Raw genomic sequence first — 275,706 nt, 5'->3', positions numbered from 1 at the left:
AGCTCAAGCCAGATAAGCTTTGATACATGCAAAAGCCAGAGGGCCTTCTTGGTAGTACCTAAAAAGATCCTCATTTTCTATAGTGAGAGGCCAGACTGTGCTGAAAACCAGACCCATGATTTCGTTAGGGTGGAAGAGTTAAAAAGAAGCTAAATTCCTATCTCTGAAAAATCACCTTCACTGAAGTCAGGAACCTTATAGGAAAGGGGTAGACATTAAGATGTAGACATTTAGGGGCACCTGGGTGGCTCAGTGGGTTAAAGCCTCTGCTTTCGGCTCAGGTCATGATCCCAGGGTCCTGGGATCGAGCCCCACATCGAGCTCTCTGCTCAGCAGGGAGCCTGCTTCCTCCTCTCTCTCTGCCTGCCTCTCTGCCTACTTGTGATCTCTGTCTGTCAAATAAATAAATAAAATCTTAAAAAAAAAAAAATAAAGCCTCTGCCTTCGGTTCAGGACATGATCTCAGGGTCCTGGGATGGAGCCCCACATTGGGCTCTCTGCTCAGGAGAGCCTGCTTCTCCCTCTCTCTCTCTGTCTGTCTCTGCCTACTTGTGATCTCTGTCTGTCAAATAAATAAATAAAATCTTAAAAAAAAAATGTAGACATTTAGGTAGATTCATGCTATGATCTTTGTCCCTCCAAAATTTATATGTTGAGGGGAGCCTGGGTGGCTCAGCGGGTTAAAGCCTCTGCCTTCAGCTCAGGTCATGATCTCAGGGTCCTGGGTTCGAGCATTGGGCTCTCTGCTCAGCGGAGAGCCTGCTTCTTCCTTCTCTCTCTGCCTGCCTCTCTGCCTACTTGTGATCTCTGTCCGTCAAATAAATAAATAAAATCTTCTAAGAAAAAAACAAAAACAAAAACAAAATTTATAGGTTGAAATTCTAACCCACGATATGCTGGTATTAGGAGTCTTTGGGAAGTAGTTAGGTCTTAAGAGCAGAACCCTCATGAAAAGGATTAGTGCCCTTATAAGACATCCAGCGAGCTCCTCTGCCCCTTTCACCATGTGAGGACACAGCAAAAAGATAGTCTCCATATATACCATCAGGAACTGAGAGAACATGTCGGAGAATGGACCTTGAGGTTTCTAAACCAGGAAAAGATGACTATTAATATAGGAAAGAGAAGCATCTGGGTGGCTCAGTTGGTTAAGTGTCTGCCTTCAGCTCAGGTCATGGTCTCAGGGATGGAGGCCTGCAGTGGGCTTCCTGCTCAGCAGGGAATCTGCTTCTCCTTCTCCCTCTGCCTCTCTCCCTGCTTGTGCTCTCCTCAACTAAATAAATAAAATCTTTAAAAAATATATAGGGAAGAAATTATAGGTAAGAAGGCACTCTCCCATGATTTAGGAGTCAATATCCTAAAGTCTATCCCACTCATTCCATGGGATCCAGAGAACACACCAACCCCTTCATGAGCATAACTATGACAACTCCCCTCCCTTTCTAGCGCATAAGCTTCCTGAGTTCACCCCTTCCGGGAGCACTCAGGGACTATCTTCCCTGCCTGGCAAATAAATACATTTGGCACTTGTTTTGTTGATCATTGTAATGAATTTGTTTTCCATCAATAGTTGCCTCTACAAAACTTGGCCATCACTGCCCTAAACACCTTTTTCAGGGGTAGTTGGTGGCCCAACCAACTTTATGAAGTTTGGGGGTTTTTAGATGAGAAACATAACAGAAGGATGTATTGTGAGGCAGGAATACAGAATGAATTTGTAGGGATGGGTTGAGTGAACAGTAATCAAGAGAGACAATGGCCTAGAAAAAGTGAATGGGACTCGCACCTCTCAGGAGAAAGCTCATCCCTATTTGAGCTAAGATAATTTAGATTCAGGATTCTGGGTATGTTTGGCATAGTCCTGTGCCTAGAAAACCCGATAACCCCAACTTGTTCTTTTTACTACAATAGCACTATTTTCAGCCCACTAAATTCTGAAAGAGCCAGGCAATCTCCAGTGGGGATGTTAACTGGACCCTCGTTAATGGCAGTGCACATCAGGGACACCCTGGGAGCCTAGAAAAATGCAGGTTCTTGGGACCCAATCCTGAGCTCCGTTTGATTGGCCAGGTGTGGGGTCCAGGAGTCTGCAATTTTTTTTTTTTTTTTGATGCAGAGCTTGAACTCACGACTCTGAGATCAAGACCTGGGCTGATATCAAGAGTAGGACGCTTAACCAATTGAGCCACCCAGGCATGTCTGGCAATCTGCAATTTATTTTTATTTATTTATTTTTTTTAAGATTTTATTTATTTATTTGACAGAGAGAGATCACAAGCAGGCAGAGAGGCAGGCAGAGAGAGAGGAAGGGAAGCAGGCCCCCTGCTGAGCAGAGAGCCCGATATGGGGCTCGATCCCAGGACCCTGGGATCATGACCTGAGCCGAAGGCAGCGGCTTAACCCACTGAGCCACCCAGGTGCCCGGCAATCTGCAATTTAAACAAACTCTCCAATCAGTTTAATACAAGCATCATGTTTCAGAGAAAATTGCTTTCACATACCAATCAGGCAGTAAGTTGTTCCAGGTTGCTCCAATGTAATCTCATCGAGAGGAAGGAGAAGGTCTTATTGATCCCTGTATCCCAGCCTCAGCACAAGACTTGTCATAGAACAGAACTCTTGAAGAATGTTTGATGAATAAATGAGCTGTGGTCTCTGCTCAGTTAGCCCTAACACCACAGGATTGGCACCAAGGCAAGATAGTGCCCAGAGAAAGAGCGTGGGCCCAGGTCTAGCCTCTTTGGATTCAGAGTTCCACTACCTTAGCTGTGCGCCCTTACTTCATACTTCATACTTTTCATGCCTTGGTTTCCTTAAATAGCTTTCCTTAAAAGCAGAGTCAATTAAGGAGAAGCAAATGAGTTACCCTATGAAAACATTACAAATAGTGCCTGACATGACACATAAGTACGTACATTCTAGATGCAAGTATAAATTATTAATATCATGATTAGTACTCTTTCGGCAGCTACGGCAGGCACCACATATTGGACACCACTTACGTTTCGGGCACCCTGCTAAATGCTTCACATACATTGCCACATATTGTCTTCCTAACCCTATGAGGCAGAGATTACTATACCTATTCACCAGTGAGGAAACAGCCTCAGGGGAAATAACTTGTCCACAGTCTCATATTGATGGAGCCAGACATCTGCCTCATGGCTATGCTATAGCAGCAGTTTTCAAAGTGGGGTTCCTCGATCAGCAGCAGCAGCAGCATCACTGGAAATTTAGAAATACAAACTTGGGGGTCCAACCCATCTTCCCGCCCTCTTCCTTCTAAAACCCTCAGCTTGTTTCCCAGAGTCCATAGTCTCTTATGGTTCATCTCCCCCTCTCATTTCCCACCCCTTTCATTTTTCTCTTCGTTTTCCTGTCCTCCGTGCTATTCCTTATGTTCCACAAGTAAGTGAAACCGTATGATAATTGACTTTCTCTGCCTGACTTATTTCACTCAGCATAATCTCCTCCAGTTCCATTCATGTTGATGCAAATGTTGGTTATTCATCCTTTCTGATGGCTGAGTAATATTCCATTGTGTATATAGACCACATCTTCTTTATCCATTCATCTGTTGGAGGGCATCTCGGCTCTTTCCACGGTTTGGCTATTGTGGACATTGTTGCTCTGAACATTGGTGTGCATATGGTCCTTCTTTCCACTACATCTGTATCTCTGGGGTAAATATCCAGTAGTGAAAAAAATCTTAAAAGCTTTCTTGAAATATTACTAAAAATTTCAAGTCATCTGAACAGGTAACCTTAACTCATTCCATCTGTCAGAAACCAATTTGGTTTCAACTTTTCTTTATAATGTGAGTTTTGCATTATCACACCTGTCTCATGACTAAAATTTTATTTTTATTTTATTTTTTTTTTATATTTTATTTTTATTTATTTGACAGAGAGAGATCACAAGTAGGCAGAGAGAGGAAGGGAAGCAGGCTCCCTGCTGAGCAAAGAGCCTGATGCGGGGCTTGATCCCAGGACCCTGAGATCATGACCTGAGCTGAAGGCAGAGGCTTTAACCCACTGGGCCACTCAGGCGCCCCTCATGACTAAAATTTTAAAAACAAAAGCTGCAAGATCTCTGTTTCCATATATATGGTTATGGATGTCTATGTAAGTATGTTATAGATGTGTGATTTATCTATCTCTGGATGGTATTGACAAAATTGATTTGTAGACAGTTTTATTTAATTGACTTAAAGAAAATCAAACATTTATATAAATCAGAAATCTCAGAAATATAGAAAACTAACCCAAATGTTTCTTTCTTTAAATATTTTATTTATTTGAGAGAGAAAGAAAGCACAAGCAGGGTGGAGGGGCAGAGGGAGAGGGATCCCAGGACCCTGAGATCATGACCCAAGCCAAAGTCAGATGGCTAACCGACTGAGCCACCAGTGCCCCTAACCCAAATGTTTTTCAAGTTCACATGATCTAGATACCTTTGGGGAGGCTAAACTAGTTTAAATTTGTTGGTTTAGGGGCAACTGGATAGCTCAGTGGGTTAAGCCTCTCCCTTTGGCTCAGGTTATGGTCCTGGGATCGTCATGGTCTCAGGGTCTTGGGATGGAGCCCTGCATGGGGCTCTCTGCTCAGGAGGGAGCCTTCTTCTCCTTCTCTCTCCGCCTGCCTCTCTGTCTACATGTGATCTCTCTGTTAAATAAGTAAATAAAATCTTTTTTAAAATGAGTTTGTTGGTTTAATTAAAAGGTATCGCCTTTAGAGTTATGAGCATTAAAAAGAACGTAGACATACAATTTTTATTCCAGGTAGGCTTACCAAAATCAAATAAGCTCATGTTATCTCTGTTACAGAACTTGTCAGCAAGAAAGATAACTGGGGCACCTGGGTGGCTCAGTGGGTTAAGCAGCCAACTAGGGATTTCAACTCCAGTCGTGATGTCAGGGTTCTGAGATCAAGCCCCTTTAAGATCCTCTCTCTGCCTCTTTCCCTGATCCCCACTCACAGGTGTACACTCTCTCACTTAAAAAAAAAAAATTAAAATCCTGCCATTTGCAACATGGATGGAACTACAGTATATAATGCTAAGCAAAACAGGTCAGTCAGAAAGACAAACACTGTATGGTTTCACTCATACTGTGAAATTTAAGAAACAAAATAAACAAAGGAAATTTAAAAGTGAGGGGGGGTGGCAAACCAAGAAAAAGACTCTTAATTTTAAGTAGAGAACAAACTGATGGTTACCAGAGTGGAGGTTGGTGGGTCGATGAGTGAGATAGAGAAATAGGATTAAGAGTATATTTACGATGAGCAGTGAGCAATGTATAGAAATTGTTGAATCACTATACTGTATACCTGAAACTAATTTAACACTGTATATTAACTATACTGGAATTAAAATTTTAAAAATTTTAAAAATTTAATATAAAATAAGTATCTGGTACAAAATAAGTATTTGGTTTTCTCTCTATTAAAAGAATAAAGTTTTGTTAGATTATTGGTCTTTAGTAAGAAATCACAGAGGTTTTTCTTTTTCTTTTAATTTTTTTTTAAAGATTTTATTTATTCATTTGACAGACAGAGATCACAAGCAGGCAGAGAGGCAGGCAGAGAGAGAGAGGAAGGGAAGCAGGCTCCCCGCCAAGCAGAGAGCCCGACGTGGGGCTCGATCCTAGGACCCTGGGATCATGACCAGAGCCGAAGGCAGAGGCTTCAACCCACTGAGCCACCCAGGCACCCCGAGGTTTTTCTTTACCTTTTAAATAAATCTACCTGGGAAGCAAAGATTTTGTGTCTTACCAAAATAATTTATTGTGCTTCATGTCATCTCTATCAGGTCTTTGATTACTAAAGAAAACCTTGTTTTCTCAATATTAAAAGAGCTAAGGGTGGTTTGTTTTTTTTTTTATAAACAACTATGTAACTTTCTGTATTTGCCTTCAAAGTCTTTAATCGCCACATTGATTAAATGGATTTTTCTCAAAATAAAGCTTTACTTGGAGTACCTGGGTAGCTCAGTCGGTTGAGCATTGGACTCTTGATTTTGGCTCAGATCATGATCTCCTAGGTCCTGAGACGGAGTCCCCTGTGGGGCCCCACGTTCAGTGGAAGTCTTCATGAAGAGTCTCTCCTTCTGCCCCTCCCCCTCTCCCACTTGCATGCTAGCATATGCTCACTCTCTCTCAAGTCAATAAATAAATAAATCTTTTTTAAAAAATAAAGTTTTAGGGACGCCTGGGTGGCGCAGTTGGTTGGACGACTGCCTTCCGCTCAGGGCGTGATCCTGGAGTCCTGGGATCGAGTCCCGCATCAGGCTCCCAGCTCCATGGGGAGTCTGCTTCGCTCTCTGACCTTCTCCTCGCTCGTGCTCTCTCTCACTGTCTCTCTCTCTCAAATAAATAAATAAAATCTTTAAAAAAAAATAATAAAGTTTTACTTATTTAAGTAATCTCTACAACAAAAGTGGGCTCAAACTCATGACTCAGAGATCAAGAGTCACATGCTCCTCTGACTGCGTCAGCCAAGCACCCCTAAAAGGATATTTTTTTACAAACTTCCCCCAAATCAAATTCTAAAGGAAGTTTTTTTTTTAACCTTGAACTACCTTTGAGAATTTCAGAGTTCCCTAGAACATCTCAAAAGATTTGTTCACTCTTCCTATAACAAGGGAAAATGTTAAACTAGGTTTGATTTATTAAATTACGAAGGAAGAATGCCAAATAGGAAGTGATGTTTAATCTGCTTAGTTTATATTTGTATGGGTATGTTACTAACGTAAGTGTTTTGGAGCTTGTATAAAGTTCCTAAAAATCTGATAAGCCCTGGCTTAATGTTATCAATTGAAATTTCAGGTGTAGGTGCACCTGGGTGGCTCGGTCCATTAAGCATTTGCCTTCAGCTCAGGTCATGATCGCAGAATACTGGGATGTTATCAGAATACTGGGATGTATCCCCATCCCCAGTATCAGGCTCCTGGCTCAACAGGGAGTCTGCTTCTTCCTCTCTCTCTGCCCCTCCTCCCTGCTTAAACAACTGAGCCACCCACTCACCTGGGAGCTGTTTTTAAAGGGGGAAAGTAAGGAAGTGTGGCAGCATATGAAATTTTCCCTTTTTTGGTAACTGTGTGTGGTTTTAAGTAGCCCACTGGTTAGTTAAGGCACATGGATATTTTGAGGTGTGTTCTCTGATGGGCCTGTCTGTATTCTGTCAGGGGTCCCTGTGGTCCCTTTCTACATTCCATTGCTGAAGCCTATTTGCCTAAAAGTGGCCTCTACATTTTATGATTCTTTTCTCCATCTTTTCCCTTCCTCTGACCTGTAAAGGTAATGCCATTGTGCACATATCTCAGGCCATTACAAAGGAGGGTGAATCAGTTGCTGGGTTTGCTATGCTGCTGGTAGTCCTACAGTTCTTTCTGCTTGTGACTCATTTCTTTCTGATGTCCAGTGCCTCGGTTTCTCTGGAACAAGCTTGCTGGATAAACACTTCCTGGGAAGTGGAGACATAGTTACAAAAAATACAACGAAATACATAAACAAGTCAACTGGCTTAAAGAAGTATTCTCAGTATTCTAGTTGGTTTGGATCATGGATATTGTTTTGGGGGTGTTTAAAAGATTTTATTTATTTATTTGACACAGAGAGAGAGAGATCGCAAGTAGGTAGAGCAGCAGGCAGAGAGAAAGGGGGAAGCAGACTCCCCGCTGGGCAGAGCCACTTCCCGCTGGGTTGAGCCACCAAGGCGCTCCTGATTTTTTTTTTTTTTAATTCAAGAGGGGGATCAAAAAGGGGAATAGGTGGGGCACTTGGGTGGCTCAGTGGGTTAAGCCTCTGCCTTCAGCTCGGGTCGTGGTCTCAGGGTGCTGGGATCGAGCCCTGCATTGGACTCTCTGCTCGGCCGGGAGCCTGCGTCCCTCCCTCTCTCTGCCTGCCTCTCTGCCTACTTGTGATCTCTCTCCTGTGTCAAATAAATAAATAAAATCTTAAAAAAAAAAAGGTGGGGGGAACAGGTGAATAAATTTTTAGCCCCAAGATAGAGCCATTCCTGACTACCAGGTTAACAAACTGAAACTCAACTTGTAAATGCTCTGCCTGAGCATTTACACAGAAGCTTTAATCAGCCAATCCCCAAACACCAACCCTGAAAGAGGACTTCAACTCTCTCCATTGTGACCTCAAACTTTCAAATTGATTAAGTTCTTCTTTCTTTCTTTTTTTTAAAGATTTTATTTATTCATTTGACAGACAGAGATCATTAGTAGGCAGAGACGCACGCAGAGAGAAAGGAGAAACCAGGACCCTGGGTTCATGACCCGAGCCCAAGGCAGAGGCTTTAACCCACTGAGCCACCTAGGTGCCCCTAAGTTCTTTCTAGCTTATTTCTTAACTTTCAAGCAAAAGATCTTGAGGACAAAGTATCAGATGGTGGGAAATGAAACTATCTCCTCAAGCCATGATGACTGCCCTAGCCAGCCAGACTCCACCCATGACAATGATTGACCACACCTTTACTGTCTTAGGTACCCACTGACCTTTGTCCTACATTTCCTTTATATAAACTTGGAAGTATTTTTTTTTTTGGCATTTTGGAGAGTCTTTGAGATGTTAGTCGGCGGTCTTCCCTGTGTTGGCCTCGCTGAAATGAATTCCTCTCCAGTTTCGCTACCACTGTTGCTCTGCCTTTGGATTTTGTCAGCAGTGAGTGGCTGATCCTAGTCTGGGACCCCCAGAGTCTGGCACTCTTGCATCCCTATGCCCTGGCTATAAGCCAACTCCAGGCTCTATACTTATTTCCCTGTTCCTTACTCATTTTCGATTTTTCTCTCTTCCTATAAAAGCATCCTGTCTCCCGCCCCATTTTGCAGTTCTTTGAAACTTTGGACCAGAGACTGCCTGCTTCAGGAGGTATTAAGTAGAGTTTGTTTTTTTATCACCTGTTAAAAAGAAATAACAGGCCCCAAATGGGGTCACTTTTGCTAGGCACCTTCAAGACTTAAAACCTAATCTAGCTGCAGTTTCAGCCTCTCCCAGGAGTGTAATTTTAAACCAACTATTTAGGAATTTCCTGATTAGCACTAGTGAGGTAATCTGCACTTCAATAAAAATCCCTGTTTCCCCTATGGAAAGGTAAACTAATGAATGATCCAGTCTTCTAAACTTGTCTCACCTTCCCACCATAAAATCCTTCCATTTTGTACAGTTTTCCAGAGCTCCTTTCTATTTGCTAACTGCGATGCTGCTGGGTTCATGAACAGTTGATTAAAGTCAAATCTACTTGAATTTTCCTTAACACACCCAAAAACACTACTAATCTTTTAGAGATAAATACTGAAATATTCACAGGTGAAATAATGAGATTTGCTTTAAAATTATTCTATTGGCTGAGGTAAAGACTGATGAAGATAGATTGGCATATGTTGATTATTGTTGAAATTTACTAACGGATGCATGAGGGGGTCATTATACTATTCTCTCCACTTTTGTGAATTTTTGAAATGTTCCAATAACAAAAAAGAAAAATATGGTGCTTTTCAATCACAGAATTTCTACAGAAATTCTCCCGTTTCCTTCTTTGATAACACAGGTTTACTATAAGAGTACTATAATCAGGGATGTTGTAAGGAGCAGTGTAAAAAAAAAGTGCCTTATGAAATGCTGTTTTATTTTTACTTACTATTATTACTATGATTGCCGACACTAATTAGTTGCCTCCAAGCGTTCCCTTCTTCTCTCCCCGTAATGGTTTATTCCACTCTTCCTCCGGTTATTTCCCATAGTTTCTTTCTCCTAGTTCCCGCACTAACACCCCTCCCGCAGCCCCAATGGTTTAGCCCGGCTTCCCCAGGGGAAACCCCGAGGGGCGGAGCAAGAGTTATCTGCTAGTGGCCCCAGCTCCCTCTCCCCGGACCATTTGGATCGCTCCACATTTGGGGGTGGGCCGGTAATCACGGGGCAGGGCGCGAGTCCCGTGCTCCGATTGGTCAGGGCCGAAGTAAACATCCTGTAGGGTGGGGCGGGGCCGGAAGTGGAAAGGGAAGGCGGTGGCTGAGGCTGTTCCGGAGGTTCCGGACTCGGAGTCGGTACTCCAGGTGCCATGGGCAGGGCTGGAGCGCGCTGAGGGAGACTTCGGGTGCTGAAGGGGACGTGGGGTTGGGCCATGGCGGGTGCTAGGGCCGCCGCCGCCTCGTCGGCGGGGCCGTCGGCTTCTTCAGGCAACCCGCCGCCGCAGGAGCCGGGGCTCGGGGAGCTGCTAGAGGAGTTCTCCCGGACTCAGTACCGGGCCAAGGACTGCAGCGGGACGGGCGGCTCTAAGGTGAGTTTGGAGTTGAAACGAGCACAAAGATAACTCCTTGGCTTGAAAAGTTACGGAAGAAAGGCGGAGATCAGGGGTCAGAGGAAGGAGAGAGGGAAGTTTCCAGGGTCTGGACCCAAAGAGTAAGGGTCGGATTCAAGAACCGAAAAAGGAAGAACTAAGGTCCGAATGAGCCAAGGAAGGACGTCTTTTGGTTTGAGACAAGGCGTTTGGAGGTCAAGGATTAGAGCTGAGAGTCCATGTTCAGACAGCAGAGAGGGGAAGCTGAGAAGGGTTATTCCAGTGCATCAGGTTGTGGGTACAAAACCCCCCAGGTTGAGATGATTAAAAAAAAAAGTGTAGAGGATTGCTCTAGGTCAGAAGTCAGAATGGAACCAAGACATGGACTGAGTGTGTTGCTTCCTTCTACACCGTGAGTGTGACTTTAGACTAGGCCCATCTCTTTTCTTCCCCTACAGATGAGGAAAAGAGCCCACACCTCCCTCTATTCCTTTATCAAAAGCAGATCTTAGTTCCCGTCAGTCTCCTTATTGCTACACCTGGAAGGCATCCAGCCTGGTAAGGCCATTCCCTAGGCACTGTTTGGCAGTCAAATGGGAATCTTGCGGATCCTCATATCTCTTATTTCCCATGTGCTTTTGGCAGATTTAGCATCAGGCTTTCCAGTGGGATTCTTTTCCGTTCTGGGCCATGAAATTCTGGTTTGGCTCCAGGGGATACTTGCTGGAACATAACTGCAGTTGGCATCCTGCTACTCTCTGGAGTAACCTAGGGAAGACTTCAGTAATGATGGGATTTCCCCACTCTCCAAACAGCCAAGTGATTTTCAGATCTTAGCCTGAGGACCACTGTTTCAGCATTGTCTGGGATGCTTGTTAAAAATAAAGGTTCCTTGATCCCATCCAGTTCTACTGAGTCAGAATTTCTGAGATTGGGAACCTGAAATTTGTATTTTTTAATAGGCTTCTTAATGACATTCATGCATCTTAAAATTTGAGAATTCCTAGTTTAAGCCACTATGAGTTTTTTCCTCTCTATTGGTCTTTTGAGTGGCTGTGAAGGGTTTGCTGAGCCCCTCTTCCATCTTACACCCCTGAAGATTAGGGTTGTCTTAAGTTATAGCTGACTTTCACTGTAGCCAGCTTTAAAGCCTCTCCAGGCTTCCTGATCTCTTGTAGATTTCTCAAGACATTACACATCTTATGCCTTTTTTCTAGTGGACCTTTCCCTGAATTGTGAACTAAATACGAGCAATGTTAAGGGGAGTTCATCCATTTATTTGATAAATAAATGGAGTGTGGGGAGACAGCCTTGTCTGCATCTTTTACTCATTACACCAACTAGAGTGTCTAGGTATTTGTCTGTGACTAGAGAATGGGGAGTAATCTGGAGCCAGGGGAAGATAATGGATTAATGTTAGTTAAAGTAACCTAGAGCAAGAATTCATAATATTTCATGGATTGTGGACTGCCTTGAAAATCTAATGAAACTTGTAGCCCTTTCCTTCAAGTGCTTAATAGTTCACTGCAACACTGAGGGGTTCAGAGACCTCCCAAAACATACTGCATATAGATTAATGAAGTACACATCTAGGGCCTGTGTCCCAGCAACGTGTCTCTTCCTAGCATTGCATAATAATCACAGAGGCCCATGTCATTGCCAGTGACCTTTGCAGGTCACGAACTGCCTAATTCTCATACTCAGAATCCCAGAATCTTCTTTATGCTCAGGTCTCCTCCTCTGTGCAGGTTGAGCGCATTGAGAAGAGATGTCTGGAGCTGTTTGGCCGAGACTACTGTTACAGTGTGATCCAAAATGTGAATGGGGATATCTGTGGCCACTACCCCCAGCACATCGTGTTCCTGGAGTATGAAAGTTCTGAGAAGGAGAAAGACACGTGAGCATCTTGTAACTAGAGTGTGTCTGTCTGGGGAGGCTCTGACAGCTCATCCCCAGAGTCAGGAAGTCTGCAACTGGGTGGGGAACTGGGTGGGGTAGACTCATTTTCCCCAGGTGTGAAACCTTATCAGACTTTTTGTTTCATTCAGGATTTGATAAGTTAGATTGACAAAGTAGCCTGGCGTAGAATGAGCAGTTGGAAGTCACTATCCTGGACTTCTGTTTCTCCCCTACCCTAGGGCTCACTTACCTAAGACAGCTTACTTTACACCTCACCGTTCTGAACCTTAGTGCCCTTTTTTAAGAGAGTGGGGTGGGAGCTATGCTATGTTGTTGACATCTTACAATCACCTAACCATTTATAGGGCTTAAGAGCCTGATGTCTGGAGTCAGACTGCTTTGAGTAACTTGGGAAAATTATGTAATCTCTTTGTCTTTTGGTTATCTCATTGGTCAGTCTCTGTCTCTGTTTAGAAAAGTGGCTAGTGTAATTCCAGATGATAAGTGGGGCTATTACAAGCCTGGCGTGGGTACTGTAAGATAGAAGTAAGAGCTACCATTTATGGAGGCCCTACTAAGGCCCAAGTACTTTCTCTGGGTAACAACAGGTCATATACGAGAATATATATGGATACAACTCAAAGGTAGTCAGTAAATGGTGGCAGTTGTTTGACACTAATAAATCATCACAGCATGGAGGCTTCAGGCGATGCTTTATGTTGATTTCAAAGTTTGTTCCCTTAGTCTCCATGCTTGCTGGTGTTTTAAGAGAACCCAGGAGCTGTTGTCCACAGTGTCTGTGAAAGCACGGCCCTGGGATGTGATATTATGATGAGTGCAGCAGGCCCTCACAGTTGAAGTATGCCCATCGGGAACCAGCTAGAGATTCTGAATCTCTGGCTCCAGAGCCATTGAATCAAAATCACAGCCTAACACGATGCCCTAGTGATTCATATGTACATTAAGGTTTAAGAAGCGCTGCTACAGACAAACCAGGGAGAATGGTTAATTCTGCTTGGAGTATGTGCGTTTAGAAGAGCCCGTGGTAGAGGTCCTCTTCAGCTGGAACTGGAAGGATGAGTAGCAGTCCTGACATGTCCTAAAAGACCAGTTTGTATATGGTCTTGATCATTAGGCCAAGGAGTGTGGGCTTGTGGGTGTCAGTGGTTTTATTGTGCTAGTATCCCCTGAGCATTCATTAAAGTCACAGATCTTGGGACTGCTGAAGCAGAATTTCCAGAATCTACATTCTTAGAGAGCTCTCTAGATGAGTCTTAACCTACAGTATAGCCTGAGGACCACTGCTGTAGGCCACAGGGAGCCAGAGAAGGCTTTGAAGCAGAGGAATAACCAGATGAGAGGAGTGTAAGAACTAAGCCTTGGATACCTTATCTGTAAAATGTAATTTCTGGAAGTGTGCCATCTCATGAGGTTGTGGTGGGGTTCACTGAGAAAAAGAAAGGAATTAAACAAATTGTATGTGGATCATAGAAATTATATCATATCCTCAATCATACAACTTAAGAACTCCTGGGATCTCTAACCCTAAAGATTTGGGGTTTGTTATACCTCCGTTATATATGGTTTCTAGCTCTTCCTGACTTCTTCCAAAATTAGGTAGACTCAACATCTGTAAGTCCTTAAATGAAGTTTCTGAAAAAGATCTCTTTTTCCTTGCCCTTGCCCTCCTCTCCACCCTCTTCAGTGCTGGCTGATGGTTTTATGTTGGTGCCCTGATGGCATTCTGATACTAAGCTCAGCTGTAGTTAAGATGGTGCTGCTTCAGCTAGAATATGAGTGAATCACCTGTGTTTTAGTGACAAAACAAAATCTGACTCAGTAGGTCTGGAGTGGGGCCCGAGCTTCTGCATTTTCTCACAAGCTCCCTGGTGCTGCCACCCCAACCCTATAGTAGAAGTACATTAATGAACTCGGTCTTGGTTGCCCCACAGAAGCTTTTCCTGGAAGGAAACCAGCTCAGTGCTGATGCAGTCGAGCCCTTAAAGAAGGGGAAAGGAATGTTTGCCAAGGGCCTACCGTTTGGCGGGTGTTAGGGTTTCACACACTAGCTCCCTCAAGTCCTGCAACTAGCCAGTGAAGTAGGTGGTATCACTCCCATTGTAACAAAGAGAAAGCGAAAACCCAGGTAAATAACTCGCCTTTAACGAAGATCACAGAAGTAGTAAGCAGGGTGGGTTTAAAATCTGAATCTTCCTCACTCTGCTCTGTGCACCTGTTTGTCTTTTCTTTCTGTCACGGTCACAGTTCTTCCACGAGCAGGATCACAGCTTCTAGGCCAGGGCCGCAGAGGCATATTCGTCACCCTAGAGGAGTTATTGAACTTTTTTTTTTTTTAAACTTTTTACTTTTTACTTCTTGTTAGGCCTTGAAGTAATTCTGAGTGGGCAGTGCCTTTCAGTTGAAGTGAAAGTAGTATATGCATGTGGGAAGAAACAGAACTTTTTGCTTCTTTACATGCCTGGCTTTGGTGTTAATAGGACACTAATTAGACCACATTACACAGGATAGAAGTGGATTCAGGAAGTGGTTTAGTTCTATTAATCCACCCCCCAACCCCAGTTTAGCCCATCATCTGGGAATAGAAGTCTGGATGGGGTCTCTGAACAGCCAAGACGTGTTTATTTACAAGCATCCATTGAGCTGCTGCCATGTGGCAGTCCCGGTGGATCCAGGTGGAAGCCCTACCAGAGAGATGAAGTCCCTGCCCTTAGGTCTTTTGGGTAACACAGACCAGTAAATAAGCAATGACCGTGTAACAAGAACCAGAATTAGGGGAAGTACAGATGAGGCACTGGGGGATAATGGTTAAGTTCTGCACCCAATTCCAGCACAGGAGAGGTTGAGGGGTTCTTTCACATCACCAATTCTCAGCCACCAGCGGGTGTCCTACAATTCAGCTCGATTCTGACACTGTCTACCCAGAGATAGCATCAGATTCCACAGGTTAACAGCTCAGTCCAATAAGACAAACATAAATAAACAAGCCTACGTTTATTCATTCAAATCTGAGTATCATGTGTCAGACATAGCTCAGTGCTTAGCACTGTAAGAAAAAGAGCCCAAGGCCAAGAGATAATAAAAATAAAAACAGGAACTACTAAGAATGGAAGCTGAATTGGCTCTCTGAGTAGGGGAACTAGCAAAATAAACCACCAACTAGCCTAACCAGAAGTATGCCTGCTGCCACATTAAAAGACTGCCCACAGCCCCTAAGACAGAAATACTGGCATGTTTTCCATCTTGGTTTTATGGAGTTTGCCGAATGGAAGCTCTCAGCCTGGGAGAATCAAACACAGTTTCAAGGCATTTAGAACTAGAGGGAGCTGCTGGTGTGACTAAGGGAGATCCTGTTGCAATAGATGATGCTGACCAGATCTGTGAAAATGGCCCGGGGCCACCAAAGGGGGAGAGGAAGAGTACTGTGGACAGTATTGTGTGCACTCTCTGTTTTTATTCTCCTGGCATCTGAGTTGAATTAGGAGATTATTTTGTACTGAGGTGTCTTTATTTCATGGAGAAACTGAGTGAGGGGAAATGGCAGAACTTGGTGTCCAGTGAGCCATGGACTTTCTAGGGCATGGCTAGGTGACCAGTGCCACTCTATAGGCACCTTGAAGAGGCACTCCAGCCTCTTTTTGCCATTCTTCCTGTCTTAAAAAAAAGAAAAAAAAATTGACTACAAAAGTAACATCTTAAATCAGACCTTTCAGAAAAATATACCATGGAAAGTGTAAGTTCTGTTTTTTATCCCCTTGTTCTTTCCAGATTTAGCAAACCGTTGGCCCAGGTTTTTATTTGAAAATCTCTTTTTAACTTCAATTTCAGCTCCCCACTTGATAGTAATTATATTTTTAGTAACTGTGGCTTATGAATGTATCTATGAAGACTACTAAGAAATCAGTATTTTTCAAAGACAGCATCCAGGTAGACTTATTTATTTATTTGTTTGTTTGACAGAGGTCACAGGTAGGCAGAGGCTTAACCCACTGAGCCACCCAGGCGCCCCAGCATCCAGGTAGACTTAAAAAGTTACCACAGATGTGTAGGAGTTGCCGAACATACTCATTTAGAAACAATTATTTATATGCATTTCCTGTGCAAGAACACATGGATGCCTAGAAGGATTAAGATGTAGAAGAAATTAAATGCCCTGTAAGACTTGACCTGGAAGCTCAACCTTATAAGGAGGGAACATGAATATCTTCCCTCTCTTCCGCTCATTTAATCTACATAGTTTCCCACTCTTTTAACTTTCCTGCCTCTCCTTTCTCATGCAACCAGAACCTCTGCCTGGCTGATTTGGGGCATTTTGCTCAGGACTGGTAGGTGAGTCTATAAGAAAAGCCACAGTATTTAGGGTATACTCATTTGATTATGGCTTTGACTTGCTGGAGCTCATCTCTTAACCTGACTCTTTCATGTTCTGGAAGCTCCCTTACCAAACCCAGGGCAGTAACTACTACATTTCTCCATGCCATGAATAGCTGCTTTTTTTACCTCATTTGCTCCAGCATTCCCTGCCCTATTTGCTGTTTGGACTGTTAAAGATAGTTGGAATGTGGATGAAATATAAGAAGCTTATCACTTTCTTCTTAGCCTGCTCCCTGCAAGATCACAAAAATGGCCCTGTGATTTCCACAGGGTCCCCAGGGCGCCTATTGTCTTACTCCAGGAGTAAAAAAATGTACACTCCAGACATAGTCAGCATCCAGTTTGCTATGTATATTTCTGTATTTTACATACCATGTCTTCAAAGTAGCTCACTTGCTTTTTCGTTTTAAGGATTCTAAAATCAGGATGACTTAAATTTTATTACCTATAATAGAGCATTTTTTTTTCTTTTCCTGAAAAGCTTAACATATCCATGATCTAGAATTTAGGGATTAAAGCATTTCCTAAATTTCAAATGAGTATTCACTCACACATCTGTAGACCTCTCATGGGGTCTTTGTGAACACACGCACACACATATATACAAAATGCCCACTTAGAAGCCAGCCTGACCTGCCTCTTGTCTGTGCCTTAGGTTTCAGAGCACTGTGCAGGTGAGCAAGCTGCAAGACCTCGTCAACCGTAGCAAGACGGCCAGGTGCAGAGGACGGTTTGTCTGTCCAGTGATCCTGTTCAAGGGCAAGGTAAGAATATACCATAGCCTCACACTCCTTGAGACCTTCTTCTGGGGTAACTGATTTAATGCAAAGTGTGTGGTCATCTTCTTCTTGGCGTTTGCCAGCCAAGTGTTGGGTGATTACTGGGTGCCTGGTGCTGTGCAAAGCAGGCCAGAGAAACAGACCAATTCTTATACCAACTTCCAGGGAAGTCTCTCCCCTTCCAGGGGATAGTCACACCAGAGTACCCCACCCTGTGTGTGTGTGTGTTTTAAGATTATTTATTTATTTGTCAGAGACAGAGAGCAAACGAGCACAAGCAGGGGGACTGGCAGGCAGAGGGAGAGGCAAGCTCCCCGCTGAGCAAGGATCCTGATGCAGGGCTCCATTCCAGGACCCTGGCATCATGACCTGAGCGGAAGGCAGATGCTTAAACTGAGCCACTCAGGGGTCCCACCCAGCCCTGGTTTCTGGAGCCAGTCTGCCTACGTTCAGATCCTGGCCCTGTTACTTCCTGCCTGTACAAGGCCTCAGTGTCCTTCTCTATAAAATGGGAATAATAATCATGCCTACATCAAAGGTTTATGAACTAGATTAGATCAAGTAATTGAATACATTATTGTTTGTTCGTTCTTTCAGTCTTATAATTTACTAAGTGTTTACTGAATGTGTTTTATGTTTCAGGCCTTAAGTAGGCCTAATACATCAGTGTGTAGACAAAAATCCTTACCTTCATGGAGTTGATACTCCAGTGACATTAGTTAATTTGGCTCCCCAGTGTGGTCTCATTTACCTGTCTTTTTTATAATCCTTTGATGTAACTGATGTTCCCATTTTGCAGATGAAACAAAGTAAGTAACTTTCCAAATTTACCAAAAGAGCTGGGATTTGAACTGAATCTAGAATTCCCTCAGGCTACTACACTGAAAGATAGGGTCCTCCGGTGTGGTGTAAGAGGAGCTTAGACAACCGTGTGGAGTGACTCACCAGTGGCCTAATTAAGTGAGCAGGCCATGGCTTGAGAGCACTGGAGGAAAAACAGAACACTCACTGGCAGACAGGGGAGGGTGTTCCTAGCAGGTGGTGCAGCATGGGAAAAGACATGGAGACAGGAACCGAAGGGGCCAGGACACCTCCCTGGCTGGTGTGGAAGGTGTGTGCCAGGCCAGAGAATGGAAGGGATTGATGACAGGAAGCCAAATGCTGACCAAGGTGCTTGCATTTGCCAGTAGAGCAGTGTGATTTTTGAGCAGGGAAATACAGGAGGAAAGTAGCTTTTTCAGGAGGATTAGTCTGTGAGGAGCAGATGAAAGTAGGGAGAGCCTGGAGAATAAGAGGGGAGCAGATGCGGTCTCTCTCTTTGGTTGGCAGGTACACAAGCACGTGTGCTGTAGCCCCAGTAACATGCAGAATCCAGCTGTGGTTACCTAGTGTGGATTGTCGAGTGTCCGGGCAGTAAGGAGGAGAGATATGAGGCTTGCCCCCTTTTGCCTTTCTTTCTATAAAATGGGAGAAGGGCAAATGTGAAAGGGGAGTTAGGCAAGGGGACACGAATGAAGGCTTTCTTGGAGAGGTTGATTGTAGGGAAGAGCTAATATGGAAGTTCCTGTAGCTGATCATCTTACAGCTTTTCTTTTCTTTTCTTTTTCTTTTTTCTTTTTTTTAAAAGATTTTATTTATTTTATTTATTTATCTGACAGAGATCACAAGTAGGCAGAGAGAACAGGCAGAGAGAGGAAAGGAAGCAGTCTCCCTGCTGAGCAGAGAGCCCGATGCGGGGCTTGATCCCAGGACCTTGGGATCATGACCTGAGCCGAAGGCAGAGGCTTCAACCCACTGAGCAACCCAGGCACCCCATCTTACAGCTTTTCTTTTCCCCTCCTACTTTGGAAACTTTTCGTGTTCCTGCAAGTTATTGGAACTCCAGTTTAAAGACCACTGCTCTGTGGAGCATAGTGCTTGTCACTAGAAATCATATAGGTAATACTCAAATCTCAAATCAGTATTTGCCCAAGTGTGTTCCATAGAACAGTAGTTTTAAGGATACACTCGTGTAAAGCATTTCCTGTCCGTGAATGAGAAATTCTGCGTACCTGAGTTGGCCTGACCACAGGCCCCACTTTCATAAAGTCCATTGGTACATGTACACTGATCTAACAAAGGCTCTGGAACGTCTTCAAGCAGAGACACCTGTGTAGCTTTGTCAGGTCCGCTGTTTCTCCTTTGTGTGTACACTACAAGTAGGGAACTGAATGTGTTTGAGAAGGGCCACACTGAAGAGCTGAACAAGTGGGGTTGCTAAATGGCAGATTGTGCACTTACAGACTAGGCAGGCCTGTGAGAAAATAGCCCTAAGCCACTTGATGTCCGAGGAAGACCAGTGAGTTAGAATTATTCTGAGGAGTCCTTGGCATTCATAAGTGTTTATGAGGACTTTCCCATTAATCCTGCTTTCTTCCCCTTTTACACCTTCTTGTCCAGGCAGCATGATACCATTTCATACCTTTTGGCTTCCCCGACACAATCAGTGTTCACTCACTTTTTACCTCTCTACATGTGCTTCATTCTAATTGTGTGTTTGATGTCTGCCATTTCCTCTCTGCCCTAATCCCTTTGAGGACAGGGGCCTTGTCTGACTGTTGTCCTGCCAGCACCTAGCAAAGTACCCACCCGGCTTAGAAGTGGAAACTCAGTTCCTGCTTTTGGACAAAGCAGTAGTGGGCCCTGTGCTAGTGTCTGGGGTGACAGAGATGAATAAGGCGGTCCTTGTCCTCATGGAGCTCAGTGAGTGGCAGACATGTGAACAGCCAACAGAGAGGGAGATTAGAAAAGGTGGGAGAATGTGTTGTGTTTTGAAATGGGGATCTCATTCTTAGATGTGTGGCACACGGCAGGCACTTGGTAACTGGTGCGGGATAGCGGTGTGAATTACCAGTACTTCAGAGGCAATACCTCTGCTAGGTTGGGGAAGGCAGGTATGTTAGGAAATGCTTCCTTCAAAACTCAGTTCAGAAAAAAAAAAAAAAAAAAAAAACTCAGTTCAGTATGGCTAGTGCGACTGAGGAACTAAATGTTTGATGTTATTGCAGTTAAATTATAGCTGTAACAATGTGGAATTTTTTTGTTAAACACAGGGCTACTTTTTTTCCCCTTTAAATGCTAAAAGTAAAAGGGCACCTGGCTGGCTCAGTCAGTATAACATGTGGTTCTTGACTTCAGGGTCATGAGTTCGAGCCCCACATGGGCACAGAGATTACTTAATTTTAAAAATCTTTTTTAATTAGTAAAAAAAAAAAAAAAGGCTAAAAGTAAACCATTCTAGTTGAGATGATGTGCTGAAAGTATAAAATACAGATAGAATTTTAAAGATTTAGTACAAAAAAGTTAAATATTAATGATTTTTAAAGTGATTATATGTTGGCATAATATTTGGGATATAATTGGGTTAAATAAAATATAATATCAAAATTCTTTAAAAACTCAGTTCAAGCATTTAAGGGTAAGGTGCTCTCCTCTGCCATTTTCTACCCCAACACTTGTATTTAGCTTTCAGATGATTAAAATTGGGACAGGTCATCTTTTTTTTACTCCCTTAAGAGATGGGGAGTAAAGGTCTGCCACTTTTATTGGTGTGTCCAAGGTGGTTACTAGATAGGCAAATCCTACAGAGCAGTAGTCCTCATGCAGAAGTAGAGGCCACTCACAATTAGATAAATGGAGAGCATTCACAGTGCATCCTGCTTTCTCAGTCAAGAGCTAAAGAAAGAAATGATGGGGCTCTGGTTTAGAGCCATGAGGCTAAGGAGCAGGTCTCAGGAGTTCAAGTCTGTAGTACAGTAGAGCTTCTGCCAGGTACTGCCTGAGGACCTTCCTTCAGAGGAGGCTAGTGCCTTACTTGGGGAATTAGCCAGCTTGCCTTTTCAGTCTCATGAGTCTGGGCCCATGTCTTGCTGCCTGACTTACCAAAAAGGCAAGGACGGATCTAAGGAATATGGGAGGACTGGGACAGAAAGAAGTATCTGAACCTAGGAAGGAGTTCAAGAAACAGTCTCAAAATCAGGAGCCAAAGACAGTGTGTGTCTCTGCTCTGAAAAGATTTAACAAAATAAATAAATAAATAAGTAAATAAATGCAAAGAGTGAGATTTGGTGTTAGCAACTTAGATGATGGGGATGGGTGGGTATGATAACACACACCAGTTAAACTCAAACAAGCTTTCCCACACGGATGCTGAAGATGGTGGAGGGGCAGGTCCCTTGTTCAGTGGCAGAGGCTACCTTCCGGGCTGCTGGGTGGCCATCGTGGCCAACTAAGTATGGCTAGACTTGAAGTCATGTGCTGTGAGGGCATCAACGTATCTGGCAGTTTCTACAGAAAACAAGTTGAAGTAGCCGGACTTTTCTCTTCAAGCGGGTGCACGTCAACCCATTCTGTGGCCCCTACCACTTCTGAGTGCCCTGCCGCATCTTTTGGTGGACAGTGCGAGGCCTCCTGCTCCTTCAAGACCCAGTAAGGCCAGGCTGTTCTGGACCGCCTCAAGGGATCCTGTCACCTTATGTCAAGAAAAAGCAGGTGGTGGTTTTTCCCTGCTCCCAAGGTTGTATTGGAAGCCTACAGTAAAGTTTGCTTGGTTGGAAGTACCAGAGAGTAGCAGCCACCCTGGAGGACAAGAGGAAGGAAAAGGCCAAGATCCATTACTTGAAGAAAAAGCCACTCCTGAGGCTACGGAAACCGGGGGAAAAGAACCTGAAGAAGAAAATTGACGAACGCATAGAAGTCTTCAAGACCCACGGACCACTGGTCTGGTCCCAATAAAATTGATTGTTTATTTCAGGGGTTGGGGGACCCCAAAACAAGCTGATGCACCTCTATTGTCTTGCTGTCAGAAATCAGACTTCCCTCTTAACGTGAGAGTTTCTCAGGTCTAACCCTGGGGATTGATGCTTCCCTGCTATAGTTTTCTACTTCCCTGCTCCCCATTCCTGGGATGGTTCCCTTAGAGCAGCTCTTAACAGGGGCTTGAGGTGGGTCCATGGATGGACTTGGTAGAGTCCAGGAACCTCTAAAATGTAAGTTTTAGAGGTGCATACATTTTTTTCTGGAGATAATTGATCATTTTCATCAGATTTTCAAAATGTTTTTGGACCCAGAAAAAATTAAGCAGCTCCCACCAGAGTGCATCCTTCTCAGGCCAGCAGGAATCCCAGCCCACATCCTACATCACAGGCTGCTGGGACAACCTTCCCACGAATCTCTTCTTGCCCCCAGCCCTGAAAAAATATCACACCCTGCCTTAGGTTGTATGGAGGTTCCTTTTCTGTTATCCATCCATCCCCCAGGCTGTCATTACTTCAAGAGAGCTAGAAGGTGACCTGGTGATGCCCACTCACATCCCTTTCCTGTAGCAACAAAACCTTGTTTCTCTTATTATCTAACAGATAGAGAAGAAAAAGAAGGCCTCAGGCAGTATTTTGCACTCTTTCGGGGACCTGCTTTACATTGCCGGTCTGTGTGACACATTGAGAAATGAACTTCACCCCTCTCTGTCATTCAGCTGCCCTCCTCCTTAATATAAACTCACAGCCACCTCACTGCCATCCCTAGCCTTTAAACTCTGGGTTAGTTGGCCTACCCATTACCACCTATCTCCTCCCATGCCCCCAACCTTACTGGATCTCATCACAGTTTAAAGATACATTCTTTCTTTCTTTCTTTTTTTTAAGATTATTTATTTATTTACTTGATAGAGAGAGAGAGAGCGCGCACAAATAGAGAGGCAGGTGGGGGGTGGGGGGGAAGCAGGCTCCCCTCCAAGCAGAGAGCCCGATGCGGGGCTCAATCCCAAGACCCCGAGATCGTGACCTGAGCCAAAGGTAGAGGCTCACCCTACTGAGCCACCCAGGCGCCCCTAAAGATAAAGTCTTAAAATTAGATTTTGAAGTTCAGTCCAGTTGCCTGGTTTCTAGGAGTCTAGCTCTCAAAGTGATCTTTAAGTAATGAGGCAAAGAGTGAAAAAAAAAAAAAAAAAGCTCAGTTACAACTACAGCATTTCCTTGTTGAGGAGAGAGATGTAATGTAATCAAAATAAAACTAAACCAAACCCGAAGGTTTCTCCCTTAATTGATTCCTGCTTCCGAGGTTGCTCATCCCAGTGCTGAACAGTTCCAAATGATGATTAACACAGGCTTTGGAGGTAGATGGGTCTAGATCAAATCCCAGCTTACCCCTCCTTGTATGGCCTTACATATCATGTCACCTCCCTGTGCCTTCTGTGAAGTGGCAGCAGTGCGTGCCACCTGCCACATCTACCTCATGGGCTCGCTGAGAATTCACTGAGAATGTAGTCTCAGTGCCATGCCCAGAACACACACATAGTAACATCGAATCCTACACACATACACATGGGACAGCCCCTCAGTCTGACTGGTATTCTGGTGCCTCTTGTTTGGGAGAGATGCTCCCTTGACAGGGTGCAGATTAATCTGTAGAGTCCTGGGTGTTTCTTCAACTGTGCGTACTTAAGAAAATCATCTTGGCCATTGGCCCGAGGGTACAAACTTGAGAATCTCCTTACAGCAGAGTGATTATAGTATTAATATTGTATTCTGTGCTTGAAAGTTGCAAAGAGAGATGATCTTAAATGTTTTTACCACATGAAAGAAATGATAATTGTATGACATGATAGAGCTGTTAGCTAACGCAATGGTGGTAATGATTTTACAATCTATAAGTGTATCAAATCAGCATTTTGTAAACCTTAAACTTAGACATTTGTATGTCAGTTATATCTCAATAAAGCTGGGAAAAACAAGAACACAAAAAAAAACCCAGAAAAGCATCTGAAAATGCTGTTTCTCTTCCAGCACATTTGCAGGTCGGCTACCCTGGCTGGATGGGGGGAGCTGTATGGACGCACTGGCTACAACTATATTTTCTCAGGTGAATACTGAGCTACCTCCTCTGACTAAGAACAATAGTCCAGATACAGAGAATAGCCACCCACGCTACAGTGGCATAGGTAGAGAGTATGAGCAATCTGGGGGGAGACCGGGACCTTCTCTTCATCACTCAAAGAGATGCTGGGGTAAAGAAGGCTGCCAGGCACACAGGACATCTGATGCCAAAGAGAGAGGGCGGTCCTTGGGGGTGGTGTCAGAGTGGTGTGGGAGGAGCTTGGTCAGGAAGCCCTGGGGGTGGAGCCCTGTGCAACAGCCTTGGTGCTGACAGGTTTCTCTGGCAGGGGGTGCAGATGATGCCTGGGCAGATTCAGAGGACATCACCGAGGAGGACTGCGCTCTTCGGTCAGTGCCAGATTGTTATGGATCTGGGCTTGTATGGGGGTGGGATATCTGACCAGTGATGGGCATTTTCATACTATGTTCGTCAGTGGTGCAGGTGAGTGCTTTGGCTCCTTTCCTTCCACTGCTAACTCCATGTCCCGGAAATAGGGTCATTAAGGTCCATCCCATAACTTCTCACCAGAGCTGATTTTAATGGCTGGCTAAGCAATCTCTCTCCCTCCTGGGCAGTCTCTCAGCCCCAGGGTCAGCAGGTCTGAGACAAGGCTCAGACGTCTGTTTGTGTGTTCAAGCCCTGTTGGTTACAGGGTGTGACCAGGATGCTGACAGCCAGCCTGCTGGGTATCACACAGCACACCTGGTACCACGGCACAAGGCAAGGGCTGTAGTCCCCATGGGGAAGCCTAAAGACTATAGATGTTAACACAATTCATCAAGTTGTCACTGATTCCATAATAGAACTTGATAAGAGAAGTATTTTAGGCCCCCTTAAAGGGAGGAAATGGGTTGGTTCACACTCTTCTACCTCCTTTCCAAATGTTTTTAGAAAATGACCCCCGAGGATATTTTGGAAAAGCTCCTTTGGATGGTCTGTATGGTGGAGAGTCTTTAACTGGTGTCAGGCATCTCTGGAATGCTCACAAGCACCTTAGTAAGATCAGTTGCCCAAAATCGTGGTTTGGTGCATGAAAAGGCATCTCACTATGCCCAGTTCTGTCTGTTCGTTCCAAGAGCTGCAGCCCTGGCTTGTGCTCAAGAATGTTTGGCTCTTCCCCTGAGATCAGACAATCTCTGCCTCAGCCAGGCCGTGTTCCGTAGCATGCACTGTTCTTGGCGAGGAGACTGCTGTGGACAGCAAAGCAGTGGGCATTGAAAAATTAATGGTGACTGTGTATTCGTTCTGCTTTTGCCTTTATCTGTATGACTGATCAAAAGATAGCCTGGGGGGATTTGGAAAAATTTTTATCTCCTTGCTTCTTAGACCTGCTAAGTAGAGGGAATTCACTTGCTAGTATTTCATGATCAGTTGCTAAAACAGCTCTAAAAAGTCCATCTCCAAGCAAGCATTTCACTCTGTTACATTATGAGCAAATCATGTGGCTAAAAGTGGTCAGAAATGGGAAAAAAGGGGGGGTGGGGGGAGATAAACTCTAATGGAAGCTCAGAGACTCTATCAGCCACCAGCTTGCTGCTTTTTAGAACTCAGATTATCTAGTCTTCGGGCTTAATGTCAAGCAGTGCCAAAAAGCTCTTTCCCAGTTCCCGGCTGCAAATTGCTCCTCTTTGAAATATGTCCCAGAGAGCAGGGTAATCTCTAGAAAGTCACCTTCCCTGAAGCCAGCTGTCCTGTCTTGGCCCTCCCTCCACCTTACAGAGAAGGGAAACAGAAATTCTTGCCAATGACATCTGTACTTCCTTGAACACGTTCCCTACCCCTCAAACTTCTCTGAATGAATGTGCAATATAGCTTCTCCCTTCGGCTCTTTGTTTCAGAAGTTCCGACACACATCTTTTTGATAAGGTTAGAGGCTATGACATCAAGCTTCTTCGGTACCTGTCCGTCAAATATATCTGTGACCTGATGGTGGAGAACAAGAAGGTGAAGTTTGGCATGAAGTAAGTACAGGCCACCTCCTGAAATAGGCAGAGGTGATACGTTCATCGCTCTTCAGGTCAGTGATGGTATATAAACTTACCAAGGGCTTGCCACATGCCAGGCCTCGTGCCGAGGGCTTTCTGTACATCTTCTAGCTGTATCTTCAAACATTCTTGCAAGGCAGGTTCTGCTGTGCCCCTCTCGCAAATGAGAAACTAAAGCACGGAGAAATTAAGTAACTTGCTCAAAGTTATGGAGATAAGTAACTGAGGGGCCGTGAGTCTCTAACCTGTGCTCTGCTGCCTCCTCCTCTTAGATGTTCTTGAAGATTCATCCCTTGGCTCCAGGTTCTGTACCACGTCTGGTAGATTAGAGTCTCCTTCAAGTAGAACAACAAAAACAGAAATCCGTATATATACCCAATTTTTACTTCACATATGGACCAGATCTTGATATTTGATAAGGCAAAAATTGAAAATAATGGAAGCTGGGTTGAGGGGATGAGATTGTAGAAGTCCCCCCCTCCCCAATTTTTTAATTTTTTCATAATATTGGTGTTATTTATGCTGAGGTTGTCTTAGAAAATAAGGCATACTGTGGCCTTACAGCTCAGCTGTGTGTAGATACCTGAATATTCCCTTCATCTATCAGAATGTCCTAAGTCTTTCCCTTTCAGATGCCATTTGTCCACCCTGTTTAGGAGTGTCCTCAGTGAATATTGGAGAAGGCAGTAGAGGCGACAGTCCCCATGAAGCCCACTTTGGACAGTGTGTCAGTTACTTGCTGTCATGTCATTCCACCCTCTGGGTTGGGGTGGTTGTGCTGCCTTCATTTGTGGGATTCAGCGGGAAGGTTGTTGTGGGTGCCACAGAATTGGAGGGTAACCTCTCTTGCTTGTTAAGTTAGAGTAGGGGGCAGAGAAGTTACATTTCTTTTCTTTACTTTTTTTTTTTTTTAAGATTTTATTTACACACTTGACAGAGAGAGATCACAAGTAGGCAGAAAGGCAGGCAGCGAGAGAGGAGAAAGCAGGCTCCCTGTAGAGCAGAGAGCCCGATGTGGGGCTTAATCCCAGGACCCTGAGATCATGACCTGAGCTGAAGGCAGAGGCTTAACCTACTGAGCCACCCAGGTGCCCCCGAGAAGTTACATTTCTTAATTGTTCAAAGTTAGCACTGCTACAGGGAATCATTCCTAGTTCTGAAGACTAGTTTCTTTAGCAAGAGGTTCATTTTACGTTGTTGTAATACTCATTGGGGAATGGTGCATATGTGTTGTGATGCCATAACACATTGTGTCCTGTCTTGTAGTGTAACCTCCTCCGAGAAGGTGGACAAAGCCCAGCGCTATGCCGACTTCACTCTCCTCTCCATCCCGTATCCAGGTAGGGAGCTTTTTTCAGGGTCTAGTCTAGTGACAGGTTTCCTAGGACTGGGGGCTCTCAAGAGGCCATCTATACTTAGGTACATAGGTATCCTAGAGCCTTCCTGGAGGAACTTGTGTTTTGTGTTGTCTTGTTTTAAAGTTTTATTTCTTTGAGAGAGAGAGGGGGAGAGAGAGGGAAACTAAGCAGACTCCTTGCTGAGCACTGAGCCCAACATGGGTCTCAATCTCATGACCCTGAGATCCAGACCTGAGCTGAAACCGGGAGTCAGACACTTAACCGACTGAGACCCCGGCACCATGCTGCGCCACCATCTGCCCTCTCCCCCAGTGCCCCACCACCCCAGAGGATCTTATGCTGATCAGCATAGGACACCATGGCTCTCAGTTTTAAGCTTTCACACTTAGGGTAGGAAACTGTCCTGGAAGGCACTTTCTATTTGGGGTCCAGGGATTAACTCCTGGCTCAGGTACTACTACTGCTATAACCCTGAGCAAGTTACTTCACCTCTCCAAGCCTCAGCTTTTCTCAGGTGTCATTTGGAACTTGGAAAGGCTTAAACTCAAGGTTTTGTTGTGAAGCTTAGATGGGATCATGTTTGTGAAAGTACTCTGTGCAGATAAAATACTATTTCAGCATAAAACATTACTGGCTACTCTGTGTCAGCAACTAATGATGTTGCGCTGGCCTTTGTGGTTGTGAACCTTTGAATGTCTGTCTTGGGATGATCAAGTTATTTATGGAAATTTCTCTAAGTGAGGCCCTAGGTGATGAAGAACATGATTGCCGTGTCCCTAGTTGTACACCGTTGGTGACCTCACCATGTTGTAAACACTTTGGTGTACACAGAGCTAGCTGCATTTGTCTCTGGTGCCCTGATATGTGTGAGACCTGTGGCCAGGGCAGTACTGAATGTACTGGATAGTACATTAGTCCAGTTGGTAACATTGAAGCTTTCTGACAATACCTGCTTGTTCAGCAAGGGAGGCCAGAAGAGCCCTAATGTCAGCACAAGACTTTGTCAACAGCAGGAAGTGTTCTCTCTCTCCTTGACATCTCTCTTCTGCTTCTCAGCATCAGCTCTGGCTTCCATCCTGTGCTGGACCTTGTCCTCTTATATTGGGGCCACAGAGCTAGTAGCAAAAGCTGGCCAGTGACAACAGGTTCTTGTACAGCTGGGTCTTCTCACTAGAACTACAGGGTTATCAGTGCCTGGCAGGAGAGGGTATCCTCCCCATTGTGAGCTGGTGGTATTCAAACCATGACCATTGATAGCCCGGCACTCTTACCGTAGTGGCCTCTCCTGGAGTCTCTCTTCACTCTTCTCTGCCAGCTTAGGGGTTAGTGCCATATAGAGCAGGGCAAGGGTCTCAGCCTTATAGTTCTGTGTGTCTTTGAAGATTTTATTTATTTATTTGACAGAGAGAGATCACGAGTAGGCAGAGAGGCAGGCAGAGAGAGAGAGAGGAGGAAGCAGGCTCCCTGCTGAGCAGAGAGCCCGATGTGGGACTCGATCCCGGGACCCTGAGATCATGACCTGAGCCGAAGGCAGCGGCTTAACCCACTGAGCCACCCAGGCGCCCAGTTCTGTGTGTCTTTGAACAAGCACCTCAGCCCCATCTCACAGTGGCTTCATCCTCCATAAAAATGAGAGTAATGGTGCTTATTTCAAGGTAAAGTCCCAGATTTATCCCTAACACATGCTCAGTAAACACTAGGCTAAATGATGGGTACACAGGGAGGAAAGGCTCAGGGAAGTTCCTCTTTCCTGAAAGCTGCTGGGGCAGAGGCAAACCATGCTGCTGCTGCTGTGGGCTTGACAGTCTCAGAGCCACATTGTGACAGAGTGCCCCCCGCCATGACACCCCTGGCCCCCCTCCTCCACACAGAGTGTCTGTGCTGGAGCAGTTAGATTTTCAGACCCAGCTCCCAACTCCCAGGAGTTGTTTTGGGGGTCTGCAGGCCAAAGTACTCTGCTGAACAAGAAGAGTCAGTGCTGTGTGAGGAACCACTCATCGCTTTCTTTGTTTATATTTCCGTTTTAAGTAGAGTTTGGTTTAGAAAAAATAGTTTTGCTAGAAGTTTGCATACCACTGCCCCAGAACTGTAGCACCATATCCTTTCTGCTGTAGTGTGGCAACTTGCCAGAAGACTCCCCAAATCTTAACACCCGTTGACCCCGTGATGCAGTAGGCCTTAAGGCAGCCAATATGGGGCTGAACATGTTCATCATGATGTCTGGTCATACTAGCAGAACATGAGAAGCATTCTCATTAGTTAGAATGGTGATTACATAGTCATAGAAAAATGCTTAGACTTTTTGATACAGAAAGATGCTTAAGATGTGAAGCAGGACACAGAATTGTATAGTACAATGTCAATGTCAACAATGTAAGGGAAAAAATGCTTTCACAAAAGGACCAGCAGGAAATAGCCAAAATGGTAAGATGCTACAACCTGTGAATTTTTTTCCCTGTTCTTTCCAAGGTTTCTATGTACTACATCTGATAGTTGTGTGTGTGTGTGTGTTAGTGGGAGGGAAATCAATAGGATCCAAATCAATAGAAACCATAAAGCCAGAGGTGGGGGAGATGCCATCACACATCCGGGTAAGGGGATGGGGGAAGCACTTTTTACCTGCTATGCTTATGTTCTTGAATTTCTTTACAAGTCTGGATTACTTCTTCTCAAGGAAAAGAAACAGTTCTCATTACTGAAACCCCAGTCATGAGCCGCGCTTTGTAGCTGTTCATGGCATCTCAGCTGAGTCCTCTGAAGACCGTGAGGCCAGCCAGGCGCTCTGATGCTCTCAGTTCTAACTCTGTCAAATGAACTTGGATTTGGACTGGCCCTTGACCCGGAGAAGTGTTCTGGGAGCACTTCCTTCAACATACCAAAATAGCCGAAGACTCAGCTGCACAAGTCTGATTGGTTTTTTCCTTGAGCCAGTGGCTCTTTTCACCCCCACTTTTGGTCTTATCCCTCTTGTCTCTCAGTGGGTTCAGGAGCCTGTTCAGGTAATGAATGTCAGGCATTTCCCTGGGTACTGAATCTATTTTAAGTCTATCCATTTCTCCCAAGAAATTGCCTCTGCATCACAGGCTGGCCGGAGCTCAGCCCTGAGCCTGCAGTGTTGATTTGAGCAGGTCGAGTTTGGGGAAAAAAACAGTCCTTCAAAGGAGCTCTGATCAATAATTGGTGGCTTTTCTAAATCTGGGCTCATAAGCCCAGGGCCTCTGTCTGATATTTGTATTTCTTCTTTCTGCCAGGGGGGCACCCTAGAATAGACTGGATTGTTAGAGCTGAGGATGGTTTCCTGACTTCTCAGTCAGCAGTGAGGCCTTGAGGGATTAGAGTGCAGAAATGTGTGTGGAATGGAAGCCCAGGATATAGGACATGGGCTGCATTTCCAGACCTCCTTCTCCAAAGGAACCTTTCCTATCTTCCCTGGGGTGGCCTCACACAGGAGGGGAGGTTGGCCCAAGAATAGCTGGGCAAGTTTCATGTGAATTTCTTTGGCCTGTGGCCCCCTCCCCAGAATTCCAATAGCTCTTTATTGCCATTGGGTGGGGACCTCACTAGACTTGGACTTGTGGCCAAAGGCATGTGGCCTCCAAAGTTTGTATTGGTTCTGGTTGAGGAAGTGAGAATAACTTCAAGAAGCTACATTGAAGTGCCTTCTCCCACTCTTAAGGTCATAGCAGCCCCAGGATGCTCCCCGTGCTATGGTGGATGAGTGAGCCTCATTGTCTGTGAGCCAAGCAGTTGACCATAAGCAGCAGGGCTGGCCGTGTGGGCCCTTCCTGTAGCAGCAGCAGCAGCAGCAGCAGCAGCATGGTATAATCAACCACCATTATTTATAACACTAATGGCTATCATTTGAAAGACATCTGTACCTGTGCTTGCTAGTGTTTTATATGTTATTGTTTCATTTTTAACCATTTCATAAATGAGAAAATCAAGGCTTAGGGAAGTTACACCACCTGCTTGCAGTCACAGAGCTAAGTGAAAGGCTGAGATTTGAAGCCGAGAATGTTGCTGAAACCCTTTCTCTCCACAGTTCCTCTCTGTATTCCTGAGGGCCTACTCTGGCAGAGTTTCTTACAGTTTTTCTAGAGAATGAGACAGGAAAGCACCTCTCAGCGAGGTCTTTTGGAGATGGATATGTCTCTTGAGCACCTGTCATGTTTCAGGCACTGTCTGTGGTCTTTTCCACTATGTGACCAGAGGCCTGTGAGGTTGGTGATAGGAGGGAGAATGATCCTCAGTTACTAGGGAGGTGGCTGAGAAAAGTGCTGTTGTCACTCAGATCGTAAACCACGCTTTGTTTGCTGGCCGTTGGCACTTCAGGGACAAGTAGGACAAAGGACCTGAAATCAGGGAGAAGTGACCAGTATCCACTGAGCCCAGATGGATAAAGATACAAAGAGGTCTGCAGGCTGACAGTACCTTATCAGGAAGGCTTGTAACTGGAAACCCAAGGAGCACTAGCTCTTGCCTGTCCGTGCCGGTCCACAGCCGTGTCAGCTGTGGTCACATATGGGGCCCACCAGTATGGAAAAGCTTATGACTTGGTAGCTGCTTTGGTCCTTTAGCACTGAGAGGCATCTCAGGAAGCTGGGCTAGCAAAGGTGATGTCTTAACTCTGCCCTTTTTTTCCAGGCTGTGAATTTTTCAAGGAATATAAGGATCGGGATTACATGGCTGAAGGGCTCATTTTTAACTGGAAGCAGGTATGAGCAGTAACAATCATCAACTTGGGTCTTAACATTTCTTTGCAAAGGGAGGGCATGGAGAACAGCTTGCAGTCTTTTTGGGGAAAACAACTACCTTTTCCTTTCTCTTCTCTGCCATGGATGAGTATCATTATTTTCCCTCCCTCTTGTCTTTATGTGTACATGTTGAAGTTCTCATATATGCTTTCCTCTCTCCTTTTAATTTATCCCTTTCTTCAAAGGTTTTTTTTTTTTTTTTTTTTTTCTGGGACACCTTCCTCTCTGCTCTATCATCTGTGTAAAAAGTGGGACCAGCATTCTGTTCCTTTCCCAGTCGGCAGAAGCCGGCCACGGGAGCCTGCTGGATGCTGACTATAGATTCATCATGTCTGTTTTGGCAGCAAACACTAGAATGGCCCACTGGAAAACTCCACTTGGAAGCAGTGTCTAGTCCCTTTGATTTTAAAACTGTCCCTCCGAGGGCAGCATATGTTTCTGGCCCAGAGAAGGCAAGCACTGTGGAGGGATGTTGTGCCTGCCTTTGGTAGCCACAGCTTCAGGGTTATGACCTGCCTGTCACCATGGCTTCTCCTGGTGGCCTCTTGCATCTCACAAGTGTCTTTCTACCCCCAGGACTATGTCGATGCCCCACTGAGCATCCCTGATTTCCTGACTTCCTCTCTGAACATTGACTGGAGCCAATATCAGGTGAGGGGCCTGACTGGAGCAGGGCAGTTTAAGGGAGGAGGATGGAGGGGATCCCCAATGCCTGCCCCAGAAGTCCTTCATGCAGATACCAGAAGGTCCGGCTGGTGCCCTCTGATCTCTCACACACAGCCTAGGAAAGAAGGAGCTGCTTATCCATTTAGCTCTCTCCCGATTTGCTCTTGGCCCAGAAAATCAAAGCTTTCTGATCATGACTCACTCAAAGATTTACGTCTACCAGCAGCTTCTGTTTCCAGAGGACCTCATGGAGTCTGTTTTTCCAGCTCTGGGCTTTAGTGACTTTTTTCATTTTTCCTTTTAAATGCATGTTCTGCCAGAGGAAGTGCAGAGCTGTCTGACCTCGTTTGATTATAGAAACTTTAAAATTATTTCTATTGTGCTCCTCTCCCCTCTCCCCATGGAAGGGGCCCCAGTCTTAAGCATGTTTAGCCCAGTGTAGAAACCTAAAGGCCATCATCAGTTTCCTTGTCACTTGCCTCAGTCAGGACTAGTAGCCTTGCTCTCCCCACTGCCTTCTCCATGTCTATTCCTTCTGCCTGACTGCCACTTCTCACCTCATCTTATCTGGCTGCCGCACTGCCTTTAGGATTCAGCTCCAATGTACACTCCAGGAAGACTTCTCCAGTGTACCTCCCTTCCCCTCTCTCCAGAGGGTTGGACGCCTATATCTGCATTTCCATTGACCCTGGGCATATCTGTCATGGAATTTTCCACTGATTTGTAATCACTGATGTAGAGATCTGCTTTTCCATCTCTGGTAGACTGAGCTCCCAGAGGATGGGGAACCATGGGTTGGGCATCCTCAGCATAGAAACTGGCACGGAGCCTAAAGCCAGACAGTCCAAGCCAGCGCCTACCTAGGAAACAATCTATTTCCCTCCCTTTTTTTGCCCCTGGGTCTGGGCAGTTCCCATCCAGCCTTGAGGTCTCCCTCTGGCAGAGAGGCCAGGAACACCGATTAGGCAGCTGTGTGCCCCCATATCCCCTTGAGCTTTATGTCCTGGTCTGGTCTGTAAGTGGTCTGTAAAGGCAGAGGCTGTGCTTATCTTTTACACCAGCCCTTGATTACAAAGTTGATAACTGCATAACTATTCGAATGAGTTAGAGTGGTATCAGATGTTCTCTATGCAGGTACTTCTGCAAGAGGGAACTTAGGAAGAAGAGCAAGCCAGTTTTTTGTTGTGCCCTGGAAGCCTAGAGAAGAAATGGTTTAGGGGACCCTATCCCCTGGTCTCAAGTCCTAGGTAGTACCTAGACAGATTGAATGGCCAAAGGAACTTGCAGATTTCCTTCTTAATTTGTTGTATGCAGAGGTGTCAAGTGGGCCCGACCCCTGGCCACCCTTGCTCTTCTTTCTGGTACCATTCTGGTTTTTTGTTTTGTTTTGTTTTTAAGATTTTATTTATTTATTTGACATTGACACAGTGAGAGAGGGAATACAAACAGGGGGAGTGGGAGAGGGAGAATTAGACTCCCCCCCCGCCCCCCGAGCAGGGAGTCCAATGTGGGGCTCCATTCCAGGACCCTGGGATCGTGACCTGAGCCGAAGGGAGATGGTTAACGACTGAGCTACCCAGGCGCCCCGTGTTTTTTAAGATTGATTTATTTTAGAGAGTGCGCAAGCATGTGCATGTGCACACAGGGGACAGAGGGACGGAGGAAGAGGGAGAGGAGAGACAATCTCAGGCACTCGCCACTGAGCATGGAGCATGACACAGGATTCAAGGTTCAGTCTCAGGCACTCCCCACTGAGCATGGACCATGACACAGCATTCAAGCTCATGACCCTGAGATCATGACCTGAGCTGAAACAAAGAGTTGGATGCTCATTCCGGCCAAGCCAGCCAGGAGCCCCTCTGGCACTATTCTTCTGATGCATAAACTGGGCTTGATGAACTACTTCACTAATGGTGCGAATAGGGGTTTAATGTGTTGACACTGCTTAGGATGTCTGTCCCTTTAGGAAGGAGTCCTGTGCATCTGAGGAGTAGTTCTGCTTAGTATCTCCAGGCCCTGGATCTAGGCCCGAGCTTGCTTGGCCCTTCTCTCCAGGCTTTATGGTTTTGAGCAAGTGGTCTCACTTTCCTCTAAAAGTAGAGTTGACAACACCCATTTCGGAGTTGTGCCAAGGTTCAAGTATGGTCATTCTATGAAAGTGGTTCTTAACTGAAATGCCAGATCAGTTTTAATGATGATAATTCAGAAGTGGGCTGCTAGCCTGTTAACTCAAGGACATGAACACTAATAAAATTCTAGGCACAAAAGTAGGAAGGCAGGGCAGTGCTCAGCCACGTGGTCTCACTGGGCCTCCTACCATCCTCTTCCTCAGCCAGGTATGTCAGCCCCTTCAGCATGAGTGTCCAGGACTCCCTGTTACTCCTCCTTATCTCCCTCAGGTGACCTCATCTACTGTCCACTCCGTCAGCCCATTGCTATCACCTGACCCAGGATTCTGGGCCAAGCCTTTCTTGGGGATCCACATCTACATCACCTCTTACCAGTGTCCCTTCATTCATCCACCTTAAACTCAAGCTGTCTGAAATGGAATTGGCCACAATTGACAGCATCACAGGCCCTCAACCTTTTACCTGGATGCTCAGAGTCAAAACTTGAGTTTTTTTCCTCCCACATCCATTGCCAGGTCCCATCAGTTCTCTAAATCTCTGCCCTTGGTGAAACTCTTCACATCTTCTTGCCTTCATTTCCTGTACCACTAGCCTAGTCGGGGCTACTGTCATCTGGGTGCATCTCGTGTCTGAACGGGCGCCACATTGAGGGGGAGCTGGAAACTGTGGACGTAAAGCATTTGAACAGGCCCTGGCAGATAGGAATACTCAAGTGATGGAACAAGATCATCATTGTCACCCCTTCCTGAGACTGCACTGACTGACTTTCCTGTTTTCCTCAGAGTACAGCCAAGTGACCCTTAGTGAGCCGCTCAGCTCCACACAGTCCAGCCTTGTGCTTGTGACTAGCCATCCTTTCCCTCTTCTCCGGCCACACTGACCTCCTTTCAGCCCCTTAGGGAAGAATGCCCTCCAGGTTTGCATGTGCTGTTTGTTCTCTCTGCCAGAAAAAGCTTTTCTCCTTTCCCTCCCCTCTTATATGGATGCCACTACCTTCAGGAAGCTCCCCTACTGGTCCCTGTGGTTCATAATGGGCTCAGCTTGCTGGTTACATGATCCTACAGGATCCCTCAGGTCTCCTTTTAGTTAGCACACCTGTAGAAGTTCACTTTGTCTTCCCTCTCCTACGGCCCAGTTAGGCTGGGGCTGTTGTGGACACTGCTGTTTCTCAGGGGCAGGCCCTCAGTGATGTTCACGAGTGCAGGAACACTTCTGGCAGTACTTGTATGAGTGTTGCTGCCCTCCATGTAACTGGCGTGAATTTCTTAGAGGTGTGCTCATTCTTTCGGTGCCATAAGACCCGATTCCAGTGTCTGCTTCTCCTCAATCTGGCCCCTGACCGTGAACAGTCAGAGAAGTAACATCCTACACATGCCTTCTAGTCCCGAAGCTCTAGGCCTTGTAGACGCAGAGATTCTGAAACAGCCTCCGCCCTCACTGGGCTCAGTTTAGGAAAAAAGGCAACAGTATAACCATCACCTGGGTAGTAGAGGTATTGACCAGTGGCTTCTGAAGTCTCAGTGGAAGATAATAGGGCTTGGCCTTTGAAGGGTGAATAGGAGTTTGCTAACCACAGGGAAGAGTACTCCAAGCATAGACACGTAAGCAGTGGTGTGGTGCTGAGTTCTGTCCCCAGAGACTTGTTCGTGGAGCACTTAGGAAGAGAGAATTAGTGCTGAGTCTAGATTTTAGTGCATTTCTCAGATCTTCCTTACTTTCTGCAGTCCCCTCAAACTTTAGTTTCATACTCTGCTATCAGAGAAGTCCCTTCAGTATAGCATGTGACTATAAATGTGAATCTCACAGTCTGGCAGGGCTGGCTTCTGCCACAGGTCAGATTAGCTATATGACTTTGGGAGCCTACGGTTCCTACCCCAACACTGGGCGCAGTGTATCTGCTGCTCTCCTTGGTCCTTGATGTCCCCTTCCAGTAGCCACCATGGTTATTGGAGCTCTGCAGGCCACAGCTGTTGGTCACTTCCTGCCCTCTCCTGGCTGCTGCAGCCTTTCCCTGGCTTACCTGACCTCCCTGGGCTTTGTGCTGCTGCACGGTTCCTGCCTCCCCCCAATGTCCCCTCCTGCTTTTCCACACCTGCAAGAATCACAGCTCAGAGGAAATTTGTTGGCAATGGTGTGTACGACAGGTTGAGCCAGATGAGGGACAAGACCCCTGTGCTACTATGGGTAATGACTTTATTAGTGCAGTGCTGCAGCGGCCGTCTCTAGAGCTGCTGAAAGTAGGTCATAACTCTCCAGGGACTGTGGGAGGGTCAGGTAAATGAGCCTGTTTTAAATTCCTGGGAAAACCATTCCAATTACAGGTGCCGTGTTCACCTTCCCCCAGGAAATGCTCTCTCACTGGCACGTGCTAGCGTCTCCACATAGCCCCAGGACACTTAGAAGCAGTTATGTTGGGAGGCTGTCCCCAGATGGGGGTAAAGGAGCCTCAGAACTGGGTCAGGCCCTTCCATGGAATTCCAAATTCCAGTAGACTTTTTCAGAGCATCTGGTTTAGACTTTTTGTTTGGGCTAGAACAAACTACTATACTATACGTTTTTTGCAGTTTTTCTTATTTTTCATTCTCCGCCCCCACAACTCATGGGCCTCCTGTTTTAAAAGATTTTGTCTGCCAATCAGATTGCAATTACTATTCATCAAAAGACAAGTACACAGGGGTGCCTGGGTGACGCAGTTGGTTGAGGGTCCTATTCTTGCTTTTAGCTTAGGTTGTAATCTTGGTCATGAGATCAAGGCCTGCATGGAGCTCCATGCTTGGGATTCTCTCTTCCTCTCCCCCTCCCACTCATGCTCTTCTCTCTCTCTCTGTCTAAAATAAATAAATCTGTTAAAAAAAAAAAAAAAGGAGTATGTAGTGAATAGCAGTAAAAAGTGAATGAAACATGGTTGATGAGGAGGTTGAGGTTGGTATTTTCTGTGATGTGATAGCAGGTAAAAGAATGGCTCTTTCCATTTGGCACCAGTGGTTACGGGCTCAGGACTCTCTGTTTGCCTCTATCAACTCCCTAGACAGCCTGCTGGGAGCCCAGGGCTTAGATGAGGCTAATGTGTGTCTACTGCTGCTGGGTGTGGGGCTCTGAGTTGCCCAGCCCCTGCATGGCTTCCTACTCCACCATCACATCATGTTAGAATGCAGGGTAAGGGTGGTCCACAGGGTGAGGGTGCAGAGAGAGGAGGGAGGAGCTCTTGGAGTGGGAGTGAAATCTCAGATTATCTGGGATTTGGGGCCTATGGCTTGTGACCAAGATGCTGGGGTACTTGTTGCCCAAGAATAACCCTTGGATTTTATTTTTTAAACACCTTAAGTTCTCAGTCTGAGTTACATATTGATTCCAAGACACCTTTTATTGTTCTTTAATAGAGTTGGGACCTGGTGCAACAAACACAAAACTACCTGAAACTGCTGCTTTCCATAATTAACAGCGATGGTGAGTCTGCCTGTGCCTGAGGCCTCAAGTATTGGATCTTCTGGGTATTCCCAGGTCGTGATACTGTGCATATGTTTTTGGGGGGTCACACACCTACCTTTTGCTTTATGGGAGAAGGATTTAAGGATTCCCTTGTCCATTGGCAGCTTTATTCCACATCCTCAAAACCTAATAAAACAAAATTGTGAGCTAATTACCATCTGAACTATTCATGGTGTTTCTATACTAGGTCAGCTGACCTTTGATCATCAGTGTTGTGTGTGGGGCCAGAATAGCCTCTTCTAATTCAGGAAGATGAGAGAAAAATCAGTTCTGGTTTCTTAATGGGCATATACAAAAGTCCCTAGAGGGCCTGATCTCTGGCCCAGCTGTTTTGGGTGTTTTGATTGGATGGGTCCATCATGCTCAGGGTCTCTAGGGTGGACTGACTAACTCATCGATACCAGTCAAGACTTCTGTGGGGTTGCTCTTTCTTAAAGAAGTGGAAATGTATTAAGCTTACATAACCAAGAAAGCCCCAAAGCAGAGCCAGGTGCCTAAGAAATTTCACAAAGAATCTTCTTGTTTCTCATACCCACTGTCTCATTAGCTTTGTAACCATTCTAGATTTGTTTCCTGCCATCTGAACTCCCCCAGAAGAGAGATAGAGCCTCTCCCAGAGCTCATGCTCATTGACCCAGATTAGGTCAAGTGCCCATCCTTGAAGCTGTTGCTGTGACCAAGTACAAAAAGGGCACATGCCTACCTCTGGGGTTAGGCAGTGGTTCTCTACCTGGTGTAGTACTGCTTCTGGGGAACAGGGTGTTGTAGGAACCTAGAGGAAGGGGACTTCTGGAAAAATGGGTGTTGTAGGAACTGGAGGAAGTTTGCTAACATTTGGTTCATGTTAGCCAAGAGTCCCAAATGTCTTGCAGTTCCTGGGACAGCCCTGCACACTGAAGAATTGCCTTCCTCCAAAATATCTGTAGGGACCCCTGAGAAATGCTGGGTGGGGATATACATGTCAGCCCCACCTAAATGACTTGGGCAGTACTATCCAAACAGTACTGCTTTTCTAGAAAGTAACCAGAAAGAAGAAATGGTGTGCACAGAGACAAGTGCCTTCCACCTACCCCTTACTGGGAGTAGGTGGGAGAAGAATCTTGGGGAGGCCTACCAGGAGGAGGGAGACTGAGGGTGGTATGGCTCTCTGATACCAGACCAGGGTGGTGGCATGCCCTCTTTTCATGCATCCATATTTGCTTTTCCTCTGGGTTTCCTGTTGCGTGGCTCCTGAATAGATGACAGCGGGCTGCTGGTCCACTGTATCTCAGGCTGGGATCGGACCCCCCTCTTCATCTCTCTCCTACGCCTTTCCTTGTGGGCTGTGAGTATGGATGGGCTGGGCCGTGGGGTCAAGGATCTACCAAGATCTACTCTGGGAGCAGTAGGACTGTCTCCAGAAGTTAAGAGATTTGGAGTGAGGAACCCCAGGTGTTCAGAGCACGTGTTAGGTTTAACACTATTTTGGGGACTTTTGGGCAGCCCGGTTGTCACTGGGTCTGTAGTTGCAGTTCAGCTCCTGGGACTAGGAGAGGGCTTTGTCATGGGGAGTCATTTTTCCAATCTTAGCATGTCTCTCTGGTCTCCTCCAGGATGGACTTATCCACACATCCCTGAAGCCTGCTGAGATCCTCTACCTAACCGTGGCCTATGACTGGTTCCTCTTTGGGTAAGCCTTCGGGGAATGTTAGGTTGTTGGGTGGGCAATGCCTTGGGAACAGTGTTTCTGTGTGTATGTGGGTGTGGTGGCTCCTGTGACAGGGTTAGAGGTAAAGACAATTCTACCTCCTTGGGAAAGACGAAGGTGCCTGTCAGGCCCCACCTGAGATTGTGGTGCCAAATTCATGGTGTGTCCCCGTAACTCCCTTTTGTCCCCTTTTGCCCTCCTATCTTGGTGCGCTGTTCGCTTTGACCTCCTTGCATTCTTGTTGCAGGCACATGTTGGTAGATCGGCTCAGCAAAGGAGAGGAGGTGGGTACCGTGAGCAAATGCCGAGGCTCTGAGAGCAACAGCACGGCATCCTGCTTGGCGTCCACACATAGTGGGCAGTTCCTTGCCTAGTGCATGCAGGGATCAGGCAGCACGGCCACAAAAGCATCAGCACAATAGCCCCCTTTCTGAGCCTCTGTTCCTCTCCTGTGCAGTAGAGAATAGCGCTTTCCCACATGGCTGCCATGACCTCCAGCTATCAGTCCTCTTCTCCTTGCTTTTGCTGCCATCTTTCTCATATGGATGATCTTGTTTTCTGCACTCAGTTATGGAATGAAATTACAAGCCTTTCCTGGGCTCCTCAGCCCTACAGTTACAGCCCAGAGGCTCTTCCCAGTCTCTGTTTCCTATTCACACCATTCAGCAACTTTTAAGCCCCAGGGCCAGCCAAGCAAGCAGGGTCCTGCCCAGCTGCTCCCCATCTGCCCAGGGAGCAGATCCACACCAGTCACAGACCCAAACCAGGCACAGCCAGCCAGCCTCCAGGATCTCCTTACTCTTTGGGCACTGTCCCCTCTTCCTCTCTCTGCCTTCTCTATACCCCATCTTTTTCTACTTTTTGCAGTCTTTGCCTCTTTGGTATGCTTATTTTTCAGCCTGTTTTCCTTGCATGCAGACCTGGACTCAGACCTGAGTTTGAACCCTGCTTGTCCCACCTATTACTTGGTGACCTTGAGTAATGTGATTCACCTTGAGTCTCCTGGTGTCGATCATGCTTCCTCACAAAGAGAATCACTCTAGGTGCCCAGGGTGGGAGCTGTCACAGAGCATTAGCGCTTTCTCTTCTGCCCCCTGTCCACCGCCCCCCCCCCGCCCCATTTTCCTGAAACATCTTTCTCACCCTCCTAAGGCTGCCTTCTTTCCAAGCATCTTATCTTGTGCCTCCTCCTTTTGTTCCTCCCTCTCAGCAGCTCCTCTCCCCTTCTAAATCTCTTCTTCTGAGTGCTTATCACATCTGCCAGGGCTGCAGAGCTCATAAGCCTGTTCCTCAGAGGCCTCCATGAACTCTGTCAGAGGCAGTGACTTTGGCATTGAAAACAGCACATAAAGCCCCTTTGCAGCCTCTCATTTGGAGACTGACTGGCACTCCAGAACATTCTGCCCTCCATACCATCTCCCCAACTCTCAGAGCCAGCCAGATTCTGGCTTCAGGAACTGGACAGAGGATGAGGCCAAATCCATTGGGCTCTGGATTCAGACCCTGGCCACCTCTCAGCATCAACAGGAGGGTCTCCTCAGCTGGAAGGGTTGGTTGTCAGGGTGTGGGCTTTTCTCTTACCTCTACCAGACACTCTAGACGCTGATGCTTTAAAAGAAACAAACAAACAAAACACTTAAACGGCATTCTGTCCTCTTCCCCAGCCCTTGAGGTTCACAGCACGCTAGCATATTAAAGATTAAAGAGTCTGTGGTGAAGACACCTATTTAATTTTATGTAACCCAACATTTTCATACTGACCTAACCTGGGGTACCCTCCCTCCCTTTTGATGGCGGGGGTGGGGGGGATGGTGTTTGTTTGAGGAAATCATATGGGGCTCTGGGATACCATGTTTTTGTTTATCCAAGTGAGGGTTTGATGGACCACACCTTTCAGAATCACTGGGAAGTTTGTTTAAAAACTGTAGAGACTACTTTGTGTGCACTTCATGGGGGCCCATTTGATAGGGCACTGGCTGGAAGGGAGGAGAGAGGTGGTGGGACTGCAGCTAGAGGTCAGGAGCCGCCTCTTGCGCCTGCCCACCTCAGACTCTGAGCCAGACCTTGGCTGCCCCTCACCCCTGGTTCTTCTGAACTACTATTTCTGGGTGTTCCTCTTACAAAATCTGATCCCTTTCCTTTCCATCATGTTCAGTGCCCATTAATCTCCTCACCCCCAAATAATCTCTCTCCCAGCTGTTCTTCCCAGTTAGCCTCTCTCCTTGGGATTCTTAGGAAAGGCTGAGCGGGGAAAACTGCCTTCTCTTTATCCTTTTCAGTGGCTTGAGAACATGCATGTTGAATTTGAAGATGGTTTGAAAACTCACTGGCTTACCCTTGTATATTTTTCCTTCCCTCCTTGCCCTAACCCAGGCACATGACCCTGCCTGCCAAACACTCTCCCACCCATTTATACCATTTATAGAGCAGAACATCCATCAGGGTCCCTGAGGCAGGGCTGTTGTCCATCAGGGGCTGACCAGGTGGCTGGCTCCCCTCTCCTGGGAGCTGAGTCACCTAGATTTCTCTCCTTGGAGAAAGCTGTCTTCTCATGTGTGCTGCTTTTTGGTTTCTTCAGATTTTCTTCTTCTGCTTCAATTTTTTGAAGCATATCATCTCTGAGGAGTTCTCTGCTTTGAAGACACAGAGGTGAGGAGACACCTGTTCTCTCCCACTGGGCAGGGTACTCTGGGAAGGGCCACTGTGGGAAGAGTAGGCAGGGTCTCACTCACCGTCTGATTCCTGCCTGGCTTCCCTGCATGCTTGGCAAGTTAGCGTCTCATCCCTGCCTTCCCTCTGAGGCCAGGGTAGGGATTCCTGGTGACAGCCAGTGGGGAAAGAGGCTCTTCTGCCTTTGAGGCAGGGCTGGGGTCTGCCTGCACTCATGTGAACAGAAAGGCTTTGGGACAAAGGAGTGGTCTCTGGTGACTAGGAGAGCATGGCACATTGCTGCAGTGAAAAGCCAGCCTAGGGACAGGAGGACTCCCAGCACCCCAGCTCTGGCTGAGACAGCAGATTCTTCTGCCTGTCCTCCTGCTGGTCCTGCAGAGGTGTGTCTGCATCTCTTTGCAGCCCACCACCATGGAACAGAGTCTGCCTCCAGCCTGGGAAACACAGGAGTCTTGCCTGGCAGTTCCCTTACCAACTCTCTGAGAGTTGGTGTCTTTGAATTGACTTGCCTTCCAAATCCAAGCTCCTAGGTGTGTTGGGCCAGATTGAATGCCGAGGGGCCAAGGTGAAAGGAAGGAGTCAGGCTTTGCTGGCCTTTCAGTAGTGGCCTGACATTTTGCAGCACTTTAGGTAGGATTTGATTTGCCAGTGAGTTGGAGCTTCTTTCCCAGGCACGCGGCATGCTGGGCATGGAGACGACAAAGAAGACCCCATCCCAGAATGTAATTCACTATTCTGGTTTCTGTTTACAGGAGGAAGAGTTTGCCAGCCCGCGATGCAGGCTTCACTCTGGAAGATATCTGTATGCTGAGTGAGTTATAGGCCCCAACAGATTTCCTTGCGTATGTGCATCTTTCTGAGTATAGACCATGCAGGAACTGTTTGTTCTAGAAACTTCTCTTTCCAGCTGTATGGTGTGGAAGAGCTAGGGGACCAGTAGTTTGAGAAGATAATGAGAAGATAATGTGATGACTGATGACACTTGCTTCTTTCAGGACGAAAGGACCGTGGCAGCACTACCAGCCTTGGCAGTGACTTCTCTCTGGTCATGGAGAGCTCCCCAGGAGCTGCCGGGAGTTTCACCTATGAGGCTGTGGAGCTGCTCCCTGCAGGAGCACAGACTCAGGCATCTTGGTGAGGGGCCAGGCTGGAACTAAGCTTGCTCACAGCTGTGGCCCAGGGCCACGAGCTCCAGGGAGCCCCAAGTACAAAGGGAGCCCCTCACAGTAGGGCTGAGAGCACAGCTCCATGCCCTGCTGTCTCTCCTAGACCTCAGAGGCCAGCCATCTGGTTGGTGAGGGGCACAGTGTGCGGTGGCCCGGGAACATAAAGGGCTGGGGCTCCCTGTGGGATTAAGAAAGAAGCCTCAAGGCTGGGCAGACAGGGTGGGGTGAGGGGAAGCTTGTGTTAAAAGAGATTCCCTGGGGGAGCTCCCTTGTATCATTTGCTTGGGGGTGTGGGGCCAGTTAGAAAAAAAGAAGAAAACAGTGAGTTCAATATGATGATTATGAATTGGGAACTCGTTTGAGGGTGAAGTCCTCTGAGAATCTGATGACTCTGTCTCTAGACAGATGATTCAAACTTTTGTATTACAAGGAGAGGCAGTTACTGAGCTGTGAGGAATCTAGTGTGTACTCTGAGGCCAGTAGTATAGCGTTTTATTTGGATGTAACATTCCCTCTTATGAAGACCCAATCCTTGCTGCTCATAGCTGAGCCTGAGGGAATGCTAATGTGTACCCATCTCCATATGGCATTTTCCCAGTGGAGGTAAGGACTGGGCCCTGACATTTGGTAAAAGTGGGCAGAGGGCTTGCCTGGGGTTGCGCCTTGGCTAACAGCCCTACTCTTTCTGCTGCAGGAGGAAGAGCCACTCATCCTCTCCACAGAGTGTGCTCTGGAATCGGCCACAGCTCTCGGAGGACCGCCTGCCTTCCCACCAGGGGCTGGGGGAAGCCAAGTCTTCCAGCTCCTCATCCTCGAACCATTCTGACTTTTTCAGGATGGGTAGCAGTCCCCTGGAGGTCCCCAAACCCAGGTGAGGGGCTCCAAATCCTCTAATGGTGGAAGTGGTTAGCCTTTCCCTCTTAATAAGCCTGGAGAGTGGGGTTCCGGCCCATGAGCTGATGTCTAAGATGGTGTCTTGGGACAGAGTTCCTTGGCATGCAGTCTGGTGGGGAGTGTACCCAGGAGGCAGAGGGGTTTAACAAGCTTGCAGCCCTACCCCTGTCCGGAGGATGCATTAATGTTTGAGCAAGAGCTGGTTTGTAGAATGATTTGAGACTCCTCCCCAGAGCCCTAGCAGATGAGGAATCTAGAAGGTGTACTGATGGCAGTGTGATGGGCAGAGGGTGAGGGCTGCCTCCCCCTATTGCCTTTGATGGGTCTCAGCCTTCATGGCCCTCACATTCTGCTTAACAAGATGGATCCAAATCCTCAAAGTCCTTGGTTCTCGAATTCCATGTTTGGATTGGCGAGGCGGTGAGAAAAGACAGGGAGTTAGGCTAGATATGTGTGGCTCAGGCAAACCTTGGGAGACTCTGTACACCTGAGAAGTGCTCAGTCAGATGGACAGGTGTGGCTGGAGTGTGCTGCAGGAATAGTGTTCCCTAAAAGAGAGTAAAGCTGAATACTGGGCAGGGCCTTAGGGTTGAGGGATGGTCTGGCACTTGGGAAAAGCATTTCCTGGCTGACCCTGTACCACTTTTTCTATGTGATACCCACAAGGAAAGAATCCTGTGAATTGCTTTGTTTTCTCAAGTCTTGAGAATGTCTGCCCCTTCTGGAGAGAACAAAGCAGTCTGTGACTTACGAGTCCCTTGATAAATTCCAAGGAGAAAGAAGCATTTAGCATAAGGAGTATGAGCTGTGGAGTCTACCTCAGTTTGAACGGGCTCTGAAATGGACTGTTCCTAAAGTTTCAGGTCTTTTCCTCGTAGCAGGTCTGTTAACGGTGAGGAAACTGAGCCCCAAAGTCATAGGCCTATTACAAGAAAAGACCTGAAATTTCTGGAACCCTCTCCCTATCCCTACCTTCTGGCTTTTCTCCATGGGTAAAAGCAGGCAGTGGAGGAAGAGCACCCTCCCCATACCAGCAAAGCAGATCAACTCTAGGCCGGTAGGAGTCCCACTGAATGCACTGACCAGGGGAGTCCTGTGTGCTCACCTCTGAAGGTGAGCCCTTCAGCCTGGAGTGCTGCTGTGTCTGCCAGTGGTGTAGCTGAGTCTACTAGATACTAAACAAAGACCATGACCCCTCTGGCCCCACAGCAGGTTTGATGAAGACAGCTGGGCACATATGGTGCCAGGCTAACAAGGCCACATGCCTGTGCTCGGTCCTGTCCTCTGTGTGTGCCGACTGCCATGCCACCCTTGTCTGCACGCCTGGCTTTCCTCAGGGCTACCCTGGGGCTGGGGCACCATGACCTAACCCTCGCAGTTCTGGGCTGGAACTCTTGTTCAATGTCCCCACCTCCTTTCCTGCCTGAGCAACATTGCTGAACAGTGGGGAAGGAGTCCAGAGAGTCCTCCTATCCTCTTGGGTCCTACTGTAGCCTTAACTGTCCAACTGCTGGGGCTTCCCGCTGAGGCTGTACTCACCTCTTTGCACACCCCAGCTTTTTATTATCGCCTTCTTCCTGCCAAGAGATCCTACTTCCCAATCTTGTGATCATTTCCTTCAGTCTCACCAGTGGTTCTCTGCCTGCACTGGGTGGCTCAGACTCCTAGGGCTGGCCCAGGAGAGCTACAAAGGCCCCTGCCGAAGAAGACAGACAGAGGAGAGTTGGGGGTGTCCTCTGGCCTTTCAGCCCTGTGTGCTTAGCCTAGTCAAGGCTGGGATAGCTGGACCAAAGTGGGGCACAAGGCCTTGAAGAGGCGTGGGCTGGGCTGCTTTGAAGTGTTTGGCTCTGCCTGTCTATTCTGGGAATGCCCGCTTGGAGCCCGGCTGGTCTGGCCAGGCAACAAGGTTCTGGACTGGCTGCCTGTTTGCCAGAGCTTCTGAAAGACAAGATTATTCAGATTTGGAGCATTCTAATTATGTTTTTCCATTAACATTAAAATTAATTTAGTCTCTTTTATCTTAAAGTGCCTGAGGGATCCTGTCATTAGCTTCCCTGCCTCTCTTAGGTAACAACAGCCAATCAGCTTTTTAATGCAGTAGGGGGAACTGTTATGGAAAGAAACCTTTTAGTAAAGCTATCTGTGACAGCTGAAATTCCCCTCATTATGTGAATTCTTGGGGTTTTGAATGCTCCAAATTCTATAAGCGGATCTCTCTTAAAGCAGGACTTCCCTAGGAAAGGAGCCAGTAAAGCTTTATTTGAAGTTAAGAAGTAGGTGTTGGGCTGGGAAAAAAGTTCTGTGGGGTGCTAATTCTTATCCAGTCCCAAGCTCATCCTCCTGTATGAGAAGGCTGGTGGCTTTTTGCTTTATTAGCTGCCACTGCGACAGCTTCTCATTGAGCTGCATTTCTGGACCATTTTAAATCTCTAATCAGCTGCAGGGCTAGGGGCTGAGAAGAGGCAGGGCCAATGCTCTGAGCTCACATGCCTCCCAAGGTCCTGGTTAGTAAGTGGCTCAGCCCCATGTGGCCTTGGTCTCTACTGCAGAGTAGACATCTTTAGGGGTGGGAGGTTGCTAGCACAGCACTATTCTTGCCTGAGGAGGGATGGTGCCACCACTGAGCCCAGCTTGAAGCTAAGCTGCCTAAAGAGCAGATCAACTTGGCTAAGGGACACCTAGCAGTCTGGTTGAATAGCTAAGTAGAAACACAGGAACCAACTTCTGTTGCCCAGCTAACTTCTCTTTCCCCATCTTCCACCACATATCAACTGCTCATTATAAGCAGTGAGCTCTGTCCTAGGTTGTGTTTAATGAGGCAGAGAAACCAGATTGCTTTCTGCAACACAAAGGGTTCTTGTCCCATGTTTGACATTGTCTTGCATAGCATCATGGCTTCAAACCAAGGATGAGTGGTAAGAAGCCTAAAGGCATTGCTAGCTTAAGACCCAGAAAAGGACACTTAGAATCCTAAAATATTTCTTGAGCTGCTGTGGGAATGCAGATGTTCCCTACCTCTTTCTCTCTCTCCTTCCCTTCTCTTTCTCTCTCTCTCTCTCTCACACACACACACACACACCAGTGTTTAAAGGTTTAAAGTCTGGGCTGGGGAAAACTGACATTTTTTCCTTTTTTTTTTTTTTTCCCCAAATGTGATAAGAAATCCTGTCCTAGCCATCTCTGAAGTCAGTTGCTCTGTGAGTTCAGGAACTTGTTGAATTGAAGGAATCTTCCCTAAAGCCCCATTCCTGGAAGCATTCACTTAGGCAGAAGTTATGGGACCATCATCTAAAGGCTTGGGGGTTGGCAGGTATAAGTGTAGATTAGAGGTGACATCCAGGCTCCCTCAAAGTTTGGGATTTTAGGTCTTGGATCAAACATTCATTCCTTACATGACTTCAGACATGTCACTTGATGGCTTTGAATTTTTGTTTTCTCATCTGTGTAATCAGAGGTTTAGACAGGCAATTTCCACGTTCTTCCTAGTTGGGTACCTTCAAGCCTTCTGTGTCAGCTCAGGTGCTTCCAGATGCAATTAACAAAAACCCCATCTCAAGAGGTTTAAGTAGTAAGGGAACACTGTTGCTTCTTTTGGAAAAGTCCAGTGGAAAATACGACCTTCGGGTGTAGTATGGTCAAGGTTCCAACTCCCATTTTCCAGTGGTCCTTTTCCCTTGCCTCCTTCCACATGCTAGCTCTGTCATCTGCCCAGCTTCCCTAATGGTGAACAGCCACTCCTGAGCACTCTGCTTCCTTTCTCACATCCAGGGATCACATGAGGACCTCCCTTCCAACCACGAATCACAAGTTCTGTGCTTTATGCCATTTGAAAACTATGTGCCCATTCCTGAACCAATCCCTGAAGCCCCTACCACCCCTTATCAGGAAGGAAGATCAGTGTACTATGGGGCTAGTTTGGGCCAAGTTTTAGTCCTAGCTTTGCCACTCCTAGCTATGTGTGACTTGGAAAAATCACTTCCCTCCTGAGCTCAGTTTTTTCATTCCACCTTCAATGATCAAGTGATTGATGATCCTGGCTTCCATAAATTTGGGTGTAAGTGAGTTAATAGAACTAAGTATCTGGCACGTCGTAAATACTCATCCTTTCCACAAATGCTCAGTAAACTGTAGTTGTGGTGAAGGACCTGTCCTTATTCACCTGTCTGAGGGCCATTTCAGGGCACTAGGCATCTGGGTAAAAGGCCAGGCCAGGCACCGCAAGACAGACCTGTTTATTCATGCCTCAGCTCTGTGGGTTGGGACAGCTCTGCTTGTGTGGGTATTCTTGTATCTTTTTCCAAAAAGGACTAACTAAAAGATAACCTGCCTGAGTCCTGCCCACACTGGGTATCTGGCAGGACATGGTTTTGGTTGGGGGGGAGGGGAGTGGGAGTTGCAGCTCTTTTGGTGCTATAAAGAGGGGCCTAAGCAGTATCCAGATAAGGGAGTGAAATGTTGCCAAAAATCCAGTCTCCTAGGCAGAAGTGTGAGCCCTCCAAGCCCTGGGGATGTGGACAAATGACCTTGGAAGCACCATCAGCTCCACAGTTCTCCAGTTTGAGGGTAGCTTGGCCCTATGTTCCCTCTGGCTCTGTAGATATATTTAGGAGCTAGAACTCAGACCTCTCTCTCTCCCTTTTCTTTTTCCTGCCTTTTTTGTACTCAAGTAAAGACACAGGGCAGTAGAGTGTGGGGTCTTAAAAAGCTGATTAAGTTACCTATGTACTGAGAATATCTTGAAAGTATTCCTTTCAAGAGGTGCAGGTACTACTTCTGGTGACTGTTGCTTTCTTTCATCTTTAGGTGTCCCCTCCAGACAGCTAATCCAGACTGGCACTTAGGAGCACCTCTCTGCTTAGCATAGTCCCTGCTGTCAAACCCAGGAGCTGAACAATTGTTTTGCAGCCCTTTCTTTAACAAAAGCCTCAAACAGGAAGATTTGTCTGCAGCCAGTTGCTTGCTGAGATGGCTTTATGTCCCCTGGGATCACACACCCTGTTGCTATCTGTACTGCCTACTTCATTCCACAGTATCCCCTGGCTCCCCCAGATGTATTTCTTGCCTGGTGGTGCTAACTTCTGGATGCTAGGGAAGTGACTAGCCTAAGGGGACCAGAAATCCTCATATTCCATCTTTCTGTCCTTCTTCCATTGGTAGTTTGAGTCTCTAATAGCCTGGGCGGGGGTGGCTGGAGAACATAAGAAACCTCTATGTTCCCAGCCCCAGGAGTGCCCCATCCTACTCAGCATCCTTTCCATTCCCTCAATACTCTGGTGTTTAGCCATTGTTTTCCTACAGACTGCTAAAACTGGAAGAGGAAATCTGCCCTTAGAGTTTGAACAGTAGATGAGATTTGGGGAGCCAGGGTGACCTGGGTCGAGTTATGGGGACTGAAGGCCCAGCAAAACCTGGAGGAAGCACAGGGAAACTAGCAGGCTGTGGATGTGATTTGCCCTCTCCTGGGCAGCTGTCTCTTTGATTTACAGACTGCTTAAGTCCTGCCAAGTTTAGAAACAAGGAAATCCTGCTTTGTGGGGCATGAGGGGGCTTCCACCAGGTAGCAGACCATGTCCTATTTTCCTCCCTATTGCTGCTGTTGCACACCTTCCAGAGTTTAGCAGGAATGATGAATGTGGAAGTCTCTGTGTTGCAGGGGGTTCCTATTCGTGGCAGCTTTAACATAAAAAACCATCTGTTTTCCCGGTCTCAAGGTGGTTCTGTTGTAGGACAAATCTGTAATCAAACTTGGCTTTAAAAATCTCTTCTTGCACTCACTAGCTATGGGACCTTGAGTAAGTGTCTTCACCTGTCTGGACTGTCATTTTTCTCTGTCTCTAAGATAAGGATGGTTAAAGATTACCAGAGATGTAGTATTTGGTCAGAGCATCACTCAGGTGGCAGCTGCTTGAGGATGAGGCTGGGATGGCTACTCATGAGGGCTGTTGCCTCAAACTTGGAGACATTGATGCCAGCTAACTAGGTGGGCCAAGGTCAATGAATGTCTTTCTCTATTTCCGACCCCCTGTACCACTCATGCTTCTGTGTTACTGGGTTCCTATAGAAGTACTTTCTGCTATTCTTGAATTAAAGAATAAAGGGTCAAACATCAAAGATGCTTTACCCCTGGGGATGGAGACCTGGAGTAGCCGATCAAAGGGCCTTGTTTGATGTCTTACTATCTCCTCCCTTCCTCCTCCACCCCCAGTGACTGGGCTACTGCCCTGAGACAGTAGAGAGAGGTTAGCTATCAGCCAGAAGGTGATGACAGCAGTAGATTGCCAGTACAACTTTCCTCTCCCTGCACTGCCCAAACCTCCATCTGAAAAAGGCCTAATAAAGCTGTCAGGTTGCCTGCCTGATTCATCCCTTCCCTTTAGGGTATAACCATTAAGGTCGCTGGGTTGATGCTTGTGAATACAAACTATGGCTCCTGGAAGGTGCTGCAGAGAAAGCATATGTGTGTGGGGTGGGAGGTGCCTCAGGGCTCCCATCACCTCACTTTTCAGTCTAGGTCACCACCCTCCACTGTCCCCAAGAAGCTTATTCTCCCATTGCTCTGATAAGAGTTCAGTGGCCCCAGGGTTGTGCCTTGCCCACCCAGCCAATCTGCATGCCGGGGGATATGAGGTGATCCTGTCTCCCTGTTTCTTGGGGCATCCAGCCTTGTTCCTCCTTTTGGTGCTGCTGAGATTGTACTTGCTCTGTCAGCCACCAGGGCAGGCTTGCCCTGACCTGAGGCTTTGGTTGATGGCTCACCTCTTCTCATTCTGCTTTGCTCTTGTTCTTTTGCTTCTGTAAGTCTTTGCATAAAGCATTGTCCTCACAGCTGAGCCTGCCTTATGGTCTATACTCTTCTTTCTCAGTCACAACCTATCCAGCTATTTTGGTACTTTTGAAGAAAGTGGTTGACTTTACAGAAGCTCCACCAATAGAAGCTTGCGGCTATGGCCCAGGACCACCATAGCCCCACCCCCACCCCTCCAAAGGGCCTCCCCTGTCAGGCATATGACTGACTGTGCATCATCTCCCCTCTCTCTCCTCTCTGCCCCAGATCAGTGGACCATCCCCTGCCCGGATCCTCTCTCTCCACAGACTTTGGCAGCTGGCAGATGGTAACAGGCTGTGGCAGTATTCAGGAACGGGCTGTCCTGCACACAGACTCCTCCCTCCCTTTCAGCTTCCCGGATGAGCTCCCTAACAGTTGTCTGTAAGTGTCTTGCTTGAGAAGGCAGGATACTCCCCTGCCCATATCAGAAGCTGGTGAGCAATCAAGAGTGTTGGTTAAGGAGTGAAGCAGCAGCTGGCTCGGGATTCCTGCCCCTCCCCAGTCTCAGCTAAGTATACCTCACTGTTTCTGGACTCCTGAGGTATGGAAGAGGCTTCATGGGCTGTTCAGGATGTGTGTTGCAGTGTGTGTTCACTCTCTTGAGCCTCCAAAACTCATCCATAGGTGCCTTGGGGCACACCCTAAGGGAAAGCTGTCGGACTGTAACTATAGAAGGTTCTATTTCTGTCCAAGGCTTTGCCTGACATGAGAATCCTTTGAAATCAGAACAGTGGGGTAGTGAAGGTAGGTGTATGGTCGAGACCACAGCCAGAATGGAGCTGGGTCAGCTCAAGGGATGTGCTCCTCTGAGCAGAACCAAGGGTTCCTTGCCATCCCCTTCTTCCTTTTGTCTTCTGCTTTTGCCCGTAGTCAGGAAAGAAAATTGGATGGGGATACCAAATCCCAAGCCTGTAAAATCCTCTTGCTTTAAGGCTCCAGTACTGGGCTTCCAACTCTTACATGTATCTGCTTGAGTGGCTGCCTCTGTGGCAGCCCCCTGCCCCCTGCCTGCTTTACTGCTTCATGGATGTCAGGCAGGGTAGAGCCTCTAGTGGCCTGGGGAGCAGGGCACGCTCCTTCCCACGATGGGCTGAATGAACTTCAGGTGCTGGGGGTTCATTGTTACCACCAGAATCTGGCTTATAGCCACCAGAGCTGACTGGTCAGAGGTGAGTTGCCCTGGGGAGTTAGGCCTTCCTAACCTGGGTGGCTCAGTTGGTTAAGCAAATGCCTTTGGCTCGGGTCATGATCCCAGGCTCCTGGGAGGGAGCCATGTCAAGCTCCTTACTCAGCAGGGTGCCTGCTTCTCCCTCTCCCTTTGCCTGCTACTCCGCCTGCTTGTGCTCTCTCTCTATCAAATAAATAAAATTTTAAAAAGAAGAAGAAGAAGAAGAAGGATCCCTACTGAGGGCAGACAGAAGCCAGACCTTGGGATTACAGGATGGAATAGGCCTAAGAGTCATCTCTGGAGGACACAAACATCTCTGCCCCTGCTTGATAGCACCCCTCACTTAACTGGCATTAGCCACTGAAACGGGCAGCTCTCTGAACTCCTAGCCAACCCTCAGGATCTGGCAAGTTGCCAGAGGAAAGCTAGGTTCTCTGCGATCTCAAGACCTCCAAAATTGCAGTGTAGGGATGGACTCCAGGTTGATTCCTGCTGAGGTCATACAGTATGTGGATTTAGTGCTTGGGCTTTGTTATCAGAGAAATTTAGTCAAACTCTTGGCTGCTCTGCCTTACCAGCTATGTCTTGTGGTGTCAGCCCTGACTTCTCCGAGCCTGCTAATTCATCTCTTTGAGAGGGAATGGCACTAGAGTATCTCTGACTTCCTACTCCTTACCTGCTGTGTATCCTCAGGTGGATCACTTATCCTCTCTGGGCTCCAGTTTTCTTATCTCTAAATAGGCTGATTCCTCCTTCTGCCTCCCAGAAACAAGGGGCAGTGAGAACACACACGTATGGACCTTTGGGTATTCCCTGTGAATACAAACTACTAATCTGAATTTCTCATTATATGTTCTAAGGAAAAGCAGAAAAACACATGGCCTCCAGCCTATGTGAAATCCAGTTAGAGAGTAAAGAAGATCTAGCGCCATGTGTCTCCCCCAAATGGCAAGAGAGACTTTGGATCTTCATGGTATTGCAGGACTCCAGTATCAGCTCCATTTTCCTAGTGCTGCTGCGAGAGCTGCTCACCCTAGTACCTGCTGCTTCTCTCTCTCTTCCACACTTAGTCACCCACTCATACCCACCACTCCCACCAGTCTACTTCCTTTCAGTCTGTTCTCCCCATACCTACCCCAGGACTGTCATTTATCCTCATATCTCCATCTGTTTCCCCCAGGCCCTGCAGTACAAGTCATTTGCACTGGGGAATTGGAGACATTGCTGCTACTTTGACAAATTCCCAGGAGGGATTACACAGGGATTGGTCTGTTGGGGGAAGTTTCGGTATAAGTTAGTGGTCAGAGTTAGTCTTAATTTTTAGGTAGATGGGAACCTGAGGGCTTGAGTCATATAGGTTTGTGATCCCTGGAGAAAGCCCTCCAGGGGACAGTTAGGATGAATACCATGTGAGTTCCTGACCTGTCCTCTGATTCCATGTCCCTCTCACCTCCAGACTGTGTACCTTTTAGCCATAGGTTGGGTGTGGCTGGTATCTCAGGTCTCTTCTCCTCTTCTGTTAAAGACCTTTCAAAGTGTCAAATAGCCTCATGGAATTCATTCTTTGATAAGCCTGAGTTTTCATGCACTTGTCACTTTGGGGGTTTTTTGTTTGTTTGTTTGTTTGTTTTACTTGTTCCCCTTCTTGACTTGTATTTCCAGGCCAAGGAGAGAAGAGGGACTTCTCGTCTTCTGTGATCAGTTTCTGTAGAGGCCAGGGAAGGAAAAGCAAATAGAATCAGAACAGGAATCCTGCTAGAAAAGTCAGCACCCTGATAGCTGTTTCCCTAGGGACGACAGTTGACTAAAGATGTAGCTGGACCCTCAGGGGTTTCTGGTTGAGGACCCTGGCCTCTAGGACACTGCCAAGAACTTTCTCTCTGAGTGCTCCAGGTCCTGGCCTCAAGAAGGTTGAGGTCTTTGGTCAGCCAAGGCTTGATGCCTCATCTTGCGGTCTCTCCTTAAGTCTCAGATTTGCACCTCACATTATTCTCACGGAGGAATGGAAGCCAACAGTAGGCAAACTCCTTCCTGCTTACCTTCTCCCCCCACCCCAGTGTGCCATTAAAACGTGCTGGTTCTAGGTAGGAACAGGAGCCTGAGAGCTGAGAGGAATGGTTTTTTGAGGGGAACAAAGCCAAATGTTTAGGACCTGAACTGCAGGGGTAGTATGGCCACAGGACATGTGCTGGCCTATGCTAGCAAAGGCAGAAGGATAGGTAGTATGGTGAGGATGAGGATGTTGGATTCTGCCCCAGGGTAATGTGTTCATTCCATTCTCCCTCCTTCCCTTCCTCCCCATAGGCTTGCAGCCCTGAGTGAGCGGGAGACTCGGTTGCAGGAAGTACGCTCAGCTTTCTTGGCCGCATACAGCAGCACAGTGGGGCTTCGAGCAGCAGCCCCCAGTCCCTCTGGTGCCATTGGAGGCCTGCTGGAGCAGTTTGTCCGTGGTGTTGGACTCCGAAGCACCAGCAGCAGCAGCACCTTATGAAGTAGCCAGCCCACAACAATTTCCTGTTCCTCTCACCTGAGCCCTGAGCAGAATTAAAGCCATGCCCAGACAAGGGTGCTTCAAGATAGAAGAGAAATCTCCTCACTTCTCCTTTTCCATCATGCACATGGCCAGCCCCAAAGCAGAGCAGGTCTAAGGACAGGGTTCTCCAACCCCCAGCTTCCTGACTGGTGACCACCACCCCTCTTGTCACTGCCTTTCACCGACCCTAGTCTTTGTTGGGATTCCCATCAACTTTCAGAACTGGTGGGGTTTCCCTAGGGCCTTGTGGAGGCTGAGACCTCACGAAAGACTCCCCTCTTTCCATTCTTGTTTCCTGGAGAGGAGGGATCACCTGCACTGAGAATGAGGCAGTTTGACACAGATCACAAAATAAAATCTTTTTGAACAACTGCTGTCTTGCATCCTCATTTGGTTGCTGTCTTTGTGGAATTGTTTGGAAGGTTCTTACTGTTCTTCCTTGTGCCAGAAGGGGTTGGGATGGGGGTCAGATAAAGCAGAAAGACAACTGAAGACTGGGTTGTGCCTCTTACCTCTTGAGCCATGACAGTCTCAGTGAGATGGTGACAACTAGTCAGAGGTTGTTAAGGTGGGAGCAGTTGTCGTCCTGTGTCAATGGGCCCTAGCCATCTAGGAACCTACTTAGTCACACGGATTCCCAGGTCTGCCTGAAATTTAGACCTCAGGTTGCTGAGATCTTCATTTAGCTAAGAAATGGCAGAGGTGGTGGGGGATACTTCATTTTTAACAAGTTCTGCAGGTAGCACAGTTCTGGTACAGGTGACTTGCAGCCCTTAGCTATGGAGCCCTGACTTTGGTGGAGGGACTGGCGTCTGGGGCTTTGGAGGCAGTAATTGGTGTGGGGAGAATGAATCTGGCTGACTACCACCCTCATCTGCAGTGTGACCTAGATAGGACAGATTGCATCCTCACAGTATGTCTGCATCTCTATCACCATAAGTCAGAGTTCAAAGACATGGGCAAAGGGCTTTTCAGAGTGCTATCACAGCTGCCATTTAGTGAGTTCTGGCTCAACACAAAAGAGGTCATCGATGTGACTGCCCAGAGGAAGGAAATAATACTGGTGAACATTTCTTTAGTACTTACTGTGTCCAATCTCCCTGAGTTAAGCCCTTTATGTGGATTATCTCAAAATTTTACAACACCCCAAGTAGATGCTATTCTTGCCTTTCACTGGATGAGACTGAGCCACAGAGATGTTGAGTAACTTGCCCAAGGTCACACAGCTAATAAGAATAAACGAAAAACTCTTTCTATTTGGAGACCTAGGTAGGGCGGAAGTGGGAAGAGGAAAAAGCAGATTGTTCAGGGAGCAGCTCAGGAAGAGGAAGTGTCCCCAATGCCCACCAGATGCCCCAAACCCTTCAGCACCGCGGACAGTTCTGGGGGGGTGTGTTTGTTTGTTTGTTTGTTTGTTTTCGCCAGGGTGAAACGGGCTGGGAGGAGTCTCCCAAGGTATGGGCTGGATTTCGGGTTGGGGTAAGGTTCCCGGCGGGGGTTAAGCCGGCTGGAGGCTGCTCCAATGGGGCGGGGGCCGCCTGCAGGGCCGGGCGGGGCTAGGTTACCATCTGGAGTCGCTGCCGCCCGTCGGCCACAGTCAAGGCGCAATCCGCGGGAGTGCAAGCAGGGCTGGAGGAGTGCAGACGCCGCCGCTGCCGCCGCCGCCGCCGCCGCTACTGCGGCGGCACCTGAACCAACCCCACCGCTGCCGCCGCCCCTAGCCCTGGCAGCCCCTGTCTCACAGCCTCCAGCAGCTCCGGCCACTCGACCAGCCATGTCTCTCAGCGGAGCCTCTGAACGCAGCGTCCCGGCCACCAAGATTGAAATTACCGTGTCCTGCCGGTGAGTCACCACGCTGGGGAGGGCGTAGGCAGTGCCCCTGCCCCAATCAGCTCTGGGGCTTAGAGCGGGCAAGGGCCAGATCCCAGGGGGAAAGAAGCATCCAGGGCCGGAAAATCTCAGATTCAGACTTAGGGGAGACTCTGGCGGGTTCAGGGAGGGGGTTTCTTTGAACAGCTCCACCCGCAAATAAAAGCTCAGCCTGTGGGTTCAAGGAACGGGTCGCGGGGATCCAATAGGATCTGGGTTCCAGGAGGACAAAGTTCTGGGGCTAACCCTCTTTCCTGGATCCTTGAAGACAGTGTGGAAGCATAGATAATAAGTCTTGAGCCCATATTTTTTGGTGCTGTCCAGGGTGCTGACAACGCGGACCACCTCCCCATCCCACCCCCAACAACTCTCCACTGGGTGTAGTACTATAGGGGAAGAAGATGCGATTTGAGCCCCATGTCTCCCTCGGGTGCCCAGCTCAGGTCAGAGTCCAAGCACTGGGCTCCAGAATGACCCATCCTCTGTCTGTTGCTTTTTCTAGGAACCTGCTGGACCTCGACACCTTCTCCAAGTCTGACCCCAGTAGGAGGCGCCAGGGAAGGGAGGGGGAACTAGGGTCCGGGCGCGACTGAGGGGTGGGGAGAGGTTCAGGCCAATCTGACTTTCTACCTCCCCTACCTCCACTCTCGCCTGCAGTGGTGGTGCTTTACACGCAGAGCCGGGCCAGCCAGGAGTGGCGAGAGGTGAGTCCAAGAGCCCTCTCTTAGCCAAGAGCTGCCCCCCACCCACCCCATCACTTGCCCGCTGGTTGGCCCCATGCTTACTCTCCGCCCCCTATCCAGTTTGGCCGGACAGAGGTGATCGACAACACGCTGAACCCAGACTTTGTGCGCAAATTCGTCCTCGACTACTTCTTTGAGGAAAAGCAAAACCTGCGCTTTGATGTGTGAGCCCCGCCCAGAATCCTGGGTTGGATTTCCCCCTCCCCCTAACCTGGATCTACACAAGATTCTGGCAGGCTCCTCCCCAACCCTGCCTCCCAGCCTGGCTCCTCCACCAGGCCTTTAGTCCCACTCTGAAGGCCTTTACTCTAGTCTTAGCCCTGTCCCCAAATCTAGCTTGGCCCTGTCCTTAGGTCAGATCCAATCCAGTTCACTTCCCAGACCTGGCTGGGCCCAAAGCTTTGCACCCTAATTTAGCTCAAGCTCCATCAAGAGGCCCTCGTATAACTCCACCCCCAGCAGGCCCCAGACTTAGCCTTGTCCCTGACTCTCTGTGACCCTGACTCCTGCCCTAAAGGAGAACCTGACTTTGGATCCAAGGCTGCCCCTCACAATTTTAAACAGGATTCAATACTCAACCACTTTTCTAGACTGTCTCTCACCAGCCCCGGCTTATGATGGTTCTACTCTCTTCCCAGATACAATGTTGACTCCAAAACCAACATCTCCAAACCGGTGAGCGAACATCCCCTCGCAGGCTGGCCAGGCACACAGGAGGCGCTCAGTGTGTTAAACGACCTTCCTTAGAACCCTCCTACACCTCAACCCCAACTCTAACTTCTTGGGCCCCAAACCCAGCCTCCTGCCCCTCCTCTCCTGCTCTTGCCTCTTGGTTTCCCACCCATGCCTTTTACTCATTGTTCCTCTTCCCTCTTGGCCACCTTTGGAACACACAGAAGGTGAGGCTGAACGGGGCTGGCTTTGGGAGGGTGGGGTGTGGAATGGAAGGTGAGGTGTGGGATGGCATTGTGGAGAGCAACTTAAACTGACAGCAGAAACAAGAAGCAGAATTGGCCTGGGGACCCCCTTCCCCCTTCCCTCTTCTTTAAAGCATGGGCAGAGTGATGTTTCTAGGGTTCTGCCATCCTGGAACACACTGGTTGGTGCAGCAGTATCACCAGGGCTAGGCTGGGACTCTGCATCCCCAGCCCCTCCTGGCCTTCTTGACTCCATGTCCTGGTGCAGGATTTCCTGGGACAAGCATTCCTGGCCCTGGGAGAGGTGATCGGAGGCCAGGGCAGCCGTGTAGAGCGAACCCTCACGTAAGCTGAACAAAAAGGGGTGCTGGGGAAAGGGTGGGTGCCTCCAAATTTTCCTCCCAAAGATGCTGCTGACCCAATAGTAGTGAAGGCTGAGACTACCCCTGGTCAGGAGCCTTCAGTGGCTCTCATCACCCTCCTGGGAAAGACCAATGTCCAGGGCTCCATTCAAATCAGTCTCAGGACTGATATGTCTTGTTTTGTCCTCTCTCTGTCTCTGTCTTTATCTGTCTGTCTCTGTCTCTCTCATCTCAGTCTTTTTCTAAATCTGAATCTACCCTTAAGGTCCACTTCTAAGCTTTTTTCCTCTGGGAAGCTTCCTCTCACTTAATCAATACCCCTGGAATTTCCATTACATTTACTCACTAAATATTTATCAACATGTTTTGTATGTCATACCCTGTGCTAGGCACCAGAGACTCATCCATTCCATAAATACTACTGGGCATATACTCTATGTCAGCGACTGTTCAAGGGACTTGGGTTGTAATGATGAACATAACAAAGGTTCCTGCCCTCAGGGAACTTATACTATAGAAGGTGGGGGAGAAACTGTACAAAATTGATACAACAAGTAAGTAAATTATATAATATATTGGAAGACATCAAGTGCTATGGGAAAAAGGCAAAGTAGAGCAGACTTAGGAAGATCGTAAATGCTGAGTGGTGGGACTTGCAATATTCTGCAGAGTGGTTGAGTAGGTTTTATGGAGAGGTAACTTTAGAGCAAATACCTGGACGAAGTAAGGAAATGAGCCATGCGGATACCTGGATATGGGATGTTCCAAGCAGAGGAAGCTGCCAGGGCAAAAGCCTGATATGTTCAGAGAGCAGCACAGAGGCCAGTGTGGCTATACCCAAGTGAGCAGGAGGAAGGAAGAGATGAGATTGGAGAGTTAACAGTTTAGGGCCTTGTGGCCACTGTAAGGATTTTAGCTTTTACTCTGAGTTGGGAGTCACTGGAAGGCTCTGAAGAAAGGAGTGACATGATTGACTATGTTTTCAAAAAATGAAAATGCTGGATTGAGAACAAACCTTGGGCAGATGAAGAGAGTAGCATGTATCCCACTGGAAAGCTATTACAGTAATCCAGGGTGGCAGCAGTAAAGGAGAGAAATGGTCAGATCTGGATATAACTTGAAAGTGTAGCCAACTGATTCCTGGCAGGTTGAATATGGATGTGAGAGGAGAAGAGGAGTCAAGGATGACACCAAACCCTTTGGCCTGAACACCTGGAAGGATGGAGTTGCCATAAATGAGATGGTTAAAAAAAAAAAAAAAGAAAAAAGGAGGGAGATGTATATTGTGGGGAGATTTAATCAGGAGTTCAGTCTGACTCCTGTTGAATTTGATAATTTTTTTAGACATCCTGTCAGATATGTCAAATAGGCAGTAAAATTCATGAGTTGTAGATACTCTTTCAGACCCGGAGACTAGATGAAATCACCAAGGTAGTGAGCAGAGAAAGAAAGGACCAAACACCAAGACTCCATGAAATGGAACTAGAAAAGAAGACTGAGAAGGAGCATTTATGAAGTAGGAGGAGGACCAAAAGAAGGGGTGTTGTCTTGGAGGCAAAGTGAAGGTCATGTATTGAGGAGAGAGTGACCAACCATGTCAAATGCTGCTGCAGGTCTGAAGTTCTGAAGGAAGAGGTGGGGGTGATCGCCTGGTTGGAGAGGTTTAGAATAGAATGGAAGAGAGGAATGAAAGTCAAGAAATCTTTCAAGGGGTTTTGCTGCAATGAAAAGAGAAAAAGAGGTGTGGGTAGGGAAGGAAGTGAGGTTTGCATTCTTTTTTTTTTTTTTTTACGATTTTATTTATTTGTTTGACAGATCACAAGCAGGCAGAGAGGCAGGCAGAGCGAAAGGGGAGAAGCAGGTTCCCTGCTGAGCAGAGAGCCCCATGCAGGGCTTGATCCCAGGACCCTGAGATCATGACCTGAGCCAAAGGCAGAGGTTTTAACCCACTGAGTCACCCAGGCGCCCCTAGGTTTGCATTTTTTAACATGAGAAAAATTATACCACATTTGTATGTTAAGGGGAATGACCCAGTATAAACTGAAAAAATTGACATAATAAAAAAAAAGAAAAAGGAGAGAATTGCTGGAATGATGTCCATGTACAGGCAAGAGGGTGTAGAATGTAGCACACAGTAGAGGGATAAATAGGCACACGGATAGTCATTTATAGCAACAGTTGCGTGGGTGAAGATACTGAAGGCAAGGTAGGTGTGGTGGTAGGTCTGTGGACATTCTCTTCTGGTTGCTTCAGTTTTGTCAGTGAAGTAGGAAACAAGGTCATTGGCTAAGTGAGGATGGGGGAGGAGGCTTTCCGGGTTTGTGGAGAGAGGAGGAGTGAAACTGCCCTCTAGCAGAACTGGAGAGTGAAGTATGATTAAAGACCCTCTTGAGGTTTTCGGTCATACATTTAAAATGTGACCAGCTGGGGGCACCTGGCTGGCTCAGTCAGTAGAGCATGTGATTCTTGATCTCAGGGTCATGAGTTTGAGCCCCATGCTGGGTGTAGAGATAACTTAAATAAATAAGAAGTTAAAAAAAAAAGAAAAAAGAAAAAAGTGAGACCTGTTAACAAGATTGTGTGTTTTCCTCCGGCCTTATTCAGCTGCACATGTGCAGTACAGGTTAGGCAGAGAACTGGATTTAACTAGGGCTGTGATTCTGCCAATAAGTATACTGAAGTGACAGAAAGGCAATAGATAAAGGGTAGGTTGCAAAGAAGCAATTATAATCATTGACTGGAACTCACACTGGGTAAGGAGGTGAGGGAAAACATTAAGGAGACAATAGAGAGAAAGCAGTAAGACTTGGTCCTGGGTGTGCAGGTGAAGAGTCCCTCTACTCCTCACACTCTTTTTAAAGCACAAGGAGTCAAAAATTAAAGTAGTGAAGGAAATAGTTCCACAATTCATGTCAAAGATGAGAAAAATCACTTAGTAAGTTGGAACCAGGTCTTGAACCCAGAACACTCCTGACCTAGCTTCCTCTCTGCCACACTTGGGACCCTTTGGAGTCAGGATTCACAGGCTCATATCAGCAAGGTCCCTGACCACTTGGAGATCCAAGGCAAGGCAAGTTGGGGATGAGTGTCCTAATACGTACTTTTCAAATGTCCCTTCTTGGGTCAGGAGAGGATAAGGCTTCCCTTGTATTTTTTATTTCACTCTTCACATTTTATTTCACTCTTCAGAAAGCACATAATCTTTGATCTAACAAAACAGCCTTTTGCTCTGGGTCTGGTTAGAAATTCTTCTCCCTCATTCAGCACTGCTACATCATACTCTACTTGCCTATTGCCTTTGACATCCCACCTCCCTCTGGAAGCTCCCTGAGGGAACAGTCTAGCAGAAATAGAGAGAGTGCCAACTGGCTAGTTCATACCTAACACAGTGCCTGACATATAGTAAATACCAAGGTCTGCTTTGAGAAATTTAATCACCTTCATATCAATAACACTTCCCAATTGCTTGTCCTTCCATGCACTCATTCAGATCTTTTCACAACCTCAAGAAGTTGGCGTGATTCCCATTTCATAGTAGAGGGAACTAGGACCCCAAAAGAGGAAATAAATTACTCAGGACTTTAAATCCTATGTCTTCCCCACACTACCATTATAACATATGCACCTAGGCCAGATTAGCCCCTGTCTTTCAGACTACAGACCCCTTCCCTATCAAAGTCAGGCCCTTCCCCACAAGGAACCACACAGGGCAGAAAGAGATACATTTAGGAGACTGTTAGGAAATAGCATAGTGAATCCCCTGTCCCACCTAATCCCAGATTGGCTACCCCATTCTTCACTGCCTACTCTCCCTCCCCTCACAAAGAGGCTTTTTCTGCTTCCAGGGGTGTACCAGGCAAGAAGTGTGGGACCATACTGCTGACTGCAGAGGAGCTTAGCAATTGTCGGGTTAGTAAGGGCCATATGCTAGACCCACAAGGCTTCCTTCTCTCCTAAACTACCTTTAGTGGACTGTTTGAGGCTATGAACAATTTGGGTATCAACAGCCAAATTTCATCCCTAGGATATTGCCACCATGCAACTGTGTGCAAACAAGCTGGACAAGAAGGATTTCTTTGGGAAGTCAGACCCTTTCCTTGTGTTCTATAGGAGCAATGAAGATGGCACGTGAGTCGATGTCTTCTCCAGTGGCACCCACCCCTGCCCTACTGTGCCCATGGGCCCATTACGGCTCTTAGGCTGGAGGTGGGGTGTCTTAGACTCTACTAGGACCTCAGTTCAGAATTTACTCAAGGCAGCACACAATATGTGCTCAACAAGTGGGGAAATCCCAGGAATCTCCAAGAGTATGAGGTCCTATCTCTGGGCTCAGTCCTGCCCCCAAGGCAGGTTCCAGTCCTCTTGTTCCTCTCCAGGTTCACCATTTGCCACAAGACAGAGGTTGTGAAAAACACACTGAATCCTGTGTGGCAACCCTTCAGCATCCCTGTGCGGGCACTGTGCAATGGAGACTATGACAGGTCTGCTTCAGTGTAAATTAGGGAGTAAGGGAACAAGGGCATGATAATAGGATTCCTGAGGCCCAATATGCTAGCGGAAGTGTCACAATAGTTTTGGAGGATCCTTCTTGGTGAGACAGAGTTTTGGGCATAGAGATAGGTAGATGGGGAAGCAAATGGATGGCCACATAGATGGATAGGATGGATGGGTTGTTGGGTAGATGAAAGGGCAAATGAACAAAGGAATACACAAGATACATGGATGGAGAGTCAGATGGTTGGATAAGCTGGTGAATGGATGGATAGGTATATGGAGGGCTGTGTACAAGGACTGGTGGATGGGTAGAAGGGGAGATGGATGAATGGATAACAGATAAGTGGATAAGTGAACTCATGGGCAGATCATTACATGGACAAATGATGGATGGATTAATGGATGAACAAACAGATGGATGGGTATATGAGAGATTATTAGATGGTTGGAGAGGCAGAGGGATGACTAAAAAAGCAGGAGGATAAATAGGTAGAGCAAAAGGTGGGTTTGTGAATGGATGGTAGATGGATGGAAGGATCAGTAGATTAATTAGTTGATTAATGAAAGTGAAGTAGATGGATAGGCTGACCATATGAATTAATAAATGGACAGTATGAAGACAGGTGAGTAGGTGGAAGGATGGATAGGCACACAGATGGATGGTTATTGTAAATGAATGGATGATCATATGGACAAATGTGATGGATGGGTATTTGGTTAGAGAGCTGAATGGACACAGAGATGGATGCTTGTGTACATCAGTAAGTCAGTGAATGCCTGGACGTATAGTTAGATGGGTGGATAAAGAAAGGGACTAAAAGGCTTTTAGATTGGCAAATGTATGGGTAAGTGGGTGGCTACATGGATAGAGAGTTGTAACTGCAACACAAATATATGGACATACAGGAGGACTTAGGCATAGTACTTTAGAACAAAGTCATTGGAACCAGGATATCTGAGTTTAAATCTCAGCTCAATCATTTACTAGTTATGGTCCTTAGTCAAGTTACTGGTTTTTGGTATCCCAGTTTCCTTATCCAAAAATAAGAATAAAAGTACTTACTTTATAGTAAGTACTTACTTTATAGGATGGTTCCTAAATCAAATGAGTCAATCTACACAAGCACTGGTAGCAATGCCTAGAATACAGTAAGACTCAACAAGTAGTAAAGAATAGTAATAGTGGTACAAAGAGCAATAGAAGAAACAATGGCAGCAGCAATATAGTTGGGTATGTGCAGGGACTGATGAATGAATAAATAGGATGGATGGACTGGTGGGAGAAAGGTTAAAGGAAAAACAGATGGGTATATGGAAGGATGATTTGTGTGTGTTTAAGTAGGTGAGGGTGTCTCTAGGATTTATCATACACGCTAGCCTATGTTTATCTCCTGCATTGCAGAACAGTGAAGATTGATGTGTACGACTGGGACCGGGATGGAAGGTAGAACTGCCCCACATAGTACTTTCTTCTCTTGCAGTTAATTCAAACTGTTTTCTCTAATACACAGTACATTCACTAGGAACCCAAAGTGGCCTTAGGAGTCAAGAAGGGTGATAATAGATGCCAGGACCTTGAGTACAACTGACCCTCTCAGTTGCATCTTCCTTCTTTCCCCCTTAACTTGGCCTCTCTTCTGGCCCCAACCCCAGTGCCCTGCAGCCCAAGTAGAGGCAGGGGATAGTGGGAACAAAAGACTAGTTTCAGGGCTGGCTCCAAGTCAACAGTAGCTACTGCTCACCCACCCCTGGCCTCACTGCAGCCATGACTTCATCGGTGAGTTCACCACCAGCTACCGGGAGCTGAGCAAGGCCCAGAACCAGTTCACAGTGTATGAGGTGAGAACTCCAGCCCTGTCCAGGTTGCCCAGGCCTTCCATCCTGGTATGCTCTATTTCCCACCTTCACTGTTCTCTTCTTTACCTAGGTACTTAACCCTCGGAAGAAATGTAAGAAAAAGAAATATGTCAATTCAGGAACTGTGAGTACTCCCTGGAGCTCTGGCCCTCCCTAGATCCTTCTGTTTCTATTCCCATTGACATAACATATGACAAATGTTGGGGGAAGGCTGTGAGCACGGATTACTTGGATATAGTAATGTTGGGTCCAAGGTGACTTCATTTAAGTTTCTTTTTTCTTTTGATTTCTCACCTGAGGAAAACTGTTTGCTTATTACTGTTTTGCAGAATTAAAAAAAAAAAAAAGCTTAAGTTGTATTTCCCAATTTAATACACTTTTGGAAATAAAAATCTGCTTCTGACAGCTTCCTCTTTTTTGCCCTTTCAGAAATTAGATAGGGTTGGGGAGTGTGGGGTAGGGGGTGGAATCATGTGCCTCTCTGCCTTCTGCCACCCAACTGCCCTTTCCAAAATAGCAGGGCTGTCTCTTTGTTCCAGGTGACACTGCTCTCCTTCTCTGTGGACTCTGAATTCACTTTTGTTGACTACATCAAGGGAGGGTGAGTCACAGGCCAAGTTCTGGGCTGAAAGATCAGCATTGAGTTACTTCCAGCTCCAAGCCTCAGTTTTCTTATTTATGAACGGTTAGGGTCCGTGGAGATAAACTTTTAAACGTTTGGCAAACTATAAAGTGCTCTGTAAAATGAATAATGTTCCCCCTCTTAGTTTTCTTCATGAGGCTGACTTTCATACCTAGCTTCCAGTCCTCTTCCCTCCCATGGAAAGATGCGGGACAATGGCCCCAAGAACCTGATTGCGGTCCAGATAAAAATCATGGCCAGGCAACAGGAAGAGTGCAAGAGAGAGGGAAAACCCAAGCAGACCAAAGGGGACATTCCATTTGGCTCAGTAGTGGTAGGCAGGCCTGGCAAAAGTACTTTGCTTCTCTGAAGCTCACCTTTCTCTGATGCAAAATGGAGATGTTAAATACTACTTCAGGGCTATAGTAAGGATTAAGTTAAATGACATAAATTACAGACACTTGTCACACAGTAGGTTCTGCTACTGATAGTGTGTGCTTCATGGACCATAGGATCTGCATCATCTGGGAGTTTGTTAGAAATGTAGAATTTCAGGCTCCACACAGACCATCCAGATCAGAATCTGCATTTTAACACTATTTCCAGGTGATTCATATGCACACTAGTGTTTGAGAAATCCTGATATAATATGTATTTGTCCCTCACTTCTCAATCCATCTATTTCCCCAACAGGACACAGCTGAACTTCACTGTAGCCATTGACTTCACAGCATCTAATGGTGAGGCATGGATGGGGGGATGGCATATGGAGGAATTCTAAGGAATTCATTAGAGATTGGCCTGGATTCTGACCTGGGGATAAGAGTTCACCTACCCAGTGGCACCTGGGTGACTCAGTTGGTCAAGAGTTCGCCTACCCAGTAAGCCCAGGCTTAAGGCAAATCCTAGCCAGGCTGGTACTGGGACAGGAGTTTCAGGGGGAGATTATTGGGTATAATAGGGGATGGAAGGTAAAAGAAAATAGGGCTTCAATTTTAAAAAGTTGAAAGGAGAAATACCTCAGGAAGTGGATAAGTAAATGAATGGATGGGAGATAATAGAGGTATAAGGAGAAATGAAGCAGTAAATGAGTGAGTAATAACTGGGTAGGTAAATAGATGAATAAAACAAGTAGGTAGATGGGTTAGTGAGTGAGTACAGTAGGTTGAACAAGTGGATGAATGACTAGGTATGCAGGTGGACAAATGGACTGATAATTAAATTGGAGAAATAACAGGTAAATAGATAGAATAATGAATGAGTGGATAGGTGGATGAATCCATGTGAAGACAGAATGAATTGAAATGAATAGTAATGATGGGTGGGTGGTAGTTGGATAGATACTGGATATGAGAATGGAGAGGAAGATGGACAGAAATAGGTCAGTAGATTGAAAGATGAATTTATGCTCAGTGGATGGGAGAATGGATATGTGTGTAAGTGGATAAATTGATGGATAGATATAGGGGTTGGTGGATGGATGGAAGGGAAAATGAACATACAGGTGACTGGGAAAAATAATGAGGGAATACATTGGGTAAAGAGTGAGTGAATGGATAGGTGGTTGGACATATACATGGACAGGTGAATAGATAAATGATCAGGGTGACCATAAGGCTGGGGGTCCTCTGTCCCTACAGGGAATCCTCTGCAGCCCACCTCCCTGCACTACATGAGTCCCTACCAACTCAGCGCCTATGCCATGGCCCTCAAGGCAGTAGGAGAAATCATCCAGGACTATGACAGTGACAAGCTCTTTCCAGCTTATGGCTTTGGGGCCAAAGTGCCTCCAGAGGGACGGATCTCCCACCAGTTTCCCCTGGTATAGTATAGGCCAGCGCCTACACTCCATGCCTTGGCATCTGGTCCACTCAAATTGGTGAATTTCTTCTCAGGGTCAAGTGCCTGCAGAGGACCAGGAAACTATGAGAGGGGAGCAGAGCAGGGAGGGGAGCAGGACTGGAGTTTGGAGGGGAGCATGAGAGAGAAAGATGGGGAAAAAAAGGAGTGAGCTGGGATCAGAGTACTCCTGGGTATACCCTGCATGGCTCAGCCCAACAAAGCATCTTCCCCCACAGAACAACAATGATGAGGATCCCAACTGTGCGGGGATTGAAGGTGTGTTGGAGAGCTACTTTCAGAGCCTGCGCACAGTGCAGCTCTATGGGCCCACCTACTTTGCTCCTGTCATCAACCAGGTGGCCAGGTAAGGAAACTGGGTGGGGGCTGGAAGGAATGAGGGGACCCAGGCAGGGGACTGATTTTCCAAGGACAGTTAAGACCACTCTTGGGTGAACCTGGGCTTTGGGGAAAGAATAAAATTTTCAGTGTTGTCCAGGCTCTGATAATAAAGAGATAAATGCCTTATTCTGGGGTATTAAGGTGTCAACAAACTACACCAACCCCACTCTCTGGCATCAACAATTGAGGCCTCAAGTTTGGGGCAAAGAAAGATGGTCCTATAGCACAATGGTTAAGGCACAAGCTTTGGCATCACACTTGGCTCCACCCCTCACTAACCATGTGACCTTAAGCAACTCAGCCTAAGTCCCCATTTTATCCCTATAAATGGGTATAATAGTGGAAAACAATAGCACTTCTTCATAGGATTATTGGGAGGTTAAAATTAGATAACAAAGTAAGAATTATTAGCACAGTGTCTGGCCCATAGTAAGTGCTCAATAAATGGTAGATTCAAAAAAATAGAAAAGTAACTTCTAAAAATAGAAGAGTAACTCCAGGGTTCCTGGATGGCTCAGTCAGAAGTATGTGACTCTTGATCTCAGGGTTGTGAGTTTGAGCTCCACGTTGGGTGTAGAGATTATTTAAATGAATAAATAAATAAAAACTTTTTTAAAACTCCAAATTTTTAGAATAAAAAAACCAAGATCACTTATCAAGTCACTTTTTAAAATGCAAATAAAATAAAATGACAGAACTAAAACTAAACATATGTCTTTAAATATAAATTGGGTAAGTTCGCCTATTAAAAGAAAAAGATTCTCTGATTGAATAAAACAATTAAATAATAAATAACCCCTATAAAATGCTGAATGGAAGAGACCCAGCTACAACAAAGTACTTCAGAAAGCTTGAAAGTAAAAAGATTAAACAAAAAAAGAGAATACAAATGGAAGGATTTCAAGGAGATTTATATGCCTATAGACTTCCCTTTTCCCTAATAAAGATTGTTTATGTAATTCATAACAAGGATAATAGTTTCTTTCAATTATGAAAGTAACATAACATTGCTGTAAAAAAATTTCAAGGATGGAGAAATGAAATAAGAAATCACCAGAATATGGCTCATGGGCATATGGATATATATACAGTTCTTGACAGTATTTTTCCTTATGAATCCATAATTGCAGTCAAATTACATGCAAGGGCACCTGGCTGGCTCAGTCAGAAGAACATGTGACTCTTGGCCTCTGGGTTCTGAATTCAAGACCCACACTGGGTGTAGAGATTACTAAAAATGTTAATTAAAAAATACATGTAATATTTCACTACTGATCTTTTCACTTAATATTGGAGATCGAGCATATTTTTTGTTATTATTAAACAGATTTCTTAATTTTATCTTAGTTCATTCATTCGTTCATTGAATAAACTTCAATAAGGAGGCAATGTAGCATGAATGCGGGCTGTGGAGCCAGATTAGCTAAGTCAATATACCCACTCTACCACTCCCTAGCTGTGTGAATTTGAGCAAGACCCTGAACCTCTCTATGCCTGTTTCCTCAATTGTAAAATGGCAATAATAATAGCAATATCAAAGGGCTCTTGTGAGGGTTAACTAAGTTAATATATGTCAAGCACTTAGTGCCTGATACATCATAACTGCTATAACTGTTAGCTGTTACTGTTACTATTATTATCATTATTACTATTCAAAGGGCATCTGCTGTATGCTCAGTTCTCTGCTGGGGCACTGGAGACTTACAGATGAATCACATCTAGTCTCTGCCCTTGGGAGCTCCTGCCTTGGAGCAGGAGACAGAAATATAAATAAATCATTACTTTCCATAGGCTAGAGCTTCCCAGACTTTTCCACCAAGTTGCCTGTTGGCAAAGGCAAGTGATCGCTTCCCTCAGGGGACTCTTAGGGGCACAGCTGAAAGCAACAAGGCTGAAAATGTCTTTGAAGCCACCATATTTATCTTAAAAATCGTGCAAATTTTACATTCTCCTCATCCTGTGTCCATGTGTGCTTTAATTTAGAGGGGGAAAAAAGGTGTTTTAAGTATATGTCGAGTCACCTAGCTTTATCCACCAGATCATACAGCAGAATGGATGCTCCAGGTATCCTGTGAACTTGGGTCTCCCTGGGCACATGTGCTGGTACCCTCATGGGTGTGAAAACCCATGTGGAAAGGCTGACAGCCTATCTTGGTGGGTGGTATCCTAGAAGGCAGAGGGAGAAGAGGGGTGGGTATAACCTAGTCTGAAAGACCCAAGGAGCCTAACTTTCAGAGGGGAATGGGTCTAGAGGGCAAGTTGGACTTTATCAGAGAAAGAGACGCAGAGTAGGCCTGGCAGAAGGAACAGCATGTGAAAAACACAGAGTTACAGAAGGGCAAGCTCAGGAAACAGTAAACAGTATATTACAACCAGAATGTACAATATCTATGGAGCGTATCCAAAGAAAAGGCCAGGAACCGAGAGTGAAGGAATCAAGAGCTCAGGCTTTAGGCTTGGTTGGGTTCTTTTACTGAGCACTTGAAATGGAGCTTGGGTCAGCAAGAAACCAAATATTTACTTCTATTTTTTTAAAGATTTTATTTATTTATTTGACAGAGATCACAAGTAGCAGAGAGGAAGGCAGAGAGAGGGGTAAGGAGGCTCTCTGCTGAGCAGAGAGCCCAATGTGGGGCTCGATCCCAGGACCTGACTTCATGACCTGAGCTGAAGGCAGAGGCTTAACCCACTGAGCCAACCAGGTGCCCCTATTTACTTCTATTTAATGTAATTTAAATTTCAGTAGTCCCATATGGCCAGGGTCTGCCTTACTGGATAGTGCAACTCTGTCCTTTCCAACCTAAGGGCCTAAGACTAAAAGTTAAGAGACCAGGATGTACCATGACCTTTGTGCTCTCTGAAGGTCTCATTTTTCTTATATTTAAAATAAGGGACTGAACTCAATCCTTCTGAATCCTTTTCAGATAGAAAAATCTTTGATTCAAAGATTAATGGTGAGAGAAGGAAAAAGGAGCTTGGGAGCAGCTGTTAGTCTGGCTAAGGACCCAGCAGCATAGGCAATGGGAGGTAGCCAGCAGAGGGGAGAAGGAAGAAAGAGGAAATGGGTGAAAAAGGGAAGAAAGAAGGCCTTTAGCCTTTGGTCTTGCCCTTGTATAAAAACCAAATCTTTCTAGGGTCTGTCAAAGCCCTGTGTGATCTGGCCCCTACCCCATCTCAGCCACATGGTCCACTTTGCTTTCTGGGCTCTAGACACAGTGGGCTTCCTTCAGTCCCATCACAAGGCCCTTGTCTGTGCTGTTCCCTTTGTTTTTCCCCTTTGTTTAGCCTCTCCTTCATCCTTAGACATTATTTCCTTAAAGACACCTTCATTGACCTGCTGGACAATGTCAGGACCCCCTACTAGACACTGTTACAGCAGTGTTCCTGTCTATTACAGTACTCATCACTAGAGTAATTACAGCTATTTCTGTGATTCTGGGATTCATGTCCTCCCTCGAGATGGCTGGGATGAATTTGTTTTTTCTCATTGTGTACCTCTCATGCCTACTATAACACAGTAACTACCATAGTAAGTTCTCCATAAATGTTACTGGAGGGATATCAGATAGGGGCAGGCGTCCATGTCTGGGGAAGGAGCATGAGCTTCAGAAACCCCAATCCTTGCCTACTGCTTATACACTGGTGGTGGAAGCTTTAGGAGTAGGGTGTTCCCTTGGCCTGTCTGGGCTTTCAGCTGGATTCTGATCATGGACTCTCAACCAGGGCTGCAGCCAAGATCTCTGATGGTTCCCAGTACTACGTTCTACTCATCATCACTGATGGGGTCATCTCTGACATGACACAGACCAAGGAGGCCATTGTCAGTGTGAGTCTAAGGAGGAGGGCTTGGCAAAAAGGGGCACTGTTAATAACTGTGAACAGTTTGAGATTTTACTCTACTTGCAAGCTAACAAATTAGCCCTTTAGTTTCATGGATGCTAGCAGAAGACATAAGACTCCTGGATCAGAGACAAAGAACTGTGTTATTCTCAGACATAGTAGTAGCTCAATTATCAGTATTTACTTTGATTGTAAGTCCCAGTTCCCACAAAATGATGTGAAGAGGGTCGAATGACACCTGGACCCACAGTGGGATGCATTATAGGTTAGAAATCCTAGCTTAGGGTATCTGAATCTTTTATAATGGGCAGTAAGCATGCCTACCTTTGTTCTAGTGTGAGAAACAAACCTGACCTTTGTTCCAAAGGAAGACACTATATCTTTCAAGGCTGTTTGATATGCAGACATCCTTGAAAAGATAGTTTAGAAAAAAGGGAATCAGTGCTTCTGCTTGCAAGATGTGCAGAAACATGATACATGCACAGAGAATTGTCCCCAGCAGGCACCTCCATTGTTATGACTGTTCACCCCAACCATTCAACCTCTTTCCCTCACAGGCCTCCTCACTGCCCATGTCTATCATTATTGTTGGTGTGGGACCAGCCATGTTTGAAGGTGAGTAGGATCAATGGTGTCCATGAATGAGACCAAGAACTGGGGAAAATACAGGAGGATCTGGGCACCCAGGTCCAAATCACATAAAGGAGAAAATGGGTGCCTGTGTTGGACCTTGGCCAAGTCAAAGACCTTCTCTGAACCTATTTCCTTATTATAACCAAGGCTGTTGATATGAATACTTCCTTCTTGGGGTTCCTTGGTGGGTAGAATGCATAGTAAGGCATAATAACAACTCCATAACAATGCCTAAAATTTGTTAGCACTCAAAAAAACCCATGAACTATTCCATGATGACCCCAAAGTGGAGCTAACAAGGAACGGGGTAGCATGGGCAGGAATGGGAGAGGGCAATCAGCTAAAGGGTGTCTTCTCTGCAGCAATGGAAGAGCTGGATGGCGATGATGTGCGCGTGTCCTCCAGGGGACGCTATGCAGAACGGGACATCGTTCAGGTAGATCTAACCAGGGAGAGGAAGTCATGGAGCCAAAAGGCAGAGTGGGAAAGACAGGCTAAGTTGGAAGCCACTCTCCCATACTGTCTTCTTAGTCATCTACCTTTCTCCCCATTACTCTTTCAGCCGTTCTGCATTCATTGAACAAATTGTTTTTGAGGAACAGGCAGGTTGCTGCAGCCTTTCTGGATCCATAGTATAGGAGATCCTCAAAGCTCCCGCCCTCTAGTGGAGACAACTAATCACACAGCTAAATAGCTTACTAGATTGTGTTAAGTGCTCCAGAGGAGCAGCAAATGCCAATATGAGAGCCTATAACAGGGACCTGACTTAGCAGGGTAGTCAGGGAAAGCTTCTATAAGGAAATGACATTCGAGCTAAAACCTAAAGGAGGGTTGCTCTACCTAAACATTGTAGGTAGAGAAGGAGCACATGCAAAGGCCCTGGGGCTCAGAAGAATTAGCCCAAACATGGAAAAGGCAATAGGCCAGGGTGGCAGGATCCCAGGAAATGTGAAGAAGAGGGGGCCAAGGCCTTGCTGGTTATGATGAAGATTTGTAGTTTTGTACTAAAGTATTAGAAACCTCTTGAAGGATTTTACCTAGGGGACTGAGATGGTCAGACTTGCATTTTAAGAGCTCTGCTGCATGGAGGGTCAACAGCAGCAGGTTGAGAAAGAAAGCAAGTAGACAGACCTGTCAGTGAGGAAACCTCTGAAATAGTAGAGGAGAGATGACAGGGATCTGGACAGGAATGGAAGCAGTGAGGATGGAGAGAAGAAGCAGTTTCAACAGATTGTTTAAGAAAATTTTAAAAGAGTTGATGCTTCGACTAAATGGTTATGGGGAGGGAGGAAGACTGCAAGGATGACTCTGTTTTCTAGCTTGAGCAACTGACTGAGTGATAGTCCCACTTAATGGGAAAGGAAAGCCTTCCCTTGGGGAGGGGGAGGAACAGATTTGGAAAAAAGGGCCAGAATTCAGTTGCGAACACATTGGGTTTGAGATATCTAAGACAAGTGAATGGAAATGTGATATGGGCAACTAAATATGTGGCTCTAGACCTTAAAAAAAAGGCCAGGGATGGGAGTATAAATTTGGAAGTCATCAGAGTATGGTTTTTAAAGTCATGGAAGTATATGAAATCACCCAGGAGAGAAATGAGAGAAGTGACCAGGTTTAGGATCAGGTAGACCCAGAGGAATGGGGGTGAGGGGGAGGAGCATCCAGAAAGGAATGAAAAAATCCAGAAGAGTGTGGTATGTCAAGAGTGGGATGTGTCTAGGAAGACTGTAGTCAAATGTAATGAAAAGCTAAAGAGGAGTCAAGCAAGACGAAGACTGACAATTATTGCCCACTGGACTGATTTGGTAACATAAGGCCAATTACATTGGCGAGAGCAGTGTCAGTACTGTGTGAAGCCAAACAGGAATGGGTTGAAGGTGTATAGAAGGTGAATAGAAAAGGGATGGGGAGAAAGCAAATGTAGGAAGCTGTCCTAGATAGGGGTGGGAAGAGATAGTGTTATATTTGGAAGGAGATGTTAAGAGTCAAAGAGGAAACCTCCTTAGTGCTCCCCTTCCCATTCCTCTCTTCCCTGGCCATTATCCACATCTGATTGTCTGTGCCTGTCCCAGTTCGTCCCATTCCGAGATTATGTTGACCGGTCAGGAAACCAGGTGCTGAGTATGGCCCGACTAGCCAAGGACGTGCTGGCTGAGATCCCAGAGCAGCTGCTGTCCTACATGCGCACCAGGGATATCCAACCTCGCCCCCCACCTCCTGCCAACTCCAGCCCAACCCCAGCTCCAGAACAGTCCTGAGGAGCCTACCTATTCAGTAACTAGCAGTCTGCCTGCCTGCCCACCCACTGCTTCTGCTGAAAGCCAGAGGCACCTGGAGCCCTGGACCTTACTGAGTCCAGCTTGAAGGATCAGTGCTAGCTAGTTGAGCCTTCTGTCCCCTCACCCACAGAAGGACCTGGCACTGTCACCACTTCCCTGCCTTTGTGCCGATAATAAAGTTGATCTTTACTCCACTTCTGTCTCATGGTTCTCAGGGAAGGAGCCTGGGGGAACTGGGGAACTGGGGCCATACCAAGAGAAGTGTGCAAAAACTGCTTCAGTTAAGGTTCATCCCCATCCTATCACCCATCCATCCAATCACTTCTTTTTTTTTTCCCATCCAATCACTTCTTAAGACATTCTTCAAGCACCTTAAGAAATGATAAATGAAACTTTGTGCGCTTGTTTTTTTCTGAAGAGAGGCCCATTTCTTTCGTCAGGCTCTCAAAGGGGCTCCTGACCTCAAAAGGGGTCAGCTTTACAATGACTCTAACTCTGCTCTGATCCATGTATTCTGAATATTTTGTTTTGTTTTTAGATTTTTATTTATTTATTTGACAGAGAGAGAGAGAGAGGGAGCGCGGGAGCAAACAAGCACACAAGCAGGAGGAGAGCAGACAGAGGGAGAGGGAGAAGCAGGCTCCCCACTGAGCAGGAAGCCCAATGCAGGACTCAATCCCAGGACTCCCAGATCATGACCTGAGCGGAAGGCAGTCGCTTAACAAACTGAGGCACACATGCACCCCATTCTGAATATTTTAATGAGGATAATAAAAACAGCTAAATACTTGAGTATTCAGTACATATGGAGGTGATTTACAAGCATACTCTTATTTAATCCTCACAACAATCCTGTAAGGTAAGCACTATATTTTATCTCCACTTTATACATCAGGAAACTGAGGCTCAGAGAGGTTAAATCACTTTTTGAAAAGACCTCATCAGTTTCACTCCAGATCCCAAGATCTTAACCAGCAAACAGCTTCCTGGAGTGTTGCTTCTATTAGGATGTTTTTCAAAAAACATTATTTATGAAAATTCATACATTATAGTAGGTCGAATGCAAGTTTTGCATTAAGATATAGTAGAAGCTTCCACTTACTTTGAGCATTGCCCCAGAACCCTGGAAGACCCTTTCACGCTCTTCTTTGGATGGCAAAACTGAAGAGGCTCAACAAGCATTGCTTAACAAGTGGACTCTTTCCAGGACACAAGTTCACCAAAACCCCCAAGAACTGACAATAGTTTTTGAGCTCTCTTTTATAAACATGGAATTTTTCGTAGGAAGAATCTTACAACTTGCTACTTGTTCACATAGCTATCAAATGGCCCAGTCACATTAAAACCAATAATCTGTATTGAGTCTTCCAACTTTCCACCCACAGCCATGAGCATTTCCCCGCCAACCCTACAGGGTTCCCAGCATCTGAATCCCATTTTACCGTGCACAAGTTTTTTCACCAGCCTTTTACACCTCCAAATTCAAATTCGGTCCCTTCCTTCAGATCCATACCTTTCCTTCAGTCTGCTCCTTTGCCTTTCCCAAGCTCCTTCCCTTTCTTTCAGCCACTCCCGTTATACTTAACCTGGTCCCGCCCTTTCCTTTCAGCCCCGCCCCTTTACCTTCTCCACGCCCCGCCCTTTCACTTCAGTCTCGCGTCGTTTTTCCCTGCTCCGTCCTTCCTCCCCAGCCCAACGCCTTCCAGGCCCAACTAAAGCCCCTCTTTTTCTTTCCTGAGGCCCACTCTTCTGTTTAGCCCCACCCTTTCACCCCTGTTCATCCTCTCTTCTCCTTACCCGGGCCCGCTTTACAAATGTCCCCGCCCATTCCCCCGCAAACTCCGCCCCGTGGACTGGTTTATTCTCTGCTAGACCCGCCCCACCCCTACCCATAACTCCAAGCCCTTCCTCAGGCTCCAGCCTGCGTCCCTCCTGCTCCCGGCCCTGCCCCCGGCCCCGCCCCGTGGCTCCAGCCCCGCCTCGCCGCCTTTCTCGGAGACCAAGGCCAGGTCCCTACTGCAGCCGCGGCGCCAGCAGGAGGGAGGGAGGAGGCAGAGGGGGAAGGGAGAAGGGCGGGCTCCTCAAGCCCAGCCCCGTGCTCACCGTCCGTGTCCGCAGATTCGCCACAAACGGCCCGACCACTCCGGATCCCGAATATCGCGTCTTCCGTCTACCGAAACTCAACTCTAAGATGGAGGTGCTAGAGAAGCCATGTGGGGTGTCCAGGGGCTCTTCTGAGTCTCAGAGAATGGCCTCTCGAGACTCAGCAGACGGGCGGGGATCTGTGGCGAAAGTGCAGCTTGACAGCGCCGAGGCGCCGAGTTTACCCTGCGCAGACGCCGTCGCCGCCGCTGCCGCCGCCGCCGCTGCCACTGCCTTTGCCGCCACGGTCTTCGCCGCCGCCGTCCCCGCGCTGCCTCCGGGAGGCTCCATTGTTTCGGCGGTGTCGGGTCCCGAGGCCGGACAACCTAGTGGCTTTCGAAACGGGCGGCGGCCGACAGAGTTGAGACACCAGGGCGCCGGCGGGACCGGGAACGGCAGGGGTCAGCGCGGGAATCCCGGGGAGCCGGGGCCAGAGCGTGGGGCGGCAGGGGGCCGGGGTGGCGAGATCTGCAGTCTTCGGAGTTGGGGCTCTCTCTCCCCGGCCCGTCTTTCCCCGCCGGCCTCCCCAAGTGGGGTCGGAGCCCCGGCGGGCGCCCCCGGCGATGAGCCCGGACTCGAGGTGGCCGGTAAGTGCGGGCCTGGGACCAGGGCGGGAGTGGCCAACGGGAGAGGACTATACTACTTTCGTGGGGCGTGCACTGAGCTGCCTGGCCCGGCTGCCCCTTGGGCTACTCCAGCCGGGAGAACTGACAGTGCATTAGCTCCCAGCCAGCGTCCCAGGGCAACAGAGTATCCTCCACGGTTGCCTGGGCCAATAGCAGGAGAGGAGCCTTGTTTAACATGTTACACTTCGACAAAAGGGAAACGTCGCCGCATCCGGGAGAGGGCTGCGGGCACCGCCTGGGCCGGGCCTGATCGCTCCGGGCCCCCGCCCTCTACTTCCTCCAGCCCCCTGAGCTCTGCCGCCATACCCCTGTGGCCCCTGGGGCTTCCTCACGGGCTTCCAGTCTAAGTTCTTGTCTCCACCCGTGTGCCTCTGGCGCTTAGTCCCAGCGGGACATCTGCCCGGGGCTCTGTGCTACTTTGAGAGCCAGGGCGACAGAGCAGCAGCATACACCAGGGACCCATCACTGAAAAGGAAGAGCTTGCCTGTTCCTCTGATTGGTTTGTGTTTAAAGACACAGCTGCAGGTAAAGGAAGTAAAAGTTGGAGTAGTTTTACCAGTGCAGAAGTCAGGGGCTTTGACAGAGGCTGGAGCAGCCCACTTGGCTTGGCTAAGTAGCTGGAGTGAGGCCAAGAGGGGTCACTGTTTGTTTGGGAGCCCAGGGTGGCTTTGCCTGGAATGATGCCAATACCCTAGCTGAATTGTTGAACTCAACTAGGCCTGGAGAAACTGGGGCAGTCTCTGACCAAGCTGGGCTTCCTGGGGGCTGATGCCATCTGCTGTCACTACTCACCCAGGAACACTGGAGAGGAGGAAGGGGAAGGCCCTGAGGACCATCATGGAGCTGAGTGTGCCTAGATTGTCATGTTCCTATTTGTACCCTTAGTACCTAGTATCATTCCCAGGGTCAGGGTCTGGTACCTCTCCCAGAGCCAGGGCCAGGGCATAGCCTTCCCCTAAAGACTTCAGAAATGAACTGCTTGTTTCTGTAATGGAATGATTTCTGCTGGTGCCCAGGATTAAATTGCAGGCTGCCCATTCAAGCAAGCTTCCATATGGGTTAACACTAGCCTTCATCCATCTGTCAGCTCCAAATCTGATGATCCCCTCATTTAGCTATTTATTCAATAAGTTCTTCATTCATATGCCAAAAACTGAGTGTCCACTACATGCCAGGTACTGAGGATATATAGAGGTGGGCAGGCTCTGATGTCTGCACCGCATAGCACCCAGTCTAGTGGGAGGAAACAAAGAACTTCCAGTGTGGTAAGTGCCATGCCACTATGATGGAATGATGAGAATGGAATGCTGTAGAAACATAGCTCCCCATGGGAAAGACAGATCATAACAAGAAGTGGTATTTGAGTTGGGTTTTGAAGAATGAGTAGGAGCTCACCAGTCAGGATGGAAGCCATTTCAAATAGAGATCATCTTGCAGGAATGAGAGGTTATAACATTCAGGGAATGGCAAGTTGTCCTGAGTATACAGAAGCACAGCTGTAACTAGTGAGAAGAGTCTGGAAAGGAGGACTAGGGCCAGAAAATGAAAGGAGTACCTTGAATGTCATCATAGGGAATTTGGATATTATCCTGAAATAAGTGGGGAGCATCAGGAAGTTTTTAAGCAAAAGACTGATGTGATTGTTCCTACTCTGGCCACATTATGTGAGATTAGGCTAGAAGATTCGACATATAGGGCAGGATGATCAGGCAGGAGGTGATGAGGTCCAGACTGTGGCCATGGTGTAGAGCTGATGGTATTTGAAGTCACTGTAGAGGTGAGCTGGCCAGGCCCCTTGAGGAGAAGGAGGGCTGGAGAGAATAGAGTGGATGGCCAGGAGCTTGTCCTCAGGCCTATGCTAACTGATCTGTACATTCTAGATGTGACAGCATGGGGGTGGACTTTGATGTGAAGACTTTCTGCCACAACTTGCGGGCAACTAAGCCACCGTATGAATGCCCTGTGGAGACCTGCCGCAAGGTCTACAAGAGTTACAGTGGTATCGAGTACCACCTATATCACTATGACCACGACAACCCACCGCCCCCGCAGCAGACTCCACTCCGTAAGCACAAGAAGAAGGGGCGCCAATCACGCCCAGCCAACAAGCAGTCACCCAGCCCCTCAGAGGTATCCCAGTCACCGGGCCGTGAGGTGATGAGCTACGCACAGGCCCAGCGCATGGTGGAGGTGGACCTGCATGGCCGTGTCCACCGCATTAGCATTTTTGACAACCTGGATGTGGTGTCAGAGGATGAGGAGGCCCCTGAGGAGGCTCCTGAGAATGGCAGCAACAAGGAGAACACTGAGACACCGGCTGCTACTCCCAAGTCAGGCAAGCATAAGAATAAGGAGAAGCGCAAGGACTCCAATCATCACCATCACCATAATGCTTCTGTGAGCACCACTCCCAAGCTGCCAGAGGTGGTATACCGGGAGTTGGAGCAGGACACCCCGGATGCCCCACCCCGGCCAACTTCCTATTACCGGTAAGGCTACCTCTACCTGCCCATTCTGGAAAACTGCTCAAGCAGGGCTCAGGAGCTGGAGAGGTAATGGGCACCAGAGAGGAGAGTGGCAGAGATAAAGGGTAGCAGAAGCACACTGGTCCTGCCCAGGCAATAAGAAGAATAGTGTCCCAGCTAATGATGTGGCACTTACTATATACTGCCCCATGCTAGGCCCTGCACTGGGTACTTTACAGCCAGTCCCTTCCATTTTATTCTCACAATTCTCTCAGGCAGGTATTTTTCTCATTTCGCAGATGAGGAGCCCACAGTCCAGAAAGGGGACCCAAAGTCACATGTTAGTGGATTTGAACTGGGATTCAAATCCAGGTTACCCTGCCTCCAAAGCTATACTGTTTCCACTGTATCAAAACATCATGTGTCTGGTTGCTGACCCTCCATCTCTGTGTAGCCTTGAGAAAAGCTTCCGGCTTTCTAATGACCTGATCTGCAGAGCATGTATAATATTCCTTTGTTAGCCTAGAGGAAGAAGACTAGGCACACTGATTTTATAAGGTCCTGAAAGCAATTGATAAATCTGCAGAGGTAATTTTCCCATTATTCTGTTACTGTCACCCATCCTTTAGCATGTATAAGCAACATTTCATCACCTATGTTTTGTACTCTTCTGTTGGCCTTTTTATTTATTTCATTTAATTGTTTTTTGGCATCCCATGTCCTTCCAAAATTAGTTACGGTGGCTCCTAACAAAGTCACGGGCATAAAGCTAAATTCCTTTAACACAAGGTAAAAAATGAAGGGATGGGATAGTGTGGTGGTGAAGCTACACAGAAACCTTAGCTGAAGGATGGTACAGAAACAAAATGTAAAACTTCTGAGTCTTGGCATTCAAGGTAAAGAGAGCATTTGGAAAAATTAAGGAACAGTGTTCAGTGTCCGCTAATCAGAAGGCTTGATCTCTTATGAATGTTTTTATATAAAAGGTAGTTTTTACAAAAAATGCAATCATGTGATGGTATACTGAGTCTCGGTTCTTTAAAATCAAGTCTGTGGCGGGGGGTGGAATATATATATCTAAAAAAAATAAAATTAAGCCTGTGGGAACTCAAGCAATTTGGCCTAGTAAGACACTTTGGTCTCACCCCTGTTCACATGTTAGTCAGTCTCCTCTTCCTCTCTTCTTTTATTTTAATTGTCCAGCCTAGCTCCACCCCCTTCTGGCTTTCTACTGCTTCTCTTTTATGTTAACACTCACTGCTGTGCCCGCCCCCCAAAACACAGACCCCTGCCTGGGCTCTTCAGCACTCTGCTCTGATAGGCAGTTCAGACCAGTTCATCCCACTCCATTTCTTCCTCCCTCTGCTTTTTCACTCTTTCTTCCTGGCGTTCAAATTTGTTCTCCAGGGGAGCAGTTCTTAGCTAGGTACACTGCATCATCTGGGGAGTATTTTCCATGTCATTTATTACTACTGTTAGCAGAACTGTCCAAGTTTTGTAAATGATATGTATATAGTTTTTAAAGATTTTATTTATTTATTTGACAGAGAGAGAGATCACAGGTAAGCAGAGAGGCAGGCAGAGAGAGAGGAGGAAGCAGGCTCCCTGCTGAGCAGAGAGCCTGATGCAGTGCTTGATCCCAGGACCCTGAGATCATGACCTGAGCTGAAGGCAGAGGCTTAACCCACTGAGCCACCTAGGTGCCCCTGTAAATGATATTTTTTATATATAAATTTGAGAAGATTTGAGGTCATCTCTCTAAGAACACCATTTTCTCTTTCTTGCATCTGATATGCTTTCTTGAGGGGGAAAGCGGGTGGAGTGTAGGCTGGTGTGCCAGGAATTGTACATGACATGCAGCCTACATTATCTATCTGTGCCACAGCCTATAATCTGGGTACACTGTGGGAGTGTGTTATGCACCATCGCGTAATGTCACATGTGTTGTGGCAGAGAAAAGGTTGAGAACAGGTGCAAAGGCCTGGAAGTGGCTGTATGGTTCATACAAGCTCTGAGCCACACCCTTTTTCAACGATGAGGACATTGTGGTCACTTTGGGGAAGGAGTAAAGGACTAAGAAGGAAACTGCCTCCTGTAGACACAGTATTTTAGTCTCTCTCCTCCATTCCACCCCCAAAATGCCTTTGAAATGAACAACACTGTGCCTATTTCTGTGTAGTGAATCAGACACGGTCCTTGCCTCTAGCCTAGAGTGGAGGAGTTAGACACATAAATAGTTAGAATACAAGGCAAGATAGGTCAGGGCTGTACAAAAGCTAATACTAAAGCTAATGTTTATTGAGTACTTGCATCATGCCAGGTACTGTTCTAAGTTCTTTACCTGTATTAACTCATTTAATGCTCACAACAGCTGTGTGAAATGGGTTCAAGTTAGCATCACCACTTTTCAGATGAGGAAACAGAGACGCAGGGAGGTCACCTTATTTACCTACTGGGGTACAGAGCACGACTCCAGAGCCTGTGCTCACCTGGCCTGCTCTTAGCATCCAGAACCCCACTTCCCTTTGGGAGAGGGGAGGAGAGGGATAGAAACTAACATTGATTTAGGGCCTGCTATGTTGTGCAACTTCATTTAGCCCATTCATTTTTTAAATTCAGTTTAATCCTGGTAAGTGTCTTTGGGAGAAAATCCTCATCTTATCTTATCATCAATAATACTGAAGTTCAGGAAAGAGCAGTAATGACTTGAAGATCACAAAGTGGTAGAGCCAGGCTTTAGATCCATGTTTGTCAGAAGTTAAAGCCCCATTCTTTCCACTGTAGCTCCCTGTAGCTTTGTAATACCAGAGTCCAGGCAACCTAGAGCATAGAAGGGGGCATGGGGAGCCTGCTCTGTGTGCCAGGAACCTGGAGCAGCCCTTGGCTCTAGTCCTGCCGGTCCAATGAGTGCTGTAGGGTAGAGTGTGAATTGTAGCTTTTCCACTTCTGTATGATCTATTTGCCTTGGGCAGTTAATTAACTTCTCAAAGCTTTGTCTTCCTCATCCACAAAATAAGGCCAATAAGAACATTAATACTATGGCTGTGGTGAGAATATATGTGTAACAGTAAATGCTCAGTAAATCTTAGTTCTGTTATCTTCCAAGGCTATCCAGAGAACAAACACAGTACCTAGAGTCTGAGGGAGTCCTGAGCTGCACCAGCTGACAGAAGGCCCATGGCAGCTTGATTCAGGACACTGCCAGTTGGTGCTAAAAATGATATATAATTTGCAAGTGACACATGAGGACCTTCCTTCAGACGCTTTGCACCATCATCCAGACCAATCCAGTAGGTCCTAGCTGCCTCACCCTCCTCCCTTCAGGAGTTTGATTGAGCTTGTGCACCTCAGAGGAGGTGGTGTAGTAGCTAGTACACAAGCTTCCTAACTCACTAAAGCTTAGGTTTCCTTTTATGCAAAACCAGAATAATTATAAAGCCTGGGGTTAAGATGACAGTGGAATGAGGGGCGCCTGGGTGGCTCAGTGGGTTAAGCTGCTGCCTTCGGCTCAGGTCATGATCTTAGGGTCCTGGGATCGAGTCCCACATCGGGCTCTCTGCTCAGCAGGGAGCCTGCTTCCTCCTCTCTCTCTGCCTGCCTCTCTGCCTCCTTGTAATCTCTCTCTGTCAAATAAATAATAAATAAAATCTTTAAAAAAAAAAAAAGATGACAGTGGAATGAGACAGTAATAAGTAAAGGCACAGGCCTGGCATTGAGTAAGTATCTAGCAATTGTAGTCCATTGTCTTCAAAGGAAGAAAGGCTCAAGCATATGCTGAGCTGCCTATGTGCACTGCAGGTACATTGAGAAGTCGGCAGAGGAGCTGGATGAGGAAGTAGAGTATGACATGGATGAGGAGGACTACATCTGGTTGGATATCATGAACGAGCGGCGGAAGACCGAGGGTGTGAGTCCCATCCCCCAGGAAATCTTTGAGTACTTAATGGATCGGCTGGAGAAGGAGTCCTACTTTGAAAGCCACAATAAAGGTGACCCCAATGCACTAGTGGATGAGGATGCCGTGTGCTGTATCTGCAATGATGGTGAGTGCCAGAACAGCAATGTCATCCTGTTCTGTGACATGTGCAACCTGGCTGTGCACCAAGAGTGCTATGGTGTCCCCTACATCCCTGAGGGTCAGTGGCTATGCCGCCGCTGCCTCCAGTCACCCTCCCGCGCTGTGGACTGTGCCCTGTGCCCCAACAAGGGTGGTGCCTTCAAGCAGACAGATGATGGGCGCTGGGCCCATGTGGTGTGTGCCCTGTGGATCCCTGAAGTCTGCTTTGCCAACACAGTCTTCCTGGAGCCTATCGACAGCATTGAGCACATCCCGCCAGCTCGCTGGAAGCTGACCTGTTATATTTGTAAACAGCGGGGCTCAGGAGCCTGCATCCAGTGCCATAAGGCCAACTGCTACACAGCCTTCCACGTGACATGTGCCCAGCAGGCTGGCCTTTACATGAAGATGGAGCCTGTGCGGGAGACGGGTGCCAATGGCACCTCTTTCAGTGTCCGCAAGACGGCCTACTGTGACATCCACACACCCCCGGGCTCAGCACGCCGCCTGCCTGCCCTGTCCCACAGTGAGGGTGAGGAGGATGAGGATGAGGAGGAGGATGAGGGAAAGAGTTGGAGCTCAGAGAAGGTCAAGAAGGCCAAGGCCAAGTCCCGGATCAAGATGAAGAAGGCACGGAAGATCCTGGCAGAGAAGCGGGCAGCAGCACCTGTGGTGTCAGTGCCTTGCATCCCACCACACAGGTATGTGGGGAGTGGATGGATAGGCTGGTAAGGAAAAAAGAAGCCTGCATAGAGATGGATAGTCCTGAGTGGAGTGACAGGGCTCGGTTATCTTAACAGGAGCTATAAAGATGTTAAAAAAAAAAACAAAAAACAAAAATCACACCAGATTCCAAAAGAAGTTAGCTCTAGCAGATCACCTCACTTTTACATTAGGAGCCAGAAATGTCAACTTTTATCTGGTAGAGCCAGTAAGTGTTTCCAGCTGCCGTTCATTTTGATGGTTTGGTTTAAGTTAGGAAGAAAGAAGATGGAGTAGCAACCGGCCATAGTAGCAGAAATGGTCTGACCCGGAAGAGAGAAAGGGAACGAAAAATGGGGAAGGAAATGCTTAAGAAGTTGCAAAGTGGTCACTGCCCCTAATGACTCCAGATGAGGGCTACCATCATTAGTTATTTTTAACTCTCTTGTGCTATCTAGTTGATTTTCTATAGTTTACTGCTTTACAATTGTACTTTGTCCTAAAACCTGCCAAGGCTCAATCTGAGCAGGTTCTCCAGGGTCAAATAATACTCCAGGCTGCAGTGACAAGAGCATTCTTAGGGAACAAGCTTCCTAATATTCCCCCCCCCCAACTTCGTGAAAAAGGTTGGGATCTGGCTTCATGCTGGGAGCTTGTCTGGTACCATTTGCTCTTCTTTGCATTAAGCCAAGTGTCAGGCCTTTTTGATGATAGACTTATTCCCGATTCAGCCCCATTCAGGAATTTTCCCTAGCCAGAGACCCCTGTTCTGCTTAAGAAAAGCATGGCTCAGTGGGTTTTTCTCTTTATTCCCCACTTTCCAGGCTCAGTAAAATCACCAACCGCCTGACCATCCAAAGGAAGAGCCAGTTTATGCAGAGGTTACACAGCTACTGGACGCTGAAAAGGCAGTCCCGAAATGGAGTCCCACTGCTACGTCGTCTACAGACACACCTGCAGTCTCAGAGGAATTGTGACCAAGTTGGGGTACTGTATCAGATTCCCTGTAGGCTCTGAGAACATGGGCCAGGAACACAAGGACTGAGATTTGTGACTACTGCTTTCAGCGTCCGAGGACTTAGGCTATTTCCTCCTTTAAGCTAGCCCTCAAACTAGGCTCAGGATGAAATCCTTATAGATTATCTGCTCACAAGAAGGGCACTGTTCCTGTGTGTTCATTCATCCATTCACTCAACAAGCATATACCAAGCATTGATTCTGTACCAGGCCTGGGGTCACATATGTTGAGGAACTCCCACTTTAGCTAGCAAGCCTGCCAATAAATGACTGTGCTCCCTCTTTAAGCTTTAACTGCCCTTGACCCAGGCTTCCTGGGCTCTCCTCTTTTTGGCCTTTCTTCTGGCTCCCTCATCATCTTCTGATCCCCTTTTTGCCTCTACAGAGAGATTCTGAGGATAAGAACTGGGCCCTCAAAGAACAGCTCAAGTCTTGGCAGCGACTCCGGCATGACCTGGAGCGAGCTCGGCTGTTGGTGGAGCTTATCCGCAAGCGGGAGAAACTCAAAAGGGAGACGGTGAGTGCTCCTCGACCAACTCTATCTTACATAAGAGAAAGCAGTCCTGGGATGAGGAAGAACATGTATCCCCTGGCCAGAAAGTAACAGGGCTGATGCTGGAGTCAGGTTTCCTGGCTCCCAGTGTGTTCTCTATGTTCTCTAGCTCACTACAAACAGGATGTCACAGAAGAGTATGAAAGAGACCCTAGATTATGTGATATAGGTAGCTGGCACTGGAAGTTCAAGGAAAGGAAAGGCCAGCCAGAATAGATGGGCCTTTTTATAAGTTGACTTGAGTGAGTACACCCAGCTGTCGGCTGGAGAAGGAAGGCAATGTCCCAAACCAGCTGCTGCCATCCCCTCAGACCTCTGCCAAGGGACTGGCACAGGCCTGGCTGATTGGGCCTTTATGTGTGTCAGATCAAGGTCCAGCAGATCGCCATGGAGATGCAGCTGACCCCTTTCCTCATCCTTCTTCGCAAAACTTTGGAGCAGCTCCAAGAAAAGGACACAGGCAACATCTTCAGCGAGCCGGTCCCTCTGTCTGAGGTAACCGAATTGGACGAAGTAAGAATCCCTTCCCCTCACTCCACCTTCTTTCTGTTCCTCTCCCAGTTGGACCCCTGCTGCAGTTCTGGGCCAGGGACTAGGAGGGGACCATGAAGAGAGGGGCTGGTGGCTCTGGGGCTCCAGGATGAACTGGAGCCACATGCATCACCTGGACTCTGTCTTGTCCCTGTCATATCCCAAGGGCCCAGAATGGGAGGCAATCTGCACTCCTTCCCCAGAGGCAGGGACTGAGTCTGCCAAATGAATAATCCCAGGGCAGGAAGACACTTTCGGGGTGCTGAACCCTAGAACGGAGACTTTAGAAGGCTCAGCACCTAAAGAACCAGCTCTGAAGCCCTAGGTCCTGACTGGCAGACTCTTCTCTCTAAAAGGTATAAAATGAGAGGCTTGAGGCAGCAGCCTTCTTATAAGTCTTAATGATAGGTAAAAAGAACTATAGGAATGCAAGATGGTGTTCTTTCCAGAGGATTGCCGTAGCCATTTTCTTACTGAAGCCTCAGATGGCTGTAGGAAGTAAATTTGACTGTAATTTCATCACCATTTTCCAGACGAGGAAGAGAAGGCCCACAGAGGTTAAGAGACTTGCCATGGTCACACAGCTTGTGACTGGTAAAGTCAAGACGAGAATCCAGCTTTCTTTTCCCCTGTGTTACATGCCTGCCTCTAACTGTGGTGGGAGGAGATTGCTGGATGCATTTCAGGGGGTGGGGGTGTTAGGAGCAAGGGTTCAGGGGCAATGAGGAGCATATTTCCACTTAGCCACACCTATCCTACTCTCCAGGTACCTGACTACCTAGATCACATCAAAAAGCCCATGGACTTTTTCACCATGAAGCAGAACTTGGAGGCTTACCGCTACCTGAACTTTGATGATTTTGAGGAGGACTTCAACCTTATCGTCAGCAACTGCCTCAAGTATAACGCCAAGGATACCATCTTCTACCGGGCAGCAGTGCGGCTCCGCGAACAGGGTGGCGCTGTGCTCCGCCAGGCCCGGCGCCAGGCAGAAAAAATGGGCATTGACTTTGAGACGGGCATGCATATCCCCCACAACCTGGCTGGAGATGAAGCCCCACAACACACTGAAGATGGTGGGTGATAAGTCATGCTACACACATAGAGGCCAATGCCAGGGATGAACAGCTTTCCAAAAGTCCCCTACCGGGAACAGGCAGTGTAGGCAGGAAGTAGCTAGGCTGAGCAGTGGCAAGCTGTCCCCAGGAATGCTCCCCAAGAAGCCAGACTGGGTGAATGGATAGCAGTGCCCACCATCCCACATCTTGGTGCTGCTGTTATACAGCTGTTCCTGGTGAGAAGCCCAGGGGAAAAGAGTGGTTTCTTGCTGCCGCCCAGGTTCAGGAGGCCCAGAGGGCTGCACTGAGTCTGACCTTTCCCCAACCCCCATGTCCATCCCTAGCAGCAGAGGAAGAGCGGCTGGTCCTGCTGGAGAACCAGAAGCACCTGCCAGTAGAAGAGCAGCTAAAGCTGTTGCTGGAGCGGCTGGATGAGGTGAATGCCAGCAAGCAGAGTGTGGGCCGTTCACGGCGTGCAAAGATGATCAAGAAAGAGATGACAGCACTGCGGCGAAAGCTTGCCCACCAGCGGGAAACTGGAAGGGATGGGCCTGAGCGGCACGGCCCCACGAGCCGGGGCAGCCTGACACCTCACCCAGCAGCCTGTGACAAGGATGGGCAGACAGACAGTGCCGCTGAGGAGAGCAGCAGCCAGGAGACAAGCAAAGGTCTGAACCCCCTAGCAAGGTGGACTCCAAAGCAAACCAGACTTGACTCTGCAGCACACACTCAGCCCCTGCCATTCCCCAGGCAGAGGTTTCTCCTACACAGCTAGCTGTACTTTCTCCCTCATTCCCCATTCAGGGGCCTCTCAGCTGCCTCTCTGGCTATTTGTATAAGAGATGATGTTCCCAATTCCATACCCCCTAGATCATCTCCCAACTCTAGCTGAAGTAATGGTCCTACAGATCCAGGGCATACCCTGGGCATCTACCCTTCCCACATCAGGCCCCTCACCAACTCTCCTTCTCTCTTTCTCTGCTCCAGGCCTGGGTCCCAACATGTCCTCAACCCCCGCACATGAGGTGGGCAGGAGAACCTCAGTTCTGTTCTCCAAAAAGAACCCGAAGACAGCTGGACCGCCCAAGAGGCCGGGCCGGCCCCCCAAAAACCGGGAGAGCCAGATGACCCCCAGCCACGGAGGCAGTCCTGTGGGGCCCCCCCAGCTCCCCATCATGGGCTCCTTACGTCAGCGCAAGCGGGGTAGGAGCCCCCGGCCCAGTTCGAGCTCAGACAGCGACAGTGATAAATCCACAGAAGACCCCCCAATGGGTGAGCCTCACCATCACCCAGCCCCCCCGCCCCAAGAGAGTGAGCTAAGCTGCCATCGTTCCCAACATAACTCTCACCTATCCCTTCATTTGCCCAAAATATATCAGAGCTGGAAGCGCCCTTAGAGATCCTTTAATTCAGTCCCCTCATTTTACAGATGGGGAAACTGAAGTCCAGAAACACTGACCCAGCTAGATTCCTATCCAGGATCCCCTCCATTATATCACTTCACTTTTTCTCTTCTCCCCCTCCTTGGGGATTTCCTGCCCTTTAAGCCATTTGTGTCTTAAGGCCAGTAACTGCCAAGGGAAGTACAAGGGGTGGGGCAGGACTATGGCCAACTGTGGCAGACACTGCCCAGAGTTGGCTCTGTTGACCATAGTTGGAGGAATATTCCAGCATAGAAGGGAAAGCTAACTAAGCTCCTAGTCCCCCTTACCCCCATGCCATCTCTGATCTACATCTTCCTGACCGATTCCTTCCCTCCTCCCCCTCCCGCCAACCAAGACTTACCAGCCAATGGCTTCAGTGGTGGAAATCAGCCAGTGAAGAAGAGTTTCTTGGTATATCGTAATGACTGCAGCCTTCCCCGGAGCAGCTCTGACTCTGAGTCCAGCAGCAGTAGCAGCAGTAGCGCTGCCTCCGACCGAACCAGGTACCAGCCCTCCAGATCAAGGCCTGTCTCCAGGATGCCCTTCCAGGTTTCCCTATGGGAAGTGGGGTGGCAGCCACCTCAGCCTAGATTAAGATGGCTCAGACCCAAGGTTCTCTGCAAAATAAATGGCATATATAAGAATGTCACCGTAATGGAATAGTGGGAACCATCCTGGGTTAAGCTGACATAGAGCAGAGTATAAACTGATACCTTGGGGCCTGGATTTGGCCTGCATACATACTTTGTTCGACCAGCATGGTGTTTTTAAAAAAATGAATCTAGTACTACCACGTAAAATTCCTAGTGTCTGTATTCTCTTTAAAAATCAGATCTGGTAAATCTAGGGCTAGTGCTTCCTTTAGACAGGGTGTATACATCACTACCACAGCTAAATCCAGCCCATGTCCGTTATGTCACTGCCAACCCCTTGAAGGCATTTGGGTTTGAAATTTTTCAGGTGACCTCAGCTTTCAATAATTCTTGGACCCCGGGGCCCAGTTTAAAGAGAGGACGTCTACCATGCCATTATCTACTCTTCCCCTCCTTTAAGCTGAGTTCTTATTGTCTTATCCATAGCACAACACCCTCAAAACAAGGCCGGGGCAAACCCTCCTTCTCTCGGGGCACATTCCCAGAAGATAGCAGTGAAGATACCTCAGGCACTGAGAATGAGGCCTACTCCGTGGGCACTGGCCGCGGCGTGGGCCACAGCAGTAAGTACCCTCACCCGAGGCCAGGGATGCCGGGGGCCCAGTGTCAGGGCCTTGCCAGCCCCCTGGCTGCTGATCCGCCTCCTCTCTCCCATTCCTGTGAAGTGGTAAGGAAGAGTCTGGGACGGGGAGCTGGCTGGCTGTCAGAGGATGAGGACTCGCCCCTGGATGCTCTGGACCTGGTGTGGGCCAAATGCCGAGGGTATCCATCATACCCAGCTCTGGTAGGCTTCCCCTTTTCTTATCATACCCCTTGTCTCCCAACACCAGCTGGCAGACACAGTTTGTACTGCAGAGAACAAGGATCTTTGGCAGATAGACACTTAAGAGGTTCCTGGTTAGTTGTTCCATGTCTCCTTTTTCCTTCCCATTGCACCCTGGGGTCTCAAATAGTTCATCATTAGAAGCAGCCAAGGGTCAGCATTGCAGCCTTGTGGCATAATAACCTTTCTCTGTCCCCACTTTAGAGATAGCTCCCAATTCTTAGGTAGTGTAAGCTGTGCAGAAGAAGGGGACTGAACCAAACAAAGGTCTTATTACACCCTCAGATAATTGATCCAAAGATGCCCCGGGAAGGTATGTTCCACCATGGGGTTCCCATCCCTGTGCCCCCACTGGAGGTGCTGAAACTTGGGGAGCAGATGACCCAGGAAGCCCGAGAGCATCTCTACCTCGTCCTCTTCTTTGACAACAAGCGAACCTGGTAAGGGAGGAGGGAAGCATCTGGTGTGATTCACAGCCACAGATGCAACCCTGGGTATAGGGGCAGGCTGCCAGAAATTCCAGCAACAGACAGACTGGGCTATCACAAATCAGAGGGGGAGGGACTTAGATCTTTGAGCAGAAGGGTTGTGTTGACCATGAGTCTGAGTGGGCAGAGGCTGACAACCAGCTGTAGCTAGATGTCAAAGGGCCATTAGTGACTGTGACAAGTGTGCTCCCCACCCAGATTTAGATGGCTTCTAGACTTCGTTTTCCTACCTCTGCCTTCATGGTGACAAGATGGAGATAAAAAAGGCATGAATGTTCACGCCTGAGTCTCTGTTCTGTCACATGTGGGTAATATGTTTTTGTGCATTGTCTGCAGAGGATATTTAATGTCAAGTCTGCCAGGAGCCTATGGGACAGGGTACCTATTTCAGGTTAGGTTATGGTTCTGCCTGTTTTGCACTCAGAAATACCCTGTTGTTACCCCGTAGTAGGTCTTTTGGCTGGACTCTTTTCATCACTAGATTATGAGCCATTCCTTGAGGGCAGGGATTATTTCTCTTAGTCTCAGTAACCCCACTGCCCACGAGAGCCTGGCTCAGAGTGGGCACTCAAGAGTTGAATGAGTGTGTGATGAAGGCTGCTGCTTGTCGCTTTCCCAGAGATGACTTATGTGACCCTCACCTTGTCCTACAGGCAGTGGCTGCCAAGAACTAAGCTGGTTCCTTTGGGCGTGAACCAGGACCTCGACAAGGAAAAGATGCTGGAGGGCCGCAAATCCAACATCCGCAAGTCAGTGCAGATTGCCTACCACAGGGCTCTGCAGCACCGCAGCAAGGTGCAGGGCGAGCAGAGCAGTGAGACCAGTGATAGTGACTGATAATGCCCAGCACAGCCCAACCTACAGTGCCCTGCCACCTCTCTCCTCCCCCTTTGCTCACTGTCCTGGAGTGGCACCGGCCTCTGCACTGACTCATTCCTGGTCTTGGGGCCAGTCTCAGGGGAAGCTGGGTGGGGGAGGTCCCTCCCGCCCTGAGTGCAGCTGGACTGTACAGAACACTCCAAGGGCCCATGGTGGCTCTGTGCAAGGAGAAGGGGAGGTCCCACTGGCCAGAAAGCTCCAGAGACCTCACAGCATTGTAGTGCGGGATGGTGGGCCAAGGTTAGGACACTGCATAAAACTGGCCGTCCCACCACCTCTGCCTGCTCTGCTTGTTCCAGGAGAATCTGTAACTGCCTAGTGGCCTGAGGCCCCCCCGCAGGTGGTGAGGTGAGCGGGCATCTGCCCAGCCTAGCAGTGGGATTGATGTCTGTCCAGCCTGGAAGCGGGGCACTAGGTGACCCCCTCCCCTGCTGTTGTAAATACTGTAATTAGCGGAGAATTTAAATTATTCTCATTTGTAACTGCGTTTCCGGGTCGCGCCAGAGTCATTTGGTACTAAAAAAGACTGGGGCATGTCCCCACTTCCCTTTTCCCCATAGATTCCCCCACCTTTCAAACTGGTTTGTATTTATTTCAAAGGAAGAAAATATATTGATTCTTAGAAAATAAATGTCTGTTTGGAATTCTTGGGTTCTTACCTCCTGCCAGGGAGAGGGATAAAAAGGGAAGCTTCGTCCCCCAGGAATGGTAAATAATTGGACTCGAGAGGTTGCTGGTTGCTGTGCCTGCTGCATTTGTAAGACAACAGAGAGAATATAACAGCTCCCATTTCCGAGGCACTTAACTGAGTGGCAGGCCTTGTTCTAAGCATTTTTAGATACATAATTTCATGTAATCTTTGCAGTAACTCTGGGGCAAGTTAATAATAGGGTGTTTATCTCCACAAGGACACTAAGGTTAAGAAAAACTAAGTAACTTGCCTAAATTTCCACAACTAGGAAGTCGCAGAGCTAGAAATGAACTCAGGTTATTTGTCTGCCAAGCTGGCTCTTTAACCAGTATGAACTGTTGGAGGAAGAGTCTATACTGCCCATCCCTTCATGAACTTCAGATGCTTCAAAGTCTTTTGCCAGTACAATAGTCCCAAGTGTTTCAGAGTCACTTCAGCTGTGACCTTCACCCAGAGCAGGCCTGTAGAGGATTGTTCTTCACTCATTCTCAACCTTGGCACCCCCTTTACAGATTCAAACAGTTATTGAAGGAATGCCTTCCAAGTGCTAGGCCCCTGTGGGCTGGACTGTCTAGAGAGGAGACAGGCATAGGCGGTAGTTGCCCAAAGGGCGCTGCAGCTGTTGAGGAGTGGAGCAGACAAAAATACCATTTGATGATAACCATGCTTCCAGGTACTGTGGGTGGGACACAAAGAAGTCAGCTGCAGATCTTGCCCTTGAGGAATCTGCAGTCTATTCACTCAAAGTAACTCCCAATCACTGCACTACAAGGTAAAAAGTGGCCCAGATAAAAGTTCCTCCTAGCTCCTTGCTCAGGTCTTCCTCTGCAAGGAAGAAATGACTTAAAACATTTTTCCTCGGCCCAGGCAGCCAGCCCTGGAAACTGGGCGAGGCAGACAGGCCACCTGAGGGCCACAGACCCCACTGGGCACGAGTGTGAGATGACTGCGTGCTGCTGAAGGACTGAAGGGAGCAGCTGGGAGGCGCCGCCGGCGGACTGCGGCCGGGGCGCGGCAGTCCGAGGAGCCCGGCCTCTGACGGAGTGAAGTCTGTGGGGAGGCCTGTGGAGTCGAGGCTCCGTGAGGCCTTTTGGAGGGGAGCGGCCCAGACGGCGAGTGCGAAGACAGAATCCGCAGGCGACAGACGCTGTGGAGACGCCTCACGGGGCCTCGCAGGGCCCGAGCTGTGTTCGGGTCGATTCTCGGTCAAGAGAGCGAATATCTGACTGGAGAAGCTCGGTGGAGAAAGGCTTTCTGAGGACGGTGAGGGACAGGATTTGGCTCTGCGGGCGGGCAAGAAACCACGGGGCTCTGAGGAGATCTGGCCGTGAGGATGGGGCCCGAGGGCGCATTCTGCGACCGGTCCGCGGGGCGCGGAGATTGGACACCCTGGCTTGCCGAGCGCAGACATCCACCACAGAGCAAAGGCCGAAAGCGGGCAGCGAGCCCAGCGCGCGCCAACCGCTGCCGCGCCTCGGAGAGGCCCGCCCACCCGCCACCACACCCTGTTCTCGTTGGCACCTCTTCTCCGCGGATTGGCTACCTCCGGATCCAATAAACCAGGCCTGAGTCTTACTTCCGGGGAGAGTGAGGTCGGCCTCCTGAGAAGCCGGAAGAGTGCGTTTGCGCGCGCTTCCCAATGTGTCGCGGCTTCCTGGAGGACCTTAGTGCGCGCCAGGAGGCGGGGCCCGGGGAGGATACGTAAGGAGGAAGGGCGGAGGGTTGGGGGTTCCCTGGCGGACCGTAAGGGGCGGGGCCTACGGGGAGCGGAGGAATTAAAAGAAACTGGGCGGGCCTTAAGTAAACTTGGGGGCTTGGGCTTGGTGGGCGAGGTCTTAAGGAGCGAGTAGCCGGTGTGGGAGCGGTATTTTGGCCGCGGGAGAGCTGGTACCGAGTGGGCGGGGCCATTGTGAGGGGGAGACCGGCGTGGAATTGTTAGCTCGCTCACTTATGCTATGCAGCATGGAGCATCGAACTCTAGCTTCTTTCCCGGCACTGTGGGCCTCCATCCCCTGTCCACGTTCGGAGCTGCGCCTGGACCTGGTTCTGGCTTCCGGACAGTCTTTCCGGTGAGTGACCCTGACTCCTGAACCCTCGACACTGCAGGTCTGGAGTATAAAGGAATGTTGGGGGTGATGGAAGAAACCTCAGGGTACAAAAGAGGAAACTGAGGCACGGGTGGTGAGCCTGTTTACCTCCTTTCTAAAGTGGAGGTAAAAAACCAGTGCAGGGGCACCTGGGTGGCCGCGTCGGTTAAGTATATGGCTCTTGATTTCTGCTCAGTTCTTGATCTCAGGAACGTGAGTTCAAACCCTGCGCTGGGCTCCACGCTGGATATGGAGCCTAATTAAAAAAAAAAAAAAAAGCCAGTGCAGTGTTGTGACGATCAAATGACTGCATTTCCTAAGTCAGTTTTGTGTATGAAGCTGTTGTAGAATGGGAGGGCCCCAAAGGGTGCAAGAAGGAAAATTGAGTACCGGGGCTGCTGTGTGCCTGGGGACTCAGGTGGAGGGAACAAAACCCGGCGCATTGGACTGGCGTGCTGGCGAACCAGGTATGGACACTGACTCAGACTGAGGAGCAGCTCTACTGTACTGTGTACCGAGGCGATAAGGGATGGGTTGGCAGACCCACACCAGAAGAGCTAAAGACTGTGTACCAGTACTTCCAGCTGGATGTCAGCCTGGCTCAACTTTATCACCATTGGAGTTCCGTGGACCCCCACTTTCAAGAGGTGGCTCAGAAATTCCAAGGTGAGTTCAGTGTTGGAGTTCTTGTAATTTGGTTAAATTACAGTTTCACCATCTATAAAATGGGGATTATATCCACCTTATAGAATTTTACAAGGATTAAAGGAGCTAATATGTGTAAAGCTTTGCTTACAATAGTGCCTGACACAGAGTAATTATTATTACTATTATTGTTCTGCTGCTTACCACAGTGTAGTGACAAGGATATTGAGCCAAATCCTGGCTATGTGACCTGGGGCAGGTGACATCATTCATTCTGTAAATATTTACATAGCATCTGCTTTGTGACTGGGGATATAGCAGTGAACAAAACAGACGCAAATCCCCATCCTCATAGTGTTTACATTGTGGCTTCTATATCATTGGAATGTAATGTTAGTCCAGACCTCACAGATGCTGTGAGGAATGAGAGCTCTGGTGTTGCCCTCTCTAACAATGCTGTCCCTCATTCCCCTGGGATCCTTCTAGATCCTTGGTGCCTAGGATCTAAGAGGCCACTCCTGACAGCAGGTCTGCATCCTATTCCCTACCTTTCCTCAGGTGTGCGACTCCTACAACAGGACCCCATCGAGTGCCTTTTCTCCTTCATCTGTTCCTCCAACAACAACATTGCTCGCATAACTGGCATGGTAGAACGACTCTGTGAGGCCTTTGGACCTCGGCTCATCCAGCTTGATGATGTCACCTACCATGGCTTCCCTAGCCTGCAGGCCCTGGCTGGTGAGTAGATGGGTCCCAGCCCTCAGACCCTCCAATAGCTTTAAGGGTCTCTTCAGTTCTCCCCTGGTCACCACCTTCCATCTCAAAGCTTTCTGTCTTTTTTTTTTTTTTTTTTAAGATTTTTATTTATTTATTTGACAGACAGATCACAAGTAGGCAGAGAGGCAGGCAGAGAGAGAGAGGAGAGGAGGAAGCAGGCTCCCCACCGAGCAGAGAGCCCGATGCGGGGCTCGATCCCAGAACCCTGGGATCATGACCGGAGTGGAAGGCAGAGGCTTCAACCCACTGAGCCACCCAGGTGCCCCGCTTTCTGCCTTCTCAAACACTGTTCTCTTCCAGAACCACCTTGCCTAGTCTGATCCACTCCACCAGTTCCTTCCCGTCTGTCCCTGAAATGTCAACACCTCACTAGTCTTTGCTTTGTACCCCAGGGGTTCAGTGCTTCATCAAAAGAACCCAAAAAAACAAAACCCCACAACTATATGTAGTATACAGTACTTTGGCATTAAGAGCACTCATTGTGGAGACAGACTGCCTAGGTCTGAATTCTGCCTTTGGCACTTGATGTCTAGCTATATGACCTTGAGTGTGTTATTCAGTCTATGTCAGCGTTTTCATCTGTGGAACAGGATAATAATGGCACCTACCTATTAGAGTTGCCACAAGAGTGAAGTAGAGAAATACACATGCTGCACCTAGGTCAGTATTTGACATGCAAGAATTGTGCAGAAAATCTAAGTTCCCATCTCTACAGAAAACCCAGCAATTTTATCTCAGGTCTCAGTTTCCAGTTTAGTAATCATAAGACCAAAAGCATTCATTTACCTATCCAAGCTTTTCTTGTTTGTAGGATGGGAATAAGAGTTTCTATCCAGAAGGGTTTGAGTGATGAATAAAACAGTCATGAGGCAGGTGATCTAATGGTCTAAGAGCACAGGATTTGGTTTCCCAGACCTGGGTGCAAGATCCCATTTCCAGCATGTCCTTTCTTGTGCCAGTTATTATCTAAATACGAGTACTGTCATTAGGGTCCTTGAGAAAAGCAAGATAAAGTACCTAAAGCACTTTGCCTGCACCTGATGCCTAGCACTTGATAATAGAAGCTATTGTTACTATGGTTATTATTTGAGATCATAGGTGTGAGTGCACTTTGGAAAGGTTAAAGAACTCACCTGCGGAGTTCCTCCACAGCAGCAAGTCCTTCTCAGTCCCTGCTTCAGTGCCCAACACTGGGTAGTAGGTGGTCAGAAAACATTTGTAGAGGAGTAGAACCCAGGCTTTAGCCCTTACCTTTGTATAAGCAAGTACCCTGGAGTCTGCCAAAGGGCGATGAGGTGGGAGAGAGGTGCTCAGGGAAAGCATTCCTCTGGGGCAGAGAGCTCACACAGTAGGTTGAAGACAGGAAGTATTTGAAGATGCCTGACCCCTACTCTCCCTAACCCCCAACAGGGCCAGAGGTAGAGGTGCAGCTCAGGACGCTGGGCCTGGGGTACCGTGCCCGCTATGTGAGTGCCAGTGCCCGAGCCATCCTAGAAGAACAGGGCGGGCTGCCCTGGCTGCAGCAGCTGCGCAAGGCCCCCTACGAGGAGACCCACAAGGCCCTCTGCACTTTGCCCGGGGTGGGCACCAAGGTGAGGTCCCAAGGGAATAGGAGCTACCCTCACCACCCATGCACAGAGTAGCAGGGAAGGAGACAAGGCAGGCCTCAGAGCTGGGAGCATGCAGAGCAAGAGGAGAAAGGATACACACAGATGTTTTATTAGGGAAAATGCAAAGTGCAGAAGGAGTATAAAGGATATGGTCCCTTGGGTGCTTTTTTTTAAAGAGGCTATTCATTCAGGTGCCCATAAACACTGCTCTATGTATGTAAAAATTTCCAGAAGGAACCACGGGAAACTTAGTAGTGGTTATCTTTGGGAAGACAAATGAAAGGATGCTTCTCCTTTTCATGTTGTTCTTATCTTGAAATTATATGTACTTATAAAAGTTTTTGTTTAATATCAATAAGGTTTGCTAGCAGTAAGATGATTGGGGATTGAGCATTTATTGTTTTCTTCTTTATACTTCTCTGTAGTTTAAAAAAAAATGGATTTTTGTTTAAAAAACTTTTTTTAATGGGCTCTGAACTTCAGCCTAACAGTAAATCTTGGCTCTGCCTCTACCTAGCCGTGTAATCTTGGCCAAGTCATTTCACCTTTCTGAACCTCAGTTCTCTTGTTTACAGAATGGATAGAGTACTCCCTTCTTCCCAGGTTATGATGAGAAGCTGGCCCACATAGATGTTTGTGCAGTAGAAATCTCATCATAGCTATTTTTAAAGTTATTACAAGAAGGTGTATATTGATGGAGAATAGAAAATAATAGTAACCTCAGAGTGGAGAAGAAAACAGCCAGCTTTGGGACCAGAAGCAGACTGCTGGCTGGATCCTGCCCTTCCTCCTCTGTGGCTCATTCTTTTTCTTTCAAAGGTGGCTGACTGCATCTGCTTGATGGCCCTAGACAAGCCCCAGGCCGTGCCTATAGATGTCCACATGTGGCAGATCGCCCAGCGTGACTATAGCTGGCACCCCACCACATCTCAGGCCAAGGGTCCAAGCCCCCAGGCTAACAAGGAACTGGGTAAGGAGAGAGGGGGATGCTGGAGCCGGTAGTGGGCTGAGGTGGTAGAAACTTTTCCCACCTAAAATCCCTCTCCTGTGAATAGGGAATAGGAGGGCCAATTAATTTCACCTTATCACCTCTGGCATAGGAAACTTTTTCCGGAGACTGTGGGGACCTTATGCTGGCTGGGCACAAGCAGTAAGTGCACTGTAGCTTCCCCTCCTCCTTCTCCTCTGGCCTGGACTCCTTAGGACTCTCCCCAACCCTCACCCAAGCCCTGACCCAGTCGTTTCCTCCACCACCACCGCCATTCCAGGTGGTCCTTCAGGACTCTTCACCCACCCCAGCCCTGACTCCAGTGGGATGCTCCTTGCCCTGACCCTGCTCCCCGTGAACTCTTATACCTCTCCACACTGCCACCAGCCCCACCAGCCCTGACTCTGTGTACCCTGACCCCCCAGAGTAACCTCCCCATTGCCCCCAGGTACTGTTCAGTGCTGACCTGCGCCAACCTCACCGAGCTCAGGAGCCACCAGCAAAGCGCAGGAGATCTACAGACCAGAAGTCTAGGTGGGGGGTACTGCACAATGGGGTTCCCAGGTAGTTTTCCCCACTGCTGTCCCCCATCCAGTCTTGCATTGGGAAGGGGGCTTCCTGCAACTACCTCAGGGGCCAGGTACTCTAAGATTCAGTAATTTGCACAGCAGTGTGGGGTGGGGATTATCTGGAGAGACAGAGCTACCTACGTTTTTATCTCTTCCCTTTATTACAAGAAAGAACAATAAAATAGAAACATTTGTATGGAAAATGCAGTGGAGGAGTGATAGGGAAAGGGGTGGGGAGGTGGCAGGGCAGAGTAACTCTCAAATTCAGGGAGGGAAGGGGAGCAGGCTGCCCCAGTGCCTCCCACACAAGGGGTTTGGACCCTTGATCTGGGGCCCTAGAGCTGTGGGGGCAATGTAGGGGACAGTTCCGGGCCTGGCTCCACACAGCCGTCTCGACAGCAGCAGCCAGCCGCAGGCCCTACATGGGGAGAGAGAACCGAGTTGGCCATAGCAGACCATCACTCCAGCCTGGCTGCCTCTTCATGGACCACTCACGCCCTTCCACAGAGGACAGGTCCTCACCCCCAGCTGCCGGTGTCAGCAGCTCCCCGTGGCTCGCTGTTGGTCCTTGCCCCTCCTGGCTGGTGCCCAGCTGGAGCTTCCTCATGTGCCGCACCACGGCCGTGGCATTGAATGCTTGCTGTGGGGAGGAGGAGGAGAAGGGACTTCTGAGAGTGGGATATCATGTGACAGGGTCTAGTGGTGGGATTCTTGCAGTGGTTTTGTTATTTTCATTCAGGTGTTACTGGTTGATCACCTAAAGCCCCTGAAACCTCTACAGGACTTTATTAAATGACACCCAGCCATATTATATATTTATGCAGACATACATACATATATATAAAATGTGTATATGTGAACAAGTATATATAACCCTATATGTATAATTAATTTCTGTTTACATCATTGCAAACACTTAATATAGCATTATGTGTCAGGCACTGTTCTATGCACTTTATTTAGCAATTTATTTAATCTTCACAAAGGTCTTTGAGGTGAGCACTGCTAGTGTCACCATTACTACAGGAGAAAACTGAGGCAGAGGGAGGTTGAATAACTTGCCCACATGTGTGTGTATCATTCTCCATTTAACATACCCACCAAGGTGTTCCGCACACCCTCATATCACCATGTCCAAAACCAAAATCATCCCCTGCCAAGACAAGTGTATATGCCTGGGATCCCCATCTCAGTGATAGTACCACCATTCACCATTTCCCCAACCAAAATATTGGGCCAGCCCTTAACATCTCTCTCTGCCGACATCTCTCCTACCATCACTTCTTGTCAGTTCTACCTCCTAAAGGACTCCTGAGCCATCCCCTGTTCTCTGGTCCAAGCCCTCACCATCTCCTGCTCACATCTCTGCTGCGGCCTCCCAGCCATGAGTTCATGCCTCTCTCTGCACCCTAAGAGCCCTTTCTGGAAGGCAGGTTACTGCTGAAAATCCTTCTGGGGCTTCCCCAGTATCTTCAGGGCTGAGTCTGTTCTCTGTGGCACTTGAGGCCTCTACCTGCATTTCCAGCCTGGACTCCTGCTCCCACAGCCACTCGAGTCCATCTGGGCTTACTGAACACTTGCCCTTCCCTGAATGGCCACATTCTCTCTCTCTTGCCCCTGGCCTGTGGTATGCCAGTTCCCTCTGCCTCGGACCTGATTTTCTGTACCTGGCTAATTCCTACTCAGCTGTCGAGTCTGATAGGTCTGTCAGGCCATCAGCACCCCTACGCCCCTTCTAGGACCCCATAGATTGGAGCAGGTGTCCCTAAGAGTTATACTGTTCTCCCTCTAGACCTGGAGGTCAGGGCCTCTCACTGGGATAGAGTAGGTGTCAGGGAGCCTTGAATGAATGAGTGAATGAATGAACGAGGTTCTTTAGTAAGCATCCCTGAGCAGTTACTGTGTGCTTGACTTGATGTTAGGTGCTATGGGATCTGAGGTCTGGAGTAGGGTGGGGAGGAGGCCTAGGGAGGCTGGGATCCAGGATCAGGAACGTGTGCTCACCTTCCATTTGCTCTTGGCGAAGTTCTTCTTGATCTGCTCACTCACCGACTGGTGAATATTCTTATCTAGAGCCGTATCTCCTGCAATCCTAGGATGGGGTGTGTGGAGGGCTGTCTGTGAAGGCAGAGGCAGGCTTGAGACCCCCAGACCCCACCCCAGCTTGCACCTTGTGGGAGCTCTCACCATGGGTGCTGCAAGGCTTGTTCACAGGTGAACCTCTTTTCTGGATCTTTCTCCATCAAGTGTCGGATGAAGTCTTTGGCTGAGCCCCCAAGACAAGAGCAAAGACAAAAATAGCATGGTGGTGCCTGTGGACACCCCCAAGACAAAGCCCACCCCCTCAGGTCTGGCTTGGCATTTCAGCAAGACAAGAGGCCAGATCTGTCCATGCACCACCCGACCTTACTTGTACTCTTTCTCTAAGCCCCCCGCCCACCACAGCCTTCCAGCTCTTTCCTTTTTCTCTTATGAAAAACTTGTTCTTAAAGAAGATTCTACTCAGTGTATTCACACTGATGTAGAAGTGACTGATCATGGCTTCACAAGTTTGCCTCCTAATAGGAGGCACAAAAGGACAGATGAAAACCTTTATGATGGTGTTTTAGGTGATAGGAAGTCAATGGATGAGGTATTTTCAAAAATGCTATTTTTGAAGGCTGAATGAACTCATGCCTCCAAGCTTCTCAGACCAGGGGCCAGGCAGAGGGAAGCACCTGGGGTGGGATGTCTGATCTTAAAGACAGCTCTCAGCTTGGGGCTGGGGAATCTGACCACAGGCAGGCAGTGAAGAGACCCCAAAGCAGATGTGAAAGGCACCAGAGGTAGGGCCCAGGGGAAGAAGGCAAAGCCTCAAATACCAGAGTCAGAGATGTCGTCCCAGTAAGGAGAGTCAAACTCGTACTCGGCCTTCAAAATCTGTTCAAAGAGTTTGGCATCATTCTCGTCATAGAAGGGGGGGTAACCGCAGAGCCTGGGCAGGGAGAAACTCATCCTCATATCCACTTTCAGTGCACTCATTGGCTCCAGGATGGAGCTTTGGGGCAGTCTCGGGTCAGGCAGTACCCACAGGAAGGAGTTCCCCCTTTTACAAAGAGGGGAAATCTGCCCCTCTCTGATTTTTTTCATTCCTGTCCAGCCTTTCTGTTTCTTAATTTGCTACCATCTTTCCTTCCTCAACGCCTTTACACTTGCTGTTTCTTCTGCCTAAACCATTCTTCCCCCACACCTCAAATGTCTGGCTCCCTCACTTTTAACCTCCCATTTAGAAGGCTATTCAGATGTCACCTAAGAAAGGACTTTCCTTACCTCCTTATCTAAAATGGCATCCATCCCCTTCTCCCTACCCTGCATGATTTTTCTTCATAGTTGTTTACTACCTGACATTATTTTATGGATTTATTTGCTTGTTTATTATCTCTTTCCCCTACTAGAGTTTTTGCTCCCTCAGGGCAGGCATTTTGTTTTGTTCTCTGCTAAATCCCCAGTGCTTAGCATAGTGCCAGAAACATGGCATGTATTGAATGAAGTAATCTTGCTCATTAGTTGGTAGATATAAACATGGGTGGCAGGAAGGAAGAAATAGCAGAGAGGAGGAAGAGAGCAAAGTAGGGGAGAGGAGAATGCTGGAGCCACATGCCCCAAGGGCCAAGCCCCCACTCACAGAATGTAGGCGATGACCCCAATGGACCAGCAATCCACGGCCTTGCTGTAGGGCTTCTGGGCCAGGACCTCAGGGGCTATGAAGGGAAAGGGACATGGTGGTGACAAATCTCTGCCCCACAGCTCCCAATTCCTCCCCTACCCATGGCCCCAGCCTAGGATGCTCCATACCCACGTATCCTGGGGTTCCACAGGCTGTGGAGAGCACACTGCCAGGGTCCTCCATCTTGGAGAGACCGAAATCGGAGATCATGATCTTGGAGTCTTCATCCAGGCTGTAGTACAACAGATTCTCTGGCTTGGAAGGGGGAGAGAAAGGAAGAGGCAGAGATAGCCAGAGGCTGGCAGAATCTTCTGCCTTCCCAAGCACCACCTCTCAGAAACTGGAGCCTCACAAGAGCCCCTGGGCCTCATGACTACCATCTTGGTTGAAGGCACATGAAACTCAAGGAAGTTCTTAAGGAGGTTAAAAGTACCAGAAAGGACAAGGGCCTTGGGAATGTGAGAGGGAATTTTCTATAAACTTCACGTTTATATTGTGAAGCCCTAAAGGATTTTTGAGCACATACTGTGCCAGATCCTGTGCTAATGCTTGCTTTCATTTTATCCTTACCACATGCCTGTCAGGCCAGTCTGAAAAATCCCACGTTATAGATGAGAAAACTGATGGCTTGAGAGGCAAAGTGACTTGCCTGAGAACCTAGGGACAGAATTCAAGCCCAGATCTGTCTCACACCAGCACTTTTCTAGACCGAAGGAGTTGTAGTACAAAATGTGAATCCATCAGAGTCTCTGAGGTGTAGGATTTCAGGGGTTTCTGGCTTCCTTCTTCATGTTTTGCTGTCCCCTCCCAAGTTTTCCACAAAGAGCAAGGGGGCTTTTATTATGAGAAAAAGACCTAGATGTTTATGGATTAAATACTAGCACCATTCACCTCTGTATCCATTTGAGTGTCCAGACTGGAAGGGGAAGTGGAGGAGGCAGTTTAGGGTTTACTGGGTATATTTTGCAGATGGGAGGCCAGAGCTCAGGGAATGGCTAAGACTTGCCCCAGGCTGTACAGTGAGGGGTTTGTGGAGGCCCCCCCTGGCACCGCAGCTCACCACACATCCTCCCAGCCCACCTTGAGGTCTCGGTGTACAATGCCCAGATCATGTAGGTACTTGACAGCATCCAGCACCTGGAAGATGAGGCGGCTGGCGTCCCGCTCCGTGTAGAAGCCTTTCTCCACAATGCGGTCAAACAGCTCCCCGCCGGAGACCCTACAGCCAGGGGACAGGGCAGTCTGGCCACAGAGGCTAGGGAGGGGCAGCAGGGAGAGGTGTGAGCAAGGGGTGAAGCCACTCACAGCTGCATGATGAGGTAGAGGTGACCCCCACTCTCATAGATGTCATTCAGGGCTACAATGTTGGGGTGCTTGATCCTGAAAAGGAGAAATGAGATAGTTCAGAGCTGAGGACAGCTCAGCTACTTTCCTCCCCTCACCTTGAAGAATGACCACTGCAGACCTGGACAGGACAAACCAGAGTTCTGGGTCCCAAAAGGAAAAGCCAATTTACCACAATTTATTGATAGAATGGAAGATAGGCGAGCACAGAGATAAACAAACACTGGGCCCTGACCTCGGACCCATCAGGCTGGGTCTCACCTGCCTCTAGCGCATGCTATTTGGGGACAAATCTTTTTACCTCTCAGCACTGTTCAATACACAATTTTAAAATATTTTTGTGTTTATAAGTCTGTCAGCCTCTGCCACCAGAACACCAGTTCTGGGAAACCAGGGGTTTTATCTTAACCATTGTTCCTACCACACCTGGTGTAGAGTAAGTGCTCACTTATTCACTGAATATTAAGCCTCAGGTTCCTCATCTCTAATATGAAGCCAATGATCTCAAAGAGTTGGGCTAAGGATCACGTGAAAAATATAAGAAAGAATCTCAGCGGGCGCCTGGGTGGCTCAGTGGGTTAAGCCGCTGCCTTCGGCTCAGGTCATGATCTCAGGGTCCTGGGATCGAGTCCCGCATCGGGCTCTCTGCTCAGCAGGAAGCCTGCTTCCTCTCTCTCTCTCTGCCTGCCTCTCCATCTACTTGTGATTTCTCTCTGTCAAATAAATAAATAAAATCTTTAAAAAAAAAAAAAGAAAGAAAGAATCTCAGCACAATGCCTGGTACACGGTGAATGCTTGGTGAATGAACCAATGATGGTGACTGAGCTTGACAGAAGCCATGGCTCTGCCACAGAGTTGTTGTGTGACCTTGGGCAAATCCCTTACCCTCTCTGGGCCTCAGTCCCCCTCCCCCACCCAGTAGTGGAACTGATCATTTCATCCCTGCCCACCGTCGTTGGAAAGCTCAGGGGAGAGGATGGAAGTGAAGATTCTCTATAAGCTTTCCAATGAGGGCAGCAGGTTTCACATTAGGGTGAGCAAATCATAGACCAGTTGGTTATTTAGTCAAGGGGTCATGAGACAGGCATTTTTAAACTTCCGGAGTGGCTTTAATATATGGGGGGAACTGGAGGTAGGTCTATGATACATAGCATCAGTTGAGATATATTGTTTCGAGCCACATTCAAGGATTGGCTTTTAGATCTGACTGAACAGATTAAACCACTCTAAATAAGCTGTGGCATTTCAGTCACATTTGTCATGTTAGCTGCTGCAACAGACACATGAAATAAAGGAGCCTCTAATGCTCCCCACGGCCCTACCAAGTGGAGATTACCCCATTTTATAAATGAGCAATTTGAGGCTCACAGGTTAGAAGATATGCCCAAAGCAGAGGTAGGAAGAGAATGGGAGGAATGAAGGCAGGGTCAACCTAGGCAGAAACCCTGTGGCCTACGCACTTGTGCAGGACAGCGATCTCATTCTCCATGCTGCCCTCCTTGCCCTCCAGAGCCTTCTTGGCGATGCATTTGATGGCCACCAGCTTGTGTGTTCTCTTATCTTCTGCCAGAATTACCTCTGAGAAGGCCCCCCTGCAGAGAGAGTGTATTCATGAGCTGGGGAACTGGAACCTTAAGTTCCCTTCAGCCCCTCCTCCATACCCCGATGGGTTAGGTGACCACCTGTCAATTGGATGTGGGACAACCTCCCTCCATCACTCTTCCACCCCCTGGTCTGTGCGGTGGTCACATTTCCCAGTCCATCCAATCAGTGTAGTCTATCCCTGGTCACAGTAATTGGGTCTTGGGATGCAAGCCAGGTGCCTGGTACTTTGAGAATGAGCTGCTCTTTCCTGCCAAGCTGGTAAAATGTGAGTCTAGAGCTAATGGTGGTTATCTCTGCCACTGCTTGAGAAGAGCCTGCTGAGAAGAAGGTAACACAAAGGAAATCAGAGCTAAGAAATTCCTGATGACAGTTTCCTGATAACATCATGTGAGTCTCTGAATCCAGCTATGCCTGACATTTATGCCCTTGGCTTTTTGATTTATACATAATTGATTCATTTCTTTTTCTGCTACAGTCAACTTGAGTCATGGTTTATTAACACCTTTTATAACCTTGAAGAACCATCAGCATCACTTGGGAACTTTTTAGAAGTGCAGAATCTCAGGCCTCAAACCCAGACCCACTAAATTAGAATCTGCATTTTAACAAGATCTTCAGATAATCTGTATGATCACTGAAATTTGAGAAACAATATTTTACAACAAGCTCTTAGAAAAGAACAAACTCATTTGCATTTGAGCACTGATAAGGAGGATTTATTGGAGTATTTTTTCTAGGACTTTGTGCTTTCTCTAGGATAAGAGGAAGTCATAGGTCAAAAGAATCTCTCGTGGTGAAATCTCAATAATCAGAATAACTAGTGACTGTGGAGGTGCCTGTGTGGTTCAGTTGGCTGGGCATCGCCTTTGGCTCGGGTTGTGGTCTCGGTTTCTTGGGGTCAAGCCCTGTGTCAGGCTCCCTGTTCCATGGGGAGCCTACTTCTCCCTCTGCCTCTCCCCCAGTTTGTGCTCTCTCTCTCAAATAAATAAATAAAATCTTAAAAACAACAACAACAACCTAGTGACTGTGGTAGCCTTATTGCTGGTTTCCAGTCTTGTTCTTTTCCAATTTATCCTCCATGATTTGGCCAGAGTAACCATCCTGAATTGCAAGCCTGTGAAAATGTCTTAAATGCCTTCCTAAGGCTCATGAGATAAAGTTAAGCCTCCATAGCTTGGCTTTCAAGGCCTTACATGACCTGTGCTCTCTTCTCAGCCACCTCTTCCACTGTTCCCCCAGCATCTGATTATAAGCTGTATCATTCTTAACCTCTTTCTGCACATAGCCTGCTTCTCAGCCTTTGCCTATGCTCTTCCTTCTGCCTGGAATGCTCTTCTCCCTGTCTGACAAGTGCATTTCTGCTTATCCTTCAGTCCCTAACTCGAACACCCACTTCTCCAGAAAGGTTTCCCCAGGCAGAAGCCAGCATTCTGGGCTCTACAAAGTCCTCATTCCTGACTCTAATGGAAGTGCACCCTACACCCTGCTGTCATTTTCCCTGGGTGTGTTTCCCTCACATGTTTAGGATCAACTTGAGGGACAGAGATCAGGTTTGAGTTATTTCTGGGTTCCCACCACTGAGAAGAGAGCCATGCCCAGCATCAGTTCCTAAACCTAGGCCAAAACCCCCAGCTCTTGGCCAAAAAGCCCCTTCATACTCCCCTACTTTGTTCTCTTCACAGGAACCCAGAGCTGCCACCAAGAGCAGTGTCTGTTCCACCCACTGTTGGCCAGAGTGAAAAGATGGGCCAGACTGGGCTATGGCAAGTCTGCCACGGGGCTGGAACTCTAGGAAACAGGAAGCAGTGATCGACTGACCAGAGGAAGTACCACCCTGGATTCAGCTTCCCCAGCCAGCCAGTCCCAAGAGTAAGAACCTTCCCAACCCACACCCCAGCTCAGGGACAGCCTCCCCATCCACCCTCTGCCCCACCACGCGCCCAGAGACTCACGTTCCCAGAACATCACGGAAGTCGTAAATGTCCCTAATGTCCTCCACCTGCTTCCAGCTGGGGCCGTCCACTGCCCCCGGCATGGCCCACTGCCCCCTGGCCACAGCCAGGGCTCCTAAGAAGAGGAATGGAGGGAAAAGACTCAGTAGGGCCCAGCCTTCCATGTTGGAACTTAGGGAACTGAGGCCCCATTCGGTCATTCAGCCTGCATTTATTCATTCCTTGGTTTATTCATTTGACAAAGTTATTCAGCAAATTCATTCATTCACCAGTCATTTGTTCCTCCCAAAGTCCTCATGCCTAGAGGAAAATCCTTCAAGGTGGCAGCAGAAGTCTTTTTTCAACAAAGTCATTCATTCATTCATTTATTCAGCCTGCCTCCCAGTTTCTCCCTCTCCAAATTCAAACACTCAGGCTGACACTGACTCCCAGGAGGACAGCAGAGAAGACCCCAGAGCAGACTGTAGAAGCACATGGTCCTGGAGGGTCCTCCTATCCCCAGAACCAGCAATGTCTCAGCCCCACCTTGGGAATTGCTGGGGTGTCTCCTCTCCTTCCTCTTTCTTCTCCCACCCAGCCTCTCGGAAATCAGGTTTCCGGCAGCCTGGGCTTCCAGCAATATCTCAGCCACGTTTTTAAATAGCTCCTTCTGCACTGTTACCACGGCAACAGCAGCCACAGCTGGAGCTCCCCAGGCCTCCTATTACCCCCTCTCCCTCCTGGCTCCCTGTTTGGGTCCCAGAAGCCTGAGATATTGTACCACCCAGCCTGTCCCCTCCTGGCTTTTTCTCACTTTGATCCAGCCTGTACCTTTCTCCACTGAGACCTCTGTCTCACCCTCAGTAGGAGGGTGGGCTTTCTCTCCCCATTTATCAGATGGACAATGGAGAGACTGAGGTTAGCGATGGATAGGACTGGGTCCATCTCTGCCCAAATGATGATTGTATGGGGTCCAGCTAAGCTAGCTAAAGGCAAAGGATTTTGATGAGTCCCCCACAGCTTGTCTTTCCAACACGCAGTCAGACTGGGGTCCATTCAGAGCCCACCATGCTGTGTGACCTCAAGGAAGGTACTTTCCCTTTCTATTTCTTCTGAGGAAGGATGAGAGATGGTGTCCTGCCTAGAGGCCCTGGTGTGAGATCCTACTCCTTGGATTGGACCTGGTTCCCAGGAGGGGCCTGACCACCCATCCCAGAGGCAGAAACTTCTAGGAAAGGAGACATGATAAGTTCTAGAGGCAGAGTTTTAAACCCCACCTGGAGGCTTGGCAAATAAAGCCCTCACAGGTCCACAGACACACCCAGACACACCAATCTCCACCCTACCTCTGAACCAAAATACCTGCCCCCAGATTCAGTATATTCCATACCCAGATACCCCAACACCTGATCATACATGTACACCCAGACATCACCATACATGTCCACACACACACTCCCCCAGACAGCCTCACAGCCAAACATCCCTCCCACAGTTCCCTCTTACACTGCTCCAAAACACACACCTGCACACACACACGCACACACACATTCCTCACCTATGTACCGGACATCCAGATTTACTCATACCCTTCATCCTGTTTCTGTATACCTTAGAAACTCCTGTGCTCCAAACCGCACCCCAACTCCTTACACACCTAACTTCGGACACCCTCAATACACAATCATATAGCCTCAACTCTTAGTACCCTTGAGCCAGATACCAGCATGCCCAACACCTGGACACACATTTAAAACAAAAACACTGACTCCCAGACACCCCCACCCATAAAGATGCCCTTAGACTGCAACTCCATATCTGGTCTGCATGCCAGTGCTAAGACATTAGCACAATCCAACATAGCCCCCACACATCTCTAGCTCCAAACGCCAAGTCCGTCCATATTCAGGCCCAGCCGAGCACAGGCGTGGGTGTGGGTGTGCGTGCACGCGCGCGCGCGTGTGTACACACACACACACACCCTTCCCACCTTCCTCTAGTACCCTCTGGGTTCCCCACAGCCGCCTGGCACCTGCTGGGCCTCGGGTCAAGGCTGGAGAGAAAGGCCCTCTCCTGTCCCGCCCATGCAGAGTCTAGCCCGTCCGGGCACCCTCTCGCATTCTTGGGGGAGGGTATCCAGCGACTGAGGGGATCTAGCCACCCCTCCCCGGCGCCCGGGAGCACCGATGGGGCGGCCCCTGGGCTGTACCTGCGGCTGCCCCGCCGCGGGGCTGGCTGGGAGGCCCGAGGTGTCTGGCGCCGAGCTCTGGCTGCTGGTTGCCGATCGCCGCCGCGCTGCTCCTGACTCGCCAGCCCGCCCGCTCTCTAGCTGGGGTTCGGCTCGGGCTCTGCTGGCCCCCTCCGCCCGCCTGCGGCTCTGATGTCAGTGGAGGAGGAGCCTGCGGCGGACGGACGAGTGACTGGGAGGCTCCGCGGCGCTCCCGGGCTGGGGAAGGGGTGCGGTGGTTGAGGAGGAACCCCGTAGTTCAGGTCAGGTCCTCTTCTGGACTCTTCCCTCCTCTCCTCTCTCCTGGGGCAGAGATACTATATCTCTCCCACTGCACAGATGGGCAACTGAAGCCCCGAGAGATGAAGGATTCAAAATCAGCAAGTGGTCAGAGGCCAAATCGAATTCGAGGCCAGGTTTGTGTGATGTCAGAGTCTGGCGGGTTCCACCCAGTCATCTTTGGGAGTTTCAGACCAGTTCTGGGAGCTCCCTTGGGAATCTTGGGCTCTTTCTCCCTATTCCCACTCACCCCCGCCCCTTTCCCTCACTGCCCAGAAGGGAATTAGGCCCTCAAAATGGCTCAGGAGACTGATGAGGGCGGGGGGGGGGGGGGTGGGGGGGAGGGGATGAAGGGGTAGAGAAAGGGCAAAGCAAAAGTAGATATTGAAGATAATGGAGGCAGTTATAGGGAGGTGGCCCCAGTTGACAGGCTGGAAAACAGACCCGGTGTCCCCTGCACCTGCCCTTCAAAATAGGTGTGGTACCCTGAGGGACTGGGAGGAGTGGGAGTTAAATCGGGATCCGGAAGGAAGCCGGCCAAAGAATATCAAAGTGCCACGTGACTGGGCGGGTGCCAGGGGCTGATGGCAAGGGGCCAGGTTTGTGTTGAGGGGGGAGAACAAACTGCTCCTGGGGTGCAGGCAGGGGGCCAAGGGATCTGACCGAAGATCTCTTGCGCAAGTCTTTCCTTGGAAAGAAATTTGGTGCAGGGGAAGAGGGGGAGCAACTCAAAGGAAGTGCAGTTGGGCTGGACTGTGACCAGTCAGAGGAGGCACATTGCTGTGACCCCCACTCCACCTCCATCACTTCCCACTGCCCAAATTTCTGCATCTTTCAGAGCGACACGGGAAAAGAACAGTGCTTACCCTAACTCAATTTCCATTGGCTTTTTACCTCTTTTATCCTTGGGACTAGATCGCAAGGGGTGGTGGTTGTATTATGCCCATTTTACAGGGAGAAGATGATGGCTGAGGTTCCTAGAAAGGCTTTAAAGACTGACTTATCTGAGTCACACTTCATTCTCTGAGACTCAGTTTTTTCATCTCGAATACGGGAATAGTGATGACCAACTCAGAATTCTCCTGAGAATTCTATGAGATAATGAATGTGAAGTGTCTGGAATATTGTAGGGGTTCAAATATGAGAGCTAGACTTAGTGTAAACTGAGTCTCTGAGAAGGGACCTGATTTGTCCAGAGGCAAGGGACTAAGAGGCAGTTTCCCTCCCCTGAATCTCAGTATCTCAGACTTCCTAGTTCATGGAAAATCATATTTCCTGTCCAGGGCTGAGCCCCTACTCTTCCCAGTACCAACCCATTGAGCTAGAATTGTTTCACCACAAATTCCTGTCTGTCTCATTGACAATATTCCTGAGGTGATAAAGTGGCCTCTGTCCTGAGGACTCGTACAACTGTTATGCTCTGTTTTACATTTTGCCTGCTTTTGATCATGTCCGAGGGCACTTACATTTTTCTTTTTTAAACAAATAAATTCTCTGTCTCTTTAAAAGAATATTTCTACTAAACCAATAATTACGTCCGATACTAAAAACACACAAAGACCATCCTTGTCACTAATCAGATTCTTTTCACTTGCCAGGTAACAGAATCCCAACCAAAGCCAGCTTCATCAGAGAGGTTAACTGTGACTCCAACAGCTGATTGCAAGACTGAAGGAAGAACACCATGGATCAGGATCTTGGCACAGAATTTGCTTTCTTGCATCTCTCCTTGTCTCGATTTCTCTGCATGTTGGCTTCCCTTCTACTGCAGGGTGATCACTCTGCCTGGCAGAAAACATGGTGTGAGGCAGACCCAGCTTTCCAAATGAACCCAGCAGGAGAGCTATACCCAGTTTCATGTATCAGTCTCAGGGAAGGACTCTGACGAGTTGTATTAGAGTAACATGCCTACTGCTTGGCCCCAAATAAACTATTGCCAAGGAAATGAGATACTATATCAGGCAAATGTACTGCTATGGGCAGCCACACTGTGGGATGAAGAAAGATATCTTGCCAAAAGGAAATAAGGGTGCCGGACACCCTTTGAATAACAAATTCATCCCAGCCCTGTTCCCATCAACTGGAAATAACCAATATTAGTATTTTTGGTACATATTTCTCCAGACTTTTTGGGACACATATACATATTCACATTTCCTTCCAGAGTACCCACTCCCAAAGAGCATATTTTAAGGTACTAAAAAAGTCAAGAAAAGTCAAATGTATGAAGGAAAAAAGAAATAAGGTCCCCTTTGTTATTAAAAAGATGACAAAAAGCTCAGACATCTCCATCAGTTCTCGAACCTGACACTGGAGGTTTTCTGTGAATGGTTTTTTAAGATTAGAGAAAATGAAAGAATTCTTATTCTTTTTTTCTTTTTAAAAGATTTTTATTTATTTGAGAGAGTGACCAGGAACAGGGGGATGGGCAGAGGGAGAGGGAGAGAGACAAGCACACTCCCTGTTGAGTGGGGAGACCGATGTGGGGGTGGGGGTTAGGGGGCTCGATCCCAGGACCCTGGGATCACAACCTGAGCTGAAGGCAGCTGCTTAACCCACTGAGCTACCCAGGCACCCAAAAATGGAAAAATTCTTATGGAAAAGATGGACAGGGTTATTTACAAAACAAAAACATTCTTTAACTTCTATTGTTAGAAACAAACCCCCCAAAACATATCCTACTCCAAAATCATACCCAGCATTAAAAGGCAAACTTCAGACGGAAAATGTCTTACAGACAATGGGTTAATTCTTCTATTATGTGAAGAACGCCTAACATTGACAACAGACTAAGGACCCAATAACTAGTCAGTGGAGAGAGATAAAACACAATAAACATGGGACATTTTCTACCTCACAGGAGTAATCAAAGCAGTGCAAACTAAAAGGCCATTTATAGGTTGTGAGGGTGATCTGGCTGTGACATCTGTCACCCCGTTGATTGCCAGGGTTGATCTGGCTGGCTAGGCGGGTGTCCCCTTCCTCCCTCACCGCTCTATGTGCGTCCCTCCCGAAGCTGCGTGCTCGGTGGAAGAGGAAGATCTTCCCCGATAGAGGAGAGGACTGTTCTTCGGTCAAGGGTATACAAGTAGCTGCGCTCCCCTTCTATAACCTCCTCTGCTATAACAAGCTCTTAAGGTCCATTTGTAGGAGAACATCAGGTAGTCAATCTTCCAAGACTCCAGACACATCCAAAATGAGGTGCTGCACATGGCAGTCTGCCTTTCTTTAAAAAAAAGATTAAAAAAAGGCCATTTATAGCTTTTTGATTTTGAAGATTAAAAAACTGGTGACACAAGACTGTTGTCCATGTGAGCAACAGATACTTTTACATATCTGGTGGAAAAACGACTTGCTAAAATTTTTTGGAAAGCCATTTGGCAACATGCACCAAAGACTTAAATAATGCCCAGATCTTTTTTTTTTTTAAAGATTTTATTTATTTATTTGAGAGAGAGAGAGATCACGAGCAAGGGTGGAGGAGTAGAGAGAGAAGCAGACTCCCCACTAAGCAGGAAGCCTGATGTGGGATTCGATCCCAGGACCCTAGGATCATGACCTGAGCTAAAGGCAGATGCTTAATTGAATCTCCAGGCCTTTTGACCCAGACATTCTTCTTCTGGGAACTAACTTCAGGGAAATAGTACTAAATTAAGACAAAGATATATGCTCCAAGATATTTGAAGAAATATTTTTCTAACAGCAAAATTTAGAAGGAATCACAAAGGGAACGGTTAAAAACACAAGGTACACCTACCTATGAGATGTAATACTTAACAGCTCATAAACTGATGACAATGCAACTTAATAAAAGGATAATGATGCTTGTAATATTAAGCAGGTACAGAGTTTGGTAACTTTAGTGTAAAATGTGAACCACACATCATTCATAGCAAAGAGCAGAAAGGAAAACCTTAAATGATAATGGTCCAAAAATTACCCGATTTTGTTTTGTTTCTTCTATTTCTCTCTATAGGTCTGCATTCTCCAAATTTTGTTGAATATGTTCAAACTTTCTGGTCAAAAAGTCACTTCAAAAAAACTATGCCAGGGGCACCTGGGTGGCTCAGTGGGTTAAAGCTTCTGCCTTGGGCTCAGGTCATGATCCCAGGGAGCCTGCTTCCTCCTCCCTCTCTCTCTGCCTGCCTCTCTGCCTACTTGTGATCTCTGTCAAATAAAATAAAAATAAAAATCTTAAAAAAACCCAAAACTATGCCAAAAGATGGTTGGGCGTGTACCAGCTTAGTGTTCAATTTTTAAAATTTTATTTAAAAAATAACAACACGGGGACACCTGGGTGGCTCAGTTGGTTGGACGACTGCCTTCGGCTCAGGACGTGATCCTGGAGTCCCGGGATCGAGTCCCACATCAGGCTCCCAGCTCCATGGGGAGTCTGCTTCGCTCTCTGACCTTCTCCTCGCTCATGCTTTCTCTCACTGTCTCTCTCTCTCAAATAAATAAATAAAATCTTTAAAAAAAAAAAATAACAACACGGGGCGCCTGGGTGGCTCAGTGGGTTAAAGCCTCTGCCTTCGGCTCAGATTATGATCCCAGGGTCCTGGGATCGAGCCCCACATTGGGCTCTCTGCTCGGCGGGAAGCCTGCTTCCCCTCCTTCTCTCTCTGCCTGCCTCTCTGCCTGCTTGTGATCTCTGACTGTCAAATAAATAAATAAAAATCTTTTAAAAAAAAGTCTAAAAATAAAAAAAAAAATAAATAAATAAATAATAAAAAACAACAAAGAAATAGAATGGTCTTAAATGTCATACCCATCAACTCTTTTCTCTTTTACTACTGAAACCGTGATGGTGCATTACAAGAAGTTTTGGAGTCACACAGACAGAGTTCAAACTCTGTCTCTAACCTTTACCAGCCTTACCAGCTATTTCACTGTTCTGAGCCTCAGTTTCTTCATCTATAACATGGCATAATCATACCGATAAGCATACATACTTTGTAGGGTTATTTTGAGAATGAGACAGAAAGTGACTTTCAGCCATACATGGGTTTCCAGCATGTATCTGGTTTTTCATAATAGATGCTCAGTAAGAAATGAGACAGAAGAGAGGAGGTTTCTTCTCCTTTTATAGACATCAGCTGCCCTGGGACAGCTGCTTTTAATGTTATTTTTCCTTCCATTCTTGAAGCCCCACATGTTCCAGTCAAGCTCCAAATTTGGGGTTTCCTTTTAGCCCTTACGGTGCCTACCACTACTTCTCATCCAATCAGGAGGAGCCCATCCCAGGAGACTCAGAGGTCCCTCCAATATTTACCAGGTCTTACTGATTTCTCTTGGCTAACAGGATATTCTGGGGCAATGATTCTTGTGATTTTCTCTGATAATCAACCTATAATTTTGTATGCGGTAGTGCTGGCAGGCCCAGAGGGGGACACTTAGAATAGGGCCTCTGGAGTCTAAAAAACTGGCTTACAAAACTGGATCCCCACCAGCTATCTGATCTGGCACTTCCCCTTTCTGTATGCTAGTTTCCTCATCTGTAAAACAAGGTAATGGCCTTGGCTGCTCTGATACAGAGCTGCTGAAAGGAACAAATGTGAGAATTCATGTAAAATGCTTGGTGCCACCCTATTTGGTCCCTTGCACAAGTACCCTCCCAGAGTTGTGTTGTAACAATGTAACCTGAGCTTTCATCAAACCGGGCGCCTGGGTGGCTCAGTGGGTTGGGCCGCTGCCTTCGGCTCGGGTCGTGGTCTCAGGGTCCTGGGATCGAGTCCCGCGTCGGGCTCTCTGCTCAGCAGGGAGCCTGCTTCCCTCTCTCTCCCTCTGCCTACTTGTGATCTTTCTCTCTCGGTCAAATAAATAAAATCTTAAAAAAAAAAAAGTTGTGATAAGAAATCGCCATGTGAGGGGCACCTGGGTGGCTCAGTCAGCCTTCTGCTCAGGTCCTGATCCCAGGGTCCCAAGATCCAGCCCCGGTTCAGGATCCCTGCTCAGTGGGAAGGCTGCTTTTCCTTCTCCCGCTCGCCCTGCTTGTGTTCCCTCTCTTGCTGTCCCTCTCTCTGTCTAATAATAAATAAAATCTTAAGGAAAAAAAAAAAAGAAAAGAAATCACCATATGAAACTCAATTTCTACTTGTTGTCAAATGTGTGGAGAATATTATCAATATATGACTTTAGTGGATAAATTTTTCCAGCATGAAAAATTACTGGAATTTTTGTCAGGAAAACTGGAAAATGCCCTTTCCTTTGATATCAAATGTTCTGAGACGGATTCATCTTATCTCCATTTTTGTCTTGGCTTCCAGGAAGTTAGAGCTACATCTGATGCTTAATGACAACAGCTCCATTAAACCTGATGGGCTTAATTTTATATTTGTATTTCATGAAACTCACTGTACACATCCTCAATTATAAGCTTTCTCAAATTCTTTTGAGGAAGGAAGAGGGAGGGAGGAAGGAAAAAAGGAAAGGAAGGAATGAAGGAAAGAAGAAAGGAAGAGAAAGAGAAAGGAGGGAGGGGGAGGGAAAGAAGGAAGGAAGGAAGGAAAGAAGAAAGAGAGAAAAAGGAAGGGAGGAAAGAAGGGAAGGAATCAGGTATACTTTGAAAAGAGTACTTGGTTCACTGTAGCAGCTAAAATATATGTTTGGTTTCCCTAATAGAAACTCAAAATAGTTGTGATTTTTAAAAAAATGGAAGTGTATACCAATCTGGCCATCATAAGTAGTCTGAGGCTAGCATGATGACTATAAGATAGGAGGTATTTTGGCTTCTTCTTACCTTGTTGCTCATTGTTAGATAACCATGGGGTTATCTCTGACCATAATGTTTCAGGATGGCTTGCCACCATGTCTCATCCCAGCCAGGGAAATGGGAACACAGAAGGCATACACTTTGAGACTCATGACCTCATAGTTACACACATTTCCTCCACTCACTCCATACTGGCCAAAACTTCATCACATGACCACACCTAAGTGCAGGAGAAGGTGGGATATTTAGTCTTGGAGGCATATGTCCCAGTAAAAACCAGGGGTTCTATTAACTATCCAGGGAGAACGGATTTTGGAGGACATCTATCAGTTTCTGCAGCATCCACCATCTCAGATGTATTCCTTTGCACATGAGTCCAGTCTGCCCTGTTTCATTCTCACCCTCCCGAATCAGTCTGGTTTCCATGTTGCTATCAGAGTGCTTTTCAATTCAGAGTGCTATTATGGCACTCGTCTGCTTGCACCCTACCCCTGAATCCCTATTATGTAGAAAAGTGATTCTCAAATTTTAATATGCATTAGGAATCATCTGGAGAGCATGTTAACACAGAGATGGCTGGAGCCCGGACCAGAGTTCCTGATTCAGTAGGTCTAGGACCCGAGAATTTGCATCTTTAGTAAGGTGCTAGGTGATGCTGTTGCTACTGGCCCAAGGACCACACTTTTTTTTTTAAGATTTTATTTATAAGTAATCTCTACATCCAATGTCAGGCTCAAACTCACCACCTTGAGATCAAGAGTCAAATGGTCTACCGTCTGAGCCAGTCAGGTGCCCCCATCCTCCAAGGACCACACTTGGAGAACCACTGACCTTGAGAATAGAGTCCATGCTCCTTAACCTGCCATTCACAGCCAGCCTGGTCTCAACCTACTTTCCAGCTTCATCTCTTATCCTTCCCCTCCCCCTCCACACACCTAGGGCTCCAGTCACAGTGATGTTCTCACCTCTCTCTAAGCAGGCCAGCTGTTCACACCTCTGTACCTCACTGTTCCTTTTGTCTGCAATGTCTTCTGCCTGGCCACTTCCTTTCCACAACCTCCCTGAAGCTCTTCTGACCCTATAAACTGTTGGTAAATCATTCTGTGCCCCAGGTCCCTGCAGACTATGTACATTCTTCTCTTATTGCTGTTAGCGCCTTGTGTTTTGTCTTTCCAGCTGTCTCCCTGTCTCTGGAGACTTAGTCATGTACAGAGCTCTCAGCCATGGCAACAGGGTCACTGAGTGAGAAAACAAAATTATGAATGAGGAAGGGAGACAAGTAGATGGAACTAAAAAACAAAGGAGGTGAGTGAAGAGAAGAAATGGTCAGTCAATTAGTATGTGAACGAGTGAGTTATATATATGGTCCCTTTGTGTTTGGTTCGCTCCATTAAGTTCTGAGCTCCATAGCAGGAAGGGAATTTATTCTCTGACCACATTGCCACAAAGTTCCAGCCATAATTTCCTTTTTTTTTTTTTAAAGATTTTTTTTAAGTTATTTATTTGACAGAGAGAGATCACAAGTAGGCAGAGAGTCAGGCAGAGAGAGAGGGGGAAGCAGGCTCCCCGCTGAGCAGAGAGCCTGATGCGGGACTCGATCCCAGGACCCTGAGATCATGACCTGAGCCGAAGGCAGCGGCTTAACCCACTGAGCCACCCAGGCGCCCCCATAATTTCCTTCTTAACAGGAGTTAACAATAAGTGAATTCCCCCAACCCCCCACCCCTGGAATGTTCGGGAGCTGGGAGGGGCTGGGGACCTATACTGGATTACAATCCTGACATCAGGGCTTAACCTTCACTCAATTCTCCCTGTTCTCATGCACACCTGTGTTTCTGAAAGTCAGTTGTAAGACATTTGGGAGACTGGAAAAATAAGGATGGTGGATGCCCCTCAGGGCCAAGACACAAAAGGCTATTTCACCCAACTAATGATAAGGTGTCAGGATTGTTTCACATTAAAATTTTAAGCTTGAGGTACTGAAACTACTATCCCCGGAACCCAGCTTCCTCCAAACCACATAAAGGAGGCCTCCTCTGGCTCCAGCAGACACATATGTGGCATAAGAAAGGACTCAGCCATGGTGCTGTCTCAGCTTCCTGCATCAACTTTGTATAGTCTCAGAAGCCATTGCACTTCTGAGCTTCATGTCCTGTTCTGCAGGGTAGGAATATTCCTATTCACCTCAGAGGTGTGTCTTGAGCATCAAATAAAACATGGGAGTAGAGATTCTAGCACAGTACTAGGCGGATAAGCAGGTGTGCAATAGAGAGTAACTAGAGTTCTCACAACTGATCCTTGAAAGTCTTTCCCCTAATGAATCAGGTCCACGCAGACTTCTAGGGTTCTTCCCCCACCCTTTTTTTAAAAAAAACTTTTTAAAAAAGATTAATATATAATGTATTATTTGCTTCAGGAGTACAGGTCTGTGAATCATCAGTCTTACACAATTCATAACACTCACCATAGCACATACCCTCCCCAATGTCCATAACCCAGCCACCCTATGCCTTCCCCTTCACCCCCTAGCAACCCTCAGTTTGTTTCATGAGATTAAGAGTTTCTTATGGTTTGTCTCCCTCCCCCGTCCCATCTTGTTTTATTTTTTCCTTCCCTACCCCCAACACCCCCCCACCCTGCTTCTCAAATTCCTCATATCAGAGAGATCATATGATAATTATCTTCTCTGATTGACTTATTTCACTTAGCAAAATACCCTCTAGTTCTATCCACGTCTTTGCAAATGGCAGGATTTCATTTTTCTTGATGGCTGCATAGTATTCCTATATATATATATTCCTATATATATATATTTATATATATATATATATATTCCTATATATATATATACCACATCTTCTTTATTCATTCATCTTTGATGGACATCTAGGCTCTTTCCATAGTTTGGCTATTGTGGACATTGCTGCTACAGATGTTCGGGTGCATGTGCCCCTTCATATTACTACATCTGAATGCTATAGTGTCGAATGTTGCATAGCGAATGCTGGGTCCTACGGTAGCTCTATTTTCAACCTTTTGAGGAACCTGCATACAGTCTTTTGGTACCAGTTGAGACATGATTTATGACCCAGGATGTGATCTATTCTGGAGAATGTTCCATGTGCAGTAGAGAAGAATGTGTATTCTGTTGCTTTGGGATGGAATATTCTAAATATATCTGTGATGTCTATCTGGTCCAGTGTGTCACTTAAAGCCTTTATTTCCTTGTTGATCTTTTGCTTAGAAGATCTGTCCATTTCAGTGAGGGGGGGTGTTAAAGTCCTCTACTATTATTATATTATTGTCGATGTGTTTCTTTGATTTTGATTTTGTAATTAATTGGTTTATATAATTGGCTGCTTCCATGTTAGGGGCATAGATATTTAAAATTGTTAGATCTTGGGGCGCCTGGGTGGCTCAGTGGGTTAAGCCACTGCCTTCGGCTCAGGTCATGATCTCAGGGTCCTGGGATCGAGTCCCACATCGGGCTCTCTGCTCAGCGGGGAGCCTGCTTCCCTCTCTCTCTCTCTCTCTCTGCCAGCCTCTCTGCTTACCTGTGATCTCTCTGTCAAATAAAAAAAAAATTGTTAAATCTTCTTTTTGGACAGACCCTTTAAATATGATACAGTGTCCTTCCTCATCTCTTATTATAGTCTTTGGCTTAAAATCTAATTGATCTGATATAAGGATTGCCACCCCAGCTTTCTTCTGATGTCCATTAGTGTGGTAAATTATTTTCCTTCCCCTCACTTTAAATCTGGAGGTGTCTCTGGGTCTAAAATGAGTTTCGTGCAGACAGCATATCAATGTGTCTTGTTTTTTGATCCATTCTGATACCCTATATCTTTTGATTGGAGCATTTAGCCCATTTACATTTAGGGTAACTACTGAAAGATATTTAGTGCCATTGTATTGCCTGTAAAGTGACTCTTCCTGTATATTGTCTTGGTTCCTTTCTCATCTGTTACTTTTAGGCTCTCTCTTTGTTCAGAGGACCCCTTTCAATATTTCCTGTAGGGCTGGTTTGGTGTTTGCAAATTCTTTTAGTTTTTGTTTTTCCTGGAAGCTTTTTATCGCTCCTTCTATTTTCAAGTGACAGCCTAGCTGGATATAGTATTCTTGGCTGCATATTTTTCTCATTTAGTGCTCTGAATATATCATGCCAGTCCCTTCTGGCCCTTCTGTGGATAGGATTGCTGCCAATCTAATTTTTCTACTGTTGTATGTTACAGACCTCTTGTCCTGAGCTGCTTTTAGGATTTTCTCTTTGTCACTGAGAATTGTTAAGTTTTACTATTAGATGACGGGGTGTGGACCTATTCTTATTGATTTTGAAGGGGGTTCCCTGTACCTCCTGGATTTTGATGCTTCTTCCCTTCGCTGAATTAGGGGAATTCTCTGCTATAATTTGCTCCAATATACTTTCTGCCTCCCTCTCTCTTTCTTCATCTGGGATCCCAAGTATTCTAATATTGTTTCATCTTATGTTACCACTTATCTCTCAAATTCTCCCCTTGTGGTCCAGTAGTTGTCTCTCTTTCGCTCAGCTTCTTTATTCTCCTTCATTTGGTCTTCTAGATCACTATTTCTCTCTTCTGCTTCCTTTATTCTAGCAGTAAGAGTCTCCATTTTTTATTGCACATCATTAATAGCATTTTTATTTCAACTTGGTTAGATTTTAGTTGTTTTATTTCTCCAGAAAGGGATTTTCTAGTATCTTCCATGCTGGACTCTAGTCCAGACATATTACTAATGTCCATATTGATTAGGTCCCTAGCTGCCAGTACTGCCTCTTATTCTTTTTTTTTTGAGGTGAGGTGAGTTTTTCTGCCTTGTCATTTTATCCAGATAAGAATAGATGAATGAGAGAACAAGATACTGAAAGTGTAGCAACAGCCCCAGAAAAACATGCACTAACAAAATCAGAAGAGACCCAAAACTGGGGAGGAGAAGAAAGGGGGGTGGATATATATATATGAATGACTGGTGAATAGAACAAAGCACACTCTTGATTTTTGGTGTATTTTTGGTCCGCTAGAAGAAACTGCCTCCAAAATTTTTAAAGAAAGAAAGAAAGAAAAAAAATATATATATACAAAAAAACAAGGGTAAACATGATGAAGGGATGAAATATGACTATAAAGTTGAAAATTTAAAAAGATTCTAAAAAAGGAATTGATAAGAAGTTGGTTGAAAAAGGGAAAAAAAAAAGAGCAAAGAATGTGATCAGGCTGGAGACTAGAAAAAAGCTGTGCACTAGATTTAGGGTATATTTTGATGTTAGAAGAAACTGTATCCCAAAATTTTAAAGAAAGAAAAACCTATATGTGTACAAAAAATAAGATTAAATACAATCAAGGGATAGAATATGACTATAACAATGAAAATTTTAAAAAGATTTTTAAAAAAGGTAATGATTAAATGTTCAAAAACATTAAAATAAGAAAGAGGAAAATTTTAAAAAATAGAATAAGAAAAAAATAAAATTTAAAAAATTTAACTTTGAAAGACTAAAGAATCTTGGGAAAAAAGCCATCAATTCTATGTGCTATATTCCTGTAGCTCTGAAGTTTTGCAGTTCTCATTGATCGGTGAACTTGGTCTTGGTTGTTCAAGAACGAGGATGTTCTTGCTGATCTTCTGGGAAAGGAGCCTGTTGCCTGTGATTTTCAAATGCCTTTGCACAAGGCGGATTGCACTGCCCTTGCCAGGGCGGCAGGTTAAATAATGTGCTCTGGTTCACTCTCAGAGCTTTTGTTCCTTGGATGCTTTCTGTACAGCTTTGGAGGATGGGAATGAAGATGGCGGCCTCCCAATCTCCGGCCCAGAGGAGCTGAGAGCTTGGGGCCCCACTCCTCAGTGCACCCTCAGAGAAAAGCAGTCAATCCCTCCTGTCTCCCTGGTCTCCTGCCATGCTCTGAGCTCACTCAGCCTGTGACCAAGCATTTCTATCTCTGGCGCACTGCCCTGTTTGAGTCTCTAGACTCCGCAGATTCCTGCACTGCACTCCCGTGCTGCTTCTCCTGGAGGAGGAAGGTGAGTCTCTCCAGATCTGCCACTTGTGGGGTTCCTGCTCCAAGAGCAGTGGCCTGACTGTGCCTCAGATCATGGTTTAAGGTAACCCCGACCTGAAAGCCCCCTCCTCGGCTCCATCTCTGCAGCCAGCTTCCCCACTCTGTTACCTGGGGATTCTGCCACACTCATGCACCCTGGGTCTTTGTGTGACCCCGTGGGTCCTGAGATCACACTGTCCCTGTGAGGTCTCCACCCCCTGCTTAGTCTCTGGAGTGACGTCCCTCAGTGGAGCAGACTTCTAAAAGTTCTGATTTTGCACTCCACTGCTCTACCGCTTGCTGGGAGCTGGCCTCTCCCCCTAGGTCTATCTTCCTGTATATCTCCTCAGATTCGCTTCTCCACACACCCTACCTTCCAGAAGGTGGTTGCTTTTCTTTTTTTTTTTTTTAAAGATTTTATTTATTTGACAGAGAGAGATGACAAGTAGGCAGAGAGGCAGGCAGAGAGAGAGAGGAGGAAGCAGACTCCCTGCTGAGCAGAGAGCCCGACGCGGGACTCGATCCCAGGACCCTGAGATCATGACCTGAGCCGAAGGCAGCGGTTTAACCCACTGAGCCACCCAGGCGCCCCGGTGGTTGCTTTTCTGTTCCTAGAATTGCTGCTCTTCTTCTCTTCGATCTCCTGTTGGTTTGTAGGTGTTCAGAATGGTTTGATGACTATCAGGCTGAACTCCTGGGAGCGGATGATATTTAGGTCTCCTACTCCTCCACCATCTTGCTCCTCCCCCACACAACCACCCCCAACCTGCCTCTTTTTTAAAGTAGGCTCTGCCCCCAGCATGGAGCCCAACATGGGGCTGGAACTTATGACCCTGTGATCAAGAACTGAGCTGAGATCAAGAGTCAGACACTTGTATAGTGCCCAAACCTAGGAGTACCCTTCATATATAGACTGTAAGGGAGTGGGCCCCCAATGAGTTGCATAATGAAGGGGCTCTGTCTGCAAGGGAAATAGACTAAGTTGGAATCTTGGCTCAACCACTTATCAATTGTTTGACCAAGCAAGGAATGTAATCACCTGAGTCAGTTTCCTCATCTGTGAATGGGATGTTATTAGTATCTACCACATGCGGTAGCTGAGATTTGTTAAACTGAGGAGTTTAGAATGGCACCTGGTACAGAGCTAACACTTACTAAGCACTTAATTTCATTAATTCATTAATCAAATTCATTAATGAAATTAGGTGTAGGTGTTTTTTCTGAGAAAGTATGAGTTACTGGAGAACTGCAATGACTAGGTTCTGCACCTAGTGGGAGGCAGGGCCTCTGCTGTCCTCTCTCACAACTCCACTCCAGCCTTCTTTTGGCCAAAGTCCACTTTCATCTGTCAGCCTTTTTTTAGTTGACAAATGATGAAACTCCAAAGGGAACCAGATTAAGCCAAAAGCAGCACTTGTGGGCTGATATAACTGGAAAGTCCAGTGGAGGATATGAGGCTCCAGCTACATCATGAGGACTTTGCCTCCTTTTCCGTCTCCTGGCTCGGCTCTTCTGAGTTGGCTTTGTTCTGAGGCAGGTTCTTCCACATGGCAAGAGAGTGGGTCAGCAGGTAGTCTAATTATGATTACATTCTCAGGCTTTTGATCCAAAAGAAAAACCCTCCTCTGTCAGCATCACTATAGTAAGCTTATGGAAGGCCTCTGATTGACCCAGCCTAAGTCACATACATGTCCACTTTTTGGACCAATTATCATGGCTAAAAAATAGGGTACTGTGACTGGGCAAGCTGGGGTCATGTATCCATCCTAGTATGACAGCCCCATTAAGAGCTACATGGAATGGGGAAGGGGCAGTTCTCTTAACACAAGTGCTGCACATTTAAGAATGTTGGCTGTACTTGTCATCTTTATGGCTCGGTTCACAGGTCACTTCCTCAGGGAACCTTCTCTTCCCTTCTCCCGTGTGGACTTCAACCTTCCCACAGTAAATTGCAGATTATTTTCCGACTCCCTGACTAGTATGGGAACAACTTGAGGTAGGGACAAGAGTACATTTGCTCATCTGTATCGCCTAGGCCTAGTTTCTTGCTCGGGTTGAGGAAGGGCTATCACTGGTGGCCTATCCAGCATCCACTTCCCCTTCCTACTCAGATTTTTGTTAGGTTCCCCCATTTCTCCCCACTGCCTTGGGCTTGGTGGAGCAGACTCTACTCGCACCAGTTAAATGACAGTAGAGGCATCCATTGCTTCAGTGACTGGTTCAGGAATGGACATGCAGGCCTTAGTGTGGGCCAGGTGAGACATAATGGTATTTGGGAAAGGCATTGTGCTCTTGTGGGTGGGCCAGGAATGCCAGCTGGCTCCTTCCTGCTCTCTCCTGTGCTAGACATCAATTTGGCCTCTGTCCGCTGCTACTGGCTGCACAGCTGGAGGAAAACCCATTTTAGGCAAAAGCTGATACGGTAGCTTTCTGTGTCAGGCCTGACACAGTACAGAGGTAGCTGGACCCTTGATGGTCGTGTTGAGTTGCTGGCTTGGCCAACCCTGGAGGCCACCCTGCCCCAGGACCACCAAGACCCCCATCAACACATTTCCTTGTTATGAATCCACAAGTATCCTCAGGGAGTTCTTCCTGAATGAATGACATGGGTGAATGGCCAAAGGCTGAGAGCCCCCAAGCATACCCTCCTTTGCCACCCACACCAGTTCTTCTCTACCCCACAATAACAGACATTCAAAGATTCTGGATACTTTTTAAAAAATCACAGCAGTCACTTTACTTTCAGGTTTGCACTTTACAAAACCACAAGAGAGAAGTCCTTGAGGGAGAGAGGTGTGGGAGTGGGGAATAGTAAAGAGGGGGAAGCACAGACTAGGCCCCAGGCCAGCCCAACAGAGCCTCCCATATCCTGGCTCTACAGAGCTAGGCCAAAAGAACTCAGGGAAAGGCCACAGTCCTCTAGAGACTGTCACAATTTGACATTTTCAGGCAGCCACAGGCCTATGGTTGGGGTAGCCCAAAGAAGGAAGTGGGCTTCCCACCCCTCCTTCCTCCAGGCCAGAGGAAGGCAGCTTGAGGCAGGAGTGAGGGCTATCCATCCAGCAGCTTTAGGATGCTTTCACGCTCCTTCAGAGTCTTCCAGGCCTGGTCCTTCTCCTTCTTGGTGGGGGTCCGCTTCTTCTGCCGGGCAGCCATGATCTTCCGGAAGGCATCCATGACCTCATTGTCTGCCATGCGGACCCGCTGCCTCAGCTCTTGCCGGCTAACCTCCTCCTTTGCCAGCCTGTGGGGACCAGCCAGCCAGGTGCCCTGGGAAGCCCACCTCCACAGTGGGGCCCCCCTCCCTCTTCCAGACTGAACCTACACACCACCCCAGGCTGGCACTCCTGTGGATGTTTCATACCAAAAAGCAAAGTTACTGAACCACATTTGTATGGTACTATACACTAGGTACAATCTCAAGCTCTTCAAACATGTCAGCAGAATTAAGCCTCATAACAGCGATGTTACCAGTGATGAAATGGAAGTCAAAAAGAGTAAAAAAACACCCCAAAATCCCACAACTAGTGAGTTAGAAGACCTGAATTAATGCAGGTTGGCTCCAATCTTCTTTAAAAGGTGTTCTAGTGTCAGCAGACCTCCTTATTTCTGTATCCAAATTCCAAAGCAACCTAAGGGTCTAGGCAGCCTGAGGTCTACATGAAGAGCACAGAGGCAGAACCAACCCCTATAAATGGAATCTGACCTATAAATTCCACTGTTGGTGGAGCTGGAAGGTGGTTCAGAGATCTGACCTAGTCCAACCTGTTAATTTTCCAGAAGGGAAAGCTGCTGCTCAGGGCAGGAGATACCTTACTTAAGGCCCGGCAGCTGGTCCACAGCAGGACTGAAGGCTGGATTCTGGTCTCCTGACAACCCAAGCTAGTTCGTTCACTGTCCACTACCTCTATATCTGCATATCCTTGCTTTTCCCTATCACTCTCTCCCCTCTACCCAACTCACTCAGTGCCTCTTTCATCTTTTATTTTCCTCTTTTTGTTCTTGCATGAAATGGAACTAGAAAGAGGCTGAGCCTTTAGCCTTGGGCTCAAGTTGCACCTCGGCTCTTTACTGGCTATATGACCTTCAGGAGAGCACTCACTTCACTGGCCCTTTACTTCCTCATCTAGGAAACAGGAAAAATACCAACTATCCCCTGGGATGTAGTCCAGATTAAACAGCATAGTGTATACAAAGCCCCTGGTACACTGTAGGCACTCAATGTACCCTCATCCTTAAGCACCCCCTTAGCAGCTTGTCAGCAGTTTCCTCACCTTTTAATGGTGCACAAATCACCCACCTATAGACCACAAGCCTTTTGCTCTGCCTCTCTTGCTAGCCCCCAGTACAATGTGTAAGAGATAGGCAGAGCTGGCCAAATGAATGAGTACACCCAGCCCTGTTGGGGCTCTGTGAGGGGAAGACACACCTGTCAGTGAGGCTGCTTCCCTACTTTTCCCCAAAGATGACAACAACATAATCTCCCTCCAGATGTCACCTATACTTTTGTCATGACCAACTCAGGGCAAGATGGTTGGGAGTCAATATAAAAGGAAAGATCTTGTGACCAGTTCCTTAAAGAACTGATACTAAAATGCTGGGCAATTTCCAGTGAAGGGCCAGTAATAACCACAGATGTCCAAACTGTTAACAGTTGATAAATCCAGTTAGGTAGTATATTGGTGTTTATCATACTACTCTTTCAGACACTCCATGTTTATAAAATTTGTCGTAAAAACATATTGGAAAATGAAAGTAAGTATGAACATTTTAAAAAATAAATCACACAACAATGTGAATATAGTTAATACCACTGAACTGTACACTTAAAAATGACTCAAAGAATTAATTTTATCTGTTTTTTTGACCGTAATTCCAAATAAGTCAATAAATCAATCATAGGTGCCTAAACCCTAGAGTCTGTGGTGCCTGGCAATGATTAATTTTTCCAAGGCTCTCCAGCTGATTTAGAGGCCCTACAGGGTTTGGGAACACTGTTATAAAGCCCCCAGAAGGCAACCAGCAGTGGCCTAGGCCTCCTCAGCCACTCCCTGACCCACATCACCTGTCCACACTCACCTCAGCAGGTCGTGCTTCTTGGTGCGGTTGTGGGCACTGAGCGCCTTCAGCTCGGCCTGCCGTTTGCGCAGCTCTGCGAGGACCTCATCCTCCGAGTCCTCTGCAGGGCGGTCCTCCGACTCCAGCAGGCCCTGGGCAATCAGCTCCTCCTTGATGCGGCTCTCCAGGGACTTGGTATGTGGCACACTACAGAGTAAGGGAGTCCTTAGCTCAAGGGCCAGCTTAGAGGCTAGTGAACACATTCTTTTCTCTTTGGGCACCCCCTATCTATCTAGGTATAAAAATTCAAAGAAAAGGGGCGCCTGGGTGGCTCAGAGGGTTAAAGCCTCTGCCTTCGGCTCGGGTCATGATCCCAGGGTCCTGGGATCGAGCCCCGCATCGGGCTCTCTGCTCAGCGGGAAGCCTGCTTCCTCCTCTCTCTCTCTCTGCCTGCCTCTCTGCCTACTTGTGATATCTGTCTGTCAAATAAATAAATAAAATATTAAAAAAATACAAAGAAAATGTTAAAAGCTAAACTCCTTGACATGGGTCTTGGCAATGGCTTTTTGGCTTTGACACCTAAAGCACAAGCAACAAAATAAAACCTAAACAAGCGGGACAACATCAAAAAATTACTTCTGGGGGCACCTGGGTGGCTCAGTGGGTTAACGCCTCTGCCTTCAGCTCAGGTCATGATTCCAGGGTCCTGGGATCGAGCCCCACATCAGGCTCTCTGCTCAGCAGGGAGCCTGTTTCCTCCTCTCTCTCTGCCTGCCTCTCTGCCTACTTGTGATCTCTGTCTGTCAAATAAATAAATAAAATCTTTAAAAAAAAATTACTTCTGCATAGCAAAAGAAATCATCAACAAAGTGAAAAGATAACTTATGGAATGGGAAAAGTATCTGCAAATGATTTATCTGATGAGAAGTTAATATCCATCATACATAAAGAACTCATATAACTCAAAAGCAATAAACCCACCCAATTAAAAAAAAGGGCAAAGTTCCTGAATAGACATTTCTCCAAAGAAGATATATAAAAGGCCAACAGGAACATGAAAAGATGCTCAACATCCCTAGTTATTACAGAAATGCAAATTAAAGCCACGACGAATTATCACCTCTGGCCTGTTAGAATGGCTATCATCACAAAGACGAGATAACAAATGTTGGCGAGGATCTGGAGAAAAGGGAACCCTCTTGCACTGTTGGTGGGAACATAAGTTAGTGCAGCCACTGTGGAACACAGTGTGGAGGATCCTCAAGGAATTAAAAACAGCTACCATACGATCCAGCTACTCCAATTCTGGGAATATGCACAAAGAAAATGTAAATACTAACTTGAGAACACATCTGTATCCCCATGTTCACAGCAGCATTATTTACAATAGTCAAGATATAGAAGCAACCTTGGTGTCCATCGATGGATGAAGGAATAAAGAATTTGTGGTATAGGGGCGCCTAGGTGGCTCAGTGGGTTAAGCCTCTGCCTTCGGCTCAGGTCATGATCCCAGGGTCCTGGGATCGAGCCCCACGTCAGGCTCTCTGCTCAGCAGGGAGCTTGCTTCCTTCTCTCTCCCTGCCTGCCTCTCTTGCCTACTTGTAATCTCTGTCTGTCAAATAAATAAATAAAATCTTAAAAAAAAATTGTGGTATATATACAATGGATTATTATTCAGCCTTAAAAAACCAAGGAAATCCTACCATTTGTGACAACATGGATGGACTCTGAATGCATTATGCTAAATGACATAAGTCAGAGAGAGAAAAACAAATAACACATAATCTCACTTATATGTGGAATCTAAAAAACCCACAAATTCATAGAAAAAGAGATCAGACTTTCCATTACCAGAGTCAAGGACGAGGAGGGGGGCGGAGAACTGGAGGAAGGTGATCAAAAGGTAGACTTCCACTTACAAGATAAGTCCCAGAATGTTCTATACAACACAATGACCTTAGCTAACACTACTGTATGACACAAAGTATAAATCCTAAGAGTTTTCACCACAAAGAGAAATATTTTTCCTTTTTTTTTAATTGTATCTATGTGAGAAGATGGATGTTAGCTGAACCTATTGAGGTAATCATTTCACAACATATGCAAATCAGACCACATACATGTTTTGTACACATACACCTTAAACTCATACAGGAATATATGTCAATTATTGCTCAATATGCTGGGAAATATAGAGACAGACACATCTGGTCTTATTTCAAACACAAGCCAACACATATCCACTGTCAAAAAATATAGAAAAACCTGTAATGCCAACAACTCGGAGAGAACCACAATTATTTTCTGTTACTACTAAAAATATTACTGTTACTTTGCTGTTAGTGACATTACACATACAAAAACATAAATATTTTATATTACTTATATGCTATACACATTACATGTTATTTCCAATCTTTTATTACACATTATTTTGTTTTTTCCCCTACATGCACAAATTTAAATATATACTGAGTAAAAACAGGATCGTTTGTATTGTGCTCAACTGATATTTTCTCCATTTAACACTCTACTGTTTCCATCTTTTCATGTCAATTAACTAGGTTTCCCTAAGATGATTAATAGTTACAAGTTATTTCATCATGTGGAATTACAACTGTTTAGCCAACCAATCCTCTTCAGTTGCCCATTTAGATCATTTACAGTAAGAACAGTGCTATGATGAACAACCTTATACTTGAGTCTGTGCATGTAGAAATGCTGGGTGAGCATGCATGGTTGAAACTTTCACTGGGCTTCACCAAAATGCCCTCAATCTCTCTTTTAATGAAGACCTCCCATGCTGGGATGGAAAGAAGTCAACAGAGGCAGGGGCCAGATAGTAGGATAGGAACAGAGTTGTCACTTACCTGAAGGGCTTGTTCTGGTTGCGGGGAGAGGTGCTTGCCCCATCGGCCCCTGATTCTTTCCCAGACATGTCAGGAATAGGAGAGTCCTCCATAGGGGAAATAATATTTTCCTAGAAAACCACAGGAATGGGATGGAAGGAGTAAGAGCCATAGTATTTCCATTTTCTTCTCCTTTCTGACCTTCAGTCAGAATCTTCAGTCTTCACAGACCAGAAATACTCTTTTATTATTCCCATCCCTCTGGGAAGCCTTCCCAAACTGATTCCAGAAAACTCTGATCATTTTAGAAATCCTTTTTTGTACTGATACCAAAAGAAGGGAGCACAGAAGAGCAATGATAATCTCAACAATAGTAAAAAGAAGAGCTAAGCGTTTGCATTGTACCAGGCACTGTGCTAAGCATGTTGTGGCAAGGGCAGCTGGCTGTCCAAAAGCCATTCTCACCTTTCTGTAGCTGGCTTTATGGCTGCCCAGCTATTCTATAATTCCCAGCTTCCCTTGTAGTTAGATGTGGTCATGTGACAAATTCTCTCCAGTGAAAAGTGATCAGAAGAGATAAGAGCCACAGGCAGTCACAGCCCATAAACCTTCCTTCACACATTTTCCCTTGCTCTTTCTCTGTGGGCTTGGAGTAGCAATCATACCCAGAATGACCCTGTGCAGAGTACATGTTTAGGGTGGCAAAGTCACCACAGCTGGGGGTCCTTGTTCGGTGGTGTGAGGCTGAGATCTCCCCTCACTCCCACCTCAGCCAACTCGGAATATGAGTCCCCAGATTATTACATGAGAGAAAAACACAACTGTATTTGAGTCAGGGAGAAAACTAAGACTCAGGGAAGTGAAGAGATGTGCCTAAGGCAAGATAGTAGGTATTAAAAAAAGGGACTCTGTACGTAGGGTTTGTGTCCTGCTTCTATTTATTAGCTATACAACCTCAAGCAAACGGTTCTCTTTTCTGAGCTTCAATTTTCTAGTATGCAACACGGGGCTAACCACTGCCCTTGCCTCCAACAAGAGGATGTGTGGAAAGCCCTTGCACAGAGCTCAGCCCTTAGCTAATACTCAACAAAATTAACTGTGGTGTAGTGGCCACTTTGGGGGGAGGTTAGAATCTGGGAGGGGCATGAGAGGCTTTAAGACACTGGCAACACTTTGTTTTGTGATCATAAGGCCAAATATACAAGTGTGCTCAGATGTGAAAATTTATCAATCTATACATTTAAGATCTGTATAACTTTCTAAATGTATGACATCTCTCAACACAAAATAAAACATCAGAACAGAAAGTAAGCATATTTCCTGTTGAGTTAGGGTGCTCACCTCCACCAGGGCCTGTAGGAGGCGCTGCGTCAGAGCACCAAAGGGGCACCCATCTTCCGGCTGCTCATGCTGGGCCTCAGACTTTTTCAGCAGGGCATCCACATCTAAAGTGGGCAGAGAAATGGTAGACAGGTGGGCTGAGAGCTGGGAACTCAAGTCCTGGCCTGTGGTGGGCAAGGAGACAAGGGCCTACCTTACCTTTAGTGTCCAGTTCAGTCAGTGGCCCCATGAGACCTTTCTTCTTGTCAGCCACGGCTGCTGCCCGGGCCCCATCCTTCTGTTCCTCCAGCAGGTCCTCTTGTGCCCATCGCTGGGAGTAGTGCTTCCCCAAGGGTGGGATCTGTGGGGAGATGCCACCCGGCCCAAAGAGGGTAAACACTGGCAAGCCATGCCTGGGGTGAGTGGGGGCTCTTTGTGCACTTGGACACTGTGAATAGGCTCATCATTCACTCCTTCACTTATGGGTCTCCCAAGTACCTACCCCAGGGCTAAGGCCCATGCCGTGCATAGGTAGGAAGAAATAAAGGAGATAAAAATCTCTATGCTCACAGTCTAGTAAGGGAGACAGGTACATAACCAACTAAGACACACATGGGAGCCAGTATGAAGCAATTTCCAAGATAGAGGTGCAGAAAGATGTATGTACCTGGACCATCTCAGGTCATAGGTGTGGTCCCTAGAGAGATCTAGGAGCCTTAGTGTCAGGAGAGAAAATTCTCATTTGTATTACCTGAATTTACTACTGCCTATATGGATTAACTCTTCAAATAATTTTTTTCCCAATAAATATTTTAAAAAATTCAAAGAACTGAAGTGTTAGAGGTAGGTCTAGGTGCTGTGTATATGAAAAAGAAACTTACTGTGGGGAGTGTGCAAAGGCATTCTGGTGGAGATAACAAGGCATCAGTGCTTTGAAGGACAAGTTAGCTTGCTAAGGAAAAAAGAGCATGTGCAGAGGCCCAGAGACCAGCAAAGAGTCTGCGTGGGCCTGGGGTGAGGGCAAGCTGCTTGGCAGGGCTGGTAAATGCAGCAGTGACAAGGGGGCATGGCTGAGGAAACTGGAGAGGGGCAGTAGGGCTGTGTCACCAAGGACCACGATGCTTGGACTTCATCTTGTGCAGGAGTCAGGGGAGGCCCAGGAACAGAGCTTTGTCACTTCCGATCACAACAGCGACCTAGAGGAGAGTGCTCCCTGACACTATTCTGTATTTTCTACAACTTCTTTAAAGGAATCGGTTTTATTTACATCATAAGTAAAGTTTTACATATTTAAAAAAAAAAGGAAAACAGGGCGCCTGGGTGGCTTAGTGGGTTAGGGCCTCTGCCTTTGGCTCAGGTCATGATCTCAGGGTCCTGGGATCGAGTCCTGCATTGGGCGCTCTGCTCAGCAGGGAGCCTGCTTCCCCCTCTCTCTCTCTGCCTGCCTCTCTGCCTACTTGTGATCTTTCTCTGTGTATCAAATAAATAAATAAAATCTTAAAAAAAAAAAAAGAAAACAAAAAGTCCGTCTGGAAGCAAGGAAGTATTAACAGAGCGTTTGGGTGAAATCTAATGAAGGCCAGAATCAAAGCAGAGGTGATGGAAATGTTGGGACAAAGGACAGTGTCATTGAAGTAGATGCCTTAGGATGTATGTGATCATTTGGATGAAGTAGAGAGGAGACAATGGAAGAAGAGAGCTGAGAATTAAAGCCTGTGTATCTGGATGGGTAGAGTAGGGGCAGAGTAGGGGAAGGAAGATGATACATGACTTTGGGATCTTTGTTTCAGAGGCACCTCTGAGCCCTCCTGTTCACCACCCTGTCTACCAAGGCCCAGAGTCTCTACCTTATAATGTTCAGCCTCATCTTCTGGGGGTTTCAGTAGTTCCTCTAGTGTGCGCACTTCCTCACTGGTGATATCAGCACAGTAAGGCTCTACAGAAGCCCAGAACCTGCAAAGAGAAGCAGATCCTGAATGGACACCTCCTATCCCACCATCCTCAGCTCCAGGCCCCTCCAGCCTCTACTGCCTAAATCCCAAGGCCCCTCTATACTCTCTGGCCCAGAACCTGTTGGGGGCATCATTCTTGGGGATCCGTGGCACGTCAATTGGGTCATCAGTGAATTCATATTCCTGGATCTTGGGCTGAAGGTTTTTGGATTTGGGCCGGCCAGGCCCAGGGCCTGGCCCATGTCCCGCCTTCCCTTCCAGTTTCTGTTTCTTCGGCTTTCCATGTTTTGGGGGAGCTCCAAGCTCATGGTCTCGACCCAGCTTCAGGAATCGTCGATCACCTTTCTTATCCTGCCAGTCAGTGAGGATCTGAAATTTATAGAGACTATCACTGAGGGGGAGAAGGGAAGTCAAAAGGACAAGTTTTTCTCCTAGTGAAGAATTAGGATCTAGACTTGAGAAGGCTCCAAAGTCTATTTATCCATTCCCTTTTTATTTAGTAAACTCTTACTCATCCTTCAAAACTCTGTTCCTTTTCTGTTCCTACCTCATAGGATTTTATTCATATACTTCTCATCATTCTATTTGTTTGTACTGATTCACCTCTGTATCACTCAACCCAGTCACACAGTATTTAGGTCAAACAAATGCTCATGCCCAGTGCATATTAATACTGGAATATGCTGCTGGTAACTTTTTGGTGAATGCAAACAAGCTTCCCAGCAAACCTTCACTTCAATGTCACCACAACTGGGAAGCCTTTTCCACATCAGTTACCCAGCTTCTCACATGCTAAAACAAAACTGAATATGCCACAGCCCTGTTCAAAAAGCTTCAGTGCACAGGGACCACAGGTTAACCATTCATCCTCTTAAAATGGTATCTTGGTCCTTTCTGGGTCTCTTACACTTTGTACCTCCATCGCAGGCCTAAATGTGTTGTTTGATCATCCCTGAATGAATAGTATACCTGTCTTTTCAACTAGACTATAAGCTACTGGAGATCATGAAATTCATCTTAACTATCCATTCCCCAGGATTTGGCATAGCATCTGACACACACTGCTCAGGGGATGTTTACATAGTGAACAGAAATAATCAAGAGTAGTACCTATAATTAATATCTGAAATACTTAGTGTTAGATATTGGGCTGAGGCTTTGCAAAAAAACAAAACAAAACAAAAAACCTCTCTTGTATCTCACAAAAGCTCAAAGGTAGCTCCTATTATTCATCCCAGTTTGTGTATAGGGAACTGGTGCTCAATGACAGGAGGCAACTTTACCAAAGTCACATAGATAGAAAACAGCAACACTAAGCAAGTACTTAGGCCAGGATTCAAATCCAGGTCTTCTCAATTCAGTTCCCTTATACTTCTAACCATAATACAGCATCACCTGGTATTTGTCTGACCTCCCCCACCCTTTAGTTGGCAAACACCCTGAAGGCCAGAAGTATCCTAATTACCGCTAACGCCTAGCACAGGACCCAGAACATAATGGGGGTTGGGGTCAATAAACGCTCAGTAAGTTGGAAATCTTGCCATTTATGAGGATCATGCACATTCTTATATATTCTATGTGTTACCCGAGCCCAGCTTGGGACTCTCCTTACCCCGCTAAGCTCCTGTACCCCAAGCCTCAGCAGGTGCAGCTAACTCAATGACCCATAACTCATCCCATAACTCATCAGAGTCCACCCCTGGTGATATCCTCTCTGTAGGGTATCACCTGGGTTTCAGCCTCGAGAACCCGCAGACGCCGGCTGGCAGAGGAAAGCAGAGTCTCAAGCTCCAGCTGCAGAGTGTCCAGCTCCTCGATACCGATGCCATCATCCTCAGAGCGGGCTAGCACGGCCGTGTAGCGTGGACAGACCTTCAGGTGGTCCACAGACTTGAAGTCATGGAACTGCAAGGGGCAGTCCTTCAGTTCACTCATGGCCCAGGATACGGGACCCTGTGGAACTGGAGAGGAGAGAGCCATTGATAGGAGATAAACTGGCACAACAAAAGTCCAAGAGCTCCCTTCATCCAGGAACAGAATCAAGGAGAAAGCCCAGCTTCAGTACCTTGTTGACAAGGTTGATGGCGCTGCCCCTACTCACAGAGCACTTACTGTACATCAAGCTAAGTACAGATATTTTACTGGCTTCTCACTGAATTCCTCACCCAACCCCGTAAGAGGAGACAATGGTGATCTACACTTTACAGACAAGGAAACTCAGACTCTGTAAAGGTGGGTACCTGCCCAAGGTTACTAAGATGCAATCTGAATCCAGGTAGTTGTGAGTCTGTGCCACTAATTTCTGTGATATGCTATGCCCTACCTTCCTGATGCTTTTCTATTCTACTCCTCCCGCGTTCTGCAAATCCCCTGAGCTCCAAACATCCCATTCTTACAATGTTAATGTTCTCCGTGCTTCCCTGCTTCTCCTTGTCTCACCCCCCCTCCCATCTTTATCCCACCTATTTGCCCCTGACAGTGGTTAAAAATGTGGGCTGGTAGGCTAGACATACCTGGGTTCAAGTCCAGCCTTTACCATTCTCTATGTAGCTCTGAACATACTATTTAACCTTCCTGAGTCTCGGTTTTTCCATCTACAAAATGGGGACAAAACAAATCTTGAGTCTGTTTCCCCATAAGAAGTCTGTATCTGTAAAATGGGGATCACAATAGTACCTACCTCCCTGGGATGTTCTGAGGATTAAGAGAGGATGCTCGTCAAGAGCCCAGTTCAGTGCCTGGCACAGAAGTGCGCCTGTGTAATGGCTGGCCCCTCCCGTGGGTCGCCCCAGTGACTTGCCTTCAGGGTCCCCGTTCTCTAGGGACCCCCTAACGCGGCCCCCACCCCCTCTACCTCCTCACTGCAGCCTCCCGCTGCCTCCTACGGCCCCCAGGCCACGGGAGGGGGCGGGGAGTTCCGGTTAGTGGGAGCAACCGCCCCGGAACTGGCTAGGGGCGGGCTCCCTGCAGAGGACGCGGGGGTGGGAGACGCGAGGGAGAGCCCAATATGGCTTGCGGGGAAGGTTGTACAGGCCGCGAGCGAGCCCACTGCAGGTGGGCGGGGGGGGAGGGGTATGCCTCAGGCTTACTCTGGGGAACAGCCCGAGGCTGGGGGCGGGGCTCGACAGCTGAGTTCTCAGCCCGGCGGTTAGTCCCGCTGAGCCCAAGGGGCTGCAAGTAGGAGGGGCCCAAAGAAAGGGTAGGGGCGCAGAACCGGAAGGAACGAAGGACTCCTCCGCCTCGCCTTGTCCTAATATGGTGCCCAACCTGAGGCCGGGCTGCACCATTGCTTGATTATGGGGAAAGACTATGACAAAGACAAGAAGGCCAAAGTCACAAGGGAGAGCTGCATGGATAACGGGATAAGCTTGAGTATCTATTTGAAACTTAAGGAGCTTAAAAATGTCAAGAAAGTCCTAGCGGGGAAACTTCCAAAGGACCAAGTGTTCCTGGGCTCCCCCTTCTCCGTTCGGATCATAGATGGTACCGTCCGGAAGTTCGGGCGGAGACTGAGGCTGCGCTTCTCGCGAAAAGGCAGGAGTCGCGGGGCTGGCCACTTCCGCACTTCCGCTTTCCGGCCCAGCCAGCGCCCGCGATGGTGAGAGAGCCGGGCCCCGGGCCAGGGACCCCCGCGGTTTTGCCTCAAAGCTGTGGGTCTGGGGGAGATGCGGCTTAACATGGGAGAGGCCCGGGGCTGAGGGATACTGCGGGGTGTTGGGACACGAGGGGACTGGAGGAGAGAGGGCGGGGCTGGAGCTGTAGTGAGGAAGGGGCGAGCGGGGGACGCCCTCTTACGAAGCAGAACTTGCAGCTTCAAGGTTTGGCTTTCGGTCCAGGTGGGGAATTGTGAGGGTAGAGGATTTCAGAAGTGGGACCTCCTAGGCTGGTGGAAGCCCCGTGAAGGCACTTAGTAGGCCTCATTGCCCGTAGTAGGGCCGCTGAGGCACATAGTAAGGTCTTCTCACTCAGAGGAGAACTTGAGTGAGAACTTCCCTAAGTACACTGTCTTGTCCTCTCCTGTCCGCTTGACCCCGGTTTCCCAGAGGAAGCGTCTACACTTCCTTATCCCACTCTTCTCTTTACTCCCTGCCTTGCTTCTACCCCACAGAAGGATCGCTTTTATGCTGCCACCACCCAGACCTCTTCCTGGTCAGAATTCAGCCGTGTTAGCCGTGAGCTCTCCTACTACTGATCCCTCCCTTCCTGGCAGTACTCCCATTTGATAGATAGGGGTGTTCCTGGGAGTTGAGGCTTGGGCTCACCACCTTCCTCTTTGCGTTTTTCCTAGTGGCACCTGTCAAGTCCTGGCTTGATGACCTTGTGTGTTCTGGTGGCTCTTGAATCTGTCTTCCTAGTTCTTTTTTAAGGTTTGCCTGGAAATCTTAAAAGACACCTTCAAATTAGATCTCCGGGTCAAAAATCATTTTCTCTCCTATACTTGCTTTTCTTTTTATGTTACTTGTCCTGGCTTTGTGTCTTCTTACCTCAGGTAGAAGCCTGGATTTTCTTTCTTCTAATTGAGGCTATTATCACCTGTGTTTTTTAAAAGTCAACTTTATTGAGGTATTACATGAGAATGCATTTTATTTGTGAAAAGGCAGGTGTCAGGGGCTTGTCATCTAAAAATCACTGTTTTTAAGTTTATCATTTATGGATTTTGACAAACACAATAATGTAATCACTACTACAACCAAGATAACAGAATGTTTCCTCAGAAAGTGCCCTCAAATCCCTCTGTTATCAGTCCTGTCTTCTCCCCATTCCAGGCAACCAGATTTTTTTTCTCTCCTATAGTTTTACCTTTTCAGTGTTGTCATACAAACAGAATTCTTCAGGATGTAGGCCTTTGGATGTGGCTTTTTAAAAACTTAACTTTAGGGGCGCCTGGGTGGCTCAGTGTGTTAAAGCCTCTGCCTTCGACTCAGGTCATGATCTCAGGGTCCTGGGATTGAGCCCCATGTTGGGCTCTCTGCTCAGCAGGGAGCCTGTTTGCCTTCCTCTCTCTCTCTGCCTGCCTCTCTGCCTACTTGTGATCTTTGCCTGTCAAATGAATAAGTAAAATCTTTTAAAAAAACGACTTAACTTTATTTACTTATTTGTTTTTGTATTTTCTACATCCATCTTGGGGCTTGAACCCACGACTCTGAGATCAAGAGTCACAGACTCTTCAGACTGAACTAGCCAGTCATCCCAATGTGGCTTTTTAACCATAATGCATTTGAGATTAATCTATGTTGCATGTATCACTAGTTACTCCTTTTTATTGTTGAGTAGTATTTCATCGTCTGGGTGAACCACAGTTTGTTGGGAGGTGTTTTTTGATTCCATATTCTCTACATCTTATATGACAGTCTGACTGTTCTGATAACCTCCCTCTGCTTGTCCTCTCCACTGCCCCAGGCTGTCATCAGTGTTCCTTGAATAACCCTATCTGCCTTTTGTCTCACTTCCCTCTCCAGTCCATTCTCTGCAGAGCCACCACGCAACTCAACTCGTGAAGTCACATAACTTCCTCCTTAGAAAATCCCAGCAGTTCCTTATTACCTTAAAAGAAAAGCTAAAGTTAACAGCCTGGAATTTGAGATTACCTGTGAATCTTTAGACTACCATTGCAGCAGCATCTACTGAATCTAAAATGCTTTCTGTATACAGCAACCCTGTACTCATCATTACTTCTGGAACTCTTTTTTTTTTTTTTAAAAGATTTTTATTTATTTATTTGACAGAGAGAGATCACAAGTAGACAGAGAGGCAGGCAGAGAGAGAGAGGGAAGCAGGCTTCCTGCTTAGCAGAGAGCCCGATGCGGGACTCGATCCCAGGACCCCGAGATCATGACCCGAGCTGAAGGCAGCGGCTCAACCCACTGAGCCACCTAGGCGCCCCACTTCTGGAACTCTTAAATGCCTTTTTGCATTTTTTTTTTTTTTTAAAGATTTTATTTATCTGACAGCGATCACAAGTGGGCAGAGAGGCAGGCAGAAAGAGAGAGGGAGAAGCAGGCTCCCTTCTGAGCAGAGAGCCGGATGCAGGGCTCTTCCCAGGACCTTGAGATCATGACCTGAACTGAAGGCAGAGGCTTAAGCCACTGAGCCACCCAGGCGTCCCTTTTTGGTGTTGTTCTAATCTTGGTTGTGGTATTAGACATAATGTTGTATAGAAAAAGAGTAAGACATTGCATATGTTAAGTACCGAGTGAGGAGCAGGTATATAGATTTGAATAAAGAGACATGGTCTATTGACCATGAAGCTTACAGTCTAGCGAAGAAGAAATCACTTTACTAAAGAAATATGAAGTTTGTGTCATTGTAACTTATAATAAATACTATGAAGGGGGAAGTCAAGAATGGTCTCTCTGAGGAAGGAAGGGGCCTTCCCTGAATAAGTCAGGGTCTGAGGGATGACTTGGGTCAAGAGAGGGGAGAAAAGCCTATAGATAGATGGATCAGCATGTGTAAAGCCCTGAGGTAAGAAAGACTTAGTTAATACAACTGAAGATAAGCCAGTGTAGGTAGAAGCTGATCCCTTTAATGGGAATGTCCTTAGTTTACTTTTTCTGAATTATAAAATCTGTTTTCATCTTTACTTCCAAACCAGTTTCTTTTGGAAATGTAACTTGTGAATCAAATTCTATCCCTTTCATTCTTCTTTAGAATATCAGAGTTGTTTTTTGTCTTCTGTAACCAGTTGAGCTATTTAAAGGTAGAGATTGTCTTTAGAATCTTAGCATTTAGATCATCGTCTAACACATATTGTTATCCATTGTTGGCTCAAAAGACAGGTTTGAGAATAGTCACTGTCACCTGTATGTATGCCTTTAGACCAGAATTTTTCAACATCAGCACTATTTGGGGTTTTCTTTCTTTTTTATCTATTTATTTAGAGAGAGAACACACACAAATAGAGGGAGGGGCAGAGGAAGGGGGAGAGAATCAGACTCAGCGCTGAGCATGCAGCACTTTGCCGGGCTAGATCTCACAACTCTTGAGATCATGACCCAATCCAAAATCAAGAAGCCTGACTGAGCCACCCACATGCCCCTGAATAATTCATTTTTGTGAGTTGTAGGATGTTTAGCAGTATGCCAGGCCTCTACTCTGTGCCAGTAGCACTCCTACCCCACTCCAAGTCCTGTCAATGAAAAATGTCCCTACATTGCTGAATGTCTCCTGGCAGGAAGAATGGTCTTCTGTTGAGAACTACTGCTCTAGACTTAGAATGAAAGGCACCTTGAAGGCCTAGTCTGTTTTGTTCACTGTGGTATGTGAGAGCCAGATATTCTAAGTACCGCCTGGCTCCCATGTAGCTGGAGTAGAGGGCTAATGGGTTTGCTAAGACAGATTCTGATTTTCCCTTGTGTTTTTTCCTACAGACTGCCACTCTCCGTCCCTACCTGAGTGCCGTGCGGGCCACACTGCAGGCTGCTCTCTGCCTGGAGAATTTCTCCTCCCAGGTTGTAGAACGACACAACAAGCCGGAAGTAGAAGTCAGGTAGGGAAGAGAAAGATCAGGGTGGGTGATGGGTTCAGCCCCAAAGATGGCAGTTGTCTGGAGGCTGTCATGAATTTCCGTCCTGGAATTGTCAAGACAACTGTAGTTCACATACTTTGTCTTACTGCTCGATGAGCAATGGTTCCCAATTTGCAGTTCCAAAAATAGGGTCAGTGGGTTGGCAGGACAAAACCCAGGGGAGAAGCTAAACTCTGGAGCCAAGATTGCTTGACACAAGGTGTGACGTCTCAGAGTAGGGCTGTTCAGTAAGTATCTCCTGTGTCATTGTTGAACGCAGTTTAAGGAGAGAGTGGAGAATTTTGTTAGAAGCCATCTCTGCCCTCTTGTAATTTAAAGATCAAAGAATGTTCTTTTCCCCACCAACTTGTACTCTCATTCCTTACTCCAAATTTTCCATGCTTTGGGTCATTTTCTCTTATCTAGTTTATGTTTTGTTAAATTTTTCTGTTCTCCTCTAAAGTTTAATTTGAGACACCTATAACTGAGATAAACTGTTACCACACCGTGTTGGAATGATTTGAATTTAAAAATACTGACAAAATGTTAGCATGTTTCGTGTTGCTGTACTTAACATAACATGATTTCTGTTGGGCATTTTAATTACCATTACAAATACCTAGAGATTCAGAGGCATCAAAATGGGAGCTGACCTGAGAGGAGTCTTAATGCTGAATAAGTGAATCATTCTGTATTGATAATTGAAGAAGGCCAAACTGTTTGATTTTAGCTTGTCCTTATTCTTACGGCAGCCTGTCTCTTCTCATTCCCTAAATGGTATATGGATTTGCCCATAGTTATTAAAATAAGAGTTCTCGTTTGTAAAGCTCCTGCCATGTGCTAGGCACTCTATTAGACAATTGACCATTTTTGATCTCTCTCAATCCTTGCCAGTGAAATAGGAATCAGTCATTTTACAGATGAGGAAATTGAGATTCCAACAGGGTAACTTACTTGTCCAAAGAAAGTAACAGAGGAGGCTGGATTTCAAAACCTTATCACCCTGACTCCAGAGCTTGCTCCTTCTGTTGGAGAACACACTTGCTGGCCCCCATCTTGGAGCGCCCCTACTTGTGAGTCTCCTGTTCCTTGGACTCTGGTCTCAGAGATTCCAGGGCCGCTGTGGGGTCTTCCTGAGCATTCTGTTCCTCTATAGTACAGAGGCCTCTGTGACATTGTGTTTTCAGGAGTAGCAAAGAGCTCCTGTTACAACCTGTGACCATCAGCAGGAATGAGAAGGAAAAGGTTCTGATTGAGGGCTCCATCAACTCTGTCCGGGTCAGCATTGCTGTGAAACAGGTGAGCTCACCACTGAGCCCCTGCCTCCTCAGGAGGCCAGGGATCCCCATCCAAGAGACGTCGTGCCAGATTCAAGGTGCAAGGAAACCCAGGTGTACCCAAGGAATGATTTGCCAGGTCAGCAAAGTAGAGAGCAACCCTGTTTTGTAAGCCTTGCTCTAGGTTAGAAGTTAGGAAAAGTAGCATCCAAGGCCATGGCCATTTTGGTGTCAGGTCAAAGAATCATAAGGAAGGGAGAATAAGGCCAGTTGATAGAAATAAATAGTACCAATACCAATTTGACAACCATAAACCTTGAAAAAGAGATTTAGGGTAAAAAAAAATGTAATTTCTTATGTTTTCTTAGGTGACATTTCATATTCCCATCACTCTTATAATTTTTGCCATATTTATGTACCACCTAGGTAGTTATTTGTTTAATGGATTTCCTTAACTTATTTTCTTTTACTTAAATTTGTTTGAAACAGAAACCTTATGCCGTAGTGGAAAACAGTATCACTTGTCAGATAGGGGGAACTCTAAAGAAGTGACTGCAGTGAAAGAAAACAAAACTGTTATTTAGTGTAGGCCCTGTTGCTTACAGAAAGCTCTGTCCTTGGTCCCTGCTCTGTTAAAAAGGGAGATTAACAAGTGTTAGAAGGTGTTAAGGGCATATATACCAGCACCTGGCTGCAAAATTTTTTCATTAGAAATAATGAGAATTCAGCATGGTTGAAGTTTGGGGATTATTTAATGTTCATTGTTACTAAAGCAGAGACCACCTAGGTTTATCTCTGATAATTCCAGGTGGTATATATATCATAGACTTTGAGAAGTACAGCACTAGTGAAATGGGAAAGGGAGAGACAGCTTTGAATGTAGATATAGATTCTGGAAGGAGCAGATAAAAGATGTTCGTTTGCCAGAATTATCTTTGGAATGGGTGAAAATGAGATCATAATAATGTCTTATTGAGTTGAAGAGGCTCTAATATAGTAGACATTCAGTTGGCAACCAGATGCCCCATGATTCAGGCAGTGCCCCTGATGTGAAACCCTACTACCTACAGTGAGTCTGGGGGAAACTGAGGTCAGAAGACCGGGGTCTTCAGAAGGTCGTGCAACAGAAACCTTTCTGTTGGCCTGTGATGTCAGATTTAGGGAGCCCTATTTATCTTTCACTCTTACTAGGCTGATGAAATTGAGAAGATTTTATGCCACAAGTTCATGCGCTTCATGATGATGCGAGCAGAGAACTTTTTTATTCTTCGAAGGAAACCAGTGGAGGTGAGACTGTGTGATCCACATGTTCATAATATTCAAGATTCTTCCACTAATTCTACTGTCACTGGTCTGGGATTGTTTGAAGAACAGGATTGCTGCTCCTCCAGCCATAGGACCCCCACTGCCTGAGTTGAGAGTTGGCCTTCATTTCAGCTGGAGTGAGAATAAGGGGAATCAGAAACTTGGGAAAAGTTGGGTCTCCCTCAGCTATGGAAAAGGCAAAAAATATGAGATGTGTTGCTCATCTTCCCAGAGCCTACAGTCTAATGGCACAAAGGGTATAATGAATCAGAAATCCTTTCTAAGCTGTGTCACCAACTAAATCATTGTCTCTCAGGGCCATAGTTGACATCGGCTCGGTAGTTGTCTTATTTTGTACTTGAGTCCTCTCCATAGACTCCCTGCCAAATCAACTTAAAATAATCCCAGTGACTAAGCAAGTACTGTGCAGAGCAGCATGCACCATCAGATGTGTTGGCCAAGCTCATCCTCATTCTGAGCTAAAATCATTCTTCCTGGTCCTAGATCTAGCCTCTGGGGCCACCCAGAACACATAAGATTACTCTTCGATACATGCACAGCCCAGTCCCATCTTTCTCCCGAAGCATCTCTTCTCTCTGTTTCATTAGATTCTTCTGTGAACAAGATTTCAAGTTCCTTTACTCTCCCCATGACTCATTCTGAATGCAGCTGTGTATCACAGGTAGTTTTCCAGAGATGCCTGACAGACAAAAAATTCTCACCTGCGTCAGTTACTTGGACCCAGCGTAGACACCCTAGCAGAGCAGGCAACTGTTGCCTGGAGGTCATGAGACTTGGGAGAAGATCACGGCCAGTAGGAAGCATGTAACTGAGTGACCATAGAGAACATGGCATACTGAGTGCCCTGGGATGCTAATTCTCTCCTGTTTCTTCTTTTTCTCTTTTCTGCTCTCTTCCCTCCCCAGGGATATGACATCAGTTTTCTGATCACCAACTTCCACACAGAACAGATGTACAAACACAAGTTGGTGGACTTTGTGATCCACTTCATGGAGGAGATTGACAAGGAGATTAGTGAAATGAAGCTGTCGGTTAACGCTCGTGCACGCATTGTGGCTGAGGAGTTCCTCAAGAATGTAAGTGATGGCCTTCTTGGTGTCCCTCCAGAGGTAGGATGAGCTGTGGGTTGAGAACTTAGCATCTGGTGGTAAAGTGGTGCCAGCAGTGTGAATATTTCCTGAGGCCTATAGGACCTGCTGGTGGGTGGCATGTCAGCCACTTGGGGCTGGGGGACCCAGGGATGATCTTTGGGACCTGCAGTGCATTTTCTGTAACTCAAGGACCTGCCTTAGTCTCTCATGGGGACTTAGATGCTGCTTTCTACATCTCAAAATGTACTTAGTCCTTCCCTATATCTAGCTTAAACCTCAGGTGAGGCAAGTTAAATGTACATGGGAATATTCCAAGAATGTAGGACAGTTAATCAATGTAATTCTATTTCTCAAACAGATTTGAATGTTTTCAGTGTCCCTTTCTCAGGCTTATAGTCAAGATGTTTTCGACCTGTTTCCCATTACTTTCATGGCTTCAGTCCCTCCAGATCCCTCTTCAGTTGTTTGTGTTCCCAACTGAAGGGACTGCAGAGCTCTGAAGAGGAGAAATTATTTACACTGAGGAGCTGATGACACAGTTGTTCTTTAGATATTCAGGACATGGCCTTCTTTTTTTCTCCTCTTCTTCCAAACAGTTTTTGGTTTGTTGACTTGTTCTGCTTTGCGTTAACTATAATCCCTAGATGGTAGATTTAGTGTTTACTCCTACCAGTGCATACAGATCCAGCCCAGAAGGAGCTCAGATTCCTAAAAATAGAAATTACCCCTTTTTCCCCTGGGCTTTAATTATACTGAGCACAGTCAGTGTACAAAAGTCAGTGCACAGTGTACTGTGCATGCAGGGTAGCATACTTGTTCAGATCACACAGGCTGTGGGGTCATACTGCCTGTGTGTACATCCAGCTTCGCTGCCCACTGGGACATGTTATTGAATCTCTCGATATGAAGCCTTGGTTTCCTCAGCTGTGAAATGAAACTATTCATTAATAATGTACTTTCTAGTATGGTTGAGCATTAAATGAGGAGAGGTATACAAAGCAAATCATTTGGTATATAGTAAGTTTTCCAGGTATTGTAGCACCAAAGTTTTATGGCCAAGGCACTACAAGGCCTAACATTCAACTGCAAAGGAAAACTGTTCTTTTTTTTTTTTTTTTTTTTAATGATTTTTATGTATTTGACAGAGAGAGAGAGATCACAAGTAGGTAGAGAGAGGGGGGAAGCAGGCTCCCTGCTGAGCAGGGAGTCCAATGCAGGGCTCGGTTCCAGGACCCTGAGATCATGACCTGAGCTGAAGGCAGAGGCTTAACCCACTGAGCCACCCAGGCACCCCTGCAAAGAAAAATAGTTCTTGTCCTAATTTAATATTTGGCTCATTAACCATTTAATTACAGTAACTGCATTTCTTTCTTTTTCTTAATTTAAATTCAGTTAGCCAACATATAGTATACTGTTAGTTTCAGATGCTAACTATATTTCTATAATTACACAGCTAAGAACATTTATCTATCTCATTCAATCCCTGAAACAATCTTTGAGTCATGGGTTATCCCTCTTTTATGAGTGAGTGAACTGGGCTCTGAAAGTCAAGTCACCTGCCTAAGGGCCCTCAGCCTGCAAGAGGAGGAACTGGGACTTAGAGCTTGGTTTTCAGATTCAAAGATCAAGATGGCACCATAGCGTTCGGCAGGGGTCACATACTCAGGTGCATGAGGGGCGTAGGCAGGTAATGCATGGGAGTGAAGTGGGCCATTGGGGATATGGTAAGCACATGGCTCCTCTGAAGAGGGTGACTACTACTACAGAGCTCCTGCCCATGACGGTTTCATTCTTCAGCTTTTCAAAAGAAGCCCCAAATCTGGATTTGTATGCGACATCTCTTATATTTTCAAGGTTGGCAATGAATTCATATTTTTTTAAAGACTTAGTGGACCAGACAGTGTTCGTTATTGGGCTGGGTCCCGTCTGTGGGCCACTGGGCCACCGTCGCTGTCCTGTAAGATGTGTGCAGCTCCTCTGGGCACCATGGGGAATACTTGAGGGCAGAAGATATTTCCAAGGGCATATTATGGCTGGAGAACCACCCAGAGCTTGACAGAAAGTACCAGATCATGGGTCCTGCTGCTCTTGGCCCCCTAATCCCCATGCCCTTGCACGCAAGCTCCCATCTCAGTTCAAGCAAGGTACTGACAGCTGTATAGCAGTCACCATGACATGGTTAAAGGGAGCTTTGGAAGAGCCTGCTTCACCCTTAATTTTTCTGTCTTGTCTAGTGCTAGGTTTAACACTGTTAAACTAGTTAGCCCTGAAGGTCACTGCTGAATGCAGGCTGAATTAGAAAGAGGATGCCTACAAGGTGTGCTGGGACCCAACCTATCCCTCAGAAATCTGAGCACAGTAGCAGCTCTCAGATCATCCTACTTCCCCGGAGCAGGCCTACCAGGATACACTAATAACCGCCATTCACTGCCTCTTGGTTCTTTTGACAGTTTTAACCATCTGGCTGGATCTCAAGGCCTTCCCTCTCAGACTCCCCTGTGTCTCTGCGAAGGCATCCTGGAGTTACTCCCCAGAGCAGCAGCGGCGGCGGCAGCAACAGCGGCGGCAGAGCAGGGGAGCTGGGTCGGGGTGGGTATTAGATGCGGGAGGTGGGTGGTATGCTTGCTAGCTGGGCAACAAAGCAGCAGTGGACCTGCCCCAAGGCCACATGTGCCTGGTCAGGCTGGCTTCTGATGTTCAGTCCCCTGGGCTGGGACAGATTTTTTTTTAACGTCTTGAAACTTAAATTCTGTGCTTGTAGGAGACTGTAACCTTTTTGTCTTTTTTTTTTTTTTTTTACACGAAACAACCTCCACCTCCAGTGGCTGTGACTGGTCCCAGTGATTGTACCATATTGGTCGCTGTGGGTCTGGGCGGGCCTGGAGCCAGAAGGCGACTATTGTGTGTGTCCCCCCCCCCCTCCCCACCCCACCTCCAGGAAGTCCCAGGTTGGGAGAGAGGGAGGGAAGGAGGAAGGTTTCAGACTCCAGTTCCTTTCCTTTGCCCTCTTACTCCTGAGCTTCCTTGGGCCCAGTGGAAGTTGTTCGGACTCTCTGCCAGCTTCCTGAGCTCTGCCTGAAGATAAGCCACCCAGCACTGGTTGAAACAGGGCTTAATTGGTGGCCACCGGCCATGCCTCGAAGCTGGGCACTGAAAGCCAGGTGCCTCTGGCCACAAGGGCCTCTTTGTGCCCTCCCAGCTGAGAGGGGCCACTGATTTGCCTTGTCTATCAGTGCAGTGCCTGTGCTAGAGTTGGAGGGATGAGTCTTCCAGAGCTTCCTGAGCTGGGTCTCTTCTGCCTGCTCTGGCTCCTCTGCTCCCACGCTCGCTGTACCTTTTCTTATTCTGGTGGATCCTGCCTCCTCTCCTGATTAAAGTCTCTCCTTGCCCCTTTGGGGCTGCATGAGGTCTGTGCACTTTGTATATGAAAGGTGGGGGTGCGGTGGGGCTTTTTCTTCCCAAGGCAATGTAGTTGGTACTTGGAGGGCTTGGGGGGCCCCATCAGTAGTCGTCTTCCCGATTGGTTTCTGATATTATCTGTGCCAAGGGCCACGACCCAGATACCCCTATTACAGTCCAAGCACCATTCATTTCTGAAGCTGCTCTGTGCCTGTACGGAGCTTTGATCCTACTCACATAAAGAGCTCATTTGGGCTAAAAGGTAACCTAAGGGAAATGGTGATTCCTTATCATGGCTAAAGAAACTGTGATTCCTTGAGATGTAGCAGCTTGCTCCAAAACTCCCAGCTAGTGACCAAGAGAGTAGGCTTCAAATCTAAGGCTTCTGGCTCTGTCTATAATCCCTAGCCACATGTGGCTATTTAAATTATTAAAGTTAAACACTTAAAATTCACTTCCTCATTCCCACCAGAGGTGTTTCAGGTGCTCAATAAATACAAATGACTAATTCCTACCATGTCAGAGAGTACATACATAGAACATTTCCATCACTGGAGAAAGTTCTGTTGGACAGCACTAGACCTTGGTGACTCCTTAAAGTTAAAAAAAAACAGAGAACAAACACGGTGCTCAAGTCCTGACTCTTGAGGCTGAATTTGTGTGAGTTCCTAATGTTCTGTGCACTTGTTTCTTATTCCATAAAGTGGAGATACTGTGAACAGGCCGACATGGTACTGTGTTACAGGTACTGAATAAACAACAGCTGATTTTTCCACCAGCGCAGTATCCAAACTGAAAATTTCCATTGCACTAGGCTTGGGGGTCGGTGGAGTGACCTTATCCCTGTCTTGGAGAGACTTGGGGGGTGGATAGTGAAAGCTGAATGTGTAAATAGGTGCACTGAAGTGTTTTATATTTGCAAACTGATTCTGTGGTAGTCTACCCAGGAGGGAAGGTGGTATATTTATGGAAGTGGGTGACAGGAAAAGTCTCAGCCTTTGAGCTGAGCTTTTCAAAAGGTTTTTCCAGACCACCAAAGAAGTCTCTTGAGGTGGAGGACAGGTAATGTTAAAGGGAGGAGGGGTTGGGGGTGGGGGCAACTTGGACAGCTATCATCCCCTTTATGACACTACCTGTGACGGCCTCCTCCTGCCTTACAGTATTAGGTGTGTCCTCTGGGGGCACGGGTATGTTTTAACTTTGCAGTGAATGTTAAAGGTGCTCACGGTGAAGCTGGTGGTTCAAAAGAGTATGGCATCTGCTCACTCAACCCACACAGGACGGCATTGCCTGGGTGAGCCAGCCGTTTGTCACAGATCCATCTCCCAGGATCCAGAGCCCCTAACAACCAGATTTGCAGGCTGATGAGAAGGACTGGATGGTTGCCAATCAGCTTACCCACTTCTGGGGGCATGTCTTTTGGGAAGCCCAGTCTCCAACAAGGTGTGGTCAGGAGTTGAGAAGAGCGATCTCAGATTGAGATTGGCTGGACAGGGAGGTTGAGGACCCACCCTCACTCTACTGGCAGATCTACCCGATAACAAAGCTGGGTTCTCAGACAAGAGTACTTTCTTACCTGCACTCTGCTTGAATGAGCACTGCTGGAATTTGCACCTCAAATTGTTCTTAGGGTGCTTTTATGACCCATTACCTGAGTGGTAATATATAGTTATGTTAAATAATGTCTATGTTGAAGAGTGGGATTTTGCGGTCAGAACTGAATTCCAGTGCTGGCTCTGCTGTGTGATTTTAGGCAAATTAACATTTTGGAGCTTTATGTTACCTATGACTTTGGAAGATCATACTTTGCTACTGCCTCCAAAAAGTTTACTTACAGTCTTTGCTGTCTTGAGGGCTGCACCTAACTGTTCCGTTATATTTTTCTGCAGTTGGCTCAAGCAATCTGTTTTTCTATTTTTAGTTATGGAGGGCAGGGGGAGTGTGCTGCACTCTACTTTCTCATTGTTTCCCCTATACACTGCCCTGGTTTTCAGATCAGCCCCAAGGAACCTTACCCTAGGCCCATCCGCCAGGCCCTGCAGATCTAGTGCACCCTTCCTAGGCTCCAGCCACACTGCCTACCTCTTAGTTCCAGGGAAGGATTCTTACCCTTCTCAGGGGTGTTGCTGAGACTTTCCTGTCTGGATTGATATTCCTACCCCTCTTCACTAGCCAATTTCTGAGCTCCTTTGCATAGGCTTCAGCCTAAATGTCACCTCTTCAGAAAGGGCATTTTTTTCTTAAGTATGTCCCTTTTCTGGTTGGTTTGCTGCTTGTTCATTGCCCTTACCTACAGCTCTTTTATTCCTTTGTTGCTTGCTTTTTTGTCTCCCCTCCACTGGGCTGTAAGCAACATGAGGTCAGGGATCATTTCTAGCTTCTAGTCTCCAGCCCCTAGCCCACTGCCTAGCACGGTTGCTCTCCATAAATAGGGTGGAATGACTCAAGCCACAGGAACCATGATGCTGAAATTAACTGGCAGCACAGTGCTCCACGCTTCCACCTTAGGTACCATTGCTTAGCGGTCCGGATTTAAGCCCGCTGGAGGGAGTACCCGAACCCACTCCCCGATTGTGCCAAGGGAATGGTTTCCTGGGCAACAGCAAACAGGAGGCGGGGCCTCGGAACGGAGGGCCCTGCTACCCGGAGAAGAGGCGGCGCGCAGAGGGGGAGGAGGGCTCTCACGCGCTGGGGGCGGGGGCGCGCGCAGCGAGGGGCGCATGCAGGGCCCCGGCGCGCCGCTGCTCCTGAGCGCGGGGGAGCTGGGGGTCGCACATCAGGGTGCCGCCGCCTGGTACCGTCAAGAGGGCGGCCGCACCAGTTCCCCAGCCCCATGGCCCTGGGCGTGCCACTCCGAGTTCCCGCCTGCCGACCCGCTGCCTTGGCCGGGGCCCGCCTCTGCCTGTCCCGAGGGGGTTCGCGCAGGAGGTAAACGCCGGGCCCGCAGCCTAGCCTCTGCCCGCCGCCTAGGCCACGCCTTCGAGTCTCAGGCCCAAGGCACCCACGCCCAGAACGCCGCGGATCTCTGCCCCCTGGGGTCCCTGCACACCCCGGCTCCAGATTATGGCCAGTCGCCGGACGGTGAGGCCCGTTGCAGCCCGCCCATCGTGGCCGGAGGTGGTTGCAAGAAAAAGAAGACTTGGGTTGGAGGGAATAAGAGGTCGGAGAGTGTGGGCTCCGGATGAAGAGCGGAGAAAGGATTGTGGTCATCGGAGGCCGGGAGAGACTCTAGGCTCAGCCTCCAGCCTGCCCCATCCCTACTCTGCATCTTTCTGCAGGTTCCCTTGTCCTCTGGCGAGGATTCTCCAAGTCATCTCACCACATGGGCCGGCTCAGAAACGCCAGAATCCACGTGGAGAGAGCTGTCAAGGTTGGAGGGGGCCGGGGGTGGTGGTGTCTTGAAAGGGCCCGCAGAGTGGCTTAGCCTGCCTCCCTGAACTGTCTTCTTACATCCTTTAAAAACAGAGAAAACCAAAAACCTTGATCCCACACCCATCTTAAAATATTCCAAAGTTTTCAGTACCCTTTCTGGCGGAATTGTGTAACTTCTTCAACTGGCATTCACCCCTTCAGCTTTTACCACTCTGGTTCCTAGCCTTTCCCATTACCATGGGGAACCACGCTAGTCAAGGTCACTCATGACCTCCAAGGAGGCAAATCCAGCAGCCCCTTTTCTGCCCTAATTTCGGTCTGGTACCTCGTGTCACTCTACATTATTGCCTTACATACCCTTACCCCTTGGCTGTCTGCATACACCTAGTTTTCCTTTCTCCCTCCCTGCCTGCTGCTTTATAGTTGCCTTTGAAGGATCCTTGGAGCTTTCCTGGATCCCTCCCCACACCTGTCTCTTGACTGTGAGTCCAGTAAATGTGCTGTGCCCTCTAGGTGCCCCTTCCAGCCCAGTCTCTCCATTAACTACACATTCCTTAGATCTAGCCCCCTACTTGATATCTTCACCCAGAGAGAACTTAGAACCATTCCAAACCTATGCTTCAAACCATACTTTTGATTTTCCTGCCTAAATCTGTCATTCTCCCTAATCTCCCATTTTCCTCATCAACCAGTTGCTCAAGTTGGAAATATGGTCTTTCTGTCCATTCACCCACACATCTAGACAGTCATGATTTTTTTTTTTTTAAAGTAACCTCTATGCCCAGCATGGGGCTTGAACTCACAATCCCAAGATCGAGAGTCACATACTATATTGACTGAGCCAGCCAGGCACTCTGTTCACCTTCTACACATCTAATTCCATCAGCAAAACCAGTCATCTCTATTTCCAAAACAAGTCTCTACTCTGTCACATTCTCCACATTTTCACCCTCATTTTAGCTATTGAGGTTTTTCTCCTGCACAAATCAAAACAGCCTTTTATTTTATTTAATTTTATTTGTTTTTATCTTATTTATTTAATTTTATTTAATTTATTTATTTTTATTTAATTTATTTAATTTTGTAACAGCTTTCTTTTTTTTTTTTTTAAAGATTTTATTTATTTATTCGACAGAGAGAGATCACAAGTAGACAGAGAGGCAGGCAGAAAGAGAGGGAAGCAGGCCCCCTGCTCAGCAGAGAGCGCGATGCGGGACTCGATCCCAGGACCCTGAGATCATGACCTGAGCGGAAGGCAGCGGCTTAACCCACTGAGCCACCCAGGCTGCCTTGTAACAGCTTTCTAACCCTTCTCCCTGCTTCATGCTGCTCTTAATATAAAATCCCAGTCTGTTCAAGGCCTACAAGGCCTTCCACAGTCTAGCTGCTACCAGCTTCCTCAGTTGTCCCCTTGTTTTTCACACCCCATTCTCACTGGCTTCCTTCCAATTTCTTCTGACCTCAAAGACTCAAGATCTTTGCACATGCTTTTCCCTCTGCCGGAACTGCCATTTGTCCAACTCTATACTCCTGGTTGCTTTTTACCCTTCCCATGTATGTACTTTTATTGTGAGTCCCCATTAAGTATCCAGTTGTGGGAGCAACCCAATCTGGATTTTAGTCCTTGCTTTTTCACTTAATTACTGTGTAGCCAAACTACTCAACCTCTCTATGCCTCTGTTTTATAATAAGTTAAATGGGGAAATAGCACCTATTAAAAATACATATTAGGGGCGCCTGGGTGGCTTAGTGGGTTAAAGCCTCTGCCTTCAGCTCAGGTCATGATCTCAGGGTCCTGGGATTGAGCCCCGCATCGGGCTCTCTGCTCAGCAGGGAGCCTGCTTCCCCCTCTTTCTCTGCCTACTTATGATCTCTGTCTGTCAAATAAATAAATAAAATCCTTAAAAAAATACATATTATGGGGGCACCTGGGTGGTGCATTCAGTTAAGTGTCCAACTCTTGGTTTCAGCTCAGGTCATGATCTCAGTGTCGTGAGACTGAACCCCACATTGGGCTTCAGACTCAGTGCAGAGTCTGCTTGGGATTCTTTCCCTTTCCCTCTGTACCCCCTGCTCATGCTTTCTCTGTCTCTGTCTCTCTCAAATAAATAAAATTTTTAAAAGATTTTATTTATTTATTTGATAGAGAGAGGGAGATCTCAAGTAGGCAGAGAAGCAGGCAGAGAGAGAAGAGGAAGCAGGCTCCCTGCTGAGCAGAGAGCCCGACGCGGGGCTCGATCCCAGGACTCTGGGATCATGACCTGAGCTGAAGGCAGAGGCTTTAACCCATTGAGCCACCCAGGCGCCCCTCAAATAAATAAATCTTTAAAAAAAATACATATTATTGAAGTGCCTGGGTGGCTCAGTCGTTAAGCGTCTGCCTTCGGCTCAGGTCATGATCCCAGGGTCGTGGGATTGAGCCACACATCGGGCTCCTTGATCAGTGAGAAGCCTGCTTATCCCTCTCCCACTCCCCCTGCTTGTATTCCCTCTCTCACTGTCAAATAAATAAATAAAATCTTTTTAAAAAATAATAAAAAATACATATCATTGTTAGTAGTATATATAAACTATGCAGTGTACAGTAGGTACACAATAAGTGTTAGCTCTTACCATTATAACTATTAACTATTCGTGTTTATTTTCCCTGTTTGGTTATAATCTATCTTCCCTGTTGGAACGTAAAAATTTCCTGAAGGCAGAAACCAGAACTTGTTCACCACTATATCCCATGGTCTGGAGCTTGGATGATACTGACCAAGTGTCCTTCTCTCACCTTACAGCAGAAAAAGATCTTTATGATCCAAGGGCGCTACCCAGTGATACGGTGCCTCTTGCGCCGGAGAGGCTGGGTGGAGAAGAAGATGGTCCATCACTCGGGCACCGTTCTGCCACCACCCCAGAAGGATCTGGATAGCTCGGTAATCGGTGACAGTGACGCCACTGAGGATGGTAAGCAATTCCCTCCCTTTCTACAGGATGCCCCTCCTGAGTCCCTTTCCTTTGGTTCTTGCTCTCCCAGGGTTGAGACTTTGGTATGGGTCTATGGGGCAGGGACAGGAGCCTCACCAGGCCGGGGCTCTACATCCACAGAGGATGAAGAAGAGGACGAGGCATTCCGGCCACCGCAGCTGTTTGACTTTGATGATTTCCTGGAATTTGATGACCTAGATGGGACACATGCTCTGATGGTGAGGGCCCCTGGGGGGCTGGTAGGGAGGGGCTGAGGGGGTGAGGAGTTCTCTGGTCCTCATTTTCCGCACTAAAAACGGATTGCTTCTATAAAGCCTGGATGGGCCAGGAGAGTGGTGAGGGGCCCTCACCACTGAGTGGAGCTCAGACAAGGCTGGCCTGGGATCAGAATCCTGCTAGGTTATACCAGAAGCTAGCATAACCTCCACACCTGGTAATTCCCCCTTCTAAATAAAACCCTATATTTCACATCCTTCCTCTGCCCTTGGCAAGTGAAGGCTGGAAGGAAGGGCTTAAAAAGCTCTGAAAGGGCTGATGTGATGATGTGGAGGTGAGGACACCTCTGTATCAAAGTGAGGACACTTAACTTTGGATCTTGGCACCACCACTTACTAAGCTGAACATACCAAATTGCCATTTTTGTATGTCAGAAAAGACTGTACACTGGCAATTTTATATGGCTCAGCTGTGTGGGCTCTTGGACAAGTCACCTGCCCTCCCAGTGCCTCAATTCCCTTATCTGTGAAAGGGAATAATATGAGCACCTACTTTGTGCTGAGGATTAAGTGAATTGATGTCAAAAGCACTTAAAAGGAGGGTTGCCTGGGTGGCTCTTTGGGTTAAACTCTGCCTTCGGCTCAGGTCATGATCTCAGGGTCCTGGGATCAAGCCCTGCATCGGGCTCTCTGTTCAGGAGGGAGCCTGCCTGCCCCCTGCTCTCTGCCTGCCTCCCTGCCCACTTGTGATCCTTGCCTGTCAAATAAATAAATAAAATCTTTAAAAAAAAATAAAGCATTTAAAAGAAAGGAAGAAAAGCACTTAGAACAGGGCCTGGCATGTAATGTCATTGCCTGTGAGTAACCCTACCTCCCAGAGCTGTGGGAATGAGAGGGGTGGAAGAACCCTGAGAGAACCTTTGTCACATGTGCCCATCAGCCTGGAGTCACTGTCCTGCCACTGAGCAAGTCACTGATAGCCATGGGCCAAAACAAAGGGGCGGCATTCAGTTGTGTGGCTTAGTCACTGTGTAGGGGCACCTGGCCAAAACGAGTTCTGTAAGTCAGCCTCTTTTCTGCTCACAAGTGTGTGCTCTGGAGGAAGAGATGTCTTCTTAACACATAAAGATGGGGTGTGGGCTAGAGGCCACCTCGGAAGCATCTTCTCCTTCCATACTCCCACCCTACTCAACAGGCCGGGGAGCAGTTTCCTCAGGCCCTGGGCTGCCCACCCCAGCCTCCCCTGTCTCCTTGGCTCTCCTTAGTCCCGCATGGTTCGGAATGAGGTTCCCTATTTCATCTGGACCACTCGGCGGGATGTGCTCGACTGTCGCTTCCTCTCCAAGGATCAAATGATAAACCACTATGCCCGGGCTGGCTCCTTTACCACAAAGGTGGGTTCCCCAGAGGAGTGGGCATGGCAGCTTCTAACCCATTAGCCCTTGGGCTGACAACGCCACTGCCTGCTTTCCTTGTCAGGAAAAGAGAGTTCTCAGGATGCAGAGAGGTATATGATTCAGTGGGATTTGGAATCAGGCAGCCTGAGTTCGAATCCACACCCTGCAGCATATCTGGCACATGTAGACATAATGATTAAAATAGACTCCAGGATCCAAATAGATTCTGGAGCCAGAAAAACACCAAGTCTAATGACCGTAAACAATAGAGCCCTTACCACCTAAGCAAGGGATATCTGGCTGCTGGATCCATTCTGTCCCATCTGGGTTTATTAACAAGTGACTTTACTTCTGGCCTCAGTTTCCTTGTCTTTAAATGAGAACACCAGTAGGACTTACCTTATAGGGTTGTGGCAAGAATGAAGGGCTTTATTATTGGAACATGCTATTATGTTATTGTTGTGGGCTGGGGAGGCTTTCCAGAGGAGGCAGTTCTTTAAAAATGTGAAAGGATGGATAGGAGGGGTGTGGGGCATTCTTGGTAGGGCAAACTGCGTGGGCATATACATGGAGACGGATATGAGTGAGTCAGGCCTAGCAAGTGTGGCAGAGGCTCTGAGAACACTCAAGCAGAGTCTCCCTGAGCTGTCTGGGTGTGTACTGAATGTGGGGAGTCCCTTGGAGGTGTCTGGGCAAATCCCACTATGCCCCCTCAGCAGCTAACTCCATAGGTGGGTCTATGTCTCAATCTCCGGAATTTGCCGTGGTTTGATGAGGCTGATGCTGACTCCTTCTTTCCACGCTGCTACCGCCTGGGGGCTGAGGATGACAAAAAGGCCTTCATAGGTAAGGAGAAGCCAGCCCCACGCCTGGAGTCCCAGGCCAAAGCATGAGGGCTAAAACGTGTTCACGTTAGAGAGCAGAGAGCCTCTCTTTATGCCCTCATCAAACCCAGCAGATTTCCTCCTCCGTCCCCTACCCTACCCTAATATGCCTCCCTTAAGGAACTATCTAGCTTGGTCAATCCAGACCTCCAGAAGAGCTTAGATAGCTTAGACTGCATCCTAAAGCAGGTTCTAAAAGTTGGTCAATGGATTGAGTTTGGAGCCCACAGTATGTTCCAGGCCTATGTCAAATTCCACTGGCTAGACTGGGTTCCAAATCTAGAAAAGGGTCTAAACTTTGGGTTCCTAAAGGTGGAAGAGTTTCCATTCTAAAATTCAGGTCAGAATTTGTGTACAGATTAGATATTAGGTCTAAATTCATCTCCAAACCTGACATAGTTTTTATGCTCAGGTCTGGTTCTCAGGCTAGAATAAGTTATCAAAAGTGGATCAGGAACAGAAGGGGGAAATGAGACAACAGGTTCAGGCAAGATTCTGAAGGCAGAATATGAGCCATGTCAGATTCTAGGCCTGGTTCTACAACTGAACAGGAGCCAGGTTCTAACCCCAGAGTGTAGAGTCAGAAGGTAGTTAGGTTCCGGATCCAAAATGGGGCAGGCTATGATCAGGTTCCGGAACCAGAACAGGCTTCGAGCCTAGGGGCTGAGCAGGGTATCCCCTGCCCTGGGAGCAGAGGACTTCTGGCTGACAGCTGCCCGCAACGTTCTCAAGCTGGTGGTAAAGTCCGAATGGAAGTCATACTCTATCCAGGCAGAAGAGGAAGAGGCCCCAGGCAAGTACTACAGTTACCCTCACTCCCCACCTATTATTTTTATCTTCTCACCCATCCACCTGTTTATGTATACATCTATCTGTATTAGCCACAATGATCTCTTCCATCACCCCTTCCCACCCACCCATCCCTACACCTACCTCTTCCCCCCAATTGTCCGTCCATCCATCTACTCATCCATCTAACTTCCTATTCACCTATTCCTACCCACTCGGCTCGCATTCACCCCTCGCCATCCATCCATCCAGTCACCCATCACCTCACCTATCCCCCTACTATTGATCTCTTCATTCACATACCTTCTCTCAGCTCCACACTCCACACTCCTCATGAATCTGTCTACTCCTCCATCTTTCTACCTACCCTCCCACAAATCCACCTACCCATCTGTCCCACTGCTTTTAGGGATTCTCCTATCCACTGCCCATGTATCTTCCAGCCCACCCATTCATCTCTTCTCCCAGCCACCCTCCCACTTGTCTTTTTTTTTTTTTTTTGTCTTCTGATTCATTTGTTAATCAATCCTTTGCATCATTCAGCCCTCCATGGGCCTGGCATGTGGCTGAGCACTATGGAGAGGACAGACTAAGAAGACATGGTCCATCCCTGGCTGTGGGGAGCTCACATCTCTGAGGAGGAAGAAGTAGTGGAACCATGTAGTTTCACGTGGCCTGAGGACCCCTTGTGCCTTGTGAAGGGGGACACAGAATCCCCTACTGCATGTTGTCCCAACCCATTGCTTGCTCTCCCTTTCTGTCTCTGAACTTAGCTCCTACCTCAGAGTTCCCATCCTGTAATCCAAGGGCCATGGTGTCAGGGGAAATAAGGGACAGCTCTACTGGATGGAGGAAAATCCTGCCTCTTCCAGAGAGAGACCTCTCCATTGCTATCTCCTGGGTGTGTCAGGTACAAAGAAGACTGTTGTGTGCCAGGATCAGGGACACAAGGGCCTCAGGTGTGTCAGAGGTCCCAGGAACAGAGAGGCTGCAGGGCAGGTGTGTGCTGGGGCTACAGGGGCTGAGAAGCTCTGGGATATTTAGGGTGGAACCTCAAGTGGATGACAGGCCCTGGGACAGTGAGGGCCAAGGGTGAGTACTAGGGTCACGGGGGAATTTAGAAGAAAACCTCAGGTAAGTGACAGGTCCCAGGACAGTAGGAGATACAGGTGTGTGCTGAGCCTCAGGTGTATGCAAGGTAAGGCCTCGTGTAAATGACAGGCCTTGGAGCAGAGGGGGCTGTGGCATGTGTCATGTTCTATGCCTTGTCTGTCGGTTAGTGACAGGTCCCTTCCTATCTTCAGGAGACAAGCAGCCCAAGAAACAGGAGAAAAAGCCAGTGATGGTGTCCCCAGAGTTTGTGGACGAGGCTCTGTGTGCCTGTGAAGAGCACCTTAGCAACCTGGCTCACATGGACATCGACAAGGACCTGGGGGCGCCGCTGTACCTCAGCCCTGAGGGCTGGTCCATCTTCCTCCAGCGCTACTACCAAGTGGTTCAGTGAGTACCTCTGCCGCTGGGACAGTGGGCTGCGGGCTGGTTCCCCTTGTTCTCAGGGCTTCTGCATTCTGAGCTGATGCATATGTAGTATAGCCCCTCTCTCTTCCACAGACCTACCCCTTTTGTTTGCCCTGCTGCTTCTGCTCAAGAACTCTCAGGGAATCCCACTGCCTTCATGGTAGATTCTTCTAAGATTCTTCTGAGATTCTTCCTGAATCTCAGTTTAGCATAATGACTAAGATCATGGCCAGCCCTATCAGATAGTCCTGACTTGGCAGCTTCCAAGCTCTTTGACCTTGGCAACATCACTAATCTTTCTGAGCTTTACTTTGCACATGGAAAATAGATTTTAAAATAATGTCTGACTCAAAGGTAGGATTAGACAGGATAATCTATGTTATGTGCTCTGCATAGACTCAGTATTTACTCACAAAATGAGGATCTATTAAGTTGTTTGGGTTTTATTCTGGAGGCCAGTGTTTCCCAAAGTGTGTTGCATGGGATACTTAGTTCTGCAGGACAGAAATCAATTTTATGAAAGAAAGACTTTTGTGGTCCATTGCATTTGGAACACATTGGGTTAAGCAAAGTTAATTAATTCCTTGATGCAAGACTTACCAGAACCTATGGGTGGTGTTAACCTCCAAGAGAGATACGGGTACAGTATATGTTATTATGTGACCCCCCTCCACCCCCCACCTCTCCACAGGCATCCTGAGGGACTATATTTTCAGAAGACACTCTGGGAAAAGGTTCTTGATCAGAGGAAGGGAATTGAGACTGGGATTCCATTTAGCAGAGGTGTGCAGGAGAGAGAAGGGAAGAAGTGCTCAGAAGGCAAGAGAACATCCAGCATTTATTGAGCACTTCCTATATGCCCAGCATGGTGCCAGGCTCCAGAAATAAAGTATAATCCCTGCCCTCAAGGGGATAAACAGCCAAGTGGGGAGGCTAGTGGCAAACCAGGTGGGAATGCTAAGGGCCTCAGCTGCGGTAATAATAGGAAGGAATGGGCAGACTTGCTGATTTTGATAGGGGAGACTAAAGAACTGATAAGTGAACTTTGAATGAATGACATGCTGAGCAAATCTGCATCATTGATAAATAATTCATTTGTATCTTTTTAAATGTTAGAAATTAAAAACTAGATGACCCTATAGTTTCCCCTTAGCTATCAGAAAAATACCAGAAAAGCTACCCTTCTTAAACTAAGAATTACAAGACTGAGTTAGAACATTAGGTGTAAAGAACACGAGTCCTTTGTAGTTGTAGATGGGGGGCCAAGTTCTAGAGGGCCATAGGCACTTCTCAAAAGTCGGGATACATAAAATACTACATCTTATAAGGATGCCTGGCTGGCTTAGTTGCTAGAGCATGTGACTCTTGGTCTTGGGGTTGTGAGTTCAAGCCCCACGGTGAGCACAAAGCTTACTTGAAAAAAAAATTTTTTGCTTTGGGAACATTTGTCAAACATAGTTTTTAGGGGCACCTGGGTGGCTCAGTTGGTGAAGCGTCTGCCTTCAGCTTGGGTCATGATCCTAGGGTCCTGGGATAGAGTCCCACATTGGGCTCCTTGCTCAGCAGGGAGTCTGCTTTCCCCTCTGCCTCTGCTGCTCTTCCTGCTTGTGCTCTCTCAGTCTCTCTCTGTCAAATAAGTAAATAAAATCTTTAAAAAATTTTTTAAAATTACATCATATGACATGTATAGTGTTAAGTGATTCACTCACAGAAGTTATAGATGATTAGTTTTTGTTAATTCATTCAATATTTACTGCTGTGTTTTCACTTTTGAAACAAATCCATGACTCACCAGTCAGGTTTTTATCAAGATTGACTTCCCACAAACATACCGATTGCTTATTTTCATTGTTGTTAAATAAAAAAATCACATTGTCATATCTTATGTATTTTTTCAAATTGCACATACACCTGCCATCCTCATATGACAGTTTCCTGGGCCAAATCACAGATTTACTGAGTAGATTCTCTATGTCATGGCCCACAGAAAGGTTTCCAGCAAACCCTTTGGAAATCGAAGGGTCAGGGCTTAGGTGCGAGTATTCCTAAGAGCCCTTAACAAGTCCCCCTCCATCTGGCTGCTGTCACTGGTTCTGGTGCTGCCCCACTGGGTGCTGCTGCCTCCTTAGTATAAGAACTGGAAGTTCTTGGGGCACCTGGGTGGCTCAGTGGTTTAAGCCTCTGCCTTCGGCTCAGGTCATGATCTCAGGGTCTGGGATCAGGCCCCACATCGGGCTTTCTGCTCAGCGGGGAGCCTGCTTTCCCCTCTCTCTGCCTGCCTCTCTGCCTGCTTGTGATCTCTCTCTGTCAAATAAATAAATAAAATCTTAAAAAAAAAAAAAAAGAACTGGAAGTTCTTCGTGCTGGAACATTCTTAAGGCTAAGATGTGAAGGGGGATTAGCATCGAGTAGAAGCTTCCTGCCTATTCAGTCAGAGGGAGAGGAATGGGAGGGTGTGGATGAGGCTGCCATCTAGGATATTCCATGACTTAGTTTGGGTCAGGACATTTGTGTCCTGTAGGGAACAGAGTCCCTCTTTGTCCATGAACCTTTATCTGACAGCCCAGTGCTGAGGCAGGCAACCATTCATCCAGCCAACAGACTTCATCGGGAGCACGTAACAGTATACTGCTGGGGGAAGGGAAATGCTAACCAATGTTCCTACTCTTCTGGAGCTTAGACTCTAGTGAAGGGAGACAGACAGCAGCCAAATAAGCATAGGTGTGGGTGGTAAGTGATGAGAAGAGAGACAAGGCAAGGGGCTGTGTGATACAGATGTGCTTGGAAAGAATTAGAACAGGAAAGGATCCACCTATCAACCAGTTGTCAGTCCAGATTTGGAGGGGAAATGAACCCCAAAAAGTACCTATGGTTGGAGGAATCAGGCAGGACAGAGTTTGCATCCTGGCTCAGCCACTAAACTCAGTATGTGGCCTTGAACGAATCTCTGAACCTCTCCAGCTTCAGTTGACACTTCTCCAAAATGGGACCAGTAATGCCTCCTTGGCAGGGCCATAGGGAGGGTTAGTGATGATGTATGTGAAGCTCCTAGCACCATGCCTGGCAGATAGTGATTAAATTCTGCCAAAAGGCAGTTTTATGGTAATAGAAGGGAGGTGACAGATGGTGGAGTGGGACAGCATGTGAAATGTGGAATGTTCCCTGTCTCTTCTATTTCAGCACTCTCAGATGGCTCCCTGGGCTGGTTAGAATTTGCGGGACAGCTTGAAGGTGGGATGAAGGTTTAGAGGAGACCTATCTGCATCTGTTAGGGAAAGGTGTGACCCTGGCTTGGACCATGGCCGGGGGTTGGGCTCTTGTCTCCTCTTGCCTTGTCCACCAGACTGCCCCCAGACTCAGCCCTGCCCATGTCCCATCATCTCCCCACAGCGAGGGGGCAGAACTCAGGCACCTTGACGCTCAGGTCCAGCGCTGTGAGGACATCCTGCAGCGGCTGCGGGCTGTGGTGCCCCAGATGGACATGGAAGGAGATCGCAACATCTGGATCGTGAAGCCGGGAGCCAAGTCCCGAGGACGAGGTGGGAGTAAGCCCCTGCTTCCTACACCAGTGCCCTACGGCCTGCCTATCCAACTAGAGGCCAGGGAGGTTAATAATGCAGGCTGTATTGGGGCCAAATTGCATAGGTTTGAATCCCAGCTTTGCTACTAACACGCTGTGTGACCTTGAACAAGTTACATCACTTCTCTGAATCTCAGTTCCTTCACCTGTGAGGGATGATCATAATCTGTGAGGTGAGGATTAAATGAGGTGGTGTGTCTAAAGCTCAGCATGGTCCCTGACACAGAGTAATCACCCCATAAATGTTGGCTGCTGTGATGATATTGTCATCTCCTCTCCTGCTGTCAGAGTTGGGTTAATGCTTTAAGTGGGTCTGGTGATACTTGTAGCCCATCATCTAAGGGCTCTCTGATTTGACCAGTGCATCCTTGTGAAGTAGCATAGTATTAAGGATATGGATGCTGAGAGCCAGACTACATCAGGTCAAGTCCAGACTTTGCCTCCTACTATCTGTAAGACTTTGGGCAGGATAGTTAACTTCTTCTCTACCTCATTTCATCATTTGGTAAATGGAACTAGTATTACCTAGTTTTAACTAAGTATAATATGTGCTTTTCCATAGTAACTGCTATGTCAGTGCTATTATTTTTAGCTATTATTCTGGCTGCTCAGCCCAATGGGAGGAGTTATAACAGGAGAGCCAGCAAGCTGGGGTGCTGCACTAGCCCAGCCTGAAAAATCTGGTTAAGGACTCACAAGATGTGGAAAACAGAGTTCCAGATTCTTCCAAATACTATTTTTGGATGAATTGGTTCATGTCCAAGTGAAAGGTCCAGACACTGAGACATTTGGGGATGTCACTTCAAAATCATCATGTTGGTCTTTTCTTTTCCTATCTTGAAAATATTTGTGTGGTTTTCTTCTAGTTATGAAAATATGCATTTATTATTTAAAAAAAAAAAGAAAGGGGGCACCTGGGTGGCTCAGTGGGTTAAGCCTCTGCCTTCGGCTCAGGTCATGATCTCAGGGTCCTGGGATTGAGCCCCACATTGGGCTCTCTGCTCGGTGGGGAGCCTGCTTTCCCCCCTCTCTCTCTGCCTGCCTCTCTGCCTACTTGTGATCTCTCTCTGTCAAATAAATAAAATCTTTTAAAAAAAAATAAAAAAAAAGAAAGAATGGGGATGCCTGAGTGGCTCAGTCATAAGATCAGGCCCTGCACTGGGCTCTGTGCTTAGCAGGGAACCTGCTTAAGATCCTCTATCTCCCTCTCCCTCTACCCTACCTCCATCTCCCCATCCCACTCTGGCCTCTGGCGTGTGCATGCGAGCACTCGCTTGCTCTCCAAAAGAAAATAAAAGAAAAAAAGATCAGAAAATACAGGAAAGTAGAAAGAAAAAAGCAAAAGCCACTCTTAGTTTTACTGAGATAACTACTATTAACTGTTGAGTGTGTTTCTTTACTTTCTTCTATGCATTTGAGGAGAGAGATGGAAAGGGTTATGTGTATGTGTGTGTTTTAGTTTAAGATTTTTATTTCTTTGAAAGAGAGAGCATGAGAGAGAGTACAAGCAGGGGGAGTGGGAGAAGCAGACTTCCTGCCAAGTGGGGAACCTGACACGGCACTTGATCCCCGGACCCTAAAATCAGGACCTGAGCTGAAGGCAGACGCTTAACCAACTGAGCCACCCAGGCACCTGCTGTGTGTTTTATTTTAAACAACATATATTATTCTGTAGCCTTTTCTCACTTCTATCTTTCCATATCAGTTAGTATTACTCATTTCTTTTTTGCACTTTTCTTTTTCTTAACAATAGATCTTAGAGATCAGTTCATTTCAGTACATCTAGATCTGTCTTTTTCTTTTCTTTTTTTTTTTCCTGTTTTTAACTTATTGTTATGGGTACTCTTCCTTTTTTCTTTTTTTTTTGTTTTTAAAGATTATTTATTTGAGGGGCACCTCGGTGGCTCAGCCATTAAGTGTCTGCCTTCAGCTCAGGTCATGATCCCAGGTCCCACATTGTGCTCCCTGCTCAACGGGAAGCCTGCTTCTCCCTCTCACACTCCCCCACTTGTGTTCCCTGTCTGTCTATCTGTCAAATAAATAAATAACTCTTAAAATAAAAAGATTTGTTTGAGAGAGAGAGAGAGAGCGAGCTGTGCACTTGCGAATGGAATGGTAGGGCAGAGGGAGAGAATCTTCAGGCTGACTCTCTGCTTAGTGTGGGGCCAACACGGGGCTCTATCACACAACACTTGAGATCATGACCTGAGCTGAAACCAAGAGTCAGATGCTCAACCAACTGAGCCACACAGGTTTCCCATGGACATTTTCAAAATACACAAAACTAGAGAGAGTAACACAGTGAATCCCTATGTATATTGTACCAAATTTCAACATTCTATCTCTGGTTTTTTTTTTTTTTAAAGATTTTATTTATTTATTAATTTATTATTTTTTTTTAAAGATTTTATTTATTTATTTGACAGAGAGAGATCACAAGTAGGCAGAGAGGCAGGCAGAGAGAGAGAGAGGAGGAAGCAGGCTTCCTGCCGAGCAGAGAGCCCGATGCGGGACTCGATCCCAGGACCCCGAGATCATGACCCGAGCCGAAGGCAGCAGCTTAACCCACTGAGCCACCCAGGCACCCCTTATTTATTTATTTGACAGAGAGAAATCACAAGTAGATGGAGAGGCTGGTAGAGAGAGATAGAGAGAGAGAGAGAGAGGGAAGCAGGCTCCCTGCTGAGCAGAGAGCCCTATGCAGGACTCGATCCCAGGACCCTGAGATCATGACCTGAGCCGAAGGCAGCGGCTTAACCCACTGAGCCACCCAGGCGCCCCATCTATCTCTGGTTCTTTTTTTTTTTTTTTTTAAAGATTTATTTATTTATTTATTTATTTGAGAGAGAGAGAGAGACAGTGAGAGAGAGCATGAGCGAGGAGAAGGTCAGAGAGCGAAGCAGACTCCCCATGGAGCTGGGAGCCTGATGTGGGACTCGATCCCGGGACTCCAGGATCACGCCCTGAGCCGAAGGCAGTCGTCCAACCAACTGAGCCACCCAGGCGTCCCTATCTCTGGTTCTTAAGAAAAGCTGAAATGGGGGCGCCTGGGTGGCTCAGAGGGTTAAAGCCTCTGCCTTCGGCTCAGGTCATGATCCCAGGGTCCTGGGATCGAGCCCCGCATTGGGCTCTCTGCTCAGTGGGAAGCCTGCTTCCTCCTCTCTCTCTCTCTGCCTGCCTCTCTGCCTACTTGTGATCTCTCTCTGTCAAATAAATAAATAAAATATTTAAAAAAAAAAGAAAAGCTGAAATGTGTATGTGATACTCCATTGAAAAGGGTATATACATGTGTAAATATACAACTCAACAAATTATCACAAAGTGAACACACTTGTGAAAATAAGAACCAGATCATGAAATAAAATATTACCTATACCTTAGAGGGACCCTTCGAAGCCCCTTCCCATCTCTATGTACCCCCACAATGGTAACCCCTATTCTAATTTATAATATAGTAGATCAGTGGTGTTTAGTTTGGGATATTATATTAAAGAACAGTATGTGCTGTCTTATCTCATTCTGTTCTACAGCTGCATACTCCACTCTTATTTATATATACTGTCATGGATTTACCTAATTCATTTCTGATGGATATTTAGATGGCAGCCAGTTTTTCCCCCTGTTTGTTTGTTTACTGACTAATTGCTGTTAACAAGCAAAACTATCATCAGCATCCTATGCAGACATCTTTGTGGCCTTTCATTTCCTTAGGATATATTTCTAAAAATAAAATTGCTGTGTCTAAGGATATGAACAGCCTTAATTTTTGTTATGCAAGGCATCCTATTCTTGGGAATCTTGGTGATGACTCTGGCCATTTGAGAAAGGATCTGGCTTGGGAACAAGGCACAGGTTATTCTGTGCCATTAGCAGGTGATTGGGCTGCTTTGGGGACCAAAGAATGAAGGAATGAGATTGATTTGCGAATATGTACGTTTGCAACATGACTCTGATCATTATCAGTATTAAAATGATGCTTTATATATATAAGATACTTAATGTCACTTGTTATAAAAGAGATAAAATAAGATAACCATTTTCTACTTAGAAGAATAGCCAAAATAATCAATAATGTTGGGTAGGATGTGGGCAGATACATAATCTCTTACACTTTTACTGGGAGTGCAAATTGGTAGAACATCTTGGGTAGTATAGAATGAAAGCATGTACATATTCCTGGAGCCAGGAAATCTACAGCTAGATATTTATTCTACAGATAACTAATAATAATGGTAGGAATTAACGTTTACTGAATGCTCACTATAGGCCAAGAACTATTTTAAATTTTTAACATGTTTAGATATAGAATCCTAACAAACGGAGGCACATAGACGCTCCCATAACTTGGAAGGATATACACTGGACCCAGAAGTAGCAGTTGGCTGCCTGCTTTTTGTTTTTGTTATTTTATATTCTGTTAATTATTGGGAAAAAACTAATCAAAGTCATAAATGCACATGTTTTTTTAAAAAGCCCAATATGGGGGCACCTGGGTGGCTCAGTGGGTTAAGCTTCAGGGTGCCAGGATCAAGCCCCACATCGGGCTCCCTGCTCAGCCGGGAGCCTGCTACCCGCCCCCTGCCCCCAGCCTGCTGCTCTGCCTTCTTGTGATCTCTTTCTCTCTGTCAAATAAATAAAATCTTTTTAAAAAAATAAAATAAAAAGCCCAATATGGTTTGATTTTTTTCTGTGCATATATTACTTTTCAGTCAAACAGAAGTGGTTAATAAAAAAAAAAATGTTTTAATCTTCAGCAGATTCTCAGCTTTCCCAAAGGGAACAGGGTTCCGAGGGAAGCAGCCTTACCTACTTGGCCCTATCAGTTCTATGGGAATGAGGGCTGAAGATGAGCTGTTTGTGGTCCCCTGGTCCTTCTCCTCACCCAAGCCTGACCTGATCTCTGACCACCCTGTTTCCCCACGTAGGCATCATGTGTATGGACCACCTGGAGGAGATGCTGAAGCTGGTAGATGGCAATCCCATGATGATGAAGGATGGCAAGTGGGTGGTACAGAAGTATATTGAACGGCCTCTGCTCATCTTTGGCACCAAATTTGACCTGAGACAGTGGTTCCTGGTGACCGACTGGAACCCACTTACCGTGTGGTTCTATCGTGACAGCTACATCCGCTTCTCCACACAGCCCTTCTCTTTGAAGAACCTTGACAAGTGAGCCTCTCCCTTACCTTCTCTGAGCTGCTGGTCTAGCTGGGGAGCTGGCAAGGAAGAGGTGGATCCCCCATGCCACACTGGGCTCCAAACACAGACTGCAGGCAGTCAGGTCCTCCATCCATCCAACAGCTACCTACCAAGGGTGTTCTAAGCACTTGGGATAGAGCAATGACCAAAATAAGAGCCCAATTCTCAAGAGTTCACAATTCCCACACATAAGCTGGGCATATATAAAATGATCTGCCCGCATCCTACCCAACAATGTTGATTATTTTTGCCATTCTAAGCCAAAAATTGTTATCTTATTTTAATTTTGCCTCTTTTATAATGAGTGAAGTTAAATACTTTATGCTTATAAGGCATCATTTTAATGCTGTTTCTCATAGATAAGCGATGAAAATAATAATTAAAATTATCTAATAGGTTTAAAGATGGTACATGTTATTAAAAAAAAAAGGAACATAGAGCAGGGTAAGAGGGTTCAGGAGACATACAAAGAGAGAGGCAAGTTGCAGTGTTAACTCAGGGGATGAGAAAAAATCCTTGTTGAGTCCTGGGTTCAAATTTCATTGCTGTAGCTGCTAAGCTGGGTGACTTTGGTCACGTGAAACCTATTGAGGCTTCACTTTTCACATCTGAAGAATGGAGGCAGTATTATGAAACTCATAGCTATCAGTTACTGAATTCTTCGTATGTGACAGGTGCTAAGCACTTCATGCATTTTGTCTCACTCATTCATGAAATCCCGGTGAAGTGGGTTCTAGTACGACCCCCATTTTACAGATGTGAAGGAGCACTTGGGTGAAAAGATCTCACAACTAGTCGGTGGTGACGGTAGGCCTTGAGCAGTCTTGTTTTTTTGTTTTTGTTTTTGTTTTTGTGTTGAGCAGTCTTGTTGACTACAGGGCCCACACTCCTACCCACCTTAATACCTTCCAAGCGCTGGGAGGGCTAACTGATACTAAAGCACATAGTTCTGTGGCCCCACAGGGAGTGCCCTCAGAGGGATGAGACTGGTTCTGGCCCTGCAAGAATATAGCAGGGCCCAGGCCTTTTCCTCCTTGCCCTTCCTCACAGAGTCCCATCTCAAGGTAAATGGTCTGGGGTGGCCCAGGGGTGGTTCCAGGGTCTGCCTGCCCTCCCTACATTTGGGTGGGAGAGGCTCAGGGAGCCAGACCCCAGCTTTCTGCTCTCTGCCCCAGCTCAGTGCACCTGTGCAACAACTCCATTCAGAAGCACCTGGAGAATTCATGCCATCGGCACCCACTCCTGCCCTCGGACAACATGTGGTCGAGCCAGAAGTTCCAGGCCCACCTGAAGGAGATGGGGGCGCCAGACGCTTGGTCCACCGTCATTGTGCCCGGCATGAAGGCTGCTGTGATCCATGCCCTACAGACCTCCCAGGACACCGTGCAGTGTCGGAAGGCCAGCTTCGAGCTCTACGGTGCTGACTTTGTGTTTGGTGAGGACTTCCAGCCCTGGCTGATCGAGATCAATGCCAGCCCCACCATGGCCCCCTCCACTGCTGTCACCGCCCGGCTGTGTGCAGGTGTGCAAGCTGACACCCTGCGTGTGGTCATCGACTGGCGGCTAGACCGCAACTGTGACACAGGAGCCTTTGAGCTCATCTACAAGCAGGTGAGGTAGAGCCCAGACAAGACCCTGGGGAGTCTGCGCCCCTTTCCAGGCGTCCCTAAAGTGAAACATAAGGCATTGCAGTTGGACAGAACTGGTTCAAGTTCTGGTCCTGCTACGCTGTCTCAGTAACACCACTTCTGCCCTTGAGCCTCCGTTTCATCTGTAAAATGGAGATGCCATTACCATCTTTCTCATAGGGTTTGGGAGGATGAAGATGAGTTAATATGTGTGGATCATCCCTATGATCCTGTCATTGCACTACTGGGTATTTACCCAAAGAATACAAAAACACTAATTTGAAGGGATATATATGCACCCTCTGTTCACTGCAGCATTATTTACAATGGCCAAATTATGGATATAGCCTAAGCATCCATCGAAAGATAAAGAAAGTGTGGTATATACAGTGAAACATTATTCAGCCATAAAGATGAAATCTTGCCATTTATAACAACATGGATGAAGCTAGAGAGTATAATGCTAAGTAAAATAAGCCTGTAAGAGAAAGGCAAATACCATATGATTTCACTCATATGTGGAATTTAAGAAACAAAAACAAAGGGAAGGAAAAAAGTAAACCCAAAACCAGATGCTTAACTATGGAGAACTGATGATTAGGGAGGGGAGGCAGGTGGTGGATGGGTGAAACAGGTGATGGGGATTAAGGAGGGCATGGGTTGTGATGAGCATGAGGTGATGCATGGAAGGGCTGAATCGCTATATTGCTATATCGAATACCTGAAACTGATGTAACATGGTATGTTAAATACGCTGGAATTTAAGAAAATTAATTGTAACACTAACAACAACAAAAATATACATGTGAATCATATTTCTGGAGAGGCATATAGCAAAGTGTTAAAACCTCCCTGGGTTCAAATTCCTACTCAGTAACTATGAGCTGTTTGGCTTCAGACAGTTTCCTGACCCCTGTGTCACTCAGTCTCCTCATCTGTAAAGTAAGACTGCAAATAGTCCCTACTTCATAAGGTTTTGATAATTAAGTGAGTTGACATAAGTAAAGCCCTTTAGAACAATGCTAGAACATAGTCAGTGCTACAGATTTTAGCTACTGTTACTACCTAATAAGATTGTTGGGTGTTTCACAATGGCATCACATATAAGGTCTGGATGTGGGGTAAGAGTCAGAAGCTGCTGCTGCTACTGCTGTTAATATTATTATTATTTTACTCCTTTGTAATAATTTTACTCCCCTTGTTCCAGAAAGAGATTTGAGTCTACTTATTGGAATGGAATAAAATTTTTAGAAGTCAGAAAACCAATTTCAAGGGTTTCTGAACTCTGCAAGTAATCTTTTGACAGTTAAATTTAAGTATCATAATCCTAGGTATCATTCTGACCGCGATTCAGCTTTCTACCAAAGTTTGGCCTCAGGTAGAGAATGTGCTGATCACATGACCCAAGTGTCCTGGTCTTGTCACCATTACTGATCATAAATTAATACTGGCACTTTGTTTTCAAAAAACATAAGTGAAGGGATGCCTGGGTGGCTCGGTTGTTAAGCATCTGCCTTCGGCTTGGGTTATGATCCCAGGGTCCTGGGGTAGAGTTCCACATCAGGCTCCCTGCTCAGTGGGGAGCCTGCTTCTCCCTCTGCCGGCTGCTCCCCCTGCTTATGCGTGCTCTCGCTCTCTGACAAATAAATAAATAAAATCTTAAAAAGCAAAAAACATGGCACTCCTGGGTGGCTCACTCAGTTAAGCACCTGCCTTCAGCTCAGGTCAGGATCTCAGGATCCTGGGATCAAGCTCCACACAGGGCTCTCCGATCAGCAGGGAGCCTGTTTCTCCCTCTCTCCCTGCCTGCTGCTTTGTCTGCACTTGCTCTTTCTCTCTCTTCTCTGTCAAATAAATCTATTTAAAAAAAGTGAAGAAATATAAGGGCAGGAAAGTAAGACAAAACCAAAGGGAAGGGAATGTTTAGCACAGTGGTTCCCAAATGCTGGTTCACAGGCCAGAATCGCCGGGCAAGTTTTCCAAAGATACAGGTGTCAGGAAGCCACGCTCCCAGAGATTGATCTGAAATGTTTGGTTTAGGGACTACACATCTGCATTTTTCAGATGTCCTAGTTGTCCCAAAAATCTTTTATTGCTTATTTGTTTTTGTTTTTTTATTATCCTTTTAAGATTTTATTTAATTATTTTAGAGAGAACATGAGCAGGGGGAAGAGCAGAGGGAGAAAGAGAGAGAGATTCTCAAGAAGACCCTGCACTGAGTATGGAACCAATGCAGAGCTCAATCCCATGGCTCCAAGACCACAACCCAAGCCCAAATCAAGAATCAGACACTCAACAGACAGACCACCCCCCAGGACCCCTGTTTTTGTTTTTGTTTTTTTTTTTTATTTTATTTATTATTTATTTGACAGAGAGAGATCACAAGCAGGCAGAGAGGCAGGCAGAGAGAGAGAGAGAGAGAGAGGAGGAAGCAGGCTCCCCGCTGAGCAGAGAGCCCGATGCGGGACTCGATTCCAGGACCCTGAGATCATGACCTGAGCCAAAGGCAGTGGCTTAACCCACTGAGCCACCCAGGCGCCCCTGTTTTTGTTTTTTAAACAAACATGTAATCAAGATACACACTTGGCATTGGTTGTTTTTGTCTTAATTTGTCTTACTTTTTTACTTTTATACATAACCCCACTCAAAAAGGAGAGGCAGTGTAGGAGGTACACAGGAAGCATTTGGCCATAGCAACTCTGAAATTTAGCCTCGCACATATTTCCAGTTTAGTGATTAGAAGCCATTGTTACTTCCTAGGAGTTCTCTGTGGCTCTTGGTTCCATCCATTGGGATCTCAGTTCAGCCCTGAATCATCCTTCCTTTTCCATGAACATCCACAATAGTTCTTAGTCTGTTACATACTCATAGAAATTTGGAGGTAACAGAAGCCTCTTCCATTTCATACTTTATCTGTCCCTTTTAGCCCAAGTGGATATTTTTTAAAAAACATTGTGGGTTTATAGCCATATTCACAAACCTTAGAACTCTTTTCTCTGTGACCCTGCCATAGGACAATAGTCCTCACAAAAAAGCCCTGCTGTTAACAGAGAGAGAGAGAGTGCCTATAACCCTCTCTGTTAACTTAAAATGTTGTGAAGATTTAAACATAAGACCTATGGATATACCTTGGGATGCTGAAAAGATCTGTAGCTGCTTTGAAAGACTTAGATCAGTCTTAGATCTCTCTTATTGAGACATAATTGACTTGTAAGTATTATATTTACTTAAAGTATACAATATTTTTTTTTAAAGATTTTATTTATTTATTTATTTGACAGGCAGAGATTACAAGGAGGCAGAGAGGCAGGCAGAGAGAGAGAGAGGGAAGCAGGTTCCCCGCGGAGCAGAGAACCCGATGTGGGACTCGATCCCAGGACCCCGAGATCATGACCTGAGCCGAAGGCAGCGGCTTAACCCACTGAGCCACTCAGGCGCCCTAAAGTATACAATATTTATATATGTATATATTTGATATTTGTTTTTATTTATTTATTTATTTTTAAAGATTTTATTTATTTATTTGACAGATAGAAATCACAAGTAGGCAGAGAGGCAGGCAGAGAGAAAGGAGGAAGCAGGCTCCCTGCTGAGCAGAGAGCCTAACACCGGGCTCGATCCTAGGACCCTGAGATCATGACCTGAGCCGAAGGCAGAGGCTTTAACCCACTGAGCCATCCAGGCACCCCTATATTTGATATTTAAATATGTTGTGAAATGATCACCACGATAAGTCTAGTTAACATCCATTACCACACATAGTTATAATTTTATTTTCTTCTGATGAAAACTTTTAAGATCTACTTTCTTAGCAACTTTCAAATATGCAATACAGTATCAACTGTAGTTACCATGCTATATGTGACATCCACGATTTACTTTTTTTTTTTTCTTTTTTAAGAGATGGGGAGAGAGCAGGGTGGGGAGGGCTAGAGGGAGAGGGAGAGATAGAATCTTAAACAGGTTCCGTAGCCTGAGAAGGGTCTCGATCTCATAACCCTTGGTTCATGACCTGAGCTGAAATGAAGAGTTGGCCACTTAACTGACTGAGCCACCCAGGCGCCCCCATGATTTGCTTATTTTATAACTGGATGTTTGTACCTTTTGACCCCCTTCATCCATTTCACCACTGCCTCTGGCAACTGCTAATCGGCTCTCTATGAGTTAAGAGTTTTAGGTTTTGTTTTTGTTTTTATTTTTATTTTAGATTTCACATATAATTTACATCATGAAATATTTGTCTTTCTGACTTATTTCACTTAGTGTGATGCTCTCAAAGCCCAGCCATTTTATCACAAAAGGCAATATTTCCTTCTTTTTTATTTCTAAATAATATTCCATGATAGCTAGTTAGTTAGCTAGCTAAACAGACAGTCACATTTTCTTTATTCATTCATCCATTGATGGACGCTTATGTTGCTTCCTTATCTTGGTTGTTGTTAATAATGCTGCCATGCACATGGGGGTACAGATATTCAAGATAGGAATACTTTTTTTTTCCTTTAGATAAATACTCATAAGTGGAATTGCTGGATCATATGATAATTCTACTTTTAATTTTTTGAAGAAGCTCCATGCTATTTTCCACAGTGGCTGCACCAGTTCTTACTAACAGTTCACAAGCGTTCCCTTTTCTTTACATCCTTACCAACACTTGTTTCTTACTTTTTGAAAATAGCCATTTTACATGTGTGAGGTGATATCCCATACGGTTTTGACTTGGAGTTCCCCCAAGATTAGTGTGACGTTGAGCACCTTTTCATGTGCCTGTTGGCCATCTGTCTGTAATCTTTGGAAAAATGTCTGTTCAGATCCTCTGCCCATTTTTAAATCAGATTACTTGTGTTTTTGCCATTGACTTGTAGGAGTCCTTTATATATTTTAGATATTAGCCCCTTATCAGATATATGATTTGCAAATACTTTCTCCCATTTGGTGAGTTGCCTTTTCACTTTGTTGATGGTTTCCTTTGTTGTGCAGAAGCTTTTTAGTTAGATATAGTCCCATGTTTTTATTTTTGCTTTTGTTGCCTTTACTTTTGGTATCAAATCCAAAAAAAATCATTGCCAAGATTGATGGCAAGGAGCTTAGTACTGCCAGTGTTTTCTTCTAAGGGTTTTATGGTTTCAGGTCTTAAATTCACTTTAATCTATTTTGAGTTGGTTTTTATGTGTGCTATAAATTGTGGTCTGGGTTCGTTCTTTTGCATGTGGCTTCTAGTTTTCCTAGTACCATTTATTGAAGAGACTGAAGGAGATACTTCTTGTATCCCCTTTGTCATAAATTAATTCACCTTGTATGTGTGACTTTATTTCTGGGCAGTTCTATATTCTGTTCATTTGATCTAGGTGTCTGTTTTTATGCCAGTACCAAACTGTTTGATTGCTACAGCTTTGTAATACAGTGTGAAGTCAGTAAGTGTGATGCTTCCAGCTTTGTTCTCCTTTCTCAAAATTGTTTTGGGGGCTCCTGGCTGGCCCAGTTGGTGGAGCATGTGACTCTTAATCTCAGGGTCATGATTTTGAGCCCCATGTTGGGTATAAAGATGGCTTAAAAATCTTAAAAAAAAAAAAAAGATTGTTTGGACTGTGCAGGGTCTTTTGTGGTTCCATACAGGATTTAGGATTAATTTTTCTATTTTTGTGAAAAATGCCATTGGAATTTTGATAGAGATTGCATTGAATCTATAGATTTCTTTGGGTCATGTGGACATTTTAATAACATTAATTCTTCCAATCCATGAGCAGAGAATATCTTTCCATTTATTTGTGTCTTCAGTTTTTTTCATTGGTATCTTAGTTTCCAATGTACAGGTCTTTCACTTCCTTGATTCCATTTGTCACAGGTTTTATTCCTTTGGGTGCTCTTTAATTTCTTTTAATCTAGAGCAGCGGCACTGCTTTTTCTTCCTCCATAGTTTGTTTGGAACTTTTGAAGGGACCAGGCTGGTTGTTTTGTAGAACTGTCCCACATTTTGGATTTATCTGATTGTTTCTTCGTGGTGCTGTTTAGCTTGTTCTTCTGTTATCTCAATGTCCTGTAAACTAGAAGTTAGGCCAAACAGCTTGGTGAGGTTCAGGTTAAACATTTTTGGCAAGAACACTTGAGAGGTGATACTGAGTGCCTTATATGCTACCACAAGGCACACACTGTTGGACTGTCTCCTGATTAGTGATGCTAAGTCTGACCACAGGGTTAGGGCAGTGGCTACCAGATCTCTCCATTGTCGCTTGGCTCCTCCCTCTGGCAATGATCACTTACTCTGTAAAGTGATGCCGAGGCTGTGTGCACACGACACATTTTCCTGTCATCCTTTTCACCAACTTGTTTTGATACCCAGTTTTGATTCTTGCCTCCTTTGATCAGTTGGGTTTTGTGGGCTTGGTTATTTTTAACAAGATCCAAGTGATTCTGATGTTTAGATTCTAATCAGGTTCTTCTACTGACACAGAAAATACCTCAGAGTACCTCAAGGTTAAAGGGCGGGTCACTAGCAAGACACAGGGGGCTTTTCTGGAGCCTAGCTACAGGGTGTACAGCTGGCTTAATAGGAACTGAAAATTGTACAGGAGCTCCTCTCTTGGACCTTTTTCTCTGCCTCCTTCTGCAAATTTGCTACTTCAGTCTCTTAGTAGAATGCCTTCATTAAAGCTCTAAATTTCTTCTTCCCCATAATGGGTTCATGCAGGGCTCCAGACAGGCTCCAAGCCTCTTATCTGTCTGGGTGACATAACTCAAATTCTGTCTGCAGAGACTCTGGCTTAACTCAGGAAGCTGTCTGTCAGCAGTGGCCTGTGGAGCAGAGCCATATACATTTCAGCAGGGGCTGGGAGAACTTAGGGGAGGGTAAAGGGTAGGGAGTGCTGGTGGTAGCATGGCTAAGGCTCTCTGACTCCTCCACTGAGTTACTAATCCCAGGGACTCTGTGAATTTCTAGGTTTTGTTTTTTTTTGTTGTTTGTTTGTTTTTTACTTTCTAGGTATTGATTCAGGCCTCTGGAGCCAGACTCCTTAGAGGACAGAGGTGGGCTTCCTGTTTCTTAGCCCAGAGATTAATTCCATCCATCTCTGTCCTGATTCCTTCTGGGCCTAGGATTCCAGCATCCAGCATCACTGTCTGAACAGGCCTCATCTCTTCTTTTCCACAGCCTGCCGTGGAAGTACCCCAGTATGTGGGTATCCGGCTCCTAGTAGAGGGCTACACCATCAAGAAGCCCCTGGCAATGTGTCACCGGCGGATGGGGGTCCGCCCAGCACTCCCTCACCTGCTGACCCAGAGAGGCTCTGGGGAAGGCAAGGACTCGGGGACCCTTACCCACAAGTCAGCTCCTAGGAAAGTTGCTGGGGCCAGGAGCCTGGGGCACACTGAGAAGCCAACCTTCACTGCCACCACCTCGGCCCCCGGAAAGGGGAAGAAAGGCAAGGCGAAAAGTGCCACAGCCGTGGTCTACCCCAACCTCCGGAAGTGGGAGCCCCCCAGCACCAGGATGGGCTGCATTTTCACCATGACCTTTGCTAGTGGGGACAGGCAACCCCACCCCTTGAACAGATTGCCATTGAGTCCGAAGAACCCCCAGGCCCTGGGTAAGATCATTCCCACAGAACACCCTGGGGTCCCAAGGCAATTTCTTCCTGCTCTTCACGCCCCCCCGTCCTAACCACCTGGATTTGCAACCCCACCATTGCCCCACCTAGAAGACACTAGTAGCAAGGAAAAGCCACCACTTCCAAAGTATTTTTTTTTTAATGCACGTCCAAATGAGTATTGTTCTCTCCCAAAGTAGCCACCCTGCAAGGCAGCTGGACTTATTTCAAATGCCAGGACTCAGTCCCGGGTCCATCTCTCTCCAGAGCCCAAGCTTTGCCTGCTGCAGTATTCTGCCTTTGCCTCCATGCAGAGTTGCCTCTGGGGGAAAGGGGCTAATAACTGTACAGCATTTAACAGTTTGCACTGTGCTGCTACCTAACCTGCTCCTTTAGTCCTTACAACCTAGCAAGGTAGGTGCTATTATCCCCATTTTCCAGCCGAGGTATCAGGAAGTGTAAGGAAGTTGCCCGAGGTTGCACATCTCAGAAGGGGCAGAGCTGGGATGCAGACCCAGGTCTGTTGGACTCCAAATCCTGTGTTCTTCCCATGGCCTCTGGAGGAGGAACTGGGAGGGCTCCATCTGTCATCTCAAACCCCAAGCCTTCCTCTTCCCCCACCTCCCCACCCTTCATGCTCTCCCTGAGGGGCAGCTTGTTGGCCTTGGACCTTCCCCAGGCCCTCATGGCCCCTTTTGCTCCCACAGCCCCTTCCCACTTCCCCAGCGTCCACACCAAGGCCCGGCTGCCTTCTCCCCATGTTCTCCGATCCCAGGGGCGGGTCCTCAGACTGCAACACAGCAAGCTGGTGGGCTCTCAGGCCCTGTCGACCACAGGCAAGGCCTTGATGACTCTACCTACTGCCAAGGTTTTGATTTCCTTTCCACCTAACTCTGAACTCAAGCTGGCATCCAGCGTCCTGAAACCAAGAAAGGTGGGCCTTGAGCTGTGACTTGCACCCTGGTGGGCAGTGCTGAATACAGGGCTCTAGGGTCAGGGCTGGAGGGCATAGGCAAGGGCAGGTAGGCCTCAGGCCGGCTGGAGCCAGAAGGGAAGGGCTTTTTTTTCTCAGAACCCCCTTCCTGAACAGATTTCTTGATCATCTCTTCCACCTCTTCCCCCCTTTCATACCGAGGCTGTTGCTTCCCAGCGCCTTCGTGGTCCCCATCCTGGAAGTACCTTGTGGCCTCTACCTTTCGAAGTTGGAAATCTTCCTAGCACCCACAGGAAGATCAAAGCCAAAGGCAAGTTCAAGACCAGACTCTGTGACAAACCCAAGGCTGAGGCATGCCTCATGAAAACACTGAGCCTTCCAGGACCCCTGCCCTTTATCAAAGCATACCAGGAACTAGGGGGCATGGGGGACGTGAGGCCAGAGAAGCCCTTGCTTTGGTCCTCACTGCCCCTGTCCTGGATGCAGCGCCAAATAAAAAGGAGCAAGTGAAGTTTCCTGGGCTTGGCTCCGTTTCTGTTGGATGGTGAAGAGAGAGTAGGCTGAGGCCCTGTGCCCCAACATCCAGAGTGAGAGCTAGAGGCTGTCAGACACCCTTCCACAAAGCAAAGGGCCAGAATTCCACCCCATAGCGACAGGCATGGGGTTTCCTATGCAGTGTCTCTCTGACATCTCTGATCTTGGATTGGGGGATAAGCCTCACTTTGTAGATGAAGAAACAGGAGTCTGAAGGAGGAGACATGGCTTGCCCAAGATCATGTGGCATTGAGAAGGCTAGGACGTATTGCCAGACTGCTCACCACTGGGAGATCCTCAAGGCCCAAGTCCAGGGGAGAACCTGGCCCAGCAGCAGAGTAACATCTAACAGGTGTGAGATTTATACCACGAGATGGGGGAAGGATGGACCTCACCTAAACACCAGCCCTTCTCCAGAGCGAGTTGGTCTGTCCCTTCGTCAGCAAGGGCCCATGGTCTCCTAGAAAGAAATATCTGACCAGCCACACCCATCTGAAAAATTTTGGTATTTCTTAGTTGTAGTAAGTTGAATGTTAGCCTCCCTTCCCCCAAAAGATATATCTGCCTGGAACCTGTGAATAAGTTAATTTGGAAAAATGGTCTTCATAGATGTGATTAAGTTAAAGATCTTGAGATGAGAGTACTCTGGATTATCCAGGTGAGCCCTAAATGCAATGACAAGTGTCCTTAGAAGACGCAGACATGAGAAGACCACGTGAAGATGAGGGCCAACTGATGAGATGTGGCCATAAGTCAAGGCTTGCAGCCACCAGGAGCTGGAAGAGGCAAGGATTTATCCCTAGAGACTTCAGAGAGCACAGCCCTGTTGACACCTTCATCTCAGACTTCTGGCCTCCAGACAGATCTCTGAAAAAATCAGTTTCTGTTATCTTAAGCCACTCAGGTTGTGGTAATTTTGTTACAGCAGTCCTAGGAAACTAATACGCTAGTCAAGTGAAGATACATACACTCTGCCAGCATCTCTGATGTAACTGAACCAGGAAATGCACACAAACAGCTTCACATCAGTGTTGTGCTAAGAGCTGAATGATGATGTTAACAGTAGAATGGATCAACTGAGAGTCGTGCACTGGAATTCAAACCCACAGCACACAACACAGATGCATTTCACAGTGTGGAACAAGAACAAATCGCTGAAGAGTATATACATAGGTAGCATGACTCCATTTACGGAAACTTTAGAATTGAGCTAAACAAAATATGTTGTTTAGGGATGTATATTTGGTGGAAAAACTTAAGACAAACAAGGAAAGCTCCCATGTCAGGGGAGGGGCTTCCAACCTAGACTGAACAGTAGAACCCCTTCGGGAGCTTCAAAACAGATTGATGCCAGGATCTCACTGATTAAATTGGTATCTTTAGGGTGCAGAATCCCAGGGAAGGAAGGGACTTTTTAGAAGTTTCACTGAGGGGGTTCTAATGTGTGGCCAGGGTTGAGAACTGCTACCCTAACAGGGAAGGAGAGGTATGTTTCTATTTCGTGCCAAGTGGTGCTTATATGGGAGTCGCCTTATAATTATTCTTTAAATCACAGAGCTATTTATGTACTCTGCATATGTTTGATATATTTCACAATTTTTTCACGTAAAAGGTCTAAGATCTTGACTTATATGAAGTCCCTGGAGTAATCAGATTCATAGACACAGAGGAGAATGGGGCTACTGGGAGGTGAGAGGATGGGGTGTCAGTGTTTAATGGGGCAGAGTTTCAGTTCTGCAGGCTGATGGGATGTGACGGTTGCACTACAGTGTGAACATACTTAATGCCACTGAACTGCTCACTTAAAAATGGTTAAGATGGCTGGGGCACCTGGGTGGGTCAGTGGGTTAAGCCTCTGCCTTCAGCTCAGGTCATGATCCCAGGGTCCTGGGATTGAGCCCCACATGGAGCTCTCTGCTCAGCAGCAAGCCTGCTTCCCCCTTTCTCTCTGCCTGCCTCTCTGCCTACTTGTGATCTGTCTGTCAAATAAATAAATAAATAATCTTTTTAAAAATGTTTAAAACAAATGGTTAAGATGGTAAATTTTGTTATGTGTATTTTAGCACAACTAAAAGACAAAAAAGATATTTCCTCTCAGCTAGAACTGGGACAGAAACAGCCAAATAAAATCGCATACTGAACTCAGCAGAAAGTATGCTCCATGATAAACGTTTACTTTCTCAGCAAATCCTCAAAACCATACTATGAGGTAGGTACTTTTATTAACTCAGCAGAGAGGTGAAGTCATCTGCCTAACACCATACAGCAAGTGGCCTAGCCAGGCCCTGATCTTAGGTTTGTCCGAATGCAGAGCCCAGGATCTTAAAGCATGGCCTTAGTGCATGTTGAGCACTGACCTCATTCTCCTCAGGCCTGACCGTAGGCTCAACCTCCTCTCCCCTCACCTCCATCACCACTGTTTGCCAGTGGAAACAGAAGGAACAGAAGGAGGACTATTGTTGGCGGAGCCCCAGGCACTGTAGGGTCCTGGAGAAATAAGGGGGTAGGGGTGCCAGAAGCTTCATGGGGGCCTCCCTGGGCCTCATGCCTGGAAGATGGAGACAGCGCAGGTGGAGATGCAAGGGCAGTTGGGCAGCCTGGGCCGGGGTCAGGCAGAGGCGTCTGAGGAGGGCTTCATCCAGGACCTGGGGTAGGAGAGGCATGTCAGCATTCAGCCAGGTTGAGTTCCAACCAGCTCTAGCCAAAAATGGAAGTAAGGCAGGTCTTCCCTCCCCTGCCCCCTCCCTGTCCATAGTTTCTTATTTGTATCTTCTCTACACAAACACACACTCACATATACCATTACACTATGGCAGAGACTGGCTAGGGTTCATCAAATCAGTTCCCACCTGGCACACAGCTAAACATTTTTGAGTCCCTCTTGCAGTTTTCTTAACTGTATGCCACGTGATAGTTTTAGCCAATGGAACAGGAGTGCAGGTATAAGCAAGCCACTGCCAGACCTGACTCATGAAAACCTCCCAAATGGACCTGCACTGTACTGTCTCCCTTCATCTGCTGGCTGCATGGCAATGCCTGGGTCCCTGAGTGACCTTGGAGTAAAGCCCATCCCTACCCCACCCCCATTCATTAGATTTAATGGGAGGGAAACTGTTGTGTTAAACTCTGGGACTTTGGGGTAACTCTGTTAGAGCACATAGAGTAACTGTAACCCACACACAATTATGTTTAGTCCTTACACCAGGGACATAAAGAACAACGAACTTAAAAGGGCCTTGAGAAATCAGCTGGTTCAAGTCCCTTATTGAACAGATGGGCAGAACAAGGCCTAAGAGAGGGGATGTTACTTGCTCAAGGCACACAGTAAGACAGGGCTATAGATATCTCTGGAAGCCAAGAGGGCTGCCACTCAAGTCCCAGACTTCATAGCTAATGTCTGAAGGTGCTGCCCACCCTCACTCCTCAGCCCACCCCCCGAAACAATAGGTAGGTGGGTGTGGGTACCTGTCTTTGGGGCTTGGTGCTCTCAGCTGGCAGTAGAAAGCGCTGGCCCAGGACAGTGCCCACACGGGCAGAGTATGTGTGATCCCCAAGCACAGGGCAGAGCTGTAGTACCATGTGTATCTGGAGCTGACTGGGGAACACTGGGGGACAGGAGACAGAGGACAGATGGTAGGCAGTTGCTCTTTCTGTCCCACCCAGGATCATCATCCCTCCTCTCCTCTGGGGAAACACCACCACTCTACTCCCATTTACAGCTCATGTGGTTTTAGTGAGGTCAATGCTACTGCCCGACTCCAGAGCAGGGTGCAAGAGCAGGTCAGCACCGTCATAACCGTCAATCTACCCAGCCTGTAGGATTCGCTCATGAAGAGATACAACCCTGAATTTACTGCTGAAGCTACTGGAAACAAGGAATGCTTTTTCCTGCTAGGGTACTAAACTGGTGGAGTGCAGGCCTGGAGCTGCCAGAGCCTCTGGCCATCTCTACCGTGCCCAGAGGAGAGCCTGTGGGAGGGAGAAGCCAATATGCAGGAGGCAAAAAGAAATGGAGAAAGAACATCCCGAGGACATCCTCTGAGCCTCAAGATCTAGCCATGCCTAAACTGTAAGTTATGGGAGCCAATACCTTCCCTGTTTTTAGCTTACCCCAATTTGAACAGGTTTTGGGGAAACCTGACAAAGAAGTGGGGAGCTATGTGCTAGGCATGGTACAAAGTGCTTCACATAAGTAAATTTATTTAATCCTCATGACAGCCTGATAAGGGGGTCCTATCATCAGCCCCATCTTCACACAGGAAAACTGAAGCTCAAAAAGAAGTGACTTGCCCACTACCATTAGCTGGGATTCAAACCCAGGAGCTACTACTCGGCTTCCATGTCTAGCAATGGACCTGATAATCTAAAATATTTCTTGCTCTAAACCATCTAGAAATACCAGAAAAATATAAGAACCATCCTTTTAAATATAGAGCTGGGCAGAGGAAATTAAGGTCCCCAAGACCAAAGCCAGTAGAAAACAAATCCACAGTACACAAGTGCCAATGTTTCATCTATTCCAGGGATGCTGCAAATCTTGGTATCCAGGGGTCTTGGGTTTAAGTAGCTACCTAGAGGCCAGGGATGAGGCCTTGATACCCAAATGAAATCCTAGAGGAGCTACATCTTCAGTAAAGGGGTGAACCAGGAGAAAAAGCTAGCCACCGATGAAGACAGGTCATCACCTTAGGTATGGGCGAAGGGAGTGAAGTTTTCCCCTGAGAATTCACAACCATGAGCCCACTCTCACACAGGTTTGGGACTCAATACCAGAGTAATCTGTGAACTTCCAACCAAGACATTAATATTCAAAGAGAACTTGAAACAGTGATAGCTCTGGGGCATTTGGCAGAACCAATGGCAGAACCACTCCGGAGTGCACTACCTACAGTGAGGCAACAAAAGATTTCCACAGATAAAGGCCCAGCTGACCGTGAATCCACATTCCTGAATCACAGAGCAATGAAAATCTACCAAGTATGAGAGTCAGCATGAAAGATCATAGGATTAGGCCCTCCAGAACTTCAGACAGTGAAAATACAGAAATATATACAGAATAGAAATGTAGAAATATCAGTATGTTTAACTTGAACAAATATGAGAAAAAAAGATGCTCTATATTTTTCAGGGCCATTTTTATTTGTAAAACAACCAAATAGGACTCCTAGAAGTGAAAGAAAAATACAGTCGAAGGATGGGCTGAATTGGCAGATCCAACTGAAAAGAAAACTATTCACCTGGAAAACAGATCTAAAGAAATTACCCAGAATGCAGTGGGGATGAAGAAATGAAAAATATGAAAGAAAAGAGACCTAGTAAGTAGAATGAGAAGGTCAGACACCTCTCTTAGGCATTCAGAAGGAAGAGAACAGAGAAAATGCAAGAGGTGCAACATTTGAAGAGAAAGAGCTTTCTGGGATTGATGACATATATTCATTTTCAGGTTGAGGAAACAAAGTGAATTCTAAGCAAGATAAATAAAACGAAGCCCACACACCTAGATTAGGCATAGTGAAGCCACAGAACACCAAGGACAAAGAGAAGATCCTGAGATCAAAAACTAAGAGAAAAAAAAAAATAGATGGGCTACAAAGGAATGACCATCAGACTGGCAGCAGAAGCGCTGTCTCCTCCAGCTGCGTCTGACTACTTCCTTCTTAGAGACCATCAAATGCTCCCCAAGCTGCCATTACCACCACCACCACCTTCTTCCCACTCCCCCTCCCCACTCCCCAGCCAAATACAGTTGTGAGGGCTGGCAAGGTTTCAGACCCACCTGTCAGTGGCTGCAGCTGGACCAGGGCACAGCCAGAGCCCATGGCCACCACATGGAAGTGGCTGAAGGTCCTCTTGACACCTTCTTGGAAGTCTTTCCGGGATGGGGACTTCACTGGAATTACCTGTGGTGTCAGCCCCCAAGAATGAACAAGCTTCACACATATCTGGCAGCTCACACAGACCCTCTCTTCTCCCAACAGATGGAGCCAGAGTATAAGCAGTGGTCACTTGCCTGTTTTAGGGGACAAGAGAGCCAGCCACCCCAAGTCTATACCCTTGACTCCTCTTTAGGGATAATATATTTGGAGAGTCCCCTCCTGTTCCCTCCCAGACCTGACTTACTAGATCAACACCATCAATGTGTTCCAGTTTCAGAGTTGCCTGGATATCCCCCTCAGAAGTAGCTGGAATCCCATCAGTGACAGCACTGAGAAAGAGGCAGGAAGAGGTCACAGGATGGCTTGCCAGGACCTTCCTACTGCTCCGGGGAGCCTCCCATCCCCTCTCACCAGTAGGTGGCTGTGGGTCTCTGGGCTCTCCGTGAGTGGATGAAGAACTTCTGCAGGCGGCTTGCTGTCTGAGGACAGCTGGAGAGGAGTACAAGCCCAGAGGTCTCTCTGGAGAAAGAGGATGAATCACAGAAGTTAAAGTCTCTTGGGCTCATCCACAAAAAAGGGAGACCCCTTGGAAGGAACACAGGCCTGCTTAAGGCCAAGAGGTCACACTAGTACTATAACCCTGACTTCCTCATGTTTGATAATAAGACTACATAATTTAATAAGTTTCTCATTCTCCACTGGTTCCCAAGGAGCTCACAGCCAAATGTCATAACAATTACCATCCACTGCTGAATGCCTACAATGTGCTGGGCACTGTAGTAGGAATTTTGTATATATTGGCTTATAAATAATTAAATTCCCCAAAAGCATATTTCATCTCAAGTACCAGCTCTAATTGATGGCAGTTAGAAGAAAGAATATTGTGGATCAACCAGCAATGCCTGCCATGATTATGGGATTGGAGAAGTGACTGCACAGAAAGCACTGTTCTACTTTATGATTAAGGGAACTGAGGCTCAGTGAGGTTTCATGCTTTGCCTAAGATCATAGTTTGTGCACACGGATTTGAACCCAGATCTGTCCGCTCCCTCCTTTTCCTTGCATCCTTCCTCTGTGATCCCAAACCAGCCTATGGAACATGTCTCAGCCTATTTCCAAGCAACTGCTCCCTCACCCAAGACGGAGGCCTGTCCTACTATTCTCCCATCACCGCCCACCACTTACTTCCCAGATGCCTGGACAATCTGGAGCTCCCGATCCCTAAGCCCCAGTGACTGGCTCAGCTCTGGCAGCACCGAGAACAATGTCAGCTCCCCTGGTTTTCCTGGGGGGAAAAAAAAAGAAGGAAAAGTACAAGTTGCTCTCAGAGGCCTTTGGCTTCATGCCACCATCTCCTTCTTTTCATTATCCAATCCCTCAGAGCCATCAAACCCTATTCCACTACCTCCCCTTCCCCTGACCATACCTGTCACTGGTAGACCTGGTGGCTTATTCAGCGTCACAAGAGGTCCTAGAACATACAGTATGTGAGCATCAGTGACACAAAAGCAGCAATTGGAGTTTATAAAGTACTTTCTCAATTCAACTTCTCTTGCGCCCCCACTACAACTCTCAGACATGGTTATCAACCACACCCTAAACAGAAATTCTTTCAGTCCTTGGCATATGCTAAGCTTGTTGCCACTTTAGGCTTTTATACCTGCTGTTTCCTCAGTCCCTGATTTTCACCTGTTTGGCTCTTTCACATCATGTTGGCTCGAATGTCACTACCACAGAGAGGCCTGAATCTCCATCTAATGTCGGCCACACAGTTATAACACCCTGTTCTATTCATCACACTGATCAGTAGTAAGTACCTTGTCCATTTATTTCTGGTTAACCCATTTCTCCCACTCAAATATTGGCTCCCTGAGAGTAGGAACCATATTTATCTTGTTCAGCACAGTATAACTGTGTCTGGAACAGTGTCTGGAATAGAACCTATGCTCAGTAAATAGCTGAGAAAATTAAATCACTGGAGACTTGGGTCCACAGAAATTATTTTCCTAAAGTCACACAGTAAGGTGATTACAGAGCTTAGATCTGACTTCAAAGCCTACGTTTTGTCCATAAATAATTTATTATGACAATTCTTATTACCAAGTGCCTACCATGTTCAAGGCTCTCTAGTTATTTGCACCCTCACACCCCTATTCCCATGATGCTGAGGCTCAGGCAGATTACGTGGCTGGTTCCAGGTCATACCACTAGTGGGAGGCAGGACCCGGATATGACCCCCAAAGATTTTGTTAGGGAGCCCAGTCAGCCCGCAGAAGGCTCTGAGCCGCAGGCTCCCCTCCCAGATCTCTGTGCAGCTGCCCCTCCCAGCCCTCACCTCTCTGGTCCACTATGGCTGCCCTCAGCACATCAACCAGCCCTTCCCGGGTGAGATTCTTTAGCTGCAGCAGCCCGGCGAATGGCTGGTCCCCCAAGGGCCCCGACCGCTTGCAGGATCCTCCTCGGCGTAGCTGATGTCTGGAAAAGGTGGGTTAAGCAACAGGGAGATCACTGTTTCCTGAGGTGTGTCCATTCTTATCTTCACACATCTTAAATCCTGCCACCTCCTACAAATGCCTGAAAAGGCCTGGATGAGCCTCCCGAAAATTCATAAACAACAGCGCCCATTTTGCAGGAGGGACGTGAAGCTCAGAGAAACCAAATGAGTAGTTCAGGGTCACACAGTAGTAGCGGAATTAGAATCCATGCCCACCTAAATCCAGATCCCACACACACCTTACCCCGGCCCCAACGTCCCACCCACACAAAGAGGCAGAGGGAGGCCTAATCACCCGGCTTCGGTGCCAAAGCTTGAGGCCTTGGACCCTGGGCGGACCCCCGGCCCCCGCCGGTAGCCACACCAGACTTGGCCCAAAAACCGACAGCTAGCCATCTCCCCAGCGGCGACAGTGCGCATGTGTCCAGAAAGGCCGACACACTCAGCTACAGTGCGCTGATTGGTCAGATTGCCTGTCAATCGGAATAGCGAGGAGGCGGACTCAGAGCCCTGAAAAGGCGGAGCTTTGCCTTCGCCCAGAAAGAAAATGGTTCGCCTCACCTCGGTGCTTTTGGGGAAATTGAGGCACGGAGCTGAGAAGGAATTTACTCGGGATCATAGGACCTCTCCTAAGACAAAACAGGAACGAAAGGTACTCTGATAACCATTCCAGTTCGTAGGAGCCTCTGACTTCAAAATACCACTACTGTGCCCAATTTTGTAAGGCAAATTGAGAAGAAATAACAAAAACACCCAAGACAGGTGCATAATCAATCCAAAAGGAGAAGGCCCGAGGGAGAATGACATTCACTACAGCATTATTTATCAAAACAAAACCAAAACAAATCTCAAAACTGGAAACGTATTGTCGTCTCGGGTTAGCACTATAGGGGAAATAAATCGAATACATCACCAATTCAACATTTTTAAAATGTTAACTCTATGCCAGACCCTGGCATTTTTGAGCTAGAAATATAGATCAACAAGACTGAGGCCCTGCCCACAAGAAGATCACCGAGTGCACACAGGTCACATTGCCACAGCCCATCTTGCTTAAACCCTGTGCAGATATTGAGAGGGTGAAGGGAGAGGAGCTAGTTCTAGCATGCGTTGTGATGGAAGGGCTATGAGAAACGAATAGAAATTCACCGGGAGCAAAAGGTTTTGGGAGGAAGGGAGGCAGAGCCAGGGACCAACAGGAGAAACGAGGTGTTGTGTGAAAAAAATAGCAAGGAACAAAATGGGTTCTATCCTATAATCACAACTATAGAAAAGTTACCGTGCAACCTGCATATTACTTTATTTATTTACTAAGAGCACTGTAACTTTCAATTCACTGTTTGCATTAGGAAAAGACTGAAATTAACCTAAATTCATCAACAAAGGAGTGGCTAAGTCAACTGTAACATATCCATACCATCCAGCCATTAATTATGGAATGTGTATGTCTGTATGTGCTAATATGAATCAGTCTCTAAATAGATATTAAAGCAAAAAAAAGAAAGAAAAGGACAGAAAGAAAATGCTTCGCCTCACCTCGGTGCTTTTGGGGAAATTGAGGCACAGAGGTCATATGCATGTGTGTGTGTGTGTGTGTGTGAGTTACATATATTTATTGCATTTTAGGTCTCTGATTTCTTTTTTTTTTATCTTTTTTTAAAAGATTTTATTTTTATTTTTTTACTTTTTATTTATTTGACAGAGATCACAATAGGCAAAGAGGCAGGCAGAGAGAGAGGAGGAAGCAGGCTCCCTGCTGAGCAGAGAGCCCAACACTGGGCTTGATCCCAGGACCCTGTGATCACGACCTGAGCCAAAGGCTGAGGCTTTAACCCACTGAGCCACCCAGGTGCCCCAAGATTTTATTTATTTATTTGACAGAGAAAGATCACAAGTAGGCAGAGAGGCAGGCAGAGGAAGAGGGGGAAGCAGAGCAGAGGGCCTGGTGCGAGGCTGGGTCCCAGGACCCTGAGATCATGACCTGAGCCGAAGGCAGCAGCTTAACCCACTGGGTCTCTGCATTTCTTAAAGAACACACAAAAATGAGATGTGTTTGCTTCTGGAGAAAGAATCAGACGTGAGAAGATGAATAGTGATTTTCACCCTCTGGAATTGTATAAGTTGCTTTTTTAAAATTTCATTGCTATATTTCATCAACATACAAACATGCAAATCTGGTTTAAAAATTGAGGCAAATATAAAAGACTGTATGGTTCATCAAATGTTTTCAATAATAAAAAATTTTATATAAAATAAGTAGAAATAATTTTTTTAAAAAGACTATATGATTCTACTTACATGACATTTTAGAAAAGGCAAACTATATTGGCAGAAAAGAGTCAGAGGTTGCTGGGGTTTGGGGTGGGTGGTGATGGGGATTAGAAAGGGCATAAGGGAACTTCTCTGTATGCTGGGAATGGTGGTTAAATAACTTTATAGATTTGCCCAAACTTGGGCGCCTGTGTGGCTCAGTTGGTTGGGGGTCTGACTCTTGATTTTGGCTCAGATAATGATCTCGGGATCACGATTCTGGCTTGTGCTCAGTGCAGAGTCTGCTTGAGAGTCTCTCTCCCTCTCCTTCTACTCTTCTCCCCAAGCATGTGCATGTGTGTGTACATGTGTGCGTACATGTGTGCGTGTGTGCTCTCTCAATCTCTCTAAATAAATAAATAAAATCCTTTTTAAAAATTGCCAAACACTAAAAAAAAAAGCAAAAAACATTGCCCAAACTTAATTATATATACCTTAAAAGAGAAAATTTTATTGTATGTAAGTTATATCTCAAGGAACTTATTTGTTTAATTCAAAGATTTAAACAATCAATTTTCGAGTAGATGTACACAAATAGAGACAGAAATGGCAAGACTTTTGGCAAGAATACAAGTGGTTTTTATCCTGTTTTGGGCTCAGATAGTACTGTGCTTTGTCATAAGGCCCCATGGCATTTTAGTACCCCTCTTCTAAAAGGTCTCCTGTGCTTTCGTAAGTACCAGCTTGAGCAAAAGTGGAAAGACTAAGGCCTAGGGGCAGGAACACAGTGTGCCCTAACTGCAAAAGACCTTTCCTCCACTATGGCACTCGGCCACAAGCGGGGCCATCCCCCCATTTGGACTGGTCTCTGGCTCTCCTGAGGTCCTATGCTCTCTGGAATTTTCCTTTCATATATTCCAGCCTCACTAAAGCCTGCCCTCTCCCGTTCACTGCTGACAGATGGTCAGTCTCCAAGTTCCTGGAAGAAAAAAAAAAAAACAATTTTCCCTGGGCCGAGAGGGCTTGGTGCCAAGAGATCATGGTCAGTCACTCAAGACTCAGTTGTGACACTCTCAGTTATAGGAGGAGGGACATTTGGACAAATTCCAGACTTCTGGACCCCCAGCCCAACTCAGCTTATGAGTAACCTCACAAGACGGGCAGATAGCTTACTTAAAAAAATTTTTTTTGAAGGGACCCCTGGGTGGCTCAGTTGGTTAAATGTCTGCCTTTGGCTCAGGTCATGATCCTGAGGTCCTGGGATAGAGTCCTGTATCAGGCTCCCTGCTCAGCAGAGAAACTGCTTCTGTCTGTCTGCCACTCCTCCTTCTCGTACATTCTCTCTCTCTCTAAAATAAATAAATAAAATCTAAAAAATTTTTAAAAAGGATTTTTTTTTAAATAAAAGGACTGCTGGCTCAATTGGTAGAGCATGTGACTCTTGATCTTGGGGTTGTGAGTGCGAGCCCCACACTGAGCACTGGGTGTAGCATTTACCTTAAAAAAAAACCTTAAATGTAAAAAAGGGGGGGACGGCAGGTAGGCTGCAGCCTCTGCAAGTGTTGACCAGGAATATCTTCTGTGTTGATGTAGACATCATGCCTCCATGGGAAAGGCCTACCCCATGCAGCCAGGATAACACTGAGCCAGGCCTCGGCCTTAAATGTAGGAGCAGGAGAAAGCCCAGAATAGTAAGTATGTTTTTGCTAGCTCTGCAGCTCCTCCCACACATGGCTGCAGGTTTGGATCGGCTGCCAGCAAAAACTTTGCAGACTCTAGGTTTGGTAAGGCAGGAGTCTGTATTTAAAACCCAAAAAGGCTTTATATTCAGGGGCAGAAATGACATATTTTTGGATCTGAGAGCCACACACTAAAGCACAGTCACCTACAAACTTGGCCTTTCATGCTTATCTTGTTTGAGTTGCTCTAGGTCGAAAAATCCCAGCTCTCACTGATGAGAAACTAATATTCTTTGTGGCTAAGTAACAGCTCATTTTGAAATCCTGAAGCTGATAGTGCTGAACATGAAAGATAAGCTTCTGGCAAGCTAGGGAGAGCTTTGCATTGACGGAGGGTTGTGTTACGCCCTGATGAGTCCTTTCCCAACTAAACACTTAAAATGTTGTAATAAAATGCAACACTGAGAAATTAGAAGAGTGCCTTAGTCCCACCCTGCCATTCAAAGCCCTGCTGGTAGACAGATTTATTTTGGAAATTGTCCTTTATCATATCAATTACCTGGTCTGCTCAAGTCTCTGATTAAGCAGACATTAGTTCCAGAATCAAATGTTTTTTTGTTGGTAGAAGAAATCCCATTTCCTGTAACCCCACATTTTGAAAAACGGTTTGACAATAGATCCCTCTCCTCCCTCAGACCTTTCCAACCTTCCAGATAGAGCCCCACCCTCAGCCCCAAAGAACACAAGCAAAGATGTATCAGCATAAATAATATAATGTGAGCTCTCTAATATCATACACTAGCAGACTTGGTGGTTCACTCAGGAGTATTAGGGCTGGGAGGCCAGGAGTTGGGGAGCGTGTGAGTAAGTGAGGGGCAGACTTTGTGCCTAGCCTCCTGGTGACCTTTCTTGGTCAGCTAAGCTACCCTGGACAGGAAGGAGCTGGGCCAGGGTAAGAACCCTCAGGTTTCCAGCCTTTCCCCCTGGGCAGGCTGCTTCCTTCATGGTCCTGCGTGGGTGAGGAGGGTGTGGTGAGGTAGGATGTGTCTAGCTGCCAGCCTGTGGCGGTTACTAGCTGAGCATGGGGACCACAGTCTGGTCTTTGGGGAGTGCCTCCAGGGACTGGCGGTGTCACTGCAGTGTCTTCAGACAGGCTGGGATGAGAGATTGGGCCTTGCTCTCAGGGGGTTGCCCTCCCTCTGTGGCATCCAGGAGCTGCTGCATATAACAGGAGGTGCCGAGCAGCACATGGCCTGTGGTCTGCATGCTGAGGAGGGCCCAACGAAGAACTTCCCTGGGTGGAAGAAAAAGGCACTGGAGTCAAACCACAAAGAAAACCTCTCTCTGCATCCTCTAAATGTCTCCCCCTCCATGCTACCTCCACAGTTTCATAAACCGTAGCACGGTGTGTCAACAGGAGTGGATGCTATCCTCCCTCAGCAAATGGGAGATGGTCTACGGGCATTGCCTGGCATCATACTTTATTGAGATGTCCAAAACCTCGCTATTTTCTCATGCAAAGTTCAAGCTCATTTAGTAAGACCTTTACTTTTTGTAATACTACTTTGGGCCAGTCACATGAATCTCCATACCGTGGCGCTGTCCTTCATGACCGTTGTTCTAGATTTCCAAGTCATGTGTGGTCTAGCTAATTTTCAGGGTACTGGACATGAAGATCCCCTATGCCTAGTGTTGTGATGTAGTGAGAACAGGACTCGAGTCAGGCCAGCATTCTAATCCGGTCTTCTCAGCTATGTGAAGCATGGCCAACCACTAGAGTTCTGAGCTTCTGCTTTTCCATCCATCAAATAGGATCATACCATTTCGATGCCTCACAGGGTTATGAGGTTGAAACAATATGAGATCACTTCATTGGGAGCCTAACAGGTAGATGAGTAGAGCAAAACAAGAGTAACTGGTAGAATGTTTGACCACTTTAACCATGTTCTTATCCAGATCTGTTTAAAAGAGATTACTAGTCCTGGGTGGGGATTTTAGGGAGGTGGGGGGGAAAGGAAAATAAAGACTTTCTAGCTGGTATTAAAACTCTCAAACTAGGAGCACCTGGGTGGGTCAGTGGGTTAAAGCCTCTGCTTTCGGCTCAGGTCATAATCCCGGGGTCCTGGGATCGAGCCCTGCATCAGGCTCTCTGCTTAGCAGGAAGCCTGCTTCCTCCTTTCTCTCTCTGCCTGCCTCTCTGCCTACTTGTGAACTCTGTCAAATAAATAAATAAATTATTAAAAAAAAACTTTCAAAGTATTAACCTTTATTCGATAAATGAACTTATTATGGTTGAGGTATGGGGAGGCAGAAAGATAATTAGAACTATAAACATCTACACATGAAAATTCTCTAAATATTTATTTTTTAAAGATTTATTTCTTGATTTTAAGGAGAAAGACGAAGGGGGAGAATGAGAGAGAATAAATGGGGGAGAGGACAGAAGGAGGAGAAAATCTCCAGCAGACTCCCTGCCCCATCACAGATCTTCCCCACCCTCCCGAGCCAATAAGGGGCTTGATCTCACGACCCTGAGATCATGACCTGAGCTGAAACCAAGAGTTGGATGCTCAACCAACTGAGCCACCCAGGCTCCCCTTTTTTAAAATTTTAAAGGCTGTACCTCAAATTACAGAACAGAAGCTTAAAACCAGCTGTCCAGCCATAAATAGGAACGAAGTTCTGACAACTTGTTACAACATGGATGAACCTTGGTAACATTATGCTCAGTGATATAAACCAGTCACAAAAAAAAAAAAAAACAGTGTGTAAGATATCTAGAGTAGGCAAATTAACAGAGAAAGAAAGTAACTCACAGGTTACCAGGGGCTGGAAGAAGAGGGAGTGGAAAGTTAGTGTTAATGGGGACAGAGTTTCAGTTTAAGATGATGAAAAGGTTCTGGAAATTGATAGTGGTAACTGTTATACAACATTGTGAATGTACTTAATGCCACTGAATTGTACACTTCAAAATGGTTAAAATGGTAAATTTTATGTATGTTTTACTACAACAGTAATAATAAAACTAGCTGACACCACTAAGTCACCACACCCAATCCAGCTTACTGTTTTCTTGATACCAACGTATCTACTGTATTTAGATCTGAGAGTCATACTTCCCCTAAATGCACTGAGTTTAAAAGCTGAAGCTTCTTGCTCTAGATTTTGAAATTTGCAAACTACCAACAGCAAGCCCAGATCAACATAGGGCATGATATATTATAGGAGGAATATGGAACTTTTAGCCACAGAACTAGGTGCAAGCCTGACATTGGGAGTCATCTCTGGCAAACAGAATCACATACCTCAGGTCCCTCATCTCCAGACTGGCTATGCACAGAAGAATCTCAGAAAGCCAAGAAGGGGGTGCCTGGGTGGCTCAGTTCGTTAAGCATCTGCCTTCAGCTCAGACCGTGATCCCAGGGTCCTGGGATCGGTACTGCATCGGGCTCCTTGCTTAGTGGGGAGCCTGCTTCTCCCTCTGCCTGCTCTGCCTGCGGCTCCTCCTGCTTGTGCTCTCTCTCACATAAACAAATAAAATCTTTTTTTTTTAAGATTTTATTTATTTGACAGAGATCACAAGTGGACAGAGAGGCAAGCAGAGAGAGAGAGAGAGAGAGAGGAGGAAGCAGAGAGAGATCAAGGAGGACTTGATCCCAGGACCCTGAGATCATGACCTGAGCTGAAGGCAGAGGCTTAACCCACTGAGCCACCCAGGTGCCCCCAACAAATAAAATCTTAAACACACACACACACACACACACAGATTTAAAAAAAAAAAAAGTCAAGAAGGTTTGGTCTACTCTAGCTATGTTCTGGCAGAATTCTGGGGACCCTGAGCAGGACTTCTCAGAAGGCCTCTAAGAACAAGGATCAGATGCATCTTCATTCATTCTGCAGTGATCTGAATTACTGCTATGTGTCAGCATTCACCAAGGTACTGGAGGCAACAAAAAGTCTTGCCATCATGGAACTTGTTCTGACATCTTATCTCTGGATCTTTAGCTTACATTATAGGGCCAGGCACCCAGTGGGTGCCCAGTAGACACTAAGTGAAGCAATTGGAGAGGAGTAGAGCATGTGTTAGAAGAAACTGGCGAGAGGCCATGCTCTGCTACTCCCTAGATTTGTGGATTTGGAAGAGGTGGATGTCTCTGCCTCAGTGGCTGCCTCCACCTGATAGGGTAAGAATTCACTTGAATGCCAGTGGAACAGCTGAAATTGGGAGACATCACCATAATGGTACTTGTCTTACGACTTAACATCTTCTCATGCTTCCTGTGTTACTTGATTAAACTTTCAAAAATAAAGTAAATTGTTGAAAAGAAGTTCATTAGATAATACAAGTGACTATTGTCCATAGACGTGCAAATTATTTCCATCTGTGGAAGGACATTTATTTTGTCCCTCCCACCCACAGGGAGAAATCCAATTTTGTATCTATGAAGTTATCTCATTCTTTTTTCTTTCTTTTTTTTAAAATACGTATTTCTTTTTTTTTTAAGATTTTATCTATTTGACAGTCAGAGTTCACAAGTAGGCAGAGAGGCAGGCAGAGAGAGAGGAGGAAGCAGGCTCCCCACTGAGCAGAGAGCCCGATGTGGGGCTCGATCCCAGGACCCTGGGATCATGACCTGAGCCGAAGGCAGAGACTTTAACCCATTGAGCCACCCAGGCGCCCTCATTCTTTTTTCTTTTAAGATTTGTTTATTTATGAGAGAGAGGGGAGGGACAGAAGCAGAGGGAGAGAGAAAATCCCAAGCAGACTCCCCAGGTAGAGGGCAGAGCCCAACATGGGGCTTGATCCCATCACCCTGAGATCATGACCTGAGCTGAAACCAAGAGTTGGCAACTCAACTGACTGAGCTACCCAGGCGCTCAGTTATCTCAGCATTCTTGATGGACCTGTATGTATTGGTGGTTTTTTAATTCTCTGAACTGATTGTAACTTCTTGCTGGTTCTCTCCTTAATTAATGAGTTCAGTAAAATCTTTGACTCATGTTCACTTTTTAAAAATTGATTAGAAAACTACTTACTATTTTAGGTGTAAAAAAAGTAGTTGTTATAGTGGAAGGTAATTAGAAAAATAATATATCCCAGTTCCACCTGGAGGAGTATGTGTATCCCTTTGGCATACTCTAAAGCACTAATTCAACCATAACATTCTAGACAAATGCTAATTCTCATGCCTTGTCAACACTAGTCCCGGGCTCATGTGAGCAGAGCGGAGTTCCCTCATTGCTGAATACCCACCCTATCCCCAGCAAATCCCAATTCACTCACTTCATGATGTGCTTGGCCCGGTAGCAGTGCAGGTTATAGGAAAGGGAGTATGTGCCATACAGAGTGGCCTTCACATTCAGGCAACCAATGAAGTCCTGTGGGTTCATCTTATACAGGTCAAAGGTTACACGAGCCACATCAATCTTCTTGGCAGGCTTACAGGAGAGGGAAAGTTGGTGCCTAGTACCCTGTATCAAGACAAGACTGTGGTTGGCACCCTCCCAAGGACTTCTTCCAGATTCCCCAATGTTCTCCCCCCTACACACGTGGAAACTCACCTGTCTGGATGGGGGCTGCCATTTCTGCCCCTTCTGGAGAACCATGAACACTGTATCATCTGCCAGGGCTTGGAAATACTCTTCTGTCTCTACAGTTGTACCATCTTCCTCCAGCACCAGAAGGAAGGGCTTGTCTGCCAGCATCAGGGTGTCCCGGACCTGGAAAATAAAGTCAGTGAAGCTTCTGCCATCCCCATGCAGCCACAGAGCATGAGGAAGACCCATATTGCATCATCTCAGCTGCCAGGGAAAGAACAAGTGATAACGATCTATGGGAAATGGGACTGGAACCCAGGCTCTTGCTATGGGATCACCATCCAAAGATTTTATATTATGGTCTTTCTTGGTGCCTGGATTCATGGTTATGTTCTAGAACAATGCTGTTCGGTAAAAATATAGTGGGAGTCACATACGTAACTTTTTATTAAGATACAATTCACATGCCATAAAGTTCATCCTTTTAAAATATATAATTCAGTGTTTTTTAGTACATTCACAAAGTTGTACACCATCACAACTATCCAATTTCAGAACATTTTTATCATCCCAGAAGAAACCCATTATCCATTAGCCCTCATTTCCCATGCCCCAACCCATGGCAGCCTTTACTGTTTGTCTCTTTTTGGATTTGCCCATTCTGGACATTTCATATAAATGGAATCATATGTGGTTTTTAAATTTTTTTTTATTTTTATTTTTTTTAAAGATTTTATTTATTTATTTGACAGAGAGAGATCACAAGTAGGCAGAGAGGCAGGCAGAGAGAGAGGAGGAAGCAGGCTCCCTGCTGAGCAGAGAGCCCGATGCGGGACTCGATCCCAGGACCCTGAGATCATGACCTGAGCCGAAGGCAGCGGCTTAACCCACTGAGCCACCCAGGCGCCCCCATATGTGGTTTTTTTAGACTGACTTCTTTCCCTCAGTATGTTTTCATTGTTCGTCTATGTTGTAATATGACTCATTTCTTTTTATGGCTGAATAATATTCACATTTTTAAAAAGATTTCATTTATTTATTTGAAAGAGAGTGAAGGAGCACAAGCAGGAGGAGTGGCAGGCAGAAGGAGAAGCAGGCTCCCCACTGAACTGGGACCCCTCCTCCCAACGTGGGGCTTGATCCTAGGACCTGGGGATCATGACCTGAGCAGAAGGAATACACTTTTTTTAAAAAAAAGATTTTATTTATTTATTTGACAGACAGAGATCACAAGTAGGCAGAGAGGCAGGTAAAGAGGGGTGGGGGTGGGTAGCAGGCTCCCTGCTGAGCAGAGATCCCGATGCGGGGCTCAATCCCAGGACCCTGAGATCATGACCCGAGCCGAAGGCAGAGGCTTTAAGCCACTGAGCCACCCAGGTGCCCCTGTTAAAGTTATTCTTAAACATTCTATTTTTATTGATGCAATTATGAATAAACTCATTTTTTTAAATATAGGCTCCACATCCAGCATGGAGTTCGACATAGGACCTGAATTCCCGACCCTGAGATCAAGACCTGAGCCGAGATCAAGAGTTGGATACTTAACCAATTGAGCTACTCAGGTGCCCCCTCATTTTTTCCCCCTCATTTTCTTAATTTTATTTTCAGATTATTTGTTGGCAGTGTATAGAAATACAATTGATTTTTATGTATTGATCTTATATCTTGCAACCCTATATTAGCTCTGTGTGTGTGTGTCTGTGTGTGTGTGTGTGTGTGTGTGTTCTGTAGGGTTTTATATCTGCAAATAGATATAGTTTTACCCCTTCCTTACAATCAGGGTGCCTTTTATTTTATTTTCTTGTTGATTAGCCTGGATAGAACCAACAGCACCATGTTGTGTAGAAGTGGCAAGAACAGATACCCTTATCTCAATCTTGATCTTAAGGGGAAAGTTTTCAGAATTTCCCATTAAGCATGTTGTTAGCTGTGAGTTTTTCATAGATGCTCTGTATCACATATATGTAATTTTAAATTTTCTAATAGTTGTGTGATACTTGTAATATATTTAATTCCATCTAAAATATGATTTCAACATAAAATTGGGATAAAATTTAGGATTTTACATTTTTTTCATATTAAGTCTTCAAAATCTTGTGTGTTACTAATACTTAAGCTCATCTCAGTTTCAACTAGCCTCATTACAAGAGTTCAGTAACCACATGTATCTAGTAACTACTGCATTGGATAGTGTAGCTCTAGAGTTAAAGAGACCTGCATCTGAATTCTAGCTCCCTTACATTATTCTGAATGGTAGGAAAGTTATCTCATTTATCTGAACTCATTTCATCATCCAAATAGTTGAGGCAAGTATAGTCTTAGAGTCCTCACAATGGTTAAATGCAAAAGTGTATGACAAGACAGCCTGGGTTTAAATCCCAGTATATTTCAATTATATAGGAGAATATTCTTGTTTGTAGAAAAGATACACTGAAGCATCCAAGAATAAGAAGCATCAGGTTGGCAACCTCCTCTCAAGTGATTTAAGAAGCCTAGTATTATTCTTGCAACTTCTGTTAGAGATTCTTTCAAAATTACTTTTTAAAAAAAATCCTCCAAAGGCTTACTGTGGTCTTTTAAAATGAAACCCCTCTGTTCTTTGCCATGGCCAAAAGGGACTAATAATCTAGTCACTGCCAACCATATCACTTTGCTCTTTTTCCCTCACTCTCTTTGCTCCTTTCTTCACATTGCCAAACTTGGAAAAGCAGTCTACATAGGTTGATGTCCCCCTCCACTTGATCAGTAAGATTCATTTTTAACCTTTGTTCCATGCTGAAAAGATGAATTCTCACTATTGCACCTCCCTGCATCCTTTGGAGTTAGTACTCTAACTTGGGGTCCCCAAACTCAGTGGATAAGGATATCCTGAAGAACCTGCTAAAAATGACAACCCGGGGCATCTGGGTGGCTCAGTGGGTTAAAGCCTCTGCCTTTGGCTCAGGTCATGGTCTCAGGGTCCTGGGATCGAGCTTTGCATCGGGTTCTCTCTGCTCAGGAGGGAGCCTGCTTCCCCTCTCTCTCTCTGCCTGCCTCTCTACTTGTGATCTCTTTCTGCCAAATAAATAAATAAAATCTTAAAAAAATAAAAATAAAAATGACGACCCCTGAGCCTCACTCATATCCCAGGGACTGCAGTCTGGGAAGTCATGTGCAACAATTCCATTTTGGTACAGGAGGTGGTCCCCAGACCTCAGGTGAAAAACATTAGCAAGTCTAGACTCAAGTGTAAAAGAGACCTTTTGATTCAGGTGATAAGAAATGGTGTGTCCCAGCCACAAGCCTCATAAGAGAGGGGAAATGGGCTCCCATGAAGAAGAACAGACCTAATTCACAGAAACAGGGGAAGGACTCTGGAATAGAGGCTTAGGTCAGCTATGATTTCTCTATGTTAAACTGTAGACTGTAGTAATCAGAAGCCTAATCCAAATATATGATCTGTGCCAGGACACTGGGCTTGGATAGCAGCAGGGATCCTGTCACCTTCAGCTGATAAGCTAATGGGGCAGTGAAGCACAAGATTAATATGGAGCCAGATTAGATGAGGCTGTAGGAGAGGCAGTGGGAAAGAAGAAGCATGGAAATGGGGAAGGGTGTCATTCTTGCCTGCTGTTAACTGCTATCCAGAAGAGCCATGTGTCTTTGGTTTCCTGCTCTGGATGCTTACCTGATTGATAGTCTTCCACAGTGATTAAGTCTTCCGCAGTGATTAACAAAGTCTTCCTTGGAAAGCCAGCGTAGGAGATGGATTGAAGACCTGCCCTGGCTGAAGGGAGGAGATGAGGAAGAGACTCTCTAAAATCTTGCCTATTTCCCCAACTTCCAGGTGTGTGTACAATGGAAAAGGGAATCTAAGGGTCCTTCTAACAAGAAAAATAGACTCTGAAAATACCACTGGCCTACTGTTAGTATAGGATGGCAATATTCTGCCTTTCCCCCGGTCACTACTCCAGTAGACAGCACTCCAGGCAGGCCCTACCAACTCATTAGAGCTGGCATCAGGAAGGAATTATTTCACCATCTAACTCATGAAGTCCATCCTGGCTGAACTCCCAGCTCATGACCTGGAGGACAGAGGCAGCTGGCATGGTCAGCTCTCAGCCACAGTCCCCGCGGTTGGGCTGAGCTGAGGGCAATCCTGTCCCTCACCTTGTGCAGGAGGTCCTTGAGACTGTGCGCCATGATCCCCTTCCGTACCCTCCGGTCAGCAGTGCTTACTCTGCAGGGCCGGGCCTTGGGGGCCTCCCGGCTGGACTCAGACAAGAGCTGCTGGGTCACCACCGAGGTGCTCATGGCCACATGCCTGGGGACAATTTAGAGCATCAGAATGAGTTGCCTCTTGCCTCCCAGCCCTTACCCCACTGCAAGACACTCGCTTCCCTTCCCCTGTAGTTTGATCTCATATTTTTTCTCCTCCACTACCACCAGCCCTGCTCTAAGTCTTACTAGTGTTGCTCAAAGGCCTTGTTAGATCAGTACATCTCAAACGTTAACGAACATGTATTTCCTCTGGGGATCTCAATCTGATTCAGAGTCTGGGATTCCAAATGTCTAATACATTTCCAAGTGGCATTGGTGCTGTTCATTGGCGCTGACCATGATGAGTAGCAAGGTGATAGGGGACCCATCCCACATCCCCCCAGTTCCACTTTCCTCTCTTGGCCTCTCTCTTCCCATCTGTAAAGTGAAATGAAGTGGTGAAGGGGCCTGGGTTTTTGAGTCAGACCCAATCTGTGCCTCAGTGCCCCCATCTATTAATTTGGTGTCCTAATCCCCAGTTCTAAAAGTTGTGATCAGGTTTAAATGAGATCCAGAATGGGGGCGCCTGGTGGCTCGGTTGGTTAAATGTCCAACTCTTGATTTCAGCTCTGCTCATGATTTCAGGGTCTTGAGACTGAGCCCTGCTTTGGGCTCTGCCCTGAGTATGGAGCCTGCTTAAGATTCTCTCTCCCTCTTGTGCCCCCCACCCCTACTCAAGAGCTCCACTCTCTCTCTCTAATTAAGAAAAAAGAAGTGCAAAACCTTGGGCCCCATTCCAGACCTACTAAATCGGCATCTGCATTTAACAAAATGCCCAGGGAACTTATAAGCGCTTTGAAGTTTGAAAAGGTCTGCCGTACCGCTCCCAAGTGGCTCCCCTTTGCTTCCACCCTTGGCTCTCCTCACCTGGACAAGGACTTGGGGTAGAGAAGGCTGAGGGACTTCATGGCATATTCCATCCTTGTTACCTGGATAGTTTTGGACCTGGGAAGGAAGCAAAAAGTTAGTTCGAGTAGGAATACAAGGCTCCCCCTCACTCATCATTTGACACAGTGCAACCCCACCCTCATCCAGCTAACCTCCACTCTGGTCTCTCCTCGAAACTCCCACACACACTTTTCTAGCCCTTCTCCTGTCCCATCCCGCACATGCCAACTGGGACCAAGCTGGAAACCCCCTCAGGGCCCAAGCTTAACCCCACTCAGCAGCTGTCCCTCCCTCCCCAGGACTACTCACTCCATGTTTCTCTGACTCTGGCTCTGATCACACTGATCAGGGATCCCCAGCTGGGGCTGAAGAGGCCCTGCCTAGTTGGGTCCTGTCCCTGGGGGCAGAGTCCATTTCATGCTGGCAGGAGGTGAATCACACCACCACCCCTTCTGGAGACTCTTTCCTCACCTATAGCCCAGACACCTCCCAGGCCAGGCTCACACAAGCCAGGCAGCCCAGTCCACAAAGGCTCTCTCCTGCACCCTTGAACAATCCAGACCACTTCTGAAGCTTCCCACTGGCCAAAAGGACTTTCTGTGATGACGGAGGTTGGAGATGTTCTATATCCTTTCTCCCCAGTACCACAACTGCTAGCTTCATGTGGCTACCAAGCACTTGAAATGTGGCTAGTACAACGGAGGAGTTGGATTTTTAATTTTGTTTAATGTTAACTAATTTGAATTGAAATAGCCACTATGGCTACTAGTAACCATCCTGAACCCAAAGATCTAGCTGATAGCCCTGGGCTCACCTGCCACTTTCTCTTCTTAAACCTGTCTGCCTTGGGTCTTACATGCTCCAAGCCTTTGCGTTGACAGGTCCCACCACCTGCAGTGTCCTCTACCAACCCAGGGCTAACCATATGCAGCCCTTGAAGCCCCAACTTTATTATTTTTCACTCTTTGGAAAGCATTTTTGTTTATTTTATTTTATTATTTACTGATGAGAAAACTTTTATGTGGACAACACAGACTGGACAAGAACTTTATAAATGGGGGAAACAGAGGCTCTGGAAAGCCTTTTTAGATGGCTCACACAGTTCCCCCTTTATCTCGCCCTTCCTACATCCAAGCCAAGTGTGCCTCAGTGTCTGTGTCTGCCTTAGCCCCACCAATCCTTGGGTTCCTCGCCCTCGGATGTTCTCTCTACTTCCGGTGCAGAGGCACAAGTCTGGGGGCCCAGGGGGTGGTCATGGAGCAAGGAACCCCCTCCCCAGTTGGGTATCTCTTTCCTTTTAACAATTAGGGGGACTTCCTAGGCTAGCGTATCTGTGAACTCCCCCACTTAGGACTACCCAAGTCCACCTGTCTCAGCCTTACTCCTCACTCCCCATGCTGAGCCCACCTCACCTGTTCTCCAGGAGCCCTTCCCCCCACGAAATCCCAAAAGAAAACACTTACCTCCCCCTTACAGCCTCTAGTAAGATAACTCCGGTAAGATAACTAACTGCTCAGCACAGCACAGCACAGCACAGCCCTCCCTCCATTTTATTTCCAGCTCCCAGGGAAGCCCCTCCCCTGGCCTTCAGCCCCAGCTGGGGAAAAGAGCATGGGGAGTGAGTGTGCAGCTCTCACCCTTGGGACTTCAGGCCAGCCGAACTTTCAGAAAAGGCCCAAAAGGAGGGGAAGAGGCAAGTTTCGAAAACTTTGGGGCAGGGTATGGCTGAGGACGTGCTATCAGGCACAGAGGGCACAGAAAATAGGCACATGTAGGTTGTGGCCCCAGCCCCACTCACATTCACTGAGTGTAGACAAGCTGTCTCACTTCTGTGAGCCCCAGTTTCTCTCACCTGTATAACAGCAATAATAATTCCTGTGTTAGGGAATTGAGGTAAGGATTTGTGATAATGAAAGTAAAGGACTTTGCAACAAAGACAGCTCATAGATGGAAGTGAATATGGGTGTTATAATATAATTAATAATAGTACAGACTAAGACTAGCTGAAATGTGTAGTGGTTAATAGTGTAAGGTATTACCCTTGACCCAGCAATCCTACTCCTGTATGTATTATCCAAGAGAAATGAAAACATATGTCCATGGTTTTCATAGTGTTGTTCACAATAGGTAAAAGACAGAAATGAATGTTCATCAATTGATGAATGGATTCTTTAAATGTGACATATCCATAAATGGAATATTATTTGTCAATTAAAAAGGATTACATGCTACTACATGGATAAACTTTGAAAACACGCAAAGTGAAAGAAGCCAGTCACAAAAGATCACATACATATTTGTATGAAATGTCCAGAACAGGCAAAACTATAAAAATAAAAAATAAATTAGTGGTTGCTTATAGCTAGGGAGAGAGAAGAAATGGGGAATGATTCTAATGGGGACTGATGGGGTTTCTTTTAGGAGAGACAAAAATGTTCTAATCAATTATTCTAATCACAGTCCATTTTGACAATGGTTGAACAACACTTAAAATATGCTAAAAGACATTGACTGTTATTTGTTTATTTCTACTTTTACAAGTGATTCATAAAGCTGTTTAAAAAAAAGAGAGTTCAAGGTCATCTTGTTTCAGCTCAAGGCGTTTCACACTGTGTATTATCACCTGGAAAGCTTGTTAAAATTCAGATTGCTGGGCCCCATTCCAGAGTTTCTGACTCAGTCTGACTGGGGTGGATTCTAAGGAACCATTTCTAAGAGCTTCCTAGGTAATCCTGAAGATGTGACTGCTCAGGAACCCCACTCGAGAGCTAGATAGAGGTCTAGCATTGGCTGTGTGATGTAACTCTTCTAAGCCTCAGTTGGATCTGACAAATAGAGATTAAAAATAGCTCCTACCCCATTAGGTTGTCATGAAGGTTGAATGAGATAATCATGAAATGCCTGCTGCAGAATTTAGTGCATCCTTGGGGCTCAGTAAATCACTATTGCTATTATTATTATTTTAAAGATTAATTAATTTATTTATTTGAGAGAGCGAGGACTCATGTGCACAAGCGAGTGAGCAAGGGGAAAGGCAAAGGGAGAGGGAGAGAAGCAGACTCCCCGCTGAGTGCGGAGCCTGATCCCAGGACCTGAAGCAGAATCAAGAGTCAGACACCCAACCAAGCCACCCAGGTGCCCCTATGATTAATATCTAAATCCCTCCCTGGCAGAGCTCCCAGACAGCCATCATTTATTTACTCATTCATTCATTCATTCAACAAATATTTATTAGGCACTTACTATGTGCCAGCCCTCAGAGGGGCTTAGAATACAGCAGGAAAGAAGACAGCCTTGTCCCACACTTCAAGGAGCTGACATTCCTAGGGCAGAGGGGAACTCAGGTCTTGTGCAAATATGCAAATAAACAAAAGGATTTCAGATAATGACATTTGGGGGGGGGTAAAAACCAAAGTGGTATGATAACAAATGGCTGAAGAGCTATACTGGCGTGTAGGTTTGGGCAGGGCCTCAAAGGCGGTGAGCTTCGAGCTAAATCCTACTGCTGAGAAGCCAATCTTTTGAAGTCCTGGGGGAACATTCAAGGCAAAGGAAATATCAGTGCAAAGGATCTGGGATAGGAATGAGCAGGGTGAGGAGACAGGAACACAAGTCATTAAACTTGAAGGCAGTCCAAGAGCCAGAAGAGAAGTACAAACAAGTACTTCAGAGAAGAAGTTCTGGGGAACAGGTTGGACCCCTCCCTTGGACATTCATGCCTTAAACATTTTTATTGAACATCTAACACATGATTGTGCATCAGTGGATGACTCAGAGGCAATCTGTCCCTGGTGACGAACTCCCAGGGCACCATGGGAAGCAGACACAGATTAAAAAAAGAAGAAGAAGAAGAAAAGTAACTGCAAGCTAAAACCAAAGATCATCTGCCTTGGGGTGGAGGATGGCTCCATGATCCTGAGGATTCTTCACAGTCCTTAGGAGAGGACGGTGTTGAACCGCTGGGATTTCCTTATTCAACAAGCATTTTTCTTGATCATTTATGCTATGCCAGGCACTATGGACTGCTAGGGACATAGATGCCTTAGTTCTTGTCCCAGTCTGGGGACCTTACATTTTAGTGGGAGAGGCAGATGTCTGAGCATGGTTCTCAAACTCTGAAGTGCCTAGAAATCATTTGAGATAATTTGGAGTGGAGAAGGACTCTACCTGTGTGACTCAAAATTGAGAAACCATAAAAGAAAAGATTATGTATTCAGCTATATTTAAAAAGTATTCTGGGGGCACTTGGGTGGCTCAGTTGGTTAAGCATCTCATTCTTGATCTATGCTCAGGTCTTGATCTCAGTGTTGTGAGTTCAAGCCCTGCATTGGGCTCCACACTGGGCATGGAGCCTAGTTTAAAAAAAAAAGTGTTCTGCATGTTCAGCTTGTCATACCTGAACAGAGTCAAATGACATACAGAAAGAAAGCTATATTGGAGCTACAGTAGGCAAGATGCTTATCTCCTCTCTCTCTTTCCCCTACTCTCTCCTTCTTTCCCTCTCTCTCTCTTCATCTGTCTCTCTCTCCCTCTTTCTCCTTCTGTTCTCTCTCCTCTCTGTATAAACTGAGACCAACAAAATGGTAGAAAATTGGGCAAAGAATATGAACATAGTTCAGGTAAATGAAATACAAATGAGCCTTAAGTATGTAAAAAGACATTTAATCCCACTTATAGAAATTAATAAAAGAAATATAAATAAAACACAAAACTATGCAGAGATGTGATTCTTCACCCATCAGACTAGCAAATGTTGTTGGCAAAGCTGTGGGAAAGCAATGAGTCAGACACACTCACACATTGTTGGTGAGAATGTAATTGGTCTAACCTCTGTGGAAGGCAATGTGTCCAGATCGATCAAAATTACAGACACTGTATATTCTTTGACCCAGCAATACCACTTCTGGGATTCCAGAATGTAGATCTACTTGCCCATGAATGAAATGAAGCTATGTTTGTAATAGCAAAATATTGGAAATGATCCAAATGTACTACAAGAGAGACAGGTTAAGTAAATTATCTTATATTCATACAATGGAATAACCCTAAGAAACAAAAAAAAATGAGGATATTCCTTATGTACTGATCTAGGGAAAATCTCCAAGATATATTGTTACATGGAAACAAAAAGCAAGGCCTTTACTAAGTGTATATAATACAGTACCCTCTGTATTTAAGAAAGGGTAAGATAAGAATATAACTTTATTTTTTTATTTATTATAACTTATTTTTTTAAAAGATTTTATTTATTTATTTGTCAGAGAGAGAGAGCGAGCGAGAGCGAGCACAGGCAGAGTCAGAGGGAGAAGCAGGCTCCCTGCAGAGCAAGGAGCCCGATGCGGGACTCGATCCCAGGATGCTGGGATCATGACCTGAGCTGAAGGCAGCTGCTTAACCAACTGAGCCACCCAGGCGTCCCTATAACTTTATTTTTTTAAAGATTTTATTTATTTATCTGACAGAGAGAGAGGGAACACAAGCAGGGGAGTGGGAGAGGGAGAAGCAGGCTTCCCGCTGAGCAGGGAAGCAGGGTCCTGGGATCATGACCTGAGCCGAAGGCAGCTGCTTAACTGACTGAGCCACCCAGGTGTCCCAGAATGTAACTTTACATTTGTTTGTATGTACTTAAAGAAACTCTGGAAATACATACAATTACATTTTAAAAACCCACCACAAAGTGTTTCCTTAGTTGGATGAAGTCGGGTAGACTGGATTGAGACCTAGGAGGATGGGGAGCGGAGTTGAGAGGAGGAATTTTCACTGCGTATATATTTTTTTAAATTGGAGAACTTTATTTTGATAAAGTTTGCTTTCACTGTAATCTTATATAATTTATTTTGTACATCCAAAAACTTCATTCTGAGAAGGGTTCCCCAGGCTGCCAAAGATGTCCATGGCACAAAAGCAGTTACAAATCACTACTCTAGGGGGGCCTGGCTGGCTCAGTCATATAGTGTGCGACTCTTGATCTTGGGGTTGTGAGTTCAAGCCCCATGCTGGGCACAGAAGCCTACGTAAAAAAAACTAAAACAAACAAAAACTCACTGCTGTAAGTGATCACACTTTCCCATTATTGCCCTTCCCTCATGACCATTTGCATTTTAAAATAACCGCTTTGGGCAGCTAGGGTGGCTCAGTTGTTAGGCATCTGCTTTTGGCTCAGGTCATGATCCCAGAGTTATGGGATTGAGCCCCCAGTTGAGTTCCCTGCTCAGTGGAGAGCCTGCTTCTCCCTCTGCTCCTCATCCAGGTCATACTTGCTCTCTCTCTCTTTCTCAAATGAATAAGTAAAATATTTAAAAAAATAAAATAACAGCTTTATTGAGATATAATGCCCATATGATTAAGTTCACCCTTTTGAGATGTACAATTCAGTGGTTTTTAGTATATTCATGAAGTTGTCCGACGATCATTACTATGTAATTATAGAATATTTGTATTGCCCTCAGAAAGAAACTGCATACCTATTACAATTACTCCGTATTTCCTCCTGTCAACCACTACTCTACTTTTGGTCTTTATGGCTTGGTCAATTCCAAATATTTCATATAAATAGAATTATACCATATGGGGTCCTTTTATACTAACTTTTCACTTGGCGTAATATCACACATGCAGTAGTATGTATCCTTCTTCGTTACCAAATAATATTCCATTTATGGAGATGCCACATTTTTTTTATCCACTCATCAGCTGATGAAGATAGGGTTGTTTCTACTTTTTAACTATTATAAGTAATGCTGCTATGAGTGTTTGTGTACATTTTTTTTTAAAGATTTTATTTATTTATTTGACAGACAGGGATCACAAGTAGGTAAAGAGGCAGGCAGAGAGGGAGGAAGGGAAGCAGGCTCCCTGCTGAGCCGAGAGCCTGATCCCAGGACCCTGAAGTCATGACCTGAGCTGAAGGCAAGAAGCTTTAACCCACTGAGCCACCCAGGCGCCCCATGTGTACAATTTTTTAAAAAGATTTTATTCATTTATTTGTCAGAGTGGGAGAGAGCACTAGTGGGGGAGTGGCAGGCAGAAGGAGAACCAGGCTCCCCACTAAGTAGGGAGCCCAATGCAAGGGTTGATGCCAGGACCATGGGATCATGACCTGAGCTGAAGGCAGATACTTAACTGACTGAGCCACAGTACCCTGTGTACAAGACATATATCCTTGTGTGGATATATATTGTCACTTCCGTTGGGTATATATCTAGGAATGGAATTGCTGGGCCATATTAGTAACTCTAATTTTTTAAGGTACTGCCAAACTATTTTTCCAAAGTAGCTGCACCATTTTACATTCCTACCAGCAATATTTGAGGGTTCCGTTTCCTCCGTATCCATGGGAACACTTGCTATGGTCTGTCTTTTTCATTTTAGCCATCCTACTGGGTGTGAAGTGGTATCTTGTAGAGATTTCAAAATGCATTTCCCTAATGACTAACAGTGCTGAACATCTTTTCATGTACTCATTGTGCATAAATTTATTATATTTTTTTATTTCTAAACCACATAAATGCATTGCCTAGTCAACATTTTAGATTAAAAATAAAGGTCTCGGGCCCAGTTTAGAAGAATGATTTATTTGGGTGAGGGTAAGACCCAGAAATATATGGGGTTTTTATTTTATATTTTTAAATATTTTTTCTTTATTTATTTGACAGAAAGAGAGATCACAAGCAGGAGGAGCAACAAGCAGAGGGAGAGGGAAACGCAGACTTTCTGTGGAGCAGGGAGCCTGACACAGGCCTCTATCCCAGGACCCTGGGATCACGACCCGAGCCCTGAGTGAAAAGCAAAATGCTCAACTGACTGAGCCACCCAGGTGCCCCTTTGCGTGTGTGTGTTTTTTTTAAGATTTATTTATTTGAGAGAGAGAAAGAGCATGCACAAATGAGGGGAGGTCTGGAGGGAGAGGGAGAGAGAATCCTCAAGCCAACTCCAACTGAATGTGGGGCCCCAGAGGGGCTTGACCAGGACTCTGAGATCATGACCTGAGCCAAAATCAAGAGCTGGCCACTTAACTGACTGAATTACCTAGGTGCCCCAGAAATATATGCTTTTATTTTTACTCATTTTTTAAACAAAAATTTATTGCTCTTTCTTTCCAAAGCTTTGTGAATTTACAAAGAAAAAAAAAGGATTAGAGTTTTCAGATTGCTCTCAGTTAAGAATGCCGAGAGGTAAGAGCCTGGACCACCATGGCCACTGGGTGTTTACCAGCAGATGTGCACATATTTCTGCAACAAGCCCCCTCAGATTAGTTTTCTGCCTTTAGAGATGCTGTGTCCCTTACCCACCATCTCTCAGGACCTACGTGCGTCACTAGTCAAGTCACTGGGATGGAACAGGTTTTGGGATTTGGTTTTGTTTTTTGGCCCTCCAGCTATAAAATGAAATTTTCAGTTCATTTCTGAAAAATAAATTGGTCAATAAATTCATTTTGTTCTGCTTCTGTTTTACACAAAGCTTCCTATTCAACCCGATACCTTCCAAGCTGCATTTTCTGTTCTGCTGTCAGTGCTTGCAGTGGCTGCTGTGGAGCTTCTCTCGGTTTTGCTATAGATTTGAACAAGTTCCGAGCACCAATGGCCTTCATCTTCTCACTTTTGCTTCTTTTGCAAGTTGGTCAACAAGCTCAAGTAAACCACCGACTATTTTATGAAACTGGCCAATTTTGTCCACAGAGTCCTTGTACTCTTTCTTGAGCTCTGTGGTCTGCTGGGTGACCGCAGGGTCCCACACGTGCAGCTTGTCCAGCTCATCAAAGTGCAGCCTGCTTCACCCAGGATCTCCTTGACCACAGCTGCCAGCCCTGTATCAGGGAAGCTTCAGACGAAGCTGATTCTGGCAGCAGCTTCTCTCCTGGGTCAGCTGCATCTTACCTTGCCCGCAGTGGCCTCAGCTGCTGCCACTGAAATATATGCTTGTAATAAGAATCCTGGGTGATTTAAAAAAAAATCATGGGTGATTCTGTCACAGATGGTCTTTTTAAAAATTATTTATTTATTTGACAGAGAGAGAGAGAGAGAAAGAGAGAGAGACAGCAAGAGAGGGAACATAAACAGGGGGAGTGGGAGAGGGAGAAGCAGACACCACCCCCCACACCTGAGCAGGGACCCTGATATGGGACTCGATCCCAGGACACTGGGATCCTGACCTGAGCCAAAAGGAGATGTTTAATGACTGAGCCACCCAGGCGCTTCTAGCACAGATGGTTTTAAACCAGGTTTAACAAACACTGCGGGGCGCCTGGGTAGCTCAGTGGGTTAAGCCTCTGCCTTCAGCTCAGGTCATGATCTCAGGGTCCTGGAATTGAGACCCACATCAGGCCCTCTGCTCAGCGGGGAGCCTGCTTCTGCCTCTCCCTCTGCCTGCCTCTCTGCCTACTTGTGATCTTTGTCTGTCAAATAAATAAGTAAAATCTTAAAAACAAACAAACACTGCAACTCACTGAGCAAGAGCTGTAGGAGCTGATGTTGGAGAGGTGATTTTTGCTGGAGTAGTAAGATGGATTCAAAAGAGTCAGCAGAGTTTGCAGAGGGCAAGAAAAGATGTTCTGGAGAGTGTAGGGGGAGGAGACAGACACAGTCTTATTTTACTTCACTGTGTTTTGCTTTATGGTGCTTCACTTTATTGAGATCCACAGACAGTGCATTTTTCATAAATTGAAGGCTTGTGGCAACCCTACATTGAGCAAGTCTATCTGTGCCATTTTTCCAACAGCATTTGTTCGCTTCATGTCACTGTGTCACATTTTGGTAATTCTTGTGATTTCAATTTTTTTCTTTATTACTTTACAAATTAAAGTAAAAAATTAAAAAAAATTTGTATTACTTACAAATTTTTTCATTATTACTTTACTTATTATTATTATATAATATACATTATTACTTTACTTTACTTATTGTGGTGATCTGTGATCAGTCATCTTTGACATTACTATTATAATTACTTGGCACCACCACGAGCTATGCCTATATAAAAGACAGAGAACTTCATTGACAAATGTGTGTGTTGTGACTGCTCACCACTTGGCCATTTCTCTCGCCATCTCCCTCCTTCTCCTCAGGCCTCCATATTTCCCAAGACACAATAATATTGAAATTGGGCCAATTAATAATCCTACAATGGCCTCTAAGTGTTCAAGTGAAAGGAAGAACCACAAGTCTCTCACTTTAAATCAAAAGCTAAAAATGGTTCAGCTTAGTGAGGAAGGTGTGTTGAAAGTTGAGACAGGCTGAAAGCTAGGCCTCTTGCACCAAACAGCTAGATTTGGGGTGCAAAGAAAAAGGTGCAAAGGAAAGTAAGAGTGCTACCTCAGTGAATACACAAATGGTAAGAAAGTGAAACAGTCTTATTGTTGATAAAGGGAAAGTTCTAGTAGTCTGGATAAAAGATCAGAGCAGCCACAACATTCCCTTAAGCCAAAAACTAATTGAGAGCAAGGCCCTAACTCTTTTCAGTTCTGTGAAGGCTGAGTGAGGTGCAGAAGCTGCAGAAGAGAAGTGTGAAGCTGGCAGAGGTGGTTTGTGAGGCTTAAGGAATCTATAACATCAAAGTGCAAGATAAAGCAGCAAGTAGAAGCTGCAGCAAGTTACCCAGATCTAGCTAAGATCATTAATGAAGGTGGCTACACTAAACAACAGATTTTCAGTGTAGATTTAACAGTCTTCTATTGGAAGAAGATACCATCTAGGACTTTCAGAGCTAGAGAGAAGTCAATGCCTGACTTCAAAGCTTCACAGGATAGACTGACTCTCTTGTTAGAGATGAGTGCAGCTGGTGACTTGCAGTTGAAGCCAGTGCTTTTTTGCCATTCCGAAAGTCCCAGGGCCCTTAAAAGTTATACTAGGGGTGCCTGGGTGGCTCAGCGGGTTAAAGCCTCTGCCTTCGGCCCAGGTCATGATCCCAGGACCCTGGGATCAAGCCCCACATCGGGCTCTCTGCTCAGTGCAGAGCCTGCTTCCTCCTCTCTCTCTCTGCCTGCCTCTGTGCCTACTTGTGTTCTCTGTCAAATAAATAAATAAAGTCTTTAAAAAAAGTTATACTAAATCTACTCTGACTATGCTCTATACACGGAACAGTAAATCTTGGATGACAGCATGTCTGTTTGTAATGTGGTTTACTGAATATTTTAAGCCCACTGTTGAGAAGTACTGCTTTAAACAACAACAAAAAAAGATTCCTTTCAAAATGTTACTGCTCATTGACAATGTACCTGGTCACCCAAGAGCTCTCTTGGAGATGTATAATGAGAATAAGGTTGTTTTCATGCCTACTAACACAACATTCATTCTGCAGCTCTTGGATCAAATGGTCATTTCGACTTTCAAGTCTTATTATTTAAGAAATACAAGTTTTGGGGCACCTGGGTGGCTCAGTGGGTTAAAGCCTCTGCCTTCAGCTCCCGTCATGGTCTCGGGGTCCTGGGATCAAGCCCCACATCAGGTTCTCTGCTCAGCGGACAGCCTGCTTCCCCCTCTCTCTCTCTGCCTGCCTCTCTGCCTACTTGGGATCTCAGTCTGAAAAAAAAAATACAACTTTCTTTTCTTTTTAAAAAAGATTTTATTTATTTATTTGAGAGAGAGTGAGAGCCTGTGCATAAATTCAGGGAGGTGCGGGAGAGGGAGAAGCAGACTCCCCGCTAAGTAGGACTCAATCCCTGTACTCCAGGATCATAACCAGGCCAAAGGCAGATGCTTAACTGAGCCACCCAGGTTCCCCATAATTTTTTTTTCTTTCATAGCTTTGACATTTTTATTTTTTAAATAGGCTCTACACCAAGCATGGAGGCCACCACAGGGCTTGAACTATCTACCCTGAGACCAAGATCTTAGTGGCTAAGAACAGTCAAGAAACTCTGCTAACTGAGCCACCCAGCACCCCCATAGCCTTGACATATTAAAAAATATAGTCTAGTTATCTTATAGAATGTCCTTCAATTTATCTATCATTGCTTCATGATTAGATTCAGGTTGAATGTTTTTGGCAGAAATATCACAGAAGTGATGCTGTGTCCTCAGTTTAACAGAAGACGGGAGATGTCAGTTTGTCTCATTACTGATCAAGTTAACTTTGATTACTTCGTTAAGGGGGTGTTCCCCAGGTTTCTTCACTGTAAAGTTACTATTTTCTCTTTGCAATGATTAAGTAAGTAATCCATGGGGAGATATCTTGAGACTGTGTCAATCAGGTGTCCTATTGGGAGTTACAGAACCCTTTTTAAGTATCACTCCCCCATCTGTGAAGTGGGGACAGCGGTGTCTTAAACTCTTAAAGTTTAAGAAGGGAAAAGTACTCAACACTCTAAGAGATACCGTCCAGGCAGAAGGCAAAAAGATGCCATCCACGAGGACTAATTTCTTGGGCAGTCAAGCGGGAAAGGCAGGCCGAGGCGGGGCCGCGAGAGCGTGCACGTGCGCGTGCGCGAGGGCGTGACCACAGAGTCGGCCCTCTGGAGACAGAGAGGCCGGAAGTTGTCCTCAGAATCGCGCGACTGTTAGGGTATCAAGCTGAGGCGGCGCTAACCGGGTGTGCGGGCTGCTGGCCTGGAAGTCCCGGTGGTGGGTCGGCGTGCGGGGTTCTGGGGTTCTGGGCAGGGATAATGGCATCTCGGGCAGGCCCGCGAGCGGCCGGTACCGACGGCAGCGACTTTCAGCACCGGGAGCGCGTCGCCATGCACTACCAGATGAGGTATGAAGTGAGGCGAGGAGCACGGAGGCCTTCTCCCCAGCCAGAGCCCGGAGGGCCTGGAAAGCGACACCGGCCGGTCCTCAGGGGCTTACCCACCCCAGCCGGCCCTCACGCATCTCCTCCCGTGACGGCCCAGGGCCTGTCCCCAATTTCGGGAAGCCCCTTCGCTCCCATAAGCGCCACCCGGTGATCCGCCCTGTTCCTGGAAGGGTCCAGTCCCTGCCTTCTAGGCTCCAGAGTCCGGAGCGATGCTGGCCTCGCTATGACCTCGGAAACCCAGTTTTTAATTAAAACCCACTTTCCTCATCTGTGAAGGGAAAAACAATCCATTATTTAGGTTTTGGTGAAGAATTAGTGAGGTAGTAATTCGTGTAAAGAGCCTGCCCAATACATGGTAGCTTTGTATTTCGGGTCATTTTGGAGAATGTGGACGATAAAGCCCATCCTTTCCTCGCCTACAGGGAATTTTAGGAACACTCCCATGTAAGGGTTATTTCCACCTTCGTTTATTCGTCCGACAAGTATTTATTGAGTTTCTACCCATCGGGCATTGTGCTAGGCACTGAGGATATAATAGTAAGCAAAACAGACCTGGCCTTTGTATGCATGTTACACCTTAAAAAAAAAAAAAAAAAAAAAAAAGTTTCTTTAAAAAAGACAAAAGCTGGTCCGTGCCTTCATGGATCATGAAGTCTACAGGTGACTGACTTTTTCCCCCTTATCTTTCCACGTTTTCTATAATGAATATATATATTTTAAAGATTTTATTTGTTTATTTGACAGAGATCACAAGTAGACAGAGAGGCAGGCAGAGAGAGAGAGAGGGAAGTAGGCTTCTTGCTGTGCAGAGAGCCCGATGTGGGACTCGATCCCAGGACCCTGAGATCATGACCTGAGGGGAAGGCAGCGCCTTAACCCACTGAGCCACCCAGGAGCCCTATAATGAATATTTTTAAAATAAAATTTTTAGAAAAAAAGATTTTCTTTTTTTAAACCCATCAAACTCTCCCAGAATGTTTTCCACATGTTTCCAGAGTTTTAAAGAATGACAAGCTCTTTGGACCTTCTTCTCATTCTTTTTTTTTTTTTTCCTTCTTCTCATTCTTTTATTTTTTATTTTTTATTTATTTGACAGAGAGAAATCACAAGTAGATGGAGAGGCAGGCAGAGAGAGAGAGGGAAGCAGGCTCCCCGCTGAGCAGAGAGCCCGATGCGGGACTCGATCCCAGGACCCTGAGATCATGACCTGAGCCGAAGGCAGCGGCTTAACCCACTGAGCCACCCAGGCGCCCCCCTTCTTCTCATTCTTATCCTTAGACCCCAGACTAAGAGGATTTGACAGTCCAGGCAAGTGTTTTGATAACTGTCCAGAGCAGAAACTGCCCTCAGGTGTGAGGAGAATACATTGAGGACCTGAGAGAATTAGAATAATAAGAGAAATATATGTGCTTGCTTTGGCTGTAACATCTATTTTAGCTGGGGAAATACGGGCAGCCTGAGTTTATTTCTTTGCTGCCAGTATCTCCTTTCTCTAGGCTATATTCTTATGGTGCAATCAAAGTCATCTCTCTAAACACAGCTCTGAGTTACTCTTTTGCCTTTTATCTGACTCATGCCTTGCAGCTTCATATCCTGCTCTTCCCCTTCCCACTGCAAAATATTCCTGCCACACTACCTGCTTTCCTGGAACACAGTGCTTATGTCTTTTTGACTGCATGCTATTACCTCTGATGGAATCCCTGCTGCAGCCACCCTTCAGAGCCTATCTCAAATATCACTGTCCTCTAGATAACCTCAGACATCCCATCCTAAGCTGAATTGATTACTCCTTCCTGTGATCTCATATATCTGGCAACATATATTTACTAGAGTTCTTCCAGTTCATTTTCCAGTTATTTTTTCTTTTTCTTTTTTAAAGTAGACACCACACCTAGTGTGGAGCCCAGCGTGGGGCTTAAGCTCACAACCCTGAGATCAAGACCTGAGCTGAAATCAAGAGTCAGATGTTTAGCTGACTGCGTCACTCAGACACCCTTTATTTTTTATTTTTGTTCCTTGTCCCCAAGAATCCAGGCAGGGACTATATCTTACTCATGTTTGTATCCCAGTGTCCAGTATAATTGCTTGGCATATAGTTGGTCAGAAAATTTGAATGAAAGGTACTTCTTCCTCTGCTCTGCCCCACAGTGTGACCCTCAAGTATGAAATCAAGAAGCTGATCTACGTGCATCTGGTCATATGGCTGCTGCTGGTTGCCAAGATGAGTGTGGGACACCTTAGGCTATTGTCACATGATCAGGTGGCCATGCCTTATCAGTGGGAATACCCCTATTTGCTGAGCATTGTGCCCTCTCTTTTGGGCCTCCTCTCCTTCCCTCGCAACAACATTAGCTACCTGGTGCTCTCCATGATCAGCATGGGGCTCTTTTCCATAGCTCCTCTCATTTATGGCAGCATGGAGATGTTCCCTGCTGCACAGCAACTCTACCGCCATGGAAAAGCCTACCGCTTTCTCTTTGGTTTTTCTGCTGTCTCTGTCATGTATCTGGTGTTGGTGCTGGCGGTTCAAGTACATGCCTGGCAGTTGTACTACAGCAAGAAGCTCCTAGACTCTTGGTTCACCAGCACACAGGAGAAGAAGCGTAAATGAAGCCTGCCTGTTCCTGTGGGGTGAAGCCTGGGCCTCCCATTGAGCCAAGTGAGAAGGTAGAGGAGCTGTTCTGAAATTGTTGGTGATTTTGGCAGCTGGTGCAAACTAGGCCCACGTTCTGGAAAGCCCCTCCTGTTGCTATCAGCTGAGGTGACAAAACTATATTTTTTATTCCTGGTTGGCTGGAACTGGATGATCAACAACTGTAAAGCCGACTTCAACTGGTTGAAGTTGAGGCCCTTCAGGGTTTTTCAAGACAAAGCCTCATCCTTGCCCCCTCTTGGTCATTCTTTCTGCTTGCATCCATTACCCCTTAGCCATCAAGACTGAAAGAGGGAATAAATCAAATTCTACTTCAGTCTGTAGGTGGTGGGGCAGGAAACATTTGGGAGGCTCCCCCTGCAGGCTGTGGTCTCTACTACAAAGAATTTTATTTAAAAAGAACTTCAATAAAGTTAAAACTGTCTAGTCCACCCTCTGCCTTGTGTTGGAATTTGATAAACTGTGACAGGTATGTTGCTTGAGTGGCTGTAGACACAAGGAGGTAGCTAGAAGTTTCCCACGAAAACTGGAAGTAGCAGTAGAAAAGTGAACTGGCCGCAGGGAAACTAAGTCATAGTGGGAGCCCTGCATCTGATTGACAGAAACTACCATTGGCCAAACATTTAATCTCCGCACCTGTAAAATGGCCCATTCTCACTTTTCCTGCTTGGGTTATGGCTTATCATTCAGGGTTAACACATTGTCCTTTATGTGTCTAATAATATGGTATCCAAATAATTTTAAGGTATCCCTGACTGTAGTCTGGGTGAAAGGTGGTATACATGTGAAACAACTTATAAACTCAGTATCTAATAGTGTGGAGCAGATGAATTAAAAATGGAAGTGGGGAAAAATAAAAAAAAATTTTAAAAATTTTTTAAAAAATGGAAGTGGGGGGACGCCTGGGTGGCTCAGTCATTGGGTGTCTGCCTTCGGCTCGGGTCATGGTCTCGGGGTCCTGGGATCGAGCCCCGCATCCGGGCTCCTTGCTCGGCGGGAAGCCTGCTTCTCCCTCTCCCTCTGTCTGCTTACTTGTAATCTCTCTCTCTCTGTGTCAAATAAATAAAATCTTTAAAAAAAAAAAATGGAAGTGGGAAAGAAGTCTGTGAACTAAAGGCCGTTTTCATACCTAAAAGTCTGACATAGTAAATATGTACTGCAGGAAAGATGCATGTCCCTTTGGTCTTGTCCGCTTGACTTTATTGTCTCTGGATGCTGTCCAGATCTCTATTTGCAGACCTCTGCCCTCTCCAGAGTTCTAGTCATTTTTTTTTTAGTCCTTTTATTCTATAAACATTAAGTATATACTCAGTCATTCTTAGATACTGTTAGTATTTAACACTGCCAAACCTCTTCCTCCACATGTCCTGACTATCCTCTCAAGCTCCATGTGTCCCAAACTTAACTCCTTGTCTTCTACCTCCTACCCATACCTCTTCCTGTTTGCAATTGAGTATACCAAAAGCACAGTTCTAGATCTGTGGGATACAAATAGAATTGAGATACAAATAGCACAAGTAAACTACTATATGCTATTGTTTTTTGAACTGCCAAAATAGCTTTCTCTCAGGTGTTTTCGAGGTGTGACTTCAGTACACCAGTCTTAGATTATCTCCCAATACTCTCAGACTCATCAGTAGAACCTCATGAATCCCCATATCACTTTCATATTTTCCCAGTTTGTTGAAAAATTCCCCTTTTAGACCTTTATATGCCTTTATTACTTATCCTTCAGGATTCAGTTTATATGGTAATTCAGGAGCCTTCTGGTTGCTTCAAAGAATAAGAGTTCTTTCTTTGGGGGCGCCTGGGTGGCTCAGTGGGTTAGAGCCTCTGCCTTCTGCTCAGGTCATGATCCTGGGGTCCTGGGATCGAGCCCTGCATCAGGCTCTCTTTGAAGCAGGGAGCATGCTTCCCTTCCTCTCTCTCTGCCTACTTGTGATCTCTGTCAAATAAATAAATAAAATCTTAAAAAAAAAAAAAGTTCTTTCTTTGAATCTGTGTTGCATTTTTATTTTACCTCTTACGGACAGAATTATTTGTCTACATGTCTTTTCCTCACCCCTTGCTCAGTACCTAAATATAGTGTGTGCTCTACTGAATGAAATAACTTGTGCTACTGTAGACTGAAGACAGGATATATTGCACAGAGGAAAGAATTAGACTGAGGCAGGCATAGAATTTGAAGAGCAAAGGAAAGGAGATGGAAATGTGTGAGTAATAGAATTATGTGCACCAGGCACAGATTACTAATTTTTAAAGAATTGGGATGTAAATTTAAAAAATTTTAAGTTAAACTTTTCTTTGATAATTGGAATGATACTTCACAGACTTAAAGAGTGCTTTTAAAGACCCATTATGGGGGACACCTGGGTGGCTCAGTGGGTTAAAGCCTCTGCCTTCGGTTCCCAGGGTCCTGGGATTGTGCCCCCGCATCAGGCTCTCAGCTCAGCAGGGAGCCTGCTTCCTCCTCTCTGCCTGCTTCTCTGCCTACTTGTGATCTCTGTCTGTCAAATAAATAAATAAAATCTTTAAAAAAAAGACCCATCATGGAAATTACTGTCAATGAAAAAAAAAGCCATTTGGTTTATTTTCATTTTCTACTTTTTGGGTTATTGGGGTTCTGCTTTTCCAATCATTTTTCTCCTGCCTCATGGTTGTAGCAAACAAGATCTCCTTTGAAAGAAATCTTGATTTAGTGGGAAGAGCACTGTATTTGGATGGTAGAAGATGGGTTCGAGTACCAGCACACCTAATCATATGGCTAAAATCAACCCTGCCTCTTTCACAGGACTGTTTTGAAGATCAAATAAGGCGAAGTATTACGAAGGTGCTTTGTGAATTATGTAACACTATAAATGGGAGAAATGACTATTTCCTCATGTTTGCAGATCTAGGCTATAGGCATTGGAGGGACGCTTCAGAGAGCATCTAGTCTATGAGAAAGGCAGTGTGGCATAGTGGAATGAATACAGCTTCTTATCCTAGACTGACAGGTTGGAATTCTGCCTTTTGCCTTGAGCAAGATCTCTGATTTTTTTTTAAAGATTTTATTTATTTGACAGAGGTCACAAGTAGGTAGAGAGGCAAGCAGAGAGGGCGGGGGGGGAAGAAGTCTCCCCGCTGAGCAGAGAGCAAGATCTCTGATTTTTTTTTAAAGATTTTATTTATTTGACAGAGGTCACAAGTAGGTAGAGAGGCAAGCAGAGAGAGGGGGGGGAAGCAGTCTCCCCGCTGAGCAGAGAGTCCGATGTGGGGCTCCATCCCAGGACCCTGGGATCATGACCTGAGCTGAAAGCAGAGGCTTTAACCCACTAGGCCACCCAGGCACCCCTGGGAGTCCCTATCTCTTAAGCATAATCTCTTGCCTTGGAATTCTGGAGGTTGATCCCTTCTGGAAGAGCAGAAGTAAGGAAGGAACACCCATCCATTCTTGGTTTACACTGGTCTAATGTGTTGGCCTTCCTGCCTAAGGTGCCCTAACAGTAGGTGCCGTTGCCCCAAGAGACTTTCAGAATCAACCATTATAGAAAGAGCCTGAGATGCTGGTGCGTGGTCTGACCAGAGTCCATGTAAGGGGGAAGGCTCAAGAAAAACAGCTGTCCAAGGCCCCCACAGTGTGCTCTCTATCTGAGCATGTGCGGGGGCCTGCCACAATTTCCTGGCTCCTGGCTTAGTCCCCAAGTAAAGGTTATTAGAGCATGAAGTCTGGGTTAGCTCATTTAGACAAACCACAGGTAAGACAGGCTTCAGCCGTCTTCTAAGAAGACAGGGCCTCTGTGCTGCAGTTGGCTTTTACTCCAGTTGGCTACCTTGAATTCCAGCCACAGTTACTCCTCCCCTATTGACTCTTGCCAAACAATCCCTACTAGTCTGGAAGTCTGAACCACTAACTCACTATCATAAGACCTACTTTCCCTTTGTTCTTTCCAACTATTCCAAATTCTTCCTTCATACTGTTAACCCTACCAACTACATTGCACTGCTAAATCTAGTAATTCTGTGGATCCCAGAGCCCATAAACCCCTTAACTTCTCACAGATCTTCCCAAACAGTATGTTCTGGCAGAAAGACATGGTGGTGAGACCCAGATCTCCATTTTTGTGCTTGGACAAGTTACTTAATCTTCCTAGTGTGTTCAAGTCTGTAAAATGGTTTAAAAAGACTTCAAGGATTGTAGTACTAATAAAATGAGATAATGTAGGCAAATCATATGGCCTCGAGTCTGATAGTAAGAATTTAGCAAATCTTGAACTGATTCCCTACTCTTTACTAGATGTGCCTGAGTTTGCCTGCAGTGCTCCCTACCCTAAATCTTTTTTTAGGCTCCACAATCAATAGGCAAACCAGCAAGACAATAAATAAAACACAACCTTCTTTTCTCTGTTCTTTCCCCCTTTCTTCCCCACCTTAATTCTTTTTCCTTTTCTATGCTGTCATTTTCTTCCCTTTCTATTTTTTTTCTTTTGTATGTGTGAATGTGTCCTTTTATTTCTTTTCTGCTTCTCCTACCATATCTTAGCCTCAGGGTCAGGGAGCAATTAAGGAAATATTTTCACTATGATAGATCAGAAAATATAAGAGGTCAAGAAATAGAAGTATTCTAGGGATGCCTGGGTGGCTCAGTTGGTTAAGCATCTGCCTTTGGCTTGGGTCATGATCCCAGGGTCCTGGGATTGAGCCCCATGCTGGCTCCCTGCTCAGTGTGGAGCCTGGTCCCTCTCCCTCTGCCCCTTCACCCCTGCTTGTGCTCTCTCCCCTCTCTCCCTCTCTTTCAAATAGAAGGATGAAATCTTTAAAAAAAAAAAAAAAGAAAAGAAAAGAAAAGAAAAAATAGAAGTATTTTAGAATGGAACCAAGCTTCTCACTTCATGCCCTCAGCATTGGAAAATGCATTATTTATATAGATCTAAACCACTGTAAGCTAGGTAAAAATTGGGGGAAGAACTCCCTAGCCTATCTTTAATATGGCCAGCCCACCCTTGGCTTCCTTCGTATCTTACTGATCTGTTTTTGCAGTGATGGGTTCCTAGGCCAAAACCCAGGACTGTGCCAGGCAAACCCTTTTGAGTTTCCAAGAGTAGAAGGAGATGAGGCAGTGGGAAGAGAAACCATAGGCTGGTAGAAAGAGGAATGAATTATGAGAAGTGGCAAATTGGAGCTCCCTGGTCTAGAGTCCTTTGATGGAATCACTCTTCTTTCTCTTTCCCTATTTCTCTCTTTACGAAATGAAAATAATTCGCACTTACCTGTCTCATGAGATGATTAGGTAGATCAAATACGGAAGTGCTTGTAAAATGTGAAGCAGGTAAACTGCTGCTTAAATGAAATGTATCATTATTTAGTTATTCAATTACAAAACCACCTATTTCTTAAAATCAATGGCTAGGCATTGGAGAACGTAAAGTATAGGCAAAACTCAAAAGCTTGAGAGTATTTTTAGGATTATGGGTCGGATGGGTCTTCAGACAGTGGACCTAGAATTGGCTGCAAGGAGGCTAGGGTCAGGCTGCTGAAAGGTGCAGAGGGACAATAACAATATCAAGATGACTTGATCCCTTCGGTGTGCCCCAAACTTGCTTTCTATGTGTGTCACCAAGGTAAGGACTGAAGCAGCTCAAATGCTCCATGAGCAGGAGGAAGCTGTGGGATGATGGGGAGGGTCCCCACAAAGCCTGGAGCCTCGTCAGCATCGGAAACCACAGGAAACCAGGTCAGTGCGTGGGGCCTGCTCCTTCGGTTCCAGGGCTCAGCTATGCGCTCTGGGGCTTCCTGAGCAGACTGTACTGATTAGAGGATCCTTGAAACCGGAGACCCCTTTGGCATGGAGCCTTTTGTCCAGAAGAGCTGGGTGGGGAGAGAAAGCTGGGCTATATAGTGTTGAGGGTCAGCTAGGTGGGGAGTAGTATGTGTATGAGGGCATGTGAGGTTCACGTGCATCCTACAGTGACTTTTGTTCTGTTCAACTCTAAATAGTGTCTCAGTCACCTCTGTCTCCAGACCCTATTGCAGAATAGTGCTTAATAGTTGTTAATTCTCTAAGTGAGGGGATAAAGCACATCTCCAAGTCAGCTCCAAATCCAAGAGCATTAGTGGGTGAGTCAAATCTGCAGGGTGTTGCAGGAGTAGGAGGGGTTAAGAAGTGGGGACAGCCCTCCATCCCCTTAACCCTGCGCTGGCCTCTTTCCTGTTATTTCTCTGCCCGAGCAGGAGCCCCTTGCCCTCCAGGGGAGCAGTAGGGTTTTCTGGGGGCGGGGGGCAGGGGGGGTTGCAGCAACCGTCCTTCTGTCCCTCTGCTAGGAGAAGGAATGTGGCCTGGCTGGCTGGTTAGGATCTAGGATCTAGGAGGAGCTTTGGGGCAGGGCGGGGCAGGGGCTGGCAGGGGCGAAGACTCTGGCTCCCTGCACTCCCTGGGGCTGCACAGCAAGGGCCTGCTGCCCACCTTCAGACTGTGCAGCCATGGTCTGGGTGCTCTGACCCCACGGAAGCCCATGGGGAGCCCCAGATTGGCAGCTCCACTTCTGCTTCTCCTGCTGTTCACTGGGCTCTCTGCCTCCGCCAGGATTGGCTGCCCCTACCTGCCCCGTTGGAGCACGCACTGTCTGCTGGCCTCCCACATGGTAAGGTAATGCTGCGGCTGCCCAGTAGGGACTTCTCCCTGCCACAGGCTGGTAAAGTTCCCCACTTTTCTGCCTGTCCTCTCATGTCTCCCAAGTCCCTGGGCCTTGCTTGCAGCCCCAGTGTGTCCTCTATATGGTCTTGCAGGGGTAGCCAAGGTTCTAGAGTGCTGAGGGCCTGGGCAGGGTTGAGCTGGGAAGACAAGAGCCAGAGTGGATGGGCTATTGGGATATGGGCCTTGGAATTAGGTGATTTGAGTCAAAGACCCCAGGGAGAATGCTCCCCTGGCCCACCATAGGAACCCCTACTAATAATTCTTCTCTTCTTTCTTGCCCCTGCTGGGCACTGTGTCTTCAGGAAGACACTCTCACTGGTGAGTCTCATTCCCTGCCCTGCTTCTTTTCTGTGTCCCTTTTGTTCCAGATCCCTAGGGAGCTTTCCATTCAAATTTTTGTCTCCCAACTTGGGAAGTTAGCGTATCAAGGAGAAAACACAGGATTTAGAATCAAGGCAAGCCTGGATTTGCATTGCAATTCCACCACATACTCCACATGTGGCCACAGGCAGTGCCTTTAGCCCCTCTGACTCCCTGTTTCTGAGGGGCAGTTTCTGAGGGCTAGAGAAGGGTGGTAGAAATGATTGTAGGATGGGGTACCTGGGTGGCTCAGTGGGTTAGGCCGCTGCCTTTGGCTCAGGTCATGATCTCGGGGTCCTGGGATCGAGTCCCGCATCGGGCTCTCTGCTCAGCAGGGAGCCTGCTTCCCTCTCTCTCTCTGCCTACCTCTCCATCTACTTGTGATTTCTCTCTGTCAAATAAATAAATAAAATCTTAAAAAAAAAAAAAGAAAAAGAAATGATTGTAGGATGAAAGCCCCTGCCCCTGAGCTGTGGGAGGATTAAAGGAGAGACGCAGGATAACCTCTAGGCACTCTCCTTAACTATTCCCTCACTCCTGTCAGTGCCACAACAACGATCTTTCATGTCTAATAGTATCTGGTTTATGGACCATTTCCCCACACGTTATCTCACCTGATCTTGACAACAGTCCTATTTTATGAACGAGGAAGCTGAGGCTTAGAGAAGTCCATAAATTGCCCAAAGCTGCACATCTCAGCCTCCAGTCCACCTTGTCTGAGGCAGGAGGGGCTGTCTGGGACCCTACCGTGTGATTTACTTTTTATCTTTACCAGGAAGTTCTGCCCATATTCCTTGCCATACCCAGCTGGCCCTTGCTGTGTCCCCAAGGCCTGAGTGTGCTCAGCTCTGGCTCTGCCGCTATTTGTGCCTGCATCTGGTGTCAGATCCTCCAGGTATAGAAACAGCCCTTTGGGCTGTTCTCAGTGGAGATATGAATTAGGGTGTTTGGGGGTGCCCAGGCTGAGGAAAGTGGATCTTATCATGTCTCTCCTATTGTCAACCTCAATAGAGACAGGTCATCCTAAAATAGCATACCACAATTGATGTTTAAGGGTCAGTTGTATCATTTTGTGAAGGTGTTTCTCCTTTCCACTGGTACCAATGCTTGAGATTAAATTGTTCTAGTTCTGCGAGTTTACTAGTATTACCTTCTATTTGCAAAGTAAGATCTTTCTTATTCTCTGTATTTTCATTGCCTAGTTCAGTGCCCAGCACTTACTAAATGCCCCAACACTGCTTAAGAATTCAGTTTCTAATTTTTCACTGTTTTAAATAATGCTACAATGGATATTTTTGTGCATATATCTATCTATCTATCTATCTATCTATATATATATATATATCTATACGTGTGTGTGTATGTATGTGTGTGTATATATATATATACATATATGACTTTTTATCTACTTAAGAAATTAATCCTTTTTGATTATATCGTAACTTTCAGGACTAAAAAAGCTTGATACAATTACCCTCCATGATTTGAAATGACTTACTATCTAAAATCAGGCCACATTTCCAGGCAGCAGAGGGGCAGTGAAGGGCTGGATAGTAAATATGTCCTTTCCTGCACAGGCCTCCAGGGGGGCTGGTTCCACCTCCTGGTGCAGAAATACAAAAAGTCATGTAAGTTCCAGTTCTGTAGGAGACACAAGATGCCAGCATCTGCTCAGGTACTCCCCCTGCCTTTTCCAGCTCTGCCCTACGCCCCACAGCGCTTTTGTTCCTAGCCTCTCCTTTGTACTCTAGTCACGTGGTGATCGAAAGATAGAAAGCGTGGTGATGAAGTGGACTGTTTTGTCCATTACACACTTAGGGAAACCAAGGCCTAAAGATTTAATGACTTGTCTGTGGGGCCCCAGGTTCCAGAAGCAGCAACAAAAGCCTGATTCCTGGCACAAGGCCAACCATGTTCTCTGCCTACAGAGGAAGATGCTGAGTGGCTGTTGCCTGTCTGGGAAGGGTCATCACATCGCTGTCCCCTCCCCAGACACCTCTCACAAGGGGTTGCGTACTAAAAGAACCCAACCTTCAGATCCGAAGGCATTGGAAGGTCTCCCCAGACCCAGCTCACAAAGGCATGAAGGTAAGCGTGGGGTGTGACCAGAGATGGGTGCAGCCAAGTATTGGTGCATGTGCCCAAGGCAAGAGACAAGGGGTCCCCCTTCTCCCCAGGGCCTGAGTTCTCCTTTGATTTGCTGCCCGAGGCACGGACTATTCAAGTGACCATTCCTCCGGGACCTGAGGTCAACGTGCGTCTTTGTCACCAGTGGGTACTAGAATGTGAGGAGCTGAGCAGTCCCTTCGACACGCAGGTATGGAATATTGTCTCCCTTCAAAAAGCCAGATCACATAGTTCTGGAGCAAAAAAGATCTCCCCATTGTATACATGGGGAGACTGAGGCCCAGAGAGGGATAGTCATTGTCTAGGACCTCCCTACAAGTCTGAAGTACCTAGCATTTAAGCCTTCTTTGGATTAGACAGAAAGTGCAGGGGTCCCTGTCAGCTGGGAGGAGAGGAAGGCAAAGGGCAGATAGAGACTTGGAGCAACCATGAATGCTCAGCAGAGAAATGAATACAGCATATATCCCCAGCAAGAAGACTCTCAGCGAGATTCAGATTGCATTAAGAACGCTTTTCAGTTCCCTCCAAGAAGTGGTTACATCTTTCTTGGTACCCTTCCATCTCCCTCCTTTTGCTGCTGCCCCTCAGAGAATGAGATGTTCCCCATTTCCTCAGCCCGGGCCTCATATCCCCCTTCAACCTCCAGTTGCTGTAGATGCCCTGGTATGCGGTCTGTACCATTTGTGGGACTGAAGCTGTACCTCTGAGGGCCTCAGCTCTCTTCATTTCTCAAATGAAGATCACTGTGATGCTAGTGTTCAGTTCATTGAGTTAATGCTTCTAGCACCTAGCTCCCTCCCTGGCATATAGCAGAGGCTCCAAAAATGTTTAATCCTCTCCTTATTTCCTCCCTCTTCCCACCTTATATATTGAGACACCTAGATCAAATAGACTATAGAGCAGGGACAACCCACCACCCCAAAAGGAAATTTCGCAGTGGAAGAAGTAAGTCTCAGATAAGAGGAAAAACAGGGTGTGTTGGCCAAGGTTTCCACTTTTTACTGCCCTTGTCCAGGGTGCCTAAGCTCTTTCTCAGGCATTTCTTCTTTCCTTTTGCTGCTTTGTCAACAGAAAATTGTGTCTGGAGGCCACACTGTAGACATGCCTTATGAATTCTTTCTGCCCTGTCTGTGCATAGAGGTGAGCAGAGGTAAAGGTCTGGGTTGTCCCCGGCTCCACTTATAGGCCTCCCAGAGGCACAGTTGGTCAAGTGTATCTTTAGTGAGTCAGGTCTTAAAAAGACTGAGTGTTGACGAGATGCTTGGGAAGATGGTTGCCAGCTTGACTGTGAGCCACGTGCTGGGCCAGAGACAGAAGCGTCCTGCCGAACAGGAGGTATTCTGGGGGGCGGGGGGGTGTGTGATTCCAACCTCAGTCCAACTAAACCCAGCTTTTCTAGGTTCAGACTGGCCTTAGCGCACAGAAACAGAACACACAGTTACCTTTATTGTGTGTTCTGAGGAATCATGACGAGGGCACGTGGGGCCACTGGCAGGTTCCATATGGCCTCAAAAGTCTTGTCACCATGAGCCTGCCCTGGCAGTTCTCTGCTCCTTACAAAGCCGAGGTGCCTAGCATTAAGACTTCTTTGGACTAGACAGAAAATGCAGGGAACCTTGTTGACTAGGAGGAGGCAAAAGGGGAGGTACAGAAGGACACGTGGGGCAGGGAGCAGCTGCTGGGGTGGACAATCCCTATTTGGGTGGTCCAGAGGGAGGGGTCTGTGCAGGGCATTCTTTGGGAAGCCAGGAAAGTTAAAATTGGAGGAATGTGAACTTCCCCTTTTTCTGGGGAGAGCATAGGTTCTCCTCTCCAGGGAGAAGAGGACTCAGCCTCCCCGGGTCATGCCCCACCGACCCTTGCCCATACCCTTCACTGATTCCCCTCCTCCATGCCCCGCCCTGGCTCGGGCAGCTGGCATCAGGGCAAAGTCAAGCCAGGAGTTCCAGAGTCAGAGGGGGTGAGCCCATGTCTGAGTGATAGAGGAGAAGCCGTTCCTATGACCCTCCCTGACTCTTTGATTTTCCCCCCCAGGTATCCTACCTGCAAGAGGACACCGTGAGGCGCAAAAAATGTCCCTTTCAGAACTGGCCTGAAGCCTGTGAGTGCTGCATATGTGCATTCACAGCCCTCAGTGTCTTACACACACACACACCACACACATACACACACACACAATTCACACCTATGCTGTGGAGGAAGACCCCAGAAGGCATGCAGGCACTTTCCCTGGAGTTGGTAGTGGGAAAGGGTTAGTGTATCTACCATACACCTCCCAACAAATCAGAGTATTAAACATGGTGCTAGGCACTGTGAGAGGTTCAGAAGCGGGAGACCCAAGAGGTAGTGTCCTAAGAGGATGGGCCTGAAGTCCTGAGGTCCCATCTCACTTTTTCTTCTCTGAACCTTAATTTCTTCATCAGGAAAGTAGTGACAATTGCCCAGCCTTCCTTTCCAACTGTGGATGAGACTTACATTCAATATTATATGTGAAAGTGGCTGGTGATGTCTGAAATGCTGTATGCATGTTGTCATCCCCAAATCAAAGAGACAGGACCCTGAAACACAGCAAATGAATAGTGCAAAGCAGCCCAAAGTCCAGGGCACCTTTAGAACTGTGGGCTAGGCTATAGGCCATGAACTCAGGAAAGGGAGAAGCCATGAAGTCTGTCAGATCATAGGGTCTCTTACAGGAGGGGACACCTGAGCTGGGCTGAGAAAAGGGACAGTATTTCAAAAGAGTAGTGAGGGGAACATCCCTGGTTCTGAGAGGAATCTAAGCAAAGATCTGCAGATTTTTGGTTTGGGGAGCAGCAGAGAACTGGTCAGAATGGAGGCACAGGCAGGAGATGAGACAGCGAAGTAGAAATGGTCATAAAAGGTCTGGAGAAGGCATGCTTATTTATAGGATCACCTAGACACGCCAGCAAATGTGCTGGGTATCTTCATAAAGTCATCCCCCGGTGCCCCCAGAGATGGGGATACAAAGCGAGGCTGAGGCCAAAGCAGGGCCCAGGCCTCAGCGGGCCTCATTCTCTGCCCCTGCCTGCCGCATGCCCAGATGGCTCGGACTTCTGGAAGTCAGTGCACTTTACCGACTACAGCCAGCACAGTCAGATGGTCATGGCTCTGACCCTCCGCTGCCCACTGAAGCTGGAGGCCTCCCTCTGCCAGAAGTGGGGCTGGAATACCCTCTGTGAAGACCTCCCCAATGCCACGGCTCAAGAGTCAGAGGGGGTGAGCCCGCTACCCCCTGCCCCTGGACTTGAGCAGGCAGGGCTGGGGCCCAAAGCCCTGCTCCCTGACTAACTCTCTTCTCCTACCACAGTGGTATGTCTTGGAGGGAATTGACCTGCATCCCCAGCTTTGCTTCAAGGTACAAACGTGGGGGACAGTGGATGGGGAGGGGTATGGATGGTGCCTGGAGCTTGCTGACTTGCCATTCTTGGATTTCTCAGTTCTCATTTGGAAATAGCAGCCATGTTGAATGCCCCCACCAGACGGGTGAGCTGATAAGTGACCCTGGCTGGGACGCCCTTCCACCACTGAACCCTTACCCAACTGGGACCAAACCAGGCTCAAGCCCTGTTCTGACTTCTCTGGCAACCACAACCCAAATCCTATCGCCTCCTGCAAACAGAATGTCTCCCATGATACCCTTTCCCACCCTGGCAGCCCCATCCTGGAATGTGAGCATGGATACCCAGGGCCAGCAGCTGGTCCTTCACTTCTCCTCAAGGATACACGCCACCTTCAGTGCTGCCTGGAGCCACTCAAGCTTGGGGCAGGACAGCTTGGTGCCCCCTGTGTACAGCATCAGCCAGGTATGGCCCAGCCAGGGCTCCAACCCTCTCCCCCCAGCCTCCACCATCTTGTTGCTCAGAGCACAGCAAGTGGAGGCAGACAAATCTCTAACTTATATCATCTGGCTATTTATTTACTTGACCAGTCTTTGTTCAGCTGGTTCTTCAGTCAGCGGAGGGTTCATGGAGCAGTTTCTAATCCTTTTAGTTTCTGAACTTACCCCAGATAAAGTGGCAAGAGACCAGCGCTCCCATATCCAGCTGTCTTCTGACCGCGGTCTGCTGCCACATTTTATACCAAGGCCCTCTCTCGGACCCAGCTGTTCTCTACCCCTGTTTGTCTCCACAAGGCACTTGGCAGACGTTCCCTATCTTAGGAGGCAGAGCCCCTAGAAGCTGAGGAGCTCTTCACAGAATACTGTGAACTACAGACAGATTTAACTTTATCATGTGAACTAGGAACAGTCTGACCAGCAGACTCTCTTCTGTGTATCTGATATAAAAACCACAATCATATATGTCCATCAAACCATAGCACCAATCTGACTAAGCATGAGTAGCTCCTTCCAATTCTTAAACACTCACTTGTAGCTTGCTTATTTGTCTTGCGTACTATGAGGGCTCACAAGCATACAGGTGGTAGGTAGCAAATGTTTAAAATTTGGGACGCTTGGGTGGCTCAGTCATTGAGTGTCTGCCTTCGGCTCAGGTCATATTCCCAGGGTCCTGGGATCGAGCCCCACATCAGGCTCTCTGCTCAGCGGGAAGCCTGCTTCTCCCTCTCCCACCCTCCTGCTTGTGTTCCCTCTCTCTCTGTCAAATAATTAATAAAATCTTAAAAGAAAAAAAAAGATAGCTGGGAGCTTCCTGGAGGAACATTACACTTTAAAAGAAAATGTTTAAAATTTAATACCGAGCCATGCTTAAGATTTAAGACCAAGTCCCATGGGATAACCTAAAATTGATAGCTAAATCCATGGACTCATTTGTTTCTGTGAGCTGGGGAAAGACCACCTTCATTGAGTTCAGCCATGATTTGGGCATCACTGTGTTAGCGGGTGCTCACAGCTGGCTGAAGAATGGAGTCTGGGACAGGGGTGGTATGGGCGTTGGAGATCGAGGGAGTTCCAGAAGGATGGAGATGCTGGTCAATTCCCTAACCAACACCCAGAACATAGGGTGGAGCCGTATTCTGCCTGTATACAGATGGCAATCAATTCTGTCCAATTTAGCATGCATTTCTTGAATCCCTACTCTGTGCCTACCCTGTACTGGGCCCTGGGAGATACAAGAAAAGTATATAACACAGAGTCTGCCCCTAAGGAGTCCACAGTGTAATAATAACTACTACTACTGAAGGAATTCACCTGGCACCATATACTGTAGGGGGTGTTAACATGCATATTCCCATGGGATGCTCTCAATAACCCAGTAAAAGAAAGATTATTAGTCCTTGTGTACAAATGAAGAAACTGAGGGTCAGGGAGGGAGGTAACCTATCTCCATGCAAAGATCACACAGCTAGGAACCACAAAGGCAATAGTTAAGCCTGGTTTTAGCTGTGGTCACTTCACAACTTAGGTTCTTTCCAGTGGACAAGCCATCCCTTCAGATGTGTGGGACAGAGAAGAGAGGCAGGTTATATAGTTAGGTTCCTTGGTTTATGAGCTGCTGGAGGACAGAGACAACATCTGTGTCTTCTTTCCTCAGAGCTTGACACAAAGTAGACACCCAGAGCACGTTTGTTGATGAGTGCTTGATTGCCTGATTAATGTGTATCTGCGCAACAGTTCCGCTCTGGGAATAATCAGTGGGATGCTTGAGAATGAAGCAGGAGGAAGACTTCTTCTTTTTTTTTTTTTTTAAGATTTTAAAAATTTATTTGTCAGAGAGAGAAAGAGAGCACAAGCAGGGGGAGCAGCAGGCAGAGAGAGAAACAGACTCCCCTCTGAGCAAGGAGCCTGATGTGGGACTCGATCCTAGGACTTTGGGATCATGACCTGAGCGAAAGGCAGACACTTAACCAAATGAGCCACCCAGGCATCCCAGGAGACTTCTTTTTTGTCAGCAGTGGCACTTGGCCTTAATCCTGGGTAGGATTTCTGTGGGGTGGGAGGGTAGAAAGGAAGAAGAGTGTAGGCAAAGACTCAGACTGGACAGAGTCAGATTTGACACTATGGAGACATTCTGCTCTTTGTTCCCACAGACTCAGGGCTCAAGCCCAGTGACACTAGAGCTCATCATTCCCTTCCTGAAGCCAGGGAGCTGTGTCCTGGTAAGGAGTCCTTCCCTCACTCTGTACATACTCCCCTAGCATCTACTCTACAGGGAGCTCATGGGGCAAATGCAGTCTGCAAAAATGTTTGGATTGGCCAGCCTGGTATTTGAAATTGGAATGAGTTGCTACCATTTAAGTACTGGAGAAGTCATATTTTAAAAAGCTGATTTCTGCCTTCTCCTGGGAAGAATCATTCAGGCATGGTGACAGTGGGCTTGAGCTCCATGGCACCTGATTATTTCATTCAGGGCCTCTGCCCTCCTGATCCTCCTGGATGCCCTGGCCAGCTTCAAGTTTATTTTTTGGGTTGCCACTCTTGACCTGTTGCCTGCCCAACCACAGTTGGAGCAAACACAAACCCTGTGCTGCAGAAATTCCCTATACCCTTCTCTTGCCCTATTCAGCTTCCCCTGGGAGAAGGGGCTACCGTGGCTCACAGGGGTGGGGTGCTCTCTGCCCTCAGGTGTGGAGGTCAGATGTTCAGTTTTCCTGGAAGCACCTCTTGTGTCCAAATGGTGAGTTCTTGGGAGAGAAGGGGTGGGGTTGGGAGAAGGTTGGGCACTGAGGAGCCTGGCGTGGCCTCACTCTGCTTGACTCAGTCTCTCATAGACACCTGGGGCTCTTGATACTGGCACTGCTGGCGCTCACCACCCTATTGGGCATTGTTCTGGTCTTCATCCGCCGGCGTCCACTGTCAGGTAAGCTCACTCTGGGGTAACCTGAGGATTCAGACCTGCACAGAGCCTAAGCTAGTTGCCCCCCACCCTTCCCTTGCCTAGGCTCCCTTCCAGAAGAGCCATGGCCCTCTTGGTGCGCGGAGTTCTCTGCTACCCAAAGTGGTGAGCCTCAGGCCCCCTAGTGGTCAGGAATGGTTAAGGCAGAGCAAAGGTCCCTCTGTGCAGATGGTTCACTGTTAGTGGTCTCTGGGAAGAGACCCGTGGGGCGGAAATCCAGCCTGAGCTGCACCTGCCAAACCTGGCGCCCTAGACCTGACCCCTTCCGGGTGTTTTTATCTAATTAGCCCAATGACACCCTATAGGCTAAAGTTGCCTTAAGTACTTACCCCCAGTGCAGATAAGGAACCAGGTGGGGCTAACAAGGCAGGGAGAAGGAGAGTCAGGGTGTAATAGGGGAGGGGAAGTTGCTGGGCTCTCAGTTAGCGGCCCACCCTCTCACCTGCTATTCTTCCCTCCCCCCCCCGCCCCCGCGCAGGCCCTGGCCGAGCGCGGCCGGTGTTACTCCTGCACGTGGCCGACTCCGAGGCGCAGCGGCGCCTGGTGGGAGCGCTGGCTGAACTGCTGCGGGCATCGCTGGGCGGCGGGCGCGACGTGATCGTGGACCTGTGGGAGGGGACGCGCGTGGCGCGCGTGGGCCCGCTGCCGTGGCTGTGGGCTGCACGGGCGCGCGTCGCGCAGGAGCGGGGCACCGTGCTGCTTCTGTGGAGCAGTGCCGGCCCCAGTCCAGCCCAAGGCCGGGATCCCCACTCCGCACCCCTGCGCGCCCTGCTCCAAGCCGCTCCGCGCCCGCTGCTGCTGCTTGCTTACTTCAGTCGCCTCTGTGCCAAGGGGGACATTCCCCCGCCCCTGCGCGACCTGCCACGCTACCGCCTCCTGCGCGACCTGCCACGCCTACTGCGGGCTCTAGACGCGCAGCCTTCCACCGAAGCAGCCAGCGGAGGCCTCTTCGGGAATCGGCGGTGCCTGCGGGGTCGCCTGGAGCTGTGCCACCGGCTGGAACTCGAGGCCGCCAAATTTTGCCCACCGAGGCTGAGCAGAGACAGGCATAGGGGTACTGGCTGGAACCCCTGAATGAGCCTTCTACCCTAGAACCCTTGGGGTGCTTCCTCAGGACTACTGGCCAAAAATTCTTACTGCTCTGTTTGCTGGCCTGGGAGTAGAGCACCTCCCTCTCTGTCCCAGCCCCTTCCTTAAGCGTCTGGCTTCTTCCTCGTGTTTACCCTTTAGGAACCAGCAGGGAGAATCGCTGTTTAATGAGAGCTCCAGTGACCCCAGTTCTGTTGGGGGTGGGGAACTCCTCACACTTCTTTTCTTCAAAATTGCTGAAAGAGCAGTCTGCACATGCTCCAGTCCAGGCTGGAGAGGTGTGGGACAGAGATAGAGGAGGCAGGAGCCATGCCAATTCTGAGCGAGGAGTAACTCTGTTGCGGGGTGGGGGGAGTGGAGAAAAACCCTTTCTGAGGCAGGGATACTGCTTTCCCAGAAGGGAGCCCTGCCCAGAGGATGGAGGGAGGAAGGGAGGGCACCTGACCCAGGGAAAGAGGTTTTGGCCTTGGGTGTCCAGGGCAAAGGTGGGACAATAGAAACCAAGATCAAAAGAAAATTAATAAAGGCAAACATAATGGATAAGCTAAGAGACATGGTGTGCTTCTCTAGGGTGCCCAGGATACTGAGTTGGAGGAGGGGTCAGCACAGCCCTGCCTGGGGGTTGTTATGCATCATTTGTGGGTCCAGATCTCCCATGTCCATACCCACAACCATATCCTTCACATTCTCGCAAGCAAAGCCTCTGAAAGCCAAAAGAGGACCTGGAAATCTTTTTTTGTTTGTTTTAATTTTATTAATTTTATTTATTTGACAGAGGGAGAGACACACACACACAGTGAGAGAGGGAACGCAAGCAGGGAAGTGGAAGAGGGAGAAGCAGGCTTCCTGCTGAGCAGGGAGCCCGATGTGGGGCCCGATTCCAGGACCCTGGGATCACGACCTGAGCTGAAGCCAGATGCTTAATGACTGAGCCACCCAGGTGCCCCAGGACCTGGAAATCTTAATCCTTACTGTGAACAGGTTCAGAAAGGTCCATCTATCATGCAACATGGCAACAGCACAAATGGGGCCCCTGTCTTCCTGGCTCTGAGTCCTGAGTTCCTTCCCACCCTTGAGCAGAGGCCAAGAAGGGGTGAAAAGCCCACTTTCTGATGCCCTTTGTCCCTTCCTTTAGAGCTCCTGCCCCACAAAGGGTCACTGAGTCCCAAGGCAGATGTGTGAAGGGACAAGGGGTGCCCTGTATGAGGGGACCTAATGGGCAGCAAAATCCCAGATTCACGTGGGAAGTGGAGATGCCCGTGTATTGCCCAGGTCCTCTTCCTTAGGGACTCCCAGGGTGAGTAACGCTCTCTTACTCAGCGGTGAGGCCACCACCCTCTTAAGGGGCCCCTCCCAGCCAGGTGTCAGCAGAGAAGGAGGAGGACGAGACAGGGAGAAGAGAGGAGGCAACCACCCCAGTCCAAGGCTGCTGGCTCCCAGGCCTGGTGTTGGTGGGAGGGACAGGGCGGGGCGGGAACAGTCAGCTGCCTGCCGGGAGCCAAACCGAAAGGAAAGCACTCCCGGCTGGACTGGGACAGGATTCAGGGCTCCCAGGAGAGGGAGTGCTCAAAACAGCACTGGGACCCCAGGCTGAAGAGGGATTCTGGCCCCTAGTGCCCACAGGCTTGGGGCTGATTAGGAACGGAGGTACGGTGTCTGCCCCCCCCTTGGGGGGGCAGGACAGGGCCTTGGGCTTTGGTGCCTCCTGGTACATGGAAGATGCCAGTGCCTTGGTTCCTGTTGTCCTTGGCACTGGGCCGAAGCCCCATGGTCCTCTCTTTAGAGAAGCTTATGGGGCCTCAGGACACTGCCCGCTGCTCTCCGGTAAGTCTGGGGTAATGGGAGGGTTGGGGGCAAGCTCAGGGTTCGGTCTGCTGCCTATCGGAGGCCCTGGCCTGGCTCCTGTCACTGTCACCAGAACTGCCCTGGCTGGTCTGTCTGGTGCTGATGGGATAAGAGAAGAACGGGAGGGGGCAAGAGCTGGGTTTGTCTTCTCCTGGGAGGGGCTTGAATGGGGAGCCCCAGAATGTTGGCCAGGGTTATCAGGCAGGGGAAAAATGGCTAGGTTCGGCGGCATAAACTCTGATTCGTCTTTCCCTCCTTCCTAGGGCCTTTCCTGCCATCTCTGGGGTGAGTAGCCCTACTTTTAGAAAGAAAAGAACTGCTCAGGGTGGCAGAAGGGAGGGGAGATGTTCCAATTCCCTGCCCTGACCACCCAAAGCTCCCAGGAAGAACCCAAAGCTTCTTGGCCCTCTGGGGGCGTCAGGTGCAACTAAACTCTGGATTATGAACAGCTTTAGCTCCCCCTGACCCTTGATGCACAGATGGTGACGTGCTCTGCCTGCCCGGGAGCATCGTGTCCGCCCCGGGCCCTGTGCTGGTGCCCACACGCCTGCAGACAGAGCTGGTGCTGAGGTGCCACCAGGAGACTGACTGTGACCTCTGTGTGCGTGTGTCTATCCACCTGGCTGTGCATGGTGAGCATTTCATCCCCTAGCTGTATGTGCACATGTCAGCAGCATGTCTGGGATGGGCACAAGGCTTGGGGAGTCCGCCAAGCAGTCCTGTGCATCTTCAGTGTTCACCTGGAGAACACCGGCCAAAGGACCCCCGGGTTAGCCTGGTCTCCCTGTCTCCGTCACCCTAATCCCGGCCCCAGGCCTGGCCCCTGCTTCTCAGCACTGGGCCTTCAGGAGGGAAGCCAAGTCCAAAGCCAGCCCAGAGCCTAGGCCTGACCTAGGCCTTGTTCTTGGGTGGTTCCAGGGCACTGGGAAGAACCTAAAGATGAGGACAGGTCTGGAAGAGCCGCTGATCTGGAGCTCGAGGAGCCTAGGAACGGTGAGGGGAACCTGGCTGGCCCAACTGCCCCTAGCCAGGGCCTGGCCGGAGGCCCTGGAGCCTGACCAGTGCCCCACCCCATTGCTCACAGCCTTTCTCCAGGCCCAGGTGGTGCTCTCCTTCCAGGCCTACCCTACCGCCCGCTGTGTCCTGCTGGAGGTGCAAGTGCCTGCTGCCCTTGTGCAGCCTGGTCAGTCTGTGGTATGCAAAATCCTAATCCTAGCAGTAGCCATCTTCTCAATATGGCGTCTCTGAAGTGCTCTTGTGTGTGTGTTATCTCTGTGCGCTGACTCTGGCAGGGCTGTGCCCAAGACCTTCCAGCCCTTTATGCCTCTGTTTTCCTGTCTGTAAAATGGGAATAAGAATAGTCCTACCTCATGTGGCTGTTGTGAGAAAAAGATGAGTTGGTATGTGTAAAACACCTTGTGTAATGCCCAGCACTGAAGGATCTCAGGAGAGTTAATTCTCCCTTTCTTTCTTTTTTTTTTTTTTTAAGATTTTATTTATTTATTTGACAGACAGAGATCACAAGTAGGCAGAGAGGCAGGCAGATAGAGAGGTGGAAGCAGGCTCCCTGCTGAGCAGAGAGCCCGATGTGGGGTTCGATCCCAGGACCCTGAGAGCATGACCTGAGCCGAAGGCAGAGGCTTTAACCCACTGAGCCACCCAGGTGCCCCTAATTCTCCCTTTCTTCTGTAATTCTCAGAAGTACACATGAACTAGGCATTATTATTACCCTCATTTTCCAGAGAGAGAAACTGAGATTGGAGAGGGGAAGTCTGTGCTCTGGATCTACTTCTCTGGACTTTCTATACCATGTCTGCCCTGTGTGTAGACCATGGTGCAGGGTGTTGGGGCTTCTCCCCACTTCAGGATGCCACGTGTGTTTGGAAGATGTAGCTCCACTTGGGCCAAATAACTCAAACCCTTTGACTTTCCCCACCCCTGCCTGCAGCTCCCAGCCAATATCCTCTTGCCTGGAAAATTGTAGAATGGGAGAGAATCTGCTGGCCTACCTCAATGGGCAGTTGTGAGGACCACTGAGGCACTGGGTGTGGGAAGGGGTGTCTCACATTTGTGTTGGCGTATCTGATCACCTTAGCTTTGGCCATGGGATGGGGGACAGCAGGAGTGGGAGCAAGGACTCAAATAGCTAGAGCCCTTATCCCTGCCCTGCTGACACCCCTACTGAGGGTGTGTGCTTTAGAACTGGGGGCCTTTAAAGGAAACACTAATGGGAGAATTTCGGGCCCTACAATATAGAGTCATTGGTTGGGGGAGGAGGCAAGTGGAGTGGTCCCCAGAGGAGCTCAGAGCCCTTGGCCTGTATTTCTGAGCCCTATACCACCAGCCTTCCACCACCCCTCTCCTCACAGGGCTCTGTAGTATTTGACTGCTTCGAGGCTGCTCTGGGGGCTGAGGTGCGACTCTGGTCCTACACTCAGCCCAGGTACCAGAAGGAACTCAATCTCACACAGCAGTTGCCTGGTAAGTGGCTCCAGAGCCTCAGGGGCCCCAAGTCCTGTCCCCTGGTCTCTTTCCCCTCCGGCTACTACCATTCTGCTTTCACTCCCTTCCTCGTCCCATCCACTCACAGGCAGGGGTCTGAGCTCCCATCTTCCCTAGCGTCTATCCCTCTTGTCTCCTCTCCCCAGGTGATATAGCTTCCCAGTGCCTGAGAAGGGTGCTTTGGGCACTGGATAGATGGGATGGTATTTAAGGGACAAGGAGCCCTTCCCAGTGCTCCCCATGGGTTGGTGCCCCCCTTTTTTCTTTGGCCCCCAGCCCCACTGGAGGCTTTTCTGTGATCTCTCCCCAGACTGCAAGGGGCTTGAAGTCCAGGACAGCATCCAGAGCTGCTGGGGTACGGGCTATGGCCAGCAGGGCTGGAAGGAGGGAGGGGCAGGGTCTGGAGTATGAGGGATGCTTGGAGGTGGCTTCAGGTCTGGGTTTAACACAATCCAGAATCTCGTAGCTCATTCATTCATCACACATGAACTGCAGTAGCTCCTACTCTGTGCCAGGCATTGGGAATATGAAGGTGAATCTCTCACTCTTTATAACAAATTTATTTATTAGTACCAAGGACATCTAGAGGCCCAAAGCATTGTCAAGATATTGGTACACCCCACTACCACCATATACCAAAATACAAACAATATTAATCCATAAAATAAGGGCTAGGAAGGTCAAGGTTCTGATGATTTTTCCCAGGCAATGTTTGAATTTTATTTTCACTTTGTTCATTTTTTCATATTGTATTTTTTTTTACTGTGGTATAACACACACATAGAAAAGTGTGTAAAGTGCACTAATTTTAAGGTCCAGTTCAGTTAATTTTTACACATGTATACATTTGCATAACTGTCACCCAGATCAAGATATAAGCAGTGATATTTTTGAACCCTTAAATTTTTTTTTCTTTTTTAAAAATATTTTATTTATTTGTCAGAGAGAGAAAGAACTCAAGCAGGGGGAACAGCAGGCAGAGGGAGAAATAGGCTGAACAGGGAGCCTGACCTGGGACTCGATCCCAGGACCCTAGGATCATGACCTCAGCCCAAGGCAGATCCCCAACCAACTGAGCCACCCAAATGCCCTGAACTCTTAAATTTTTTCAATTTTATTTCCTTTTCGGTTCCTTAAGTTTGGGCCTGCCTCTTTGGTAATTCATTAGAGACTACTCAGCACCGGAGCTTTGAGGACACAGATACACATCATGCATTTCATGTCTTCATTCATTCAGTAGACACTGTTCCACTTTTTCAACAGATATTTATTGAGTAACTACTCTGCCCAAGAAATAGTCCTAGGCACTTGAGATTAGTCAACAAAAATCTGACAAAAATCCTTGCCTTACAGAGCTGATATTCTAGATGGGAGTCAGGGTCAGCATAGGGGTGATGGAGGACACAATAAACACATGGAGATGTGAACTATGCAATAAGATGTGATTAGTGCTATGAAAAAAATTGGGGGAAGGGGAAGGAGGAGAAGGGATTTGGGAGTTTGCAGAAGTCAGGGATGGCTTCAGTCTGGTGAGCAAACACCTGAAGGAGGTATGGGAGGAGCCCTGTGGGTTTCTGAGGGAAAAGTGTTCCATATGCAGAAGGAACAGCCAGTGCAAAGGGCCTGAGGCAAGAGTGTGTCTGGTGTGTTACTAAGTATTAGCAAAGAGGGCAGTGTGTCCGCAGCAATTAAGGGCAAGAGTGCTAGGAAATGAGGATAAAGTGGATAAGGTCTTGCAAGCCGTCATAAGGACTCTGCCTTTTACTCTGAGAGTAACCAGGGAGGGGTCATCAGAAGGTTCTGAGCAGAGGAAGATGGTTTACCTTACTGTGGTTATAGGATCTTCCTGGCTGCAGAGGGAGAAGAGTTGGGTCAGGATACTGGGCTGGCTGCTAGGGACAAAGTCTGATCAGCGATGAGGACACAGGCTCTGCTGTCCAGGGGCCTTCCAGTCTCAGGGATATGAAGGAAACTAAAGGATCAGTTGGAGGGGTATGGCCAGGGGTGGGTATGCAGAAGAGATGAAGGAAGTCTCTCTCTCTTCACCTTGCCCACAGCCCTGCCCTGGCTCAGTGTGTCTGCCGATGGCGATGATGTGCACCTCGTGCTGGACGTCTCTGAGGAGCAGCACTTTGGCCTCTCCCTGTACTGGAACCAGGTCCAGGGCCCTACAAAACCATGGTGGCATAGCAACCTGGTGAGGCCTCCCCTTCCCCAAGTCCATTCCCACTCTAGACTGATGCCCAGGCTAAGGATGCAAGTGCATTATCAAAGGAGACCCTTGAGGAGGATATAGCAACCCATGCCCCAGGCAAGGAACATGTATGCCTGCCTGGTTTCCTCAGCTTTGGCTTCCAGTCTTCCTCCTCCTCATATTCTCCACTTCTCGTCTTCTGCTTATCCACAGACTGGGCCACGGAATATTACCTTGAACCACACAGACCTGTTTCCCTGCCTTTGTATTCAGGTAAGAGAAGAGTCTAACTAGCTGCCAGGGCAAGGGGCTTGAGGAATTGAGAAGGGGGGTGGTCCTTACCTTTTTTGTCTTGCCATCCACTGTATTCCTCTTTGGGGTGGGAACTATTGCTCCCTAAAGTGACTAGCCCTTTCCTGACATTTGCTGTCCTGTCTTCTGCCTGTTGCAGGCTCTGAATGCTTTTCCTGATCCTCTGTCCACAGGTCTCCTACACATTCTTCATGGTCCCATTCAAATGTCAACTCCTCCTTGAAGCCTTTCCCTACTCCTCCAATTGCCTCTTTGTACTCCTCTGGAAAGTAGAGTATGTGCTGTGAACTCAGACAGTTTGAATACTGACTCTTGCCATTTGCTAGCTGTGTGCCCTTGTACAAGTCACTTCACCTCTCTGAGCCTGTTTCTTATCTGTAAAATGGGAATAACAATACCAGCCTCATAGAACTGTTACAAAAGGAAGTATCCAAGCTTCTATATGTTGGTTCTTTCCTCTTCTTTTTTTTTTTTAAGATTTTATTTATTTATTTGGTGGGCAGAAAACACAAGTAGGCAGAGAGGCAGGCAGATAGAGAGGAGGAAGCAGGCTCCCCTCTGAGCAGAGAGCCAGATGTGGGGTTTGACCCCAGGACCCTGAGATCATGACCTGAGCCAAAGGCAGAGGCTTCAACCCACTGAGCCACCCAGGCACCCCTTCTTTTTTTTTAAGATTTTATTTTTAAGTAATCTCTACAACCAACGTGGGGCTCAAAGTTAACAACCTTGAGGTCAAGAGTCACATGTTCTACCAACTGAGCCAGCTAGACACCCCTCTTTCCTCTTCTGATTGCACATTTAAATGGTGATCAGGTCCCATCTATTTTATCTCTGACATCAATGCCTGTTATTTCTACTGCCTGAAATACCCTCATTTCTTTTCTATACAGCCATATCCTTCCAGCTCTGGTATTACCTCGTTCCCAAAGCTTTTCCTCAACTGTCTGGCCTCTCCTGCCTTCCAAACTTCTTACACTTCTGTCTTTTCTTGTTCGTTTATCACTTCCTTTCTTATTTGGGCACCTGTATCCTTTTTTCTTGCACACAACAGATGCTCAATAAATGAGTCACCAGTTTATTAATTTATACACATGTTTTATCTTTACTAAAACTGTGACTTTGTAATTTCCTGAAGGCAAGGAAATAATACCTAATTCAAATTTAGTAACTCCCCCAGAGCCTTGTGCAATGCCTGGCATGTAATGGGTGCTAATTAAGTCTGTTAAAGGAATGAATGAATGAATGAATGAATGAATGAAACTCTACTAACTAGCACTGTGATAGGACACATAACAGATGTTCATGAAATGTTTGCTGTGATATAAACATCTTTACTGTCAAGCACAATGCCTGCCACATAGTAGGTGGTCTTAATTAAAAGTTTGCTGAATACTATTTTGGGGGCACCTGGGTGGCTCAGTGGGTTAAAGCCTCTGCCTTCAGCTCAGGTCATGATCCCAGGATCCTCGGATCAAGCCCCACATCTGGCTCTCTGCTTGGCAGGGAGCCTGCTTCCTCCTCTCTCTCTGCCTGCCTCTCTGCCTACTTGTGATCTCTGTCTGTCAAATGAATAAATAAAATCTTTAAAAAAAAGTTTGCTGAATAAATTAATATACTATCTCTACTGCTTACCATAGGGCTAAGCACAGAATAGATGTGTTTTAAAAGCTTTTTGAAAGAAATGGGGTGCCTAGCGGGTTCAGTTCATAGAGCATGTGACTCTTGATCTCAGGGTCATGAGTTTGAGCCCAACACTGCGTAGAGTTTACTTAAAACAATATACATGGGGCGCCTGGGTGGCTCAGTGGGTTGAAGCCTCTGCCTTCGGCTAGGGTCATGATCCTGGGGTCCTGGAATCGAGCCCCACATCGGGCTCAGCGCTCAGCGGGGAGCCTGCTTCCCTTCCTCTCTCTCTGCCTGCTTGTGATCTCTGTCAAATAAATAAATAAAATCCTTTTTAAAATCTTTTAAAAATATACATATATTTGTTATATATAGTATATATTACATATTTTATATATTATATAATATATAATTATATAATGTTTAGAAATATATTATAGAATATAAACATGTGGATATATATCTATATATTCATATATTGATATTATATATTATGTAAATATATAATAGAATATAATATATTTATATTATATACAATATATAATTATATAATATAATGATCATATATGATATTCAATAATATATAAATATATACGGTCTATATTATATAAGACAATATATAATATATATTGTTATATAATATAAAATATATGTGTAATATATTATATATTATGTATACTATATGTAATATATATATAACACAAGACAAATAAATTTATATATATTAATACATGTTAACACTTAGCACAGTACCTGGCATGTAGTAGGTTCACACACAGTGATTGGATTTCATTGTCAACGTCCCTAGTGCCAACCATGGTGCTAAGATACAGAGTAGGTCTTTATTAAAAATCTGTTGAATGAAGGTGTTGCCAGATACTGGTATAGGGTCTGCTGGAAGAATCAATGCATGCAACGCTAGGGCTTTACAAAGAGCAAAAAGACTGGGCAAGTGTTGATGAAATATTAGTTGAATGAATGCATCCCAGTGCTTGGCAGAGGGCCTGGCACATACTGTTGGAGGGTTGAATGGACTAATAGAACCCTGTTTCTTTTCCAGGTGTGGCCTCTAGAGCCCGACTCTGTCAGGACGAGCCTCTGCCCCTTTAAGGAGGGTGAGAAGACCAGGGCTGGGGCCAGGGTGGGAAGGGTGCAGGTGGATGCATGCTGGGTGCCCAGTGACGCAGCCCTCTTCTTGCAGACCCCCGGGCACACCGGAACCTCTGGCGTGCAGCCCGGCTGCGGCTACTGTCCCCCCAGGGCTGGCAGCTAAATGCACCCTGCTTGCTGCTTGCTGAGGCCACTCTGTGTTGGCAGGCACCAGGCGGGGGTCCCTGCCTGTCGCTGGTCCCACCGCTGTCCCGAGAAAATGTCACTGTAAATGTAAGTGAAGCCGTGGGAGGCTCCTGGGATCAAGAAATGACAGGGAGCTTGGGGGGCCTATTTCCTGACCTCACCCATTACCCTTTTTCCACAGAAGACACTTGAGTTGCCATTGCTGAATGTTCACCCCAACCTCTGTGTTCAGGTAAGAAGGGCACAAGAGCTCTGGGCTAGGGGAGGACCCCAAGTGGACCCCACCAGATAATTCACTGTCTTCTGGACCCACTTTATCCCTTGGGTCATGGAAGCAAGGTTGTTTTGGGCTACCTCTTGGAGTTGTACTATTTATTTAGCAGTACTATGGGACTCTGAGCAAGTCACTTCACCACTCTGAACATCAGTCTCCGAATCTCTTTAATGGGGATGATAATAACTACTTCACAGTAGTGAATAAAACCAATCAATGTTCCCACCCTATAAAACTTATTTTCTAATGGAGAAAGAGAGGGATGCAGGGGTGGCTTAGTTGGTTGAGCGTCTGCCTTCAGCTCAGGTCATGATCCCAGGGTTCTGGGATGAGTCCTGCATCAGGCTCCTTGCTCAGCAGGGAGCCTGCTTCTCCCTCTGCCTGCTGCTCCCCCTGCTTGTGCTTGCTCTCTCTCTCTGACAAATAAATAAAATCTTAAAAAAAATAATGGAGGAAGACACAGATTGAATGAATAATACAGTATACAAGTGGAGTGGTCAGATGAGGCCTCTTGGTGAAGGTGGTTAGATGAGAAGGGAACGTAGATGCCCTCGCAAGGCTGTGGCTGAGAAAAATAAAGTATCTCTTAATCATCTAGCCTTGAATCCTGATCTGCTTAACATTAGGTCCAGAATGCAGATCCCCTACTCCAACCAAACAGACCTCCCCTTACTGTCCTTCTCTTCAGTTCTTTGCGGCCTTGCCTCTTGCTTTTTGTTGTGGCCCTAACCTTGGCTCCTTCTAACCAGGTGAGCAGCTGGGAGAAGCTGCAGCTACAGGAGTGCTTGTGGGCTGGTGAGTGGAGCCTGGGAAAGGCTGGGGCAGGGCCATTGCAATAGAGGTGAACCCTGCAAGTGCCACCTCATGGGGGTGAAGATCAGGCGTGGGGGCAAGTGGCAGCCTCCAGTATGCTTGGGTCTTGCTCAGAGTGGGCTCTCACCCCTTCCAGATTCCCTCGGGGCCCTCAAGGATGATATGCTGCTGCTAGAGACACGTGGCCCCCAGAACAACAGATCACTCTGTGCCTTGGAACCCAGTGGCTGCACCCCACTACTCAGTCAGGCCTCTACGGTGAGGACAAGGGGGTCCTCCTCCATGTACCTTTCCAGTTCCATCTCAAGCCTGGCCTCAGATTTTCATTGCATTCAATTTCCCCTCCTTTGTGCCAGACCCTGCAGTGCTCTCCGGGAATGTGGGGGTTACTCAAACCTAGGCCCTGTTCTTAGTGACCTCTTAGAAGTCTCCAGCCACTCCCCTTCCCTTCCCCAACTATTCTGCAAGCTGAAGCTTAGTGGTCTCCTAAGTATGATGCCCCTAGGTGACAACCTCCCTTTGGTTTGGCAGAGGGCAGCTCGCCTCGGAGAGCAGTTACTACAGGACCTGCAGTCAGGCCAGTGTCTGCAGGTGAGTGGGTGGCAGGAGGGCCCTGCCCCAGTGCCCAAGGCCAATAGGTCTAAAACTCTGTATTTAACTTCTTCCATCTCTTCCTGTGCCTAGCAGAGGGTATCAGGGAAACTCTCACTCCTCCTAGACAGGGGCCTCTTCATTGTACCTCTAGTACCCACTTACCATCTATTTCTGCTTATTTTGTGTCCAGCCCTGGGGAAGCCAAGAATTGAAGAAGCATAGCTGCTGTTCCCAAGTTGCTCACTGCTGGCTAGAAAACAGTACACAGATAACCAAATTTATATGCACTAAGCACTGGGTTCCAGGGAGAGCATCAAGAAAGGGTGATTTCACATGGGCCAGTTCCGGCATGGCGTAGGCACAGCATGAACAAAGGCAGAACAGCTTGCGGCCTACTGTGTGTGTGTGTGTGTGTGTGTGTGTGTGTGAGAAGTATGCATGCATAGCTGAGGCTGGGAATTTGGAGATCAGGCTGGCCAGAACTTGGTGGGTGTTCTGGGCTGTGGCCTTGGCTTTGTTTGTGTCTTACAGCTCTGGGAAGATGACCTGAGAGCACTATGGGCCTGCCCCATGGACAAGTGTGAGTATTACAAAATCTGCCCTTCCCCTCCACCAAGGGCTGGAATCTAGACATTTTTAGGGAGCTCATGCAATGGCCTTTCCTTCCCTGGCTCAGATCAATCAGACAGACATTCCTTCCTTCATTCAAAAACCAAAAAGAGAGCTTACAGGGATTCAAGCATCACCAAAAAGACACAATCCCTGCCCCCACCACAGCCATAGAAGGCTAGAAAGACCTTAGCTAAATAATTGCTTTACATTTAGTAAATGTGAGCTATTGAAGCATTCACTTATAAAGTGTCCAGATCCATAAATGCATATATTGGGAAACTGACTTAGGTGGGGTGGGGCCAGGAAGAGGTTCTGGCTGTTCTGAAGGCTGAGCTCGTTAAAGGGGGGAAAGATGCTTTTTTGAGGAACTCCAAGGTAGTCAGTGTGGCTGGAGGGTCTTGGAAGGCAGGCCTCTATCACAAGGATGCAAGGGTCATCTAGGGCCTTGATGGAAGGAATTAGATTTTTTTTTTTTTTTAGAAAGAGTGGGTAGGGGCAGAGAGAGAATCTTTTTTTTTTTTTAAAGATTTTATTTATTTATTTGACAGAGAGAAATCACAAGTAGATGGAGAGGCAGGCAGAGAGAGAGAGAGGGAAGCAAGCTCCCTGCTGAGCAGAGAGCCCGATGCGGGACTCGATCCCAGAACCCCGAGATCATGACCTGAGCCGAAGGCAGCGGCTTAACCCACTGAGCCACCCAGGTGCCCAGCAGAGAGAGAATCTTAAGCAGACTCCACACCTTGATCTCACAACCCTGACATCATGACCTGAGCCAAAACCAAGAGTAATAAAACCCTTAACCAACTGAGTCACCCAGGTGCCCCCTAGGAAATTGGATTTTATGTTAAGAACAATGGGAGCCTCCTGAAAGGCTATAATCAAATTTGTAGTTTAAAAAGATCTCTGGGACTGCCATTTAGTGAAGGACTTGGAAGCAAAAAAGAGGTTTAGGGACACCAGTTAGAAGGCTTTTGGAGTCATCAAGAGAGTGAGGTCAAGGGCCCAGCAACCCTATGCTTAGGAGACATTATTTGCTGACATTTGAGCGCTTGCTAGGCCCAGCCTAAGTGCTTTGTGTGTATTAATATTTGCAGTCTTCAAACAACCCTAGTAAGTAGGTACTTGTTGTGAACCCAGTTTTACAAAGGTGAAAACTGAGGCAAAAAATTAAGTGACTTATCTGAGGTCACTCAAGTAGATGGATCTATGTCCATATGTTGACTCTGACACTATATGCGGTGGATTTGCTGTAAATCTTTCCATTCCCCTGAGCCAGTTCAGTCACCACACGGCAGCCCCAGAGATCTTTTAAACGAGTTTTTCTCCTACGTGAAGTAGGGTGAAAGTGTTAGGTATCTAACTAGCCTGTCCTCTCCCCTGGGTCTCCTAGACGTTCACCAGCGCTGGGCCCTGGTGTGGCTGGCCTGCCTACTCTTGGCCTCAGCACTTTTCCTTCTCTTCCTTGTCAAAAGGAACCAAGTGAAAGGTGAGCACTTCCCGACCCCCCCCCACTCCCCAAGGGCAGGGCTGGGAGTTCCCCCTCGAGAGGGTGGCGGCTGAGCTCATGGGCTGCCCCTGCCCCTCTCCCCTAACAGGGTGGCTGAGGCTCTTGAAGGAGGACCTCCGCGCGGGGGGTGAGTGTGAGCAAGTGCCGGGCGGGGGGCCGCCCTCAGGGGGCCGGGCCTCGGGCCTTCTCACGTCTTCCTTTCCCCTCTATTCTCTCCCGCAGCTGTCGCCAGGGGCCGCGCGACTCTGCTCGTCTACTCAGCGGAGGACTCCGGTTTCGAGCGCCTAGTGGGCGCCCTGGCCTCAGCGCTGTGCCAGCTGCCCCTACGGGTGGCCGTGGACCTCTGGAGCCGTCGTGAACTGAGCGCGCAGGGCCCCCTGGCCTGGTTCCACGCGCAGCGGCGTCAGACCCTTCAGGAAGGGGGCGTGGTGGTCCTGCTCTTCTCGCCTGGGGCCGTGGCGCTATGCCACGAGTGGCTGCAGGACGGGGCGTCAGCGTCCGCCCCGCACGGCCCGCACGACGCCTTTGCAGCCTCGCTCAGCTGCGTGCTGCCTGACTTCCTGCAGGGCCGGGCGCCCGGCCGCTACGTGGGGGCCTACTTCGAAGGACTGCTCCACTCGGAGGCCGTGCCCGCCCTTTTCCGCAGCGTACCCGTCTTCTCCCTGCCCTCCCAGTTGCCCGACTTCCTGAGGACCCTGCAGGGGCCTGGCACCCTCCGTCCCGGGCGGCTCGGGGAGAGGGCGAAGCGAGTGTCCCGGGCCCTGCAGCCCGCCCTGGACCAGCTGCTTCAGTCTCCCGGGGATCCCGGGGATCCCGAGGACGGCACGCGGGTTGGCACGTGAGGCAGGGGCGACGGCTCGAATAAAGGCAGACGCTATTTTTCTACCGGTGCCTTCGCCTGTGTCCGTGACCGCCTCGCTGGCCTAGCACGACGCCCGCGGCCCTTTAACACCCGGACAGGTGCAGCCTGGCACCGCCTGCGGGTGGCTGACGTAAGGTGACGCAATGGCACATGGACTGCCACCATTGGCTGAGGGTGGGCCCTGCTCCGCCCCCCAGGCTGCGGAGCCGGCGGAGGCCGCACATCTTACGCCGGCAGCGGCTGCTGCGGCGTTGGGGAGGCTGAGCGGTCGGCGCCAACGGGCTGGGTGGGTCGGCTCTTCCTCCCACGCAGCCTACGCGGGTCTGGATCCTCCCCTGCCTGCTAGAGGCCGCGTCTTTGCAGCCTGCGGGCCCGCAAACCTGACCCCCTTCTCTTCAGATCCGGATATGGGCTCCACCCCCCTAGACCTGGGTTCCGTTCCAGACTCCTCCCCCCCCCCCCCCCCCGAGACCGCCCGTCCGGCCTCTACTACCCTAACACTTGGACTCTGACCCGTTCTCCCAAATTCCGCTGATCCTGGCCCTAATAACAATCCATATTCAGACCTTAAAACAATGAGTTGACTTATCCCTTTCTAAGGGAGGCCACCTCTCCCACGGTGACGAGGATAACTTACTCCCGTCTTGGAACTGCTGAACAGGCTCCTTTCTCACCACTTCCCCTCCCCCGCTCGTCCCCCCTAGTCTAGCCTCCAATTAATAACACAGATCCGGGCTCCCAGACCCGCGGCACCTCCGAACCAACCCTTTTTTCCTCACTTGACTCCTCCAGTGAGTCATTCCCATTCCCTCTTATCTACAGGTTCCCGGCTTGGGAAAAGATGGCCTCACTGCCCCGGAGGGGCCTGGTCCCACCTCTACTCTGGGGCCTGAGTCTCTTCCTTAGCCTCCCAGGTCCCGTCTGGCTCCAGCCTTCTCCACCTCCCCAGTCTTCTCCCCCAACTGAGCTCCATCCATGTCATACCTGCCGGGGACTGGTCGACAGCTTCAACAAGGTGGGTGCCTGAGCAGCCTTGTGGGAGATGGCCTAACCATGATAGCACAGGGGTTAAGAAGAGTTCTGGGATGCAAGTCTGCATGAGTCAAGTACCAGCTTGGTTGCTTACTAGTTGTATGACCTTGGGCAGGTTGCCTTTCTGGGCCTCAGTGCCCTGGGCAGTGAAACACAGAAGTGCTAGAATGTGCCAGGCACTGTACTTAACTATTACTAATGTTCTCTGTTTCCAGGGCCTGGAGAGAACAATCCGGGACAACTTTGGAGGTGGAAATACTGCCTGGGAGGAAGAGAAATTGTCCAAATACAAAGACAGGTAAGGGGCTGGAGAGATGGGTTTATATACCTCACCTCCTAGTCTTGGCTCTGCTGGTGGGGGCCTTGAAACTCTTGAGACTCAAATATCACTGACCATCTCTAGTACAGCAGTAAATTAGGCAAGCAAAATCCCATCTGCAAGATGCTTAAATTCCAGTTGAAGAGACAGTGAATAACTAAATAAATGATGTCACATCAAATGAAGAACAGGAAAGCAGGATAGACTACGGAAGGGTGGGAGGCATGGAGTTCAAGGTGTGACATTTGGACCGAAACCTGAAGGGAAGAAGTAAGCTATGTGACAGGGAAGGGATTTGGACAGAGTGGGACTGAGCTTGGTGTATTGGAGAAGAGGCTGGATGGGAGTGAGCAGACGAGAGTGATCGAACATGAAGCCAGGGTGCCTTGAAGGTCACAGAATGGTGTTTAGATTTCATTCTGAGTGTAATGGGAAATCATTGGGAAGTTTGGAGCTGAGAGGTGATGTCTTGTTTTTACCTTTAAAAGATCACTCACTGTGATGTAGCAAAACGGGACTGGAGTGGAGGAAGCAAGGAGACCATTTGGGAGGCTAGTCTAAGTACGACAGCAGCATGAGCAGGTGTGGTCCAGTTCTGAGTATATTTTGCAGATGGACTGATAGGGCTTGATGACAGAATCATTATGGGGTAGGAGAGAAAAAGAATAAAAAGTACTTCTAGGTTTGGGGCCTGAGCAACTGGGTGAATAAGTGGGGCTGTTTTCTGGTATGGGTAAATGTGAAGCAGGAGAGGATATAATATAGGGAAGGGGTGGGATTAGGTGTCCTTGAACATATTGGGTGGGATGTCCCTTAAACAGCCAAATAGAGTTAGATTGAGGCATCTGAGGTTCAGGGGAAAAGTAGGAGCTGGAAACCTGAATTGGGGGGTCATCAGCATATAGTCAGTATTATAAAGCCATGGGATGACATGAGACCATGAGACAAAAGGCCTGAGTGCTAGGCCCTCCCACTTTTCAAAGTCAAGTTAAGAAGGAATCAGCAATACTTGGAGTTAGATAGATCTGGTTGTCAGTTCTGACCCTGTGTACCCTTGGGAAGGTCACTTAAACCCTCTGAGCCTCAGTTTCTTCATCAGTAAAATGGGGACATTGATACTTGCTTTGCCTATTTCATAGGATCGTGGTAAGGATTAAACTGTGATGCCCACTAGAAACAAGAGATTTTGTTATTATGTAACGTTGGTTGTTTTCCTTTCCCTTAATGGGCCTCAGTTTCCTCATTTAGGAGTGAGGGGATCGGCCAAGATAACCTGAAGGACACTTTTAGCTCCTGTTTTCTGTTTGTATGGTTTTTGTTTTTTAAGTCCTCTCCTTCTATATGCCAGGCACATGCCAGACCCTTTAAATACAGAATATATGTGTGTATGTGTATGTATGTATTTTAAAAAAATTTATTGGGGTAAAAAAAATATATATATATATATACACATATAAATAAATAAATAATATATTTTATATATTATATATAATAACATATATAAATATATATAATGCAAACTTTGCCACTAGAGACATTTAGTACATTTACAGTGTTTTGCAACCTTTACTACTATCTCGTTCCAGAGCATTTTTATCAACCCACAGTGGAACTCCATACCTATGAAGCAGTCACTCCCCATTCTCCCCTTTCCCCAGCCCCTGGCAACCATTACTCTGCTATCTGTGTGGATTTGCTGATTTTACTGGAATCTATATGTGTCTGGCTTCTTTCAGTTAGTGTATTGTTTTCAAGGTTTGTTCATAATATAACATATGTCAGTAGTTCATTCCTTTTTAAAGCTTAATAATATTTCATTGTATGGCTTTACCACATTTTGCTTACCCATTCTTCAGTTGATGAACATCTGGATTGTTTCTACCTTTTGGCTATTGTATATAGAATTGCTGTTTTCCATTCGTTGGGGCATGTGACCAGGAGTGGAATTACTGATTCTTGGGGTAATTCCATGTTTAACCGAACTGCCAAACTGTTTTCCACAGTGACTGCACCATTTTTCTTTCCCACCTTCAATGTAGGAGGCTTCCAATTTCTCCACAGCCTTGCCAACACTTGTTATGTGATGTATTTTTAATCACATATACCCAGTAAGGGGATTACATTTCATTGCGCAAATGCAGGAACTGAGGCATCTTACAACACATCTGCAGGATGGGTTATTGTCTCCATTTTACAGATGAGAAAACAGAGGTTTGGGAGAGGTTAAGTGACTTGCCCAAGGTCACTCAACTAGATTCAAACCCAGGTCTATCTGACTCCCCAACTGAGTACCCTTTCCGTTACACCCTCTGGCCTTTCCTTTGGTGTCATGGCACAAGCTGGGTGGGAGAGGAGACCTTAAGGAGGGTGGTGGATGGGGTAGAACATAGTCCTGCCATCCCCACCCTGTCCGGGCAGTGAGACCCGCCTGGTAGAGGTGCTCGAGAGCGTGTGCAGCAAGTCGGACTTTGAGTGCCACCGCCTTCTGGAGCTGAGTGAGGAACTGGTGGAGAGCTGGTGGTTTCACAAGTGAGTTGTTGGGGGCCTTCCCAGGGAGGGGGCTACAGGCAGGGCCTGGTGGTAGAGGAGGGGGTTGCATGCTTGGGTCTGTGTCCTGGTTTGGCTCTTTCTTCCAAACCTAGATCTGCTAAGGACTTGGTTGCGGGGACCCAAGTTCTCACTGTGAGCCTCAGTTCACTCCTCTGCCAAATAGGGAGAGGGTGTTGGTCAGGTAGCCTTGTGGGTCTTATATCCAAGGTGGTAGTAGCACAGATATTTGGGGAGGCTGGGGGGCGGGCAGCACCTCTGGCACTGTCTCAGCCCTCCTTACTGTCATCCCCACCCCAACCCCTTTAGGCAGCAGGAAGCCCCAGACCTCTTCCAGTGGCTCTGCTCAGACTCCCTGAAGCTCTGCTGCCCATCAGGCACCTTCGGGCCCTCCTGCCTTCGTGAGTTTTCAAGCTCTTCTTGGGGGATAAGCAGGCATTGCCAAAGCCAGGGATCCAGTCCTGGTACTGTCCCACAGCTCGCTGTGTGAGCTCAGGTTGCTCAGATAATTCCTCTGGACCTTAGGTTCTCCTCTGCCTCACAGGGCTATTGAGATGAGCAGATCAGTGGGAAATAGCTGTGAGAAAAAAGTAATAGGGCTAGACAGTCAGATGGGGCTGTGGTTTTTCTCATGTGCATGAGAAGTGCCCTCACCCACACCCCCATTTTCCTATGCCTGAATCAGATCAGACCCATCCCCTGAACTAAGGTGACCTAGGGACAGGCAGGTGCTGCACTGAAGCCCCCATTTTCACCTTTTTCTGCACACAGTCCTGAGGGAGGAGCTGTACCTACCACCAGCCCCTTTTAGAAAAATCTCTCTGGATGCTTCAGATAAAGACGTACTGACCCGAAGAATAAAAAATAAATAAATTGAAAACAAAAAGGGGAGTTAGTGACAAAGATGATTAATTCAGTCTTTATAAAAAGGAAAGATTTGTAAGTAATCTGTTCTACAGGAGGGTATCAGTTAAGTACATGTCCCATGAGGTATTATGTGGCCCTGAAAATTAAGTTTCTTGCCCAAAAATGTTTAATGATATGGGGGAATATTCTCTGTGTTCACGATTGTATTTGTGATGTTACCTGGTTTGGTGTTTGCCCACAGCCTGTCCTGGGGGCCCAGAGAAGCCCTGCGGTGGCTACGGGCAGTGTGAAGGGGAAGGGACTCGAGGGGGCAGCGGGCGCTGTGACTGCCAAGCCGGCTACGGGGGCGAGGCCTGTGGCCAGTGTGGCCTTGGCTACTTTGAGGCAGAGCGCAACGCCAGCCATCTGGTATGTTCGGGTAGGTAGCCAAGAGGCATGGGGCTGGGCAGGAACCGATGGGGTCCCTGCCTGCCCATCCTCACACTTTCTCCATTCCCCCAGCTTGTTTTGGCCCCTGTGCCCGCTGCTCAGGCCCTGAGGAATCAAACTGCCTCCAGTGCAAGAAGGGCTGGGCCTTGCATCACCTTAAGTGTGTAGGTGAGTGAGGCCTGCCCTCGGTGTGGGAAGGTGGTCCCCATCCACACGCACACCTCTGGGCTAGACAAGTACAGTCCCCATCTTCATGGAGATCTCAGCCTGGTTGGAAAGGCAGAAGAGTAACCAGGCAGTTAGAGTATAGATGGATCTCTGTGCTGTTAGAGATGTCCCTGAGCCACCTCGGGGCGGGGAGGGGTGGTCAGGAAAGGCTTCTTGGAGGAGGTACCACTTAGGCCAAGTCTTGAAAATTGAGAAAGGATTAGCCAGGGAAATGAAATACTTAACTTGGGGTCAGGAAGCCTGGGTTCAAGACTTGGTTTGGTCTCTGTCCTGCTATTTCTGTAGACGAGGGTAAAGGCTAAGCTGCTATAACAGAAAGATCATCAAAGACTGTGGCTTAAAGAATATAGAGTTTTATTTTTATCTCTATCACAGTCTCAAAACAACTGGTCCAAGCCAGGCAGGGAAGTTCTGCTTGTCACAATCATTCTGGGACCTAGTACTGCCTGTCTTACTGTGTGGTCATCCCCTTGGGACGGTTCTGTTGTTTGAGGTTGGGTGACAGGTACCTCCGTGTTCCATGAACCGACACTCAGGAAGTGAGAATGGGAAGAAAGTGCATGGAGGAGTCCAATTCTGCCATTTTAAGGCCAAGCTAAAAGTGGGGCACATCACTCCTGTTTACATCCTGTTGGCCAGAACTCAGTTTCAGGTCATGCTTAGCTTTGAGGCAGATTGGAAAACGCAGTCTCTGGCTGGGCAGCCCTGAGTCCCGCAGCACCTGTGCCTCTGGCACACGGCCTGCGGTCTCTGGCCCACTGTCTGAGTGGGGGCAGGTCTGTTCCCCAACAACCCTGGCCTCGGCTTCCCTGCTAGTGCAGTAGAGACTGAAACTCCTGCCCTGCCGGCCTCTCTGCAGACATTGACGAGTGTGGCACAGAGCGAGCCAGCTGTGGAGCCAACCAGTTCTGTGTGAACACAGAGGGCTCCTATGAGTGCCGAGGTAAGTGCCAGTCCCAGAGTGGAGGGTGGTGGGGAAAGTAGGAGGACCTGCTCCATGCCTTTCCCCCTAATTTCTTCAGAAGTGGGGCTTCCCCCTCCATAATCCACCCTGGGCCTACGGGCAGCTCTCACTCATCTGTCCTCTCACTTCTCCAGACTGTGCCAAGGCCTGCCTGGGCTGCATGGGGGCAGGCCCAGGCCGCTGTAAGAAGTGTAGCCCTGGCTACCAGCAGGTGGGCTCCAAGTGTCTCGGTGAGTCTCCTGCTACTGGGGCATAGACGCAGTGGAGTGTTTTGTCCACCATGAATTGAGAACGGCTGGGGGGATATGGACAGGGCAGGAGAAGGAAGGGTGGAATGTTGTTTGGGCAAGGGCAGAGGGGAGTGTCTGGATGTGAGATGGGAATCAGGGTTGCTGTATGTGGGACTCTGGCAGTGGGGGCCTGACCCTGGCTCACCCTCCCTTAAGATGTGGACGAATGTGAGACAGAGGTGTGTCCAGGAGAGAACCAGCAGTGCGAGAACATGGAGGGAAGCTATCGTTGTGTCTGTGCCGAGGGCTACAAACAGATCGAGGGCATCTGTGTGAAGGAGCAGATCCCAGGTGAGCCTCCTAGTGGCCCCCAGAAACCCGAGGAGGGGAGGTGCTTATCCAGGGGGAGGACAGGCAAGACCCTTCTCCAGGCACCCACAGGCCCTTCCCCATGCCCCTGGGCACTGTCTGCATGAGGCTGCACTGAGCCTCAAACCCTACATCTTATCTCCAGGCTGACTTCTAGCCATCTCACACCTCCCAGGATAGAAAGAAAATCACACTTGGTGTCAAATCACTCTGCCTCCATTCTCATCTGTCCAATGGGACCAATTCTTGCCTGGGGCTGCTGAGAGCTGTTGCAGGCTGTAGGTGTGATGAGGTGAAGGACAGTCACACTGATGACAATAGGGACCACATGCACAGCTCTGGCCGTGTGTCAGATGCTCTCCCGAGCATGTGGCATGTATTAATTTCTTTTGCTTCTAAAACAAATCCAGTGCTGTTGGTATTACTCTCATCCCCATTTTACACAGTGGAAACTAGGATGCAGAGATGAAATAACTTGCCCAGGGCTACGTGACAAGCAGATCACAGAGACAAGAGTCAAAGCCAGGCAGTCCGGCTCTGAAGCTGGGCTAGTACACACGCTGTGTCCTGATGTGTCCACCACATGGCCTTGGGCAAACCTCTTTAACTCTCTGAGCCTTAGTTTCCCACTCAGTGAGATAGGGACAATGACTGCCCCGTTGGAGTTGTTCTCAGTGGCAAATGACATCGTTTGCCAGGCAGGCAGGCATGCGGCGTGGGGAGCTCCAGGAACAGGGGAGGAGTAACAGGTGCGTCTCTTGCTCTTCAGAGTCAGCAGGCTTCTTCTCAGAGATGACAGAGGACGAGCTGGTGGTGCTGCAGCAGATGTTCTTCGGGGTCATCATCTGTGCTCTGGCTACACTGGCCGCCAAGGGCGACTTGGTTTTCACCGCCATCTTCATCGGGGCTGTGGCGGCCATGACCGGCTACTGGTTGTCAGAGCGCAGTGACCGCGTGCTGGAGGGCTTCATCAAGGGCAGATAATCTCTGCCACACCTGCAGGAGCTCTTCCTATCCAGACTGTCCCCAGAGGTCAGCCTCTCTCCTGCCTGGACACTTGAGGCAGCTTGCTTTATTTTTGAGTAGGGTAAGCACCCTCTATCCACCAGGCCTGGGCAGGTGAGGCTCTTGGAGTGAAAAAGTAGCTCTGAATATGGATGCCATGAGATCTTGGCCTGGGGGAGCTGGGCACACTTCACAACGTGTGTGAATTTTTAAAAAGTATCTCCTTGTGGTGACTGCTAATGGGCTTTAGCCCCCGCTCAGGATGGGGGGGGTTCTCTGCGAGGGTGGGCCCATCACAGCCCCCTCCTGCCAGCTGCATGCTGCCAGTTCCTGTTCCGTACTCACGCCCCTGCCCCTCAGCCACTGATTATTTATTCATCTCAGGAAATAAAGGTCTTGGAAAGTAGAGAAGCTTCAGTCTCATCACCTGCCTCCTACTCCCCATGGGTTGGCCTGAGCTACTGAGAGCCCCCAGCCCTTGGGGAAATATTCTAAAACCCTAGGAAATTGAGGGTTACCCTGATGGAGGAGCAGTAGAGGGAGGATCAAGAGGCTTTGACCTAAGTAGTGTTAAGAGTTGGAGGGGAGGAGGAACTAGGCTTTGGAGTGGAACTTCCTGGGTTCAGTGCCAGCTATCATTTGCCAAAAGATCCTGGACAAATGACTTTTTCTCCGAACTTCACTCTTCCCATCTGTAAAATGGGCATGATAGTGCTTTTCACTCAGGCTTAATATGAGAAGTAAGATGATGGATATGAGGGGCGCCTGGGTGGCTCAGTGGGTTAAAGCCTCTGCCTCAGCTCAGGTCATGATCCCAGGGTCCTGGGATCGAGCCCCACGTCGGGCTCTCTGCTCAGCAGGGAGCCTGCTTCCTCCTCTCTCTCTGCCTCTCTCTCTGCCTTCTTGTGATCTCTGTCAAATAAGTAAATAAAATCTTTAAAAAAAAAAAAAGATGATGGATATGAAGAGCTGAAGACAGTGCACAACAGACAAGAGATGCTACAAATTATTGGTAGCCATTATTCCTAAAGCCTCTGTTGGAAGAATCAAGTGCTCTTTCCTTTTTAAGTCCTCTCCTCCCCAACATACACAGGACTTGGGACTGCTGGGGGACAGGGACTACTACCTCCTCTCTGAACAGGATCCTGGCATGGCCAGAGGGAGGCATAAGCCAACTCCTCAGGGTTTATTTCTTTGGCACAAAGAGGACAGTCAGTCTGGACAAGCAAGCCTCATCTCTCCACACTGGGGAGTCTGGAGGGGTGTCTGGGGGTAACTGGACCCCATATCCCACACCCAAATCCATGCATGTCCACCCTGTATTCCGCGTAAGTCACAGCCTCTGTGCAAGATACCCGTTGGAAAAAAAAATATTAAAAAACAAACCAAAAAAACGGGGGTAGGTTCATGCCCGACTGTTTTCAAGTGACTGTCAGGTGGTAGCCCGGGAATGCCAGTTTTTCAAATGTTCAGCTGTCCCAATGGGCCATGCCCTATGGCCATCGAGGGTGGGGCCCTGGTCCTGCGTTCCTTGATTTCTCAGAGCTCAATGGTGTCACTGGAGGCGCTGCGGGAGTCCCCAGGCTTGCTGCGAGGCTGGACCTCACTCTGAGGTTCCCCGGGCCGGTCGGGGGGTGGGGCTGGGGCTGGGGCAGGCAATAGCTGCACGGTGCTGGGCAGCTCATCCAGGGGCAGACTGTCCACCGATGACAGCCCGTGACGCCACGGGTTCCAGCTGATCTTGAGCGAGCCCCGGGAAAAGCTGTCCATGGAGCTGCGAGAGGGCGCCCCCTCAGGGTCGTCCGCGACGTGCGGTGGGACCGGGCCGCGCACGCGCACGTCGCTGAGAGACCGGCAGCGGCCCCGCATAAGAGAAGAGCCGGCGCCGTCGAGCTCGGCGTCGGGGTGGCTGCCCCGCCGCGGCCGCAGCGCGCCCCCAGGCGGCGAGGAGGCCAGGCCGCGCAGGCCACAGCGCCGGAAAACGCTGTCTCGCACCAGGTGCTCTCGAAAGAGCGCGGCGTCGATGCTGCGGCTCAGGTTGATGGGCGATGGCGGCCGCAGATCCAGCTCGCTCATCGACGGCGCCGGCCCCACGCTGTTGCGGGACAGTCCCGGGCCACCCTGGGGGCCTCGGCCCAAAGACGCAGCCGAGCCCCAGGCGCCTGAACTGGGCGTGGCGGGCGGCCCGCCCTCCGCCGGGTTGCGGATGAGACTCTTGCTGATGTCCAAGCTGCCTGCGCGGAGGCCACTGGGCCCTGCATAGCAGTTGTTGGGTCGCTCAGGCACCTCGCTCTTGCCTGAGGGCGTGGGGCACGCCAGGCGTAGCAACTTAGCCCAGCAAGCGTGCTCCGTGGGCGGCCGGGGCCGTGCGGCGGCCACAGCAGCCAGCGCCAGGGCCAGGGCCCAGGTCAGCTCCAGCAGGCGCAGCCAGAAGTGGACACCCCACCAGGCCCACGAAAAGCGACCCACCCGGCCTGGGCCTGGGTATAGCCAGAGCGCGGCCGCCAGCTGCAAGCCACTGGCCAGCAGCCCCAGCGCGCCGGCCACGGCCAGCAGCCGCGGGCCCGGGCTGGCATCCCAGCCCCGAGGCCCGTCCAGCAGGCGGCGACGGCAAAGGCAGAGCGTGCCCAGAGACACGGTCGCGCCCCAGGCGCACGACAAGCCCTGAGCCAGGAGGTTGAGCACAGGCCGCACCGACAGCAAGTCAGTAGTCAGCAACCCCACGCCGTGCACCAACGCCAGCGCTCCCAGCAGGAGCGGGTTCTGCAGCTGCTGGGGCAGCCCCACGCCTAGACCGAGCAGGGTCAGGGCCGCCAGCGCAGTGAGCAGCAAGGGGAAGGGCAGGTTGTAGAGTACCAGGCCGGCGCGTAAGCCCAGCCGTGCCTGAGAGCCGTAAGGGTCGGCGAGCATGTAGGCGGATCGAAGCCCGGATGCTATGAGCACCAGCACCGCCGCCACCAGAGCCAGCCGGGGCCCCACAGGGGCGGCTGCCAGGGAGGCCAGTGCCAACAATGCGGGCAAGAGGAAGAGCACCCCCACCCCATAGACGTGCAGCTCCCAGGAAAAGCTCAGCACCCGCCGGAGGGGACCCCAGCGCAGAGGAGGTGCGGTAGCATTGGCGGGGGGGCTGGTGGCTGGGGCTGATGGTACGGAGCTGGCTGAGGGCTCCGGAGGGGGTGGCTGGCCCAGGGCGCGCTGCGTGGTGACCCGAATGAGGCCCCGGCGTGACGTTGAGGGGGCCTGGACTGGGGGTGCTGGGGGATGGCTTTGGGGGCGCCCCGGCCACTCCTCGGCTTCATCTGAAATAACAATATCAAAATAGCCCTTTGAAAAGTGCTTTTTGATTTTCCACATTCTCTAGTGTGGTGGGCAAGTTATTAAACTTTTCTAAGCACATCTGTGCTCGCTTCAGCAGCACATATACTAAACTTTTCTAAGCACATCTATAAAATGGGGATGGTAATAGCACCTACCTCATTGGGGTGTGGGCAGGATTAAGGGCTTAGCATAGTGCCCAACACCCAATAATGTTAAATGATGTGACCTATCGCTTTTACTAATAAAATACCAGCAGTTCTCAGCATTGGCTGCCCATTAGAATCACCTGGAGAACAAGTGAATCAGATTTCCTTGCGATGGTGCCTGGGTATTGGAATTTTTAAAAATCTCCACTGATTTGCAGGAGTTGGAGAAACTGCACTAAATATATCCAAGTCACATTTAAGAATATTCTAGCCCCCAAAGGACAAATGACTTGTCCCAGAGTACCCAACGAGCATTAGTTTATTATCCTGAGTTTTTTGAAGGAGGTCCTGGTCAGTTCCTTTAAACAGGTGTTCGTGCCCATTCACTCCTTCCAAATACCTCACACAGGTTTTTAGTTATTAGACAGAGTACCCACTCCCTCCCAGAGCCTAGCCATGCCCTCACCTGGCTGCAGGGCCCCCACAGGGCTCTCTGTTCGATTTGTAGCTGGGCCGGGGTCCAAGGGGCCAGGAATGAGGGACTTGGGGGTACCTGGGGTCTCCAATGCTCCTCTCACCCGCTGGGGGGAGATGGGGTCTGCTCCATTCATTGCCGCTATCTCTGAAATAACAAAAGCAGTCATCACTTTGTCTGACCTTCCAGCGGTCCCCGAAGTCTGAGCCCCCAAAAGGGAGGCACAATCACCCTCATTTGGCAGAATGAGGAAAATGGTACCAAGAGGGACCAGAGGTCACACAGAAACTGGGCCATCCAGCTACCCTGGAACACTGCCCCCTCCCAGCACTGCTCAGTACCCTCAGTTTGATACCCACCTGGCTTAGGCTGCCCATCCGGAGTCTCTGTGGTAGGGGGACCTGAGGGCTGGGGTCTTGGTGAGCCCCTAACATCAGGAAGATCAGCCTGTTTGGGCGAGGGACTTGAAAGACTGACTTCCCAGGTCTCTTCGCCTCCAGTCTTCTTGGGGAGCTCCACTGGCAGCCCCTCAGCAGGAGGAAGGCTTTTGGCCAATACCAGGTCTGGCTGGGACCCAGGCTCCTGAGAGGACACCACCTCAGCTGGGGATACCAAGCCAACATGAGGGAGTTCAGGATCTTGTTGGGTGAAGAGGGGCCCTCGAGCTGCCTCCTGGAAGTCCTCACCTCCTCCCTGTTCTTCTAGCACTGGCCTCCTGGTAGTGCCCAAGTGGGGAGCAAGAGTGTGTGGAGGGCCCTGGTGGTCTAAGGGGGGCATTTCTGAGATGCTGATCTTGGCTTTGTCCACCAGACCCTCATCTCTAGGTGGTCGTTGCTCTACTTGGCCTCCAGGCTCCTCTGGTTCTGTGGAGGGAAGAACTGTGGCTATCCCAAGTTGGAGTCTGGGAGTTATGGGGATGAAAGTGAGATGGGGGAGGCCTACTGGATGGGGAGCTGGTGCTTCTTGCTCTATAGGCTCCTGTGAGTCAGGCAGTCCTGTCCAGCCATGAGAACTTGACCCTCGAGCCATCTGGAGGTCATCAGTTACTGGGAGTCCTTCTCTCTGAGCCCTGTGGGATGCTTTAGGTCCATGCAAGGCTGGGCCAAGGGGAGAGTCTGCTGGCTTCTCGGGTGCTTCCTCAGCAGGGGCATGGGGAACATTGGAGTTCCAGGGGCCCTCATCTCTGGACTTTCCCCAGAGGAAGTCGAGGGCCTGGGGCTCTGTGCCTGTAGGGCCCTGGGGGTGGTTTCCTGGGATCAGATGTGGTTCCGAGTCCTCAAGTGGCTTGGGAAGGCCCCGGCCCAGGGCAGGGCCAGCCCCCAGGGACAGCAGCAGCAACAGCAGCAGGGGGCCACATCCACGGCCCCATGGGCTGGGAGCCATGGTCCACTCTGATGCCTGGGCCTAGAACACTCAACTTCCAGTCCTCCCTGGATGACCCTAAAAAAAGAAGGGGGATGACATGTGAACACTGGGAGTGCCCATAGCTGCCCCAAGATGGATGGTGGGAAAGAAAGAAGAGAGATGGAAAAGCTCCCCCTTCTTCAGCCCCTTTCTGTTCAACTTATTCATGCTGCCCAGAGTGACCTTTTAAAACTGCATCTCTGGTCATGCCACTTTCCCTACTTCAAAACCTTCAATGGCTTCCTCTCCTAGTCTTCCAAGGCCACAGCAGGCTGCTTATCTATCCCACTGGACTCTTCAGTGCCCCAGTCCTTTGCTCCTGCTATTTAAGCCTGGAATGCCCTCTCCTCCTTCACTTGCTGAAATCCTACTTCTTTCAAAGATTTTATTTTATTATTTATTTGACAGAGAGAGAATGTGTATGCAAAAGAGCCCAGGCATGGGGTGGAGCAGAGGGAAAAGGAGAAGCAGACTCCCCGCTGAGCAGGAACCATGATGTGGGGTTTGATCCCAGGACCCTGGGATCATGACCTGAGCTGAAGGCAGATGCTTAACCGACTGAACCACCCAGATGCCCTATGAAATCCTATTCTCAAAGGCCTGGCTCAAATATCAGAGAGGTGGAGAGGGAGAGGGACAGAGGGATCTGGGTTTAAATCCCAGCTTTGCCATTTCCTGGGTGACTTAACTTCACCTCTCCAAATTGTGGTTTTTCTATCAGTAAAATGGGTACCTAAGTCAAGGGAGCTCTTACAAGACTCACCTAACAAAACACATCATAGGCCAGGCCCGTAAGAGGAGTTTAAGAAGTTTAATAAGCATTAATGCCTTTTCCCTTTGTCCAGAAAGCTTTTTTTCCCCACTAGCCCCCTTAACTACATCAGCAAATAATTTGAACACATAGTGGTAGTCCTGCGGGATTAAAAGCAGTGAACAGATTGACAAGATACCTGCCCTCACGGAGCTAGCATTTTGGGATAAGAGACAGACAATGAATAGTTTTAAATAAGGTGAGCTATGAAGAAAATAAAACAGGGTTAAGAAATAGGCAGATGGGGGGCTATTTTACACAGTGGGTAGCAGGAGGCCTTTGGGGTAACATTTAAGCTAGATGCTGAATGAGAAGAAGGTGCCAGCCATTTGAAGATATGGGGGGAAAGTATTTGGCAAAGGGAACAGAAAGTGCTAAGGCCCTGATGCAAAATGTATGAGTGAACTCAAGAAACGAAAAGGCTAGTGTGGCTGGAGTATAGGAAATGAAGGAGAACGTAGCAGAGGGAGATAAATTCAGAAAGGTAGGGCTAGATCACAAGGGGCCTTGTAAACCAGAGTGAGGCACCTGGATTTTATCCCAAGTATCACAGGAAGCCAATACAAGCATCAAGCCCGGTGTTTTAAAAGGGGTGAGCGGCGCCTGGGTGGCTTAGCTGGTTAAGCACATCTAACTCTTGGCTTTGGCTCAGGTCATGATCACAGGGCATGAGATCGAGCCCCACGTTGGGACCTGTCCTGACACTAGAACCTGCTTGAGATTCTTTCCCTCTCCCTCTGCCCCACTGGCGCACACACACTCTCACCTCCAAATAAAATAAATAGGGGGGAGAGAAAATAAAGGGGGAGAGAAAATCCGGGTGAGATATGATGGTGGCTCTTTACAGCTTAGACATTTCTTTCCCTGACACCCCCTCTACCCTTTCCCATCATCCTGGTCACAGAATGTAATCTCCTGTCTCCTCCCTGGACCTGGGGCATCTCAGGGGCTGCAGCAGCATATTTATTTCTTGTCTTCAGCCCCTGCGTATGCCTGGCCCTGCATAGATATCCCCTAAAGGTTCCTCTTCCTGAGAGCTCCTAGTTAAGCCAGGGAGGCAGGAAGGGACCCGATAGCCAGGAGACAGTGGGCAGGAGCACATCAACTGTGAGAGAGGAGAGGCCTGGGTGTGTTTAGGGGCAGAGGCCCTGCTCCCTTCCTCTCTGGGAAGCAGGTATGCCCAGAGTTCCCTGGCTTCTCATCCTTGGTGCCTCACCTACACCTTGAGAATCCAGTGGAAACTCCAGGGGCTCTCTCCCAGAAATGTCCTGGTTCATCCAAGGTTGTGGACAATTTCAGGGGTTTCAAAGATCCCTTAAACCCATTCAGAAAATGGGCGCGTGGGTGGCTCAGTGGGTTAAGCCGCTGCCTTCGGCTCAGGTCATGATCTCAGGGTCCTGGGATCGAGTCCCGCATGGGGCTCTCTGCTCAGCAGGGAGCCTGCTTCCCTCTCTGTCTGTCTGCCTCTCTGTCTACTTGTGATTTCTCTCTGTCAAATAAATAAATAAAATCTTTAAAAAAAAAAAAAAACCCATTCAGAAACTGAGTTTAGATTCTGCCTTGAGGTCTTGTTAGTTTCATTTCTCAAACATTGGCTGAACCCCATGCCCTACTCCTAGCCCAAACTAGGTGCTGGGGACCCACAGAGAAGACCCAGTTGGTGTCAGGAGTTGGGGCCAGCCCAGGAGGAAGGCCTGAAGGGCCACTAACCCATGTCCCGGTTAAGAACAGTGCTCCTGTGTTGAGCACTCACCCACTGAGGCTCCTGCGCTAAGATTAGCTGCATGTCCTCCATCTCATCCAACCCTCCCAACACAAGCAGGTGTGGGTATTACCATTTCAGAGGGTAAGAAGGAGAGGTTCAGAGGGGTGTAGCAAATTGCCCAAGGTCACACAGCCAGCGAATGACCACACCAGGGGTTGTGAAACCAGCAACGGCTCATTTTGAACATGGGGGTCCAAAAGCTTTTCAGAGGAGGCACTTGAGTTAGGCCTTCAATGATAAGCATAAGCCATCTGCTCGCCAGCCGCAATTCAAACGAGATTTAGGCATCTGTGGACAAGGAGGGGGCTGCCCAGACCTAGGTTCCTGCTACAGGAGACATTTTTTGAGATTTTTGTGGGGTGAGGGATAGGGGGTATCTCCCTGACCTAGGGACTGGGGAGAGGCCGGCCTGGGGGCAGGGCGAGGGCCGCCGCAGGGCAGCCTCCGGAGCTGGTCCAGCTCGGGTTACCTCTCCTCCTCCGGCTCCTCTCCCCTGGCTCCGCGCCTTCCCGCAGTGTCCCGGGTGGGGGTGGGCGATGGTGCAGGCTCTGCCGCTCGTGCCCAGAAAGGGGGCTGCAGGCCACGCTCCCTGCCGGGGCCCTGCCATCGCCCCCTCCCTGGGTCAGCTCCTCACCTGGGCGCCGCGCCGGCAGCCCCCGCGTTCACCTTGCGCGCGTCCCTGCAGCCGCTTGCTGCGCCGCATCCTCCGAGATGCTCAGACTTGGCTAACAGAGCTCGGCGCTGCCGATCGCGGAGCCCGCCCACAGGAACACCATCCCTACTTAACCCTTTCCCCTTAGGGGTGGATTCTTGTCCCAGTCCTGACCTCCCCTCTCTCAGAGATTCTCAGGGCTAAGAGGAAACTGAGGTACCTCCGAGCAATTTGGGAATCCCTTCCGCAGCCTCCCTGAATCAGGGACAGCCAATCCCGTTTTGCACACCCCGTGGGACGTGGAGCTCACTTCCTTTATACCTATATACCTGTATTCTTACAGGGATACAAACATACTTACATACCTATGGGTAAATCCTTCCTACAGTTTGCTATTTATCCTTCAGATCTTTTTCTTTTCCTTTTTAAAATTTTTTTGTTAGCTTCAGAGGTAGCTTCTGATCTTTTTCAATGCACAGTCACATATACATTTTAAATAGAAATGAGATCACACTGTACATACTGTTCTGAAACTTGCCTTTTTTCTCTTCACTGTGAAATATATCCTGGCACATTTTCCATACAAAGTTCTACAGATCCATCTCATTTCTTATATCTGCTGTTGAGAACTGAAGTATATAGTCAGCCTATAATTTTTTATTGATCCAGTCCTGAGGTTGAACATGTAGATTGTTACTAGCCTCTTGCTAGCAGGAATAATAAGGCAGGGACCATTCCTGCATAGACCTCTTCATGTACAAGCACTAGTGTACCTATCAGATAATTTCCTACCTAAGGTATGGTTAGACCCATGAGTCTGCACATTTTCAGGTCAGATAGACACTCAGATGTCTCTGGTCCCTCTTTGGACAGCTTGTGATATACTCCATGTCCAGCATTGGGTTCAACATAAACATTAAGAGAAATCTACAGAAGGAATACATGTGGTCGCTTAATATGATGTAAAATCTTTAATGCCATGGAGAAATTTCCAGGGTTGATTGTTGCTTATTTATTTAAATTTCAGTCATTTGATATAAAAATGATGTATGCTGGTTGTCCCAAGATAAGGAACACAGAAATGTTCAAAGAACACATTCATTCTCTTACTCTTGGCTTCTTCAAGTCGGTCTCCCCAGGTGTGCCCACCATTAGCATATTGTTTCTTTTATTTAAAAACATACATGTGCATGTCTTTCTTTTCACAAAAATGGGATCATACTATGCATATTTTTCTATAACTTTTTTTTTGCCTTAAGCAATGTATGTTGGAAACATTCTGAAGGGTATACATACATATAAGCTCCAGCCTTTTCCTCCAGCTAGCCACACAGTGCCACATGGTGTGGATGCACTGTCATTTACTCACGTTCCCAGATTCTCCTACTGAAGGGGGTATAGCTGGGTGACAGCTATTTTTGTTCCTACTAGAAACAATACTGCAATAAACATACCTACATACCTATACATACATCTTTACATGGTGATTCTCTAAATTTTCTGATAATTATTTGTATGATCACATTTTTGTTAATATCTATCTGTCTATCTACCTGTCATCTATATACCTTCCTACCTATCCATCCTATTCCTAATTATTAAAAGGCAAATAGTGGTTGATGTGATTTTTATCTAATTTTGCTTTCCTGTTTACCAATATTCTACACAACTATGTATTTCTTTTAGGATCAGAGACAGGAATGATAAATATCATTTTAAAAAGAAAGAAAGAAAATTATTGCTAGGGTTGAGCAGAGATTTCCCTCCCTCTCTACCTCTGGGTCTCACAGAAGAGCAACCCTCAGCTCTCAGCTGTGTCTGACATGCTGCAGTGTGAAATGTGTTCAGAGCCTGAATCCAGCTTTTCTGACTCTAGGAGAAGGACGGGGCTTTTCCCAGTTCACCTAATCATCTGACCAGCTCCACTGTTTTCTTTGTGGGAACCCCTTCAGAATTGTAAAGGCACCTCTCATTTCTTTAGAATCTTCTCCCTTCAGGCAAACCCTCCTGGTTCTTTCAACCTTTCCTCAAAGGACAGGATTCTGGGCTCTCGCCATTGTGACATCTCTCCTCTGTTGGCTTCTTACCTGGTCAACAATATTCTCTTTAAAGCATAACTCTTGAACGGGGACCTGGGTGGCTCAGTCCATTAGGTGTCTGACTTCTGGTTTCAACTCGGGTCGTGATCTCAAGGTGGTGAGATTCAGCCCTATGTTGGGTCCCCGGATTCAGCATAGAGGCTGATTCTCTCTCTGTCTCTGTCTCTCTCTCTCTCTCTGCCTCTCACTCTGTCTCTCCTGCTCATGTTCTCTTTCTCTAAAATAAATAAGTAGATATTTAAAAAGATAAAGTGTAACTCTTGTAACTGAACCCAGTTGGGAACAAAGCTGGACTTTCACCTCCCCTTCTTAGATTCTCCTCCATTAATATGGCCTCACACTGAATTAATGATTCTGGCAGCTGCATCCCTGTGTTGCCCAGTATCCACTATTATGTCTTCCTCACCTCTTTGTATGCATTTGGTTTCTTGACCCTCAGTGTAGGGCTCAACATTTGTTTCTTGTGTTTTTCTCTTATTAGATCTAGTCAGTTGTTCTGATCTTGTGGGATGTCTTCTGGATCCTGGTTCTATATATAATAGATAACTGGCATTTTTTTTAAGCATTGTCCAAGGTCCGTTTCTCTTCCTGGTAGCACCCTAATTTCCTTTGAGGAACTGATGTCTTCTCCCTCATGGGTAGTCTTGTAGGGAGGGTAGCTCTAGGGGTCCACTACCGAAGCTGAGGGGTCCAGGTCCCTCCTCTTATTGCCTCCTGTGAACTCTCTGGTGGGACTTCTTTGGAGATGCTGAGATTCCCTCAGCAGGCTCAGAGCTGGCCTGGTTCCCTTCCTCAGTTTCCCCCACGAAGGACTACCCATTCATCCCTGCAAAGTCTTACTGACCTGACAGTGCCCAGCCCCCCAGTCCAGAGGATCATCCGGCTGCTCCCTGCTTGCTGTCTTTAGAGGCAGGAGTCCCAATCCCATTGTGTTTCCCAACCATGGACTGGTAGGGGTTTTGAGATTTCAAACAAAGGCAAGAGAGATTATGATCCCTTTGGCCAAAGGCCAAGATGAAAGGTGATCCTCTGGAAAGAGGAGACTGGCTGGGGGTGGAGGTGAATATAAGTGGGGAAGATGGAGTGCCAGGCATAGGTGGGGAGCTCCAATAGGAGCTGCCAGCATCAGTCTGGAGACTCTGGGAGGCCAGTGATGGGTGGAGGATGATTTAAGCCCAAGGGCGATGATCAATGGCTCCATCTACGAAGCACTTAGTTGGTCAGGGGCTGTGCTACACACCTTATTACACGCATTATTCTTTTTAAGTCCTCACAACAACCTATGTATTATTATGCTGTCCACTTTACAGCTGGCAAACTGAAGCTCAGAGAGCTTAAGTAATTTCTTCAAGGTCACACAGCAAATAAGAGGCCAAGCTCTAAGTCTGACTTTAGAACCAGCACCCTTAATACCGATGGCACCATCCCGCCCCTGAGGAAGTATCTCAGAGAGGGGAGATGGTGAGGTGAACAAAGCTGGACTGTGTTAGGAGTTTGAGTCTATGAAAATAGGCCTCCAACTTGGATTCTCTTTTGAAAGGACTTCAACAGGGTTTGGGAGTTGTCGAGAGCTCCCACCCAAAAGTACATTGGGAGGTCCCAAGGAAGGGGAGAGAGAAGGAAAAGACAAAGGCGTTGTGGCTGGCAATGATGAAGCCTCCTGTCTAGACAATGCCCAGGACAGCTGGCTGCATTTTCATTCTGGCTGGTCCCTGGCAGGCACAAGCAAAGATACAAAAGACAGAACAGGTGGGAGAGGGTGCAGCCTGGCGAACCTTCTCTGTTCTGTGCCTGCTGTCCTGTACTGGGACGGGGTGGGTAGAGCATTAGACTTTTTCACTAAACTTGCCCAATTAAGCCTCAAGTGTTCCTGGAATTTTTTTTAAAGATTTTATTTATTTATTTGACAGAGAGAGATCACAAGTAGGCAGAGAGGCAGGCAGAGAGAGAGGGGCAGCAGGGTCCCTGCTGAGCAGAGAGCCTAACATGGGGCTCTATTCCAGGACCCTGAAATCATGACCTGAGCCAAAGGCAGAGGCTTAATCCACTGAGCCACCCAGGCGCCCCAGGTTCCTGGAATTTTAACACGTTCTTTCTCAGATGTTAACCTGTATGGATATTGGCTGAATGAACCTTTTATTTATTTTTTATTTTATTTATTTATTTATTTTTAAGATTTTGTTTATTTATTTGACAGAGACAGAGCACAGGGGGAGCAGCAGGCAGAGGGAGAGAGAGAAGCAGGCTTGATGCAGGGCTTGATTCCAGGAACCTAGGATCATGACCTGAGCTGAAGGCAGACGTTTCACCACCTGAACCACTCAGGTGCCCCTAAATGAACCTTTTAAAAGGATACTTTTTGTGTTAGTAAATCTGATAATCTGGTACACACTTTAAAACCAACTTCCCTCTCACTTCCAATTCCTTTTAACTCATTCTGGTACTTCTGATTATTTCTTCTGATTTTTTTTTAAAAGATTTTATTTATTTATTTGACAGAGAGAAATCACAAGTAGACGGAGAGGCAGGCAGAGAGAGAGAGAGGGAAGCAGACTCCCTGCTGAACAGAGAGCCCGATGCGGGGCTCGATCCCAGAACCCTGAGATCATGACCCAAGCCGAAGGCAGCGGCTTAACCCACTGAGCCACCCAGGCGCCCATTTCTTCTGATTTTTATATCTATTATCTAAGTGCCAGACTTGTACGGCTCATGTTATTTTTTTTTTCAGTTTTAGATTTTTACATATTGATCACCACTGAGGGATATGAAAATTCAGCTTTCTGCTTTTCCACATTTTTCTGTACTGCTTTGGTGTATATCATTAATCTGCATTTACAACACTAGAACTGTGAAACGGTGAGTCAGCCTGACTCAAGATGTGTACTGTGATTACAATTCCTTTGCTAGAGGTTCTGTTTTCTCCTGGGGTAATCCTTGGTTTTTTATTCATTTAATTTTCTGTTCATCTGTCACTAATTCAGTCTCCTTAATCTTTTCTTGAAATGAAAAACAATCTAAGGATTTTATTTCCCATCAAGATAAGAATACTTTCAAAAAGACTCACAGAATTCCACAGAGAATAAGTGGCTTGAAAAATGGGTGGTAGCGTGGGGAACCTGTTTAAAAGAGATTTAAGAGATGTAGCAATCAAATGTCGTGTCAGTGTCTTTTGGGGATCCTCATTCAAACAAGCCAACCAGAGACATTTTAAGATAATAGGAAATTTGAACATGATTGGGCCTTAGAACATACTGAAGAATGACTGAATAGGTAGGATGATGGGTTATGTTTTAAAAATTCCTTATTTGGGGTGCTTGGGTGCCTCAGTGGGTTAAGCCTCTGCCTTGGGCTCAGGTCATGATTTCAGGGTCCTGGGATTGAGTCCCACCTTGGGCTCTCTGCTCAGCAGGGAGCCTGCCTCCCCCTCTCTTTCTGCCTGCTTCTCTGCCTACTTGTGATCTCTCTCTGTCAAATAAATAAATAAAATCTTTTTTTTTTTTTAAGATTTTTATTTATTTATTTGACAGACAGAGATCACAAGTAGCAGAGAGGCAGGCAGAGAGAGAGGAGGAAGCAGGCTCCCTGCAGAGCAGAGAGCCCGATGCGGGCCTCGATCCCAGGACCCTGGGATCATGACCTGAGCCGAAAGCAGAGGCTTTAACCCACTGAGCCACCCAGGCGCCCAAATCTTTTTTTTTTTTTAAAGATTTATTTTATTTATTTATTTGACAGACAGAGATCAGAAGTCGGCAAGAGGCAGGCAGAGAGAGAGGAGGAAGCAGGCTTCTCACAGAGCACAGAGCCCGATGCGGGGCTCGATCCCAGGACCCTGGGATCACGACCCGAGCCGAAGGCAGCGCCTTAATCCACTGAGCCACCCAGGCGCCCCCTAAATAAATAAAATCTTAAAAAAAGGTGGGGGGCACCTGGGTGGCTCAGTGGGTTAAGCCTCTGCCTTCGGCTCAGGTTGTGATCTCAGGGTCCTGAGATTAAGTCCCACATTGGGCTCTCTGCTCAGCGGGGAGGCTTCTTCCTTCTCTCTCTCTCTCTCTTCTCTCTGCGCCTACTTGTGATCTCTGTCTGTCAAATAAATTAATAAAATCTTTTTTTTAAAAGTATTTTTTAAAAAGATTTTATTAATTTATTTGACAGACAGAGATCACAAGTAGGCAGAGAGGCAGGCAGAGAGAGAGGAGGAAGCAGGCTCTCTGCTGAGCAGAGAACCCGATGCGGGGCTCGATCTCAGCACCCCGGGATCATGACCCGAGCCGAAGGCAGGGGCTTTAACCCAATGAGCTACCCAGGCGCCCCAATAAATAAAATCTTTTTTTTTTAAGGTTTTATTTATTTATTTGACAGAGATTGCAAGTAGACAGAGAGGCGGGGCGGGGGTGGGGGGGAAGCAGGCTCCCTGCGGAGCAGAAAGCCTGATATGGGGCTCGATCCCAGGTCGCTGGGATCATGACCCGGGCCAAAGGCAGAGCCTTTAACTCACTGAGCCACCCAGGCGCCCCCCAATAAATAAAATCTTAAAAAAAAAATTCCTTTTTTGTCAGACACATGTACTAATATATTATTTATTTAATTATTTATTTTTTTAAAAATTTACTGATTTATTTGAGAGAGAGAGACAGAGACAGAGAGAGCACAAGCAAGGGCAGAGGGAGAGGGACAAGCAGATTTCCCAGTGAGCAGAGAGCCTGATGTGGGCGTCGATCCAGGACCCCGAGATCATGACCTGAGCTGAAGGTAGACGGTCAACTGACTGAGCCACGCAGGCGCCCCTAAAATATCTTTTAAATATTGTTTTGTTTGAGAGGGAGGCACAGATTCAAGTAGAGGAGGGGCACAGGGAGAGGGAGAGAAGCAGACTCCCCACCAAACACAGAACTGGATGCGGGGCTCAATCCAACGACCCTGAGATCATGACCTGAATCAAAATCAAGAGTCAGATGCTTAGCTGACTAAGCCACCCAGGTGCTCCAATTTACTAAAATATTTATATGTGGAATAATAGTGTTTCTTTTAAAACATTAAAAAAAAAGTGGGTTTGAGAGATACACAGAAAGATTGGCAAAATATTAATAATTATTAAAGCAGTGTGGTGGGTATACTATTATATTATTCTTTCCACTCTTTGATAAGTTCAGAATTTTCCATAATAAAAAATGAAAAAAAATTCACAAAGAAATGGGAGAGAGGAGGAGATAGCACAGGGCTGGCTGTGCATTTTGTGGGCTGATTACAAAAATGAAATATTTTACTTACTGGGTACTAACCCATCTTGGAGGAGCATGGATGTAGAACCCAGGCTTCTGAACCCTGCCTATCTTCCAGGATGTTTCCAGGGAGGTAGAGCTAAGAGACCTGGAAGGAAGGTGGGGGGGGGTGGGACCAGGGTGAGAGCAGGAGCAGCAGGAGGGGTAGTAGGAAGGGAGGGGGATTGTGAAAGCAGGTAAGAGCCTGGGGAACACATTGGTTGACCTCTGCCCTTTGCAGCCAGACTCCATCTGCAATCACAATAGCTTCCAGGAGCCTCTCATAGCCATGATCATGAGAAAACTTGATGTCTGTTTCCAAGGGCTTATGACTCCTACTCCCCAGCTTTAATGGGATAGAATTGTGATCAAGGGCTTATGGTCCCTACCTCCCAGCTTTAATACTATAGAATTCACATACACAAAATTTACCTATTTAAAGGGTACTATTTGAGTGGTTTTTAGAATATGTACAAAGTTGTACAACTAACCACTTCCAATCTTAGAACATTTTCTCTTTTTTTAAAAAGATTTTATTTATCTATTTGACAGAGAGAGATCACAAGTAGGCAGAGAGGCAGGCAGAGAGAGAGAGGAGGAAGCAGGCTCCCTGCTGAGCAGAGAGCCCGATGCGGGACTCGATCCCAGAACCCTGAGATCATGACCCGAGCCGAAGGCAGCGGCTTAACCCACTGAGCCACCCAGGCGCCCCAATCTTAGAACATTTTCATCAGGCAAAAGGAAACCTGTATCAATTAGCAGTCACTCCCCATTCCTTGCCCCCAGGCCCTGGCAACCACTAATCTACGTTCTGTCTCTGTGGGTTTGCCTATTCTGGACATTTCATAAAACACAGGAACATAAACACATTGGTTTTGGGGATTGCCTTCCTTCATTTCATGTGTTTCAGGGGTCACCCCTGTTGTAGGCTGTATCTGTACTTCATTCTTTTTTATTGCTATAAAACAGTCCACTGTGTGTTCATACCATATTGTATTTATTTATTGATTAATCTATTTATTTTGGGTATTTGGATCATTTCCACTTTGTAGCTATAACGAATAATGTGGCTATGAACATTCATGTGTGAGTTTTTTCTTTTTTTTTTTTAAAGATTTTATTTATTTATTTGACAGAGAGTGAGTGAGCACAAGTAGGGGAAGCAGGAGGCAGAGGGAGAGGGAGAAGTAGGCTCCAAGGACCCTGGGATCATGACCTGAACCAAGGACAGAAACTTAATGACTGAGCCACCCAGGTACCCCCAGGTATGAATTTTCTTGTGGATGTGTGTTCCCATTTCTCTTGGTGTATTTAGGAGCAGAATTCCCAAGTCATATGGAATCCTTGTTTAAACTTTGAAGGAACTGCCAGACTATTATCCCAAGGGGCTAAACCACTATGAGTCCTTTGATA

The 275,706-nt window shown here is 47.2% G+C and overlaps 15 protein-coding genes and 2 pseudogenes across 53 annotated transcripts; 11 read left to right on the top strand and 6 right to left on the bottom strand.

The window, feature by feature from the left end:
- The first annotated feature begins 10,014 nt into the window (after window positions 1-10,014).
- Window positions 10,015-55,960, top strand: MTMR14 (myotubularin related protein 14). Of its 4 annotated transcripts, none has more exons than XM_044253070.1 (19): window positions 10,015-10,283; window positions 12,032-12,180; window positions 17,230-17,338; window positions 24,175-24,250; window positions 24,552-24,612; window positions 26,104-26,226; window positions 27,517-27,590; window positions 32,253-32,323; window positions 32,939-33,013; window positions 38,538-38,604; window positions 39,885-39,970; window positions 40,239-40,315; window positions 40,581-40,617; window positions 42,912-42,982; window positions 43,756-43,814; window positions 43,999-44,137; window positions 44,864-45,040; window positions 52,120-52,270; window positions 55,362-55,450. In XM_044253070.1, the coding sequence occupies exons 1-18, from the start codon at window positions 10,128-10,130 to the stop codon at window positions 52,250-52,252; spliced, it is 1,740 nt and encodes a 579-aa protein (XP_044109005.1). In that variant the 5' UTR covers window positions 10,015-10,127; the 3' UTR covers window positions 52,253-52,270; window positions 55,362-55,450. The 4 variants fall into 4 exon arrangements, with proteins under 4 accessions (XP_044109005.1, XP_044109003.1, XP_044109001.1 ...); XM_044253068.1 differs by having other exon boundaries at window positions 10,017-10,283; window positions 26,107-26,226; window positions 52,115-52,270; window positions 55,362-55,960; XM_044253066.1 differs by having other exon boundaries at window positions 10,017-10,283; window positions 52,115-52,270; window positions 55,362-55,960.
- LOC122909233 lies at window positions 21,281-22,273 on the top strand (annotated as a pseudogene).
- A 1,331-nt stretch (window positions 55,961-57,291) lies between the features above and the next one.
- On the top strand, window positions 57,292-75,496 carry CPNE9 (copine family member 9). 2 transcript variants are annotated; one of them, XM_044253071.1, is made up of 21 exons: window positions 57,292-57,432; window positions 57,962-58,002; window positions 58,117-58,163; window positions 58,263-58,366; window positions 58,841-58,877; window positions 59,099-59,101; window positions 59,388-59,464; window positions 63,327-63,390; window positions 63,506-63,609; window positions 63,858-63,962; window positions 65,378-65,419; window positions 65,739-65,814; window positions 65,903-65,956; window positions 66,372-66,433; window positions 67,148-67,194; window positions 68,095-68,276; window positions 68,533-68,660; window positions 72,419-72,521; window positions 73,093-73,150; window positions 73,531-73,604; window positions 75,241-75,496. In XM_044253071.1, exons 1-21 carry the CDS (start codon window positions 57,365-57,367, stop codon window positions 75,424-75,426), a joined length of 1,662 nt encoding a protein of 553 aa, XP_044109006.1. In that variant the 5' UTR covers window positions 57,292-57,364; the 3' UTR covers window positions 75,427-75,496. The 2 variants fall into 2 exon arrangements, with proteins under 2 accessions (XP_044109006.1, XP_044109007.1); XM_044253072.1 differs by lacking the exon at window positions 63,858-63,962 and having other exon boundaries at window positions 57,307-57,432.
- A 2,323-nt stretch (window positions 75,497-77,819) lies between these two features.
- Window positions 77,820-93,496, top strand: BRPF1 (bromodomain and PHD finger containing 1). 9 transcript variants are annotated; one of them, XM_044253063.1, is made up of 14 exons: window positions 77,820-78,176; window positions 80,096-80,704; window positions 84,479-85,438; window positions 86,264-86,426; window positions 86,842-86,973; window positions 87,376-87,504; window positions 88,307-88,616; window positions 88,946-89,266; window positions 89,586-89,870; window positions 90,378-90,525; window positions 91,102-91,238; window positions 91,341-91,459; window positions 91,784-91,938; window positions 92,640-93,496. In XM_044253063.1, exons 2-14 carry the CDS (start codon window positions 80,106-80,108, stop codon window positions 92,821-92,823), a joined length of 3,642 nt encoding a protein of 1,213 aa, XP_044108998.1. In that variant the 5' UTR covers window positions 77,820-78,176; window positions 80,096-80,105; the 3' UTR covers window positions 92,824-93,496. The 9 variants fall into 9 exon arrangements, with proteins under 9 accessions (XP_044108998.1, XP_044108997.1, XP_044108996.1 ...); XM_044253062.1 differs by having other exon boundaries at window positions 88,943-89,266; XM_044253061.1 differs by having other exon boundaries at window positions 87,376-87,522.
- Window positions 93,497-95,285: 1,789 nt separating this feature from the next.
- On the top strand, window positions 95,286-113,269 carry OGG1 (8-oxoguanine DNA glycosylase). 4 transcript variants are annotated; one of them, XR_006385102.1, is made up of 7 exons: window positions 95,286-95,625; window positions 96,062-96,309; window positions 96,847-97,026; window positions 98,476-98,657; window positions 99,495-99,645; window positions 108,570-108,756; window positions 112,923-113,269. XR_006385102.1 is itself a non-coding variant. In XM_044253053.1 (7 exons), the coding sequence occupies exons 1-7, from the start codon at window positions 95,507-95,509 to the stop codon at window positions 100,229-100,231; spliced, it is 1,050 nt and encodes a 349-aa protein (XP_044108988.1). In that variant the 5' UTR covers window positions 95,286-95,506; the 3' UTR covers window positions 100,232-100,292. The 4 variants fall into 4 exon arrangements, 3 of the variants coding, with proteins under 3 accessions (XP_044108988.1, XP_044108989.1, XP_044108990.1); XM_044253053.1 differs by lacking the exons at window positions 108,570-108,756; window positions 112,923-113,269 and adding exons at window positions 99,776-99,825; window positions 100,112-100,292; XM_044253055.1 differs by lacking the exons at window positions 108,570-108,756; window positions 112,923-113,269 and adding exons at window positions 99,776-99,825; window positions 101,935-102,227 and having other exon boundaries at window positions 95,411-95,625.
- On the bottom strand, window positions 100,371-109,017 carry CAMK1 (calcium/calmodulin dependent protein kinase I). The gene is made up of 11 exons (XM_044253052.1): window positions 108,840-109,017; window positions 106,743-106,874; window positions 105,244-105,318; window positions 105,019-105,157; window positions 104,067-104,193; window positions 103,897-103,972; window positions 103,094-103,206; window positions 102,420-102,498; window positions 102,237-102,324; window positions 100,755-100,872; window positions 100,371-100,650 (listed from the first exon to the last, which is right to left on the bottom strand). The coding sequence occupies exons 1-11, from the start codon at window positions 109,001-109,003 to the stop codon at window positions 100,568-100,570; spliced, it is 1,194 nt and encodes a 397-aa protein (XP_044108987.1). The 5' UTR covers window positions 109,004-109,017; the 3' UTR covers window positions 100,371-100,567.
- A 13,528-nt stretch (window positions 113,270-126,797) lies between the features above and the next one.
- TADA3 (transcriptional adaptor 3) lies at window positions 126,798-138,523 on the bottom strand. 3 transcript variants are annotated; one of them, XM_044253047.1, is made up of 10 exons: window positions 137,949-138,314; window positions 137,782-137,862; window positions 136,997-137,229; window positions 135,387-135,637; window positions 135,164-135,269; window positions 133,536-133,677; window positions 133,338-133,441; window positions 132,018-132,127; window positions 129,169-129,354; window positions 126,798-127,333 (listed from the first exon to the last, which is right to left on the bottom strand). In XM_044253047.1, exons 3-10 carry the CDS (start codon window positions 137,201-137,203, stop codon window positions 127,141-127,143), a joined length of 1,299 nt encoding a protein of 432 aa, XP_044108982.1. In that variant the 5' UTR covers window positions 137,204-137,229; window positions 137,782-137,862; window positions 137,949-138,314; the 3' UTR covers window positions 126,798-127,140. The 3 variants fall into 3 exon arrangements, with proteins under 3 accessions (XP_044108982.1, XP_044108984.1, XP_044108983.1); XM_044253049.1 differs by lacking the exons at window positions 137,782-137,862; window positions 137,949-138,314 and adding an exon at window positions 138,358-138,523; XM_044253048.1 differs by lacking the exon at window positions 137,782-137,862.
- A 149-nt stretch (window positions 138,524-138,672) lies between these two features.
- ARPC4 (actin related protein 2/3 complex subunit 4) lies at window positions 138,673-149,875 on the top strand. The gene is made up of 6 exons (XM_044253051.1): window positions 138,673-138,866; window positions 142,639-142,757; window positions 143,963-144,074; window positions 145,244-145,339; window positions 146,284-146,454; window positions 148,920-149,875. The coding sequence occupies exons 1-6, from the start codon at window positions 138,864-138,866 to the stop codon at window positions 148,923-148,925; spliced, it is 507 nt and encodes a 168-aa protein (XP_044108986.1). The 5' UTR covers window positions 138,673-138,863; the 3' UTR covers window positions 148,926-149,875.
- A 2,713-nt stretch (window positions 149,876-152,588) lies between these two features.
- TTLL3 (tubulin tyrosine ligase like 3) lies at window positions 152,589-182,325 on the top strand. 9 transcript variants are annotated; one of them, XM_044253038.1, is made up of 14 exons: window positions 152,589-152,949; window positions 153,147-153,238; window positions 156,024-156,192; window positions 156,334-156,431; window positions 157,694-157,822; window positions 158,557-158,671; window positions 159,404-159,502; window positions 160,803-160,998; window positions 164,407-164,555; window positions 169,522-169,765; window positions 170,971-171,406; window positions 178,571-179,006; window positions 179,714-179,940; window positions 180,157-182,325. In XM_044253038.1, the coding sequence occupies exons 1-14, from the start codon at window positions 152,589-152,591 to the stop codon at window positions 180,448-180,450; spliced, it is 3,045 nt and encodes a 1,014-aa protein (XP_044108973.1). In that variant the 3' UTR covers window positions 180,451-182,325. The 9 variants fall into 9 exon arrangements, with proteins under 9 accessions (XP_044108973.1, XP_044108972.1, XP_044108977.1 ...); XM_044253037.1 differs by having other exon boundaries at window positions 180,142-182,325; XM_044253040.1 differs by having other exon boundaries at window positions 152,750-152,796; window positions 156,295-156,431; window positions 180,142-182,325.
- A 302-nt stretch (window positions 182,326-182,627) lies between these two features.
- Window positions 182,628-189,264, bottom strand: RPUSD3 (RNA pseudouridine synthase D3). Its single transcript, XM_044253050.1, has 9 exons — window positions 189,140-189,264; window positions 188,686-188,825; window positions 187,777-187,821; window positions 187,536-187,635; window positions 186,762-186,869; window positions 186,595-186,679; window positions 186,251-186,374; window positions 183,940-184,079; window positions 182,628-183,119 (listed from the first exon to the last, which is right to left on the bottom strand). Exons 1-9 carry the CDS (start codon window positions 189,262-189,264, stop codon window positions 182,928-182,930), a joined length of 1,059 nt encoding a protein of 352 aa, XP_044108985.1. The 3' UTR covers window positions 182,628-182,927.
- A 4,264-nt stretch (window positions 189,265-193,528) lies between these two features.
- On the bottom strand, window positions 193,529-205,042 carry CIDEC (cell death inducing DFFA like effector c). Of its 3 annotated transcripts, none has more exons than XM_044255226.1 (6): window positions 204,962-205,042; window positions 203,478-203,555; window positions 202,461-202,614; window positions 198,336-198,494; window positions 198,058-198,245; window positions 193,529-194,067 (listed from the first exon to the last, which is right to left on the bottom strand). In XM_044255226.1, exons 2-6 carry the CDS (start codon window positions 203,528-203,530, stop codon window positions 193,905-193,907), a joined length of 717 nt encoding a protein of 238 aa, XP_044111161.1. In that variant the 5' UTR covers window positions 203,531-203,555; window positions 204,962-205,042; the 3' UTR covers window positions 193,529-193,904. The 3 variants fall into 3 exon arrangements, with proteins under 3 accessions (XP_044111161.1, XP_044111162.1, XP_044111160.1); XM_044255227.1 differs by lacking the exon at window positions 204,962-205,042 and adding an exon at window positions 203,970-204,032; XM_044255225.1 differs by lacking the exon at window positions 204,962-205,042 and adding an exon at window positions 203,808-203,839.
- A 6,847-nt stretch (window positions 205,043-211,889) lies between these two features.
- On the bottom strand, window positions 211,890-213,543 carry LOC122910180 (annotated as a pseudogene).
- Window positions 213,544-215,955: 2,412 nt separating this feature from the next.
- JAGN1 (jagunal homolog 1) lies at window positions 215,956-219,308 on the top strand. Its single transcript, XM_044253036.1, has 2 exons — window positions 215,956-216,185; window positions 218,373-219,308. The coding sequence occupies exons 1-2, from the start codon at window positions 216,097-216,099 to the stop codon at window positions 218,833-218,835; spliced, it is 552 nt and encodes a 183-aa protein (XP_044108971.1). The 5' UTR covers window positions 215,956-216,096; the 3' UTR covers window positions 218,836-219,308.
- Window positions 219,309-224,340: 5,032 nt separating this feature from the next.
- IL17RE (interleukin 17 receptor E) lies at window positions 224,341-236,489 on the top strand. 5 transcript variants are annotated; one of them, XM_044253035.1, is made up of 15 exons: window positions 225,269-225,497; window positions 225,853-225,868; window positions 226,686-226,805; window positions 227,488-227,585; window positions 227,839-227,998; window positions 228,088-228,227; window positions 229,109-229,177; window positions 230,072-230,138; window positions 231,099-231,274; window positions 231,366-231,413; window positions 231,496-231,861; window positions 234,047-234,115; window positions 234,582-234,633; window positions 234,718-234,816; window positions 235,331-236,489. In XM_044253035.1, the coding sequence occupies exons 1-15, from the start codon at window positions 225,369-225,371 to the stop codon at window positions 235,924-235,926; spliced, it is 2,205 nt and encodes a 734-aa protein (XP_044108970.1). In that variant the 5' UTR covers window positions 225,269-225,368; the 3' UTR covers window positions 235,927-236,489. The 5 variants fall into 5 exon arrangements, with proteins under 5 accessions (XP_044108967.1, XP_044108970.1, XP_044108965.1 ...); XM_044253032.1 differs by lacking the exons at window positions 225,853-225,868; window positions 226,686-226,805; window positions 227,488-227,585 and adding an exon at window positions 224,341-224,590 and having other exon boundaries at window positions 225,440-225,497; XM_044253030.1 differs by lacking the exons at window positions 225,853-225,868; window positions 226,686-226,805; window positions 227,488-227,585.
- A 367-nt stretch (window positions 236,490-236,856) lies between these two features.
- On the top strand, window positions 236,857-250,398 carry IL17RC (interleukin 17 receptor C). Of its 5 annotated transcripts, XM_044253023.1 has the most exons (19): window positions 236,858-237,765; window positions 238,050-238,071; window positions 238,266-238,418; window positions 238,705-238,779; window positions 238,871-238,980; window positions 240,156-240,267; window positions 240,599-240,643; window positions 242,346-242,485; window positions 242,696-242,755; window positions 245,478-245,532; window positions 245,619-245,800; window positions 245,895-245,945; window positions 246,737-246,782; window positions 246,937-247,058; window positions 247,332-247,391; window positions 247,926-247,974; window positions 249,397-249,492; window positions 249,602-249,640; window positions 249,736-250,398. In XM_044253023.1, the coding sequence occupies exons 1-19, from the start codon at window positions 237,661-237,663 to the stop codon at window positions 250,353-250,355; spliced, it is 2,142 nt and encodes a 713-aa protein (XP_044108958.1). In that variant the 5' UTR covers window positions 236,858-237,660; the 3' UTR covers window positions 250,356-250,398. The 5 variants fall into 5 exon arrangements, with proteins under 5 accessions (XP_044108962.1, XP_044108958.1, XP_044108959.1 ...); XM_044253027.1 differs by lacking the exon at window positions 238,266-238,418 and having other exon boundaries at window positions 236,857-237,765; XM_044253024.1 differs by lacking the exon at window positions 249,602-249,640.
- A 178-nt stretch (window positions 250,399-250,576) lies between these two features.
- Window positions 250,577-258,771, top strand: CRELD1 (cysteine rich with EGF like domains 1). Of its 2 annotated transcripts, XM_044253028.1 has the most exons (11): window positions 250,577-250,661; window positions 251,198-251,390; window positions 251,623-251,705; window positions 254,145-254,255; window positions 254,583-254,674; window positions 255,382-255,558; window positions 255,642-255,737; window positions 256,657-256,740; window positions 256,896-256,991; window positions 257,208-257,342; window positions 258,130-258,771. In XM_044253028.1, the coding sequence occupies exons 2-11, from the start codon at window positions 251,217-251,219 to the stop codon at window positions 258,342-258,344; spliced, it is 1,263 nt and encodes a 420-aa protein (XP_044108963.1). In that variant the 5' UTR covers window positions 250,577-250,661; window positions 251,198-251,216; the 3' UTR covers window positions 258,345-258,771. The 2 variants fall into 2 exon arrangements, with proteins under 2 accessions (XP_044108963.1, XP_044108964.1); XM_044253029.1 differs by lacking the exon at window positions 255,382-255,558 and having other exon boundaries at window positions 250,578-250,661.
- A 765-nt stretch (window positions 258,772-259,536) lies between these two features.
- PRRT3 (proline rich transmembrane protein 3) lies at window positions 259,537-267,387 on the bottom strand. Of its 3 annotated transcripts, none has more exons than XM_044255222.1 (4): window positions 267,302-267,387; window positions 262,664-263,744; window positions 262,296-262,451; window positions 259,537-261,664 (listed from the first exon to the last, which is right to left on the bottom strand). In XM_044255222.1, exons 2-4 carry the CDS (start codon window positions 263,685-263,687, stop codon window positions 259,905-259,907), a joined length of 2,940 nt encoding a protein of 979 aa, XP_044111157.1. In that variant the 5' UTR covers window positions 263,688-263,744; window positions 267,302-267,387; the 3' UTR covers window positions 259,537-259,904. The 3 variants fall into 3 exon arrangements, with proteins under 3 accessions (XP_044111157.1, XP_044111159.1, XP_044111158.1); XM_044255224.1 differs by lacking the exon at window positions 267,302-267,387 and adding an exon at window positions 267,157-267,233; XM_044255223.1 differs by lacking the exon at window positions 267,302-267,387 and adding an exon at window positions 266,919-267,002.
- Between the last annotated feature and the right edge of the window lie 8,319 nt (window positions 267,388-275,706).

This window comes from Neovison vison, chromosome 6 (assembly GCF_020171115.1).
Source record: "Neovison vison isolate M4711 chromosome 6, ASM_NN_V1, whole genome shotgun sequence".
NCBI lineage: Eukaryota > Metazoa > Chordata > Mammalia > Carnivora > Mustelidae > Neogale > Neogale vison.
The sequence above is the reverse complement of the archived record's forward strand: the minus strand, read 5'-3'. Positions and strand labels throughout refer to the sequence as shown.

Excerpts from the sequence above, each read along its gene's own strand:
- MTMR14 (XM_044253066.1), top strand. The coding sequence starts at position 10,128 with ATGGCGGGTGCTAGGGCCGCCGCCGCCTCGTCGGCGGGGCCGTCGGCT. Across the intron at positions 39,971-40,238 it reads TACGCCTTTCCTTGTGGGCT|GATGGACTTATCCACACATC; the intron begins GTGAGTATGGAT and ends GGTCTCCTCCAG. Across the intron at positions 43,815-43,998 it reads GGAAGATATCTGTATGCTGA|GACGAAAGGACCGTGGCAGC; the intron begins GTGAGTTATAGG and ends TGCTTCTTTCAG.
- CPNE9 (XM_044253071.1), top strand. The coding sequence starts at position 57,365 with ATGTCTCTCAGCGGAGCCTCTGAACGCAGCGTCCCGGCCACCAAGATT. Across the intron at positions 65,420-65,738 it reads GACTGGGACCGGGATGGAAG|CCATGACTTCATCGGTGAGT; the intron begins GTAGAACTGCCC and ends GCCTCACTGCAG. Across the intron at positions 65,957-66,371 it reads AATATGTCAATTCAGGAACT|GTGACACTGCTCTCCTTCTC; the intron begins GTGAGTACTCCC and ends TCTTTGTTCCAG.
- BRPF1 (XM_044253057.1), top strand. The coding sequence starts at position 80,106 with ATGGGGGTGGACTTTGATGTGAAGACTTTCTGCCACAACTTGCGGGCA. Across the intron at positions 90,526-91,101 it reads GCTGCCTCCGACCGAACCAG|CACAACACCCTCAAAACAAG; the intron begins GTACCAGCCCTC and ends TCTTATCCATAG. Across the intron at positions 91,939-92,639 it reads TTTGACAACAAGCGAACCTG|GCAGTGGCTGCCAAGAACTA; the intron begins GTAAGGGAGGAG and ends CTTGTCCTACAG.
- OGG1 (XM_044253053.1), top strand. The coding sequence starts at position 95,507 with ATGCTATGCAGCATGGAGCATCGAACTCTAGCTTCTTTCCCGGCACTG. Across the intron at positions 98,658-99,494 it reads TGCCCGGGGTGGGCACCAAG|GTGGCTGACTGCATCTGCTT; the intron begins GTGAGGTCCCAA and ends TTTCTTTCAAAG. Across the intron at positions 99,646-99,775 it reads CCAGGCTAACAAGGAACTGG|GAAACTTTTTCCGGAGACTG; the intron begins GTAAGGAGAGAG and ends CCTCTGGCATAG.
- CAMK1 (XM_044253052.1), bottom strand. The coding sequence starts at position 109,003 with ATGGAAGGCTGGGCCCTACTGAGTCTTTTCCCTCCATTCCTCTTCTTA. Across the intron at positions 103,973-104,066 it reads TGGAACCCCAGGATACGTGG|CCCCTGAGGTCCTGGCCCAG; the intron begins GTATGGAGCATC and ends TTCCCTTCATAG. Across the intron at positions 100,873-102,236 it reads TCGCCAAGAGCAAATGGAAG|CAAGCATTCAATGCCACGGC; the intron begins GTGAGCACACGT and ends TCCTCCCCACAG.
- TADA3 (XM_044253049.1), bottom strand. The coding sequence starts at position 137,203 with ATGAGTGAACTGAAGGACTGCCCCTTGCAGTTCCATGACTTCAAGTCT. Across the intron at positions 135,270-135,386 it reads AAGAATGATGCCCCCAACAG|GTTCTGGGCTTCTGTAGAGC; the intron begins GTTCTGGGCCAG and ends TTCTCTTTGCAG. Across the intron at positions 129,355-132,017 it reads AACCAGAACAAGCCCTTCAG|TGTGCCACATACCAAGTCCC; the intron begins GTAAGTGACAAC and ends CTTACTCTGTAG.
- ARPC4 (XM_044253051.1), top strand. Across the intron at positions 142,758-143,962 it reads AAGCCGGAAGTAGAAGTCAG|GAGTAGCAAAGAGCTCCTGT; the intron begins GTAGGGAAGAGA and ends TTGTGTTTTCAG. Across the intron at positions 145,340-146,283 it reads TTCGAAGGAAACCAGTGGAG|GGATATGACATCAGTTTTCT; the intron begins GTGAGACTGTGT and ends TTCCCTCCCCAG.
- TTLL3 (XM_044253037.1), top strand. The coding sequence starts at position 152,589 with ATGCAGGGCCCCGGCGCGCCGCTGCTCCTGAGCGCGGGGGAGCTGGGG. Across the intron at positions 159,503-160,802 it reads AGAAGAGGAAGAGGCCCCAG|GAGACAAGCAGCCCAAGAAA; the intron begins GCAAGTACTACA and ends TCCTATCTTCAG. Across the intron at positions 169,766-170,970 it reads TCTTTGAAGAACCTTGACAA|CTCAGTGCACCTGTGCAACA; the intron begins GTGAGCCTCTCC and ends TCTCTGCCCCAG.
- RPUSD3 (XM_044253050.1), bottom strand. The coding sequence starts at position 189,264 with ATGCGCACTGTCGCCGCTGGGGAGATGGCTAGCTGTCGGTTTTTGGGC. Across the intron at positions 187,636-187,776 it reads ACCAGGTCTACCAGTGACAG|GAAAACCAGGGGAGCTGACA; the intron begins GTATGGTCAGGG and ends TTTTCCCCCCAG. Across the intron at positions 186,870-187,535 it reads ATTGTCCAGGCATCTGGGAA|AGAGACCTCTGGGCTTGTAC; the intron begins GTAAGTGGTGGG and ends CTCTTTCTCCAG.
- CIDEC (XM_044255225.1), bottom strand. Across the intron at positions 202,615-203,477 it reads TACCCCAAGTCCTTGTCCAG|GCATGTGGCCATGAGCACCT; the intron begins GTGAGGAGAGCC and ends AATTGTCCCCAG. Across the intron at positions 194,068-198,057 it reads CGGGCCAAGCACATCATGAA|GGAAGTTCTTCGTTGGGCCC; the intron begins GTGAGTGAATTG and ends TCTTCCACCCAG.
- JAGN1 (XM_044253036.1), top strand. The coding sequence starts at position 216,097 with ATGGCATCTCGGGCAGGCCCGCGAGCGGCCGGTACCGACGGCAGCGAC. Across the intron at positions 216,186-218,372 it reads GCCATGCACTACCAGATGAG|TGTGACCCTCAAGTATGAAA; the intron begins GTATGAAGTGAG and ends TCTGCCCCACAG.
- IL17RE (XM_044253035.1), top strand. The coding sequence starts at position 225,369 with ATGGGGAGCCCCAGATTGGCAGCTCCACTTCTGCTTCTCCTGCTGTTC. Across the intron at positions 227,586-227,838 it reads AGATGCCAGCATCTGCTCAG|AGGAAGATGCTGAGTGGCTG; the intron begins GTACTCCCCCTG and ends CTCTGCCTACAG. Across the intron at positions 231,414-231,495 it reads ATCCCCAGCTTTGCTTCAAG|TTCTCATTTGGAAATAGCAG; the intron begins GTACAAACGTGG and ends TGGATTTCTCAG.
- IL17RC (XM_044253023.1), top strand. The coding sequence starts at position 237,661 with ATGCCAGTGCCTTGGTTCCTGTTGTCCTTGGCACTGGGCCGAAGCCCC. Across the intron at positions 238,780-238,870 it reads GCTCGAGGAGCCTAGGAACG|CCTTTCTCCAGGCCCAGGTG; the intron begins GTGAGGGGAACC and ends CATTGCTCACAG. Across the intron at positions 245,533-245,618 it reads CCTCTGCCCCTTTAAGGAGG|ACCCCCGGGCACACCGGAAC; the intron begins GTGAGAAGACCA and ends CTCTTCTTGCAG.
- CRELD1 (XM_044253028.1), top strand. The coding sequence starts at position 251,217 with ATGGCCTCACTGCCCCGGAGGGGCCTGGTCCCACCTCTACTCTGGGGC. Across the intron at positions 251,706-254,144 it reads TTGTCCAAATACAAAGACAG|TGAGACCCGCCTGGTAGAGG; the intron begins GTAAGGGGCTGG and ends CTGTCCGGGCAG. Across the intron at positions 255,559-255,641 it reads CAGCCATCTGGTATGTTCGG|CTTGTTTTGGCCCCTGTGCC; the intron begins GTAGGTAGCCAA and ends CCATTCCCCCAG.
- PRRT3 (XM_044255222.1), bottom strand. The coding sequence starts at position 263,687 with ATGGCTCCCAGCCCATGGGGCCGTGGATGTGGCCCCCTGCTGCTGTTG. Across the intron at positions 262,452-262,663 it reads GGATGGGCAGCCTAAGCCAG|AGATAGCGGCAATGAATGGA; the intron begins GTGGGTATCAAA and ends TTGTTATTTCAG. Across the intron at positions 261,665-262,295 it reads TGTGGGGGCCCTGCAGCCAG|ATGAAGCCGAGGAGTGGCCG; the intron begins GTGAGGGCATGG and ends TTGTTATTTCAG.